Here is a 222067-nt window from a genome sequence, read left to right as displayed (position 1 = left end):
CTCCAGCTGTACATTCAAGATGTCTTTTGTTTGGAGAAGACTTTAGCTTTGTAAAAAGCAGCTTTTAACTACTATTACTGTATAACAGAATATTAAGTGCTACAGAGTGTATGAGTAAGGTAGTTAATGCATAAGATCTCCAAGTGCTGGGAGCTTGGTCCTTGAAGGCAAGAACCGCTTGCATACACTGTGCTATAACCTTTGCTCACATAGCTAATTAGGCATATGCTAAACGATCATGGTAGAGATAGCTACATCATATCATTCCCAACACAGGTATCTGAGGCACGAAGAATACTACTGAAGTCTGAATATAGGCCCTATATGCGAAAGAGGCATTATTGAGTTTTGCTTGGTCTTTGACAAGCTGCTACTGGGCACACATCCATTGGAGTCATTGTTGTAATAGTCAGAAGGGTATCTCAGAGCCCTCAGATTGGCTTTAATCAGTTTTATTACGCTTCCTCTTGACACTTGAAATCTAATCTCTGAAGAAAAGTCTTGAAAATTCATTTTTCTTGTATGTTTTCATTAGTGAAAGGCCAAAAAACAACCACAAACCACCAAAAAACACTTCTGAACTTCTCAGCTGTATAGACAAGAATTGTCAGGTCTTATTAATAGCTCTTAATCCCCTGAAATGAAAAGCATGTTGCAGTTCCCAGGCAGCTAATGTTTCCACACATTTGAATGCAGGTATCTTTGCAGCAAGAATTAGGAAGATCATGAGCTGATTGCTAATCTTTCAGGTAAAATTCCAGTAGACTTGTTGAAATGATTTAATTGAGATCTGGCAGAAAAGTTGAGCCCTTAAGACACCATTGCTCTTCCCCTGGCAAACAATATAGAATTCTCAACGAACAGAAGCCTATATACATGTTCCATTATCTTCAGATTCAGCATCTGCATGCTGCTGTGCTAATGCTGCTTACATGCTGGATAGCTCTGTTTGTATTTCCTTCTGCAGCACAGCACTGGAAATTTGCCTGATTATAAGAATTTGCTGAACAATGAGAGGGAAAAAATTATTTTTTAAGCTTCTGTAATAAATACAGAGATCCAAAAGGATTAAACGTCCTATTCTACCTCTCATGGACAGATAGTGAAGCTAGATCAGTGAAGCAATTTCAGTGTAAGCACTTGGTACTGATCTAGTTTTCTTGAGTACTGTGCTTAAGAACAGGACTGCCATAAAACAAGTTTAGGAAGTTGCCTTAGTACTCCCACAGCTAATTTCCAGTAGGATTAGACTGTCTCAAAATCTCCTAAATAGAAGAACTTTAGATATTCATGAAGGAATTAGCAGGTGCCTGATGGAGGTATGGCAAGTGAGCAAGACAGAAACTAAATCCCACCTAGTTCTGGAAGTATCATTTCATGAACTAGCAATTAAAGCAGTTGATTCTCAACTATACAAACTGCATGAGTTTACTCTTATAAATATGCTGCAAAATATTTGCTGAACTAGTCGGTGGTTTGCAAATGGTATTTCAGAGATCACTACAGCAACATTAGTGACCTCCTTAGAGTTAGAACGAATGAGAGGGTATTGGTGTGTACACATAGCTCTATGAGAAGGCTAGTACTGATAATCAGATTATTTTCTCGTGTGCTGCCCTGCCCCTGCAGCCCCCTCACTCACAGACAGATGTGAATATGCACACACTTGGCTGCTTCCAGCCATCCCTGGAGCAAGAAGTCTCAGATTTTACCTTGATCGCAGTCTCAGTGCTATATTTCCCACAGCCAGCCAAAAGGACAGCTTAGCAAGAAACCGAGTAGCCTACCTTGTTAGTGCAGTAGTCCAAATTACCAGGAAAAACAGTGTCCTCAGAACATTCTTTTTGGTGACAAGCCTCAACTGAACCATGTAAAGATATGAACCAACCAAACCAGCATTTACTTTCTCTGAAAGATATCAAAGATAGCAGCCTCTCCAAGACACTTTTGACAGGAAGATCTGGGAGCATTCAGGTACTACAGAGACTACACAGGGTCGTCAAACAAAACTTGAAGTCTAGGGCTGCTGCACTTGGGAGTAAATGTTTTCTGCCCCCACTAAGCTGCCTCATCTCAATCCTTTTTGTTAGACTTGCTAAGAACTTCTGAAAGTTAAGAATCTTAGCATTATTTCTTTGGTGGGTATATCAGTACGATGGCCTTGTGGTTTTTTTTTTATGTTTAAATACTTAGACTTTCATCTTCCATCAGGGACTTTCAAAGATCCACAATTGTTTCAATCACTCACATTTTTCAGTAATTTAAACTGGTACCCATCTTAATGTCAAAGTAAAGCCACCATTTTCTTCAATCTGATAGCTGTATTTCTCTTCACTCATCATACCAGCAGGTTGCAAATCCTATCCATAGTGGTGAGAAGGTAGATGGAACTGCTTTTAAAATGCCTAGGATTAGAATAGGGTTGATCAAGTACTTATCAGATCTTTTAGCACAAACAGCCTTGAACAATATCCAAAATAAAGTTTTCTCTACTTAGGGAAGTCCTGCCTCTTTTCCAAAGCCAGCACAAGGACAGTAATGCACTTTGGATAAAAAAGTCCAAAGTGGTTTACCTCAGTTATCATACTTTGTTTCTGTGAATATGAAGCAGGTTGTATAAGCTGTTCTCAGTGAAAGCGTAATGCAATCAGTGCACCTAGCTTTCAGGCAGCCTCTAATGCTCTTATCAATGTTACACAAACACTCTTTGCACGCTAGTTTCCTGCAACACTTCCACAGGTGCGTTCTTAACTTAGAAACTATAGCATTGTTTTGTGTACCCCCTTATATCTTTGAGAATCCAAAAGAAAAGAAAAAAAAACAGTAGTTTCGAATGCCTCTCTCCTCTCATTTACAAATAAGGAGGTTGTTGGGTTTTTTGTTGGTTTTTTTTTGTTTGTTTGTTTGGTTTGGTTTTTGTTTTTGTTTTTTGCTATTTCAGCAAGATATTTTATCTCTCTTTCTCCCAGTCTTATATCCATGCTTCTTCTTGTTTAACTTTTACCCCACTTATTTACTTATTTTCATTGGAAGAATCCCAGTAGTTTAGAAGTAATGGGCATGGAAAGGACCTCTGAAAGTGTTCTAATCAACCCTTCATTTTTGTTATGATATGAAAAGCCAGACTAAGTCATATTATTTATTTAGAAAATAAAATTTATTAATGTATTCTCCCTCCCCTTTCAACTAGTGTGATGCCTGATGTTTGCATGGTTTATTGTGGATCACCTCTTGCAAAATACCTTGTTAAATAAACTTTTAAAGATGTTTTTGTATCACTGCAATTTAATTAGGCTAATTTTTAATTGGTTCGTTTTTGCCTTTTTAACCTCTGGAGCTATTAATGGTTTAAAATGTATTTTGTTCAGTGGTATTTTTATAGCTTCAAAAAATTGAGAAGTTTTTCCCATAAATTCTTCAGTAGTTACATCTAATGACAACATTGAAATGGTAAACTTACCGAGCTTAATCATGTTTGTATGTCTTTTCTTCGTATCATCTATTATTTTTACCAGAAAAGGCAAAAAGTCCAACTCTACCTCAGAGAAATTTTCTTACCAAAAAAAGTTTTTCTAAGTTATGTTCGCCAGAAAATACATTTTCTCCATTCATTTTGTTGTTCATCCATTGCTCTCAAAACAACATGTTCTGGATTGAAACATCTGAACAGATGGTTGTAATGTGTCCAAATCACCAGGCAGTAAGGATGCCTGAAAGCAACCTCTTTCTTCACCCACCAAAAAGATTCCTCCAAGCAAACCCAAAATGTCATGTATACACAAACATGTTCTTCTTTCCGTAAGTTCAGATTGTATGACTTAAAGCAGAACAACAATTTATAGTTGGCAATTTGTGGAAAGAAAAGAATTGCCTTTCACATTGCAGAAAATACATAACTTTATTTTCTTCGTTGTTTAATTATTTATTCACTTGTGTTTTAATTCCTTTTAGCTCTTGATTCATTGTCCATACCAGGGCTGCAAGTATTTAAGCAAATAGAGGACCTCCAAAACAGATGTGTGTGCTTCCATCCTCTGGCCATGTAGGCTAACATACTCAGAAACTCCTACTATCACAGCCTCTTGTTCAGTGATGAGGTTTTGCTGCTGATTGTATAGGGACTGCTTGTGTTTTGCAGCCACTGACTCAATTCCAGTCAGATATGGAGCTGAAAAAAGGCTGAGATGTGTCTCATTTAGGGACACCACAGAATCACAGAATTGCAGGGTTGGAAGAGCCCCCAAGAGATCATTGAGTCTAGCCCCCTGGTAAAGCAGGTACCCTACAATAAGTCCACTAGTAGGTGTCCAGAAGGGGTCTCGAATATCTCCGTAGAAGGAGACTCCTCAACCTCACTGGGCAGCCGGTTCCAGCACTCCGTCACCCTTATTGCAAAGAAGTTATTTTGCATGTTTGCATGGAACTTCCTATGTTCAAGTTTTAGGCCATTACTCCTCGTCCTATCACTAGCATACCATTGAGAAAAGCCTGGCCTCATCCATTTGCCTCCCACTTCCCTTAAGTCATTTATAAATATTTATCAGATTTGCTCTAAGTCTTCCTTTCCCCAGGCTGTACGGTCTTGGGTTACTCAGTCTTTCCTCATGCAGAACATGCTCCAGGCCTTTCATCATCTTTTTGGCCCTCTGCTGGACTCCTTCTAGGAGATTTCTGAACTGGCAAGCCCAGAGCTGGACACAGTATTCTAAATGTGGCCTCACCAGGGCAGAGTAGAGGGGGAGGATCACCTCCCTCGACCTGCTGGCTATACAACTTTTAATGCATCTCAGGATCCCATTGACCTTCTTGGCCACAAGGGCACACTGCTGGCTGATGATCAATCTGCTGTCTACCAGAACCCCCAGGTCCTTCTCTGCAGAGCTTCTCTGCGGCATGTTGTCCCCTAGCTTATACTGGTGCATGCTATTATTCCTCCTTCGGTGCAAGACTATACATTTGCTCTTATTAAACCTCATCAGGTTCTTCCTTGCCCAACTCTCCAGTCTGTCCAGACCTTGTGGAATAGCAGCACAGCTTTCTGGTGTGTCAGCTATCCTCCCAGTTTTGTATCATCAGCAAATTTGATGAGGGTGAACTCTATCCCTTCATCCAGCTCACTGATGAAAATTTTGAACAAGGCTGGACCTGGGGAACATCGCTGGTTAAGGCCTCTAACCAGACTCTGCACTGCTGATCACAACCCTCTGAGCTCTGCCAGTCAGCTAGTTCTCAATCCACCTCACTGTCCACTCATCTATCCCATACTTTCTAAGTTTCACAATAAGGATGTTGTGGGAGACTTCAGCCTTGCTGAAGTCAAAATAAAAAGCATCCACTGCACTCCCCTCACCTACCCAGCCAGTGATGACACCATAGAAGGCTACTAGGTTGGTCAAGCATGATTTCCCCTTGTTGAATCCATGTTCACTACTACTGATAACCTTCTTTTCTTCCTATTGCTTGGAGAGGGTATCCAGAACAAACATTAACCCAGTTCAGTACATCGTGGCACCATGGCATGTGGCATGTGTGCCAGATGACCCGAGAGTATATTGTTAGAGAGAGTATAGCCTTTGAAGCTTGACTGTGATTTCTGGGTCCAAAATTCCATATTAGCCAATGGAAAGAGTATGGTTTGATAGAAATAATGTGAGTTGTTTTGTTCTTCTAATACTACTAGAGTGAACTGTAGTTATTATTAACATCTTAAGATACTGCTGGTCTCAACAACTATTCCAAGAGTTAGCCCTAAATTTTAGTTGTATTGGTAATTAGTTAATTCAAGCCACCCGTTATTAAGTCCTGAGCTCACAAGATTGAGATCACCAATTTCTCTAAAATGTTTCTATTTAATTCATCAGTTAAGAAGTACAAGGACTCCTCCAAAGGTGTTTTATTTTACTGTGGCAAATGTTAGTGGTATCACAGTAGAGGTTGACCATTCCCAACAGTATTCCATTACATGTTGTTGCCATGTAACAGATGGCAGCAGAGGGACAGTCTGACAAAATGGCATCTGACACAGAATTATGTCTGAAGCAAAGTATGCCTGTTGTATGTCAGTTGCTTTTGCCTTCTCACCACTATATGTAGGATTTTCTACATGCTAGTATGGGGACTGAAGGAAAATACAGCTCATCTATCTGCCTCCCACCTCCCTTCCAAACATTTGTTGCACAGTTGTGTTTCATTTGGACTCCTTGGCACCAAATACCACGGCTTCCGTAATAGCAGCAATTCACATTCTTAGTTTTCTGGCAGTACAAATGGTTGTGCCATGAAAAGGAGTGCAGAATAATACTAAGATTGCTTCAGAAGCTGCAAGCTGACTTCACTTCTATTATGCAGGGATCCACAGAGATTTCATGGTCTTTGCAACGACTACAGAACTTCCCACAAGTCATTTTACCTTTGTTAGATGCAGGCATTGTACATTTTCTGAACACAGATATACAGAAGATGATTTTATTGTCCCAGAGACTATAAAGTAGTAAGAATAGCTGTGCTTTACTTTTTGTTACTTGAAATACAAGTGTGATCTTTAATAATGTCTTATAAAAACTACTCAGTCCTACTTCAATTTTAATTCTGTTTTTCAACAATTATATTCATGGAAAACTTTGGGATTTTAATCTTTTGTATTAATTGCCTTCACAAATATATATGCAGTCTAGAACAAATATTATTGGGCTGTATGATAAATACTGGGGCTATTCCTGGCCCCAGCTTTTGTCAGAAAGACCATTTTCTGGCAGCCTGAAGTCAGGTAATATGGCAAAACTGAGAGTTCCCAAATGGCAAACTAAGATATTTCTGAATCCCCCATGTGTTTGGGAAGGGTTTGGGCCAGGAAACAAATGCTCCCTTACTACTGACAACAGTACTATAGTATTCTTTTCAACTACCAGCAGTGCAACAGTGGATTTGAAGCACTACCTCAGAAAACTGCTAAGTTGCTTACACACTACAATGAAAATGTGTAAACACATATCCAGAGGTAGACACTCAGAGATTGCATAGATGGAGACTGAAAAAAAAAAAAATACACCTTTTTTTAAAGCTAATGCTTGTGGGCAATCTGTTACTGTAAACACAGATGGCTGTGAGACAGAATAGGTCATGTTAAGAAGCTAGACATCTATATGTGCGTTTCCTATTTACCACTGAAACAAGAACTACTTGACAGAAAAACATGTGATGATATTTCTTAAAATATTTTGGATTGGATAATTTTGATTTAAAATACATTGTAGATACATCAAGCTGAAACTTAACAATGGTGTGTCTGATGGCTTCTTTTACTGAATACAGATAAGGACTGCAGATTCAGGTTTTGAAATTTTCTTGTAAAGGTGGAATAGCCGTGGTACATGTGATCAGATTCTTGAGCCAGTAGTTAAGGTCATCAATCATGGAAAATAAGACAGGGCATTGGAATGCAGTCACATGCAAAAAGTTAAATAGATAGGAAGAAGATCGTAGCAGTTAGAAAACTAGTCTGAAACTTGAGTAACTAGTTCTGCTGCCTACCTGTATACAATGGCTGGATGACACTGTGTTAGCTACCAAGTCTTTCCATGCTACAGCCCTGTAAAATGGGAAAACAGCACTGCCTTGCATCAGCAGGGTGTCATTGGTACTCTAATAAATATTTGCTGTACCTCCTTTGATTTCATAATTATCTATACACAGCCTATTTATAAGAGGTCTATATACCTGCAGCACAGCCAACAAAGGCCAGTGGGATTATCTTCAGATTAATTAGTCTTGGTTTATGACTCTGACTGGGAGCTGTGGGCTGGGAGGTGAGGGAAACCACAGTAACTGTCCTGTTTCATCCACAGTCTTACCCTTGTTCATTCAAGCCACAGCAGTAGCTTTAGTAGCAATCAGAAACCTAAGAGAGTCTTAAAAAGTTCACTTTTCTCCTAGGGAGCAACAGTAGCACTTGAACCTATATCCCTGTGCCATAAACATCTAGGACAACTCATTTACTTTGTAGGAATTACACCAAGCCTGGCAAACTAACACAGGGAGCCATCACCTGAGCCTTCCTGTGGCACGAAGTTATTTTCATAGACTTACTGAGTATCCTGAGTTGAAGGGGAACCACAAAGATCATCGAGTCTGCCTCCTGACTCCTCACAGGACCACCCAAATTCAAACTCTCCACCTGAGTGTGTTCCTCAAATGCTTCTTGAACTCCAACCAGCTTGGTGCCATAACTAATCATATTTAATTTGGAAGGGTGACTCTTCAAAATGTGGACTTTAGGGAAGAAAGGAAACAAGTATAAGCCAAAGCAAATCAATCAAACAAACAAAAGCAAAACAAAATAAACCCCACACCACCCTTGATATTCTTCAGGGAAATTCAGGGTGAGTATGAAGTCATTTAGATATGACTGAGGGAGAGGAAAATATCCAAGTATCTCTCAAAACCAAAGACAAACCATGCAGGATGTGAAAACACAGACCTGAGTCCCCTGCTAACCCTGAGTTAGAACAGGGATACGAATCTCCATCTTCCACTTTATGAATTGTGATCTGCTATTCCCATTTAAGTGGTTGTCCATCTTGCTTGTTAGAGATATTCTTCTTTGTATCAAAAATCAATCATGAATATGGTCAGTCAGAAGGTAATGAGAGAATTTGACGTATTCTCTTGCTTGAAATTATATTTGAGTATTCATCTGAGATAGAGCGGGTCTGGTACTGAGAACGCTATTCTAGAAAGATGAGAAGGAAAGCAGAAGTGGAACCTTGAACATGTTCAAATATTATTTTGAACTTGAAAAACAAATGTGTATTTTTCTCACAAAGGAGCCTGTTCCAGAGCCTGACCACCGTAAGGTGAAGAACCTCTTCCTAGCAGCCAGCATGAGCCTCCCTGATGCAGCTCCATGCTGTTCCCCTGGGCTCTGTCACTGTCACAAAGCAGACATCACGCTGCTCCTCCGCTCCCCTTGTGAGGGGCTGTAGCCACCATGAGGGCTCCCCTCAGCCTCCTCTGCTCCGAGCTGAACACACCAAGGCGTTTCAGCCACTCCTCATACATCTTGTCCTCTAGACCCTCCACCACCTTTGCTGCCCTCCCCTGGATGCTCTTTAACACTTTTATGTCCCTCTTATATTGTGGTGCCCCAAACTGCACGTAGTGCTTGAGGTGAGGCTGCACCAACACACAGCAGAGTGGGACAATCCCTGCCCCTGGCAGTGCTGGGCCTGATGTACCCCAAGGGCTGGCAGCCCTGTTGGCTGCCAAGACACATTGCTGACTCAGATTCATCTTGCTATCAACATGAACCCCCAGGTCCCTTTCCGTGGGGCTTCTCTCTAGTGATTTTGTAACTGTAATAGGAAAAAAAAGAGAGCACAGGGAGTCAAATGACAAAACAGTGGTGGTTTCATCATTCCTTTTCTTATAGTACTGAATTGGCCAGAGGCAAAGGAGGATGTGGAGGGAGTCATTAGGTAAGAAGTGCCATGTGACACAGATCCAGGCTCAGCCAGCTGCTGTTCCGAGGGCACGTGTCCCCTGGGAATGCTGAGGAAGCAGTCTGGGATACATAGAAAAGACAACAAAAATTCATCCAGGGTGAATAGAATTTTGAAGGCCAAATGAGAGTCATCCTCTGAGGGCAAAACCATCTGCAGTCACGCTTCTTTTCATACCATGCAGCTTCAGGAGAGAATCACATTAGATAGAGTAATTCTCCTAAAAAATCAGATCAGTTGAAACTGTTTAATAGAATGTTGATTGCCACAACATTAATAGACATTACCTAAATTGTATTAGTTACAGAGAATCACATTAATTTTAGCATCATGTAAGTTCATAATCTCATTAGAAAATAAAACAAATTTTCAACACTGTATTTAAATACTCAAAATTTCCTACTATGCCACAAAATCTGCCTGTATGATTAGTGAAAGGAGAGGCACAGAGAAAACTCTCCCTGAATCTTTTATTCAACTCTTGAGGACTGCAAGTCATCTAAAACTACAGTGCCCTGATTATGCATTTCTCCTCTCTCCTTTCATTCTACTGTTGATCTGGTTGTGCAGCAAGAGCGATAATCTTTTTGTTCTGGACAAAGAAAACTCAGCAACAGCAGCAAAACACACAAGAAAAAAATCCATTTTCAACAAGTTCATATAAACTGCCATTTCAGATCCTGAATAATGCTCATTTCTTTCAGCATGGGAAAATCAATTTATAAAATTTAGGTGAATGCCTAAAAATGCTCAAGAGAGGGCTGTGGAAGTGAGGATTAAGCAGTCTTTTTCAAAAGAGGTTTGACAGATCTACTGCACACATGCACTATTGTTCTGCAGTTAGCTGTACATTTGCTGCATCTTTGTTGTCAGTTAATGAATGCTCTGTGTGCTTGAAAGCTTGTCATTTTTCTCCAGCTGCACCATCTGGTCTCACAAAAGATCTCATCCAATAAATCTCAAGCAGCATACTTTCCAGGGTGAAATTAATTATAAGAATTCACCTTTTTCCTTTGACCTAGTCTCACTCTTTTCTAGAGGAAAGATGATTTAATCTTTCATCTGATATCCTTTATTTTAAAGGGCTTTAGGCAATGCTTCCTCCTCTGCTTCCTAGAGATTAATTTATTTGCAAGCAGTAGTGCTATATCTCCGTAAAGTCTATAACTGTATGAAACTTAGTACAGAGTTCAGCTAGTAAAATACCAGCTTTCTTCTTGCTGGGATTTATTGCTAGACATTAAAAAATAAAAATTTAGCCTGAGCATGCACCCATGTGGGAAACTGCCAGTCCTTCCCTAATTTGGAATGTCTAAATCTAGACTGCATTAGCAATTGGTGAATAATCACCAGTAATTATCATCACTGGCATTCAACAGATTTGTTTAGAGAATGTGCCTCCAGTTTCTCAGAGCAGTGTTCCTCCCGTAATCATGCCTACAGAATAAGAAATGTGTATTACTCTTGTCACTCTTGTCACCGGCAGCTGGACTTCATTTAGAAGATGGGATATTATTCCACTGGTGATGGAGTGGGAAGTCCAGGCTGAAAGAGGTTACCACGTATTTTGTTCTGAAGACATTAGAGTGTGCTTTTATCCTATTCTGGAGGTGTAAGCTGCAAATTAGCTTGCTTGTCTGCATGAACATTCTATTTGACTCACGCAGGTGACATTTTTACTAATTAAGTGGAATATTTCTTTCATGTCGCGTCCTGAAAAGATAAAGTGAGGTAGTTCTCTCCAGTAATGTGGACCATAGAATGATCTGATGATGATGACTGGAATGCTGAAATTAACCTAGAGAAAGCCAAAGGTGAGACCACACTTTGGTGGCTAAATAAAATCTGAGTTTTTCAGTGCTTGTTTTTATGCTTGTGGTTTCTCAACCACAAAGTGTAAAAAAACCCACTCAGTGTTTTTTGTTTGTTTGCTTGTTTGTTTGTTTTGCAGCCACTTTGAGTAGAATAATAGATTAATTGGCATGGAAAATCACATGCTTATGGATCTATGGAGGAAGCTATGCAGGTCCATTCGGAATCACCACACAAAGATGAGTTTTTTCTCTCAGTGGACACTGTAAAATATAGAAAAGGCCTGTTAAGGAGTGCCAGGAGAGAGGTCAGATCCTCTCTGCAGAACATGGTATGATGGAGTTGGGTGTGCTCTCTGTCCCATCAGCATCATTTCACTCTTTCTAGCACTGTCTTTAACATAAAGGTCTTTGAAAAATCTCAAGATGCTGCTGTCAAAACTAAACTTCCAGAAACTCAGAAATGATTTCCTACAATTGTCTCCACCCTTTAGATGCTCCATCCATGAAACATTTCTTGAAGATATTCACCAGCTAATTAGTTAATCTGAGCTGGGGAATATCAACAGTGGTTGAACATGTTTGGTTAAGGAGGGATTTTTCTGCATTTTTTTCTCTTAACAAACAAAATCTGATCCATGACTAAATCTCAAAACTATGCTTTCACGACAATTATCTTGGTGTTAAAGTCTACATCTGTTACAGCAAGTACGGATACAGAATACAATCAGCTATCACAAACACTTCTCTATTTGAGGACACGTTGAGAAAGGAAAGGCAGATGTTTATTGTGGTGAACTAAGAAATTCCATTTTGTATCTTTGCCTTAAACTTCCTGGACCTGGCTTCTCAATGGTTGTGTATACACAGCGTTTATTGAATGGAGCTGAGCAGAAGTGAACTCTGAGTAACAGTCTCTTAAATTGCCAGGATACCATGAAATTACAAAATACAGACAACTTGATTGCTTCAGAAGCATACTAGTTGCAATTTTTGCTTATTCTCTGTAAAGGATGTTTTTATTAACTTGTTTTCCACCCTTTCTGTACAATGTGTCCACTTCTCATCAGACAGTCTTTCAATGCTCTTTGGGTTTCAGCATTTCCCATTACTTTCCTGAATTTTTACCGCTTGAATTCTCCATACATCCTTAATTTCCTTAACACTGAATTATTAAGGTTTCTCCAGCAGGGAAATGGAAGCTTTCAAATGGCCACGTGCCTTGTGCCTCAATTATAAAGGACAGATTAGTTCAAATCTGTGAAAATAAGTAGGTCTGTTTGCTTTTAAGAGGATTTGGATTGAGTGAAATTGCTTTATAAATATGTGACTTCTTAGTATTAAAGTTGGGGAATGAAAGAAAAAATACATAATCCACTCATATCCACAGAATTTTCTGCTACTCTTGGAGCTTGTACTTATCCAGTCGTCATGCCTGCTGTGTACATAATTTGTTTTTATTTTATTTTTAAATAATAATAAATAAATCCAAAAAATCAGCTTATCACAGGGAGAGGGAAGAGATGCTGTGAATGAAATTCATATATCTAACAGAACTGCCCTAGGGATCATTCTAAGAAGTATGAATCATGTAATTGTAGAATATCCCAAGTTGCAAGGGGCCCACAAGGATTATTAGGTCCAACTCTTGGCTCCACACAGGCTCACCCAAAAATAAAACCATACTTCTGAGAGCATTTTCCATTGTCCAGATGCTTCTTGAACTCTGGCAGCCTGGGTGTGGGGGGACCAATGATCTGGGAAGCCTGTTCCAGAGCCTGACCACTGTAAGGTGAAGAACCTCTTCCTAGCAGCCAGCATGAGCCTCCCTGATGCAGCTCCATGCTGTTCCCCTGGGCTCTGTCACTGTCACAAAGCAGACATCACGCTGCTCCTCCGCTCCCCTTGTGAGGGGCTGTAGCCACCATGAGGGCTCCCCTCAGCCTCCTCTGCTCCGAGCTGAGCACACCAAGGCATTTCAGCCACTCCTCATACATCTTGTCCTCTAGACCCTCCACCACCTTTGCTGCCCTCCCCTGGATGCTCTTTAACACTTTTATGTCCCTCTTATATTGTGGTGCCCCAAACTGCACGTAGTGCTTGAGGTGAGGCTGCACCAACACACAGCAGAGTGGGACAATCCCTGCCCCTGGCAGTGCTGGGCCTGATGTACCCCAAGGGCTGGCAGCCCTGTTGGCTGCCAAGACACATCGCTGACTCAGATTCTACCTACTGTTAACCAGACCCTCCAGTCCCTTTCCGTGGCGCTGCTCTCCAGCCTCTTGTGCCCCAATATGTACAGGTATTTGCCCGACCACTAATGCAGATTCCATCACTTGTGCCTGTTGCACTTCCTAAGGTTGGTGATTGTTCAGCTCCATAATTTCTCAAGATCTCTCTGCATAACCTTTCTACCCTCAAGGTAACCACTGGCTCCTCCCAGTTTAATGTGCCTTGCAAACTTACTTAGCGTACCTTCAAGTCCTGTATTCAAGTAATTTACACAAACATGAAAGAGAAATGGCTTTGCAGAACTCCATTAGGGATTGGATGCCAGCCTGATGTAACCTCATTTACTATGTGACCCTCTAAGACCAGTCCATTAGCCAGTTGTTGACCCATCACGTTATGTTTTTGTTTGGCTGTATGCTGGACACTGTGTCCAAATGGATATTGTGAGAAACAGTATAGAAATCTCAGCTGAAATCCAAAAAGATTACATCAGCTAGCTTCCCTTGGTCAACTAGGTGGGCAACCTTGTAATTAAAAGAAATTAAGGTAGTGAAACAGGACTTGTCACTTGTGAACCCATGTTTATTGTGACCAGTGACTGCATCGTCTTTCAGGTGTTTAACAGTTACTCCTAGAATAATCTCCATAATTTTATTAGGAACTGAAATGTGACTGACAGGTTTGTAATTACTAGAGTCTTTTTTCTTGCCTTTCTTCAAAATTGAAATAGTGTTTCCCAGTTTCTATTCAGCTGAGACCTTTCCACATCCTCAAGATTGTTGGAAAATAATTGAGAAATGTCTAATAATGCCAGATCTTTGAACCCTTGGGGTTAATTCCATTAGGCCCCATAAACTTGTATGCATCCTGGTAGAGCAGCAAATCCCATACAAATTTAGGGTTGGCTGGGATTCTGTTATTACCATAGTTATGGCTCTCCAACTCAGGGCTCTGGGGGTCCCAGAGCTCATCATCATTGCTGAAAACGGAGGTGAAGAGGCATTAAATGTCTCTGTTTTGTTTACATCTCTATTTGTGAGATGTAAACATCTTTATCAAGCAACCGATTAATTCTATCTCTGGTCATTCTTTTGTTGTTAACATACATTTAAAGGTCATTTTTGTTGTTTCCCACAATATCAGCCAGCTTCAACTCTAATTGAGCTTTGGCTGCATGATTTTTTCTCCCTACAATGGCAAACAGCATCTTTGCAGTCCTTTAATGTTGCCTGAGCTCACTTCCAGTGGTTATACTTTCTTTTCCCCCTAGGCTCCTTGGCTACTCAGCCAGCCAGCCTTCTGCTCTGCGTTCTTGAGTTCTGACATTTTGGAATTTCTTGTTCCTGTGCTCTTTAGAAGTGGTAATTAAAATGTGACCAGCACTGGCAGACCCCAAAGCCCTCAGAAGAGCTTCCCATAGGATCTTGCCAACTAGCATCCTGAGCAGTGTAAAGTCTGCTTTCCCCATATCTAGTGTTGAGGTTTTTGTAGCAGTCTTCCTCTTATCACCAATGACTCTAATGTCAAGTACATCATGGTCACTATGACCAAGCTGGCCTCCACTTGCCATCTTATCCACAGGACCCTCTCTGTTTACAAGTAACAAATCCTAGTCAGCTCCCTTAGTACCTGTGCCAAGAAGTAATCATCAAGTTGATTTAGAAATCTCCCAAAACATTCTTTATGATGTGTGAGCTATTCCCAATTAACACCGGGCAAGTTGGTTACCTGTAAGGACAAGGGAGGATGACCAAGCTGTATCTCTCAGTTCCTTAGCGTACAATTTTTTGGTGCCATCATTCTGGCTGGCTGGCCTACAGAAGACTCCCGCCATGACATGTGGTTTATTTGTTCCTTTATTTGTTCCTTAGTCCTTATCCATAGGCTCTCAACCACGTCATAGGCAATTGCAAGCTCTGCGCAGCGCTGTCCTCCCTCACACAGTCACCCCTTGCCTCTCCTGCCCTGCCTGTCCCAGGCCCAGAGCCCTGCAGTGTGACACACCAGTCGTGGGACTCTTCCCACCATATTTCCCCTATGCCCATGACATTGTAGCTCTGGGATCCAGCCAAGGATTCTCACTCCTCGTTTGCTTCTCACGCTCTGTGCTTTAGCGTAGAAACATTTCAAAAGTGCCTCTGTGTACTGAGCATCTTGTGGAGCAGACTGAACAATCTCAGTAGCACACAGATCCTCAAATTCTGGTGTGCCATCCTACAGCTTATCACTGGCAAGCTTGGTTTTATCCCATTGAGTCTGTTTTGATCCCTTTCCCCCTTTTAATCAAGTTGAAAGCTCTACCAGTCTTTCCTGGGTTAAGTATGAACAGAGAACAGCAGCTTCTATTCCTTTCCAGACCACATTCTTCAGCAGCACAGACCTCTGTGATAGCATTGTGATCAACAGCAACCATACTTGTGTTGAAGAATTCTGTCATGTTTTCATGTGGTCTTAGCACAAAGCCCAGTCCACTGATTTTCACACTGTTTAATGTGTCTGGCCTTCCAAGGAAGGTTCTAGATGTCAGTGTACTTCTGCGAATGCTACACATCTCAGTTTTCTGGCAGAGTAGGATTTAATCCTACTGTTCTTGGCCCAAGTTGCTTCTAAACGTTTACATCAATATTGCACTTATATCAAGATAGCCTACTCTAATCTGTGACAACAACAGAAAAGCAATGGGCTGTTTTCAATTTTCAGGTAGTGTTGCAAGTGTACAAAATGGAAAAGGCAAGTTCATAACATAAAGAGAATGTGCCCTTCAAAGGAGATTACAACAAACAAATAAAAAGGCAGGTGTGGCTTTGGAAACTGGAATAAGAGATGCTGATGGGATGAGCAGGTTTCGGGGAGGATACAACAGGAAGTGAGGGCAGCAGTCCTAAATCAACAGCTTCCTCCAGAGCTAGGGAGTGTCATGATGCACAAGGAGATGGATGAAGAAAGCACAGGGCGTAGCTGAAAAGGAAACAATGTCAATAACTACAGCTTAGCAAAACTTCCATAATGAGGAATAATAAGTGCAATTAAGAGGCAGATGAGAGTTAATGAAAGAAAGAACTTAAATACAGTATAAGTCTAAATATAACTGGGTAAGGCACAATGGCTTTAAAGCATCCTGTAATTGACAAATGAAGCAAAACAAGCTCTTATATCACAGGGCAATGTGTCTTGTGCATACTGTGTTCTTACTGTTCTTAACCACTCTCCCTTGCACAAGCCACAGGTAAGCGCCGTGAGCACCTTGTTCTTGGCGTCCTGCCCATCCTTGGAGCTTCCAGAGACCTCACCTCTCTTGACAAGCTGTCCTGGTCTCAACTTCGCCCTCCACTTCTCCAAACCACCTGCTAGCACGGAAATATGGTTAGATTCGATGATCTGGAAGATCTTTTCCAACTGTGGTCATTCTGTGATTCTGGGGGAGCGGGGTGGGGAAACGCCGAAGAGTACCAGAAGGGGAGAATGGTTGAGTTCTAGAGCAGCTGCACCTAACTTGTTAGAGCAGAAAGTTCTGGGTCAGGTGAGCAGGGAGGATCATCTGTGCTTACCCATCCTCTGCCACGTCGTGCGTCAGTGCCCGGAGTGCAGAAGGCATGTAAAATTGCAGGCACTGTGAGATTTGTCCTGCTAAATGTTTTCCCCAAATGATGGGGATAACGTGATGGCAGAGCCAATGCTAGCAACATTATTTGAGGTGAAGTCGTCAGCTGGAAAAGGCTGCCTTGGTAATTATGGTTTATATAAGTGATGAGGGGGAACGGGGGGAGAGTTGAGGAATGTACCTTGCTTTAGTAAAAGGCAAGAAAACTTTAGTAAAAAGGCAGGAGTGAGAGCCAGAGGATGCTGGTGTGAATTTCATGTAATGGTGGAAGCCCTTCAGTAATCAGTATAGCCTGTCAGAGGGACTTTTATTTCAGGAAATAACCAGTCCTTAGTAAGTTGTATCTTGCCATTGGAGAAAAAACTTGCCAAGCATTCTCAATTTTTAAAATGCTAGCCTAACTAAACCAAGTGCACAGCTTTACTTCAGTTGTCGTTGTTCTGGTTCCTGGGGTAATTATTTAGCATTACCAGGCTTAGGAAAGTAGAGGTTGAGTATTAAAAACAGTTTGTGTGTTCTCGTGTGGCAGCAACTGTGTGTTTTATTCTTCAAGCTTTGCCTGTGTAAATGCAGTTTTCTGCTCCTAAGTTTTGGTTTACTCATTGCAGTGGCCCTTTTGCTTGACTCTGTCTGCTGCTATTTTTGTTTGAAATTCAAGCATCTTTTCCGTGCTTTATTTTTCCTTTCCTGATTCCACCGTCTCACCTCTTCTGCTTTATTCCATCTAAAACTGCTGCATTTAATCTGACTGCTTTTGCTAGCGTTACAGAGCCTTGCTGTCAGCTTGCTGAGTGTACTGTGGTAAGTGGTGCTGTGTAGTGAATAAGTTTGGAAAAGGGGGAAAAAAAGAAGAGAAATTCTGTGAGGGAGAGAAAATAGATCATCTGGCAGCTGCTTCTTGGCTTTGCAGGAGAATGAAGATGAACCTGCACATCCTACTGTGACCTTTCCCCCTGCACAGGCTGGAAATCCCAATCTCTAATCTCTGTGTGCTTTTGCTTTTAAATTAAATCTAGCTAATTAAATTGCTAGTCTCTTGAATCTCTCCTTAACGTTGGCCAACCTCAAGTCACCACCTCTGATCACTTTCACTTGCCTGCTCTGAGCTGTTTCTGTTCTTCCCTTGAAAAGAGATGACAGCATGGATTACATCAAGATCTGTTCTATGGAATCTGCTGGTCGCATTTATTGCTGGCTTAATTATGGTTTTCTGGGCACTGAAATGAAGATGTATTGGATAGAAATGTATGTGTTCTTGATGATGAACTACTCGTGGGTGAAGTTCTGGCAGGTTAGGCAGGTTTTCTTTGGTTAGGAAAAAAAGAGGTGGGGAAATGTGAATATTTGTGTTTAATAGAAAATAATAGCAAGTTAATGGGAATCTTCTGTAGACTTGGCAGGGAGTTTTTCAATATCCTTATTAAAGTCTTTTATAGAATATATATGATAGAGTGTACATTTAAATATTCTTGATGTTTTAAGATCTTCTGGTAAGAAGAAGTGGAATAACATCGGAGTATTGTTTAACTTGCTGTGCATCCCAGTGTGCTGTAACTGAATCTTTTTCTTCCCTGGTCCATCTTTTTGGTAAGAGGTTTCTGCAAAAAGATTGTGGGAAAAGTAATTCTGTCTCTACAGAATTGAATTTCTCTCAGTACGTGGATTCACTTTGTATAGAGCATCACTTTGTGTGCTGCTCAAGTTGTGTGCTGACAAAGGTTGAATAGATTGCGAGCAGGTGTAAAATGTTCTTAACTTGGAGATACCATCTGCCATTCTCTTAAATGACCCAGCATGTTGGGAGAGTCAACTTTTGACACAGCAGAGAGATTTGCATTGGGATTCGCTGGTGATATCTGAGTGGCTGAAGTCTCTGAATTTGGGGATGCTTAGTTATGTGACTCTGTTTTGCCTTCTGAATGATTTGTTGAGTATGCGTAGGACAGGCTTAGGTTCACATCACTGTGGATTTTGGGTAGGTCAAGGGAGGTGAGGCTTACAGGTAACTTATTCTACTTCAGCCCTGATTCACCTTCTTGCTTTATTAGAAGGGGTAGTTGTAAATATCTCTAGGGATGTGTTATAATGCTGCATTAAGCTAGCATTAGCGTCTTAACGTATTAGTATTTAGCATCTTGTAGCATTAGTGTCTTGAAGGTGATGAAAGTACTGCCCTTAAAGTGTATGCAATATAAAGAGGAGCATAAATGCTATCTGATTACCTGGAAAGCATCAGGCAAAATAATAAAACATCTTCTAAGTTTAATTTCTACAACTGACAAAGATTTCTGTGCTGACAGGATATTCTGAGTAAAGTGAAATCATGGAAGCAGAATGTCAGTGGAGCCTTTAATCACCATGTTCAACTTTCAACAATTTCCCTTCAGTCTTTTTGTAGCATTTTTAAAATATCTTCCTAGGGGTCAAACATTTCATTCAACATTTTAAATGCTTTATTTAAATCGGATCTTCTAGTACAGCTCCTGATCATTTCCCCTCTGCCATAACTGAGAGTGCAAGTGTTTTTATGACTTTGTTGTGTTTGCTGGGGAGTATTTTGCATGGGGTTACTGTAGCATCTTGTACCATGTGGCTGTCCAAAGTAAGGTGCTAGCTTTCTGTTGCATGTAGTTTAGGTGTTTAGGTGTATTACATAAACCACCTAGCCTTAATTTCTGAAGGGATTAGCACCTAGTTCCCATCTATAAGGTACAGCTTTCTTAGGACCACAGATGAAATATTAGTGGTGTGGTTGCATCAACCTCAGTGGAGTTACTCTGGTCTTCAGAAGAAGCTGTTTAGCAAGGTCTTCCAAGACTTCGGCACATGTAATACAGTGAGATATGCTTTAGATTGATTCAAAAGCCTGAAAAAGGTGCTCTGCATGTAATATTCCTTCAGCAATTGGGAGTTTCTGATTTCCAGCTGTGTGAAGCAACAGCATCTGAGCTCACGGGGTTCCATAGAGCCTCTCAGGAATTGACTGCCATTTTATTTTTAGGCTAGCTGCCATTCTAACCTTATGAGGAAAATGAGGAAACAACCTGCATTCCTGGTGTTTTACACTGAGTCATCTTGGTGCTACTTTCTGGAGAACATTAGTTTTTTCCTGGAGCAGGCCATAAGCGGACACTCTGCAGACACTATTGCCAGATCACTGTCTAGTGCTGTGGGAGGAAAGGAATGCACAGGTGAGTAGTTTTCAGGTCCTGCAAACAACCTACACGCTTTTTAAAGAGCCAGCAGCATAGGTTTGTCTGCAAAATGGCAGGCCCTCAATTGACCCATGGCTTTTTAGTAAGTGGCATCACTAATCCGTGTGCAGGAAGACTTTGATTAACAGGCAGGCTGGTGGGATGTTTTCATTGGCCACAGAAGGGTTAGTTGTGAATTGGCTTACCTGGCAGCTGCTGTACTTACACCAGTGGGTGGGCTCTTCGTAACATGAACCTATGCTGAATGAAGAACAGCCCCATACAAAGCTGATGCTTGCTGTATGTTCTCTGAACTGCTCTTCTTCCTCCTTCCTTCTGCTTTTATTCTTGAATAACTGTTCTTTAGCAGTGGTTCAGTCTGCACTTGATAAAGGGCTCTTAGTCGTCTCTGCTTTTAGTTCTTCAAGTGAGAATGTAAGGATAAGGTAGGTTTTGTTTCTGGGAGATTGTGAGTAATTGCTGCATAGTTTTTTGTTATTGTTTAAAATGGTACATCTGAATTAATCTTTTCAGCATATTAAGCATAGGATTTTTCTGTGTGTTATCTTTACAGTTTTGCTGAATGGTAAGAAGAAACCTGAACAGTAGTAAATCCAAGTAATCTTCAGGGCAGAATACAGAACAAAGCCATGTGCCCAGAAACAATGTATTATTATTATTATTATCATTATTAGTTATTGTCAGCTGAGAAAAATTGTTAGATTTCCAGTTCTCAATTACTGTATAATTCAACATGGTTCTGTTCTATCAGTTTATTCATTACTGCAATGATAGTATTATCCTGAGCCTTGTTGAGGTGGAGGACACTGTAAGATTATAAAGAAAAATAATATAATGAAAGCATAAATTACATTGAGAATCACTAGTATGAATTTTTTCTTTTCTTGGTCTACACCAGTGATTTCCTTGTCCGTATAAAGTGAGTGGTTTGCACGATACCTGCATGGGCAATGAATTAGGCAAGCAGCAGAGGGATGGAAAAGATCAAGTCAAAACAAGTATTACTCCTCTATTTCCAGAAGCATTTTCTCAGATTATTTTAAAGTTGGGTACAGTTCTTTCTGATTAATAATAACAATAAAAAAATAGGTACCATTTTTGAATCAGCATTATTCTGTACATTCTTAAAATAAAAAGGTAACTGATGCTCATACAGTAGCATTTAACCTAAAGCCTTAAGCCAGATAATTTGGCCTGCTATGGTATGGCATAGAATAACTTTATGATACAAAAATAGGGTAGTATGCAGATGTGGTGTTTCAGAGGATTCATGTTTTTGGGAGGCACTGTTGAAAAATTGCACTTTTGCTTGAAATCCTGATACTGATATTATTGGTTTAAATTACTGTTGCAGCAATAAGCAGTTGCAGTTTTCCATTCTGCAGTGATTTGCATTACTGAGAAAAATTCTCATTAGCTGTACCTTGGATTCTGTGTATACACAATAATTGTGTCAATAATTGCTATTGTCCAGTGATTGCTATTATTGGAAATTGGTAACACAGACAATGAATTCTTGAAGAGACATTTCCCTGTGAACTGATTTTAGACTGAGCAATACTCTGAAACACCACAGATAATAGAATGCTAAAGGTTTGCCATCCCTTCTGAACATCAGTGCTTTGCCATTTGCACGTGGGTGCTGATCAGAAGTAGGAATTAGGATTATTTATCTTTGCTCTAATTGCCCGATGTTTCCTTGAGGATGTGCTAAAAAAAACTGACTGAAATATGGGTATGTATGGATAATATGTTACAACAAATAGATGACAGAACCACAAACTGGTTGGAGATGGAAGGAGAGACCTCTGGAGGCCATCTGGGCCAACCTCCTTATTTGGGTAGGGGCACCTAGAACTGCTTGTCCAGGACTGTGTTCAGGTGGCTTTTGAAAATCTGCAGGGTGGGAGATGCAAAATCCTCTGTGGCACTAACGCACCATCACTCACATGGTGAAGAAGTGCAGCCTGATGTTCAGAAGGAACTTACTGTGTTTCAGTGCGCACCTGCTTTGATAGATTCCCTCTGAATCTTTTCTTCTCCAGGCTAAACAGTCTTCATATGAAAGGTGCTCCAGACACTTCATCATCTTCATGACCCTCCACTGGACTCTCTAATATCTGTGTCCCTCACTTGTACTTGGGGAACCTAAAGGAGGACCCAGCACTCCGGATGTGGTCCCACAGCCCTGAGCAGGGGGCAAGGATCACCTCCTTCAACCTGTAAATGATACATTGCCTAATGCAGCCTGGGATACCTTCTTAACGGGAAAGGCACACTGCTGACTGCTGGCACCTGCTGTCCACTTAGAGATCCTTTTTTCTTTTCCAGTAGGGTAGTCCCCAGTATGTTCTGGTGCATGGAATTGTTCGTCTCCAGGTGTAGATCCTTGCAGAACTTCACAAAGTTCCCGCCAGCCCAGTTCTTCAGCATGTTGAGATTGCTCTGCATGACAGCATGGCCCTTTGGTATGTCAGCCACTCCTCCCAGATTTCTGTCATCCAGAGACACGCAGAGGATGCACTCCACTCCACCATCTGGATCATTAATGAAGGTGTTGAACAGGACTGGACCTGGTATAGACCCTTGCAGTACACTGCTATTTTGTGGCTTCCAGATTTTGTGCCACTGATCGCACCCTCTAGGCTCTGCTGTTCAGCTCATGCTATAATGATTGCTGTAATATAAATTACATAATAGATGATAATATATGATTTGAAGAGAAGCAAGAGCGTGCTGATTCCAGGATGTCAGAGTAGTCTGGTTTCTCTTCAGATCATATATTGTCATTTGTCGTGTACTATATGATTTATACATTGTTCATAATACTGAATGTGTGATTGTATGCATATCATACTAGGAGGTTGCTCGTATCTAAGACGACTGAAAAATATCCAAGGTATTAAACTTTTCAGTTATATAAACTAAATGGAGTAATATTTCTACTGCTGCCTGCTAAAGAAGTAGCTGTTTCTGAAAGTAGGGGGAGGATTCATCTGAGACTGTCAAGCGCTCCTAGAAGACAGGGTTGAGATCTGGCTTCCTAACACAGAGAACTTCTGCAAAATAAATGAATGCTACCATGCCTGGCCTCCCAGCAAGAGCTGTTCATGAGGAAATTGCATTCCTTCCATTTGTTTTCTTCAAACATGATTATAACCAGCAATGAAGTGGCTCACTGACTATCAATAACATTTACATGTTCACAATAATTTTGCATTCTCCTTCATCAGGCAAAGAATAACTGTCATTGAGATAAAATTTTCATCTTCTCAGCTTAGAAAAAGGAAGTGACACCTGTATCTGCTAGGAGTATACTAGCTTTTCCAAACTTTTGACTGATTTAAGGATCTTAGAGGCTAATTTAGTTCACGATGACACTCTGCAGGAAAGATGCATGTAAATTAGCTGTGCTGCCAGCTTTTGCTTCCCTTGAAGTGCAGTTGGAGTACATTAGCTGAGTAAAAGGCTCAAATTCCTGCTCATTGGTCAGGAAAACATCAGTTTCTTGTCAGCTGATGGAGAGGATTAAGAGAAAATTTTTGGATTTTATTGATGTAAACAGAACTTCTCTTTTGTTGCTCTTACCTTTGGGTTTTGTGATCTTATCCTTTGCATGTTTCATTTTATTTTCTTTGGCAAGCAAACACTTCAGTCAAAGTTTAAGAGATCTGTGCAATATTGAGTTGTTTTCTTCCACAGGTATTTTTAATGAGGATCCTGATCTTCTTTGTGAGTACTGTTGCCATTGAAACTCCCTGAAGAAAAATAACAAACCTGCAGAGTCTGAAGGAAGGAATGTGTGAGCCATACCTCCAGCCAGCACTGACCAGGAAAGATCTGACTCAGATCCCTCAGAAGGTTATAAGAGTGGCTCCTTTGACTTTAAGTCAAAGGAGATGACAACCAGCTGTTTTCTGAAGTTTGGAGCTGCTTCACTGCACTGGTTAGCTTAGGAAAGCTGTGGCTTACAGAAGTTGGGGATGAACTGCCAGACCACAGTATTACTTAAACCATGTCATCAATCACTGCAGGAGAACTGCGCATCATGGCAATTCAAAGCCAAAACAAACTAAATGTGAAACAACCTCCTACCACTGTGCCTTTGTGCAAGCCCTCTTCAGTCATGAGTTCCATCTCTGGACACAGTGTCTGCATTTCCTGCTTGACACCTTTGAGTTAACAACTCTGAAAGACTTCCAGACATAAATTAGCATTCATTATTTGTTTCTGGGAAAGCATTAAAATGATGTGGGATGCCAGAGTGTCTGATTTTTCTACCGTTTTCCCATTTGACCCTTTTTGGTCTGCTTGTACTTCTGCATCCAGCCTGTCAAACAACTCATGTTCCTTGGCTGCTCCTCCACTCCTTCTTTGCCTTTTCTTCTGATGAAGTACCTAGACAATATGGCCCCTTGCTTACTGTGAGTTCTTGAGACACCTCCCTGCTTCCAAGTCCACCACAGGAGGCTGTTTCTCTTGCCTTGTTTAGGCCCTGCTTGTTAGGCCCTGTGCATATGTTACGATTGTTTTGAAAATACACACTCCTAGTAAGCCACAGTCTTTGGGAACCTTGCAGCATGAACTAAACAACCCCCCCTTTTGTGCCGGAAAGATCTTGGAAGCCCACAGTAGAAAGGTGCAATGGCTGTGTGGGTAAAAAAGCACAGGCTTTCCTGATTGTCTCTAGTCTGGTCACTTGTTTGTTTAAGGGCTGTTTGGGCAACAACAACAGTTAGAAATTGTGGAAAATGGGTGCATATTTTAATTAAGTAGTGTTTATTAGCTAACAAATGATATATATATTGAAATTAAAGGTTTCTATGTCTTTTCCTCTCTTACTTTTGGCTGTATGTATTTCACTTTGATCTGTTTCTCTCTTCTGTTATATTGCTGTTTCAAGGTTGCACAACCACACGTGATTAATATTTTATAGAAATACAGTGTGACTGCTATATTTTGCTTTATGAGAGAACACCATTTCCACCACTTTGAATGCTGCTGTGCATACAGTCTGAATAGGTGGACAGAACAATGCTTGATTGTCCATATTGTGTTTATTCTCAAGCATCTACTTATGGCTGGAGCTTGCTTTTTTTTTTTTTTTTTTTTAATGGATGAATATAACTTCATCTTAAGTAGTTATTCAGTCCTGCTGCAGAAGCTATTACATGTGTATGGGCAGCTAATCATCACAGAATGGCTTGGATTGGAAGGGCTTTCAAGGATCACAGAATCACAGAACGGCCAGGGTTGGAAGGGACCTCAAGGATCATGAATCTCCAACCCCTCTGCCACATTCAGAGCCACCAACCTCCCCATTTAATACCAGACCAGGCTGCTCAGGGCCCCATCCAACCTTACCTTGAACACCTCTAGGGATGGGGCATCCACAACCTCTCTGGGCAGCCTGTTCCAGCACCTCAACACTCTCTCTGTAAAGAACTTCCTCCTGACATCCAACCTAAATCTCCCCTCCCTCAATTTAAAGCCATTTCCCCTTGACCTGCAGTTACCAACCCTTTCAAAGAGTTGATTCCTCTCCTGTTTGTAGGCTCCCTTTAGGTACTGAAAGGCTGCAATGAGGTCACCCCACAGCCTTCTTTTCTCCAGGCTGAACAAGCCCAGCTCCCTCAGCCTGTCTTCATAGGGGAGATGCTCCAGTCCCCTGATCATCTTTGTGGCCCTCCTCTGGACCCTCTCCAACAGCTCCTTGTCCTTCTTGTACTGGAGGCTGCAGACCTGGACACAGTACTCCAGATGGGGGCTCACAAGAGCAGAGTAGAGGAGGACAATCACCTCCCTGTCCCTGCTGGCCACCCCTCTTCTGATGGAGCCCAGGATACCATTTGCTTTCTGAGCTGCAAGAGCACACTGCTGGCTCATGTTAAGCTTTTCATCCATCAAGACCCCCAGGTCCTTCTCTGCAGGGCTGCTCTCAAGGGTCGCTCCTTCCAGTCTGTATGGATGCCTGGGATTCCTCCAGCCCAAGTGCAAACCTTGCACTTTGCCAATCATCAGGCTCCAACCCCCCTGCTACATGCAGGGCCTCCAACCTCCAGATCTAATACCAGACAACGATACTAATAAGTTAAGTCACATTCTTGAGATTACATGGAAACTGACTGTGCTTGCGCTGCTGATATGAATGTCACAAATTGTTAATTATAGCCTGTTTGCATATGACAGATTTAGTAATAAAGGAAGTATTTTTCAGTAATATGATTTTATTTTTAAATTTTTCCCTGAGCATCCAGAGGTGAGGTAGTTGGATTTTCCAAAATTGCATGTCTTTCTTGTTTATGTAAATGTGACTCAGATCTGCTTCTATGTGGCCAGAGAGGAGGAATAGAAGTAAAATGACCTATACTGGCTTGAGAGTAACATCTGCAGAACAGCTGCATAAACCTTTTTGTCATATCAACATCTAAAACCAGAGCAAGATTTATCTTAGAAACTTTGTCTGATAAAGTAATTTGGGTAGCTGAAGTGTTTTTGTATGTAACATTTGAGATATTTTAAGTCTTTGTAACACTGATGCAGACTTTTCTTTCTCGGGATCTCTGCAAATCTGCCTCCTTTTATTATGAAAGCATCTTTTATGATGATAGAAGATAACCAGAGTGCAGATGTCTTAGCAGGTACAGTACGAATAGATGCTGAGTATGGTAATTCTTAGGGGACAGGAATTTTTGTAACGATTTGTAGTGAATTTAAGACTAGAATATGTGGTGTGTGAAAGTGCAACGAACTTTTTCAGTGCCCTCCCAGGTTGTGATATCCACCCAAAGCACTTCTCTATGAGGTAGAAAATCTATCAGAAACGCAACTGGCTGAGCTGTGTGGCTGTCAGTGGTTCTGCTCGGTCTTGGAACAACACTTAATGCCTTCATTAGAAAAGAGATTGTGACTGTTAGGAAAAGAAATATGAGACTGCATTCACATATGTCTCAGGTATCTTGTATTTGGAACTACAGAAACGACTTAAACTATACAGCACTGTTTATTTTAAGGAAGTATAGACTTGCTGACATGTTATTGAGGTTTAGGAGATGAAGATGTTAGAATGGCATGGAAGAGCTGTGTGACAACAAATAAATTATTTTGCTTCTCTTTCTACCCTTGAGCAACAGTGGCTTTTGTGGAAGAACTTCTGATAACACAGTCTGCTGATGGTGAATGTACAGCTTATAGTGAAATGCCTTGCATGTAGGAGTGTATTGAAAAGCCGAGGAATAATTGCAACAGTGACCAATGTCCTCCCAGTCCTTCCTTCCAGTTGGAAATCTAACTGCAGTTTTCAGCTTTACATTTCTCCTTGCAGAAATAAAATAGAGAAATCCCCAAGTCCCATTGTTTTAAAGTTACTGATCAAAAGAATAAAGATGGTCTTCTGGAAACCTGAATTATTGGGATGCCCTGGAAATGTCATGCTGCAAACAGTGTTACCTGGATAGGGTGCCATTATGCGTGTTCTGACTGCTCCTCCTTGAGAAGTTTTCTGATGGAGATTTAAAGGCAGGTGTCCTACAAGAACAGTGCAGTTTTGTGGGGTTCTGCCATTGCTATGAAGTTACTTTGTTATTAAAAACTGCAGTGAACTCTTTTGATTTCAACCTTTTGAACTGTATCCTAATGAAGCATTTTGCACGTTCCATGGAATGTAAGGAAGCAGGGAAGCCTGCCTTTCTGTGTAATTGCAGTTTGTAACACTTCTATGCTGATGCCCTTTCTATTTCCAGAACTGCTATTGAATGGTCATAATCTCCTGACAGAGGCTGTGGAAATCCTCAGTCTGTTAAAATGGAGGACATTTAATGATCCATCTCTCAAAATTGCCTTTCCGCATTCTGCCACCAAGGGAGCTGTGAGCACGTTGTTGTCACCACAGAGATAAGGTAACTTTGTGCTGTTTGGTCTTGCCAGGTGGCTAACAGCAAGCCTTCAGTAGACAAACTCCAGACATTAAATGCTAAGTCTCTCTTAGACTAACATGAAGATTATTCAACTGCCATCTGCAGGGTTTATTTAAGACTTCAGTCATCAGTTAGTATGTATGTAACCACCTCGGCTAGGAAGAAAGTACTCTCCCTTGCATTTTTTTTCTTTCCAATAATTTATTCTGTGTAAATAGACTGGTTCCTTTCTCATGTCGTGGCATGACATGACCGTAGTATGGGAGGAGGAATTGGACACGTGGTGAAAAGTCTTTTGTATGCAAATCTAATGTGGCAAATTTACATACTAATTTTGGATGATTTGGGAATGTGGGTAGTGGCTCTAGGTAGAGTCAACTAGACTTGTTAGTTTAGGCTTCGTGCCAAGCAGCAGGAATTGCAAAAAGATGGATGAATGGAAATAATAGGCTGAGGTGAATGGACAGGAGGAGAGGGAGAAGGTGGTGGTGCTATAAGCCTGGTATAGCTAAGTACTATTAATAAGTACTATCTCCAAAGATTTGTATGACCCAAGGAAGAGTCTCAAGGTTATGAACCTGTGAATGTTTCCATGCTGATGCTTGTGCCCATCAGTCTATGTGGGAGGCATAAGCTTTGAAGTCTGAGTACTGTGAGTACTCTGAGTTAGAGTACACTACCTCAAGCGTCTAACAGAGATGGACAGAGAATCTGAGTTAGTAACACACGCTAAATTTACTCCTGACCATAAAAGCCACAAGTGTTAAATCTAGCTGTCAGCTCTCCATAATCTGTCATAATCTGTTTTAAGAAATGCTGAGAGGTGAAGTCATGGTTTGCACTGGAGTTGAAATCATGCCTTATACTCTGTGTACACATTACGTTCAGATCAATCTGTGTGGCTGAACCTTTGTTTTTTGTTTATTATCCCTAAGGCTTTTTCATTATGATTGCCTGGACAGGAACTTTCATCCATTGTTGATCAAGAAACACTGATTACGTACCAGAAAATGTTTTGTATGCAAAATGTGTGCAGCCAGGGATGTTACAATTTCAGTTCTTTTAAGATGCTTTAAAGAAAATTTTCTAGGTGCTTCTACTAACTTGAATTAAAACAAAACAAAACAAATAATAATAATAATAAAAAAAACCAAACTAAAAAACAGGCTGTTAAATGTTTTTGATATGTTATGTGGATAATCTTCATCTGAAAACTGAATGTTCTGAGATATTATTATTCAGGTGGTTGTCTAGTTGTCTTCTTGCCTGGAAAGTATTTTCTGTGTGTAGAATTCACAGGGAGGTGATTCGGGATGATGAAAGAACTGTATTAGCGAGGAGGGTAATTTATTGGCTCAGATTCTTTTGCATACATTCTTGACCAGTTACTTAATTTTTGTAAGTAACGAAATGTTCTTTTAATCTCACTGTTGAAAAAATGTAACACATTTTCTCCCTTAAGACAAGACGTGTGATTTAAATTCATTTGCTGGAAATCTTTTTAAATCAGCATTCAAGTAGAGGAGAGGTATGGATCCACCCAACATAAAAATAATATGTCAGGAAAGTTTCAGAAAGCAGCGGGTATTGCTTCCCCCACAGATGAATTCCTGACGCTCCCTGAAAACTCTGTACTGTGCTGCCGTACTTGGGGGAACTTTATGCAGTGCAGAAGTTCTTCAGTTAAATGAACAGAACATGAACTCACCACTGTAGTATGTAGTGCTGTTTGCTTAGACACGAGAAGGCCTTTCAGTAGACAGAGTAGAAATGTTTTTTAAGGAGTTCTGCAGATTAGACTAGACTTCTAGATTTTATAGACCTGAATGATTTCTTTACAAGAGGAAAAGCCCTGCCTTTTTTTCCCTGTCAGGATAGCTTATGTTCTCTGCCTGAGGTTGACACAGGCGCTGGGTTCCGTTGTCCCGTTTGGCCTTACAGCTTCTCTGGAATCAGGCAGAGCCAATTCCTGTCGTGGTGGGAGCCCATCCTGGGGTTCTTAGCAGAGCCCCTAGGATGCCTTTACGAGTGGCAGTAATCTGAGGCCTTTGGCCAGAAGGGGAGGTGGAGCTAAAGGGTCAATTTGGGGGAAAGATGGGATAGGGAGGGCTTTACCAGAGGTGATGTAAATGCATTAAATTAAAACCAGGATTAAGCACTAAGCTTAAGTGGGGAGATGCTAAACCATGGATAGCAGAGCTGCTTTGGCTGGCTGTCCTGTACCTTGTAATCTGTGCAGATAGCAGCTTTAATCACTAGAGGCTCTGAGCTGACGGCTCCTGAGTGCTACCAGAAATTAATTGCTTGGTGCCACAGCAGCCCCTCCTTGTGTTGGCAGCTGTTGATGTTAATTTCAGTACTTGCTGGAGTGTCCAGCAGTCTGTGCCTTCTCTGCACAACTCACGCCCTTCTTGATGACGTGTAAATGAATTTGGTTGTTACATAGTTTGAATCAGTCATGCGTCTGCTCTGTATCAAAGTTTCTTCATCTATAAAAGCTTTTTTTTTCTTTTCTTTTGACTTAAATGGGCATAGATTGGACAGAAGATTCCTGACAGTTTGTGGTTTGGTTGCTTGTACAGACGCAGAATGGGTGGGAAATCTGGAAAGTATCTGTAGGCCCGGAAATGGGAGGCGCAATACATGCAGTACCTGATCAGTTACAACATTAGTGACACTTGTTGATGCCATCCCCTACTTTGTCGTGTTTGACTTGCATGGAAAACACCTGCATTTTGTAACCTGCAGTTGGGTAACCAACAAGCAGTACTTGGCATTACCTCAGCTCAAGCACTGTGTTCAGTTTTGGGCACCTTAATACAGAAGGGACACTGAGGTGCTGGAGCAGGTCCCAAGAAGGGCAATGAAGCTGATGAAGGGCTTGGAGAATGTGCCCTATGAGGAGAGACTGAAGGAGCTGGGGCTGTTCAGTCTGGGGAAAAGGAGGCTGAGGAGAGACCTTATTGCTCTCTTCCAATATCTGAAAGGTGCTTACAGCAAGAGCAGGGTTGGTCTCTCCTCATTGATGATAGTTAGCAGGATGTGGGTAAATGGCCTCCAGTTGCACCAGGGTAAGTTTAGGTTGGATATCAGGAAACACTTCTTTACAGAACGGGTTGTTAAGCACTGGAATGGGATCCTCAGGGAGGTGGTTGAGTCACCATCCCTGGATGTGTTTAAAAACCACCTGGATGTGGTGCTCAGGGACATGATTTAGTGGAGGGCTGTTAGGGTAGCGTGGTTAGGTTGCGGTTGGACTTGATGATCTTTAGGGTTTTTTCCAACTTGAGAAATTCCATGATTACATGAAAAACAGCCTGGCACCAGAGAATCCTTGTTTTTTTCTATGATATATGTTTTCAAATGCTCCATTATGATGCAGAAGACAGTAAACTGGGAGACTGCCTTGCATATTCTTACATCAGTCCTGGAATTTTCAACTCAAACTAACATCAAAGAGAATGGATCTGGTGGACTGCACTGATGGAGCCTTTGCTCTAGCTGTTGAAAACACCAGGCAGCTTGAGTACTGATGGCACCACAGGGTTTTTGAGTTAGGTATGTGTTCATCTCCTCCTTTGCACTTAAGTCTTTTGGTTTGCTCTTACCGTCACAGAGATGTTAGCATGGAAGAAATACACAATTTTAAAAACCTAAGAGCAAGAAACAATTTGCTTTTTTCTGTATTTCATCGAGTTACCCTGCTGTTGTGTCATACAAGAATACTGAAAACTTTCTTCCTCATTGAAAGGTGCAGTTTAGGTGTTCGTTAGGAAAACACTGCTTTCCAGTGGGCTGTAGTAACTTTTTGTGTTGGTGCCCTGAAGGTAACATACTTCCAGGTGGTAGGTGCACCTGGAACACTGTCATCCTCTCTGATCACCCTGAAGAAGATTCTTACGGCCAGTAATGTCAATTTCAGAAAATCACCTATTTTCTGACTGCCTGCAAGGTCTTCCTCAGACCTTCCCAAGGTCTGATGTTAAGCAAAGTATGTGTTTTAAGAACATTTCCTGAACAGCTTAAACACGTCCCCTTCCCCTTCATGCATTTAGGATTTTTTTTTTTTTTTTTTTTTTGTAAAATGCTTTAACAGTGTTTCTGTTAATATTCAAGTTAGAAATCCCCCAGTTAATGCCAAGGCAAAGCTCTGTGGACTGAAATAGTACTAAAACTTAAGTATGTGTAGCTCCTAGGAATGTTTCAGTTTTTGTAAGTTTGTATTAAGAACAAATCTCTCTTTATCACTTTAAATTCTTTAATTTTAGAAATTGTTGAAGACAGTGTTTTCCAATCAGTGTGCATCGACAGCCTTGGTCAAAACACAGTACTTCTTTCTAGTATACTTATCATACCAAAAGCATACCATGAAGTCACATTGCAGTAAGTTGGCACAGTGAGTTTTGCAAGAACTGAACGTCTTTAGAAAAGTGATTAAGTAAACTTCCACATTAACATTTTAATAGCTATAAAAATGCTGCTTCCAGCTCCTACAAAACATGCTAAAGAGATATCCCCACAAGAGCTGAAAAACTATGCACAAACAAAGGTCAGTATCATAGGAAGACAGGTTTTATACAAATGAAGCAATTAAGCAGTTAAAAGTATTTACTTTTTCCTGCTACTAACTAGACAAACATACAGTAGTCAGATAAAAATATACTACAACTCTAAGTCCTGTAACATATAGGAATTTCTAAGTTTCTCTTCTAAGTGGAAATTTTGTATTTTGAAATGTGTTACCTGTTAATACTGGACAAAACTATTGGCAAGTGTTTAAATACTTTCAAACCAAGATTAAAGGGGTTTTTATTCCACCAAAAAAAAAAAAAAAACCAAAAAAAACCCAAAAAACCAAAAAACCCCAAAACATTTTAAAGTACTATGCTTATAAAATTATTTAAAACTTTCAGCAGTCTATAGATTTCAAACGCAATTCAATTCAAATTAGAAAAACAAAACAACTCCAGTGGTGTCATTTGTTTTCAAAGGCAGATTCTTTTGCTGGTTTTTCAAGCTCTTTCTCTTCACCACACGTCCTAGAATTACAATAAAAGAACATTAGCGACCATGAAAAAATGCCAAAAGCAAGTCTTACACCCGCTTTTTTAAATACAGATTAAATTATATTGATACAAATTCAGCAGATGAAGCGTGGAAATTGAAGAAGGTACGGATACCAACTGTGTGCCCTCTTTTAAGTGGACTGTCCCCAGACATGAAGCTAAGGTAGCAGAAACCGATACCACACGAATGAGTATGAGGAGCTGTGAGGAGGAGCAGCCATTCAAAGGTCAGTTTGGGTTCTCTTCAGGCAATCCTGCAGAGTCCAGTGCCAAGCGTATCAGCTCAGATGGGAAAGCAGTCTGGCTTTTTTCTCTGCACTTCAGATGCACATTTAACATGTTACTGCTCTTGCTGGTAGCTCCAAGGCTGAGGAAACCTTGGGAAGCACCATATGATTCTACCAACAGAAACTGGTTATTAAGTACAAAATCACTACAGAAGTATTAGACAGCTTCTGTCTTCCAAAATTTTTGAAATACGTATTCAGAAGGGTCTGAATGTGTCTAGCCTCTTATTTACAAAAGGAACAAAATTCAGAACTGAACATGCAGGCTCGCACTTGAGAAGTTTATAAATTACATGCTTATATTCAGGAGTGGGGACTGAACTTTGAACATTCATGTATTTCTGGTTATTTTGAGTACGAGCTTCACTTCTAAAAAACAGAAAACTGTACCAGTATGTAGCTTTCTTGAATTGAGACAGGTATGCAGATGCTTTTCTCCATCCAAGGCATTCGTAAGAGGTTTTACAAGTTCTGTTTTATGTTCATTGCTTGTTAACAGAAGCTGTGCAAGGTTTTAAACAGAATATGATTGATTTCTTTGTTTACAAAGGTTAAGGAAGTGTTGGAGAGTGTGCAGTTCAAGGCCACAGCAAACTACACTACAAACACTTCAAGAGACAAATCTTTATTGGCAGAACACGTGACCCCAAAATAACTCATTCGTGGAATATGTATTTGCAAGTCCTACATATAAAGTCACAATTACTGAAGTATTAAAATTTACATTGTGTGGTCTCTGTGGTGCTTATTCTGAAACTACTATATTCAGCAGCCTGATCCACGCTTGTCATTTAAGTTTGTGAAGTAGCTGCTGTAAGCTTTTTTTCTCCCACTATAGCATCAAGCATGCACTCAAATACTCTTCCTCTTTTTCTTCTAATAGCAAATATAAAGTGAAATCTAAGATTATCTTTTTTTTTTGCCATTGGAAGGTATTTTTTACTAAGCTTGGAAGGAGTAAGAAAAGAAACAGGCAATGAAAAAATGTGTACCTTGGGGAAACCACTTAAGTAATCATTAATTTCTAAATACTTCTACAAATATACTCTCTGGACAACTAAACTGATTTGCTATTGATTTCAAGTAACTCAGTATGGTACTAGTGAAGTGCAACATCTATGTTCACATCTCCCATTAAAGCAGCATATTTTACTCTGTAAGCTGTGCTGGGAACCTGCACTCATTGCCTTGATTACATTCCCTTAAGGCGCAGCTTGTTGAAGGCCAATGATGTGAGATTCTTGTCACTAGCTGAGAATAACCAAATGTCATTTCTGAAGGGTGTGTAAAAAGACAGCATTAATTTCAAGGGTATCTCTCAGCTAAAATCAATTTTGCATTAAAAAAAAAAAAAAAAAACGAAAACAACCTTTAAACACCATATTTAGTTTTTCCAACACTAAATTGTCAATATTATGCTCATTTTTGCAGTTTCAATTAGAAATATAGCCAGAAGAATGCCAGGCAACTGCAGTTCCTCCTAACTCTATGAAAAAGGTAATGAGAGGAAAGCTTGCAGTAATACATACATAGACAAAAAGAATCCCTTGAGAACAAGTACAGAAGTGCTCATGAAAGAACCAAACTGGTATTCTGTGTTAAGGGTAAACTTTGGCTTTGGCTCTCCCCATGTCCCTACTAAATTTTATTATTTCTTGTGTTCTACAAGAGTCTGAACTGCATTTTCAGTGAGGCTAAGATTCAAATATTCAGGAGGAAAGTATCTGAAATTCAATCAATTCAAATTCAAACATTCCTATGGCTTCTCATTTAGAAAATGTAAATGTATCAACTGCTGTAATGATGAGCTCTAAAATGTTAGAAGTTTCCACTCTAGCCCACAGTTTACTTGCATTTAGCCAATAATGGTAACAGTGAAGGACTCAAGGGAATGGCACAGAGCTGCATCAGAGTTGGGATGGGCTTTAGGAAGAGGTTCTTGAACAGGAAGGCAGTCAGGTACTGAACAGGCTCCTAGGGGCAGTGGTCAAGAAACACGTGGACAGTGCTCACAGAAAAATGGTTTGAATTTTAGGTGAGCCAGGTGTTAGGATTCAAGCCCTGTGAGTCTGTTTCAACTCAGGATATCCTATTCCACCACTAACTTAAGAGGTTTGGCTGCTGATCAGAAGAAATCCCTACAGGAGAAAAACATTTGATGAATTTCATTTGTTTCTGTAATGTTTGGTTCAGACATAATTTGAGTACTCTGAAATACAATAAAAAGTCAGTACCTTCCTCTGTCTCACTGCCTCCTGTTTTTCTCCTGAGAAGATAATCCATACTTTACTTACTTCAATCTCCTCAACAGCAGTGATTTCAAAAATAAAATTTCATCATTCTTTGAAAAAAATTTTTTGAGAAAAAATGTGAAGAAACTAAACATCATGCAAGGTGTTAAATCTATTCATATTCTATTTGCATCATTTTACTGTAACAGAACAACTCCTTAGTTCATTAAAGTCATTAACTCACTTTTTCTTACTACCAACTTCATGTTTATCTTTCTTTTCTTCACCATTCTCTCCATTGTGCTGTGATTGATTGGTGTCTTGAGTTTCAGGCCCTCCATTCAGAATCTTTGAACCTTTATAATGAAAGAGTAGAGGAACAATAATACAGCAGACAATAAAACTCTGCTGTAAGAAACCCCAGATTAATTTCTTACCTTCAAACTCCTACACTGTAAATGTTTTCTCCTCACCTTAATAACTAACAGCTGAAATAATGCAAAACAAACAAATACCAAATAGTGTTTCAGCTTCCGGAAATTCACCGTAACGAGTTTCATCACAATTGTCCTGATGGGAAATAAATTCCTGGAGATTTCAGGTTCCTGGCTACAAATAATAATATATATTCTGAAAATACTCCTCAGCAGTGCATTCTGTTCATCACTCTACCTCAGGTAGGTACTTCATGTGATCCCACCTGCAGCAGCACATCATCTCTGTGGCCCCCAGAACAAGAAAATGGACCCGGTGGGGTGCGTCCAGAGATGGTCACAAGGCTATCAGGGGGCTGAAGCTCCTTCCTTACAGAGCAGAGGTTGGGTAATTTGGGCTTGATCAGCCTGAAGAAAAGAAGGCTTTGAGGAGACATTCCTGCAGTCTTCCAGTACTTAAAGGGGGCCAGCAGCAAAGATGAGGAGGAACACTTCATCAAGGAATGTAGCAACAGGACAAGGGTAACAACTTTAAACTGAAAGAATGTAAATTTAAATTACACATTAGGAAAAAAATTCTATATTATGAGGGTGGAGAGGCCTTGGCACAGGCTGTCCAGAGAAGCTGTGTGTGCCCCATCCCTGGAGGCATTCAAGGCCAGTTTGGATGGGGCTCTGGGCAGCCTGACCTTCTGAGCTGGTGGGTGGCAATCAGCTCACAGCAGGGGGTTGAAACTAGATGATCAGGCAGATAAGGAGCCTCCAGGGGCAGCTGGGGCAGAGGGGACAAGGTTAAGCCTTGCTCTCCACCAGCATCACCAGCCCCTCAAAGTCACTGCCCTCGTGGAGCAGTACAGCTGGGAACGTGCGGTAAGATACAGCCCAGGCTGGGCACAGGAGGAAGGTGCAGGCAAGGTACTGAGGGCAGTGAGTAGAGGGGGGAGGCTGTTTGACACTGCCCCCACAAACACTGCCCATGGGGGATGAAGCCTGGAGAAAAGCAGCAGAGGCATGCTCCCCACACTCCTGGGGTGCTGCCCTTCTGACAGGCTCCCAGGAAGGTGTGAAGAGCCCTGGGGAACCTGTCTGTAGCCCTACCCAGTCCATTCCTGGGGCTGCTGTCTACTACCGACCTTATTTCCAACAGCTGCTGACCTCAGCGAGCTCACTGCCTTCCTACAGCTCACAGGGCTGAGTGTAATAGTGCTAGTACTTAAATATATGTATACGCACATATGTGTATATACTAGTTTTACATATATAAAAATACACACACACACTGTATACACAGACAACAACAGGCAGTGCCAAAATGGCAAGAAGAGAGAGGAAAGGGAAGGAGGGCAGAGTCAGACATTTCCTTTATAATAAAAAGAAAGGCTCCACCTAAATGTGAGTGGAGTCTGAGGTCACCTATAAATATCCATCTAGAGAGAGCTGGATGCGCAGAGCAGAAGGGGATATGGGCTTGTACAATGTCATCATCCCGGTATGAGCTGCATTCCATGGGATCTCAACTTCTTCTGGACTTCCAGTGCTGAATAAGCCACTGCAGGGTAATGTTTATGCTTTCCTTTTGTTTGCAGGACATGGAGTAGCAACGAACCTCAGTTCTGCACGGCAGACAGGCTCATCTTCTCAACTGAGCTCTTTCTCATCCAAGGCACCAGAGAGATCTCCCTTGATCGTGTACCAGGACTGGGATGCTCTGGAGCTGCAGTGTGTCTCACAGGTTGTGAAGTTCATTCTTCAAGGCCTTGAGCTTCTCCTCGGCAGCAACAGTCACTATATACACCATAGCTCTCACTCCACAGTAGTATGGCTCTCACATGCTGTGAAAGTAGCTGGTCACTTACATTCCCTTTGAGGTTCTCCTCATACTGAAGCCTACCTTTGGGACTGTGTCTTTGTTGAACCGCTCACACACAATGACACTGATGAAGGCAGTCTTTGTCAGCTGTAGCCCCACTAGAGTCAGCACCATCTCCTCCTCCCAGAAGAGCACCTGGAGTGAGTCCAGCAGCTCACTGAGAAGGGCCAGCATGCTGCTGCAGTGAGCTCTCCAGGCTATACCATGTACAGCTGGGCGTACTCAAGATGAGCACTGCAGAGCAGGCCAAAGTGGGTGGAACTGGGCTGGGCCACACCAAACCCTGCCATACCTGTCAACCATGCCACAGCTCTGGTATTGTCTGCATGCAACTGTTATAAACAGGAAAATTACGCATCATCTTGACTGCAATTATGTGAAATATGCAGGATAACTAGGGAACGAGGCCTAGTTAGCATGAGTTCATGAGAGGCAGGTCCTGCTTGACCAGCAAAATCTCCTTCTATAACCAGGCGACCCATCTAATGGATGAGGGAAAGGCAGTGAATGTAATATACCTGGACTTTAGCAAAGCTTTTTGACTTAATCTTCCACAGCCTTTTCCTGGAACAGCTGGCAGTCCACAACAAAACAGGCTGCATGGCCAGTCCCAGAGAGTGGTGGTAAACTGAGTTAAATCCAGCTGGTGACCAGTCATTAGTGGTGTTCCTCAGGGGTCAGTACTGGGGCCTGCCCTGTTCAGTATCATTACTGATGATCTGGACAAGGGGATTGAATGAGCCCTCAGTAAATTTTGCAGGTGACACCAAGTTGGGAGGAAGTGTCCATCTGCCTGGGGGTAGGAAGGCCCTTCAGAGGGATCTGGACAGGCTCATCAACAGGCTAAAGCCAACTGCTTGAGCTTTAACAACACCAAGTGCAAAGTCCTTCACTTCAGTTATAAAAGCTCTATGCAGTCCTATATGTTTGAAGCAGCCAGCAGTGTGCCCAGGTGGCCATGAAATCCTCCCTGAAAGGAGGTAGTAGCAAGGCAGGAGTCGGCCGTTTTCCCAGGTAACTGCTTTTAGGATAAGAAGTAAATGGCCTTCAGCTGTGCCTGGGGAGGTTCAGCTTGATTATCAGGAAAAATTTCTTCTCAGAAAGAGTGGTAAGGTATTGGAACACAGTGTCCACAGAGGTGGTAGAATCAGTGTCCTTGGAGGTTTTCAAGAGTCATGCAGATGTGGCACTTCTGGACACTGTTTAGAGCTGTCACAGGCATAGGTTGATTGCTGGACTCAATGATCTTAATGGCCTTTCCAATCTTAATGGTTTTATGTATAGGCTCTATTACTGTAAAGTTAAAAATCCTGCTTTGACTTCACTTTCTGTGATGACTACATGTTTTGCTTTGGAATTACAGGAGAGGTTGTTTGGAATAAGTTCTTGAGGAGTGTAACTTTAGGTTTAAATATGAATTGCCAATTCATTTTGTTTCAAGTTATAGATTTACAAAAAGAACTCCTACTGCATTGTCTTGCTACATGAAGAAAAATACAGAACGCTGCTTATCTCAATACTGGCTAATATGGATCTTTAATATTAAAATTTAATATTAGAAACTGAAAACTCTTACCTGTTTGGTCCTTTTCCTTCTCATTTTTTTTGTTTGTTCCTTTCTTCCACTGCTCCTTGGTTTTATTGGCTTCCTCATGCTGCTTCTGCTCTGCAAGTGATTTATTTAGTACTTGAGAGAGAACAGAATCTCCTTCTCCTACCAGAAACATGGTCTTGAACTTGTTATACAGCATTGTAGATTTCTCCATGATAACTTGGCTAACTTTGAACTTCCGTATCTGTAATCAAAGCGATAAAAGAAGTAGCTTCACTTAAGTACTTAAATACTTGTGTAAAATTCACCAAATGCTAGACAAAATTCCCATTTTACCTTGAAAGGAGAACAGACTTCTATACTCTCTGAGAGGAGTATGCAACACATGAATTTAAAATACTATTTACTTAAGTAATACTGCAGATCTTACCTTCTTGAGTGTCAGAATCATCTCTGTATGTTTCTGAGCCTGCTGCATTGAGACTTGAAGAGATGCCAATTCATCAAGAGCCTCAATACACCTGTTCACATCCTGCAGATAAATACGTTAGTCTGACGACTTCACTCAAGTGTCAGTAATGCTTCATAAGCTATACTGAATTCACTTCCATATTAAATAATTTCTTACAAAATCCTTAATTTTACTTTTTAATTCTGTAACAATCTCTACCATCAAGCTTGCAAACACAAAAAGTTGAAATGCAAGTAGTAGTATTTGTATACCAAAAGCATGTCATTTGAATAACTTAAACTAACAAAAAAACCAACTTCATACTTCCAATATACAAACTCTCTGGTCCTTTTATAATTCTAGTACTAGATTACCTAAAGCTGTTCTCCAAATATTCAGCCTTTCTCATTCACAGTTTTTCACAAGTGACCTGCCACTAAGAAAGAAAACAAACAGAGTGGACTGCTTCTGACAGACAGAACTGTATCTTCATAGATTATTCAGTCAAAAGCTTGATGAATTACACTACATAGGGCAGTTAGAAATATTCAAGTTTTCTTCCAGTCCCCAGAAACTTCCCCCTAAACAGGAATTTTCAAAGGCTAACTGGAGTGGATGCACAGTGACGTGCAGCATCCCCAGCATTCTTGGGTTTACTCCACATCAAATCCCACTTGATTTCCTTTTCATGATTTCTTCTCATTTGTTTTTTCCCAATAGATTCCCTAGCCCACTCAGCAGCAATCCTACACTGTACAGACTACTTTTTGCTGGTGATATATATGATGAAGCTTGTGTTTCACTCCAGATTCTATTCCAGGTGGATTTGGGCTTTCCTTTTAAAAGCCCAGCCACCTACGCTTTGACAGTGTCATATTCCTCCCCAGTTACTCGTTCCTGCTTTCACTTCCTGTATGCTTGCTTTTTGTGTCTGATTTTAGTCAGCAGCAACCTTTTCATCCATGCCGCTTTCCTGCCCCATTTATTCATGTTCTTGCTCAGCAAGATGGACCAATCTGAAGGAGGCCAATTCCTGCGAATCAGTCAGATCTCTTGTTCCCCTTTTCTCTCCTGGAAGAGCTCCCAAGGGATTCTTCCAAGCAGGTCCCTTCATAGACCAAAGTCTGCTCTCGAGTCCACAGTTTTGATCCTTTTTGTCAGGCTCCCTTTTCCCAGGATCCTGAACTCCACCACTACTATTCAAGATAGCCCTCAATCTTTGTGCCTGATTAGTTCCTTCACTAGGAACCAGGTCCACAAAGGTGTCTTCTCTTGTGAACTCACTGATCCTATGTCAGGTAATTCTCACACTCCAGAAACTTATTGGATGGTTATGTAAACAATGTGTTGAGCTCCATTATATGTCAGGGTGGTCTTACAAGCACCAGAAACTTTGAACCTAAGGTATCCTTCACCTACCTCAAGAATCCACTCTGTGCTTCCTCATCTGGTGATCTGCAGCAGATTCTTTGACACTATCATCCTCATTCAGATATCCAACTATAGATCTTGACTATAATTTCTTAGCTGTCTTATCAGTCTCAGTGCAGAGATCCCAAGTACTCCTACTAGTTTCTCCCCGATATTTCCTGTCTTGTCTCCCTGGCACCTGTCCTTCCACAAAAGCCTCTGTCCACCCATATGAACATTCCAGTCCCACTAACTATTCCAGCAAATTTCTGTGATCCCAACAACATCAGAGACCAACAACTGCAGACATCTAATTCTTAATTCCTCCGTGCATATGCATTAGCCTGCATGCACTTCAGAGAGGCATCCAGTTGTGCTAACCCTACCAAAAAATGTAAAGCCTTCTTCACAATGTGTTGTTGACACTCCCTCATTTCTATTCACTTACTTGTAAATCAGCAAAACAGTGCTAAAATGACATCACTACAAGGTCAGTTCTGTCCGCATCACCCTCCATTATATATTCCCATCCTGTTACATCATTTCTTCACTTTTTCTTTCACTGCTGTTTATGGTTTTAATTTCTTTAACCAGCCCAGGTAGCCTTTTGGCAGTGGTAACTTTCCCATTATTCAGGTAGATCCTCTTGACTCTTGCAGTCCTTGACCTTCATATAGTTCCCATCATCAGAGCAACCAAATCCTGTTGCTTACATCAACTCCAGAACTAAGTGCTAATCCACAGAATCAATCCATTCCTTCACAAGCCCTTTCCCCTCATTAGGAGGATAGAGACTACCACCTGGGTCCCCCGTGTCTCAAAGCCACACAGACATGCCTGACCCTTGTAAATCTCCCTTGGCTGTAACACTGGTGCCCAACATGGAAAAACAGCAGCTGCTAATGAATAGCTTGAGAGTCAGACAAGCCTCAGCCATCTGTCAGTACTGTTCCAAATCTAGAGCTCCCAAGCAGCAGCAAACAACAAGCAAGAAAAGCAGATAACGATACCACCCCTTACACCAAGCAGTCTGCCAACTACCACGCTCACTGCTTCCTGGTGCTCCTGCACAGCTCAGGCTGAGCTAGCACAGACAGCTCACTTGTCAGAACTCTAAATTTTTCTGGCAGATAACTTATGATTAAGTATTTTTAAACAAAACTGATTTTACTTACTGGCTCTATATATCTTAGGATCTATAGCAGCCCCATCTAAAGAGCACAGTTCTCTTTCAAAGTGAAAAAAAATCCTTTAATTCTCAGAATAGTAATTAAAAATAAACATGTATGCCAATTAATTGGAATTTTATGTGTAAGTTAAAAGATGCATATACTTACAAGATTATCAATTTTCAGGGAGTTTTTAATCTCTGCATGTATCCTCTGAAGCCTAGAATCCATTGATGTTTCTGAAGATTAAAAACAGTATGCATGAATATTTGATAATCTCATCAAGTTTGTGTTTGTAGAAACCTTAATACAAATCCAAATATCACAGAGAAGGAGGAAAAATGGACAAGCAGCCTACTTCAGACGACCATGCACACATAACCCTTGTGATGTATTTATTTACAGATGTGATTTTTTTTCTTTTTTTAATTGGACACAAGTAGCAACCCATATAGTTTTCACCTTAGAAGTTATAAGTTGAAAATAATTTTCAATTTCACTTTTGGGATATCATCCTCTGTCAAATTAAAAGTAAGTTTCAGTAAATATTAACAATTACTAATTGTGAGAACTATCTGGATATTACTGCATTTGTTTTTTGCAAGTTGGACATATTTGAAAACGCAAATAAAGTGGCCTGTAGCTGCTTGACAGGTTGAAAGGAGAAGCGTTCATGTCCAATTTTGTGTACTGAATGCTTTTTTTTTTCTTGTTTCTTTTAACCCATATGTAGTGGTACATGCTTCGAAGTACACTGCAGGCAATCAGAATTTAAATCCAGCCAATCTTGGATGAGTTTGGATAACTATTTTCCCCCCTCTGCCAAAAGTAGAACTGCTTGCAGCCCATGCAAGGACTGCCCAGGAAGTAATGCCTCCTATTTCATTATGTTGGCCTACAGTGCCAGAGGTGGACGTTGGTGGTGTATGGCAGTTGAGGCTGAATGTTCCCAACACTATTTTCTTACACGTTGTTGCTGTGTGGCAGATGGCTCAAAAGGGGCAGTCTGACAAAGCGGTGTCTGACTCGAAAGTCTGGAGAAAGCAAAGATGTGTCACCAAGTTCCTCCATGGGAAAAAATGGCACCCACTGACATTCACTGATGCTTGCTGAACATTTTCAGAGACAAATAGTGGATGTGAGTACAGTGGGATGGCGGCAGTGGTGTGTTTCAGCAGTGTTGAGAACAACGTGAAAGACAATCCACATTCCATGTGGCCACACAGACTATTGTTCATCACCAGTAAAAATGCATAGCTGACAATGATGACCGTGTTGAAAATTAGTGTATTTTGCTGGTACTTTGCTCTGTTCAAATAGTGTTTCTTGTTCTTTCTCTATGGAAATAAATAGGAGGCATTACTTTTGGAGTAACATACATATAGTACAAGCTGCAGCTAGTCGTTTGAATTGCTCTTAAAAAAGGAGTACTAAAAAAGGAATGTCTTATCCTGATGAAGGTCAGTTTGCAACTGTGGGTTAGTAGGCAAAACCACAGTAATCTGAATCTAAGCCTCTTGCTTAGGAAAAAAAAGCCTCTTGCTTAGCAAGCCTCTTGCTCAGTAAAAGGTAATATCTAAATACTCAAAGAGGTCCTAGTTATCGTGTTATAGCAAAAATGGAAATTATTCAACTCAAGAAATTAGAAGTTCTTGTTCACCAACAGAAGAAATCATCTGAAAAAATATTTAAAATATTGAATAATAGCACAAGAATAGCAGAGAACTATTCTAATGCACTTAGAAAACAACACAGAAGAACAAGAATGCATTGTCATACAGATCTGAAGGAGAAAGTCATAGATCAAACAATTTGGACTGAGACTCCAACTTCACCCTTAGCAGTAATTATCTCATCCAGGCAGTCAGTTCTCAGTGTTCAGGATGACCCACAATATTCTGTTTAGCTTCTTTAAACTAACCTCTCTTCTTCTCCATCTTCTTAACTTCTGTTTTCTTGCCTTCTTCTTTACTCTGCCTATCAAAAATGTTAAAGTGTTTTTACAATACTGTAAAAGTCTGCTCTTTAGTCTCTTTTCTCTCCACATTTTAGATGAGCTGCTATGTTCTACAGAGATAGTAACTCAAAACATTAGCATGCAAAAAACATGAGCTAAACCCTACTTTTCAAAACCAAAATAAATGATTTCTTTTTCACTTTGACATTATATTGCTGTTAAATCTCAGTGTTCCCCAAAAGTAGAAAATTAAAAGTTTAGAGAAACAACTAACATTTGTAAACTGTACTGTTTTGGCTGCATGTAAAAAGTTGGGGAAGTGGCACAGAAACAAAGCTTATTTATAGAGGGGAAAAAATACCTAATATGAAAAAAAAAAAAAAAAAAAAAGAATTACACTACTGTTTAACATTACTATTGGGAAAGATTACAATTAATTTACTTTTAAAATTATTATAATTGGTTCAAATGTGATTTTTTTTTTTTAGTGCAGTTATTACAGTGCATGTATCCTAAAACTGAACTTCAATGTATCATTGATAATTTAAGTCTCCTTGACAGAAATATTCCTGGCTCTTTCTAATTACCTCACCAAAACCAAACTTTTTGTAAGTCCCAGCTAATCTGCATCTCAAAAAGAAGAGGAAACAGGCAAAAGTCTTTCAAGCTAGCTGTGTAACTTTTTATTTATTCATAGAAGAGTATTAACCCTGTTTCAATTTACAATTTCCCAGTCTTGTCTTACTGACAGGTTTAAAAGCCTCACTTTATAATCTGTGTATTTCAATATGCCATGAATAAATATCAGCATGCATCTATAAAATTCTTCAAATCTACATCTTCTGTTTCCTTTCCATACTCCATCAAGTTACAGACAGCCATTACTTCAACTGGTAGCACAGACAATGCTTTTTGTTCAAAGCACTGTTATTACTTACATAAATAGTAATCCAGCAGTTATAACAGACATGAGAAGAAGTAGACTAAAACAGATGGGAAAGACAACCAAAGAAGGATAGGACTATATTCTGAATATTAACAGAAAAGCTTAAAACAGCACAAAAAAGAAGTGCTTCTACTTTTAATCAGTATTGAGACTTGTGCTTTTAGATACCAGCTACAATTCATTAGGCATTCATTAAAATTAACTACTACTCCCATTTCTCTTAAACTAAGCTGTAAGTATCCCCTAGAACATAAAATACAAAAGCTGTTTAAAATTAGAGACTTGATTACTGTAACCAAACCAATACATGACAGTTGACTGCAGAAATCAGTTTATGCCAGATTTAAGCAGTGATGTATTAAGAATTGCTGAGAACAATTTACTATCTCTGGAGTTGGAAATACTTATTTTACCAGCCCATAGGAAACCTAACTGTTTTTCATAGGAGCGACAGGAAGAGGAGGAAAAGAAAGGGCAGGAGGATCAAAAACTCTAAACCAGAATCTTGTTGATGTACGTCAGAAAAAGTAGAACTGCACAGCTATGAACAAAGCAGACCATTATCCTCTTCCTGCTTCTCAGAGTTTTTACCTTGTTCTCCTTTTCTTCTGCACTCCCACCAACTGTGGGAATGGGAACATCATGCTTCTGAAGTGATGGCTTCTTCACCCATTTGAGGACAGGTCTTGAGAATGAAGTGAATTTCCTTCTATTGCCCTGCCCCCTCCCCTCCAGTTCATGGAAGGATCTTCTCTTCACTCTTAGGCTTGATTCATTTATGATAATTTATCTTCTGATTGCAGAGTACTCTTAGTCAACTGGCTTTGCAGTGCCAGAGCAGAATAATAATTTTTTTTTTCTGTTTTGTCTGATAGTGTGTGCTCCAGCTGCTAGAGAAGGAAATGTTTTCCAGGAATCCCTACACATTCCACAATGTGATTAAAAAAAAAAAATCCATAAACACGGATTAACAGATCCTATCACTCTTAATCAAATGTCTTAAAGACAAATATTCAGAGCAGCTATTTTACTTCCCTTTTCACATGTATAGTCTAAATAGAACACAAGAGCTGTCATCTCATGGAAGCTCTAACTGACTGAAAAATGAACATCACTTTATTTCTAGGTTCAATTCTTCCCATTTGCCCAGACTTGTATACACTGATTTAGAAGGGCTTATCACTTTGTCCACTGGAAGTTAAAACTGACCAAAAAACAGGCAGATGGAAAAAACAAAATACAGTACAAACCAGCATGGTTTTTTTGTTGTGTTTTTTTTTTTTTTTTTTTTTTTTTTTTTTTTTTTTTTTTTAAACAGGTATCTCTTTTTCTTCCTAGTTTCAAAGTACTCACACAAGCTTAAGACATCCTTTCAAAAATACTCACAGTTCACTTTCTCCCTGTTCCTCTTGCTTACGTTTTCTCTCTGTCCCCTCTTTCTCATGCTGGCCTCTCATGATGTTTCTTCTGTGAGTTGACTGCAAGCTTCTTCCCCCTTTTTTCTTCTGGTTTTTTTTTTTTTTTTTTTGTGTGTGTTTTTGGGATTGGAAAGAGAAAAGAGGTGTTTAGATTACCGAAAAGAAAGACTACTAAATCCTTATCTCAGGAGTCATATAAACCTGCCTACACACAGAGAGAGAATTAGTCTACAGCAACTGTTCAAGGAACAGCCTGACAAGAACTGGCTTTCTATGCAACTAAGTACGAGGCCTTCTAATACTGTTATCTCTGGATTATCTCCTTCCTCCCTCCTTCCTTCTCCAGTAAGAAGAAATTATCCTGAATACCACGGAAGCAAAGAAATTGAGATGACTAGGATGATGTCAAGACTTTCAAAAACTTATTTCAAGCCAAGTATTCTCTTAGATGCACCCCAAAAAAAAACAAAAACCAAACATCTGCACTACAAAAAGAAAAATTAAATCAATCTTCAAGTGTCTTAGAAAAGATTTTATTAAAAAAAATACTGAAGAAGTTCCTGAAGAAAATATCTGACAAAAAAGTTTTACAGTTTTTGTTTTGCATCTTTATATCAGCCAACCACAAGGTTCCAACTTTCATAAAGGTCCTGCATTAACATCAAGAACCATCTTTAGTGATACAACTTTTTTTAATAATAAATGGATCTGAAAAGCCAAATTATACCTTATCACCTTCTTCTTCTCCCCCCTCATCTTCAGAATCAGAAGCTGACGCAGAACCCAGTTTTGCAGTATTTTTCCTTTTTGGTTCAGCCTCTTTCTTCCCATCTTTTTTATCATATTCCTTCTTTGGTTTTTCCTCTTCCTTCTGACCTTCCTCATCCTTCTTTACTTGTTTTTTAGGCTTCTCATCTGGTCCTTTTTTCTTTGCTTTCTCCTCCTCATTAACACTGACACATGAACAGTATTTAGATATCAACTATCAACAGTGAGTTTAAAAACAATCACATTGTCTTAATTCAGGAAGGTGTTTTTCTTCTATTTTAACTACAGAATATTTAAGTTAATTCACTCAGTTCATTTAATGACTTTCCAGAAAACACTCAAGCCTTTTTCTAAAATTAGTCCATTACCTGCACAAAACAAAAGAATAAAGTATTAATAATATAGAGGTCTTAATGAAGCAGAAAATGCGTACATAGACCCAAAATTCAGAAGCCAATGGTCAGAAGTTCTCTACACGCATATGCCTGCAGGAGCAAGGAATACTTCAGACTAGAAACACTTCAATATTTTAAGTTGTACTTAAGTGTACGTAGCCTGAAATACTACATTTGCTCACCTACTGAAAATTATGCTAATGCTGAACTTTTCCTTCAGTTATGAGAATCATTAGGGGCTCCGTGCAAGAAAAAACGAAGGTAAAAAAAGAAATGTAAGCAGCAGACAGTGCTGAAATTCACTGTACTGTCAGAAGAGAAGTTTGAATTTACAAAGTAAGAATTATGAAGTCTTAGCAAGGAACAATGTTGTTAATAGTTAAGAAGCTTTCTATAGAAACAAATAAACTACTCACAGGTCACTTTCAGAAAGACAAGGTGGCTTCACCAACTTGGGTCTCCCTCTTGGTTTTGGAACTTTTACTTCAGAAGCTAGTATAAGGAAAATGATTTGTTAGTCCACAGCCACTATCTATTCCTTGTCTACGAGGAAAGATTCTTAGTCAGAAGCTACTCTTAGAATATTGATATTTTACAAATTTCAAAGGATCCAGACAGTTATTACATGAATTGCAAGAGTACCAGGCTTTAACCAAAAATCTCAGAAAACTTAGTTATTCCATACATTACTGATTTTTCAACGACAGGTTCAAACTACTAATTCTTCTGTTTTCTGTGTGGTGTGTTTAGGACCTGTATTAGTTACACAACATGAAACAAATAAACTGAAGGAGGAAGACCAGCAGTAAGCTGAAAGCAGTCACTTCCTGTCCACATTTACATGCCATCTGTTTACCATCAATAATTTTAGGTACATCCCAGAGTTTCTCTGAATTTTCTTGCTAGCAAACTACTTTCAAGATGTTCTAACACCGTGCCTAAGTATACAGGAAAACTGCGGTTCACCACATTTTTATAGCAAGACAAACAGTCTGCCTTCTTGGCACTTACACCCTTCGAATTCTGTCAAACAAAAATACTTGGTGCACTGCTTTTAATTTGCTGAAGTTGTCTGTCTGATCATACTAAGCACGTCGTTAGGAAATGTTAGTGTTTAAATTCCTGCTGGTGTCAGTATTGAGGACTCTTAAGCAAGAGCTGCGTGCACCATATCAACATCAGAAAATGCTTCCTAGTACATCTTGGGATAAGGTATTTTATACAAGTGTCAAAAGCATCTCTTAAAGACTCCTGCTCTAAGACAGTAGGTATTAGAAACAATATGTTATAAGACAAAAACAAATGCAAATATTTGAAAAGTACATTTAGTAATATAATGAAATTATGGACTAGAGCGACACTTAATTTCTTCATAGCTTCCAAGATAAATGCAATTAAGTTGGTTTAACTGTGGTTGCACTTCCTGTAAGCTATTTTTATGCTTTCAGTAGATACAGATGAATATAAACTATTGTTTGTTTCCCAGACTAGACACTCAGGCAATGTATTGCTACAAAGACAGTATTATAATCAGTTCAAGAATATCTGTAGTATCTACACAAGCTCAGCACAGAAATTCCAATAAATCAGATCATTGCTACTTTGAAAGAAAAAAATAAAACAAACCAAAACAAGAAAAGCAGAATTTTAAGTAAATGTTTCAAATTATACAGTTTAAAATAAAGTAGTTGAATTTTCATTTCCTTTTTCTGTTAATCTACACATATTGATTTACGTATTTAATTAAACAAGTCTCTCCTGCTCTTTGCTTGCTTTTATTATTCTCTCAGCTCCACCTACAGGCACAATCTTCCCTCAGTTCCCTTACTCATGCTTTAAGGATGTTCTAACAAAAATTTTAGTATTTCTACAAGTACAGAAAACTTCATAAGTCAATAATGCACAGAGGAACCTTACTGCAGTCTATTTTTTATGAGTGTTCTATGAAGAGTATCTTCCTGAAGGTAACTCTCCTACCCCAAAACAGCAAGCCTTATTCAGAGTACTAATGCTCACAGTTTAAATCCATTTATACCCTAAATTCTAAGTTTGAGATATATTTTCTCTTTACAACTGATTGTATCTATACTCTGTAGTAGTTTATAGGAAAGATACAGTAAACCCTCATTAATTATATTAAGGTATTTCAGCAGGACAAAATATTATTCTTTTATAGTTACCTGCTGGTCTTCCTCTTTTTGGGCTTACTTTTGGAGACACAGTCACTGGAGTTGCTGCTGCTGCTGATACCACTGCTGCTGTTGCCACTACTGCTGTTTCCTCAGCTTCACCTTGTTTTTCAGCCTAATTTAAAGAATATATTTCGCAAATGAAATGCATGAAATGAATCAAAGCACCAACTTCTCAACTACTTTCTCAGACAACAGTTTTTAAACGCATTCATTATTACTCTATTATTTCTAAATAAAAAAATACTAATTTTGTAGTAGATTATACTTAAGAATCATTTGCTTCATGTTCTCCATTCTATGTCATATCCTACTATGACTACATACAGTAATGTTTCAGATAGCCTGAACCAGCCTATTTATCTTCAGAAAATGAAGAAAAAAACCCGAAACCTCAGTTCAAAAAATATAATAATAATGAGTCCTTTAAATTAGTAATGACTGCCAAAACCCAGTTTTCCAGTTCTAAGGATGTAAATTCATTTTGCCCTATACACAAATATTACTCTTTTAAATGGTATAATCTCTCAGATATGTCACAACATCATGGAAGCAGATGAAGCTTCTCAACTACCCGCTTTGTAGCTAATTATTTGCAACAGAAAAAAATCATAAGCTAAATCGAACTAACCATAAATTATGAACTTTATCAATACAGTCATCTTAGAGGGGCTTCGTTGTAAAAAGTGGGGAGGGAGGGAACTTATCACAAAAGAACATCTTAAGGAATGCATAGGCATTTCCTTCAGAAGCATTTTATTAGGCAGAGAGAAAGAATCTTAATAAAAACTAACAGGAGAAAATACTCTCAGGAGTTTAGTGTCCTGGATACAGGTACATCAAAGCAGCAACAGAAAAAGTAGCAGCAAATACAGTTTATATTCTTCCTGGATGTAGTCATAATTGGAGATATTTTTAAAGAACAAACTTAAATCATGACTAAAGTACATCATAACTGTGTTTATTTCACATAGTTTAAGAAAGAAAAATAACTATTAAGATTAAAAAAAAAAAAAAAAACACAAAACAAAACAGTTTCAAGACAAGAAAACACCACGTTCCTTTCAAGGAAGATAAAGTACACATTCAAGGCTGTATAAACATACAGCCGATGTTCTTTTCTAACCACAAGCCTACACCACATTCCTTGAAATATTACATTTTTTTGTTTAAGCTCCAAAGCAATGCATCTCAACAAAGAGGAATTTAGGCAAAAATGCAAGGAGATTCACATGAATGAACAAGGATCTCCTGGCCAAAGTCAACACAAATAGATAGAAGATAGAAACAAGGACAGCTAGCCTGAGAGGAACAGAGACATTATCAGAAGAGCCAGGGATCAAGTTAAGAAAGCTGAAGCCCAGACAGAATCTAATCTTACCAAAGATATGAAGAGGGGAACAGAAAGGGTTTCTTAAAGAATGTCAATGACAAAAGAAAGACTGGGGAAGATGTAGGTTCTCTGCGTATTTTGTTAACTACAGAAAAAGAGACTGGGGTTACTGGGGAAAATGTTAAGGCCAAGATACCAACTGAATCCCTTTTTTGCCTCAACCTTCACAAGCAAGATTAGCCTTTAGGGATCCAAGGTCCCAGAGACCAAACTGAGACCAGAGCAAGAAAGACAGATACTTTGTGGATGAGGATCTAGTTTGAAAACACTTGAGCAAACCAGACACTTGCAAATGCAATGGTATTCAAGCTTGTACTGAGGGAGCCAGTAGATGCAACTGCAAAGCCACTCTTCTGTAAGTTTTGCTCAACTGTGGCAACTGAGGAAAGCAAATATTGCTTTTACCTTCAAAAAAGAGCAAGAAGGAGGTCCCAGGCTGGTCAGTCTCAGCATCTTCCCTGGGAAAGTGACTGAAAAGCTCAACCCAGGAAATTATTTCCAGATTCACAAAAGAGAAGCAAATCATTAGTAGCTAACAAGGACTATGGGAGGTCAGGTCAGACCAACTCAGTAAGCTTCTATGGCATCACTAGCTTGATGGGAAAGAAAAGAACAGTGGATATAGTCTTCCTTCCTACAATTCTGTAAGGACTCTGACTATGCACAGCATAAAAGAAACAGTCAAAGCACACGTTGGATGAGCAGATAGCGATGTGGATTTCTGAAAACTGAATGATTAGGCCTAGAGGGTAGCAGTCAGCAGTGCAAAGATTCACCACTGGCCTGTAATTATCACAACATACCTTCAGTAAAGAGACCAGAAGACCCCTCCTGTGAGAAGAGGCCAAGAGTTGGGACTGTTTGCCTGGAGAACAAAAGGCTCAAAGGTCATTTTATCAACACCTATCAACACCTGAAGGGAAGGTGCTAAGAGGACAGAAACTCTTTGTCCAGACTGAGAAAGAAGCAACAGGCACAAAAAGGAACACAGAAGGTTTTGTCACAAGAAGCACTTCTGTGCCATGCAGGTAACAAAGCACTGGCACAGGCTGCTAGAGAGGCCACAGGGTCTCCTCCTTAGAGATCTTCAAGAGCTGCCTGCACATGATCTTCTGCAGTCTGCTCTGGTGTCCCTGCTCAAGGAGAGCTGATGGCCCAAGTGGAAAAACAAACCCCTTTCAACCTTAACCACTCTGACCCAGCAATGTCCAGCAGTACACAAATTTTTGGTTCGTGCGCCTACCACATACAGCACGCACTAAACACATCTGTCAACTCAAGCTGCCAAGCATTACAGAAGAAGCCACCTTGGGTCTGAAATGCATTATGACATAAACAAAAATCAGCTGCGTTAAACAAAACTAAAAAACACTACAGCCATGATTTGAGTGCATTATGAGAACTAAAGCACAAGATCTGTTCTAGTGTCATCTGAGGCTTCTCTCCCATTTACAAGTATCAGGTATATGTACACTGACACGTATTTTCAACTCCCTGCTCTTCAGACTAGACATTTTCTTGCATATTATTTCATATTTATTTTTGTAGTTTTTTTTCAAATAAGGTGTTCTTTAAAACTTCAAAATTTATATAAATGTAAGTTGCTTTTGTAGGAATACACAAATGTGCATCTTGCATGAAGGAGATGATAGTATACTATTCATCTGTGGCAAGCACACCAGGCCACAGGTGAATTTCTGCACTCATCCCTGCTGTCGGCATTAATGAATCAACTTAAAAAGAAGTAGTTTCAAATTAAAATTACACTTTGCTCCATTTTAATCTAGATTTCACTTGGACAGTGCTCCAATCTAGCTTTCTGTACATACACATTAACATCAATGGTGGAAAACAGTAAGATAACAGTTGGAACTGCTTCTTTCATACTAAACTCTGTTTCTTCCCAGAAGAGACCACAAACATACAATCTTAGGAAAGAATAGAAGTATTTCAGGTGCTGGTTCAGTATGAAGGCTCTTAATTTGTCTGTTTTTCCTTTTTCCTTCAGAGCTTCAAAGCAAGTTATTTTATTTCAATTACTGTCACTTACACTATATGCCTATGTGTGGAAAAAAGAAAACTCCTTACCCTACATGGAGCTCAAACAAAAATGTGAAATGTCCTCTTGGGAGAATGATCATTCCTAAAAAACTTTCAACCATATTTGGAAGGAATGCATAATTTGCCACCAAAGAAAATGATAACTGTTAGCACCCCACTCAAAAATTTCAAGAAGGTGAAATATTTAAGTATACTGCTACCTTTCTTTTTCTTCCTCTTCTAGCAACTTTGGGAATAGAAGCATCATCTGTTTTCACCACACCCTGTGAAAAATTAAAAATGGTGCTAAGAGTTTAGGAAAAGAACATATCTGATATGTTTATAAGTTTTGGGGATCTTTTCCACAAACAAAACCATGTTTCTAGTTTGTTTTATTCCTTCCCACAACTGAATTGGGAATATATAATTCACAAAAATTATCATAAAGACATTTCCTGCTTTTGAATATCATTATATGGTAACCAAGATTTCCTACTGAAAGGTAAGAAATAAGATAGGCTACAACATTACTACATACCTTTATTTAAATCATCATTTAGCAACTGATCTCCTTACCTAATCTTTTTAAAAAAAGTTGCACTTGCTACACAGAGTGATGAAAACACTGTTCCACCAATTTTTAAACTGAATAAACTTTAATCTGGTTTGTCTACCTGATGAAAGTTTCTATTCCTGCTTATTTCAATGAGAGCAAACACATAGTAAGTTCTACATACCAAACCGAGACTGTCACACTAACAGTAGCTGTGGCTTCCCTGTGCATAAAATTTCTCTATTAACTGATGTAATATTAAAATATGCTCTGGTACACAGTAAAAGCTTTCACATACTTCCTTGCTGGTTTTTTCAGAAGGTACATCATCTTCCTTTGTAGTAGGCATCTCCTTTTCTTCTGCTTCAGCTTCTGCAGGTAAGTTGTTATCCTCTTTGGGAGATAACTGCAAACAGAATAATACAGAGTCAAAAACATATGAAAAAGAAAGAAAATGTTAAATGAGAACATACCAATAATCATCATGCTGTTTTTCACTCTCAGTCTATATACATGCCTTCTTACATACACACTGAAACTAATGGCAGGACCATTTTCATATATTGCAAACCACTTTGTCTTCAAGTCCTCTTTGTGTTTGCGGTAACATAACTGCGCTACTTCACTGTATTACTACTGAAAGAGCATTTCTAACTGTTCACAACATTCAAGTGAATTCCAGACATGAATAACTCAGTCATAATGGTGTTTCTTAATAAAATAAATTCAAGATTCACTTAGATCAGCCTATCTGCACACACAAACATGGAAGAATCACAGACCAGCTTGAACGAAGTCCAAACTCTACAAAACGATGACTTCATGTAGTAAATAGACCACATGCAAGGTATTTATCTTATTTCAGACAATTATTAGTGATAAAGTCATCTAACCCATGCCCTTCACTTTGTTTCCTCTGTTTTCTTACTTAAAATGAAAACTAGTATTTTAAGATGAGAAGTTAGGTTTGAATACAAAGTTTCTAGTCATTCCCTTGTAAATATCAACACCTCCTTGCAGCCTACACTTCTGGTGTTTTTTCTCCTAACTTCACTTCATTTTCTTGACTTGCCCCATCTGTTGCAAAATTTACTTTAATAACAGCAATAGCTCCTAAAACTTCAAAATTGAACAGAGCAGCTCAGGCAGTAGGCTGTCATGCAATACTGATGATTACTTAAAAACATGTAGTATCACTCAGGACTGTTCTGTTTTAGGTTGCTTATTCTTTTTTAGGTTACTACTCACTGAAACAGTAAGAAATCAAGGTTCGATGACTAAAAACAAGATATAGTTACATTAATATCAACAGGAAAAGAGTAAGTCTGCTCATATTTTGCCTTAAGTTGATAAAAACTGATTACATGAATCCATCCCATCAGGACTTTTCAAAGGGCTGAATCTGGTTTTTCTGTGTCAAAGTATCTGCTCAGAACAGACAGGAAGCTCTTTCTCAGCAAGAGCATGATGCATAAAGCCACTGCCATCCCCAGTAGCACAAGCTACTTGCTGAATACATCAACACTGATGCAAAGTGATGAATCTATTCAGAACAAGAAAAAGTTTAAGCTTTCTTCTTTGCAGTAGCAAACATTGGGTAACAAATGCTTTTACCAGCAGTGTGCATTCACAGGAAAGAAAAGTTGGCTTACTAATATTAGCATGAAATCACATACAGGAAAGTGTTTCTAAAGTGTAGTTACAAGAAATAAATCAAACAATTCTTCAAAATTCGCTAGTATTAAATTGCCTCAGTCTTCAGCAGCAAGGGCTCTAGTCACACTACCACGTTGCAGAAAGCAATAGCAAGGACCTGGAGAAGGAAGATCTGACTGCTGTAAGTGAAAATCATGTTTGAGAACATCTGAAGAACTTGTGCTGCACAAGTCCATGGGGCCCAACAAGATCCATTCGCGGGTTCTGAGGGAACGGATGAAGTTGCCAAGCTGCTCATGTTTGAATTGTCATGGCAATCTAGTGAAGTTCCCACTGACTGGAAAAGGGGAAACATAATCCTCCTTTTCAAGAGAAAAAAAGAAGATCCAAGGAACCACATACACATCAGTCTCACTTCTGTGTCTGGCAACATCATTGAGCAGATTCTCCTAGAGACCCTACCACAGCATGTGGAAAAGAAAGATGAGGTGACTGGTAATAACCAACACGGCCTGCACCAAGAGTATGTGGTGCCTCATAAAGCTGGAGGCCTTTAAAGATGGAGCTGCAATTCCAGGGGATAAAGGAAGAGCAAGTGACGCCATTTGCATGCTCTTGTGCAAAGCATTTGACACTATCCTGCGTGACATCCTGGTCATCAAACTGGGGAAAAAAAAAATGATCTAATGGACGGATTACTGACCGGATAAAGAACTGGCTGGACGGTTGCACTCAAGAGTTGCAGTCAACAGCTCAATGTCCAAGCGGAGACCAGTGATGATTGGTGCTATTTAACATCTTTGTAGGTGACATGGATAGTAGGATTGTGTGCACCCTCAGTGAGTTTGCAGCTAACATCAAGCAGAGTAGTGCAGATGACATGCTACAGGGAAAGGATGCTTTCCAGAGGGATTTGAACAGGCTTGAGAGGTGGGCCATGCCAACCACCCTCATGAAATTCAACAAGGCCAAGTGTAAGGTCCTGCACTTGGGTCAGGGCAACCCCAAGGAGATACACGTCGGGTAGAGAATGGCTTAAGAGTAGTCCTGAATAGAAGAATTAGGGGTGTCAGCTGACAACTCAACATGAGCCAGCAATGTGCACTCGCAGCCCAAAAGGCTAACCTTATCCTCAGCTGCATCAAGAGAAGGACAACCACCACATTTAGGGAGGTGATTCCGCCCCTCCATTCTGCTTTCATGAAATCCTACCCAGATTAGCAAATCCAGTTCTGGAGCACCCAGCACAAGGACATGGAGTTGCTGGAGAAGGTCCAGAGGAGAGCCACAAAGACTATCAGAAGGCTGGAGCACTTCCCATATGAGGACAGGCTGAGAGAGCTGGAGCTCTTCAGCCTGGAGAAGAGAAGGCTCTGAGAAGACATTCCACAACCTGAAGGGGGCCTATAAGAAAGCTGGGGAGGCACTTTTTGTAAGGGCACGTAGTGACAGCATGAGGGGAGGTGGTTTAAAAATGGAAGAGGGTAGATTTAGACTAGATATTAGGAAGCAATTCTTTGCCGTAAGGGTGGTGAGACTGGAACAGGTTGCCCACAGAGTCTGTGGATACTCCCCCACTGGAAGCATTCAAGGCCAGGCTGGACAGCGCTCTGAGCAACTCGTTCAAGCAGGAAGTGTCCCTGCCTGTAGCAGGAGGAACTAGATGATCTTAAAAGTCTCTTTTAGCACAAACCATTCCATGAAACTAAGAACTCTCAAAGCAACAAGAAGTTGGTAGAAACAACTCAGATATATTCAAGTCTCAATCCAGACACAATCATAGAATCATAGATAACTCCTGATATTATACATTGGTATAGTAGAAGCACAGTAACATTTGTTCATTTACTAAACTCAACAGGTCTTTTTCCCTTTCTTGGAAAATAAGCTTAGGGCTCCTAGACACCAGTCCTCCACAAGGCATTTACTACATATTATTAAGCACATTGGAAAGTTTTCAGTTTCAACTGTGAATCAATAAAGGACAGTTGCAAACACCTGTAGAAGAACTACACAAAAACTTGCCAAATAATGAAAAGAAATACTATTAGAATAAAGCAAGTCTTTACAAAAAGTCTGACAATTAAAAGCACCCATTGCCCCATAGCGTAGCAATTCTCAGAAGCAAGTTAGGATTAAATGAGACATCATGAACTTATCAGTTTCATCTGCTTCTCAGTTTTTATCTCATTTTAGGATTCTGGTCTAAGAAAATTAAGAAGAGATAACACGCAACTTTTCTGTATTACATAAAAAAGACATTGAATTACACAAAATATTCAAGGGCAGAAAGTTAAAAACTATGTGATACAGTTTTATCATGTGTTATTATCATTAAATACATGGTAAGCTACGAAGATTCCTCTCAAAATATAGACTATGTACAGCAGCAGCAAGCTAAGACGTTTCAGGTAGAAAGGCATTTTATTTAGTACAAATACAGTACACTTAAGAACACAGCCTTGTTTCAGAAGGTTTTAATTTTACAAACAACTAAATTAAACACTGTCTGTATAAACTGATTTTTCAAAAGACAATTCCTTGATCCACCAACTGACGCAGCTCATCTTTTTTACCTACTACATACTGTTATCTTCAGTATCCATTCACATCACAAAGCGAGTAGTAATTCAAACTGACTTACAGTTATTCAGGTAAATACACTGAAAAACCCCTTTAGCCTAGACCAGCTCTAATGCTGTCTCAGGCTTTTTAAAAAGATTAAGCTGCAACAGAAGAGATGGTTACGCCAGACTATGATATTAAACAGTCTTTGGCGAAAAGAAGGTAAAGTTAAACCTTGAAGATAATTTTGAATCTCACATGCTTAAGAAATGCTCGATATATTTAAGTGCATTCTGACCTTAATCAGAAGAGAAATTAATTTTGAAAAGCATGCAAAATGCCTGCCAGGTACACTGAAGGATAAAAATGCTAATACTGAAGAATATAAACAAGCAAAGGCAATGCAGCTATGGCAGTGAAGCTATACCCTTTAACGAAAATCTAGCAATACAATTTCTACTTGAAAAGATTACTAGTAGAACAAAACACAAATTGATTAACTTACTTTGGGGATAGACGGCTTTCTCCTTTTGGCTCCTGATTTTTCTTCACTTCCCTCTGCAGCCTCTTGACTGCTTTCTTGAATAGTTTCTTTGATCGATGTGTTAACAGCTGGATGGGACTTCAATAGAGAAATCACAATTGAAAAGCAAATCCTTTCCTGGACTACAGAATAAGTACAGTGAAAGGTGTTCTACCACTTGTAAGCTACTGGAGAAAACATCAAAATAAGGAACACTTATAGAACTACAGGAATCTGTAATTTTTTCCATTTCCCTCACGTTTTAATTTAAGTTGTATTATCATGATAATACTTTCAAGCTCTGATGCGATAAAGATGAAAACTACTGCAAAGTAAGTTTTTTCTCATTCATAATTAAGGAAAATTAAGTTTCAGTTGAATTCAACTTCCAAGACTCCTGTCAATAAAAGCTTTTAAATGAGCTTTCAATCTAAGTGAAAAAGAGCTACCTGCTCCTGAAAACATCAGCAAACAAAACGTAACAAAGGCTAAAAAATGACAGTTAAAGACAGAAATAAATGAGGTGAAGTCAGAATTACTCTTTTTCATTCCATTACTTTATGGATAGCATTCTCATTCCTAAATATCCTTCGAACAAAGCTGGCAGAACTCCCCTGACTCTTTAATAATTCCTCCTTTGCGGATGTGGTTTTGGACTTCAGCCCAAGCCACAAGCTCCTTTCTACCCGCCACTTCCCTTACTAGCAGTTATAAGCAACATCTGGTATGTATTACTACTGCTTTCAGTACGTTCCAGCTAGCTCTGGCAGTTGAGCAAAAAATGCCACTATCAGAAAAACTTATCAAGAAAAAATATACCCAAAAAGAGATTAAAAAAATGCAAGTTCATCTCTCCCTGTAAGTAGCTGACAAGTCTGGCACTTTAATATTGTCTTGTATCCAAAATAAAACTTCAATTTTGCCAATTTGTCCATGTGACTGCTTCCCCTCTAAACTTATGTTGTGTGAGGCCTGACACAGTTGCCTACTCACGCTCCATTTATAGACTGACAATGGAACTGTCTTCCCTGCTACTGTCCTGCAACTGTCCTTCACTTAACTCTAAGAATGTTTTCGTGTTTGTTTTTTTTTTTTTTTTTTTTTTTAAAAAAAAAACACACCGAACAGTAATATGTACATCACATGCAGACAAAGGGAATAACTTAAGGTACATTAATCTCCAAGAATATAGCTAAGAAATACACATTTACTCACTTGGACTACCACAACATATTACTAGGCAATAATATATTGCCCTACTTGAAAATATTTTAGAAAAACCTTCCACTTCACAATTTACTTAAGTAACCCTTCCTCCATATCTTCAGCCAACTATCTGTCTTCACTTTCAAGATAACTTGCTCCCTACACTGACCCTTTCTCACACTACCCTGGGCACAGGAACAGGTTTACGATTCTGTGTCCCAGGTCACTGCAGAGTCCTGAGGGGCTGTCCTCAGCCTGCTCCAGCTCTGCACCCACTGCAAATCCACGTTGCACTCAAAACAGGGCCCAAGGCACTGCTGGACAAAGGCTCAGGGAAGGAGGTGACAGCCCCAGACTGGAGAGAAACCAATGATAAGCTCAGAGACCAAGCATGGCAGCAGACATAAAGAGGAAGAAGTTACCTGATCACAGACCTAATGCCCACTCAGGGCATGAGGGACACCGAGGCAGAAGAAAGGCTAGAGTAGGAGAGGTACTGAGGAGAAAAGCGGAGGCATAGGAGGAGTGCTCCCAGCCAGGCCAGAGCTCAGAGAAGCTGAGTGAATGGAGGTAAAAAGGTCCTTCGAGGGGACCACAGTCCTGGAGAAGCACACCCAAAGGTGAAGAAAGAAACAAGGAGCAGCAAAAAACAAAGTAACTACACCTCCACTGCCTAGTTCTAGGGACTGACTAGTACATATGCCAAAGGGACCAGAGAACAGGAGTGGGGAAGCAAAGCACATGGATGAAAGCAAACGTATTCTTCACAAATGTCTTTGTTTCTCCTTGCGCACATCACTAACAAAAAAATTCCTTGCGTTAATTACCTAAATTGTTCAGAAATCCCTGACTTGAGGGTTTTGCTGCTCATGGCTTTAAAAGCCCTTTTTGGTTTTCAAGCCTCCTCATTTTACCAACCTACTTCACATAGAAGTCTCATGCAAACTCATGCATAACAATAATTACATCTAACACCCAATCTATTCCCTTTCCAGACTACAATGTCCTGAGCCACTACTTTCAAAGTCTTTAGTTACTGTGACAATAGCAGAGATTATTTCTTATTTATCAGGCAGAAGAGCGTCCTCTTACGAGGAGCAAGAACCCTATGTATTCATTTCCCCAGCTTAGAGATTAAGATATTAATGTAACACCCTCATCAACTGGAGAGCTGCAGTACAGTCAAAACACCAAGGGAACTGACAAGAATGTGAAACAAGGTAATTCTGAAACCCCAGCTTTGTGAGTTGTACATCGTTCTGCAAAGACAAAAAATAAAGCTCATATGAACACATAAGATGAAAACAAGTAAAACTGAAACAAAAAAAAGTATCACTACAATTTTATTCGTGGATAAAGCCAGATTTTTCCATCCAGCCTGTGACTCTCTGAAGTAACAGTGATATAACATTCATTCTCAAAATTAATTCAAAGGTTGTTTTATTTTCCCATGAAATGACATCTCTGAGGAGTCATGACAGTGACTAGAAAGCATCAAGTACTGCCAAAGAAATGTCCCTAAAGTAGACTCTTATAGGTGGCTTTTTGTCAGATTAAGTAACCCTTAATCAGTTTTGCATTCCAACTTCTTTTGCAGAATGTGGCTGCCATTTGCAGGTATTCTCTTTTAGTACCATCTCAACAGCCTGCAAGTAAAACATGAGATCACTGAGATCCGCTCCAAAGGATCCACTGGACAAAACAGGAAGTCTATTAAAACAAAGGTTTTTATTTTCTGAAGTTATGGGCAAGTTCTCTTCAGAATTTTTGCCTCACCTACTTTCATTAATTCAGTAAAATTGAATATATGAGTGGATTAGTCACTACTGTCCCTCTGTAATCCATCTACTTTTACAGTCAAGATACCTCTCAGGAAAGTTCATTTTTAAGGTTCAGTTACAGGACCACCATTTAAATACTGCTTGTGGAATTATTTTATTGTTTTTAAATAAAAAAAAATAGTGAAAATAGTAAGAAACAATCCAGTGGCTCCAGAGAGAACACTACCACAACACACACTTTATTGAAGAGCCACCACAGAAGCTGGATTGAAGTATTCAAATGATATTGAAAAGTTACAGAGAACACCTTCAGACTTGCTAGACTAAGAAATCAGTATGTATATGCCTGCTGGCAACATGTTTTGTCTATCCCCAATTGAAAAACTATTTAGAAGTGTCTGAGATGTTATGAAAACAAGTACAGCTTATGAGAAATTACTGATATGCTAAGAAAGAAAATACACTGGAAGATCTTGCTGCTGGGTTGTTTGGGTTTGTTTTTTTTCATACAGAGATTATTAGTCAATTGTGAACCATAACTGAATTGTATGTTTTCATGTTGTTACAACTCCCTCCACCACCCAGGCCGTACCAGTCTGTTACCACAAAGTAAAGAGGACACAGTTCAATGACTCAACGTTCTGTAGCAGAAAAAAAACAACCCAAGCATTCTTTACTAATACGTTTCTTCCCAGTGGGATCATGGAACTAGCACCCTTCTGTATCCAGGAGCAGAGAACAGGTATATCCAGAGCACAACCTCTTTTCTGCTGACTCTACCTAAGAAGCTTATTAACACTTTATCCATCTTCTAAAGTAAAGGGACAGTAATTTGGGACGTGTTATGGAGGAGAGATAAAATGTTAAAGAAACAGCGTGTCACATAGGAGAAGCAAATAAAGACATCTATCCTTTTTATTACTACTACAGCACTGCCTGCAGCATTCACTGTGACTGAGCAGTGTTTTAGACATACTTTCAACCTTCCTGAAACAGTCAACATGGTTTGCCATGAGCTTACTACAGGAACAGAAATCCCCATTCACATGAAAAAAAAACCACTTATTTAAAAATCTATGATTGAGTGACAGCAATAATCCATTACCCTACAGCAAGTAGAACTCTTCGCTTCTCTTTCCCCTCAATAGTACAGTAACAGTTGCAGATTGCAAAACTTACCGGTTGATGAGAGAACTTCACTTTCGGATTGTTGTCAATTTCCCATAACCCTTCGTTAAAACCCTTTCTTTTGTTTGGTTTTCCATATTTATCTTTATTTTCAGAATATGGGAATATGTCCTTTGGCCCCAAAAATGCCCTTCGGAAGATACAGAAGAAATTACCATGAAAAAATGTCATGTTTTAAACAGCCTTTTCAAAGGAAAAGTATGCATCAAACATTAAAGAAACATAATTTAGGAGCACAACAAAATCTGCTACAAATACAACTTTAGTTTTCTCAGCGGCCCAAGTTTTTTGTTACTGGCACCATAAAGACAGCCTCTCTCCATCCTCAAGTGTTGAGTTTCCAGGCAAGAAGTAGTCAGTGCTGCATGTTAAGACTGCAGCTGTTAATACAACCAACTACTGTGAGGCAAACCAAGCAAGTTGCAAAGAAACAAGAAGAGTACGTGCTTCTTTAGAAAAACAAGCTTAACATTTAAGGTAAGCATCCTTAAATCCTGACAGTGTAATGCAAGAGAACAAATAAAAGCAGAACAGTTCCAAGCTAATGCATAAAGTCTCCTGAAGTTACTAAACTAAAAGCAATGTACTTAGAAGACCAAACTGAAAAAGAATCTTAAGTGTATAAGACACAGAAAAAAGCAACACTTGAATGCACCAACTGCCCACAGACGAATGCACTTGCCACCAAAATCTTTGAGAACACACTGTAATTCAGCATTAATTCAGTTTTTCAGTGTGTAAGGAAACACACTTCATTAACAGAATTTAATAAAAACTTTAAACTGTTTGTTATGGTAGGGCTCTTCCCTAGTTCTATTCTCAGTGAACTAAATACCAATTTTCTTCATTTACTCTTGCAGTATAGTTCCTAAGATAATGTATCTTTGTCACATGAAGAGGCAAGAACACTGAACAACACTATCCCTTATCCTAGAACTATGTAACTAAAGCTACTGGCCTGCCTTTTCTCGTATGTCAAAGTCATCATATCCACACTACCATTCTCTCTAAGCTAGACACTGAAAAACAAATTACTGAAGACAAACACCCTGGTTTATGCTGAAGAATAAAGTCTATACAGCTCCTGCTCTACTCCCAAGACATTTCAAGCTATTATTTCATTGCACCAATTCATATGCTGTTAAAACAAAGATGACACTTCAGTGGTTCAATCTCAGCTTTGCTATGCACTCAGATGCAGCCCTGTTTGACATAAGACAACTATCTGAAAAGTTACAGATACTTGCTTTCTGAGGTAGTAGCTCAGAATCTTTCAGAAAGGCTACTTTAGATAGACACTTTACTAAGCTAAAAGAGAACATTGTGATCCAGAAAGATTAAACACCTCCTACTCCAGCAGCAAAATGCTTACCTATGTGCAAAAAGTTTCAAGCATGCCTGCCCTGCACACACCCCTTTACAGGAAGAGATGGTTAAGAGAGGATTCAGCCAGCACAGGAAGGAAATGTACTGCAGAAGTCCTCATATCTGGACCAAAAGACTGGGGAGGGAGACAGAAAGAAGCTGGAAACACAGTCAGTATTGCCTCCTTTCTTCTCTTCCCACTTAGCAGTATTTGTCCAAGGTCTACCCATATTCTTCAAGCTTTGACAAAAATACTGCTATGAAAAAGTAACATACTGGATTGCTGTACTTAAACTCCCATGTGCCAAAACTGAGTAAGAAAACAGAATGAAGAGTAACATTTTCCCTTACCTACAGGATCTAGAAACTACAGTTCTAAGTAACCTCCTATTTATGACACAAGTTCTGCAACAGCGTGATATAACCAGCACAAGAGATGCAATAAAAGCTTTGTTCAAACATCATTTTTAATACTCCTTTAGAAAAGGGTAGTGCTGCTAGTGCTGCCACATTAGGACAGTACAGAAATAAAAACAAACAAATCCCCAAAGCCTTCTTTAAGCATATACCTATACACTTAAACAGCAAGAATTCAGTTGTTTTTAGAAAGACCTTCAACAATATCAATACACTACTAATTTATACTTGTTTCTAGTGAACTGCAAAACTAAGTTCATGTTACTCCTAGCAAACTGAGAATAATTATTCTCAAGTCAATCTTGTTTATATTTCCCCCTATATTCTTCCTACACACAGCTAGACTACACAGAATACACAAGGACTTTCTACATTGATTAAATTAGTTGTTTAGGCTTTCAGATACTTGCCACTACTTATAGTCATATTTTATCCTACAGTACAGAGTGCCTATGTTTACATACACGTGGAACTAACTGTGAAAAGCAAAGCAGACAACAAGTGTACCAAATTGATTTTCTCATTAAGAAGTACAGAAAATTGTTGTATCTAACTGATTTCCAACAGATCACTAATTCACTGCTTACTGCTACAAACCTAAAGAAATCTAAGCACTGTGAAATGGCATTCTCTATTTTCACCCAATTGGTTTCTTCCCACTGTTACCCACAGGTTATCTGCTGTAAGCAACATTAAGTATGATCAAAAAGCTTGAGTTTCATCTGTTATTACTCTGAGGAGCACAACATAAATCACATGCTTAAAGAACGAGACAGTTCAGATGGTTTCAGATAGTACACTGCAAAGTAAATGATGTCTTTGTACTTTGCAGATTATACAAGAAACTATCCTGACCACACACAGCCCAATGAAAATCAGGCTGCAGTAAAACTTTATCTTGTTGAGGATGAGTGAAAAGGAATTCTAAATATACCCAAGCAAATTAGCAAAAGATTCCAAAGCCAAGTACATGTCAGGAAGCCTAAATGAAAATAAAAGGTATCGTGATGCTTCTCAAGATTTGCAGAGGTATTTCTAAAACTTTAGATAACAAACTCTTCCTCCTTTACATTCAATCTAGGTCTTCCAACTTAGAAACAATTAGGTACAACATCAATCCATACCTATACACATCATCAAGGAAAATAAACTATTCAATACTGCATTTTTAACTGCAAAAACATCTTCGGAAAAGTATTAAGAATAAAGATAACCTACTGCAGTGCTTAAATTTGCCATTAAAATAAATCTTTCATTAAGTAAAAGGGCAGTACTCAAACACTGCAACCTCAAATCTTATTTCCAGGAATCCTTCCTCAACAGGGCAGAACCGCAACAAAACTGAGCAGTGGAATGCAGTCCCCTCAAAACAAATGTGTGACTGTAAAATGCTACCACTGTTGGGAGCACCAACAACAAATAATTCCACTCTACACAGCACTGGTGCTGCCTCAACTTGAGTATTACGTGCAGTTTTGAACACCACAGTACAGAAATGACATTATTAGAGTGTCCAAAGAAGATGGTGGTCTCATAGTGACCTACTGCTCCTCACAAGAGGAACAGATGAGCATGCACTCATCTTTTCTGCATGGTGATCAACAGAGAAGAGTCAGCTTGATATTAGTGAAAGGTTCTTCACCAGAGAGGGGTTAAGCATTGGAACATGCTCCCCAGGGGAAGCAGTCACAGTACTGAGCTGCCATAATTCAAGAAGCATATGGACTACACTCTCAGACATAAGGTCTGAACTTTGGGTGGTCCTGTGCTGAGCCAAGAGTTGGAGCCCATGATCCTTGTGATTCCCTTCCAACTGGGGATATTCTATGATATATTCTCATTTTTTCTCAAGATCTTACAAACAAATACAAGTCCAAATGCCTTTGGGAAAAAAAAAAAAAAACAACTAATGTAGGGCAATTTGCTACTTTCTCAAGTTTTACCTGCTTCATTGTTGTCAGTGTTATTCCACTTTCTTTCAGAACAGATTTTTGACCATTTCTGTATATATATATATATATATATATATATATATATATACATACACACACACACACTTAAATGTCATTATAGGAGAAAGAAAAACTTAGTCATACCACTACAGGTAGGATTTGTTTCTCTACTGAGAAGGAAAAAGTACACGGTATTGTTACAGTCTACCATTCACTTGAATAGCTTAAACAAATGTGAAAGTAACACATCCTGTCAGAAGAGATAAATTTAGGAGATGATACACTACTGAACACTGCAGTATTACAATACACAACATTCAGATAAGTCATTAAGTTGCTGCTGAATGAAACATGAACCAATGAAAGAAACAGGGCCCTCAGATATAAAGGACTTACGTCTCATGGGTGCCAAAGAAGAAAATAGGCATTTTATTTGTTGGAGGTTTTACTGCTCCATCCGGAACTTCATCCACCTAAGGAAAAGACAAACTACAATTAAACTCGGGCAACAGTTGATAACAGTCTAAAGGGAAATACTTAAAAATGCTAAGCATTAAAAAAAAAAAAAAAAAAAAAAAAGAAAAGAAACGATGCTACAGAGAGGTAAAGTAGGTCTTGAGGGCAATATGCTAATAGTAAGAAGTGACAATGCTTCTCATTTTACAGCAACGCCTCCCTTTTTTGTTTTTTGGCTAATATTAAGGAGAGGCACAATGAGCTGGCTACAGGTAAAAGCAGCAATCCATCCAAAAAACAATATTTTCTTCACCATAATGCACAATGACACTTCTTACCTGTAAGCTAAGCTGATAACTTGTCCGAGGAAATAATCACAAATTCTTAACCAAGCATCTTAGCTAAATGGTTCATAATTAGCCTAATTTACAAGTTCATGCCTATTAGCATGCCCTGGAACAGCCACAGGACTTGCCATGGCACCTCCAAGGGAGCGGTGAGGAGAAAGGACCGGACAACTTTGCACTTATGTTCAGTTTCTCCTACGGGAAAAGCTACAGAAATACCTGACTTCAACACTAAAGGGTAACCCTGCCACAACTTGGTATTCTCCTTCGGTTAAAAAAAAAAAACAACAAACAGCCGTTATTTGGGAGCAGTAGCTCTGTATAATTCGGACTCCTTGCACAGCTCCAGCGTTTGTTATGCCACCATACAGAAGCCTACGTTTTGAAAACAAAGTTACGCAAATAGGGACAACTGGCGCTTGCTAGAGAGCTTTCACAGGGCGAGCCCGGGGCCTGCAGCGCAGCGGTGGTCGGCTCAGCCCGGGGCACCGCACTGGGGGCGGGCGGCAGCACGCGGCAGCAAAGCTCCCCGCAGGTGCCCGACAGCGCGGCGCGGGGACAGCGGGACTAGGAGGAGAGGCGGGGGGAAGGGACGCATCCTCCGCGGGAGAGGGGGCCGAGGGGACTTACCCTGGCCGGCCAATGCGGATAACCTTTCATCTTGGCAAAGATGAGGTCCCCGGGTTTAAAATCTCGGCTCATGTTGTCTCACCGCCGTGCAGGCCGTCCGTCGTCTCGCCGCGAGCAGAGAACGGGCCGCGGGGTAGAGCGCTGCGCCCAAGAGCCCCGCCGCCGACACGAACACGCCGCGAGAGGATGCGAAGGGCGGGAAGCGGCACCGCGCTCGCGGGGTCCCTGCGCCGAGTCCAACGGCCGCAAACGCCGCCCGCGGCACCGACGCCGCGCGGGCCACGCGCAGACCCAGTCTCCGCCCTCACGACTCCCGCCACACGGCCGCACCGCCCGACCCCCGCGAAGGTGCGCAGCCGCCGAAGCGGGCTCAGGCCAGGCTCTGCCTCTCGTTCGCGGCGCTCTAGCGCCTCGCTCCCCCCTGCGCCGGCGCCCGCCCCGCAGCCCACCTCCACCCGCAGCCGGCGCCGCCGCGCTCCTCTTCCTCCCGCCCGGCGCGGCGGTACCACCTGCGCGGCGCGGCGGGGGGCGGGCGCGGCGCGGCCGGCGGGCGACCGCGGGGCTTCTCGCGTCCGCCCGCCCGAGAGGCGGTGGGGGCGGCTGTCGGGAGATCGCCGACGGCGCGTACCGGAGAGACGAGGGAGCCCGCGGGCCCGCTCCGTCCCGTCCCCTACCCCCCTCAGTGCTGCGAGTGGCTCGTTCCTGCGTTCGCTGGGGGCGGGGCCGCCGCGGCGCTGCCGGGCGGGGGAGGAGAGAACGGCGGTGCGGTCTTGCGGCTGTAGCGGCGGGAGGGGATGGGAGGGAGGGCGGCGAGGTCGCGCTCTTCCAGCGGCACCTCGCTCTGCAGCGCTCGGACTCCTGGACCTCCGCTTAAGGTCCACTGACTTGTCCTCGGGCTCTACCCGGCCGATAATTTCGCCCCTTCACAAGAAAGGAGCAATTAATTACCGCCATCCTCGTCTGAGTAATGGAAACGTGGTTGTCCCAAATACGTCTTTTGTGTTTGTCTGTCACCGGGCAGTGCCCTTACGGCACGCCGCTTCCTGGCGGTTCGCAGCCCTCACCTGCCATGCCCGGAGCTGTTGGCTCTCCCCAGCGCACCCGCTACCTCCTCCGGCCGCACCTGGCTTGTTTGCCTGTCAGCGCCAAACGGTCCTCTCACACCGTTTCAGCCACAGCTGAATCAGCTTATTAAATAGATTCTTCCTTACTATCGGTCTAGTTGGGTCTGGCCCTTCTCTGTATTCAGAGTTAGGAGATCCGTCAGCTCACACGTGCGTTTGACTATACCTTGTGATCACACTCAGAAAGTCACAGTTCAGCACGTTGGTGCTGATGGGCTGCCAGAGCTGGGGGAATGGGCTGCATGGAACGGGTAGTACATGCCATGACTTTTCAGTCTTCCCATGATTATGCTATCTATCAGTGACAGACATAGCCATTTTGTGCCACTCTCGATAAAAGACCTGAGGCACAGTTGTACAGGCTAGGTTTCTGCAGGCTCTGCCCATCACACTGTTGTGGGAGGGGAAGTCCTCTTGAGAAGAGCTGTCATCCTGCTTTTAGTTTTGTTACTGAAACTCAGTTGAGACCCAAAAAAAAAAAAAAAAAAAAAAAAGACGACAACTGCAGTTGCTACTGAGGAAGTCCTGCTGCATTCTAGGCTCTCCTGGTTTATTCAGAAAGGTCAGTTATAAATGTTAACAGTAAAACTTCACTCCTATTCAGTTGAACAGATAGAAACTGCAGTTTTCCATTGGCTTATAGAAGTCAAATTTGGTTGATTTTCTTGACTGCTTGTATCTCTGACATAAATACAAAGTTCCCACAGAGCTGGACATGAGTTTATCAGAAAATAGAAGGCAGTCAACACACCTGACAGAGAAACTCCTCCTCTGGGAAAATAGATTATCATATGGGGCAGCAGCTGTTTACAAACAAGGTAGGCTGTACATCTGGAATTGTTCAGCTGAAGGTACAAGTACAGATGCAAAATTGCATCTGCCTTGGTAGGTAGAGAATTATTTGGTTTGGTGCTTGAGCTCATGCATATTTCAGCAGTAGTTAAAGTTTACTATTTTTTTCCTAAGTTATAAAGTGTTGGCTACCTACTGAAGAAAAAATAAATGCATATATTAGTATTTTGCTATGCAAGAGCTGACAGTCTGCAGAAATCCCCTTGGCTCAGTCGTTGTTCTGTTTAATCATATAATTACGTTCATCTTCCATATCAGATTAAACAAATTCACATCTTAGTTTTCAGGCAATGTTTTCAGAATTTGTTTTAGATATTCCAATTTTCTAAGCTTTTGGAAGGGGTCTTCTGAAAATGTCAGTGCTGAGGAATCAGAAGCCTTCCTCTGTGTGATTCAGTGATTTTATTTTGGATAACAGATGGACTGCTGAAAATATTTTGATTTTTCCTAATTAAAAAGCAATTCAAGATGACTTGAATGTGAGAAAGAACTTTTTGACTCTGATGGTGACAGAACACTGAAACAAGCTGTGCAATCTCCTCCTCTGGAGATATTCAAAACCTGTCTAGGGAACCTGCTTTAGCAGGGGTGGACTAGATGATCCCCAATAGGTCCTTTCCAAACCCTAGGATTCTGTGATTCTGGCTTCATCATCTGTAAGTAAGGTGATCTTCAAAAGAGACTACTGAGACCATTGCATTTTTAAAAAGAAAATGAATACAGTGTTAAGAGCAAAACAAAAAGTTTCCACAATATTTTGCCAGTGATCAGGCTCATTAGTACGTTGTTAAGTACATAGACTGAAGCTAAACTTCCAATACAGACCAGTGTGTTGAGTAAACAGAAGACTGCAGACAAATTGTTCAAAACAACTTACAACAACAAAATATGTGCATTTTGCAATGAAGATACTGTGTTGGAAGATAGTAGCATAGCATACCGATGCTATTAGACTTTAAGAAGAGTGGATCATCAATTTTTAGCAAATGGTTTCCTTTTGAAAGACAGAATCTGTGGCTCTTCCACCAGACCTGCTGCCTGCTAAAGTAAGAACTTAGTACCCTGGTAGGTGATAAATAACTGCAAGCTATGAATAAGCTTCAGAGTTGAAAAACAGTTCAGTTCTTCCTGTGAACAGTGGCATTTCTTGAGCTTGTAGTTTGAATCATCTGTTTAAAACATTACTTCCAAATGATTTCCTGCAAGTGTCGGTTTGCTGCTTTGCAAAGCAGCAGGCTGGCATCCGGCCTGCAAGTGAAGCAAGTTGTTGCTCCCTGTTCTGTTAAGGTCAGAACTATATTGATGTATTTATTCTCTTCCTTCTTCCAGAACTTCAAGCACTTAGATCCAGCAGACTGACTTAGATCCAGCAGACTTAAAGTCACACCAAATCTGGAGGCTGGGTTACCAGAACAAATACAACCCAAATCTTCAGAATAGATAATACTGCACAACTCTCTGTAGTGCTAAGAGAGCAGACAGTACTGGTGATGGAACTGATCAGTCCTGTGTTTCCAGTACCGAAGAAACATGGCACCTATACAGCTCTGCAGAGCTGCCTGAACCTTGTACAGCTCATCTTCATGGATATCTACACTGGTACTTAAGATTAACATAGACTACAGTAAAGTGATGGAATCCTTTCTATAAGAATTGTAATGAGGATAACTGTGTTTGTAAGCCCATTCTGTGCGCTATCCATTGGTCTATGTAGTTTCTTCAGTGACATGTTCTAGACTGTGATTGTGGGAGAAGGAAGTTTATGGACTGTGGAAAGACAGTCTGCCTACTTGGAAGGAATACAGGAGTGCTGTACTAGGACTACCTGGAATGTAACAAGGAAGGCTTCAGCCCACATGAAATCAAATCTGGTAAGGGAGGTCAAAATAAAGACTAGGGAAAAGCTGGGCCTGCCACCGAATGAAGTGAGTACCCTGGTAATGCAGGATTCCAAGAAGGTGGAGCTACTGAATGCCTTTTTTTCTTCAGTGTTTACTGCTAAGACGGCCCTGCAGGAACCCCAGACTCTGGAGATAAGAGAGTGTGAGGAAAGAAAGAATTCCCTTTGGTGGAAGAAGATCTGATCAGAGATTATCTAGGCAAACTGGATACACACAAATCTATGGGCCCTGACAGGATGCACACATGCATACTGATAGAGCAAGCAAAAGTGATGGAGTGGTTCCACTCTCTATCATCTCTGATAGTCATGGGGAACAAGAGAGGTGCCTGAGGACTGGAGGAAAGCCAGTGTCACTCCAGTCTTCTAAAAAAGCAAGAAGGACCTGGGAAACTACAGGCCAGGCAGCCTCACCTCCATCCCTGGGAAGTTGATGGAACAACTTATTTTGGATGCTATCTCCAAGCAAGTGCAAGAAAAGAGAATTATCAGGAGCAGTCATCATGTATTCACCAAGAGGAAATCATTCTTGACCAATCTGGTGGTTTGCTAGAATATCATGAAAAGGAGTTCTGTGGAGGACCTAGTTGTCCTGGTGGACACAGGTTGACCATGAATGATCAGTTTGCTCTGGTAACCAAGACGGTCATGTTCTTAGAAAGAATGTGGCCAGCAGATTGAGGGAGCCCATTCTATGCCCTATCCACTGATCTATGTTGCCTCTTCAGTGACTTGTTCTGAGGCCATATCGGGAGTACTGTGTCTATTCTTGAGCTCATCCATTCAAGACAGGGAACTACTGAAGAGAGTCCAGCAAAAGGCCACAAAGATAATCAGGTTCCCAGATCGTTTCTCTTCTGAGGAAATACTGAGAGACCTGGGCCTGTTCAACATCTGACTGTCTCCCACAGCATTCTCCTGGAGAAGCTGGTAGCTCATGGCTTGACATGTTTTCTGTTCACAGGTGAAAAACTGGCTGCATGGTCAAGCCCAGAGAGTGGTGGTGAACTGAGTTAAATCCAGCTGGCAGCTGGTCACTAGTGGTGATCCTCAGGGGTTAGTACTGGGGCCAGTCCCACTTAATATCTTCATTGATAAGCCAGATAAAGAGATTGAGTCCACCCTCAGGAAGTTGACAACAAACTGGGAGGAAATGTCAAGCTGCAACGTGAATCAGCACCCAGCAAGATGGTTTAGTGGGAGTGGTGGTTATGGGCTGATGGTTGGACTAGATGATCTTTGAGGTTTTTTTCCACTTTAATGATTATGTGATTCTAAGACTCTGGAGAAGACTGAGAGTGGATGTCAGCAACACACACAAGTATCTGAAGGGAGGATTTCAAGAGGATGGGACCAGGCTTTTTTAGACACAGAATCAGGGGCAGCAGGCATTAACTGGAGCACAGGAAGTTCCACACAAATGTGAGGAAAATTGTGACTGTGACAGCTTGCGCTGTGTATTCTCCAGTAATCTGCCCATATTTGGACTATCTGTTTTTCAAGATTAATCAGGTCTTCTGTGGGTTATGTACTCCATTCAGATTGTCTGGTAATCTGTGGACATCATGATACATTTTTCATAGAATTCATGTTTTCTTCAGATGCAGGTCAACATTCTGTTAGAGGACTGAGGAATGGGAAAGCTCCAATACAATCTTGCTCAGCGGGACCCAGACTTCCCCTGGTCCGTGGAAATTCAAGTCACATAAATAGGGAAATAATATATATCCAAAGCACTCTTCTAATTCCTTGCTACCAGAGCAAGCTTGTAAGTGGATACACATTAAGATTGTGGGAGCAAGGAACTAGGAAGGTGCTTTAGATATCCATCACTTTGCCATTTCAGGTTCGTCCGCCTCGGCGGGAAGCGGGCACTGCAACCGCGCCGCAGCCAGCGCCCGACTCGCCTGAGGGCGGCGGGGGCGCGAGCTCGAGGGGGAGCATGCGCGGCTCCCTCCCGCCTCGCGCCGGCGTTGCCCGGGCACAGCGTTTCCACGCACTGCGTTCCAGACTCGGGCGGAGCCGCGGCAACAGGAAGCGGCAATCGGGGAGTCCCGGCGCGCGGGCGCGCGGGGCGGGCGGGGCCGCGTTCTTCTAACCGGACTCTAACCGCCGAGCGGCCCGGAGAGGTGCGAGGGTACGAGATGAGCTAGGGCGGGCCGGATCGGGTACGGCGGAACGGGGCTTCTCTGCGGTGCGGCGCCGCTCCGGGCTGGCGTTCAGCTTGGCGGCGGCCGGCCTGGAGGCGGGCGAGAGAGCGGGCGGCGGCCACGGTCCCGGGACATCTCGCGTGGCGGTCGCGTTCGACCGAACCCTTTGGGGCGTTTCTTGTTGGCTTTGAGTCCGTCGCGGTGAGGGTCTGTCGGCCACGGCCTGTTGGAGCTGCGGTACGGGTGCGCGTGTCAGCAGGGAAACGCTGCGTGCTGCTAGCGGGGGCAGCCACGGAGGAGTGCCTTGTGCCGGGGAGCTGAGCTGCGGAGTTCCTTGCCTCGTTAACCTGAGTGCGGAATGTTGTGTGTTCCTCTTGCGTGCTCGTCGTAACTGATTTAAGGAGCTCATAAATTATGTTTGCTACTCAGCCTGAAGTAAATATATGGATAGATAGATAGATACACATGTGTGCATATGTGTGTAGATATAGATATATGTATACACAGTCTGTGTCATAAAAATGCAATTGATACTGATTTTTTTTTTTCCTATTGTAGATACTGAATTATGAAATTTATAGTAAAGAGTTTGGTTCTCCTCCTTTGTGCTCTCTGATATTGCTGATGCATCTCCTGCAGGAGAAATACTGTTGAGTAAGAAGTAGCAGATCTATGAAATAGAAGGCGAGTTGTGTCGTTCTCTGCACTGACACTTGATTATTGACTTAAAAGAAAAAAAAGAAAATAAAAAGCAAACGGGCAAATCTCCAAAACAAAGTCCAACAAAATGCAGTGTTAATCTCCCCTAGAATAATTTTGAAGAGAAATCAAGTTTGCAATCCTCTTAAGAGTGAAGGCTGTGGTGACAGGTACAATCTGTGCAGACAACGCATTTTGTGTTGGCATCTATCTGAAAACTGATAGTGGATTTTCTACAATTTTGTTTTAATCTAAACCTTTCAGGCTCAGAGGACTGATAGTGCAGATGTTTACTGAATAAAACAGTTGTCGAATTGCAATTGATGGTAATTGTTAAGATGGTGCTGCAGTAATGCTGTTCATTAAAGTGTTTTGACAGCTTATGTAACCAACTAAACAATTATGCCTCTGTATTACAGGTTTTAATGTCTTTATTTGATGGAAAAGAGGAAACTTTGAAGCTTCTCAACTTAAAACTTAGAAAAAAAAATATTGTTGTTGAAGATGATCTTAATTCCAAGGACCTCACAGACTTAAAAAGCTACTGACATAATGACTGACATAATGAATTTGTCTTCTCCAGTCAGCCATGTTGATCATGAAGCTAAACGGTGAGTTTTACTTCTGAGTCGTCTTAGTCTGGTACTATGGTTCAGCTTTCTGTGGGTAACGTTCTCAATCCCTGAGACTGTATAAGTCAGAAGAAGCAGATATGATGCATTAAAGCTGTGTCATGCCATTATAGTCATTATATGAAGAGGTTTAGTTGTCTAAAGAGATTTGTAATGGCTATCTGATGTACAGGAATTCTTCTTTGATTGCAGAAGACATAACTTGCATAAAAAGGGAGTTCCTGTCTCGTGTCTGGGGCACTGATATGAAATGCCAGAATGATTCTATATTAGCTGAGGTTGAAGAGGTCGGGTTTAAGTCTTACTCACACATAGGCAGAAAGAACAAAAATGCTTGAATATAAACTTGAGATAGGCAGTCATACTGTGGACCACTTCCTCAGGTAGGGGAATTTTGAGGATTGCATTGATAAGTGGAACGTAAGACAAATTCTCTCTGTTTCTATACGCTTTCTGCTACACATAGATGGAAGGATGGTGAAAAACCTTTTTCTGTCATGTTCTTTGTGCACTGTAACTAGCTGGCTTAGTAAATAAGTATGAGCTTAAAGCTTTTGAGTTAGAGGGTCACTTTACAGGGTAGAACTCAAAAGTTGTTTCACTTCTGTTGCTAAGAAACTTCAAAATACTTCTAAAGGCAGTGCCTTTCATAAAAGTTGTAGTTGATAAAATACATGTTTTTTTTTTCAAAAGCACTTATTAATGAACTATTAATATAAGACAGCAGAAATAAAAAGCTTTCTCTGAATTCTTGTTCCAATCATACATACTGTAACACTTCCTAGGGATATTTTGTGTGATTTTTGTCTTTGATTTAAGCTTCCCTCAGCTTTATATTGTAACACGTTTGCACTTCATGTGGGGTTGGACTCGATGATCTCTAGAGGTCCCTTCCAACCCCTACAATTCTGTGATTCTGTGAATATAGAAGGAAGAATCTCACAGAATTATAAAGGTCAGAAGGGTCGTTTTGAGATTTGTATTCAACCCTGCCCTTGCTAAAAGCAGGTTCCCTATAGCAGGTCGCATGGGAAAGTGTCCAGACAGTCTAAAATATCTCCAGAGGGGGAAATTCCACAACCTCTCTGTGCAGCTCATTGCAGTGCTTTGTCACTCTTACAGTAGAGAAGTTCTTCCTTGAGTCCACCCCCATTGATTTGACTCCCCCACATAAGATATTTATAAACTGTATTGGGATCGCTTCTCAGCCTTCTCTTTTTGAGACTGAACAGTCTCAAGTCTCTCTTCCTCGTACAGGAGATGTTGCAGGCCCCTAATTATCCTTGTAGCCCTTTCTCAACAGGTGGCATGAAATGTCTGTAATATGCTGCATATGCTCGTGATTCCGTGGAGGTTAAATAAAATATCACAAGAATGGGATTTCTGGAGGCCGATCTCTGTTGTATTTGCAGATATTCAAGCAGACAGATAGAAAAATGAAACTGTTAATGTAACAATCTTTTTTTTTTTTGTTTGAAACAGCTGATTCAATTTGATTTTATGCTGAGAACAAAAATAGTGTTTTCAGCTCCGTATTATTAGTTTTTCAGTAATGCCATTGTGAGCTTTAGAGGTTATACAGAAAATACTGTTCAAAAGAAGAATATACTGCTTCTTTTTCAGTAGTCACCCTTTCATTTTAATGAAATCCTAGGCCAACACAGAATTTCTGGAATGTCCCCAATATCTTACTTCTTGTGTTTGCTCTTCTTCTACTGATTCCAGTATTTATAACATTAAATCACACAAAGCCACACATTTATTTCATAGTTTTCTCCATTGTGCTTATTTCTGTTGACTTCTCTGGTCAATTAGTACATAATTAGCAGTTTTTAAGAAGGAAAATAATGCTGGTGGGTGCAAACCATGACTCCTGCCTTCTCCAACCCCAAAACTTAACAAAATCTTAAATTCTTCCCATACCTGTTGCTGATTTGAAGGCTGGGGAGAGTGGACAAAGAGACACTCTAGATTATTTTTTTTCCTTTCTAGTCTATACTTTGTTACCTTTGACACCTGGCCTTTTTATAGCTGTGTTTTGTTGAGGCTGGTTGTCGTTTCACCTCTGAATAAGATGTTCTATCTTGCTTTCTTCTGTCTTTTATACAGCTGTGGGGAAGGGGTTGCAAAGGAGAAGTCTTTGGACATTTATGTGATGTCCACAAACAAGCTCTTACACAGCTTCTGGAAGTGCACAGCATTCAGATCTCTTTTGTTTCCTGCTTGATTTACCACTTCGTCTTGCTGCCATAGCTAAGAGTTATTTAAAACTTCCTTCTCAAGAAGGAAGTCTTAAGGGCGCAGGAGCAGGCAGTCCCCCAGAGCTGCAAAATGAGCCGTTGGGGAAGAAGAATGGCGTGGATGAATAGGGAGCTATTCTTGAGGCTCCGGGAGAAAAAGAGAACCTACCGCCTGTGGAAAGAGGGACAGGCCACTCAGAATGAATATGAGGAAGTCGTTAGGATGTGTAGAGGTGAAATCACAAAGGCAAAAGCCCAGCTTGAATTTAACCTGGCCGTTGGGGCGAAAAGGAATAAGAAACTCTTTTATAAATACATTAACAGTAAGAGGAGGACAAAGGAGAATATCTTTGCTGCATGAGGCTGGGAATGTGACCACTGAGAATAAGGAAAAGGCGGAGGTTCTGAATGCCTTCTTTACGTCTGTCTTTAAAAGTCAGACCAGTTATCCTCAGGATACTCCTCTCTCTGACCTGGTAATCTCGGCTGGGGAGCACACTAACCCCCCTGTGATTCTGAAAGAAACAGTCAGAGACCTACTGCTCCAACTGGACTGTCACAAGTCGATGGGGCCAGATGAGATCCACTCGAGAGTGCTGAGGGAACTGGCGGAGGTGACAGCCGAGCTGCTTTCCATCATCTGTCAGCGCTCCTTGTTGACTGGTGAGGTCCCAGAAGACTGGAGGCTTGCTGATGTGACTCCCGTTAACAAGAAAGGTTGTAAGGAGAATCCGGGGAACTACAGGCCTGTTAGCCTGACCTCGTTGCCAGGGAAGGTTATGGAGCAGATTGTCTTGAGGGAGATCATGCGGCATGTGCGGGGTGACCGGGGGATCAGGCCTAGCCAGCATGGGTTCATGAAGGGCAGGTCCTGTTTGACCAACCTGATCTCCTTCTATGATCTAGTGACCCATCTGGTGGATGAGGGAAAGGCTGTTGATGTGGTCTACCTAGACTTCAGCAAAGCCTTTGACACTGTCTCCCACAGCATTCTCCTGCAGAAGCTGGCAGCCAGAGGCTTGGATGGATACACTCTTGGCTGGGTAAGGAGCTGGCTGCAGGGCCGGGCTCAGAGAGTGGTGGTGAATGGAGTCAAATCCAGCTGGTGACCGGTCATGAGTTCCCCAGGGGTGGGTGCTGGGGCCTGTCCTCTTCAATATCTTTATTGATGACCTGGATGAGGGCATGGAGTGCACCCTCAGTAAATTCGCAGATGACACCAAATTGGCTGGAAGTGTGGATCTGCCTGGGGGTAGCGAGGCCCTACAGAGGGATCTGGACAGGCTGGAGAGCTGGGCTGAAGCCAATGGGATGAGTTTCAACAAGGCCAAATGCCGGGTCCTGCACTTCGGCCACAACAACCCCAGGCGACGCTACAGGCTTGGGGCGGTGTGGCTGGAGGACTGCGTAGAGGAAATGGACCTGGGGGTATTGATTGATGCTCGGCTGAACATGAGCCGACAGTGTGCCCAGGTGGCCAAGAAGGCCAATGGCATCCTGGCTTGCATCAGAAACAGCGTTGCAAGCAGGAGCAGAGAGGAGATTGTTCCCCTGTATTCAGCACTGGTGAGGCCGCACCTCGAGTACTGTGTCCAGTTTTGGGCCCCTCACTGCAAGAAAGATATTGAGGCCCTGGAACGTGTTCAAAGGAGGGCAACAAAGCTGGTGAGGGGTCTGGAACACAGGCTATATGAGGAGAGGCTGAAGGAGCTGGGAATGTTCAGCCTGGAGAAGAGGAGGCTCAGGGGAGACCTCACTGCTCTCTATAACTTCCTGAAGGGAGGCTGTAGTGAGCTGGGGGTCGGCCTCTTCTCTCGTGTCATTAGTGATAGGACCAGGGGGAATGGTTTCAAGCTACGGCAGGGGAGATTCAGGCTGGGCATGAGGAAGTATTACTTTTCAGAAAGGGTGGTCAGGCACTGGAATGGATGCCCAGGGAGGTGGTGGAGTCACCGACCCTGGGGGTGTTCAAGGAAAGGCTGGATGTTGTGTTGAGGGACATGGTTTAGTCGGAGCTGTTGGGAATAGGTGACCGGTTGGACTGGATGATCTTTTAGGTCTTTTCCAACCTTAGTGATTCTATGATTCTATGATTCTAAAATAACAGTAATTCTTTCTGCCACCTTACCAGAAAGCTAGTAATGTGCCTGGCATTTTCTCTAAGTACATGCAAGTTTTAATGGTCCTGATCTCCTACATTTATTGAATGTACAAAATGTGTTAAAGAAATGGCAGCATGTGGAACAATTACTGGTAACATACAGTTATTTTGATTTCATAGGTGTCATTTCATGATTTTTGGTTATTGGTATTCCACATCATAACATCATGTAGTGCACTGGGAGTTAAAGAGTTAATGCTCCAGGTCTGGTTACCTGTCCCAAAAAAGAACAACTGCCTACCCCAGAGAACTGTTTGTTGTTCTGTTGTTGTTTCCACTCCAAGGGAAGGATAATAACTGTTTGTTGATCCCTTGCCCTCCCCAGCTCATCTCTAGTCCCAGTCATCTTGCCTGCCTCAGCATTAGAGTAAGGCCTTTAGTTTTTGGATGCTCTCTCTCATTTAACTTGATTTACTACTTCCAATTCTAATTATATTGTATTGTATCATAGTGTGTTATCTTGCATTCCAGTATCTTATTTAGTAAATTAGTTTATTTCTCCTCAGATTGTTGCTGCTGTTTTGTTTTTAGCCCATCTCTTTACCCTTTTCCTTTTTTTCCCTTTTTCCTTTCCCAGACTGTGGGTCTGTGGATCAGCCCCCCTCCAACCCCCCCCAATGTCACAGAATCGGTCCAAACCAGCCTGTAAAACACTGACATTAACTTCGTCTTGTTTTAAAGTGAAAAAAGACTTACCTTACGTAGGTCTTCATATTGATATATAAAGTGGATATAGACTTGCTAATTGTCTGATAAAACATCTTTGGACCTGTGCTAAAAAATAAAATGTCATTCTCTTTTTAGTGATGTCATTACAATTAATAGTTAAAAAGTTGTGTTACATTCCCTGGCTTTCATATCATTCTTGTCTTTTGAAAAAATTTCAGCTATACGTATTAACACATAGGGTTCTCATTCGCAGAAAATTGTCCACTATAAAAACTTAGACTCTAGTTAAAAAAACAAAAGTCCTCAAACCCTAACCAACAAATAATTAAATAGTAATAAATTCTGTTACTTCTGTAATTAATATTTAGGACTCGTTAAACAAAGATAAGCGTTCTATTGTTTTTAAGTCTGTTGGAAACTGACTATTCTGTGGTTAATGTAGTCATGTTTCTTTGGGCTGTATATTTCTTTGTGATCCTGACAACTTTTGCTTTCATGTGGAGTAGCTAATGTCAACTTTTTTACATGTGTGCGTGCAAAAAATGACTTTTAACGCTTGAAATAACTTAAAGTATGGCCAACTTGAATAGCAGTAATTGCATATGAGATTATCAAACAAGTTAATTAAATGATCATTTTTATACTAAATATCCATTCTACATGTAAGTGCTTGTTTTTATTATTTTATTATTATTTGTGGTCCACAAGGCCCATCTTATTAGTTGTAGTTTCAGTTTTATTTGAGATTCTAATTGAAATGAATGTGCCGGGCATTTTAAAAGATTGGACCTTCAATTTGTGTTGTTCATAATCAATTGCTTATATATTTAAAGTAAGTGTATACATATTTGAAAAACATTTAAAGATTATTTTAGTTCTAAAGGTCTGCATTTGTTCTGTGGCAGAGGTGGTCTTGACATAGTAATTCATGTGTTTGCTTTTATTTTAAAAGAGCCTTACTGCAGGAGACAAAAGAGAGGTGTATTGATGTATTGAAGATGTCCTGAAAGTTTATTGAACTGAAATAAGAGAATGAAAAATAATAAAATAATGATTATTTTAACATCAACTCTAGGAAATTCAGTCAGTGTCTCTCTTCTGAATGCCTGCAGCTACATCTTATATCTTGCATGAGCAGTTAAATCTAACTCTTTTTTTCTAAAAGTAATAGTTGGGTAGTAAATACATGGCATAATTTTATGTAAGTGAATGCTTTGCATTTTTTTTTCCTCAGAATCTAGCCATTTAAAGAAGGGAGTGTTAACATTTGTAAGTACTATTCATGCATTTTGGAAATATTCATGCTTTGCAGCTTATGTAGTGCCAAGAGTGGGTCACAGTCACTACAGAATAGCAGTGCATCAGAATTGGACATTGCTGAAGATCTGAAAAGGAAACTCTGTCAAGCCAAAGAAGAAAAAATAGACATAATCATTAAACACAATCAAGAAGTAAGGTTTTTTTGTTCTCTTTCATTTGAGTCCTATAAGAAGTGTGAATGTGTTTCATTATTTTCTTACATGATCTGTCAAAAATGCTGTCATTAGCCAAAAAAGAAAAGCAGTGTCAAAGATGTCACAGTACAGACCTCTTACAGCTATTCATAGGGACTGATAGCAGCTCCACTGTCATTGCTAATAGTTGAAGTCACTTCACGGAAAGTACTTGCCTCTACCAGGGTCTTGTTAGACAGAATTGCCCAATGGCACAAGTAGATACAAATCATAGCTTGTTTATGCTGATGAAAGGGCTCTATTTAGTTTTACGTGTGTGTGGTGTATATACATATGATATATATTTCTTATATATAATTTTTTTTGCCATAATATTAGAGCATTGTTTTAATTCTGCAGAATTCATAAATCTAGTACATCATTTTTGTGTGTGTGCATCACATCCAGATGGGACGTCTTTTAATGGTCTTCCAATGTCTTATCTTAGTTCAGATTTGTAATTTTGCGTAATTTATTGCAAAAGCACAACTATCATGACATTTGTCAAAAATTTAGAGCTCTTTAATGGAGACTCCATGCGTAGGGAAATACTTAGCGTAATGAAGATGCCAACTTAAAGATTTTTCCTCACAGTGCTGTGACAAATTAGTATTGAAGTGTTAAGAATTTATCCAGAGTATTCATTTTTTGCACTCACATACGTAAGGGAGGGTGAGCACTGAGTACAGCTGTATCAGTAATCAATTTGGACTTTTTGCTGTTGGGATACTTAACACTCTTGCTAAAGCCAATATGACAGGTGATGTGCTGCTTTAGACTTGTGCTTGTGCAGAGAAATTACCTCTCTGGATAGCAGTTCTAGTCTTAGAGTTTGCTATGGGTGGTTGGTGCAGTTACTCATTCATTCTTGGTGCAAAATCTAGTCATTACACCAAACTTGCTTTTTACATCTGTTCATTATTGGAGTCTGCATACAAATTAAATGGTGGCTATCTCTCCTGCAGTAAGTTGGTCTTGTGTGGCATTCTTTCCCTGCTGTCCCATTGGCTGTGGGTCTGTTCTGTAAAAATGGGTCCCAGGAGTTAAAAAATTTGAAGAGTAACCTTTTAAATTCAGAGTAAACTTAGTGTGTGCAACAGAATTCTAGTGCTGTGTCATGTTGTACTGGAACCACAAAGTTGGGTTACTTTTCAAGCAGTTGAACTACCTGGGATACTTCTGTGCCAGATGTTCACAGATAATGGAAGTGCTCAAGTTAGCTACAACCACTGTTATTGAAGTCAAACTCTGTAGGTGTTCTGACTGCATTTATTCTCCATGTTCCTGTAATGAAATAACTTGGATTTTATTTTCTAGACACAGGTTTCAGTAGCGATGACTGGACTGCATTCCTTAATCGAGATGAAATTACTTTTTAAAGGATTTTTCATTCTTAATTTATTAAGTTTAGCTGTATTCTGCTTGACTACTGAATAATTATATTGGACTAAACTTTGTTCATCCTGCATCCCTGTCAGTTACTAGATGTCTGATAGTCATGAAGGATACTAGACTGTCTTTCAAGTGTTAAATTTGGAGAAAGTTAATATAAATTCACTAGTTGAACACAATGTTCTGGTCGCTGCAGTTTTTGCCTTTAAGGTACATGAACATGCTAATATTACAGCTTTTATTTTCTTATGATAGAATTGTTTTCGTAAATGGAAAGAGTATTTTTGAAATACCTGAACTCAGTCCAGACATATGAATAGTTTGACTATATAAAACAACAGGAATAATCAGTACTCATTTACACAAATTTTGTCTTTTGCAAGAATAGATTTCAAGTTCAGGTACGTGCGAATGAGTAAGTAGCTGCAAATGCAGTTGAAGTTCTTTTTCTAAAATATTCCTTAGATGTATTTCTGTAATATGCTGTTTCTTTAAGAGAGCATTCTTGCCAGTTTTCTGAAACAAATTTATTTTGTAGCTGCGTGACTATGAAATCCAGATTGTCAAATTACGATCTGAATTTGAGAAAGGAGAGGCAATTCGACAAAGGCTGGAATATGAATTGGCAGTTGCCAAAAAAGATGCCCGTTTGAGAATACATACCGTAGAAGAAGAGTTAAGTGATGCAAGAAGCAAGCTTGCAGAGCTGCAAGGTAAGTTTCAAAAAAGCAAATGCTGAAAAATGGTAAAGTCTCTTTCAGGTCAAGAAGGGAACTGAGTTCCAGTAGGTTAATTAAGTTCACCACTTATTGCTGCATTTTGTTGGATCTCTCTTTCCCATCTCTTAGACATCTGTTTTTGTAAGTCTTATGCTTGGTGGCTCATGCATGAGTTAAACTTCTAAGCCTTTCATTTTGTTTTTTTTTTTTTTCCTTTTCCCTCCATGCATTCTGTTGTTCCCTTTTTAACTGCTGTCCTTGTACAGAATTTTAATCATGGTTAATCCACGTTTAACCCACACTGGATAGTAGTGTAGAGCAGTTCTTCCTCCCCATAATTAGATACATATATATATATATATATATATATATATATATATATATATTGCTGTTCATTTGTACTATTTCCAACAACTTATTTTTCTAGCATTTCTTTTGTATTTCACCTCTTCAAAAGCATCATTTTCATCATTCTTGTCTAGTTCCCATTCTTCCTCCTTGCTTCATTTTTTATAGGTAATGAAACATATATATGGTGCAAAGTTAATCTGTTCTGTGGGAATATGACAGTAGTCACAGATTAGCAGGAAAAAAATGTCTAAATAAAAATTGGCCACTTACTACCAGTCTAGTAGCTAGTCTATATTCAGAAACTCTTATTTCCTTGATTATTCTCAACAGTGTATGTGAAATTTCTTACCTCACTTGGAGGTCAATGTCTAGTTACTGAAGTAAATATAATACCTTATAATCTAGTAGAGGAGGTGTATTTGAGTTTGAATCTTAGATTTTTTTTCAGTGAAGATCTCGGATTGCTTCTCATGTAGAACATGTCTTCCAAGTCTCTGTAGGAGAGTTAGAAACTTGGAAATGCTTGAAAGTGCCAGGCGTTTCTGAGATAATTGGAAAACTGAATTTTTTAATCCTTTGGAGAATAAAAGATGTAGCAAAACATTCTTTGGGAATCTCAAGCCTGAACTGTTGTTTTCTTACTTAAAGGAGACTGTCTTTAGATGCCCATTTTGCTAGTTTACATGCCAATTTTGAGTCTATTCTGATTTAGATGTGAGTAGTAGGTGTTTGTACACTTAAACATACTTAAAATCTCATTCTGTAGTACCCTGTGATGTAGAAAAAGCTGTGTTTATTGGCAGCTCCATTGTGTAACTGGCAGTGGGTGGTGGACATGGGGCCATGGCTGAACCTTGCAGGAGGAGATCAGTTGTAGTTAACCCCACATCAGGTGAACCTACTCACCCACTGTGACAGTGTGCCCATCAGTGAGCCTGTGGCACCTCTAGAAACATGGATCAGGAAGGGTGGTAAAGCGTAAGAGTAAGCAAACAAACAAACAAAAAGAGCCAGAACAGGAGGAGAGAGATGGGTGAGGGACCTGGATGGAACAGTTGAAGAGAGGCAGGAATGGAGTAAAACTGGGCCCAAAGTAGTGATCTCCTGGCATGGTCTGGGAGATAGGATTCCTTAGGGATTCCATAGGATTCCATTCTGCCACTGGAGGAATCACAGCGTACTCACCCTGATTCCCCCTCACCAAACAGACTGCTTTGTTTTGTGATGAGAGAAATGAAGGGCAAAAACAGGGATAAGAGATTTCACAGAATTTTTCTTTCAAGTCAGTGTATTAGTTTCTTTCACCATCAGAAAGAAACTATACTTAGCAGTCTGTTTGAATTGTTTGAAATTCCCCAGATTTTTTCTTTTCCTCTGCAATTCCTGCCAAAAAAGTACAATAGTTATGAAGCTGTTTCTCAGTTCCTTTGCTGTCTGTAACTTTCTGCTTATTTTCTTTGCCATTTGAAGCCTTCTGTCCTCCTGTACTCAGCTGTGGTGAGGTTGCATCTCCAGTTTTTGGACCCTCGCTTGTGTCCAGTTTTGGGCCCCTTGCTGCAAGACATCGAGACCCTGAAGCCTGTTCAAAAAAGGCAAAGAAGGCAAAGCTGGTGAGGGGTGAGGAGCACAGGCATTATGAGGAGTGGCTGAAGGAGCCGCTTCTGGAGAAGGCTCAGGGGAGACCTTATTGCTCTCTATAACTACCTGAAGGGAGGTTGTAATGAGCTGGGGGTCGGCCTCTTCTCTCTTGTAACTGGTGATAGGACTAGAGGGAATGGCTTCAAGCTGCACTAGGGGAGATTCAGGCTGGAAGTTAGGAAATACTGCTTTTCAGAAAGGGTGGTCAGGCAGTGGAATGGGCTGCCCAGGGAGGTGGTGGAATAACCAACCTTGGAGGTGTTCAAGGAGCCTTTGGATATTGTGTTGAGGATATGATTTAGTGAGTACTATGGGTGATAGGTGGATGGTTGGGCTAGATGATCTTGGCGGTCTTTTCCAACCTTGGTGGTTCTATGATTCTACAGCTCTTCAGTGCTTAGATGTGACCTTATCTGGCTTGGACTGGACACAAATGAGCTCTTCTGTCCTATAGCCCTTGTCAATATTTCCTCCTTTGTTTTTTTTTTTTTTCTCCCTGTTCTTTCTGAGGCTTCTTTTGACTGGACTGAACTTGAGCAACACTAAGATTCCTTGTAAAGGGTAAGCATTTTCTCACTGGCTTACCTTGCCTTGGGTTATAGAATCACAGAATGGCTTGAGCTGGAAGGGACTTAAAAGATCACCTAGATCTAGCTGCCCTGCAATGGGTGGGGACTTCTTTCAGAGACCAGGATGCCCAAAGGCCCATCCAGTCTGGCTTTGAGCACCACAAAGAACGTGGCATGCACAACTTCTCTAGGCAACTTATTCCAATGCCTCACCACCTAAATAGTGAAGAATTTCTTCCTGATGTCTAATCCTAAATTTGTTCTCTTTTCATTTGTAACTCGTACCCTTTTCTTGTTGCTACTATTTCTGATGAAGAGTCCTCCACCTTGTAGGTCCCATTTATATACTTGTCAATGGTTTATGGGCTGGTGTGGCCTGGTTCTGTGACTAAGCGGATGGAGTGAGCCATGGATCTGAGCCCCAGAAAGGGTTAAGGGAAAAAAATAGAGAGATGGGCCTAAAACAAAACAGCAGCAATGATCTGAGGTGAAAATAACTATTTTACTTAATACCAGAATGCAAGATAACACACTATAATACAATATAATTAGAATTAAAATTAATAAAAGAGAGTGTCTGAAAACTGAAAACCGGACACTAATGCTGAGGCAAGACATGCGTTTGGAGCGAATAGAAGGGAGGAGAGCCAGATCCTGTGACTCTACCAGAGATTTCATCTCTTCTCTGAATGCAAAGTCCAGGTATGGGACTGGGGTATGTAGTTGTTCTTCTGGGATAAGTACCCAGAACTGGAGCATTAACTCTTTAACTCCCAGTGCACTACATGATGTTATGATGTGGAATACTGATAACCAAAAATCGTAAAATCACGACAATATTGGAAGGTTGTAGTGAAGTTTTCTCAAAGCCTTCTCTCATGTTGAACAAAGTCCAACTCATCCTCTTTTCAAGAGAGGAGGTGCTCCAATCTTTTGATTGTCATTTTGTCTCTCTTCTGGACCTCTTCCAACAGATCTATTTCTTTCTTATGTTAGGGGCCCCAGAGCTGAACACAGTACTGCAAGCAGCAATTCCTGAAAGCAGAGTGGAAAGCCAAAATGTTCTCTTGATCTGCTAGCTATACTGCTTTTGACGCAGCCCAGAATATGTATGGGTTTCTGGACTGCTACTGCACATTGTTGATTCATGTTTAATTTTTTTGTCCACCAGTAGCCCCGAGTCTTTCTTTGCTGGGCTGCTAAAAATCTGCTCATTGCTCAGCCTGTATTTGTACTTGGAATTGCTACGATCCAGATGCAGGATCTTGCACTTAATCTTCTTGAAGTTCATAGGGCTTGCAGGGCTTGCACTCAAGCCTGCCCTCTCTGGATGGCATCTCTTGCCTCCACTGTGGCTTCACTCAGCGGGTTTTCCTATAGTCATAAAATCACAGTATTGGGGTTGGAAGGGACGTCAAGAAATCATCTAGTCCAATCCTCCTGCTAAAGCAGGTAACCTGCAATAAGTCACACAGGCACCCTGACAGGTCTTGAATGTCTCCATAGAAGGAGACTCCACAATCTCTATTTGCAACCTTTTCCAGTGCTCTGACACCCTTACTGTAAAGAAGTTCTTCTGTGTGTTTTTATGGAACTTCCTATGTTCAAGTTTTAGGCCATAACTCCTCATCCTATCACTGTGTACCACTGAAAAGAGCCTGGCCTCATCCATTTGCTTCCCTCCTCCCTTCAGTTATTTATAAATGTTTATCAGATTCCCTCTAAGTTATCTTTTCCCTAGGCTGTGCAGACCTGGGTTACTCAGTCTTTCCTCATACAGGGGATGCTCCACGCCTTTCATCATCTTTTTTTGGCCCTCCGCTGGACTCCTTTTAGGAGATTTTTGTCTTTTTTTGAACCGGAGAGCCCAGAACTGGACACAGTTTTCTAAATGTGGCCTCACCAGGGCAGAGTAGAGGATTCTTTCATTAGGTGGGTGCATAGTCTTTATAGTCTTTAACCGCATTTAACTGAACTCAGAGTTAAATAGTAGAGACTCAAATCAGTTAGAAGTGTAGAAATACACTGACCAAACATTGTGGAAATCTGAAATTAAGTCCTCTATTCTACAGAGCCTCGTTTGAAAGAATTAGCTCAAGTTTTTAGCCTTATCCAAGAGGAGAAGAACTTCAATTCATAAAAATCTCTAAAAGCATTCTTATATCCTTATGAGAAAGATGCTACTCAAGCCTCAACTTCTTTCCTTTTTATAGAGGAGGTGGTGCCCTCCTGTGCTAGATATATTTGTTGTAATGTTCCAGAGAGTATCACAATACGTAGAAGAACCAACACTCACATTTTTTTTCTGAGCGTGCTTAGCAGTACTTTTGTCATCTTTCTTTCTCTTTTTCTGTAAATAATAGTGTTCAACGAAAAGCTTCAGCAGAGACTGGTAGAAACTGAGAAAACATTTCATATTGCTCAACAGAAGTGGAAAGAACAACAACAAAGACTTGCAAGTGAAAAGGATGATATTCTCAGAACACACAAGGATGAATATGAATTGCTTCTTAAGGAAAGAAGTGAGCTAGAAAGCGTTTTGCAGGTATGATCTATTAATAGCTTTGAAGATGAATTGCATGAGATGATGCCTGGAACCTTTTTTGGTGCAAAAGGCTAGGTAGTGGATTGGAATTTTTTCTGGTAGAGAAATCTCCCTAATAGATAAATGTTGCAATATTTTTTCTGAAGAGCATAGCTCTGTGAAGTTACACTTACTGTTTTGCAGACTTTCCTGCTTTGCTGGAATGTAATACAGCAGGTTTCATGTTAAGCAGCTAAACCAAGTCAACAGTGCGCAGTGGCGGTGAGGCCCACTTGCCCTTTATATAGTTCAAAGCTGAGTTAGTAGAACCAGGGAAGCCTAAGACCTAGCTTCTGACTCAATTTTCCTTCCACCTCCCTTAGCCTGTCTTTTGCCTTTAAGCACAAAAATCACTTGTACAAAATGGAGATAACACACTCATGGAATCCAAACTGTGATAATGGGATTTCCAAATGTATGTTGTATGTTATTTGCTCTGTGCAACATAGAAGAATGTGATAAATGTCTGTGAAGTTTTAAAATTTCTGTAACCTTAGCACTGGTAGAAAGAACTGCTATTAGAAATTCAGATGGGGAAAAAAAAAATTTAGTGTTTATAGGTGATATGTCTTATGCTGTGGATTTTTATTCTTCAGATAATTAATTTCTGTGTATTTCTGGTAAGTGCAGTTGGGCTGCACTGGCATGCATAAATCCCTTAGATGCAAAATATGTTTATGATTTTAATAACTTTTATGCTCTTTTCACAATCAAGCAATTCAAAATAATTATATTTCAAAGAAATGTAGTAATAAGCTGTGGAGATGTTAACATGCCCAACCATTAACATATGCCACTGGGATAGTAACAGTTACATAATTACAATTTAATCATTTTAATCTCTATAATGGAAAATTGAATCACCATATGCCTCAGTGGTATAGCAACGCCAGTTAAGGAAAAATGAACAGGTATTTAACTACTATTAGAGAACATCTAAGAGAGGGCTATGAAGGTAGGAAAGGGTCTAGAGGGTAAGATATGTGAGGAGCTGCTCAGGTCCCTTGGTTTGTTTCAGCTTAGAGAAGGCTAATGGGAGACCTCAAGGCTGTAGGCCCCCATCTCACACAGAGTGGAGAGGCAGGTGCTGATCTCTTGCGACAGCAGCAGGACCTAAGGGACTGGTTGGAGCTGCCTCGCGGGAGAGTCGTGTTGGGGTTTAGGAAAAGGTTCTTCACCAAGACAGTGACTGGGTGCTGGAACGGGTTCTCAGGGAACCCGTCTTGGCACTAAGCCTACTGAAATAAGTGTTTGGATAATGCTCTTAAAAATAAGAGTTGGAGTTTTGGGTGATCCTGGATGGAGCCAAGAGTTGACTTGATGATGCCTGTGGGTTTGTCTTCTTGAGTTCAGGGTATTCTAATACTCATGCTTTAAAAGAAGCGTAGAGCAAAGGCTCTAGTAGATTTGATAGCCATTTACTCCTATACTCCTAAGAGTGACAAGTGCAGAAAACAAGTTGCTACTTAGATATTCATTTTCTGTTACTCAACTTCTGTTTTTTTAAAATGTTTTTCCACTTTATTCTTTGTAACTTCCTTTAAAACATGAGAAACTTGACTCAATTGGACTTGTTGCAGGTCAAGCTGCAGAAAATTAGCTCTGCTTTCTTCCCACGCACTTAGCTCCAGACCTGGGGCACTGCCAAACAGTCCTCCCAGTGACACTGAACAACCCGTGCCTGGCAGCTTAGAAGCTATGTTCTGACAGCAAAGTTACCTCTTTAACTACATTATGATGCTGTTTATCAGATTCTATACAGTACCCATAGGAGCATCTATTAAAAAAAGATAAGAGCAGAGAGAATTGTTGAATTACATCTATTCCAGAGTACTGTGAACTTTCTTTTCAATCCTTTGAAAGCAGGATGTAGTAAGAAAGATGCAATTAGACCTGAAATCAAGTGGTGTGGCTGCATTTGTTCTTGTGCTTGCAGAACGAGTTGCACTGTGTCAGTTTGGCCAGTTTTGGGCTGGTTCTGTGACTGATGGGGCAGAGGGACCCACAACCCCCCCCATCCTGAGACAGAGGGTGGGGGTTAAGAAAAAGGGATGGAGGTGGCCCTGAAAACAAAACAGCAGCAATGAGCTAAGGGAGAAAACTGATTTACTAAATATGATGGCAGAACGCATGAATACACAATATATTACAATATAATTGGAATTGTATAAATCCAATAAAATGAGAGAGTGTCCAAAAGTGGAAGGTCTTACTGTAATACTGAAGGTGAGATGGCTAGGGAGCCCACACTGTAGAGATGAGAAAGAAGGGGCAGTCTTGCAATTTGTGAGACATTTTATCTTTCCTACCAAATAGAAAACAGGAATGGAACAGTGGAAGTCTTCTCAGAGGAGAAAAACAACATATCCCAGAACCAGGTACTCAGAACTATCAACAGAATTAGAACTGAAGCATTAACTCTCTAATTCCCAATGCACTACATGATGTTATGATGTGGAATACCAATAACAAAAGTCTTAAAACCATGACGCGCTGTATTGCTGTGTTAATACTTCAGAGACCTGGTTGTGGAGGAAGATCACACAGCACTGTGTGATTTTGTTTAGTTTTGGTCTTACTTTATGCAGATTAAAGAGATTCTAAGTATGTATGCCAGTCCTTCTTGGAAAAGCTGTATCTAATAACATGTGATTCTGAAGTTGGCTGTGGAAATCTTGAGGCATGAAAATGAAGTCAGCTTAACCTATTGAGATGCATCTCCAGTGAATTAGAAGGCACTCACAAGGATCACTGAGTCCCACTCCTGCTTCTACCCCATATTCAAACCATATATATGATGGCTTTGTTGCTTTCCTTTAGATGCTCTCTAAGAGCTTAATGTCCTTCTTATGTTGTGCTGCTCTATAAACTGCACTCAGTGCTTGAGATGAGGCTGCGCCAGCACAGAGAAGTCTCTTCCCTCAGTCAGCTGACAGTGCTGGGTATGATGCACTCTGGGGTCCAGGAATGGCTGCCAGGGATCTCTGCTGACTCATCTTCAACTTGCTGTCAACCAGAGCCCCCAGATCCCTTCCCATGGAGCTGCTCCCCAACTTCTTGTTACCCACTGTACATAAATTCAGGGTTATCTTATTCCATATGCAGAGTCTTGGATTCCATGTGATTGGTGATTGTTAGACTTCAAAGTTGTCAAGATCTCTCTGCAAGGCCTTTCTACTCTCAAGAGAGTCAGCATTCCCTCCTAATCTAGAGTATTCACTAGCTTACTTAGCATAATATGCCTTTAGCTCCTGTGTCCAAGTGATTTAAGAAGACATCTAAGAGAACTGACCTCAAAATGGAGCCCTGCAGTACCCCACTAGTTACTGGCCACCAGCTTGAAGCCCACCACCCATTCACTATAACTGTGAGCCTGACGTGTCAACTGCTTGTTCAGCCATGGATTACATTTGTCTTTAGCTGTATGCTAGATATTTTGTCCTGAAGAATACTGTGAGGTGCAGTATCAAAGGCTTTGCTGAAATTCATGAAACTTACACTGGCTGGAGGGAAAGTAATCCTGTCTGATTTGTAACAGGCTCTTCAGTGTGTCTACTGATTATACTTTACAGCCCATCTGCTTCATAAGGTAAGAAAAATTTGGAGTTTAGTAATAAGTGCAATAGCATCACCTTCTGGTTAGCCAGAAGACAGTATTATTTCCCAGAAACACTCCAGTTTTTTCTTAAATTACTTGTGTGATCGCATTGTTTATACACACATTAAAAAGTAAGCGATGTTTATATGTGTGTGCATATGCTATATGAGCATATGTGTATATGTTTTACGTAGCCAAATATTTCTCCTTGTAGTTGATGAGGGCAGGTGACTATTGGGCTAACGTAGTACAGTTTCATACTTAGGAGAAGTCAAAAAATCTCCAAAACGTTTTCTAAGGTTATGACATCCTACAACTCATACTGACTTGTATAACTAGCTTGATGTATTCCTCTTAGTTGTAGACTGATTAATGTCAGTTACATTTCCAGTATGAAATATTTTTAAATCTTGACACAGTATTTTTCCCCTACATATAAATGATATATTACTTATTTAATACATACTTTTCCTGGCTTATTTTTGTTAACATCTGGAAGGTGCACTGAAGAGATACAGATATTAAGTGTGGAGAGAGTATGAGTAATTGTGTATTAAACTTTTCTTTTTTGTTCTGCAGTGGGAAGCCTGATGCAGGTGGGAGGAGACATTAGAGGATTAGTTTAATTTGTTTCCAGGACTGTTATTTGCAGCATTGTATTTACTGTAGGTTTCCATTCTTAATTCATGTTTTACACAGATGTTCCTTGTTATCTTCTCAGGGGATGCAAAAAAAGTCGAATAGTGGCCTGCACATGAACGAAGAGGCAAAATAAACTTACTTTCTAATTAGCAGTTCGTAATACTTAGCATGCTAGAGTGGCCCTGATTTCCTTACTGTCATGTTTGAATGATGAAAACTTTCTACCTTCAATTCAGAGGAACACCCAAAATCCATTTCTAGACTTTGGAAACAGCTTGTATTTGTTTGGTCTTCAGGTGTAAATGTGGTTCCATCAGACTTGGTTCTTCAAAAGAATCATTCTATATGAATAATTCACTTTGTCCTTCTCTTTCTCCATGCTAGGATTTATGATTAGTAATTTTTAGAAACAAGAATATGTGATGTAGAAATAATAGCAGAGTGTGCAGACCAACTGAATACCTTTAGTTTATTTTCACAAAATGTCTCTTGGCAAGATATTGAATAGGATTAAACGAGCAAGAGGACTTAATGGAATCTTTCTGTGTTTTGCACAGAAAGCCATTTTAACAAATTAGGTCTCTAAAGGTTTCCAACTAAATCACTGGATTTATAGCTTCTTCCTGATCCTGGTTATGAGAAAGCTTATTCCTGTCCACTAGACTAAAGCTAGTAATTCTGAGATTTCTGTAATCTCCAGCTTAAGTATGTGTTAGACTACTAGGAGTTCGTTATTTGGCTACTTTTCTCCCAGCTAGCTGTGTTGTAGAAGTGAATTAGGTAGCAGTGACTCCATGGAGTTGTAGTCCAGCAGTGATATTAATTATCCCACTCCATACCTTCTCTCATTTTCTGAATGCAGAAATTGGAATGGGGAGCAGCATCTTTATTGAGAGATACTCTGTAGATTCCATACATAATTGTTTAAAGTAATTCAATTTCTGGACAAATGTCTTTCTAAGATTAGCAAAAATGAACATTTTAAGTTTATGGAAGTAACCAATTTTAAAAAGACTGATTTGATTTCAAGTTCTATTAATAAAACCAAAGCAAAATCAAACTTCCTGTCCCTATGTATCCTTTTGTCCAGTGCAATTGCATGCTTTCCTTCCATCACTGACATTTGGTAGGATGGTAGAAGAGTTTGGAAGAGTAGCCCTTTAAAGTTTCCTGTGGGGAATTGTCTCTGTTTTTACTGTAAGCACAGAAGGTCATATTTATGCTGATTTTTGAACCAGTGCATTTTGCCTGGTGGAGAATGAAGAACTTACATGCTCTTGAGCAAGTGGCTCAGTTGACAGGTTGGATTTTAATAAATGGTAATTCAGTCTCTGTCCCCAGAGTGTTCCTTTTTTAAGCTCTGCATTATTATTATAAGACTTTAATAAAAGTATTATTTCATTCTCTCTTTTTTTTTTCTTTTTTTTTTATTTAGAAGCAGAATAGCGCTCTGCAAAACTTAAGTAAGAAGGTGAAAGATATGGAGCTGGAACATCGTGACTGTTCAGAAATGCTCACTCGTCATGTACACAAGCTTGAACACAGTGCTGAACAAGAGGAGCAGCTTAAAAAAGAACTCGAAGTAATACTTTTTGTTTACCGCTATTCCTCTCAAGAAACACTGAAGCTCTGAGCACTTTTGTTATTGTGGGATGAAACCTCTCAGTTTTGTGCTGATTTCTGTTTACAGAATTGACAGAATGTTGAACATCCATTTTGCAGAGCAGCTGAATAGACCAATGCCACTTACTGTGTGTTTCTCACTTGAGACTGGTGTTAGAACAGCATGAAAACAAGGCTGAGATCAGGAAACCTTTCTTTTCTTTGCATTCTCTCTAACCATGTATTGTCTTTTTTTTTTTTTTAAATCCTGTTCTTTTTTGCTTAGGGTTCCTTATTTTTTTTTGCACAATTTTTAGAATAAGTAAACTTGAAAAGGAAAATATACTAGAGCTGAGAAAGGTGCCAGATGGTGTACGAGGCAGAGAGAATAACATACCAGCAGTGATGCTTTACAGCACTCCTATCTATGCCTAAATGCTAAAGGCAGTTTTAGTTTGTGTGTTGAGTGATATCTGTTACTGAGAAGTCTCAAGCTTTTCCAACTAGTGTCTTCTAAATGAATTTCCTTTACTAAAATGCTGTTTGCAATTTTCTCCAAAGTTTCATTATTTTGTTCATCTAAGTTACTATAGTAACTGCTATCTGAACGTGTGATCTGAACCAAGAGATTCATGACAAAGGATTTGTCACTGGTAAAAAGTATAGAAACCAGATGTCTCTTTATGATGTAAGTTTCCTACCAGAGATAGTTTTAGACGTTTTCTATGACTAAGTTCAGAAAATTGGCACTGCTGGAACATTAGGAGTTCTTAAGAATAATGTAATGTACATTTTTTAGCTGTACATCATTAGTTTGTTCTTTCTTGTTTTTCTCCTTAAAAGCAAGGAAAATATTCAGAGAATTGGTTGCTAGAAAGTTAGAACACTGCAGTAAAGGTGAAGTACAAAAGAAAATTACTGCAGGGAACATCAGAGCTCGTCAACTAAAAGCACTGATTATTGATGAATGAAGTGGACATTTGTACCCTCAGAGATCTATAGGAAATCTGTTGTTAGGTACTGCAAGGTGCATATATTGGCCTGGACAGAATTGCCTTCAGGTAGGAAAGTACTATGAAATTTGAATAGGCCTTTTAAAACAAAGATTTTTGCTTCAGTGGGCTTTCATGAGGGCTGTTTTTTTGTGTAACTCCAGGACATAAAATATTAACATAGAAATAATGAGCTGAAAGGAAGAATAAGGCAGGCAGTGGTTTCTTTCTTCAAGTAATTTAATTGGGTGTATTTACCATCTGTAAATTTATAAAGGATGCGCTCAGTTCCTCAGATATTTAACCGTGTGCTGGAGGTGGTTTTATTATGGAATGCTATATAGTAGCCAAAATCAACTAAGATAACTTAATTATGGCTTAAGTTTTATTAGAATCAATGTATTTGATCCCTTTAATCTAGTGAGAAAACAATCTACACTACAGAGAAAGTATTCTTGTGGTATTTCCAAGTGTAGTTGTTTAAGTAACAATGAGGAAGGTAGGTGATAAATGTCCTTGCATAGGAGGTTTAAGCAAATGACTACAAGTTTGTCTATATAAAAATAGTGAAAAGTAAATTAAACTGCAGTGCATATGCTCTGGTCTGCTTGCATCTCACCATCATAAAAGTAAATTTCAAATGTGTAGATGTGAGAAAGGACCTACCATTCTGTGCTTAAAATTAGGTTGGTAGGAATCTCTGGGAAAATAAACAAAGCACCTTTGTGCTTTGAGAAGTAGAAGCACTGGATGTTTCCCATTTATTGGTTATCTTATTTAGCTTATTGCTACCTGGAGACATCACACTGGGTGGTGGACTCGCGTTCTAGGATTTGTGACAACAACATTATCTATGCTGTACAAAATACCTGCATCTCTGTTTGTTGAACAGTTTGTTCTGCCTGTTCTGTGATTATGAAAGGCTACCAATTCAAAATTTCTGAATTGACTGATCATCTGATTGATAAAACCGATTTTAAGTTGTGTCAGCCATGATCCTGTCCTCAAAAAATTAAGCATACCGGGAAGCAGTTTAGTATTAACAGAGCTTGAAGTCTGAATTGCAGCCTTTCTTGTTCAAAGCCTTTCTTTGATTTATACATTTGTCTTTCTACTTATTCTCTTGCATTCTGGAACTCAATCAGTTAGAGATATTTTCTTTCCTTCCTGAAGAAGCAGAGTGGAGGGACCTCAACAAAAAAGACCAGGTATGCTCATCTTCAACTGAGTGTGGCTACTGGAGCTTTCTCCTTGGAAATTGTGAAGGAAGTAATGCAGAGGTATTCAAGGTCAGATCTGTTGGATAAAGGAGGCGGAAGTGAGCACCGGGTTCCCTCCTAGTCGGTGGAAGGAAAGGGCCATACCCTGTTAAAAGGGCATGCTGCATTCCCACATAGCCTTAGGTGCTTCTGTGAAGCCTGGAGATTGTTGATTGTTGAATTGTTGAAATTTAAGCTTATTGTATATGCTATGTATAGAATTTCTTCCTCTCTACCATGGTAGCACGATCGCTTCTGTACATCATATTCTCAGTTGCCACTTTCTTCCTGTGTATTGTGGAAGAAGCATTAAAGAAGGGCAGTAAAGTCTGAGCAGTAGTTCTCACTACATGCCAATATGTTGCAGTTTCTGTACAGTTCTGTAATACTCTCACATGGTTCTGTGTGAATTTTAAACTCCTCACTCTGTGGGAATAAGTACTGCCTATTAGAAATACAGGTATTTCTGTTAACGTTCTGATAATCAGTCTGTATTTAAAGCTGTGATTAAATTATTGATGTTATTTTTACCTGTAATGTTGATATTTGAGGTGGATTTCCATTCAGAGGCCTTAAAGTAGTACACCTCAAACAGAAAACAATTATTTTTTCATGTAGTAGTCCTGTATTTGTTTATCTCTCTTCATGTTATGGATTGCTTTTTTAAAATTCTCCTTAAATTGGAAAACAGTCCCAGAAGTTACCACTATTTAAATACTTAGCAGGCTACCTTATTATATAAGTAGGCATTAAATAGGAAATGTGTACTTTAGTTTTTTTATGACATTGATAATCTTAGGGAGGTTTGTGTGGAGAGTAGGGTTGTTCCAATTAAAAGGTCATCCTTTAATTTTTTGCTATTCGCTGCCTCTTCATGTGCACTTAGGATGAAGTTTCTCAGTTTGCAAAGCTGTTTACTACCCTCTGCTGGACATAAGAGAGAAGTCCATGAAAAAATGCTTTCTGCTGTAATGAATGAAATAAAAAATTTAAAAGTCTCTGACATTCCTAGAAAAGATTATATCTATTACATTGTAATAGAAAGAAAGAAGAAGAAAATTCTTAACCTCCTCCCCCTCTTTTTTTTTTTTTTTTTTTTAATATTACTCAGGTGTTCTCCCTCAATTATTCTGAACATGATCTGAATGAACATATTTCTAGTTTCTGGAGTATATTTCTAGTTTCTGGAGTAAGAATTGATGTGAATGATTAGTCTGGGAAAATTACCATTATTCTGTTGTAAAATAGCTGTTCCAGCTTGCAGCAGTACCAAATGTGGTGTATTGCTGCGTGAGCCTGGGGTCCTTCTGAACACATACTCTACCAGGGAAAAAACTGAAGTTGAAACCTTGTTATTGTTCTGTCTCTTTAGCCCAAGATTCACTAGTCAAATTCTTGATATATTTGTACTGAACTCATCAAGATCCTACTATTAATGAATGTTAATTTTGTGGAACCTGAGTCTTTTATTTTTGCCCTTTGCTCCTCTAACTCTGGAAGGATGATTTCTTGGGAAATATAGAGCAGTTTGTATATAAAAACAGTGTTTCTTGTAATGTGTCTGGCTGCCAAAAAGCTGGGTAGGAAAGCTATTTGATGAACAAGGAATGAGAGAGGAGTGTGGATTTTTATCATGAAAAACAGAATTATTGTTTTATAAATTTCAGACTCTGTCTTGTTCATGGAACTGTGGTGATACTCTATTTTCTGTTATATGTTTTTGAGGTTGCTGACTCCCAGAAAGTTGGAGCTCAAGGTCTGTCAAGGTTTTTAAGCCTTTCTCTTGAGTCTTGAAAAATGTCCCATAACTCGGTTCATTTTATTTCAGAGACTTTGAATATATTGCTATATCTGTGATACTTTGAGTGTGTTGCCATTTTAAGATCAGTCCCTTAGCTTTCAGAAGGTCTTTCTGTATTCCCCTCCTTCAAGTATATCGACCTTTCACTATGCTGCTGAACATGTAGTCTTGCATTACTTTGGCAAAGCTGCTATAATGGAAAAATGACTGGGAAGAAAACTTGAGTGATGGTCCACCTCTGTATTTACAGAAAGTGTAAGTATGTGCGATAATAAAGTACACGTAATAGTGAAGTTGTGAATGTACTAAATTTCTTACTGTATACAAGTTAGTGAATTGAGAAATTGAATCTCAGATAAAAGCAAAATTGTGAACAGACAAAACTAACTGAATTGCAGTTGTATAGATCTCGCAGGAAAGAGTTGATAAAGCTTCAAACAGTATAGGAAAGGACACATTCCACAGCCTGTTAACAGGGTCACTAGTTAAAATTTGAAGTCCTCTTTGTTTTGTCTGCCTGCACTTTCCTTTGTGTCTCGCTCATATTGAAGCCTCCACTTCATAGGGTCTCCACAATCATCTGCACTCCCTCACAGCTCATATTTAGGAATTAAAGTTACTGTGGCTGTCTTATGTGCCCTTTAAGCACTGCATTTTAGTGGCTCCAAAGTTCAGGTTATTTCAGTGACATGCTTACTAATGTAATGCACTGTACAGAGGGCCTTCCTTGTTATCATCAACATTTTATTGTGTTATTCAGGCAAAGGTTGAAGACTTCTCACTCTTAACTCACTGTCAGACTAAAGCTGAATATTCTGTAGACCTTACTAGGATTTAGTAGTCACACTTTAATCTTGTCTGTGCGTGTATAAAGTGACAGTGTTGATGACTGGGCTTTTCAGGATTTTATGAACTGTGGAGAATAAGACCCAAAAGAGATACTCTTTTCCTCTCAAAGTGCTGTAGGAAGGGAGAGCAATTAAGATGGGTTTGCCAACTGCAAATCAGTTGGGGTAGATTTGCACTTTATCTAAAGGCAACCAAACTATAGCTGTATAACAATCCTATTGGTTTTGACTTTTTTCCTAGAGACAAGCATATGGATTATTTTATAGCCTCCAAATCAGTGTTAAACAGGTCAAATATGACTCCTGTCAATGAGATATGTTACTCTTCATTTATAGGACTTCATTATAGGAAATATTGATAGTGTAGACTGCATTCCATAAAGCTGAAAGAACATTTACCTCAGTGGTTAAAAATTGCTTGTAGTTGAGTACTTTTATAGTTAATAATAAGTTGTTTATTATCTGGACAGGAGATGGCTCCACCTTACCATGATCAAGAGGCACCAGTATTTCTAACAGTTGATGGAAGTGGTCAGCATATTTTCCAAAGATGTACTTAAACCTGACTTCTTAATTTGAGTTAGGATTTGTTGGGAAATGCTTTTAAGTTGGAAAAAGTGAGATCTTAATCTGAATGTGGAAGTACATAAATGGAGCGATGATTCTGATCTGATGTGTGTTCTCTTCCCTGAAAACTGTATCCTGGCTGAGCATTGCATGTAAGAGGTTGTGTACTTAAAGCCATAGAAGTGTATAAATATCCTAATAATCTTTGTACTCTAAAAATCTTGCAGAAGTTACCAAAATAGAAGCAGAGGAGGGAAAAAGGACTTACACTACCACATTTGAAGTTGATAATTGTTGGAAATGTACTTTTTTTTCTCTTCTTTATTGTTTGCTGAAGGTTTTGTTCAATTAAGTAGCTGTGGCATTGCACATATACAGGATATTGGGCAGTACATTCTGAAGGAGAAATTCAGTTTCACACATACTGAGTACTTACAGTAAGGATGAGGAGCTGAGAAACATGGAAGCCATACAGACACTTTGGAAAATAGTACTGCAAACTGTTGATGTTTGGAAATGCAAAATTGTTGTTGTTGGAATGTTTTGGAATGGAAATTCCATGAGTTCTGTAGTACCGTACTTGTCTGTCTTCAGATATGCTGCACGTCAGGTGAAAACAGACGTGATAGGTGAGCTCTGTCACTACTAAATATTACTGAGTAACCAATGTTACCAGTGTTGCATAAGAAAAAAAGCTTCAGAGAACCCACTTATTTCAGTCCAATCCTAGCAATATATTACTAAAAAGAAATAGTCCACGCTAAAATGAAAAATATTCCTGTTTAACGATCAACTAAAAAACCGCAATCTGGATATCTGAGATCCGCAAGCTTTTTCTAGAATTTGTTTTCATGCATCTGCTTGGTATACAGGCATTTTGTAAAGTTTTTGAATACAAAGGGAGACTGACTGTTATCTTTTGCATGACTCAAATGAGGTTTCCATCTTTCTGTCTTTCAGAAAGGTATGTGGAACTCCTCTCTTCATCCCAGTTTGTGTTCTGGAGTTTTTAATGTAGTGTTACAGATTAGACTCATCCCTGACATTTCTTTCTCCCACAGAGTACACTGTAGATCATTATCTCTGCTACAAAATGACAACAGTATGCGTTACGGAGTGAAGTGCTTATAAGGATTAGCAGAGCCTATGTGAGACATCACAAGGAAAATAAACATTTATATGAAGTGTTTGAAGTTTTTTAAATTTTTCCTCTTTAGTCTCAGTTTGGAATCCAGATCTCATTTCTGTGGCTGATGTATACTTAGATGAACAGCAATCCCAGATAGTGTTCTAACTGAAATGTGATATTTGATGAATCTTTCTGTTGTTTATCCAGGCTTATATGCTAATTTCTGATTAAATACCTCTTGCAGTTTTTGGTTTTCCCACAAATTTTCTTCTGACTTACTGACATCTCACTTTGTTTAAATTTACTAAATATATGGAATTGTAGAATATCCCAAGTTGGAAGGAACTCACAATGATCATCAAGTCCAAATCCTGGCTTGACACACAACTACCTAAGAAAACAAACTGTATGTCTGAGAGCATTTTCCAAAAGTTTCTTGAACTCTGTCAGGCTCATTGCTGTGGCCACTGTCCTGAGGAGCCTATTCCAGTGCCTGACCACTGTCTTGGTGAAGAACCTTTCCCTAACTCCCGTCCTGACCCTTCCCTGACAGCTCCATGCAGCTCCCCCAGATCCTGTCTCTGTCACCAGAAAGCAGAGGTCAGTGCTGCCCTTCCCCTCCCCTTGTAAAGAGCTGTTGGCTATGATGAGGTTCCCACTTAGTCTCCTCTAGGCTGAACAAACTAAGGGATCTCAGCTGCTCCTCATACATCTTGCTCTCAAGACCCTCTGCCATCCTTGTAGCTCTCCTTTCAACACCCCATAATAGTTATGTCATTGAATAGTTTGGGTGGGAAGGGGCTCTGAAAATTATCTCATTGCAACCCCCTTGCCACAGGCAGGCACACCTCTTTTCAGGCCCCATATGGTGAACCAGAAGCTGCAGTGACCAAATAAAAGAACCCTAGAAACAGAATATTCAGAAACAGGAGGACATCTTCATTACATCCCCAGTTTACTGGTGTATTTTTTCTGTAAGCTCTTAAGTTTCCGAAATTATTTTGTGCAAGAGAGTTGCTTATACTGGTAAACTAAGGTTGAAGTCTACTTGAAGAATTTTTCAAGACATGAAGACATTGTAGTTCAAATACCATCTTTGGCTACTAGCAGTCCAAGAAAGTAGTAGTAGGTTTTGCCTGGTCCCTGATCGTGACTAATGTTGAAAGAAAATACAGACTTGTTCTCTCTTTAGGTCTGTGTTTTCTGAAGTTTCAGCAAGCTAATTTAAACAAGGCTTTAAAAATTGAAGTTGTAAGAAATTATTGGTATGAGTCAGGACTTTAAAAAGTCAAACAGAAGATGAACTTCAAAAACAAGAAGAGAATTTGAGGTTCCTAACCTTGCAAATCAAATACTAGTTTTCCTGGTTCTTCCTGTTGTAGGCATGCTAGTTCTACAGGTTAGTTCTTCAGTAACTTGTAAGAACTGAAGCAGATTAACCATCTGCAAACATGTCCTTTTAAATGGAACTGCTCTCAGACAGCAGAAGAGTGATGTGTTGCCACTTCTTACTTCTTTCAGAATTTTTTAGAAATGAATTTCTGTATTTCTGGCCGTTGAAGTTTCCTCTGGACCATGCCTTTTGCCCTTGCAGTTAAGTGTCCATCATGTCAGCTTTACGTGTGATCTAGTTTTCAAGTTCTATGTTAGGAACTACATATAGAATCTGTTCTGGAGAATAAGATTGGTCCATTTTCTTCCATTCTTTCAGGTACTCTCAATCAAGCTGTTACTTACTCTATTATTATTTATCTATCAGGACTGTCTCTTTGTTCCCCAGGGTACTCGTTTGCAGAAATAAATCAATGATTGTGGTGTCTTTTAACAAGCAGAAAGTTATTTTCTTGCTTCATTCGAAGGCAGAATGAGATGAAGGCAGAGAACAGAGTTCTCAGAAAATCTGACATTAGTAGTCAAATGAGCTTATGAATTAGTAATTAAAACCTTGCAGTCACTTTTTTCAGTTATTTTTATTCTAGTGTTCAGTATAAAAATAGGTGCTTGTACAAGCTAGCCAAAGATGGAAGGTAATTTTTGCACTTGAGTCTATATTGCGAAATGCTCCTGTTGAAGTTCTCAGGTTTTTTTTTAAGCTGTTGTAGTTCTAAATGCATAACTTGTGATAAGTACCTTCTTCACCTTTCACTTTACTCTTCCAATCAAGCTTAAATAAAGCTCTATTAAAGCTGACTACTACTACTACTACAAAAAAAAACCACAACCATGAAATCCATCTTAACATTTTTTGTTCGTGGACTACTTTTACTAGGCTGGCAAGGCAGTATTTGTTTGTAAAACCATCCTTTTGGAAGCTGTTGATCTGTTGAAGGATGCTAAGGAGGTCGTTACAAAATGATCCAGGTGATAGTTTGTTAATTTTGCATTAAAGCTGATATTTGGAAGGAATAAGACTTTAAGACTAAATCAGTACTTAAAATTTTGAGGATAGTCTTAGAAATATGGAAGTATAGGAGGAGAGTTTGTGCAGGATTTTTTCTTTGATTATGTTAAACATAAGACTTCTGAGAAAGAGTTCAGGCCTTCTGACATATCTTACTGTAGAGTAGGTTTGGTAAGCTCTGTGCTTTTTCTGCTTTTCTCTTTGGTATGCTTCTGACAAACATCTGCATTGAAAATTTTTCCTTTTTTTGTTTGTGTATGTGAGAGAGAGATTATACAAACGAGCATTACATTTATTGTCAAGAACCTTTGTTCTAACATCTGTTAAAGTTTCTTCTCTTAAATGCTTGCAACCAAGATGCAGTCTCACTGATTTTACATTTCCAAAATCAAGAATTTTGATTGTATTTATGCAAACTGAAATGCGCTTATGTTAAAAAAACCCTGTTGCTATCCCAAAAAACTAAGTAAGGAAGTAGCCTGTCTTTTTAACATCTTGTGGCCAATCCAGATTTTAGAACAGATTTCTAGCATAGTCATTGGCATTCTTTAAATGTTGGAAGAATGGACAGTCAAATTCAGACAATCCCATGTTGTTTAAACTGTGCTTGCATATACAGATACTCTGTTCTGTAATGCATTGTGACTGATTTGATTAGTCAGGATATTCGTTAAAATATTGTACACTTCCTGACATTTTTCTAGACAAAACCAGCAGAATAGTTAGAAGTCAATACAAATACTGTTTTAGCTCTTTGAAACAGTATTCTTAAAGTTCTTTGGCATAGTGAATCTCATTGATTTAGGCCTGCTAAGCAGTGTATTCTTGGCATTTTAATTGGAAATTGCATGCTAAAAACAGTATGTATTTATGGAATTCTCAGTCTTCTCAATACTTTGTCATCTCATTACTAAATTTATAGATACTCTATTGTTATTTCATTGTTTTCTGGAAGATGTAGGCTGGAGTTGTGTTGCCTCAGGTTACAACCTTGGTAAAAGCAAATACTATGGTAATCAATAGGAAATTTGAGCTCAGTCTTTTCACTTTTTGATTCCAGCCACAGTTTTTTTAGTTCTAAAACAGTGCAGTGATAACATAATGCTAAATCAATTTACTTAACAGAATAGAAAATCATGTAATATTTTAGCTCTGCAAAAATTATTTTGATAAGTGTTTCTTAGATCATTTCTTGGATAATCATAGTTTCCTGTGCAAGTCAGATATACTGGAGTGGTATTCAGAATCCTAAAATACTGAGTTATAAGAATCTGTGTGTTATGTTTACGATCTGTCTGAACTTAAATTTCTTCAAAATGTACTTCTAGGCAGCAACAGACAGAATAAAGCAATTGGAAGAAAGCATTGAAGAAGAAAGAGCAGCACATTTGAAATCTAAATTCAATTTGGAAATCACCCAGGTAAACTTTTTGTTAAATATTTTGTGGAGCTTTATATCAAACGAGTTCCTGAAGTTATAAAGTTGCAGTCTTCTAGATGCTTCAGTAAGAACACTGGATATTTTTATTTTTTATTTTTATTTTTTCTTGCATTTAAATTTCAAAACTATAATACATAAAGATCAGGAAAATACCTGTTTCCCAGGGAATATTCTTTTCAATTTTTAAAAAATATTAATAATTTATTCAGATTTGTAAGAATAAGAGTGTAACTTCTCCTAGTATTTATATAGTGTAGGAAAAAGAAATATTTAATTAGAGCTAAACACCATGGTACCATATAAATATCCTGTCCTATGTCTTTTGACTAGAAATTTACTAGGACTATTTGGATATGCAGTATATGCATCTGACTTCTATAGGAATGAGTACTGAATAAATGCACACTGAAACTGCTGTTTCAAATATTGTTCAAAGTAGATTTCACCTTCAAACAACATTACAGTATCAGCAACTACCAGTAAAGGTTAATTATATGAGAAAACGTAATATATATACTTGAATATTAAATCTTTGCATTTTTAGTAATGGATATCTATATGACTGAGAAGAGCTGTGAAATACTGGCATTTTAGGAAGCAGTAGGGAAAGATCTCAGATTTGTCCCAGAGGAGCTTGAGACAGCTCTTTGAAGAAGGTAGCAAGGCTGGTAGACCAGCTGAAGTTCCTCAACACCAATGCATGCAGCATGAGCATAAGCTGAAGGAGTTGGAAACCATAGTGCAGTTAGAACAATATGATTACCATCACATTTTCATGATAGCAGTTAATAATTGCACAACTGGAGTAAGACAGTTAAGATCTGCAATCTGTTCAAAAGAGATGAGCAGGGAAGGATGGGTAGGGATGTTGCCTCTGAAAAATAGTCATAATCAGGTTGAAAGCTTGTGAGTAGAAAAAATAAATAAAAAAAAGTCAGGGATCAGACCAATAAACACCTTGTGGTTGCAGTTTACTGCAGGCCGCTGTAAACAAAGTCTGCAACAACCTGTTGAATGTGAATGTGTATAAGGCTATGGAACCTTACAACACCGTGTATTCAATGAATATATGGATGCTATAATTAAGAAATATACAGGAAAGTTAGGCTAAAGAGGTTATCGTGCTAAAGAAGAACAGATGCAAAGCTTACCCTTGTCCTGAGATCAGTGAGAAGACTCTAAGAGGAGCAGTCTCTAAGTGAGATCCTTCCTCAGTGCTAGTCAGTTCTTAAATGGAGTCTAGGAGAGGTGGAGCCAGGCTCCCCCCCTTCCAGTAGCACAGGAGAATTGTCTTCACCTGTGCTCCCAGAGCTGACTCATTGCTCGCCTCAGGTTGTCAGTCAGAGGTTCAGGCTGTGATTCAGCAGTTCCCATATGGACACACATCTCAGTTCCTGAAAGAGCTATCTTACGTGGTTGCAAAGCAAGTCTTCACTATCTTTGAGAAGTCATGGCTGTCAGGTGAAGTCCCCAAAGAGAAGTGGGAAATGAAGACCTTCGTCTACTTCATCATATTCAGTGGAACTGAGAGGGCAGTGTTCCATAAAATTAGAGACTTTTATAAATAAGCAGCTGGTACAGTTTTCTTCTCTTTTTGAATATGTGGGCTTTTCAAGTATGGTTTCCTCATAGCAAAAGTAATAGTTGTAGTCTTTGCAACCATGTATCAAACTTAAACAATAGAATTCCCCTGAAAAACTGCCTAAAACCTAAAAGGTGAAAAAGTCATACACCCCTAAGAACATTATAAGTCATTTTTTTCAACTTACTGTTTATCTCTGAACTAGTTATACATTTCTGCATATATTCAATGCTTTTTCTCAAAATGCAGTAAGACAGATTTAATGGAATATAATTGTCCTTAAAGCAGAAAATGGAACAGCGTTAAATACCATGATACTTTTTTCTAACTTGCTTTCATTGTTTTCTGATCACTTGGTAGATGAGAATTCGAGAACTTGAAGGAGCTTTACAAATGGAAAAAGTCAGCCAGGCAGAAGCTCTTTCAGACTTAGAGATGATCAGGAAGGAATTCAAAGAGGTAGAAAATGCGTATGAGAGAGAAAAACAGAAAGCCCAAGAGAACTTGGAAAAAGTCAATAGGTAAGTTACCTTTTATATCCACTGAAAATTGGCTGTAGGAAGCTGGAATAGCACTAACAGTTCTATAGTTTCCTATCAGTAGAAAACAGTACCATCCTACACTCCTTGTCAAACCTAAAAAAGGCTTCAAACCTGGTGTTCCATTAATAACAAGGCCATACTAGTAAGCATACATGTTAGGGGAAGGTGGAGGTTATTATGTAGGTTATTTGTCTAAGCAAAATACTGAAAATGATAGTTATGATAGGGTCTTGTAGCATTTGGGAGAAGTGTAGAAAAACGTACACAGTGTGTTTAGAAGTATTTTTTTCTTTATACAAATACAATGTTATGATGAGAAGTTTTCATGGAAGTAGGTGGATCTTCAAGATTTCTATCTAGGAATTGTTTATTATTTCTGCTAAATAATCTTCATTTTCTGCTTTTGAATAAACCTGGAAAGTTTTGACTTGGTAAGAATAGGACAGGAAAAGGTGTAAAGTAGACAAAATTAACTGGAATTCCTTTCCCGCTTGGTACATTCTGCTTTGTCTGTGGTAACAGATGGTTCTTGGAAGAATGGCTGTGTTATACTTACCATGCAGATAGAAGGATGCACAGTACTGTGTCTTCTTCCTTGGCTGAATCAAGTATATCTTGGGATAAGAAAACATAAGAAGAATGGTTAAAAGACAGACAGACAGAAAGACAGGTAGCTAAGCAGTAAGTAAAATAAAGGATAGATTTAGAGAAGGAAGAGGTTTGGAAGAACTTAAGTTGATGGATTACCGTGGTGTTTTGGGTAGAGAATTCTGTGGACTTTAGAGCACTGAATTCGGCCTTTCTTATATACGTAGTTTCAGAGATGTTTTTAGTAACATATTTGAAACATCTGCTGTGTTATTAACACAATGGAACTCTTCACCAAAGTTAGGCCAAAAGAAGTCTGAAAGTGAGATTGTGCATTTAGGTAAACAAAAGCCATATTAAAAAAAAAAAAGAAGAAAAAAGAAAAAGAAAAAACCCAAACTTTTTCTTCAAAGAAAAGAAAATAATTTTCATGTAAAAATGGTGAGAATACATGAAATACATTATGATAGTAATCCAGTGTCATTATTCAGGAATATTGCAGTTTAAACAGCTGGGAAGCTGACAGGGTATATTTTGAGATTTTTAATTAACTGTAAGCTTGTCCTGCCTTATTGTTTTGCTCTAAACATGCATTCTATGTTAGCAGTGTATTTGGCATTAAGGTAATACCAAGTTCTTTGCATTTTCTTGAAGTGAAGAAGGCCTGTGCCAGCAATATGACTTTTTAAAAATAAATTTTAAAAATCTACTTCATATTCAAAGCAGCTTTGCTTGAAGTCTGTTGGATCAGGAGCTGTTTTGATCCAACTTCTGACCTGCAATGCATGTGTTCATCATGTATGTAAGTTCTAATTTCTTGTCTTGTGCAGAATTTTTTTCCCCCAGTAGGTTTCCATGTTCAGTTGGTGAAGAAAATACAGAAAATTCATGTTTTTGGAGATGAATTCACAGATAAAATCTTTTCCTTCCCTGCTAATTCCTGGACAGTTTCTTCCTTCCAAAGTCCAGTTCTCGGCCCCTCAGATGAAGGACAGGAAACTGCTTGAGAGAGTCCAGTGCAGTGCTACAAAGATGATTAAAGGAGACGAGGAGAGGCTGAGGAAGCTGGGTCTCTTTAGCTTGTTCACATTAATATTTGTAAATATGGAAAGAGTGAGTGTAGTGAAGGGGATGCCACTCTTCTCAATGACATCCAATGACAGGACAAGGGGCAGTGGGTGCAAGTTGGAACATGGGAGGCTCCACATAATATGAGAAACAGCTTCTTCACAATAAGGATAACAGAACACTGGAGCAGACTGCACAGAGCGACTGTGGGGTGTCCTTCTCTGGAGATATTCAGAACCCACCTGAATGCATTCCTGTGTGGTCTCATCTAGGCGTTCCTGCTCCGGCAAGGGGATTGGACTAGATGATCTTCGCAGGTGCCTTCCAATCCCTGACATTCTGTGGTTCTGTGTGATTCCGAAGCTGACTATTCCAAGGTCCATCCCTGTATTTGAGGCTAGACCAGCTAAATTCAGCATCATCAAATGAAATACGGGGCTTTGAGTTTTCTTAGCTAATGTCTATTAAGCTGAAGTCGTTTTCAGTCTAGAAAATCTTTTCCTGTTTTCAATAGGGCCACATACCATAACTTTCTGTAATCAGTCAAGGAGCCATTAGCCTTCCAGCAATCTTTAGGTACAATTTATTATTCCTCCTAGAAATGTCAGGAATTACTCCCCTATTGTTTCTATCCAAGCTCAAAAACTTGCCTTTGTACTATATGAGCAGCTCATGTCTGCATGAGAAAATACTAACCTCTCTGTGAAAGTTGGTAGTTTTAATAAAGGCTTAAGAAACAGAAACTGCCTATTCTTAGAGTACAGTCTCTCTGAACTCTTAGTCTGTAAAGGTAGGTCAAAATTTACCTCAATTGGACTATCAGTATGCTCAGTTCCTTTTAGATACTTGCATGTAATGGGCATGAATGTCTCTTCAGTCTACCCTGCTTTTTTTATGTGTTGAAGCATACAATTATCAGTTATACTGGTGAGTATCAGTGATTACTTTCACTGGATCCCTTCAGATAGAATAGAAGAACCTTTGATCTACTTACCTTTGAAGGGTGTGGTCCTTGAATTTAAGATGAGGAGCTTTTCATTTTCTTTTAAGCCACGATTTGGCATCCTAACATATTTTTGCTTTGCCTGGAGGGGTCCTCCAGGATTGTCTTTCAGTCTTTGGAAATTGTTGGGGACTTTCATTTATTGTGCTAGAATACTTGTATGTCTTTTTAGCTGGATTTGATGTGGGATAAGTGGAAGCTATACAAAGCTGTGAGAACTGATTTTCTGAGAAAAAGATCAGTGCTGATTCCAAGCATACAGACTTTTCTGGGTTGCATAATTTATTAATTAGCTCTGAACCCAGTAGCACTATGTAAATTGTAAGTAAGAAGAGATCTGGTTCTTCATGTTAATTTACTTTTCTTGAAGAGTGAGGACATGATGTAGAATAAATTGGAACTTCTCTTACTGTGCTTCTGAAAGCTATAAGAATAGGAGTGACATTCGATAACTGAAAGGCAAATTCTTTAGGAATAAAAAGTAAACATCTACATCTAAGAGAAAAAGAATATGTCAGCTGGGCTGGAGCAGAAAGACATAGGCATTAGGAGGAATGATAAAGTATTCCTTCAGCTAAACGGTATGTTTTGTCTTTATATGTGGGTTAAATCTGTAAGACTTATTTAATTCAAAGCCAGGAAGTGACAATATTGATTTAAAAACTGAGAAAAGTTAGAGCCCTTTGGGTTACTAGCAGTTCTAATGAAAGAATAATGAAAAGAGAAAATAAAATGAAGACAGACACTGGATGTTGCCACTGTTAAAAATGATGCCATAGAATAATTTAAGCTGGAAGGTATTGTAGAAGATCTTTAATTCAACATTCTACTTGTGCCAGAGTCAGCTTTGAGATCAGATTACTCAGGGCTTTGTCCAGTAGATCTTCAAGATCCCCAAGAATGATGACTGCACAAGCTTTCTGGGAGCCTCATCTTCTTATTGACTGTCATGGTGGAAGAAAGCTTCTCATAGTCTGAATCTTTCCCGATTCAGTTTGTGACCGTTCTCTCTTGTCCTATACTTTGTTGTGAAGAGGCTGGCTCAGTCTCCTTGGTGACCTAAAGGTACTGCGGGGTCTGTTATTCACCCTTCTCCAAGCTGAACATACCAAGTTTCTTAATGTCATATGGCCTGTACTCCAGCCCCTGACCATTCTGGTGATATTCTCATGAGCTCACTCTAGTTTTGTTGTTATTAGTATTGTACTATAATGTCATGCTAATAATTTATACAATCATAGAATCATTAAGGTTGGAAGAGACCTCTAAGATCATCAGGTCCATCCTTCAACTCATCAGTATCATGTCCGCTAAGCCATGTCCCCACCTCTACACGTTTCTTGAATGTCTAGAGGGATGATCACAGAATCACAGAATCACCTGGGTTGGAAGGGACCTCAAGGATCATGTAGTTCCAACCCCCCTGCCTAGCAGGGCCACCAAACGTACACATTCAGATCAGGTTGCCCAGGACCCCGTCCAACCTGGCCTTGAACACGTCCAAGGACGGGGCATCCACAACCTCCCTGGGCAGCCCGTTCCAGGGCCTAACTACTCTCCTTGTGAAGAACTTCCCCCTAACATCCAACCTAAATCTTCCCTCCTTCAACTTGGATCCATTTCCCCTAGTCCTGCTGTTGTCAGCCCTTCTGAAGAGTTTACTCCCCTCCTGGGTGTAGGTTCCCTTCAGGTATTGATAGGCTGCAATGAGGTCACCCCGCAGCCTTCTCTTCTCCAGGCTGAACAAGCCCAACTCCCTCAGCCTGTCCTCATAGGGGAGGTGCTCCAGACCCTTGATCATCTTAGTCGCCCTCCTCTGGACCCTTTCCAAAATCTCACTGTCTTTCTTGTACTGAGGGCTCCACACCTGGACACAGTACTCCAGATGGGGCCTCACAAGAGCCGAGTAGAGAGGGACCATCACCTCCCTGTCCCTGCTGACCACCCCTCTCCTGATGGAGCCCAGGATCCCATTTGCCTTTCGAGCTGCCAGAGCGCACTGCTGGCTCGTGTTAAGTCTCTCGTCCATAATGATGACTGCACCACTTCCCTGTGCAGCCTGTTTCCATACCTCACCACTGTTTCTGAGAATAATTTTTTTCTAATATGCAACCTGAACCTCCCCTGGCATAATCTGAGACCACTGTCTCTCATCCTCCCACTAGTTGTGTCAGAGAAGGAACCAACCTCATGTTGTTACAACATCCTGTCAAGTAATTGTAGAAAGTGATAATGTCTCACCTGAGCCTCACCTTCTCCAGTTCCCTCAGCTGCTTCTCGTAAGTCTTGTGTTCCAGACCATTTACCACCTTTGTTGCTATTCTTCAGAAACTCTTTGGGCCTCAGTGTTCTTGTAGTGTGGGCCCCAAACTGAACGCTGTACTTAAGGGGCAGCCTCATCAGTACAAGTGCAAGGGGACACAATCACTTCCCTAATCTTGCTGGCTACACTATTTTTGATACAAGCCAGGATACCATTGGCCTCTTTGGCCACTTGAGCATGCTGTTGGCTCATGTTCAGCAGCCGATCAACTAACATCCCCAGATCCTTTTTCTGCATATAGATTGCCAGCTTCTCTGCCTCATGTCTCTAGCATTTTGTAGATTTGTTGTGACCAAAGTGCAGGACCCAGCACTTGGTCTTGTTGGCTGTTATGCAACGTGGCTTCATCCAGTTGTCTGGGAGCTTCCCACCTGACCAAGACTGTTGATAAATAATGGAAAGTGGCTTGGTGAGCATTTCTGCTAGCTTATGTAGGTCCAGTCTGGGTCCATGGATATGTGATAGTGTAGATGGTAACTGTTCTCTCGTGAATTGTAATGTGTTTATTCTGTTCCCCATCTCTGTCTTCAAGCTCAGAGAACTCAGTACCCTATTGACTATTAAAGATAGAAGCAAATATAGCATTGAGTACTCAGCCTTCTCCTTGTCCTTGGTAGTAATGCTCCCCATTGCATCCAATAAAGGATGTATATTCTCCTGGGCTCCTTTAGCTGTTAATGTATTTGTAAAAACAATTCTATTCACTTCAATAATTAACTTCAAAAAAATCTCCCCCCCAAATAAAACTAAAAAACTTGAAACCAAAATCAGCTAGAAAATGAGGGAGTCTGGTGAAGTCAAGAATGGTGATCAGATTAAGTTTTTGCTGGGTTCCTGCCTTACTGATTTTCCCTCTGCAACTTTATGGAACTTCCTTCGCATTCCTCTCCTTTCAAAGGTGGTAATCTCTCTTTTTTTCCCCTGAGTTTCAGCAAAAGCTCTTCTCTGGTCCTCTTCTCTGTTGCTTGTCTTAAGGTACACCAGAGATGGTCTGGTCCTGCACCTTTAAGACTTCTTTCCTGAGAAATGTCCAGCCTTCATGGGCACTTTGTCTTTCAGAACTGTATCCTATGGGACTCTGCCTAATAATGTCCTAAAGACTCCAAGATCCGCCCTCTGGAAGTCTGGAAGATAGCAGTTTTTCTGATGCCCCTCCTGACTTCATCAAGAACTTTATCATTTTGTGGTTACTATGTCAGAGGCAGCTTCAGACCACCGTGTCTCCCATCAGTCCTTCTCTGTAAACAGCAGATCTAGCAGAGCACCTTCCTGGCTGTCCTACCAGATGTGTTAGGAAGCTATCTTCCACACACTTCAGGAACCTCCTAGGTTTTCTCTTTTCTGTGCTATTGTATTTCCAGCAAGTATCTGGCAAGCTGAAGTTTTCTATGAGAACAAGGGCTAATGACTGTGTGATTTCCACTGGCAGCTTGTAGAATGCTTAATTTGCCATTTCATTCTGGTTGGATGGTCTGCAACAAACTCTCTCCAGGATATCAACCTTTTTGGCTTTCCTCTGATCCTTACCCATAGGGCCTTGACTGTATCTTTACCAACATTGACTTTACAACGTCAAAATGTTTCATAACATACAAAATCACCCCGCTGCCTCTTGTTCCTTACTTATCCATTCTGAAGAGCTTATAGCCACTGCAACATTCCGGTCATAAAAGTGATCCCACCATGTTTCAGTTATTTGTGGCTAACTTGCTGTCTACCTGATTCTTTTTGAGTGGAGCTGCTCTCCGGCTGGTCACCAGCTGTATTGCTTCGAAGGGGCTCTTCCTTCCTAAACCCTAGACTTTGCATTTGTCAGTGTTGTATTTCAGAAGCTTCATGCTAGGGTGTACCTCATGTTCTTTGCTTGAGCATATAAATTTTGTTGTGTTGTGACCTCTTTCCATCCAGTTGCACTCTTGTCCTAATCCATGTGATTGATAAAGATGTCAATCAGATTCTAGTATAGAATTCTGTAGTATCCTACAGTAGTTACCCCCAACTACCATCTGAACTTTACTATCTAGCCTTTTTTTTTTTTTTTTTAAATCTGCATGTTAGTCCATGTATCAAGACAGTGAAGTTCTAATTTGCCTGTAACAGTGCTGTGTAACAGTGTCAGAAGCTTTGCTGAAGCTGAATTACACGTTATTCACTGCTTTCCTTTTGTCCACAAATCTTGTTGTTCTGTTACAGGCAACTGTGTGGTTCAGACGTGATTTAATCTTAATAAGTCCTCTGATTTTTTCCCCAGTCATCTGTCTGACTTTCATGAGCCCAGAAGCTTGTTCTAAGAGTAATTGCTCTCTGATCTTCCTGAGACAAGGCTAACTGGTCTGTAATCCAATGGTTTGTTCTTTTGTCCTTCTTTGCTGTAGGTGTGCCAGGGACCTCTCTGATCTCAGTATTTCAGAGATGATAGCAAGAAGCCTTTCTGTGATGGTCTAGCTCTGTCAGCACCTTTGAATGTAGATAAGCCTATCTCTTCTGTTTCTGTGGGTTCTGTCTTCATAAATAATTGCTCACTCAATTCTTGTTTGCATTTAGCCGTTCTCTTTCTTAATGACAGAGGCTTGGGAAACCTTGTTGGTGAAGTCTGAGGCAAAGAAGGCATTGAGCGTGTTGATGAATTACTTGACCTGTACAGAAAACAGGCCTACGTTTGTTTTTCCTACCACAGCATAGTGGTAAAATCTCTTCTTGTTTTGGTCATCCTTTACAAACATCAAATCAAAGTGCGTTTTGGCTTCTCTGACACAATACAGATGCGTCTGGCAATCTTTCTAAATTCCTCCCAGGATTTGACTTGTCACTTCTGTCTCCTGCGAACTGTTTAGTCCTGCAACTTTCATGAGTTGTTTAGCCAACCAGTCTCTATATATGTTAGTTTCCTGGATATCATGAGAGAGAGTTCTGATAGGTTCCTTGAAGCTCCAAGAGTCTGCTGGTGGAAAACTCTAAAGGCATGCCATTGCGAGTAGAATATGGTCAGCTATTAGGAAATATTAGAAGGAAGCTTTGTATTTGAAAACAGAGTTGATTACGTGAAACTTGACATGGTATTTCTGAAGAGAGCTGCTGTGTTAATTAAAATTTAATGAATTCTGTTTATTACATATAATTTGAAGGGCATATTAAAATAACTGAATAAATTTATGACTAGTAAAAGCACCAGTAACTGGAAAACATACCACTTAGTGAAAAAGTTCTTCTTGAAAGGAAAACAACTTTTTTCCATTGAAAAATATAATATGCAACTTCAGAAGTCCTACAGCGTGTAAACATCAGATGTGTCACATCTATTGGTTATGTTTTAAAGTATATAGTATAGCTGTCAAAAGTATTTTTGATTAATAAATGAATAAATGTTTTAATGCTGAAACTTTCCAGATTAGAAAGGGAGTATATCTCCACAAACAAGCAAATGAATGAGAAGATAGAGGAAAAGAAGGAGGTAATTAAAGATCTGTTGGAGAGACTACGGGAGAATGAAAAAATTCACAGAGAACTACAAGATAAACTTGCAATGGTAAGACAGAACACCAGTGATGCTTCTTAGGGCTTTTTTGACGTATTATGTACGTAAGATGCATTTGTGGAAGAACTCAATCATTGCGTTACTCTAGTTATACTTGTTGCTTTTTCTGGTAAAATGTTAATATGTGTAGCTAATACAGAATCTAATTTGGAAATGCACTTCCTGTATTTAATTGAAGAGGTTTTTGGTTTTTTTTTTGTTTTGTTTTTTTGTTTTTTGTTTTCCAGAAAACAACTACTTTGAAAGTGTGCTTATTAGGCAAAGAGTAACTTGTGTTTACATTTTTAGAGAGGGCAACAATTTTTAGAAATGGATTATGATTCATTGCAGAGAATGTTATATCTTTCTAGCATGCCCTTTTCAGTCTACAGTCCTTGTTAGCTGCCACTGTAAGCATATTTATTTCATGCAACATATTGTTTTTTTCTGCAAACATTTGGCTTTAATAAATAACTAGTTTGAATGTGACAATGCAGAGGATATTTAGATGTATTTTACTGAATTGTTTTCTGGAATCTTTGTTTTTTCTCTTTTTTTTTTTTTTTCCCATGACAAACTGGAACCTTCCCTCTGCTCACCTACAATTGAATAATGACTTTCCCGTTCTTTTGCATAGCAGTAGGGATAAAGCAAATATCTTAGGCATTCTGTGTAAAATCTTGAGCTATGTAGAAGCATTTTCAGTATTTCTGTACTTCATAAATATAAACTGTGTTTTAATACTGGACTGCAAATTTCTCGTTTTTTCATCTCCTGGAGCTGAGTTTTGGATACCACCCCTTGGTGGTAGATACTGTTATGCCAGTGAAAAGGAGCAGAGGTCTGCTTCAGAGGATCTGTAGACACGTTGCTATCTCCTGTTCAGATAATATGAAAAGTGAAGATGTTTTAATGGGTGATGTGTTTGCAGTCTGTAAACGAAAACATGGTGAACAAGTACACTTGATAATTGCAATTTCCTGGGCGATGGGTAGCCAAATAAGTGAAAATTGGAAATTAGATAGCATTGAATTGGAAAAGAAGCTTGTAATTGCCTTTTGTGGTAAAAATTGCTGAAGGGTTGTGGATTCTCCATCATGAATGGTGAATCAATATTGTGTGTGATTTCTGTAAAATTCATATACTTTAGTTCAGACAAGAATTAGTCCATGGAGGTCTATAGCCTATGTTTATAAATAAAATCTGATTAAGTACTTAGGATCAACTTATTCTGTCCTCTGGCAGAGTATGATCCCTCTGTGTTCTGTAATACAACAAAGATAAACTAAAAATTGCTCTGATATTTTGTACCCAGGTATTTAGATTTCTTGTATGTCAGTCCTTGCTCTTCTCAGTGTTTTGGTGCATTTGGTCTCCTCATTCAAACTTACACTGGTTGGCCATTTTTACAGTAACTACAAAATTAATGTGTATGAATGGCAAAGCATTCACTTATTCAGTGATTTTACATTTTGCTGTATAGCTAATTACTGGCTTCACATGATACCAAATGGTTCTTCCTTTTTAGTTGGAGTTATCCCATTGTTCTGATACCCAGTTCTTGAACAGTTTCATAACGTATGTTTGAAAACCAAATGAAAAACAAAGCCTTCTTCATTTTGGGAAAATCTCAGCAGCTTCTTTCATACAAGCAGTAATATACTAAGAAACAGTTGCTGGCCTAGAGAAATCATATTGCCTGGCACAAAAGCAATATGAAAATAGAGAAGCAAGTAAATCCCCTAACTACTATCACTAATGACTGGTATGTATTCATATACATAACACGCAAATTCAATATGACATATTTCTACCAGGAACCTTTTGACACTTGCTAGCAACTATTGTGATACAAGCTTTTGTTTTGTGCCATTAGTAATATGATGCTATATCTGACCAAAAAAAAAAAGAGCAAATTCTGTGCCTGGTCTAGGTTTCTGGTAACGACTGAAATGTTTAAATGATGCTTTTGAAATGAACATTACATTATAGAAAGATAAAAAGCAGAATAATATGTCTCAATTAAGCAAGTATCTTGTGCAAAGAACTAGTCGTTTGAGTTGTCACACTGGAATTATTTCAAACCAGAAGTCTATCTTGAGCAGGTAATAAAAATTATCATAATTTTTGTGGAGTTGTATTTGAGATACCCTATGGAGCTAGGTTTTTATCATCTTGGATGACTTTGTATTTTTCCTGAGACTAGGTATTTTTTTGGGAAGCAGGAGTGGCTGTGTGTGGTTGTGTTTATTCAGTCTGGGCAGCTTTTTGTTTTTTAATTATTTTTAAAAATTTTTGTATTTTTCCCAAAATAAAAAAGCAGAACACTCTGGTAAAAGGTAAGTATATATAGCTTGTCAAGTAGTGTTATCGGACACATACTGAAGTTGTGTGAAAATGCCAGTCTGTTCTCTTTCTTCATTTTCCTTTCTGCTTCCTTGGTCTATTTATTACTTTCCTGTATTTTATACTACTGTTAGACAACCTGAATATGGACATTCCACTTCAGCTCGTAATCTTATATTGGTTTCTAACTGTACTGCCGTAATGCAAGTTAATATTTTTGTTTGTAAAATGTCTTGGGAAATATAACCAATTAGTGAAAGCTGTTTGTTTTTGGAGAAGTTGCACGTGAATCAAATACATAATTTGGAAACTTTTTATTTCAAAAAAGAACTTTCTTTTAATGACTCAATTGAATGTACAGTAAAGTAGTTACACTGCTTTTAATTTTAGATATCAGCATGTGATAGAAGTTTACCAGATATTTGCATGGATTAAATGTGGTAGAATCTGCTGGTATCAAACAAAACTGCTTATGAATGTTCAGCATGAGGAAGCTCTCAAGATTTCCATTGTGTTCTTACTGAGGAAATTGGCCTCAAGCTTGTCATTATTTCCAGCTTGGGCTTTCAGAAATTTTAGCTTGAGGAACAGGAATTTGGAAGAATGGGCATTGTGATTCAGAGCTGGTTTTAAATTGAAACAGTCCCAGCTGTAATCCTGCGCCATTGAAAGAATAAGTGGTGTCTTGAATAGGTTTTAATTTTACTTGAGGTATTTACATTTCTGGCACCTAGTAGTGGATGAATATTAATACTTTTTACCAGACAAGAGGGAGATGTTGAACCATTATTTTATGTGAAATGTATATTGAAATTTGAGGAACTTGGCAATTCACAGGAGTGCATATTGGGAATTTGCAGTCATGAAGAATAGTGTTTTTTTCAGGTAAACTTCCTTAATCTGGACGTATTGTGTATTCGTTTACTCCCCTTTGTATAGATACTGTCAGGAGTAGAATAATTATATAATTAGTGTATAAGTAAGGTAATAGATTACGTACAGAGGTTTTTTTGCCTTGCAGCATATAAATCTTTCAGTTGTGTGCAATCATGTGATGTATATATTTAGGCCATCTGTAATAGTCTTGTAAGCTATTATGAGCTGAAAGTCAGGGCAGGATTGTTAGAGAATCTATTTCATATACATAGGCAGTAGCAATTATTCTTTGATAGTAGCTTTCTATGTATTGATTGAATAGAGCAAAAATTTGTACTACAAATTCTATGGAGTAGACTCTGCTACTCAAAGGCAGAGGTGGAATTTCATCTAGATAATTTACTGTGAATAGAGTTTTTTGTTGCAAGTTTAAAAAAACCAGAAAACAAAAAGCTCAAAACAAAACCTAAAACCCAAAGAGTGTTGTGATTTTTTAATGGTATATTGCCTTATTTTTACTGTTGCGTTACCTTGTTTTATATTCTTGTTTTGCTTGCTGGAACTCAGGGCAAGAGTGTTCCTACTTCTGTTGTCCTTATTTAAATAAATGTTTAATAAATCATATTGATGTCCCAGTGTTTGAAGATAGATGCCTAAGGAGTACTTCTAAAGTTGTTAATTCTTGAGAAATTTTCTCTGATTTAAACAACCAGAAAATTGTCTCCAACCAAAACTTGTTGCAGAGTTCTTTGTAGGAAACTAAAACAATTTAAGTTTAAAATTTGAACATTTTTGGTTATTTTTATTTCAAGTTATTAAATCTGAGACACTGTATTTCTTGAAAAACTGGATTTAATTTACTAGGCACATCTTAAAGGCTCCTCTATAGACTTTCAAAAACTCTAGCTAACATAAGAAAACAAAGGAAATTGATGAAGTATTTTATAGCTAGATAACTTGATGAAAAATTAGCAAAAAAGAGGAAGATAGATATTGGGGGTTATTTTAATACTGTAGGTCATGCCTGATTACTTAACTATGCTGCAATACGGAGTATCACTTGAGTAAAACTAAGTTTTGTTAAGAGTTTTTGGAACAGTCTTTTGGAGCTATTTCTGTCATTGCCTTCCTTTGGCTCCCTTAGGGTCATGCTTGGTAAATGTTCTGATGCTTTTGTAAAGCTTGGAGAAGAGGAAGCTCAGGGGAGACCAGATTGCTTTATAGAGTGACCTGAAAGAAGGTTGTAGCAAGGTGGGAGTCAGCCTTTCTTCCCAGATAAGTAGCAATAGGAGGAAAGGTAATGGCTTCAAGTGGCTCCAGGGGATGCTCGGGTTGGATATTAGGAAAAATTTCTTCTCAGAAACAGTGGTGGAGTATCAAAACAGACTGATCAGAGAAGCTGTGGAGTGACCACCCATGGAGATTTTAAAGAAAAGGCGAGATGTGGCACTGAGTGGTATCTCTTAGCAGGCATGGATTGATGGAGGGACTAGATGATCTTAGAAATTTTTTCCAACCTCTGTGATTCTATGATTTACCTAACGTCTTTTCAAGGAGTAGCTGGACGTGTGCTGCTGCTCGGTGGCTGTGTGAATGTGTCTGGCTTTTGACACATGCTCCAGTGTAAACAGATGAGACCTGGACAGCACACTAAGGGGCTGAATTAGTCTATGTGCAGTAGGATCGCACAGGAAATCCCTGTAACTAACTGCAAATAAGGCAGACAGTACTCCTGAGAATATCACTCTTGGAATAATGTCCAGAGACTGCATGACAGGATCCTACTCTGCTGTACGATAGATCTGGAGTTCTGTTCAGGTGATTTTGGAAGGACCTCAAACTCTTGCCTACATGTTTATTCTTAGATGCACATTTTCAGAATCGAGTCATAGGGGCTATTACAAGTGCATATAGTAGGGTTTATATTTACTTCATTCAACATTGTTGTTTACTCTTGGAAAGTACTGAATAAATCAGTGAGACTTGGCTCCTGGAGCTGATTATATAATGATACTAAGATAGAAGATTGGTAATCAATGAGAATACTTTTGCAATCACGGTAATAGGGTATTGTCCAGATAAATGCAAATGCTTCTGGAATATTAAGTGTAATTCTGACAATGAGTGAAATAATTTGTAAGTAGTAGTTTTCCTATTACTTATTCAGTGCTTGCAGTTTTCTTTAAATAAGAATAACTAGTACTTGGATTTTTTTCCAATGGTAATGAAAAATGTTTGACTTCTATTTAATCTCTTGAAAAATGCAGTTGTGTTTTCAGATCGATGCTTATGTCAATATTTGGTGAAACACATTCTTCTGCCAGAACCTCTTCTGTTCTGAAGGGACATTTTATCATACTAAGAGCCTTCTGACTTGGAGAAAGGACTACAATCCAGAATCTATTCTAGATTTCTGAATTACAACTTTACCACCATATTGTTTGGTTTCTAGCCTTTCATCCTGAATATTTTCAGAGGCAGAGAATGTTTGTGAGGAAGAGGAAATACTTCTAATGTGCTTGGAAAATTTCAAATTCTAGGGTATTTTTCTTGAGTGTAATTAGGCTTCTTTAAATCAGATATGATAGTGGAAACGGTATTTTCTCTAACTAGACCATCTTTTTATCTCTTCCTGAGGGTACCTTCCCTTCAGAATAATCCCACAAAGTTGCAGAGTCATTGTTGCTGGCATGCACCTTTGGAGATTGTCTAATGCACTCAGTGTTCAGATCAGGGTCTAGTGAATCAGGCTGCTCAGGACGGTGTCCAGGTGGATTTTGAATATCTACAAGAATAGAAACTCCACAGTGTCTTTGGGCAGCGTGTTCTAGTGTTTGACCATTGTCACAGTAAAAATGTTTTATTCTTGTTTTATATGAAATTCCTTGTATTTTAGTTGATGTTCATTGGTTCTTGTCCTGTGTCTGTGCACCACAAAGAAGTGTCTGGCTCCCTCTTCACTTGCTCTTGTCAGGTACTTAGTGACATTGCTTGAATTCCCCTGCGCCTTTTCTTCTTTAGGCTAAATAGCCCCAGCTCTCTCAGCTTCTTCTCATATAACAGATTTATTTAATCAGCTTTGGCCCTTTGTTAGGCTTACTTCAATAAATCTATGTCTCTCTTGTACTGAGGGGCCCAGAACTGGATCCAGCACTGCAGATGTGTCTTAGCAGTACTGAGCGGAATGCGAAACATCGCCATCCTTGACCTGCTGCTAATATAGACCAGGATATCACTGACTTTCTGTCCTCAACATACATTGCTGTTTCATTGTCGGTTTCATGGCATTTTAGTTCCTTTTTTCTACAAGTTACTTGAACTCCTACATGACTTTATTCTTTCTCAGATGCAAGACTTTGCACTTCCTGATTTTGAACTTCCTGAAGTTCCTGTTGGCCCATTCCTCGACTATTTTCAGGTCTTTCTGAAGGGTAGTGCAACCTATCTGGTGAATCAATCAATCCTTTGAGTTTTCTACCTGAAAACTTAACTGAGAGAGCTCTCTGACAATTATCCTAGTCATCAATGAAGATGTTAAACATCTGCTAGGATTCTGACCCCATTGGCTTTATGCTGCTGCTTACAGCCCTCCACAGTTGTCCCACAGTTCAGCCAGTTTTAAATCTACCTCACTCTCCACTTAAATAGTTTGCCTGTGAGGATGTTATGGGAGGCAGTGTCTATAAAGACTTATGAAAGTCAAGATAAACAACTTTAATTGCTCTCTCCTTTCTGCCTTCAAGACAGATGGCTCATTGTCAAAGGCTGTCATATTACCAAAGTGAGTATTCCACTTTCTAATATTTCTGATCACCTTTTTGCCCTTCATGTATTCAAAACTGGGTTACAGGATTATTTGTTCCATCAGTTTTTCAAGAATTAGTGTGAAACCAGCTGACCTTAAGTTACTCACATATCTTTTTTGTCCTTTGCTTTCTTGCAAACTTCAGGATTGCATAAGAAATCCCTATAACTAACTGCAAATAAAGCAGACAGTACTCCTGATAATATCACTCTTGGAATAATGTCCAGAGACTGCATGACAGGATCCTACTCTGCTGTATGTACACTATGGTGTTCTGAAGAATGTAGAGTGGCTTGACAATGACGTTGGCCTGCTAGCTCAGAACTTCTGAGAGCATCCCATCATTGTTCAGATGTTTCTTAACCTTGTCTTCCCCTTCTGAGGTTAAGTCTTATCGGTCCAGAGTTTACCACTGGTCTTAGGAAAATGGGATTCATGAAGGCAAGACTTAGCATTAAAGACAGTGGTAAAGATGGTATTGTGGAAGCCTTTTCTGTGCCCTCATCATCAGATCCCTTTCCCACTTAAGCAGCAGGGCCATGTTTTGCCTACTCTTCCTTTTACTGTTGATGTACTTGAAGGCACGTTTACTACTGTCCTTGTAGATTAAATTCTGGGTAGATTTTGGCTTTCCTAAGTTCATCCCTCTATGCTTTGACAGTGTCTCTATCTTCCTTCCAGGTCACCTGTCTCTCCTTCCATGTCCTGTGTGCTCTCTTTGTATGTCTGAATGTAGTCAGGAGGTCCTTGTTCATCCTTACAGGTCTTCAGTTGCCTTTGATTTTAAAAGGATTATTTTCAAGGATCATCTCCAACCTGAAGAATGGTTGACCTAAATGATAATATAGTCAAGCAAAGTCAGCAAAAAGCACACATTTTGTGAGTGCTCTTTCACCTCTTTCTATTGAAGTGGGCTGTGAAACAAGCTGTCATTTGATTTACCTTTTGAGGTAATCTAGGAAACATTCACACAGGAATGACATCTTGTAATGTAAATGGGGTGATGGATGGAGGTTCTAGCAGAGAAGTTATCTCATCTTCTGGAATTGGAGCTGCCATTTTATTCAGCAGCTACAATTGATTGTGTTTGACTTGTGTACTCTAGTGGACTCTATTTTCCTTTTCAAAGTAGAGTTATGTATGCTCACTGTGTTTGACACACTTGAAGAAAGGAAATCTAAGGGAGTTACAGCTACTGCCATGAATGCCATCGCGTGGAAACTTGTGTAGAATAGAGAATTCCACTCTCTTTAGGAGTGGGCCATGCCAAGAATGGGAGGAAGCAGAAGTTTTAGAAAGGGAAATTCTAATTACCTCTGAGGAGTCAAAAAAACAACTTCAGCAAGGATTCTGATGTACTTAAACAGATTGCCTGCAGGGGTTGTCGAATCTCCATCCTTGAGGACACTCACAACACCTGGACATTGCTCTGAACAGCATAACCTTACTTCAAGCATGGCCCTGCTTTGAGTGGGGAGAAGGACTGGATGACCTCCAGAGACTCTGTCAGCTTAAATTATTCCATGATTTTATGACTCTGTGCATTCTTACTAGGTTCCTGTCAGTGGGACTTAAGAGATTAGATCAATATGTTCAGACCTTTTTGGATTCCTAACCAGTGTCTGGATTTCCAACACTGTAGTTCACAATATTTTTCTTAGTTTCTAGTAATGGAAGAGAGTGAAAATGGGATGTAGTATACTAAATTCTTTGCAGCTGAAGTGTGGAGAAACTGGCTAGTCTGAGGATTTCCCTTTGATCTTTGTTCTGGTGTAAAAGACTGAAATTGGCATACAGAGTATGAATGCAGTTAACAAATAAAGCACAAAGAAGCAGTGAAGACTAAATAAACTGCAATATTCTACCTAAATTGTGATAAGTTAACCAAAATGAAAAAGAAAAAAAAAAAAAAAAAACCAAAATAAAAGAACTCTCACATTTGACTTTTCCATGGGAAAGGACTTTTTTTCTGGGAAGGCTGAGTTTGACCTTGTCTGTTCTGTGGTGGTTCATGTAAAACGAGTATTTATTTCATTATGATACTGATCATGTTGTTACATTATCTTATTTGTAACATGTGAGTCTTTCAGATGTTATCAGTGTGTGAGAGTAAATGGATTTAATATATTCACATCCTATAAACTATTTTTACTGGATTTTAGCAAATCCAAGCTCATTCTACATACAGAATTCTATAGAGTAAGAATTAAAGCCTCACTTTTTAAATATATGGAAGTGGTTTGGAAATTTTTTTTGAACAGTAGTACAAATTCTCACATAAGGAAAGGCGTGTAAATGCTACAGGGAACCTAACATTGAAATACACATATGAATAATATATTAGTTGATATACAGTACATATAATTAAAATTGAAAGAGTAAAGCAAATTTATAAAATATTTAAACTCAGTAGTGAAGAACACTGCAGAGAATTAAATACATGTCTTTTTTTTTTTTCTTTTTTTTTTTCCTGCCAGTTATATACTATCAGTATGTTGCAGTTCTCTGAGGAAGGATGTTTTCCATACTTAAGAAATTGATGGGGTCTTTACATGTGCAGTGAAGCATAACTAAAGCAATAGTTTATAGATATTGTAGAAAACAGTAGGATTTTTCTCACTACAAGGAGGATTATCTTTTGTAATCACATAGAAGTAGAAATTACTAAAATGGGCGCTAAGAGTTTATAAAATAATAGTTAAGAGTGGTGAGACATCTTTGAACTTAATCTTTGTCATTACGGAATTATGAAATCCTGAAATTAATTATGAACAATTATTTAAGTCTAATTTCCTCTTTTTTAAAAAATCTCCTGAAATATATCACATCATGTCTGTGTTCTTCTAAAATTATGCATTTTGTTGAGAAATCAAAACCGTGTACGCCCAACAGGATGCTAGTCTTGCCTAGAATTGTGGATGCATCTGTAATAACAGTCTTTGAAGGCTACGTTTTAAAATCAAATATAAACCTAAAGAATGATTTGTTAGTCTTTAAATTGTGTTGATTAAAAACTCCTCTATAGTACAGTTAAACTTAATGGAAATCCAGTATCTTAGTTTGAAGAACAATGTACAAGTTTCAAAGCTTTCTTTAAGAAAATTCAGAGCTAGAAACTGATGACCTCTGCTGCTTCATATTCCATCCATAAGGAAGAGTTTTTGAGACTGAAGAAATCACTATTGAGCATGAAAGATACTAACAACTGAAGTAGACAGATTTGCAATGAGAATAGGTGTGGGATTTGACAGAGCGCCAAATAATGAATTTCTAGCCTGTCTGCCAGTAGTTTGTTGTCTTTCTGGATGTCCTTGTAGGTTATAGCGGTAGATTTCATTGCTTTCATTGTTGGACAGTGGTTATTTAGCAGTCATTAAGATATTTTTAAAGCAGCAGAAGATTAAGACTAGTTTTAAATACGATCATTTTTTTATTTTTGTTTTCACTATTTGGAGCTTATACTTCTATTTTAAATAGATTTCAAGGTTCCATGAAACTCTCTTAATTATTTATGGTGATATTAGCTCTCTTGACTTAAGAAAAGGAGTGACAAATATAATATGAATTTAAATTTCAATGGCAACAAGAATATTGTGATCTGTACTGCTTATGCTTTTGCTATTATAATGGATTTCTTTTTTCCCCTCTTGTTTGCATCTCCTGTCAAATAAAGGCCAAGAAACACCAGGTCTTTGTAACAGAGACATACGAAAACAACATGATGGAGCTGAAGTTACTCTTGGACAGCTTTGCTATGTCAGGCCAGCGGACAGCAGGTTAGTTGAAGGTATAAAATGACAGATGCATCTGTCAATGTTCCAAAGTCACTACATTGTGGGAATTCTGCAGATGCCTCTTGCATTCCCTCTTCTCAACATGCTTTGATTTGATGACATGATAAGAGCAGTTCTCACAGCAGTCAGATGGCCTTGCTAGCTGAGAAAGGGTGACGGAATGTGGACTTGCTGTTGTCAGCCCAGAGCTTGATTTACAAATGCTGGGGTATATGTGATCGGTCAGAAAAGGGCTCACTTGCTGTGCTCTAAATCCTACTGAGAAAAAAGTCCTTACAGTATACCTGCAAAGGGAACAGATGTTTTGCCTGAACTGAGCCAAATTCAGAGGCAACCTTCAGCAACATAAAGGTCATATATTCAAAAAGGTTGTGTAGGACACATGATATAGCACAATACTTTTTATTGTTGATTCTGCACTAATATTGTCTTGCGTTCATTTGATTAATATAAAACAAAAAATATTTTTCTGTTCTCATTAAAGAATTTTAAGTTAATGTTTGTCACTCAGCAAACTGCCATGTGCTTAAACATTCAAAATGGTGGCTAGGAAATTGTATTTTAATGTGGAAGGTGTTAATTTCTTCAAGTGAAACTGTACACTTTTTCTATTTTAAATTATCTAAAAATAATTTTATGTATATAATTCCTGCTAGACATGAAAAACTTCCAACTGCCAGAGCAAATAAACTAGGAAAAAAAAAACAAAATAGATAAAAAGTTGCTTAAAGGGCAAATGAATTTATTTTATTTAAATTGTGATGATAGATTTCTGCACTGTTGAGCAGCAATAGGTGTAAAAGGTGATGTAGCACATCTGAGGATGGATGTGTGTATATACATATATATAAGCATCTTTTTTAGAACTTAGAATGGTACTGTTAGAATGGAATAGAGAAACCTAAGACTTTTCATCCTCAAAGACCTAGCCTTGCATTTGTGATAAATTGCTTTCATCATATCATCTATAAAACTTTCATCTGGAGACTGGATACAGATTTATTCTGTATTTACAAATGTAATTCCTGTGGGTAATACCTATAGGTTCTGTAGGTTTACTATAGATATGTCAGACTGAAAAGTTCTTCAAAACTTTGTTTTCCTCATTCTTGCAAAGTTGCACATGCCTAGAAGGGATTCTGCAGTTCTGAAGGGAGCTGTATGCTGCTGCCAGTGCGTAGTTCCAAAGCAGTAATTGTCTTCTGGGTCACCCAGAAGAGTCTTCTGGGTCACCCATGTGATAAACCTTCCAAACAACGGTTTTGATCTCTCTTAACCGTGATTTGGTAATTTCAATATTAATTTGCTTGTTGTTTCGAGTAAACTCTGAAAGAGCTTATTTAAAGAGAACTGTTGACCAGACTATTTGTTCTACAGTTTTGCTGCGCTTCAGGGTGTGAAATTTTTAGCAAGCATTTTTAACACTATTACCCTAATGTGTTGTACTTTGTGTACATGTATTATGTATTATGTAACAATTATTATGTATTATTATGTATTATGTAACAATTCATTTCATTTAAGAAAAAAGTCCTATTTTAAATGAGAATGCCTTGTCAGTAAAAGTGAAAATCTTCAATAAATTGCTATAGTCCAGTTGGCAGAAGTGGGAAATTAGTGTTACATGAGCAGTTTGTTGGGAATTCCTTCTTTCTGTTGCATTTTTTAAGCTTCCATCTCAAGTGGTTGAAAGTTTTACTTAAAAATCTGTCAATATTAAGAGTTCAGTCTCACTGTTTAACGCAGATAGTTGTGATGCTTTTTGAGCTACGCAGGAAAAGGAGACTTTATATTTGTTAGATTAAGAAAAAAGTATTTTAAAAAGTTATCTTTTCCGTTTTTATTCCCAAAAGAAGAAGTATTAGCCTACATCTTCCTCTTTTCAAATAACCTTCATAAGCATTCTTCAGTGTTGTTACTCTTGCTGGCCAATTTGCATGATAACAGTTTGTCCCTGTTCAGTTTGTTATGTATTGTAATTATTCAACCGTAGGACTTGTGCTTGGTGAAGTTTGTCTGAATTTCAGGGAAAGAAAAAAAAAAGTAGTTGAATTAATCTGGGGAAAACAAGAAAGTAAATTGACTGTGAACAGGTAGGAGTGTTAGCTTCTAGACTGAGTAGAAAGTCTGAAGGAGTGGCTGTAGGAGTATTCTCACTTATTTACCTCTTGTCAGAATTCTACAGAACATGGTATCTTCTCAAAATTCTTCCCTGAAACTCTTAGATTTCACTGGGCAAATGCTTCAAGTAATGCTTTTTAATTCCTCATTGCTGAAGAAGGCCAGTAAGATAATACCATTTGGATTATGTTGCATATCTCTTGCAAAGTTGTATAGAAACAGACAAATTTTGGCCAGTATTGGAAGTGTAGGCTTGCTTTCAGCTAATGGAGGAAGGTAGAATCTGGTATTTCTGTTGGCAGGCTGAGCTGCCAAAAAACGGGGTTTCAGTAAAGGCAAGGAATGTCAGGATAGAAAGTTTACTGGCAAAAGTCTGTTCTTGGCAGCTATTACGTAAATTAAGACAGTTCAGAGACATGTTTCAGGGACGGCATTGCAGTTTGGGGCTTCAGAAATGAAGATAAATTATTTGGAGAGCTTGTTGAAAAATGTGTGTTGGAAGACAACCCCTGGACTGAATTAATGAGTATTAAATTGATGATAATTGTGTATTACAGAGTCTTTGGAGTGAGAAATATAGAAGAATAATACTTCTCTTTTTTTTCTTTTTTCTTTTTTTCTCTGTGCAGTAGTATTGGTGCAAAATGTTCCTACAGTGGGTAATAGAAAGAAGTCTTGAGACAGCAGGACTGGAGTCCTGGGCATTCCTTGCTTTAGCTATGGTGACAAAACATTTTATGTTTTTTTTCATGTAGATTTTAAATTAACATTTTGTTAACACAGTTTTGGTTTAAGGACTTCCACTGAAAAGATCTGGTTTTTCCCTGACTCTGTAGACCTTTAGCAGCTGCAGTAAGTACCTGTCTGCTGAAGGTACTTGACACTACAGAGGAGTATTCTGTGCTTGAGATATGCATTCTTTCTATATTCACTTTTATGCTTTAGAGCAGACCTTGCTCCCATGACTGAAATAAAATTTACAAATCTTGATTTGTTTTTCAAGGTGTGACTTTGACAGTAATGGCTGGCTAGAAGGAAATGTTAGTGTTCCATCTGAATGGTACTATACATATTCTATGCTTGTTTGTGTTAAAGGGCTGGGAAATAAGCCCATAATTAAAATTTCAGGAAGGTCATTGGCTTTCTTATTTGCATGTATGTGTAGATAGCAATGGTGTGTTATATTCTATAATGGTGTGTTATATAATCTGCAGGATAAATCATTTTTGTATAATACATGGAGTAATATATCATTTGGAAACACTAGCCATAGTATTCTTAAAATTAAAAAAAAAGATATCCTACAACTTTTAAATCTGTAAGGACACCTTCTCCGACTGACAGAATTTTATGGAGTACTGTGACTGACACAAGAAAAAAACTTGGAGTTCAGTGCCCAATTTGACTTTATGAGCCGCCTTGGATAAATTAAGGTAGTGGAAAAGTAAGTTTCAAGGATATCATTACAGGTTTGGACTTCAGATACATTATTTGAAGAGCTAACTGAAAAATAGAGTGAGAGGCAACCCCTAGATTGACTTAATAGGTATTATTTTAAATTGATGATAATTGTGCTTTACAGATTCATTGGAGATAGAAGTATGGAAGAACAGTACTTTTTTTCTTTTTTTTTTTTCTGTACATTAGTATCACTGCAAAATGTTCCTACAGTGGGTAACCTGTGCATCCTTAACTTTAAAGCTTGAAGAAAATATATTACTACCTGTTACAAAATAGGTTTGTAAGTGTTGCATATTAATATTAACAAATCTAAGAAGAGGAATTTGTCAATAATCTGCTGTTTTGCTGTAGTGCCAGTAAAAAATGGGGAAGTTTGTTCATAGAATTTTAATATCAGCTGACATCCTGTTATGTCATCTCTTTATCAGAGCTGTGTTGTTTTGCTTTCTTAGCACACTGTACTACAGGTTTTGGGATGTTCAAACTTGTTCGTAAGTCCTAATTGAGGCCACCAGATCAGAATTCTCTGTCTAAAGGTTGAATAAGTAAGTGTAGTTGTGCGATGTATCAACATGAAGATTTATAATTGAAACATTATGAAGGACTCTGCAGACAGATTATATATATATATATATTATTTTTTCCTTTGGAATGAAAATCATTTGAAAGGTTTTTAAGATTTGTGCAAGCTTAACACTTGTGTGATCTTTGGCTCAGTAAAGCTTTGAGTAAATGATGTAGTGCATTATAATTTACATGCTTAGTCGCAACAGTGGAGGAACGTCAAGAAAAGTGTAGTGTTCTTAACTTTCAGGCAGCATGTTTTTCAGGCTGTGTTATTGTGCAGTTTTAATGCTGGCTGGTATGACTGAATAACGGAGATTTGACCACTGTGGAACTTGTATGTGAGACTGCATAACAAATACATTAAGTAAAAATATAACTCAGAATTTACAGTTCTGTATTTTGCATTAAAGCTTTTATACAAATGTCTTTCAGCTGTATTTATTATGAAAGTGTGACCATCCAGTTTTATCTCCTGTGGACAACAAGGCTGCTGTTCAGTGTTTTGTATTGTAATTGAAGCCCTAACTAATTTTAATACCTCTCATCTGTGTGAGTAGTTTTTTCTCTGTGACTTTATGGGCTTAATTTTCATTCTGTATTTTTCTTTAGGCTCTCATAAGGACAAAGATAAACCTTCAAGCCTCTCTGTCCTTGAGACTTTGAGGTGTACCTTGACAGCTTACCAGAACAAGCTGGAAGACACATCTAATGAGGTAACACTTGCACTGTTTGGCTCTGTACCTATTGCCTTCGGCCTGCAGCAGTACATGTGCTTTGCTTGTAACAAAGGTCAGAAGAGAGGAAATGCTGACAGCTTCACATATACTAAAAGAAATAGTCTCTGTCACTACTGTTTCTCTAAGCCTGCCTTACAGTGAAGTTTCACTTACATTTGGGAGGAAGGGGAAGAAGAGTGTCTTTTTTTTTCCTTTTTTTGTGTGTGTTTTTTTTTTTTTTAATATGTTGAGCTTATTATTTTTAATAAACAGGCATGGAAATAGTTCTTCTGAATCTCTAATTTCGGCTAAAAGAGAGTGTAAGAGTTTGATGGGCTGTGTATTACATAATAATAGTGAATGCCACTTGAGCCTCAACAGTCTTTGATATCAGATATGCAAATATACACCCTTTTGTATATTTTGGAAGTGGCATACTTTGCTGAGATTAGTGAGTTTATTATGAAGTTTCTCGTTTTTGGTGATTTCCAGCAGTCTTTTCAAGTAAACTTGATACCTTGGCAGTAATTTCATTAGGATATCTAAGATGACAATTGATACATTTCAGTTTTGTGAGTCTTATCTTTGATAAAAAACAAAAAAAAAAGAATTCTTTTGATAGAATTCTGCTGACCTTTTATTTCACTGTCTGAAAAGTCACAATCTCGCATTTATTTTCTCATTTGTATTGCTAATGTAATTAAATTAATCCTCTTGGGTTTAAATGTTTTATGAATTTGTGGCTTTAAAGGTTGCAGAGAGAAGTTAAATACACTCTTCTAAAGCTTTTTTGTACAAAATTGTAAATAACTTATCTTTGGATTAAGTTAGCAAGTACGGATGATAAAAGTGCAGTAAGATTGTAAAAATGCCAGTAGAGATTTTTCATTCCTAAGTTTCGTCTTTTGTCTTTACACATACACAGCCTTGCTGTGCCTTCATAATGTTAAAAACAAAATTGTATCATCTTTGCCCCTCTTATTGGAAAAAGCCTAGCATCCTGGAATACCATTGAGTTTGTTCAATGGGTGCAAAAATAAGTAACCATGGAAACAATTACACTGTAGTAAACAGCAAGCACAGTTAGGTCTCTCCCAGTGAGATAAGAGAACTGACGTGTATAGTCATTATGAAAGTCTTCTGAGACCCAAGTCTGGGAGCTGCAGAGTAACTAGGAACATATTACCCACAGCGAATTGTTATTTGGGAGGAGGAATGTCACGTGATATGCAGCACAGTTGAAAAGTCGACTCAGCAGGCTTTGGCTTAGTGATGTGCTTTGTTGTGAAACTGTGCCAGAGACAGCAGTGGGGAGACCAAGGGGGTGGCTGCTAAGAAAGCAAAGTGAGTATTCTGACAGAAAGAAGAATGAACTGTCAAGGAAAATAAATCACAAGCAGAGCAGGACCAACTGATGACCTGCCACAAGACTTCCCAGTAGGACTGCGTGTGACTGACCCTGAAGTTGTCATACGGAGCCAGAGATCACTGAGCACCTTCATTGTGCACAGAAAGTGCAGCGCTCTGCCCTTTTTCATTGTCCCTGCCCGCACGGATAACAGTGCTTTTGGCTTCTTGCATGTCGGATATGTTTAGTAATAAAACTGTTCCCTATAATACAGTAACACTAAGAGGGACGATAGAGGGCATTGTGCAATAAAATAGGGTGTTTTATTACACACCACTTAGGGTTTAGTTTAGAAGAATTGTGGAGCAGTTATTTTTATAGTGAGGCTTCCAACACGATCACGTATATCGATGAAATTATTAATATACATTTACATATGTGTGTACGTGTGTAATCTGCTGATAGACTTGGCATTTGTCACCTTTAGCTTAGTGTGCTAAATGTTAGATTAAATGGTCTACTTTGGTTGTGTGACTGAAAGATGTACACGTTTTGGTTTTGACAGAACATAAGCTTTTGACTTTTTGTACAGTATACAGGTTAGAATAGGTTTGGAAAGAGAGAAAGGGCTACTAAACCAATAAAATTACTGCATTCTGTAATGTACTGCAGTTATTTCCTTACTTTTTTTGCCAGGTCTACTTATCTGAGAGGGAACAAAAATATAGACTCCAGAATAATTGGTGAATTTTGCAAATGGGATATTTGACTTTCGAGTTGCTTTTGAGTGCTCAGCTGTGAGGAATAACCTTTACTATAGTAGCTTTATATTTGGTGCTTAATTTCAGACATACTTATTATTAACCACTCTGTAACACAGATTGTAGTGATGTCTCTGAAAGTGAAAAATGAAGCTGGTATACATGCTGGTCACGACCTACCTCTAAGATAGGTTATGTCTTATTGTACCTCTCTTGAGAACATTGCTACTTCTTCAGGTTGTGCGAGTGCTATGCTGCCCTTAGTAAAAGTGGAGGCTACTCCCTACATGGACACCTTCTACAGAAGGCCACTGACTTTGAAAACTTGTTTTCTGAAACTACTCCCTAAATCATAATCTAAATGTATTACATTTCAGACACACTTCAGAGTCTTTGTTTTTTGTCAGATGTTTTGAGATGGGAAAGTTAATACTGGGCTCAGTTTGGGATTTTAACCACTACTATTTATCTTTAGTAACTGTAAAATAGCTTTTGGTTCTTTTTTAATGGCACATTATTTAGGTTGTAGAAAGTGTAAATATTGTCAAAGGGATTGAAAAGAAGTTTATTACAAATAATTCTTCCTTTGTATTAAAGTTATTATGTTGCTTTTCTCTAAAAGTCTTCTTGACCTTCATGTTTTTCACAGCTTAAGAAAATGAACACTTTGTGTGAAAACACAGCAAAAGAGCTTGAGGTATCCAAAGACAAGATGTATGTTTTAAGTCAAGACCTTAAGGTAAGGTTTAATGAACTTAACATTGAATTTAAAAGTTCTGCAATTAGTATCCTTCTAGATTTAAGTTATCTTTTTGTTTTATCAGAATAAGTCTCTATGTCTTTATGTTCTGTTAAGCAGACTAATTACCTAGCAAGCTAGTTTGAAGTCATGCTGCCTTATCCTAGTCACAACCTGAGTCTCTGCAACTGAGCATTCCAGTCATTTCACTTCTGAAATGATTTGAAATATTTTTTTTTAATTTGTAAAGTATTGATTTATATTGAAATGAATGTCAATATTTTTTTTCTTAACTAGCTGTATCTACTTTCTGAAGAGATCTAAAATGAAAACAATTATTTAATTACCTCTGAAGAGGTAAAAAGAGGTTAAAGAACATTTTATTTAGGATGTCCTCCAATTTTTGTATCAGACGTTAATATAGGTATTAGGTATCAAGTTAATGCACAGTACAAAGTTGCTTATAGTAAGATGTACCTGGGAACTGCTAAAAATGCTTCAGAACTTAATAACTCTTCTCTTTACTTTCTGAATTAGGATATTTTTTTGTTTGTTTGCTTGTTTGTTCTTTGTTTCTGTTTTTGGCTGACATACCATTTTTGTGGAACTCCTGTCTGGTTACACCAGTGGCCAAGGGACTGAGGAAGTCTTGGGGTTGTGGTTAAATTCAATCTCCCAGTTGATAGTATATTATATTATTGCCAAAATAAAATGTCTTTACTCCCAATGTGGCTTAGATTCTTTTGCTGGGGACATTCTGTATTATCAGATCAGTTTAGTTGCAGATATTTCTGCAACGTACACTGAATCTTATATTAGTTTATATTTGGACACGATCTCTTCTAATTGGTTCTTTCTTTACTAGTTAATTTATGTTGAGGACACATAAGACTACTTCTTCTGTTATAAGTTATTTTAAAATCTTAGGTGCTTTATTTTTTTCTGATGTTTTGCAATAGATATGTGTATTCTTCATGAAAAAAAAAGAGCATGCTTTGTATACAGTACAAAAATTTCTTTAAGTCATTGATAATAAAATTCAATAAATATTTGTTAGAAATTTGCCAATGCTTTCATCTTTAAATATTCTCATTAAGAAGAAAAGTTGACATTGTCTAATGAATTGTCTTTTATATTTTCTGTATAATCAACTATGGTCTTATAGAAAATAAACAGTGCTTCCATTTCGTTTAAGAAAAGCAGTATTTTAACAACCTGTGGCAGTTCCAGAAGTCCAGTGCTCATAGGAACGACAAGCACGTGTATTTACTCAGTCCATGTCAGCAACCTGTGACCCTAAAAGGCGTAATTTAAAAAATTGTTTGTTCATGAGTTTGGTCTTGGTAACATGAAAGTACTTGTAACCATTTCTGTTAAATAGTTTGTTTTCATGGTCACACCTCCAAAGGGACTCCTCAAATTGTTATTATTTTTTCCATACCGTAAAGAGTACATTGTGCACAGCAGCTGTTCATGTTGTCCACCAAGGTGACTGTAGTGGATCAGAGATTAACTTATGAAAGTAATGTGTCTTTTCAGTGTCTTTAAGAGCAATCCACTCTGCTGAGGATAATTTATGTACGTGATTTTTATATTCTCGTTTGGAAAGAGAAACTGGATTCTGAATTCGGAAGGAAATTTTGTCATACCGTGGTGCTTTTGACTTTCAGAGATACATTTCTGATGTTGTCCAGTTCACAGTTATGTCAACTTTGAAAAGTCTATTAGTAGCAAGATGCAGATAGGGAGATGTGAGCGTAGAGCCTTCAGCTGCAGAGCTCTGGAGTAATGTGGCATTTCATGGAGCAAAGTTCTTACCAGCATTTCTGTTCTGTGCCTCTGTTCTGCAGGAAGCACGGGATAAGCTGGCCGATGCCAATAAAGAGTTAAATCATCTGCATACTGAGTGTGCAGACAGAACAGCTTTAATAGGAACTTTACAAATGGAACTACAGAATGTGCAGCAGCGCTGGGAGGAGGAGAAAGTACGTGCCACAGAATCTGAAAATGAAATCCAGAAGCTTACCAGGGCTTACCAGAAGGATATGGAGGTATTACCAGAGACAAGACGACTGTCAAAAAGTCTTTATTTAATCTCACTTTATACATTTACATACATCAGATGGTTACTTTTAGACTTAACAGATTTACCCCAAAAATACGATTTTAAGATACGTATTCTGAAATATGTATTTAATATCTACAAGATCTGAGGATACGTTCTTTCTCCTTCCATCTGTGTTGGAACTAATATCTTAACTCTTCTGGTATTTTGAATTTTTGAACAACTGAGTTTATTTAAACAGCTATACCTGATGAACATTAATTTTTCTTTCAGCTTGAAAGTCAGCAGAAATATTCTATACACTGGAACATACAGTAGTATTGTCTTCACGTGTTGTTAATTACTGATTCACATAGCAATTAATAGTTAGGAAATGTGAAATTTTGCCTGCCTGACCTGAAAATTCTTCTTTGCAACCTGTTAGCTTGTTGTGGTGTACTGTAAGTGGGAATTGCTTCAAAACTTTTTATTTCAGGACTTTTTTCTCTGTCTCCTTATAGATGTTGATTTTCTTGCTTTCTTTCACCCTGTAAAGTAGTTCTGTACTAGCAATAGCAGTGATTTTTTTTATCATTCTTGTCCATATTGAGCTCATTACTTCCACAAATTTAAATGTGCATGCCAGTTTGAGTAAAAAGGAAACATTCTTTCCACCTCCCTAGCAGTCTGGTATTTAAATAGCGTCCACATGAAGCAGCTGGAATTGTTATACACATCAGATAATGATTAAAGTGAAAGAAACTAGAAGCCTGGTTATATTGTAAAGTCAGCATGTCTACTGAACTGTGGTTGCATTCAACATGTGTGAATTGATTTGAGGTCTTGGGATCCCTTATTTTCATGCCAAATGTATAATTATCATCCTTGGTTTATCACAGCTCTAGCAAAAATGCAGTGATGGTGGCACACTGCAGTTTCCTTGGGAATTAAAAGATCTGCCAGAAATAAAATTAGAACAAACTAAACTACTTTACTTTTCTTTTTTTTTTTCCCCCTTGGCCTAAAACACCATGAAATAATTGTGAGAAAATGCACTGAAATGCAGTGAAAGAGTCAGAAAAAACATAGTCTCTCAACTTAGTTGTCCGCAATTCCTTGATTTAAAGCCTCATCCAGAGCCTCTGGAAAACAATGGGAACCTTTCCACTGGTTTATTGACTTTGAATAAGGGCTCTATTTCTTGTGGCTATTGAGGTACAGCTTTCTATCATTTTCTTAATGAAGGCTGCTAAGTTGCACATATGTACTAAAAGGATGAAGTCTGGAATTTCCATTGCCTGCTTTTGTTTCTAAGGAGGATTTGTAACATACCAATTTATTATACCACTGACTAAAATCAGTATAAATGAGAGAGATGTGGGTTGTGAAATTTTACTGATGAAGCTGTAAGCCTGCTTTGTCTAACTATTTGATTGTACACATTTCACACAAAAGAGATTTTTGAATGATTGTAGTCTCAGTTGTTTGAACAGCGTTTTGTGCTGCTCAGCTATGAGACTGCTTTCTGTGTGCTATGCAGGTATTGGAGGTAAGTATGGCTTGAATGTACCTGGAAGTGTTAAATGCAATTTCATCATTTATGTTACTGATAGCACTACTGATAGCAGTGTCAGGTTGCATTGGTTTTGAGCACTGCAAAATTGGGTTTTCTGTATTTATATGGTATTTCTAATCGTACAAATGTTGTACAAACTGTGTTCCTATTCTAACTTTAACATGTTTGACTGTGAATATTAACAGCATTGCCTTTGAAAAGGTTTGAGAATGAGCTCTTATGTGTTTGTTTTTTGTTTTTGTTTTTTTTTAAATCTGTGTTACTACAAGTGTGATGTATCTCTTTGGATTCTAACATGGTTCATAGTTAACAGTTGATTTTTCTTTTTGTCTCAGGAGAAGCTAACCTTCCTTCATGGCTTGTACCAGCGTTTGGTAGCTGGCTGTGTGCTTATAAAACAACCAGAAGGCATCCTAGATAGATTCTCTTGGTCGGAGCTTTGTGCAGTCTTGCAGGAGAATGTTGATGCCCTGATCTTAGACCTCAACAGGGCTAATGAGAAGGTAAGTGTCCTTAGGCACCAGCTACCTCTATTAAATTCAGTGACATTTGTCCACATCACAGTATCATTAAAAAGGACTGACATTCATCTTATTTCAAAAAGAATTTGGGCGTTAATAATTCAATACCATTAATTATGGCTTGTCTACAACTCAGTTTGATGCCATTGCTGTGGGCATGTAGAAGTGACTGAAGTCTGTATGAAGTCTCTAAGCTCCGCTTTCTGTGCAGGACATGCTAATAGTACTAGCCAATATTAGCCACAGGGACCTAATTAAAAGAAAATAAATTAATCTTACTGATGAAGCAATTCAAAGAACTTAGTCATTTACACTAATAAAGCAAGTCTTTATTTTAGCATAAAACAGAAACAAAATGCACTTACTTTAGGAACATCATTTTTAAATTATGTGCTTAAGATTCAGATATACTACTGGAAGAAATGCCCTATGTATTTTTTGTTTAATTATAACTTCTTGACCATGAGATTTATATTCAGAAATACAATAGAAAACAGTTATTTTTGTAAAGTATGTCAGTGTGTGCTAATATTTGTTCAAGGAGGGAACTGCACTTTTCTGAGTGACTTCAGTGTTACTAAGCTTTCGTGGCCATTCTTCGACTTTTTTTAGGAGAAAGAAAAGTTTTAAAAGGACTTAAACTGGCTCTTCTGTCTAACACACACCACTCTTCAGTTTCAGTTCATGTTCTGACACCTTCGATCAGGGCAGTTCTAGACTGACATGGTCTAGTAGAATGGTTCCAGATCCTGGCTGCTTTGGGCATGTTGGTATTGAAGCATCAGAAGGGAAAGGCTGTTTCAGAATCTTCTCATCTGCTGCAATTGTGGGCAGACTTGAGACAGAGCTAGTTTTATTCAGAGAATTATTCTGACTCTTCCCATTATTTGGATAATAACCTAACAGTCAATCAAAACTACAACAGAAATGTAGATGAGAATAAATTCCGGACTATGGAGACTGACTGTACAGGCAAAATTTCTATTTTCATTTCAAAATAGAGGTGGAAAGAAAGCAGAAGTGAAGGGAGTGGACACTGTTGGCAGTGACTTAGGGTATATTTTTCTTCTTTCATCATTTTAATTAAGTAAGCTTGTTGTGATTGATTAAGAGGGCTGTAGGGCGCTCATCACATACTTATCAACTTTTTGAGGATTTGGGGTAGCCTTCCTTCTGTTTTCTCAGAACAAAATTTTTCTTCTGCTCTGTCATGTGATGGTTTTTAAAAATACATTGCTGGTACTCTTTTGTAACAAAATATATGTATGCGTATTTAGAGATTATTGTTAGCTTCATTCATTCCTCCATTAGTTTGCATGGGAACTGAGAAGTTGAATCACAGAGTGAATCCTTTCATGCATGCTCATTGGAATCACGTCATAATCTAGTGAGCTACTTTTTAGAAAAATCTTCTATGCACTTCTTGCAGTCACTTTCATACTCAATGTATGAAAAGCATTGGTTTTCTAAGGAAAGAAAAAATAAAATTAAGAGCTAGTTTTTTTTTTCATTATTACTTGCAGTTCTTGCAAGCTACTAGAGGACTAGTATGATTGGATTACTAATTTAGCAATACAAAATTTAGCTTTTTTTCAATGTAAGCAAGAGATCTCTGGTTCAGATTTCCAAGAAAGAAGGCAGCAGTTATCTTCAAGAAAGAACAAAGGTGGCCAGAATAAAAGCCATTTTTCTAACATATGTCTTGCAAGATTCAAGAAAGTGTTCTGTCATGAAAGGCTTTTTACTTTTAATAAATACGTTGAAGAAATTAAAATTTAGATTTTATGCTGCAAGAGTCTGTGCTTAAATTAATATGCACAGTTAAAGTCAAAAGGTTTACACGTGGGGAGATAATGTTTCTTTTTAAACACCTGTCACACAGATATCTCACCTAGAATATATTTGTAAGAACAAGTCTGATACTATGAAGGAGCTTCAGCGGAGCCAGGAAGATGATATTAGCAAAATGGCTGAACAGATGAAAGCACAGGAAAGCTGTTGGCAGAAACAAAAAAAGTGCCTGGAACAGCAGTACTCAGATCTCCTTGGGGAAGTTCATGCAAGGGCACAGGTATGGTGCTGTGAAGTTCTCTTATTTTTTTTCCTTGTAAATATTTAATGGACTATTTCAGTAGTTTGAGCTTCTAACCAATTTCAGATTATTTGGGAATTTTAGTGTATTTTAAAAATAATTTAAAAAAAATACTGCATCACTACAGCAACTGTGCTAGTTTTCATTTCTCTCGGAATAGGAAGCAAATGACTATTTAAATACTGCTTATTTCAGTCTAGCACTTACTAGTGACTTTTTTTTTCTTTACAGCTAAAGGTGTAAGATAAAAATTACTTGTATTAGAAATTATGTAGTAAAGCAGCGTACTGAAAACATGGCTCTCTGCTGTGGGCTATGCGTTAGCCAAACCTGGAAGATGCTTTATCTTTCAACTAATTGTAAAGAACTGCTGTGTTTATACCCAGGAAATGCTTTTTCTTAGAAATATCTGTGCATATTTTTTAGAAAAAAAAGTTGCATAGGTGTAGAAACTGATGGGGTTGGTACCTTGGCAGTGTAGCATCTGTATGCACAGATTACTCAGCAGAACTTTGTTGCATCTTTGTTCTTTCTAGACTTCCAGTTTGCATGGAATAAGACATTCTAATTTCCTCTGAATTTCTGCTTTTCAAGTTTGGACCTGCAAATATTGATTAAACTTTTACCTTTTTGAGCTCCACAATCTTCATGGATATCAGCAGTTAGGACTGCTGTAGTCTTGACTGCCTGCTTCTTGCGAGACTTGATTGTCTTTTCCTTATTATATTTCGGTCCTGTCAACTGTGTTAATCTGGACAGTTGCTGCAGTGCTGAATCAGTTATGCAGATACGCTAATGTAGCTTTATTAACATAGAAAGCATATATGAAGGCAAATAGAAAAATGGCAGTTCAGACATGTGTCTTAGATCTGTATTCATGACTTTATCAGTTTTTCTGAGAGCTGTAACTGCACAGCAGTGTGAGTAAAATATCTTGGAGACTGTTGTTTTGGTGTCTTGGAATTGACGTGGAGAATTGGAACTTTTCTGAAAGGTTCCTTTTTAATTGAAATGGGATGTAGCAATATGGAGACAGTAACAACTGCCAGTGCTTCTGCCCTCAGCTAGTACTGTTCAGGATCCCTGACTTCAAGATAGGATCTATGGTTACTGTTAGATTGTACATCAGAGCTGTTATTGTTGATCAGGTGAATGATGTAACCAGAAAGCAGTTTCACTGTTTTTCTGTATGGCAGAATTTCCCAGAGTTGCCTTAATACTGATCAGCAATAAACAAACTCCCTACAGATAATGCCATTCTTGTTCCTGGTTTCCATATTCTGTCAGTTGAGCTTAAAATATCCCTTTTCCCTGCCTTATGTAGAAAAAACAGTCCCCATGATTTGGTAGAGTGCCATTCTGAAAATGTTACTATGCCTATTCCTTAGCCTCACACAGATTATTTATTTAGCCAATGCATAGTCTCATAGGAAATGTCTTCTGAATTTTAACTAGCAGTTGTTGTTTATTATATAGGCATTTATTAATCTGTCCCCATTTCTTGGGGCAGCTGCTTAAAATAGGAGGGTTTTGTTCTCATATAGGAAAATACGTTGTAAGAGAAAAATCCTGTAACTGTGTAGTTTGTTCCAAAAGTAATTCTTCCTATCTGTTTCTGTGGAAACCACAACAGATACAAACAGCACAATAACACTATTTGAAAGTCCAAATTCTCAGCTACAAAACACAAAACGTTGTTTTTCAACATCGTTGCCATCATTAGGTATGCATTTTTGCCAGCAATGAACAACAGCCTGCATACGACACTTGTAAAAATCTGCACCAGTGAAACTTGGTTTCTGTTACTGTTTCATATTTGCTATGATGGTGGTGGTTTTAGAAAAATGTTGCCCACATAGTCCATTTTTCATTGGCCCAAACAGATGAAAGTCAGAACGATCCAAATCTAGACTGTATGGTGCTTGAAATAGGACAGTTCATCCAAGATTGGTAGTGTTCTCCACTGTCTGGGGCCTGGCATTATCGTGTTGCAGGAGAAACCTTATCTTCTTATGTGGCCTGACTCTGGAAGTTCAAGCCATCAGCATTTCAATGTAGCGTTCAAGGTTGATGGTTTGTCCAGGTTGCAGGAAATCCAGAAGGATCTCCTTTCCTATTCCAGAAGATAGTGCATACCCTTTTACCTGCTGAAGACTGCATATTGAGCTTTCTCTTTGATGAGGATTTCACTGCTCCATGGACTGCCATTTTGAATCCTGCTAGTAGTGGTGACACTACCATCATTACCAGTCTTATCACTGGTAACGATGCAATTACGAGACCAGGAGATTGTCACCTTCAGTTTCATATTCATTCATTATTTCCTGACAAATGTGTATGTGGTGTTCATTCTGTTCCTGAGTGAGCAATCATGGGACCCATCTGACGCAAACTTTGTGATATTCCAGTCTTGTCACCATCATTTCAATGCATTGAAGCAGATATTTCTAGTTCCATGCGTAGTTCCCTGACTGTAATTTGTTGATTCGTCTGGATGCAGTGATGAAGGCGCTCTTCATTCTGCGATGTAACAGCTGTGCATGGCTATCCAGAATGTGGCTTGTCTTTCATGTTGTTTTTTCCACTGCTGAAAACCACCACCCACCACCTCACTATGCTCACATCCAGTGTTTGGGCTCCATAAATGTTCAGCAGTCATCGATGAATGTCAGCGGTGCAGTTTTTTCTGCATGGAGGAATTCAGTGACACACTTTTTCTTTGTCTACACTTGCATGTCAGATGCCATTCTGTCAGACTGGCCCTCTGCTACCATCTGTCCGTAGCATCAACATGTAATGGAATAGTGTTGGAGAAGTTCAACCTCTCTTCCATACCAACATCACCTGCCTCTGATGTCTTGGGCCAACATTACACAATAGGAGGCATTACTTTCAGTAATGAAAGTCTGAATTTTTAGTAAATGGTTCTTAAAATTCACCAAGTTTGTAAGCCACTCAGGAATCCCTCAGAATTGAAGCACCCAAGGAAGCTGGCTTGCCAGCATTTAGGAGGAGCATTCTGTATTTCTTTCAAAATTGTCCATTTGAGTTTCAAAGAAAGCCTTAAAAATAATGAAGAGGAAGTTGTAATTAATTATTAGACATTGACAGTATATCTTTTTTTAAAAAAAATCTGTTGTTAGGGAATGTCTTGTTCACTTTTGCTTGTTCTCATGTAACTAGAAGGATTTAAATACTATATTTTATTTAAAAAAAAAAAAAAGAAAAGTAAGCTTTAATTAGCTAGAGAACTGAATGTTAGTGTAGCTGCCTAACAGCCTGTAGGGATCATACTTTTATGTTTGTTTACTCAGATATTGGCCTTTCACCTGTTCTGGCCAGAAACCGTAAGTTGTTTTCTAAATTCAGCTTACCTTTTGAGTTGCTTCCAGTCATGCTACCAGCTTTTTTTTTTCTGTAAAAATCAAACACTGTAAATAATACAGTAGCTCTGAAAATATTGTACACGTTCATACTTAGTTTTAGAGTGAGATATGAGGCCTCTGAGTTGCATTTTATAATTGAATTGTTCAGTTATCTATTCTACTTTTGTGTTACGGGAAATATTTTAATAAGGCTACATTGTTTTACATACCAGTAGGTTTTATGAATGCTGCTTTCTCAATATCTGTATTGTCAAAACATCTGCAAAATCTACCTGCTGTTGTTTTATTTCTTCCTCTTGAAGAGGAAGATGTGTAAGTGTGGTCATGAAGGTGTCATTCTGTTTGTCTTCCTAGTCTAGACAAAATGCTTTTTTCCTCCGTCAAAAAAATATTTAAATATTTATTTGGTTAAAGACCTTCTGAGCTGTCAGGGTTGCCTTTTTACAGAAACTTGTAAACTTTGTTTCAATTCTAGGGATAGCTTATGTACTTTTTCCTCTCCATGTTTATTGGAAGAGGCAGAAGAAATTAGAGTGCATCCATTTGCTTGAGGCCTGTAGCAAAGTTGACATGTAGAAACATGGCTGGTAGATACCATTTGAGTTCTGTTTTGCCCTCATTTTCCCGCAGGAATAACCACTGATCCCCATTTTTAAACAAAACTGTTAAGGGCTCCAAGAGAGGGAGCTAAAGCTTAATGTAGTCCTCTCTGTTTATCATACTGACTTGGCAGTCTACTTTTTTGTGTTCACATATTGTAACTAGAGCTTGAAAGAAAAAAAGCTTGACTTGAGCTTGTGGTTTCTTTGTGAAGTGTATAAAAATTACTTCTTTTTATCACTGGATCCTGCTTAAAGTTAGACTCAAGTACTCCAATCACAGAGGACTCTCATGCATCAGGAAGCCAATCTAAGCCTCTGAGGCTAAGCATAATGTCTTGATTCTAGTACAAGAACATGCATGGCATCAACACCAACGAGCATGCATGGTCTAAGTATAGTCCTGGTGTTTTTGATGTCATCACTTTTCTTCTTCACTGTTTTTAACATTCCTCCTTCCCTGTTTAAAGGCTTAGAGAGGGAAAAAAATGATACAAGTTGAAAAAAATCCATGATGGATGTAGTGAAAATAAAAATGCCTGTATTACATTGTTCTTTTCAAAACAGTGTCTCTGTTCTGTATGAGGCATAATTAATCTGTGAATTTATAAGTAGGGGGTTGATTACAAAGTAATTAGGAGATCACCTTTATTTCCCCTTTCCCAGCTGCTACCAATCTGTCTATTTTTATCTTCCAGAGTTTTCCTTACTTTTTTTCCTCTCATACTTTCTTTTCTGCTTTGAAGAACAATGTTCTTTCTGAAACAGGAACATGTAGTTGTGTATTGTTAGGCAAACAATTGTGTTGTGGACAGCCAGGTACTGTTGATCACTTGCTGTGATCTATTGTTGTAAATGTGGTTTAGCTTCAGAAATCTGGAGTCCAGTCAGAGTTACAGAACACTGTGCAAATTTTACTCATGTTGATGTTTAGTTTGCATATATGTGTTTCTATAGCTTTTTTCTAGGAGACATGTTTTAGCTATATTGTTGACAATATTCTTTTTTTTTTTTAGGTGAAATGATTTTTTTTTTAATTTAAGCAATTACCTTCAGTTAATATATCTTCTATTTTGTTTTGTTTTGTTCTGTTTTGTTTTTCCTCCTCCTTTATCCCAGGAATACCAAGAAACAGCAGAGAACAACAAAGAAAAAATCTGCGTCCTTGAAAAAAGACGGGAGCAATTGGCCCTTGAAAATCTCTATGTGAAAAATACATTAACACAGATTCGGAAGGAGCATTCATCTCTCCTGGCAGCATGTGCGCTATTGGCAGGTGCCCTGTATCCTCTCTATGGCCGATCATGTGCCATGGCTATACAAAGAGACCTTCTTCAGGAGCAGGTCAACGTTTATGAATTAGTCAACCAGGAAATTAGGACTCTTGTTCATGTTCTCTCTGGTGTAGATGGGGAGAAGGAAGATGATGCGAAAATTAAGAAACAAAAATTCAGAGGCCTGATACGTGTGTTCCGAAGAGGTGTGATTGCAGTTTTGGCAGCTAACAGACTTAAAGTTCTATCCCAGTCTTCTAGTTGCCTCTTCTCGTTGATAAATGGCTTTAAAGAAGGCACTGGAATTCTAGTGTGTGTAGGGGACTCCAAAGGCAAGCATAATATGTCAAGTAAGCTAATTGTTTTCTTGCTTTATAAATGTTATGTCACATTACATGGTTAGTGAAAAATAAATAATAATGTTGGTAATAGGGTAAAGTAAAGTCTCATGTATTAACATCTTAACAAATGGATTTTCCGCATTTCTTGACAAATGTAATTTCCCCAAAAAAGACACTACTTAGTCTGTACAGCTGTAACCTTTCTTTCAGTGCTTCACATGTGATTTCATTCTGTTTGATATCTCTGACACTTCTACTATGTGTTTTGGAATTAGATACCACCATATCTTCTGTTTCATCTGTTTTAGAAAAAATAACTCTTTTTATAAATCAGTTTCACAATTTTTATCCTACTCAAAATGGGAAAAAAAAATTGCATTTTGATTCAGGTGAAATATTAGTATAGAATGTCTGATGTATTTTCTCTGGAGATTATATAGTCTTTCTCTTCCTTTCTGTTACCAAATTGCTTCCCCTCCAGGAAAGAATGATATCCAAAATGTTTCACAAACTCAAAGATTCATTTACTTTCCTATTTGCTTTATTAGCTGTTGAAAAATACTTAATGTAGTCTAGAATATGCTAAAAGAGGAGTCAGTTTGTCAGTTATACACTTAAGTTTTGATCAATTTCTGAAAGATATAGAGATGGTAGTCTGCCTTATCTGTGTTATTCAATTTTATTGCTCCCTACAATTCTCTTTCACAGGACTCAACAAGGAAGGAATTGGTTGTGTTGAAGCACTCAACTGGTTTACTAGTTCTGATCTCCTTACTGCAATAATCAGTTCTGTCACAGAATTACAGGATATTATTAGCAGAACAGGTAAATTAAAAAATATTATTGTAGTAGATTCAAACACGTAAACATATCCCATGAATTATGAAGTTCACATGATTGAAATTCTTATTGTTTTATATGAACTATTTTTTATTAAGTCTTGGTCATGGAAACAGAAGGCTTAAGAGTGTTTTTAGAAATCACCTGGACCTCTTTCTTGTGAGTAAGAAAAAATACGTGTGCTGTGCCAGTACATATGTGGCTAATTTGTTCTTAAAAATTTCTAGTGATGTATTAAAACATTTTAAAAGCTGCTTTTTTCATATTTAAGGAATATGTACCAAAATATTTAAAAGCTTACTAGTTACCTTCCACTTTTCTAACATTCAAAAAAAATTTTACTGAAGACCAACCTTATTTTTTATATGAAGTGTATGGCATTTCTGATTTAAATGTGGACCCTAGAGCTGGGACTTATTTAACCTGGGATAGTACCCCCACTGACTGTGTGAATTTTCTACTATGTTTTACAGGAAATGTGTCTAAATACCAGATGTGAACTTAGAATTTCTGAAGTTACTAGCATCTTGAAAACAATTGTCTTTTCATACTGTTTTCATCTTTTGTACTTACTATTTTGCTGTTTCTGACAGAGAAATAAATACCTGTCAATTTACACACTATATAGCAATCTTTATCTTGTTTCCCTATTGTATTCCCTCTTTAAGCAAATCCTTTTGTCACAGTTACTTAATTTTCTTAGCCTCTCCTCACATTTGTGTTGTACTAGGCCTATGGAAAATTTTAATGCCAGTCTTTGGATATGTTATCTCTTGATTCCCATCTGTTAGCTGTTGATATCTTTGCTAAGAAGACTAAGATAAAATCTCACTTGGTTCCTCTGCATTGCTGTTACCCTTGTTTGTTCTTTGCTACCTGGCAATTTTGGAGTCCCAAAACCATGTCACAGAATAATAGATATTAAAGGATATATAAAGAATATTAAAAGAAGGATAATTTACAGAAGTGAAGCCATTTAATGAAAAATATTTTGATTGAGTTTCAGGTGCTCTCTTCATGTCTAATCCTGTTTTCAGCAATTTATATCCATACAGAACAAAGTTCAAACTGTTTTTCAAGACATTACAGGGTTTATACTGCAAGTATTCTTGTGTATGGACTACTTAATAAGATCTACAAATACAAAAGATAAACTCTAGTATAAACTCTACTTCTGCATCAATATGCTGAATTTGACTTGTTAGAATACCCTAATTGTCTTTTACCCATATTGAAGTAGATGAGCATTTTGATAGGCTTTTATATGAACTTGATTTTACTTGATATCTCTGTACGCAACACAGTTTTTTTGGTGTTTAGAATTAGCAAGAACCATGCTGAGAATATTATAACTGCAAATAATTTAAGTCATATTTTTAGAGAACATCAAGTTCTTACTGCTCGTGTAGTACTTGAGATTCCATTACTCATGGGATCAAAAGTCTCTGAAGAACCTTTGGTTCAAAAAATATTAATAAGTCATTGGACATCAAATTTCCAGAAGTACAGAAGTGACAAAGCTGTGTAGGATATATTTGAAAGAAAGGTTTGCATATTTTTGCTTTTATTTTCTGCAAGCCCTATTTCAAACAGGATTTAAAGCTGCAAACTGGCTCGAGTGATTTTGAAAAATGTTTGAATATAAGTAGACAATCTGAGAGGCATTTTCTCTCATCAGATCTTGAAATTCTAGCACTTCCAGATTAGAGTTGCCGTCATAGGAGAGAGAAAGCACAAGGAAGAAAGTTCTCTGTGCATCTACAGTATGAAATGGTTCAGTGTCTTGAAAGGGCTTTTAAAAATGACCAGGCTCTGAGGAATTATTTGGGGCATTTCAGAGAACCCAAATCTGTCACACAGAATTGGAACTCTGGGATTTGTGCTTTGAGGCGCATTTATTGTGCTTCTAATTTAAAAAATAAATATGCTTTCTCTTTTAACATTCATGATTGTTTCCCATCACATTGGTTCATCCTCACTCCAGCATGTCTTGAAATGATCTCTCGTGTTCAACTTGATTAGAAGTTTAAGTGCACTGTACTACAGTAAATCAGAAAAAGTATAGATCAAGTATTTTAAATACAAATATAATCAATTGAAACATATAGAAAGGCTTTGAAATTTGATCTTTTAGTTAATTTTAGTCTTGTGTAGTACTGTAGTACTATTGAATTCATTCTCTTGACTGTTTTATCTTTGTTTTATCTTTGATTCTTTGTTGGCATATTCTTCAAATATATATGCTTAAAGCATACATTCTCTACCCAGTGGTTATAGATAAGTTCCTTGTGGAACTTCATCATATTTTTATTTTATCTTTCAAAACAGTAAATTGTATCAACTTCGATTTTGAAATAGGATAATAACTTGATGCAACACAGTTCCTCCAAAATATTATTATTAGTTTAATTTAAATGTGGTTAAACTGGTGATTCTAAACATAGGAGAAACATCTAAACATAGCAGACCATCTTTAGTACTGAATACATTGAGAAATACTGGCAATAAATGATACAGGCAAACTGTATCACGTAAAAAGACGTAGACGGAAGTGCCATGGTTAATGGAGCAAAAAGAGGTTATTGACATATCAGTGTTTTCATATCTACCAAGAATCACTTTGAAGGAGAGGTTTTTGGAAGGTTTTTGTGTCTTCTTATGTGTTAGGTAGTAAGCATAGTTCCAGTTTTAGGTAAATTGCACTAAGCATTCGAACTAATCATTGTCATTACAACTGAAGAAATGAGAGGGTCTTTAAAACTGAAAGGGAGGACAAGACTAAATTTTTCAAGAGTTGAAATGACAAAGAGAGCTGATCTTGAATGTGATCGGCAATGGAGAACCAGCAGAAGAAGAAAAGGAGGAGCCTTGGCAAAAGGAGGCACAGCATTGCAATACCCGTTTCTTCTGGCTAAGACAGGAATAATTTTTTCCTGTTTCAAAAGCCGCTTGGTTTACTGAGGTAAAATATAAAAGTGTTGGACGATGTTTTTAGCTTTAAAGATGAGTAGAAGGAGACCTATCTAAGGAAATGAAGAAACGATAGATTTACTATTAGTAGGAGTTATGGAGAGCATGAACTAAAAAATGATAATTTCAGTTTAATCACTGACATCATTGAAATGGTGGTATTTTGAAATAGAATTAGGAGAATGGCTGTGAAAAAATACTATCTGACCTTATCATGCACTATTTCACTTGTTTGCTTACAGGCAATTTGGTTCTTATATGTATAAATGATGTATTCTTTATAGTGAGAATCGAACTCTGAAGATAGCAATAATCTTATTTTATTTACTCTGAACCTTTGGCTTTATTCTTGTAATGTATAATAAGAAGAAATTATTTTACTTACTAAAAGCTATCACTATTATTTTCTCTGTATACACTTTTAAGTAAATATTTTAATTCACTACAGCAACAGGAGATCTGCTGTACTACTGAATGTAAATAAGCTCTTCCATGCTTGTCATCTTACACTGATAGTATCATAAGACAAGTAATGACAGATTAAGACCTGCCTAGCAGGGGGAAAACTAAATTACAAGACTTTTATTAAGGCATAAATAAACCTATTAACTCTTATCTGGAATACCAATTAGTGGAAGGAGCACTGACAATTTTATTTATCAACATTAAACACAATTATTAATTACAGACCTGACGAATCTAGCAGTAAGCAGGACATGTTGGGTGTGCTGGGGCCTTAAGTCCATTATATGAGAAGGATGATTACCAAAATCCTGTGGGGAAATAAGTAATTGTAGCTGTAAAATTTTAATTGCCTTGGAATAAGGTAAATTATATTCTCTTGTCTCCGAATATAAATACTATGGCATTAAGGTACCAAGGCTCACTAATTTTGAACAGCAAATGATTTAGACATCTATGGAGGGGAGGGAAGAGGAATCAGAAAATGCTCAGAAATTTGCATTGTAAATATTGTGATAAAGTGATTCACCATGTGCTATATTATCTGATATATTTGATCTGACTTGCATTTTGCTTGCATCAGTCTTACTTTTTTTTTTTATAAATCACAAAATATGAGCATGCAAAAAAGGCTTCAGAATGTGTAGTGTTGGAGGAGAACATTTAAAAAGATACAGAAAACAGTTATTTGTAAAACGCATCCTATTCTTTTAGATCCTATCCAGTCTTGCCCTTCCTATCCAGAGATTGATAGAAGTAGACTGTTTAAGTACAGAACTTGTTCTATATTTGCTCTGATACATTCCCTGGTCCTCAGTCTTCCATTATCTGAGGCAAATTTCCTGCTGATAGATGCTATTTGTTGTTACTTTTTTTTTTTTTCTGAAAAAATGAGATTCTTAACCTCTTTCATGTTTTGTTGTTATTTCTTAAAGACCCAAAGTCTTGTCTTTCTGGACGCTTGCTTGTAAGTGCAGCCAGGAACTCCTTTTCAAAACTTACGGACAAGCTTAATACAATAATGGAGACTGTTCCATTAGATAGCAGCAGGAGCGTTACTTACGTGGAGAAAAACTCGTTGGTACGGAGGCTGGCTCGTGGACTTCATAAAATAAATGCACAAGCTCTGGAAGCTGGATCATGTGACAGATGGCCCATTATGGTATGCATGTTTATAGTGCTACTTCAAGTAAACAGTGTGTTCGCAGCGCAAGTGTTACGGTGTAACTCTCTTCATGGTGCCATTAATTTTGTTCCAGATTTATGAATCAGTTACATTGAAGTCAGCTAAGTAGGGATTTAGAATTTGATTTGCAACGCCATAAAACATCATGTCTTGGGTAGATCTTCTAAAGTTTAGGAATTTTAAGAAGGAATTTGAGGTGCGCAAGAAAAAGTTCTATCAAAATTTCATTTACAGGAGCAAACTTGCTTTTCAGCTACTACATGTTAAGGTTTGTTTGTTTGTTTTTTTCTGTTAAGGTTACCTTCCAGGGAAGATAACCTTCTCCTCTCTAATAGAAATTAAAGGTTAAGGTCTCTCTCGTAGAGCCTGTCTTCTATTGTGAGTCTTGCATGAAAACAAGATAATTCTCTGGAAACAAAATTTTCAATAACCCTCAAAGGTGGATGAAATGCATTCATGTTTTTGCACTTGTGCATCTTCTGGAGATGGAGAACAAGACAATAGTTTTGCATAATTTTCTTGAATATTACTGTTACTGCTTTTATAAACAGCGTATAAATACAAAATGGCACACTTTTATAGCACATGAAATTCTTTCCATTTACCAACAGAAGAGCATAGCATCCTTGCAGAAGCAAATATTTGAATTGACGCAAAGACTTCATACAGTAGAGGTGGAGCGCCGCTCACTACGCATAGAACTTGCAGAATTCAAGTTGAATTTCAGTCAGATGAAACAGGAGGCTGACAAAACCCAGAGCCTGAAAGAGCAATTAAGTTTGTTTAAGCAATCTGTAAGTATATTTGATTTAGAGGAGACTGCTTACAAGAGTCCTCCCTTTTATGCATTTTTTTCCATTTGTATTCTTTTGAAAAGCAAGTGTAAAGTCAATGTACTATTAACAGAATTTTTCAAATATTTTACCTTGTAAATGTCTAAACCATAAGCAAAATGCATTTAGAAATATCTCCTACCCGCAGGAGTTTTGCTTTGGCTTGCAGAATAAGGTGTTTTGTGCAAATTACACATTTGGATTTCAGCAGTTCAAGTTTAGTTCTATATGTTAAAATGTTGATGTTATTTGTATGCCCTAAAAGAATTTATAGATTTCACATCAAAAGAGTAAATTTGGCTAGAGTGAGGGTACACAGTAAGTACATTCATGACAAACTCATAAGCAATAATGTAACATTTTAAATTCTACATTTATATTGAATTGAAAAATAATAAGACAGGATTCTGTAGCTATGTTGGTCAGAAAAAAAAGGCCAAGGAGAGTGTTCCCCTTCTGATAAATGTGAAGGCAGTAGTGGCTTCAGCAGACTTGGAGAAGGCTGAAGTACTCAGTGAGTTCTTTGCCTGATTCTTCACTGGCAGTCAGGCTTCCCACACTTTTCATGTACCTTAACCTCTGGGTGTGGACTTCAGGGAACAAAATCTCTTTCACTCTCTTTCCAGGGGAGGGCCAGTGCTGAATGATGTCTACCAGGGTCATGTCTTCGTATCCATGCTCTTCAGCATCTTTACCAATGATTTAGGCAGTGGGGTTGAGTACACCTTCAGCAAGCTTGCTGATGACACTGAACTGAGTGTTGTAGTAGATACTATTGCAAGGAGCTGCACTTGGGCCAGAGTAATCCCAGATATCTGTACAAACTGGGGGAGGATCTCCTTATGAGTAGCTGTGTGGAGAAGGATTTGGGGGTCCTGGTGGAGGTTTCTTAACTACTTAAAGTCATTATGTAACAAGTAATGGTCCTATTCTGTGAGGGATTTAGTCTTCTCAGATTATCACTGCCCTAGAACTTGAATTCTTTGTCCCCAGTATGCCCTTTTGTAGATGGTTGGTGTACTCATCATGCTCTTTCATCTGTACCGTCAGTCCTTATTGCAGTGAGAAATGCTGTGGGTTGACTGGACACCTTTCTTCCTGTAATTCTATTGCTTAAATTCAAAATTGATCTAATGATTTAGCAGATTGAGAAACTGGGTGGATAAGTGTCCCCATATATGCTTTTTTGCTGCTTTGGGCAGCCGTAATAGTCATTTCTCAGAATGAGCAGTGTTAGCTGTAGTTGTGCCAGAAGTTGATCTTGAGGCCCAGGTGATAGACCTGTTAGAGTGACCCAATCAAAACACTTAACCAGAAAATATCTAATAGATTATTTTACTTCTTGTTCGTAGGCAGTAAAATAATTTTTTTAATTTAAATGAATGAGGGTATCTGATCATCTTCAGTTTTGTTCATAATGGTTTTATCCCCTTTTACAGTTCTGGGGTGCTTAAATGAAAATGTCATTTAGATGTGGATGCTTTATTTCTTTCTTCTGATCCATATTGAGCAGAGGAGAAATGGTCCAGGGAGGCATTTACAATGGCTAATATGTTGCACGCTGAAATGTGATGTTGATCTTCATATTTCCTTTTTAATACTGATTTTTTTACAACCTCACTATGTTAATTTGGATAAAATAATTAATGCATACTGTTTACAATACCCTAAATGCTTTTTTTTTTTCCAGAAAAAGTTGCCTACTGTTTAGTACTTCATGATCTGCCTTCATATTTAAAAACCTAAGTGTTCATCTTGAGCATGCTTTTATTTTAGAATTTTGTATGCTAGCAAATAGAATTCTGGAAGTCAAGCATGTAAACAAATGAATATAGTTATGCAATCAAACACAATTTATTTCCCTTATCAGAAATTGATCGCTCACAAGAGGTTTGAAAGTGCATGTGAAGAATTAAATAATGCATTACATTGGGAGCATCAAGCACAAGTGCTGTTGAATGAACAGGCACAACAGCTACAGGAGTTAAATAATAAACTAGAATTGCACTCCAGTGAAGAAGCAGATAAAAACCAAGTCTTAAGTGAAACTATAAAGGTAAGATGATTATTCTTACAAAACAGACACCTGAAGTATACCTTTTTGTGAATGAGCAAAATCTTTCAGGTTTTGTTTAAATAAAATGTCAGTAGTAATTTAATTCATACTGCTCAATCTATTGGAGTTCTGTGGTACTTAGAAAAGACTTCCAAGATGAAATGTTAAGATATGATCTCCATTTTCTGTTTTTAGGAGTATCCGATGTGCAGCAGTATCAGTAATCTGTGAAGTATTTTGAGCTGGCATTGTAGATAAGAGAGGGGAGTTTTAGGTGTCACGAGGTGTTTGCAGGCTAAATGAAAAAGAGGAAATAAATGAGTTTCTTTTCTAGAGATCATTAGAATATTTTAAAATCTCAATTAACTGTTTTCTGAATCCTAAGTGCAAATAATGCATTTGCTAAGTTGTTAGGTGAGTGTATTGAAAGAGGTCCTTTTTCACCAGAAATTAAATTTTCCTCAGACATATCAGTAATGAAGAAAAAGAACTTTTATCAGCAACTTTGGTAACAAATAAAGGAGCAGAGATGAACTAGGAGCTTTAAAATGAGATGGATAACACGGAAACAGCAGAAACATTTGTTGACAGCCAATAATGCGTGGTGACCTTAACTCTGCCGTTTTTATTTATTGTTTTATTTAAAGCAGGCTTTGCTGCTTCTACCTCTTCTTCAATATCACTATTTTTTTTTCACCTCCTGGTGTTTTTCTGTGAAATGATAGTTGAGCAGAAGAGAGTACTTCACTGGTATTTGGAGAAATAAAAGCATTTACAATTCTGAGGAAGGATTTAAGGAAGAAGTAATAAGGAAAGTGTAGAAACAGAATGAGAACCTAAAAGACACAAACTACAAACCTAGTATAAGTGTCAGAGAACATTGTTGAAAATACAGCAATGAAGACGGATGTCAAGGATGATGTTGGCGAAGTGTTATGGTTTGAAATGTTGTGCAGTGGAGAATGCTGAAGGATATTGTTAAATTTAGTAAGAAGAGTTTTCATTAGAAGTATTACTTACTATGTGAGCTGTGTCTCACTAAGGGAGAAAGACGATACAATTGCAGTTCAACAGTTGGTTTTTATGATTTTCTTCTCTCTCATGTCCCTAGTTGTGGGTGTTTTGTTTCTGTGTTAGAGTAAATTAAACTTGTCTGTTTAAATTTGTTTCTTTGCTAATACTATTGGTTTTTTTTTATTGTTTCAGATAAAATGAATTATGTATAATCTTAATAATAATAATAATAAATATAATCCTGATAATTAGGCTTGTTTGATTCATTTGGAAATTTTTTGATTTTTTAAAATGATTATTAGTATCATAAAGAAGGGAAAGAATAGAAGACAGGTCTTATTTGAAATCTTAATCTGAGTCTATTCTTAGTACATTGCTTTATGGTTACTCCATCTTGATTAGTAAATAATTCCTTTCTGTTTGTTTGGAGATGAAACTAGAAGTCAATCGTAAGCATTTAAAATACAGAATAGAGTTTTAAACAAATCCGTTACGTGCATTATTGGATACTGAATTAGATTTAACAGCTTCTGGGCTTTATTAATGAAACTTAGAACATGGCGCTGTTCGTAAAGTGCATTCTATTTCTGCAACCCCTAGTAGTTGTTGGCTACTAGAAGAACTTACTTTAGTTGTAAAACGCTTGAAAACTTACTGAAGCTTGTGAAGATACAGCAGCTAGAAGTCTAGCTGTTATGATAGGATAAAGGCTACAAAAGCAGACAAAATAAGCCTTAAAGCTACAACTTCTACCACTTGCAATTATTCTGATTTGTTTTCAAATGCATTACTCTGTGATTCTCTCAATTCTTTCCATGGATGAGTGGTAGACTTACTGCTGTATACTTGCCCCATGGTAACTGCGATTAAAGCATGTCTGTTATTAACTTCTGTTTAAATACTAAAAGGTTGATTGATGTCACAGAATTGTAGGGTTTGGAAGGGATTTCTGGTGATCATCTAACTCTCCCTCTCTGCTAAAGCAGGTTTCCTACAGTAGATTATACAGGAAAGCATCCAAGTTGGTTCTGAGTATCTACAGAGAAGGAGACTCTACAATTTCTGTGGGCATCTTCTTGCATTGCTCTGTCACTCCAAAATAAAGAAGTTTTTCCTTATGTTTGTATGGAACTTCCTGTATTCAAGTGTGTGTCTGTTGCCCCTTGTCCTGTCACTGGGCACTGTTAAAAAGAGCCTGGCCTCATTCACTTGGCTCCCACCCATCAAGTATTAATAAGCCTGGATAAAATTCTCTGTCAGCCTTCTCCAGGCTGAACATGTCTCTCAGCCTTTCCTCGTACTGAAGAGTTTCCAGGCTCCTAATCTTTGTGGCTCTCCACTGGACTTTGGTTAGAAATGACCTGTCTTTCTTGAACTGAGCCTGGAACTAGTCAAAGTACTCTGGATGTGACCTCACCAGAGCAGATTATAGAGGGACCTCTCTAATAGCCTTCCTCAGCCTGCTGGCCACATTCTTTTTAATGCACCCCACGGTACCATTGGTCTTCCTGGCCACAAGAGTGATGCACAGTGATGGCTCACGGCCAACCTATTGTCCAACCTACGTCCTTATCTGTAGAGCTTCCCTCCAACAGGTTAGCCCCTAACCTGTACTGATTCAGGCAGTTTTGCCTCCCCATGTCTAGGACTTTACATTTTTGCTTGTTGCACTTCATCAGGTTCCTTTTTGCCCAGCTCTACAGTCTGTCCAAGTCTTGCTGAATAGCAGCCCTGCCTTTTGGTGTGTCAGCCACTCCAAGCTTTGTATCATCAGCAAACTCACTAAGGGTGAACTGTATAATTTAATCCATGTCATTGATGAAGATGTTGAACAAGATTGGACCCAGTACGGATCCCTGGGAAACACCGCTCTCCAAATAGAATCTGCGCCACTTATCACAACTTTCACTGCTGCTCGGCCAGTTCTCAGTCCACCTCACCGTTCACTGATTTATGCTATGCTTCTGAGCTTACCTTTGAGAATGTTACAGGAGGCAATATCGAAAGCATTGCTGAAGTCAAGGTAGACAACATCCACTGAGCTTCCCTTATATACCCAGCTGGTCATGATATCCTAGAAGGCTACCTCATTGGCCAAGTGTGGTCTCCTCTTGGTGATTCTACATTGACTAATACTGATAACTTCCTTTTCTTCTACTTGCTTTGAGACGACTTCTGGAATAAGTTGTTGTAAGGGACAGAGGTGAGGCTGACTGGCCTGTAGTTTCTCACTTTCTCTTTCTTGCCCTTTTTGAAGATTGGAGTGACACTGGCTTTCCTCTAGTTCTCAGGCTCCTCTCCTGTTGTCTATGATGTTTCAAAGGTGATAGAGAGTGGTTTGACAATCTCTTCCCTCGGCTCCATTAGCATTCATAGATGCATGCTCTTGAGCATGCACATGGATTTGTGTGCAGCAGGTTTGCCAAGATGATCTCTGATCAGATCTTCCTTCTCCAAGGGGAAGCGTTCCCTTTTGCAGACGCTCTTACCTCGGGAATCTGAGATTTCTGAGGGGCAGTCTTAGCATTAAAGAGTGAAGAAAAGAAGTCATTCAGTATCTCCCCCATAGTCTCCTTGTTACCAGGACATCTACCTCACTTAGCAGCAGGCCTGCATTTCCCCCAGTCTTCCTTTTGCTACTGACACTGGTAGATTAGTCTTTCTTCTTGTCCCTGTCCTCCCTTGCTGGATTTAATTCCAAGTATGCCTTAGTCTTCCTCCTTGCATCCCTGTGTGCTGTGACAGTGTTGCTACATTCCTCACATGCGACCAGTTCTTTTCTACATTCTGTAGACTTTCTTCTTCCATGTGGGTTTTTCAGTGAGCTCTTTGCTTATCCATATGGGTCTTCTGTTACCTTCGATTGGTTTCATTTCAATTGGGAATGCATCAATCTTGTGTTCAAAAGAAGTGGTGCTTGAATGTCAACCGTCTCTCTTTGGTCCTCTTACCTTCCGATACCTGCTGGATACCTTTTGGTAGGTCCTTGAAGAGATCAAAGTTAGCAGACTTGAAGACTAGGATCTTCCTACTAATAGCCTTGTTTCTTCTGTGTAAGATCCAGAGCTCCATGATCTCGTAGTCGTTGCATCCATGACAGCCCCTTCACATTCCCAGCCAGTCCTTCTTGTCTGTAAGATCAAGATCCAACAGCATGCCTCTCCTCATTGGCTCCTCCACTACCTGGCTCAGAAGATTATCATCTATGCAGTGCAGGAACTTCCTGAACTACGCCAGCCTGGTAGTGTTGCTTTTCCAGCAAATGCCAGCATGACTGAAGTCCCTCATGAGAACCAGGTCCTGGATTGTGAGGCTACTTTGAGCTGTCTGTAGCCTCTTCCTGATCAGGCAGCCTGTAGTAAACACACAGAATAGTGTCACCTGTATTAGTCTGTCCCTTAATTCTCGCCCATGAGCTCTCTACTCAATCACCATTCATTTCTAGGTGTAGCTTGGTACATTCCACTTGCTCTCTCACAAAAAGAGTAAGTCCATCACCATGCCTTGCTGATTTGTCTTTCCTGAAAGCTACGTTACCATCCATGACAGCATTCCAGTGATACAAGCTGTCCTACCGTGTCTGTGTGATCTCAGTGAGATCATGGTCCTGCAAGCGCACACAGATCTCTAATTCATCCTGTTTATTCACCATTCTGTGTGCACTGATACACAGGTACTTCAGAGAATAAGTCTTCTAACTCCTTCGCAGCTATGCCTAACCTAGTGACTTCGGTTGTAAAAGCCTGTACCTGTGGATGTATCAAGAAAGGAAAAGAACAATCATAGTACCATAGCAACAAACATTCATAATGCAGTGTTTCTTGTCCTCTTGTGTATAGATGATTTTATAACACATGGTTCCTAAATCATCACCCACTCAATTTTTAATTGCTGTTTTTTACAGTCTCTGTGTTAACTCAAAAATGGGTTTCAAATCTATGCTATATATAAACCTCTTAAATTCAAGCATGACTCTTAACACAAACTGTGAGTACTTACCAGGGGGTAAAAACAATTCTTTTATTTTGAACTTGTTGTAATTTAACCCCAGTGGGCCATGCAGCCCCATGCAGCGACTGGTTCATTCCCCTGTAGCAAAGGGGAAAAAACTTGGAAGGGCAAAAGTGTAAAAACTCATGGATTAAGATAAAGGCAGCTTAATAAACAGCAGAAGCTGTGCATAAAAGTAAAGCAAACTAAGGAGTTAATTCTCATTGGCAGGCAGATACTCAGCCATTTCCAGGAAAGCAGCCTCCATCATAATTAATCGGTTACTTACAAACATTAAAATTTGAAATGTTCTTTCCTACTTTTCTTCAGCTTTTTTTTGCTGAACATGTTATCCTTCTAGTCAGCTATGCTGACTGTGTCTCCTCGTAGCTTTTTATGCATCTTCAGCCTCCTTACTGGTGATGCAGTGTGAGAAGCAGGCGTCTGTGCAAGCAGTTCTCAGCAACAGAAAAACATCAGTGTGATATCAAACTGTTCTTGTCACAAATCCAAAGTATGACACCATATAAGCTACTATGAAGAAAATTAACTCTATCCTGACCCAAACCAAGTCAGACTAGTACTATGCTATGTATATATATATATATACATATATATATATATATACACATATACATTATATAGTTCGTTCTTGTTTTTGCGGTTGATTTAAGGAAATGTCTGTAAGTTTTTACCCCAGTTTACCATAATGCCACTTTCTCCATGGTTTTATTTGTGACTGGCAGAGACAATTTCTGCCTCCACCCTAATGCTTTAACTGGCAGACCTCTTGGCTACTTTTTTTCTTTTTTAACTTAAAATACATTTCTGTAGCTCTTATTCTGCAGTACAGAGGAATAATTTTATCTCTACTAATGAGAGCTTGTAAAATTGATCCTGTTAAACTTGGCATTCTTACAGTTCAAATTTTTTTTGTAGTACATAAATATAGGAAACGGTGATTCTGCACTGAAAAAATATGATAGAAAAAATTGCTTTCTTGTATGATATAAGATACGAAATAATCTTCAGTTTAGACTAAGCACGTACAAGAATTTGTAGCTTTGAAGTCTTCATTCATAGTTTTTAAAGCTGTAAAAAGCTAAAAACAAAATATTTGGCTCTTTTCCATTGTATAACTTGTTTTGAAATAGATCCACACTTCAATAACAGTCATTAAGGAAATAGTTTGTTATTCATATACTTTTATAGAGTAGTCTTATTAAAGGAGTAATACTTAATTTCTTGGCTTTATCAGTTCAGATTTTAATCCTGTATATTTTTATCTTCTTAATGGCATATACCATAGAGACATCTGAGGTAGCCAATTACATTTCAAGGTCAGCTGGAACTAAGGAACTCTTTTACACTACCTTTTTTTTTTTAGATGGACTAAATTGCTAGCTCCAATTCCCCTTTCTTTGAAGAGACGCTTATACACAAATGCTAAATACACATCTAAAACAGGTATAGTTTTTACCTCTTATACAAGCGTGCCTTTGGTCCAAAAAAATTGTTTTTCTCCCTGTTGACAGACATTGTTTGTATTTAGACAGAGCATGTAATAAAGAACGTGAATTTTTAAGCTTTAATTTATGGAATGTCTTACAAATTCTTAATTAATAACTGTGTATTTAAGGTTTCAAAATGCAATATATCATCCATTGCGACTGATCAACCTTAAAACTGAACTATGTGTTTAAGAAGAAGTCAGAATTCCTGTCTGAATTTTATTTTCATTTACTCTTCTGAGTTTAGAGTAGCCGCTGTTGATTCATGTTAATTAAAATATTCTTATCCAAGGGCTTTGATCTCACCATGGAAAAACATACTCAGATGGGAAGGTTTGGAGTGTTTTTTTGTTTTTTTTTTTAACAGTCACCCAGATGAGTTAGATTGTGGTGGGGAACAGGATTTCTAGATTTCTTAGAATGAGTGTTTTCTCTGAGCAGCCTCTCTCTCACGTTGGTGTGGATTTTAGGTGAAAGTGGTACATAATTTGCAGGATTTCCTTAGAATCATAGAATCACCAAGGCTGGAAAAGACCTCTAAGATTATCCATTTCAACCATCTACCTACCAACACTAGATTTAGCAGATGACTGGCTGGCTATGCTATATCTAATGCACTTCAAAATGAGGTTGACTGCCAGGGCATGCTGCTGGCTCTCACTGAGCCTGCTGTCATGAACAGTCCTAGATTCTTTCTCCTGAGCTGTTCCCCAACCACTCATCTCTCAGTCTGTTTCTGTGTCTGGCACTGCTCCATCCCAGTTGCAGAACCTGGCATTTTCCTTTCTTGAACTTAATGTTATTGCTGATCACCCAGTGTTGTGATGTAACTGCATCCATCTGCAAGGCTTCTTATCCTGTCAGGATGTCAGCAGCACCTCCCAGTTTAGTACCATCAACAAAATTGCTGACAGTGCACTTCACAACTCTACTGAGATCATTAACAAAAATAATGATCCTGTCCTAGAACTGAGTCCTGGGGAGCACTGCTAATGCCTGTCAGCCAGCCAGATCCAGCCAGTACAACCCTTTGAACTCTACTGCTGAGCCAGTTCATCACCCAGCATAGCTTGAACCTGTTTGTGTCGCACTTGGAAAATTTGTCCAGGAGGGTGCTGTGAGGGACAGTATTTAAGTCCTTACTGGAATCTAGAAGGATCATGTCCACTGCCTTCCCTTCATCCACCAAGTAGATGATCTATTTTAGAAGGAGGTCAGATTTCTAAGGCTGAGCTTTCCTTGACAGCAGGACAGGAATGGCACAAAGGTGCATCAGGGGAGAGTCAAATGAAACCATGCTGACTATGCCAGGAAGCAGCTTTGTTCTTTTAATGCTTTTCAGTATTCCCCAGGACAATGTTCTCCATAACTTTTCACAGTACTGAGCTTGGACTAGTAGACCTGTAGTTCTCCAGTTCTTCTCTCAAGTAGCTTAGTATAATGTTGGCTAGTTTTCAGTCAGCAGGGACATACCCAGACTCCCAAGAGCTTTGGTAAATTGTTGAGAAGGGGCTAGCTAACTCTTTCAGCACTCTCAGGGATAGAATGGCTTGGGTTGGAAGGAACTCAAGAATGGTCAAGTTCCAACTGCACTGCTAGAGACAGGGTTACCAAATGCAAAATCACATTGCCCATGACCCTATCCAACCTGGCCTTAAATACCTCCAGAGACAGGACATCCACAAGCTCTTTAGGCAACTTGTTCCATCACCACCACACTAAGTAAAAAACCTCCCCCCCAACATCTAATAAAATCTTCCTTTCTTTAATTTGAAACCATTTCCCTTGTTCTCTAATTATCTACTTATGTAAAAAATCGGTTTCCTCATGTTTATAAAATCCTTTTAAATATGCCATCTTTCCTGGTGGTCTTAGAGACATTGAGCTGATACAGCTGTTCCCTTGCAGTTTTTGTTACCATGTATGAAAAGTCACTGCTCCTCCAGTCATGGTCCTCTATTTCTAAGATCCAGGCAGCCCAAGATCTGCTGTTACAGTTAAATACCAGGGTGAAAGGCATTAAATGCCTTTGCCATTTCTTCCTTCTTTCTTGTTAGGTGACATCTGCTTCAAGTATCAATCTAGTGTTTTCCTTTGACCTTCTGTTGCTCTTGATATACTTGAAGAAGCCTTTTTTTGTTGTCTGACACTGCGCTGGCCAGTGTCAATTCAAGTTGAGCATTAGCTTTATTTGTTTTCTCCCTGCAGATGTGAACCACAGTTCTGTAGTCCAAGTGATTTTCTTGCTTCAGAGCTGCAGAGATTACAGTCACTGTAAAAAGAGCAATTGCTTTTGATTTTTTTTTTAACTTGTCTGGTGTCTTATTTTAAAAGCTGTTAGGATTTGGCCCCACTCATCTGTACTTTTGATTCCTAGAAAGTTGTTTGTCACTTTAGCAAGAATGCATATTTCTATGCCTTGTTATTCTTTAAAGAAAGAAATTACTGTTAGAATCTAGCTTACTGGAAACTGTATTAATCAAATTTAGCATGTTAAAGAGAAGCAGGTTCTGTTCTGAATAGGTTGGAAACTAAAACTCATAATTCATTAATTAATATTTTTTAAGTTTAGCACTGTGTTCTGAACATTAAATAATTTGTAAGGTAGCTAGGAGTAGATTAGCATTGCCATCTGCCCTATTCTTCTAGTCAAAAGAGGTCATTTGTTTTCTTATTATAACAAATTACAGGTTAAACAGCTTTGTCATGTATTCCAATTTTCATTAACACTCTCTGTGAAATACATGAGCCTACTCATTCCCCTTCATTTACATAACTTCCACTACTGATAACTTCTGCAACAGTCTTCAAGGAGTTAGATCATCTGGCGTTCTGCCCTAGAGCTGGTCCTTTGTGCTTTCTTGTTCAGAAATTTTCCTTCATCGCACATGGAACTTAGGAATGCAGGATGTCTTTCCAGGCATCCTCCTAGTAGCCATTGTCTTTACATAACTGCTGGGTCAGATAGAGAGCATCTTGTTGTAAATGGAACCAAGGAGCTTCCCTTCAACGAAGGGATATGGCATAAACTGTATTGAGGTCTGCATTCTGTTTTTCGGTCTACACTTCAGGTATGCCTGGTCAGAATGTTTACTTGTGTTGCTTCTCTGATGAACCTGTAACATACCGGATCGAAGGATTGCTTTTTGCATTTTGGGGATCACCCAAAATTATTTCATGTAAAATGATTTTTTCTTTTTTTAAATTGCTCTATTTTAAAATGTTGTATTAGTTAGCATTAGGAATATTACTGAGGCAAATTCTGGCAAATTCTGTACTACCTTAAAAGAAAATGATCTCTAAAAGTCTAAATGAACTCTAAAACATCTATTTCGCAGTGAGAGAAGAGTGAAAAGAGTTGCGGGTTTGTGATACGTATGGTAAATGTAATCAGGTGTAAAAATTATTTATCTATTAAAGAAAAGAACATTTCTTTGTCATATTTTATTTTTTTATGTGTCAAAGGGTTAAAGATAACAGGTTGCTGATCTCACCACTGTGACAGTTACTGTGTAATGTAGACACTGAAAAAGAACTGTAAATAGGTCATGACTACTTATGATAATATTAGTTAATTTTTAAGGAGCTAATCTGACTGGGAGTTAATTTCCAACCAAGAATAAGTTTTTCCTTTCAAAGAAAGGAAAACAGTGTTATTTTTGTTGTTGTTGTTGATATTCAGATTTATACAGTCATTTTACTAATCATGCACTTAGGTCCCCTTCCAGTGTAGCAAGGGATCAAGACAGGTAGAACTGTGCCTGGGAACAACGCAGTTAATGTGGAAACAGGAGCTGCAAGTAAAATGAGATGGTTTGCAAGATACTTCTAAACAGATGTCTGGAACCTTGTTTTCTTGGGAGTCAAACTTGAACTACTGAGTGAAAATCTAGAACTTAGTATTTACATTTTCAGTGTAGTAGTGTTGCCCATTTCAGACAGTGCTATGTCTTGAATGCTGTTTGCTACCCTGTTACTTAGAATAAAATAATTCTGACGTTCTATCACAGCTTAAGTAAAAACAAAACACTCCAAACTTCAAGAAAGTAATTGCATAAAGCAGAGTATTTTCAAATGTTTTAAAAGTAACTTCCCACGTTTTCCAAGTATTCCATCTATAGGAACTATTTTCCTTCCTTCAAGAAAGGGAAAATAAATGGAATAACATCAGGATCTAAAGGCTTTATGGTTTTATCACCGCATTGCAATTATACTAATAAACACCTCTGTCCATGACCTTGGAATTTATAGTGCAGTGAGAAAGGTTTACTGACATGTAGTTTGAAAGAAAAATGGGATTATTATATAATTACAAGTTGTGGTTATTAAGTGTATGTACCCGCATACCACTTATCCCTGTTATTTCAAGACCTTCAACAGTCTTTCAGCTTTCATAGAGTAACACAGAAAGGCTTCTTAAAACCCAGTTCCTAGATGTCTGTTACTTTATTGTCTCAACTTCAAAGTAACCTTGTTACCTTGGGATGTACAGAGCAAATCAATAGATCTTTAAAACAGTATTTGGTAGTTCTTTTTTTTCCAATGTTTTAAACCCAGTTTTTGCAAGTCATTTATATATCAATGTGTATTACTTTCTGCTTCACAGGTTCCTGGCGTACAAGTCCTTTATATGTAGATTTGCTTCTTGTTGCTATTTAACTAGGATTCTTCTACTTTTTTCTTGGATTCTTTTACTTTTTCACCTTAGTCAGATCTCCCTTGCTATTTTTGAGAAGTTAACTGTATAAATCTCTTGTTTATCTCCTTGTAAAATCGTAACTAACTCAAAGCAGTTTGCGGTATGTATTTGTGAAAAACCTAAAGAAGTTGGTCAAAGTTGTCACATGAATCTTACTAGTGTCTGAGTTGAACAGTTTTTAAAACTTTCCAACTACAGTTAAGCCCATCTTATTATTATTTTTTTTTTCTCTCTGTAGACCATAAAATAAGTAGTTAATGTGATTTAAAACTGACAAATTTCAGTTTCTCGATTCCACTGTAAGTTCCAGTGTTTTCCAAGTTAGTAGTTCTACTAGTGTTGCTTTGATAGGTGAGTAAATTTGAATTTTTTTTCCCAAATTTTGTACCGTTTTGATGTCATTTTGTCTTATTTATGAAATATATTGAAAGTGAAGAATGTGACTAGTGATTCAATTTAGTAGTTGCAGTGATTTATTGCTGTCAACGTCAGCCATGTCTACTTCAGGATCTATGAACACCATACTCAGAAAAATGTATTCCTCATTTACAGTTTATGTTCTGTTGGCACTTGGTATGACACAAAGCATATCCAGAGGGAAGGGAGATGCCCAATCAATATGCCTTTATAGCACTTTGATCTTCTTGCTGAAACCTGGGATGTAATATATCTTTCATGCTTTCTCAACAGAACCATTTAGAAGTCGCCCTTTGTGTTAGCTTCTGCTTTACTCCATCTTTTCTTTCTGTAGTGAGGACTGTTGTCCAGTTTTTAATGAAGGAGTGACCTTTTAGTGAGAAGGGATGTATTTATAAATTCATTCTTATTTTATTGATGTTTAGAGAGTAAAAGGCATCACGTGAATCACAAAAGTATGTTTTCCTCCTGCGGGTAGTCCATTGGTATGATGTGGTTGGCTTAATATTGAAATAAAATATGCATATACTAAGCAGCATTTGGAGCAGTTTGAGGGGATGCATACTGAAATACTAGTATGCAGCCTGGTCAGAACTCTTCTACTGAAAGAGAATGTAGTGTTTGAATGATAATCCCACTTTATGTTATATACGATTAATGTTAGTGCTATGCTTTTTTGGTTTTTTTTTAAGTCAAATCCATTATTTAAAGAGAAAGGAAAATTCTTGCTGATGCAGTGTCAAAATTTCAGCTGATGTAAATTGGTATACTCATTGTTGCCTATAAGTGCCTGGTGTGATGGCCCTCACTAATGTGTCACTAACCAGTGGAATTGGTAGCAGTCTCTTGTGGGAGGAAAAGTAAAATAGTTTAACAGAGACAACGACCAGTGTGTTCAGCTTATCACGGAAAGTATGATTTCTTACTCAGGACTAAACATTAAGTTCAGTTTAGATTGTTTCTTGTTACCAAGATTTTTGGGATTCCCAATTTTCAACCAATGTCTGAAGTAAAGACTGTGGTAGGCCTGATGTTGTGTAATACTTGTTTCTTCATGTAGGTCTGAAGCAGAAATCTCTCTGATTTTGTCTTTCCCCAGAACCTTCTTAAGCTATACCACTTTCCTACCAGCTTTAAATTATATGCCCCTTTAAGTAAGCAATTGGATTGTAATTCTGATTATTTGAATTGTAGGCAGTATTCCTTTGTCACTGATGATCATTTTGTTGATGCTGTTTCTTGTTGCTCCAGGATTATCTAAAGTAGCTGCTGTGATTTAGAGATATTGCAAACAAATTCAGTGGGACAAATCCAATGGAGTAATCTTTTTTGAGAACTTAAAATATGCTGTTCCTGGACTTAGAAATGTCACTGATAACAGAAGACTTATTAACACTGGTAGGACTTAATCAGATATGGCTGGATTTAGACCAGTTCACCTGTAGTTCAAGAAGATGATGGAGTATGTTGTGGCACCATGGGTATCCAACTAGATATTTCTGTATATGCACATTTAATACAGTAGCATTTTTAAAGGAATATAAAGATAAAGGATAAGGGCCAGTTGCACTCCTGTGTCCTAAACTGTGTGGAAATGCGCACAGTTAGGTAATGTTGCAGTTGCTTGTGCATAGCACTGTGCAGTGTTGGAGAGCTGCATGACAGTTCCGCACGAGGAGTTAGATACTTGACCTACGTACAGGATCATGAGAGACAGTTATGAGAAGGCCCCTTGTACAGAATCAAGTATGTACCATATTTTATAATCTTACATTGTAGAAATGATAAGGCTTCTGTTTTATCAGGGTAAAAAGTTTACCATAGAGTAAAGGTAACTATAGAACAATATAGAGTTGTCTTTTCTGTGGTAGACGTAATTACCCTTCATTCTGCTAAAGCTCAGAAAAATTGCTGCCTGCTACTGCAGGGCTGGATCTAACAATGGAAAACCATTGTTTTCTTAAAGCAAAAAAAAAACCCTAAAAAACATCATTCGAGCTTTCTAGAATGTTTAACAAAAAAAAAAAAAAAGAAGTAAAAAGTTGTGCAAATGAATCAGTTGAGAGTAAGGAGGCAGTACGTCAGAGGTGAATGAGAAATGAATGATCATAGTCATATCACCAACCAAGTAATTCCAAAAATTTATAGTCACCTAAACATCCATTAAAAAAAATCTATATGAACTCGGATTGATTAAGCCCAAGCTTTTCTAAAAGCGCCTTTGATTAGGTTGTGTTGAGTTACTATAGTCTTTCTCTGCAGCTTTCTACTAATAATGACATAATTCACTTAGCTCAGAAGACAAAATGAATTTGTAAATTGTCATGTGCATAAATTTTGTTTTGCATATTAGCATTCTCCAAAATATTGTTTAGAAGTGGAGTTTCATTGTTATCTTTGATTGGATCAGGGTATGTCTGGCTGGCCGAATGAATCTTGATATTCAAAAGATTGTCCCTCATTTGAGATGGTTTTCCAACTTAGATTTTTTTTCAAATGCATTACTGCACCAAACTAACACATTTTAACACTGATGCTTTTGCTTGCTTGTTTGAACAACTCATGAAAATCTTAGTCCCCATCTGAACCATTTTGTGATTCTACATGCAGCCATTTTGTCTTCTGCAATTACTTTATATAAAAACTTTCAAAGTTTTATTTAGTTTCAGTTACTTTGAAACTGTGTAACTTTTGAGCATAGTATGTCTATTCTGGTAGAAGTGTCATTGTGTGAAATTGTTAAAGAATAGCTGCAATGTTTAAATTAATAAGCTCTTTTAATTCTTGATAACTTTAATTATCATATACATATACATCATATACATCATATACATCATATACAGCCCACTGACTTCAAAAAACAATTTCAGTCATGCTGTGGTAAACATTTTGAGCTAATGCAATTGAAAAATGATTAGAAAAGATACTCCCTTGAGAAATAGTCTGCATTCTACCACAGAAATATTAGCCCTTACAGTTTGAGATACTGTATCCATCCTGAGCTATTGCAGGTACAGTGCTTTTGGTAACTGAACCTGCTCAGGTGTCTGAGCTGTGCTTCAGTTGAAGAGTGGACTGTTGTCTAGACGTACCTAGGTAATGACATTGAGTTTCAGAATGTGAGCACCTACACTTTCAAATAACTTGTGTGAAAAAATCTCTAACAAAATGAAAAAGTGTATCTTCTCACATCCAGTCCGTTGAATGATTTTCCTGACTAATTCTTTTTTAATTGAAATATTTCTTCATATTCTAAATCTTCTAGGATAACTATATTTGAAGTATTTTTTGAGCCACCTCCACGAACATTTTATTTCTAGAGTTTTTTTGAGATGATTACTTGGCTTTTCATGATAGTGAAAAGCTTTCTGCTGTTAGCTTTGTTTGTGTTCTAGTCTTACAGGATTTTCTTACGTAGAACAATCACAGTCGATCCAAATCTATGTCAGAAATGTGAAAATATGTCTGAAAGAATCCCTTAATTCACCAGTGTTTTGTTAGCTATCTATTAAAATTGTTGCGCTGATTCATGCTACTCTTTTGCTCAGTAGCCTCACTTACCTCTGTTACCTTGTGACATGGGATTCTTTCAAAGTCAAGTAATGTTGCACCTTGTTAGGTGTCAGCTGCTTAGTCACTTCCATTCTACGTGTACTTAAAATGACACATCATCTATGTTATTTCTTAGAATGCCAACAATGTAAAAAGATAGCTGCTGTCAGACTGAAGGTTCAACAGCAAAGAAGTTCAAAAAAATATCAAACAATCACTCTTTTTTTGCAAAGCAGGCATAGCTCATTCAGATATCTTTTTGAATACACCGATGTTTCTTTTGCTGTAGGAGTTTAAAGGGTGTGTGAGAGCATTCGTTATTGAAGGGATGTCATGGGTGGTCAGCCTCAGGTTAGTTCTTCGCAAGAGCACAGCAGACACATGGAGTTCATTTCAAACTGTTCTAAGACACTACTGCAGCCACTCCGAAGCATATTGTCAATAGATAAATATGTTGGTATTACAGAGTTTCGTTTTCTGTTGCAAGTCCATCTTGTTTGTTGGTAAACGTGTGTTGCTCTGAAAGTAATGTCTCTTATTTGTTTCCATGGAAATGACAGATACGAAGAGCACAATAATATTATTTGATAGAGCCAATTCACAGCTACAAAATACTTGTTTTCAGTGTGGTCACCACCATTAGCTTTGCATTTCACCAGTGATAAACAAGAACCTGCATGCAGCACTTGTAAAATTCTTCATGGCCATCTAGAACGATGTTTTTCATGGTGTGACAGCTGTGCCTGACTGCCTGGAATGTGGCTTGTCTTTTATGTCGCTGTCACCACTGCTGAAACGCACTGCCCACCACCTCACTGTGCTCACATCCACTGTTTGGTCTCTAGAAATGTTCAGCAAGCATCGATGAATATCAGTGGATGCCATTTTGTCTGCATGGAGGAATTTAATTCCACCCCTTTGCTTCATTCCATATCAGATGTCAGTTTGTCAAACTTCCCCTCTGCTGCCATCTGCCACACAGCAACAACATGTAATAGAATATTTGCAGGAAGGTTCAGTCTTTACTGCCATACCACCACCATCTTCCTCTGACACTGTGGGCCAACATAATAAAATAGGAAGCATTACTTTCAGATCAATCTTTGTATTTCTCAATGTCTTAGTTGTTCTTTTTCATATATTCTTTTTTCTTCGCTATAAACTTCTTTTAAAAAGACTTTGATCAAATAGTAGTTTAGATAGAAATTTTGTTTTGATTTGAGCTTCAGTTAGGTTGTTTGAATTAATGTAATTTGGTTTGTATAGTAGTTTTGATACATTTGTCCATTTTGTGTTTGGATTTTCCAAAGATGCAAGATTTCTCTAGCTTATCTGTAGACTTTGACGGGATAAAGACTACACTGAAGATTTTATTTGCCAATAGGCATTGAATTTGCTAGAATGATCAAAAGCAGAATGATATCCACTGTATTAGGGAGACCCACTAGGCATCTTGAATAGACTGCCTGTTTGCAAATAAAATTTGCCCACACTGCTCTTGTAGGACTAGAAGCTAGAGGAATAGTGGAGATTACAATGCTTGTGGCCAGCAAAACACAGACATATAAAAATAGTTCTCGTTTTTGTTCTTGAAAGGGATATTGTTCTCCTACAGTCGTAACTGTGTAATAGTATTTGATTTTAGTGGGTGAAAATAACATGCGCAGATGTCTTTGTATCTGATACAGAACAGGAAGACATGTTGATAAAGAAAATAAAATATGGAGGACAAAAGTATGATATACTAATTAGAATAGGGACTGTTTGTATTAGTAGAATATGTGAAGCAAAATAATGAATTGGAAGAAGACACTTAAAACATTTATTTTAAGTCTGTAATATATGTGGCCTGAGTGCTGGTACGAAGCCAGATTTGGTTAGGTTAAATTTTCTGTTAAAGCTGGCATGGTGATCTGTTGCTTCTCACTATTATTTGGACCCCTCCAGGCTAGAAATTTTTGTATGCTTCCATCTTTTATTCTGACTGTTACTTTGAGCTACTGTTTACCCGGACCTTTTGGGAAGTTTTTGCAGGACAGAAATAGAGAGTTCTTCCATTCTTTTACTTCACTGTACTTTCTTCTGTTTGTTGTTGTTGTTTTGTTTTTTCCCATTAAATCCTTTTCTGCTCTTTTCCAATACTTAAATGTACCAATTCTGTTCTTGCCTTTTGGTAGCGCTGCTAGCTGAACTGTCCAAGGTCTCTCCGCCTTTTCTCATAAGGGAGAAGCTCCAGTCCCATCATCATCTTTGTGGTTCTTCAGTGGACCTTCTTCAGGAGCTTCGTCTCTCTGCTGTACTGAGGAGCCTAGAACTTCAGGTGTGACCTCAGAGAGGATCACCTCTCAGCAGCAACATGCTCATGTTCAACTTGGTAGCCACCAATCTGTCCTGGTGCCTGCCTCCAGTACAGTTCAGATTCCTGTGGCATCTTACTGAACTTCATTATATTTGTGTCAGTCCATTTCTCCAGCATATTGAGGTCCCTCTGCATGGCAGCACGAAACATTGGTGTATCAGTTGTTTCTCTCAGTCTTATGTTATCTATAGACTTGCTGCAGATGCACTCCATGCTATCATCCGTGTAATTATTAACAAAGATTCTAAACATGACTGGACTTAGTGTTAATCCATGGGGTACACTGCTAATTCCTGGCCTTCAAAATCATCCCAATGATCATCATACTCTGGACCCAGATGTTCAGCCAGTTTTTAATCCAGCTCACTGTCTTTCCATTCCATACTGTGTCAGTTTGTTTACTGTTTATCACTGATCTCCAAAAAGCAACAAAACAACTGAAAGCAGGCACAAAAAATCAGACAGAAAAAAAAACTGAAGTGTACTCAAACTTGGTATAGCAGTCAGTTTTCTGATCAGCTCTCTTCTTTCTATACATTGTGATAGAAAGATATGTCCTGTATTTGTCAGATCTCTTCCTTAGTAGGAGGATTCTTTTACTCCCTTGTAGATCAGCCATTTAAATGTGCATTTCAGACTCCAGAAAAGTCAGAATGCTTGTATAGTCATGATTCATGCTGTTAAATGTTTTCTATAACCAAGTACAAATGGAAAAAATGAGAGGATAAATATTTAGTTTTTCAGAATTCATTTCCTTCATTTTCAGATGCTATATTCCTGCCTTCCTATCCAGTAAGGCTCTGTTTCATTTTTTTCCATGTGCTTTTACCAGCCTATTCTTTCTCACCCACCAAGTGTAAACTCAATTTTAACTTCTGCACTTGAGAAAGAAATGAATGATTTGCTGTAGGAAAGAGAGATAAAAAATGACATTCAAAAATTATGCTTTGTATGACTTATGTTTTATGACAAAATGGGCAATGGTAAAGCATACACTAGTAGACAAATGGATGCTGGCTTAACTTCGTGTTCTTTTACTGTGGACAATTATTTATTACGTATGTAGGACTGATTTAAAGAAGGTTTTTTATGTACAGGTCTTTAAAAAATATATAGAATTTTGAATCTAGATTGAAAATTTGCATACAAAATTTTTTCCTGAAGAGAAAATCTTTGATTTGATTTCACAAATCAGTTCATAACATGTATATGTTATATTTTCATGTCTTGTAGTGCTGTGTTGTGTCAGCACAACATAAATCTAACGTACTAAATATTTTTGTCTTAGAAAATATGCTCTCACTGTAAGTATGTCACACATGCTTTGTGTGAATTTAAGCTGTATAGCAGTTATCATTCAGCTGGATAAATTGTCCATCTGTTAACAGTGGAATAGTTGTTGTTTTTTGTTTTTGGTGTTTAGCACTCTTTATTTTTAATGTTTCTTTTTGTAATCTTTGTGATTTAGAAGAAAAGCTAAAGATGATTAAAATTATTTGTGGAAGTGCCAGCTCCACCCTAAGAGATTTTCCTGCACTGCTACCAGTTATTCTATTCTCATCAACAAGTGTTTTTGTATTCTGTGTTTATGGAGAAAAAGAAACCCAAATCTAAAATTTCTCCAGAGAGATTGCCCTCTAAGGATTCTGATGAAAACTCGACTGATAGATTTTGTTGGGTTGTAGAGGAAATGCAGTGGTATCAGAATGAGGACCTGAATACCTAAACATCTGAACTATAAGAATAACAGGCATTTTGTGAAATGTCAGTAAATTGGAGTTTGTCTTCTAAGTTGGTTCAGAATCACTTATGCTTGAAAGTGAAAGCTCAGCATCTTCTCTAAACTACGTGCACAGTAGGTTTCTAAAGTAGGTTTTTAAAACCTCCATCCCTGTTATCGTATTTAGCCTTAACTTTCTAACAATTGTAATTGTCCACAGAAAACATTTCAAGATAAATGCACTATCAGGTTTTGAAATTTTCTTATTTTTGTAAATACTAAGACCTGGGGAGCAAAATAAGGGCTATATTGTGGATTAAGTGAAATATCTCAAGGCTGTGCTTTTCTGATAACTGAACCTGAAGTGACCTTTCTCAGACACAATTACAGAGCTGTATGTTTTTCCTTTAATTTCATCAGGGGTTTAATTAGTATACAAATAAAACTTCCCTTATCTTCCTTTCTACCTAATTGGCTTGTCTTCGCTTATATATGAATTATGTGAAAATGGGCTGTAATTAGGGTGACCGTGTTAACCTTTTTTTCTCAAATGTACTGTTGCCTAAAGGCCTCAAGGCCTAAAAACAGTGCTTTGGATTATTGCTTTGCAATCACTATGGCTCTCCCATAGGTTTTCTCATGAGCAGAAGGGCTTTGGGTGCTGCTGGTTCCCACTGCTTAACGGGATCTTCATTCTTCTCCCCACTAAATGTTTATTGATTATCTCGCTGCTCCACACTCAGCCTCCAACAACTTAATATCAGGTGACAGTCAGGAGAGTTCTCCAAGTAATTAGAGTGGAGCATTGAGGGAACAATTAGGAGCAGAGTTATTAAACTTGATTTATCCTATTCTCTCCTGAACACTTTCTTGGATATCAGAACATCGCACTTTCACAATCTACCCTGGCTGAGAAATTAGTGGCTAACCTGCTGCTTATCATTGTTGCCTTGCTGCCTTGAGGCACACCCTCTTGGTTTCAGTCACTCAGCTGGAAATATTAGAGTCCATAAAGTTTATCAAGGGTTTTAATTAGATCAATCTGAAGAAGGAAAAAAAGAGAGGCTTAGAAGCCATTACTTCAGAACATTCCATTCTGTATTTGAGCAATTGTTACGGCTTGACTTCACCCACAGTAGCAAGGAGTTTCAAGTGAATACTGGTAGTGTTTTTGGGGAGCTGTTCTGTTTACAGTTTGCTTTGATACTGCAGTATCAAAGATAGATAGAATTGAAATCCTTTGGAGATTTCTCCAAATAACGTTGAAATGTTTTCAAAATAAAGCAGTAAGATTTTTGATTTAATAATTTCTATATAGCTTTGTCATCAGCATCTTGCTTTACAAGAGCTGTGCTTCATATTACTGCCTCATTAATAGTCCTGTGTTTGGAATTGATAAGCAGTGTTAGTTTAGCATCTCACACAGGCTTTTCAAACATTATGGGCCTGTTTGTTTTCTGTGGTCCATGATGTAAGCTGTGCTGGAACAGCCTACTCTTCAGTACCTGCAGGAGAATAACTAAAATTAATATGCATCCTCTCTTACTAACGTGTACATATTGGCCTGTATTTTTCCAGACAATTAGAGCACTAGAATCTTACAGCCAGGCTCCACCCCAGTAACCTCTACATCTAAAGTTGCTTGTTTCAGAGTATTAGCAGAATTATTTTCTGAGCAGACCAGAGCTGAATACTGTCACTGCATCTTTATTTATTTTTTTTTTTTCAGTGGCACTTGGGAAAGTGAGGCATTGGTACCAGACATGTTCTATGCTCCATACCTTCAGTTTGTAAAAAAATGGGAATATGAGTGGGAGGGATATGACTCTGCATTTATAGCTGTATTTCTTCAGTGCTGATTTTGCCTAAAAATATATCAACAGTAAGCACGATAGATGGAAGAAGGTAACGTTCTGAAATTCTATATGCAAACACAGTTGTTCAGACAAGATTTTAATAGTCACTGCTGGCATCAGAGTCGTTTCTGATTTTGGATATGTTTATGCTAATAATACAATGGGAGTATGAGATCTGTATGTTCATCTTTTTTTTTTTTCTTTTTTCTTTTTTTTTTAATGAAAAATAGGATATCTAGTTGAAATTAATGAGATAAGAAGCATACTAGACTTATTCAACCAGCATTAACTTGAACAAGACATCTCCATACTTTAGAATTTCTTAAATTAATTCCTGATTGGGGTTCACAGAATCACAGAATGGCCAGGGTTGGAAGGGACCTGAAGGATCATGAATCTCCAACCCCCCTGCCACATGCAGAGCCACCAATCTCCACATTTAATACTAGACCAGGCTGCCCAGGGCCACATCCATTCTGGCCTTGAACACCTCTAGGGACGGGGCATCCACAACCTCTCTGGGCAGCCTGTTCCAGCACCTCACCACTCTCTCTGTAAAGAATTTCCCCCTGACATCCAACCTAAATCTCCCCTCTCTCAACTTAAAACCATTCCCCTTGTCCTGCAGTTATCAACCCTTTCAAAGAGTTGATTCCTCTCCTGTTTGCAGGCTCCCTTTAGGTACTGAAAGGCTGCAGTGAGGTCACCCTGAAGCCTTCTTTTCTCCAGGCTGAGCAAACCCAGCTCCCTCAGCTTTCTTAGAGCAGAGATTGATCTCAGCCTGGATTTTGTAAATTGCTGAACAGAGGATTCTGGTAGCAGTACTGTACTTTGCATTGTAGTATTAGAATATGTGGTTCTTCTTATTAGCACTGAAATGTTTGAGAAAAAATATTCATAGATTTCAGTTTGTTTTTCAGGATTATAGTATTTAGTGCCATATTTTTTTGGCTCACATGTTTTCTGAAGTGCTTTTGGCTCTTGGCTAGATCTGAGGCTTCTTCAAATTAGTCATCAGTGTCCTGCAAATTTTTATCAGCCTTCTTTATATACCACTCTTCATACTTACAACTTATTTTCAGTGCTCAACAGTCCAAATCAGGTGCCCCCGAGTAAAAACTACGCAGTGCATTCTTAAAACTTCAGCAGAAAAGATGTCCATAAATTTTGAAACAAGGTGCAAGAATTTAGTCTTGCAACTTTGCGGTTTCCTCTGTTTTTCCGTGATTCTTTAGAATCTGTGAGGAAACTTGCATTCTTAAGCAAATGTTTAGAGAGCTCCGATCTACATAGGTATCTCAAAAGTAATGCCTCCTATTTATTTTCGTGGAAACTACAACAGATACAAAGAGCTCAACAGTGATGTTTTGACAGAGCAAATTCTTAGCTACAAAACACTGATTTTCGGTGTAGTCAGAGTACCATTAGCTATGCATTTTCACCAGCAATGAACTAGAGCTTGTATGCCATTCATGTAAAAATCTGCACTAGCAGAGGTGACCTGCTGTGTCACAGCTGCAATGATGGTGTTGTTGGTAGGAATATGGACTATGCAGTCCATCTGTTATCATCCCAAATAGGTGGAATTCAGGAGGCTCCAAATTTGGACTGTATGGTGTGTGTGGTAGGACTGTCCAACCAAGATTGGCAGAGTGCTCCATGGTCTTCAAACTGAAATGGGGCCTTATGTTAACACGTTGCAAGAAACAGGTTGTCTTCTCTGGTCTGGCTCTGGAAGATCAAGCCTTTGACATAGTCAGCATCATTAAGTAGCAGTTGATAGTTCATCCAGGTTCCAGAAAATTCAGAAGGATCACTCTTCCTATTCCAAAAGACAGTGCACATCACCTTATCCACTGAGGGCTGTGTCTTGAACTTCTTCTTTGCTGGGGAATTCACATTTTGCCACTCCATGGACTGCTCTTTTGCTTCTGGTTCACAGTGGTTACACCACATCTTGTCTCACTGGTGACAATGTGATCTAGAAAACTGTCACCTTAAGCATTGTATTGGTTCGTTAGATCTTGACATGGTATTGCATATGGTGTTCTTTTTCCTACTCTGCAAACACTAGTGGGACCCATTGGGAGCAAACTTTGTGATAGTCCAGTGTTGCCACCTATGCTTCCAGTGCATTGAAGTTAATATTCAGCTCTGTACTCAGTTCCCTTGCCATAATCCATTGATTCATGTGAATAAGCTGATTGAGATGCTCTTCATTCCGGGCTATGCTTGGCCATCCAGAATATGGCTTGTCTTTCATGTTGTTTATACCACTGCTGAAAAGTCCCACCCACTGCTTCACTGTGCTCACATCCACTGTTGGGTCTCCATCAGTGTTCACATGTGTTGATGAATGTCAGAGGGTGCCATGTTTTCTGCATGGAGGAGTTCAGTGGCACACCTTTGCTTCATATGCACTTCCATGTCAGATACCATTTTATCTGCTGCCATCCGCCACATGACTGCAAAATGTGATAGAATATTGGAGGGAAAATTCAACTTCTACTGCCTTATCAGTATCTGCCTCTGATGTTACGGAACAACATAATAAAAAGGAAGCATTACTTTCAGAGCAGCCCCCACAGTTTCTTTCTAAAAAAACCACAACAATAAGTCACTATATATAAAAGATGACATTTAGCAAAATATGAAATCATGTTATTAATACTGCCGTCTCAAAATGCATTGATTTATTCTAGCTGAAAGAAGTAGCAGCTAGCCAGGCTCAGTATTAATTAGTTCTGTGTGCTATTTGTCATCTGTTGGATTAATCTGAATTGATTTAAATCACGTTATGTTAATTCTAAGCCATAATGGAAAAAAAGGAAAACAACAGCCAAAGCAACAACAAACAGTATTTTGCATGTGGAAAACTTATGTTGAAACAAGAGATATGCCATGAAGTAGTGATTTGGTATTAAGAACTTTGGGAGAGCTGTACTTAGTGCACTAACAGAGAACTGGATTATCTAAATCATGCAGAGTATTGAAAGAAACCAAAATTGTATTTTTGTGAATTCTTTTATTTAATACTTGTTTTAAATTGAAGTTTGAGCATATTCTGTTTCCTTAATGCTGTGCTCTGCATTCTTTCCACTGTGTTTAGATCTAGTATTTGTAAATACAGTACTACTCAACAAACCACGTTATTTTATAAAATACATTTGTACACAGGCAATGTACTAAAAACAGGTATGTTGTGAGCTAGTAATGTTTTTATTACAGGATTTGTAAACCCTTAGTATCTAATGGTCCAAATATACTTCACAGTCAGTCTGTTTTCCGCTTTGTTTAATAGCCTATGGCATAAATTGAAGTTAATTATTTGGCCTGACAAGTAACTCTGCTTTCTGTCTGCTTTCAGAGACTCTCCGAGGCAAAGATGGAGCTGAGAAGAAAAGATCAATCTCTGCGTCAGCTCAATAGACTTCTTACGCAGCTGGAGCAGGACAAGCGTCGACTGAAAGAGAGCATCCATGATGCAGAGAGTGCCCTCTGCATGGCAGCAAAGTGAGCGCTGGGACCTTGGGGAGATCACTTAAAACAGACAAAAGATCAATTTTTACTTTCATGCACAGGGTTTTAACTCCAGCTAATGTGATGCTAGAAAACAAAAGTACGTCTGTCTCTCTTTGAAATTCAGTGGTAGTTTTCTAAAAAGAAAACTGTTAATCCAACACGCCCGATTTATGTTTTCTGTAGTTAGCTCCTAAAAGTGTTCTGATTTCTAAGTCCTGGAATAGCACAGATATTTTGGGTTGCCAATTATGTTACTGATTTGACAATGTCTCTTTGGTAGAGCTCTACCACACCATTTAATTAGGAAATGACTGCTAGCTTTCAGCATTTCCAGATGATCTTTTTATAGAATGATACAGTTAGCTCAGAAGACATACAAAAACATCAACTAGGTATCAGGTCTTTGCTGTCAAAGGAGTTGAAACTCATTTTGGACCTGATCATATCTGTACGAGAGGGTGGATCTTTCAGCTTTCAGGGAGTTTTAGTTTTAGGTGTAAAACCTGTGCTTTTTTATATTACAAGAGAGACTGACCACTTACAGTAATGTGATTATTGCTAACCTGGTAGAGTCACGTAATCAGATAAAAAGATAGTATTTAAATGTTTAAAATTTCTCGTTATACCCAAGATGTAAGTATTGACTTTCTTAAAAACAGTAGCTTAGATGACTGAAGTGTTTTATGTATGAATAAAGTCCTGTAATTGCTATGATTTTTGGTGAAATGCTCAGCAAGCTAATGAAAATACTGGGTGATATTTAGTATGAGTCTGTTAAAGTAGATTTGACCTGAAGAAGATTTTAGTCTTGAAAACTTGGTTCTTTTCACCCTGTCACAACCTGTGTTACGTACTATAGTATAAAGCGTTCGTGTGGCATTTAGAATTTGGAAACCATTTTATTTCTGTATGTAGTAGTTGAATATAATGGAATACAAAAATTTCCCCATACCATTAATTGTTATTTTTTTAACTTTGGAACATATCAGCAGAAGGGATGAAATAGACTTCATATTTGTCCAGAAAAATCTTTCTTTAATAGCTTTTCCACTACCTGATTGTCTGTAAGCAATACATTTTTATTTTCATGCTCCTGGGAGTCTTTCAGTTTTTTGTTGTTTTTTTTTTTCCTGCAATCTTAAGGGATAGGAAGATGACTGGCTCATTCTGAGAATTTCTTCTTTGATTTTCTTGCAGTGGTGGCCAGAAATTCTGTTTCTGGAGTAGGAAGTAGCATTAGTAAAAAGAGAGCCTGTAAGCATCTAACCCAACAGTAATATATTAGCCCTTTCTCTGTCTCTGCTAGAGAAAAGCTATGTTACAAAACACATTCTGCATTCATGAACCACATTTAAATATAATAAATACTAGTTCTGTGGTTCAGTTCCAATTTTCCTTACCCCTGTAGGCACTGAAAAATATATGAATGACTTTTGGATTCTGTCATGTAGGGGTGCAAAAAGATTCATTTTATTAAACTTTTTTTTTCTAAATGCTGTAAACACACAGTCAGAGTTTTATGTAAAGATGTTGTTTAACTATTCTCAAAAAGTGAGATAGTAATTCAAGGACAGTCACAGGGATTTTCTTCACAAAACTGTGAATACCTGGGAATATGCAAGGAATAGTTTGATTTCCATACCATTAACCAATTTAAACATTAATTCTGTTGGACTGGCTCTCTAGAACCAATGTTACCCAGACAAAGCAATCACTACATGAGTGAGGAAAATTGAGAAGGAACAGTAGCATGTCTTTGTAAATCCAATCTGAAGAAAGATAAGATCCTGGAAAGGCAAAAATCTATGTTACAGCTTTACCAAGATTGTAATAGCCAATGTTATTTTTCTTGCTGCTTTATTATTTTTGCTGTTTTGGATAGTATGAATCAGTAAAATGAGGAAAGCAGAACACTACCATGGTTTTGAATTCAGCTTCAGGAGCTCCTAAGAGTTACAGCAAAATATTCAATTAGCTGGCAAGCCTGTCCTGGAATAGCAGGGTATCAACTTATTTGGTGTGAATTCTATTTGATTTCCTCTTGTGCTTTGTTGGTCACTGTGGCCCACTCTTCTTAATATTATGCAACTGCAACTACATTTCTCAGAGTGCTAGGTTTTTTATGGCAGAGTAACTATTCAAAGCTGTCATTCTTACCTAAGCCCCAGTCTGCAAAAAGGCATGAGTAGTATTTCATTATGTGAACTTTTGCTTCTTAAAGATAGGATCCTTGACTGGACTGGAGAAGACCAGTGGGATGTTGAAAGGGATGGTCAGGTTTCTAAAAGTCTGTTTTTCTTGTCTACAAGAATACTTGATGAAAAACGTAATCCAACAGTATTCTTCAGAAAGAGAATGTAATCTCATCCCACTAGAGCCTGGGGTCCCTTCAACATGCCCTTTTTATCCAAAATTGCAGAATTCCTCTCCAGCAACACAGTGATTATTAATTGATATTCCTGTAAATATGGTATGTAAGCTATGTATTTACAGGTATACAAATGAATAATATGTAAATAAATGCCTGTAAATTCTAGTTTAATCTTTTGCATACAGTACAGGCATCTCCCATATGGAAATGTGTTGAATATTAGTCCGTGAACTATTTTTGTAAGATTTGTACTGGAGTTAAAAGGAGAGACACTAATATAATAGTTTGAAAACTGCCAAAATTATTTTTAAAGACATTTTTGTTATAAAGTAGCAGAAAATGAATTTACACATCAGTAGTACTTCAATTTTACTAACTACTTTTTCTTTTTCTTTTTTTTTTCTCTTACAACAGGGACAGAGAATTGTTCATTAATCAAATGAGATCTGTGGAAACCACTCTTCTTACGGTAAGAATTTGAAGTGTTTTGACTGCATCTGTATTTCCAGTCACATCAAGCTTTTAAAGCTACTTGTTCTCAGGGAAGCAGGGATGCAGAAGTTGAATAGCAGCTTCAAGTTTCTACCTCCAGCTTGTTTTGGCTCCAGAAAGTATTCAGATTTAGCAAGTTAAAATACAAGTTTGATATATATAGATTGCTTTGTTTCAATATTAAACTTATTATTATGTAAGTATTAATGTGGTGAAATTCGCCTTCCTTTTCTCCATCACTGAGCAATATTTCTGTTGGCTGTTGATCCTGAGTTGCTGAGTTACCTCACTGCTGAGGTATGTGGTTACAAACATGGTGCTCATAAGATATTTGGCTTTGTTATGCTGCTTTAATCTTTGGTATATAGTATGTATAACAAGGAAAAGATGGCAAGTTTTAACCTATTTGCAAAATCATAAGTAATGTTTTTTTTTAAATACTTTTTTTGATTTACTTAAGTATTCTCCTTGACTGATACTATTTTACTCTGATACAGTATTCTTTGAAGGTCTGACAAAGCTGAATATGTAATTATTTAGGAGACAGAGTTGTTTTTAACTGTAGCTGTGGTGGCTGGTTGTTTTGTAATTGTTCTTAGTCCAGAGCAACACATAGCAAAAAAAAGAGTTTTTATTACCTTGGAGTGTTTTCATTTCCCTTATCACATCTTGAATTCCCAGCAACGTGGGAATCTATTCTTTACTGTAGTTCCTGTGTCCACCAAAACTGTTGTTAATTTAATTTTCACATACCCTTTTCAAAATTTTCTTTCTCTTAACATTCATGAAAAGTGACAGCGCCTAAACTGCTTTTGTGTTTTAGCTTCACCAAACAGTGCTGAGAGGTGATTTTTTTCTTTTGAGTCTCCATCTCCTTCATGTTTCTCTCAAGCTTGGGAAATCTACGTAGTGCAGAAAGTGCTGTGTTCCTTTCACTGATGTATATGTGTAGTTTTCTTGCCTTGACAATTTATTATTCTAAATTAAAAGTTTTTGTTTTGCTTTAGAAGATAGTGCACAATTGCACTGTCTTCTTAAGGACAGTGTACATAATACTGTTCTTCCTAATGCAGTCAATACATTAAAAAAGCCTCATTTTTCTTTTAGAAACTTAGTTACCATGTATGCTTTTCATTTCTTCATGTTTGTTAGAATTGTACATAGTTGTTAGGTCCAAATAACTAATTATTGAATAGCAGAGTAATTTATCTTTTCTGGTTTGTCAACCTAAAGAATGAGGAAAACATAAGAATTACAAATGTCAGGATGATCTTTTCAGCAGGAAATAAAACAATTGATTGTAAATCAGTTGTAATTTGATGTATTATTTCTCCTACAAGAACAAAGGGAAATTATTGATCGTCATTTGGGAAATATTTGAAACTTAGATCTGATATCATAATGGCATCTAATTATGTAACAGTAATGAGCGGGACTTATGTGTAGCCTATCCAGCTTGCTTTGTTGTTCTTAAATGTTTTCGTACAGTGAGTGAAAAATGAAAGCATGATGAAGTAGATGAAATACTAGTAAAGGGGTTTTTCTTTTTTTTTTTCCTTATTGAAATTCTGGGAATTGCATTCGTTTTCAAAAGTGAATCAAAAGAAAAAGGATATCAATTTCTGAATCATCTAGAGCTGAGAAAGTATCAGTATTAGCTGCAAATACCTTTATGGGAGTTGGACACTGAACGTTGTGGTATTTCTACATTTATGTATTCATGAGCAAATATCCACAAAATTCCACTGCATCACCTGCAGGATCTGTGTTATCAATGCATAATACTAAATTTTTGCTTATAGAGCTCAGAGGGATTTTACAGACATCTGCAGTAATCTTACTTAGTCTCAGGGTAAGAAGGCATACACCGATATCCATTAAGCAACCTCATTCTTTATTGTACTCTGTCACTGAAAGAGTTGCAGAAGGCAGCAGTGTAGGTGCCAGGTCCAATGTTGGTGGATATACTTGGATGTAATCTTCAGCAGACAAAGCGGAAAGGATCTCTGTGCCTGGTTCTAATACAGCTCTAGACAAGGGATCGTTTACATTATTTACTGCCCCCATGTGACTGGATGGAAAATCTAGTATCATATATTTGACTCAACAAAGGCATCTGACACCGGGAGCTGGATTATTTGCACAAGAATTCTCATGATACCATTAAAATTTGAGAACCTTTTTGTTGTTGTTTTATACCACCTAAAAATATTTTTTTTAAGTCAAGTATTAAGTGAATATTTTAACAAATTTACAAAAAACACCAGGAGCAAACAAGGGACCTAATCATCTGATTCTATTTTGATTCAATTCTGGCTTTGTTAGCGAAAGATGCTGGCTGAATTTTTTGAAAATTTAGGCTTGGAAAAAAAGATTACTGGTTGTTTTTTTTTTTGTGTGTCCATAGGATCTATTAAACTGCATTAAACTGAAGAACTTTTGTCCATAGGATGCATTAAACTGAAGAACTTTTTAAAATAGAACAGGTTAAACACTGGGTGCTTAGAGAAATTGTGCCTGTAACTGACCCGTTACTTTAAAAAAAAATAAATACAGGACAAATAATAGTTTTAAAAAACAATAACACAAAACTTAAGGAGGCAAAATGCCAGTAAATGAAATTTATTGGAGGAGTTCTTCTGGAAGAAATTCTGGAAGAAACTTCTTCTGAAGTTCAAAGACAAAGATTTTTTTCTTAAAGAGTTCTGACCAAGACAAGAAAAAAAAAAAATCAATGCCTTATTTTGTAAGTTGTATAGAGGCCTCTTTTAAGTATGGAAAGCAAACAGTTTCTTGAAGATTTCCTCTAAAAATAATGATGAGAAGTGTTTTATTTTTTTTTAAATATATGTATTATGCTTTTTTGATGAACTATTTCATTGCTAGCATCTTCTGTGCTTACTCCTATCAATATTATTTTTTTCTTAAAGCACAGTCATGGACATTAAATCTGTTAATTGCATACAATTAGAATTTTTAATGTAAGTAGTTAATGACTTACTACTAGTCATGTTATCCAATCCATAGAAAAAAATAATTTAATGCTGTCTGTGCTAAAATCTTTAGCCTTCCCTTTGTTTAGCTTCTGAGTTCGAGTGTTATTGGTGGATCCCCACCCAGCCATGTGCTTTCTGTCCCCCTTAATGGGATGGGGAGAGAATGGGGTGAAAAAGCTTGTGGGTTGAGATAAAGGCAGAGAGATTGCTTACGACTGTGGGCAAAAGAGCTGACTTGAGGGAAAGTTAATTTATTAATTAACGCAGATTAAAATAGATTTGGGTAGTGAAAAAGGAAGGTCTGGATAGTGAAAAAAGAAGACAAAATGAATTAAAGCAAGACTGCATCCACCCCCAGCTCCTCTTCTTTTTGAATCTTTAGATTCAACTTCACTATTTCATTCTCAGCTTCTCTATCTTTACACTGAGGCTGGTGGTTGTGGTAAGCCCTCCATAATTCTCTTCTTCTCCTTCCTTCTCACATTTATTCACTGCTCCAGTGTGAGTTTCCTCTCCATGGTCCACAGTCCTTCAGGGAAACTTGCTCCAGCATGGGCTCATGGTGGGCTGCAGTTCCTTCATCAAACATCCACCAGTGCCAGTGGATGCAGTGTTGACGTCTGTTCCTGTGTGGTTTCCCATTGGGCAGCAGGGGGACGACATCATCTCAGTGAGCTGCTAGGGAATCTGTCCTTGTGTGTAGAACACATGCTCACTGTCCTTCAGTGTCTTTGGTGGCTGCACTGCTGCTTTTTACTCTTTTCCTTGTGCCCCCATATGCTTTTGTTGTTTTTTTTCCACACAGTTTAACTGGGGTTCCAATATTTTGGCTGCTGGGCTCTGCCATTCCCTGCAGTGGTATGAACCAGATGTGTCTGTGTCCAGTATGGGATAGCCCCGATAGCTTCTGTGGAGCTCCCCCTCACCTTCCCACTGATGCTGGCTAGGAGCCAGCTATACACAAATACAGCACTGAACCTCCCTTTTCTTCTGCCTCCTTAAGCCCCTCTTCTCTGAACTTCTGCCTATACAAAACACTGTTTTGGGAAGTCATCCCAGTGAGTCAGCCTGTACAGAGCCCGGGAATTGTTTGTGTTTCTCTTTATACTCTTAACTATTAAAAGTGTTGAAGAGCTTTATGAGCTGGCAAAGTTTTCAGTCTGCCTAGAACACCAGATGCTTAGTATTTGGCTTTTTTGTCAGATTAATAAAAAACCATGTCTTCTCAGCTTGGACTTTTACCCGCTATTCTATGTGAGGCTGATGAACTGTGATAATGAGTCAACAAAAAACCTCCCAATTTTTTTTTTTCCCCTATACCTGATAGCAGCCCACTCATTCTGACATTCTGGCACAACTCTGGGATCAAAGCACCTATTCAGTGTGTTTTTTTCATTTTTGCACTTGGTTAGTAAAGTCCTTTTCATTTCACATCTGCAATGCACTTCATTTCTGCTGGTTGAGAAGGTTGTGTGGCAGTTGGCTGAACTGCCTCCATGCAGTCATTGTGTTGCATTGCCTCACCACTGCTCCTTGTGCCTGTTCTCTTCTCTGAAATATCTGTAGAACGGTCAGGCATGAGGCTTGGGCCCATCGGTGCAAACAGTTGGGAAAAAAAAAATTTAAAACAAAAAAAAAAAACAAAAAAACCCCAGCTTTCTTCATCCAGAAATACAATGTATTAAAAAAAAAAAAAAAAAAAGGCAAAGAGTCAGCTGGAAATTAGGTGAGATGTTGGAACAGTTGAAAGTTAGTAACATTAGAACCTTATTTTTGATATGGTCCGTAGTAATAAAATGCATTTTTTTAAGATACTTGTTTTATGGCCTGTACGGAATTAATCTACAGTAGCCTTAAGTCCATATACAAGTGAATAACATTGGTGATAACATTAGCTGTAAGTAGCATTAGTTGTTAGTTTCAGCAAGAAGACTGCAAATTGATTGAGCTAACGTTGGCTGCCACAATCAGACTTTAATAAATGTTGCCCACTTAGATAATTTTCAGCCCCCTTTTTTTTTTTCCTGAGTTAACTGTGCATCATATTATTATTTAGGTGTCTCAGAAAAGATGTAAAAATTATTTTTGATAGGTTTGAATACAATTTTTTTGCTTCGCTGAATTTCATTTCCAGAGCTGTTTGTTCTAGTGTGCCTACATGCTTTGAGTGAAGTCTGCTTATGTTTGTATGTGTGTGTTCAGGTTTTGTTTATCACTGTGGTCCTCAGTTGTCCTCAGCAGGCTGTGTCACAAGCCTTCTGAAGCTATGGCATGTGTTCATGCAATTACAGTTCTGAATGACTGCTCAGAAGAATTTATAGGAGGAAATAAGGTATTATTTCCCCATTACAAGGGAAAAAAAAAGAATAAAAAGATAAGTTTTTCTCCATTTCCAGCTAACACCTTTTCATTTAAGTGTCTTATGAATTACTTTTGTTTCCCCTCCTACTGATCTGACTTCCTTGATCCTTGTTCCCAAAGATCAGTTGTGCGGGACATACAGGTGTTAGCACAGCTGGCTTGCTGATGACAACTCTGTCCATATAGCTGTCTAGTGTGTCATCACTCATATTGTTCAGTGTCATTCTGACCTAGCCAAGCTAAAAATGGTACTCTAGCTCAAGAGGGATTTAAAATCCTTGACAAACTAAAGATAAGACATTGCCGAATGTCATATCCATGTGCTTGACTGTTTTCACTCTCAACATATCTAAATAACCAATTTCTGAGCACATTTTTCATCTTTTTTTTTCCTTCTTTTTTTCTTTTGAAGGCTGAATTGGCTGAACAGCTTTGTGTAGTGTGCATTTAGTAAGGAAAAATCCTTGTTTGGAGAATTGTGGAATTACTGAATACATCAACTATTATTTTCTCCGAACATAGATTCATTTTCAGCCCAAGGTCATTGCAAATCCATTTATAGGGGATGTATTATAATGCACGTTCTGCAACTATAGTGAAGCTTAGGTGCAATGGTCAATGTTTGCAAAAATGTCTCTGGGTCAAATGAACATCTTACTCAACAAAGCTGTAGTGTCTGTGTACTGTAAGAAGAGAAATCTTGAACTGAGCTTCTAGGTAAGGTTTGGAAGGTAATCTTCCACTGTGAAGATTAATTTCCAGAATCTTGACTGGACTCACAGGAAGGAAAAGAAAAGATTTGCTTAATGAGATACATACCTCCTTACGCAAATACATACCCCTTACACAAATGATATTTGTGCTCATTAAAACACCATCTATGAAACAGGTTGAATTGTAATAAAATACAATCTGTAATAAAATACAGGTTTGCATGGGAGGGATCAAAGAGGAGAATCACTAAATCTGTGTGTTAGCACAGAATTTTTTTGTTGATTTTTAATTGTGGCCTACATAATTAGATTCGTATATGGCTACCTGTATCAGGCTATGTACAGATGCTGTCCAGTTCTTCCACTGTCAGCAGAAGTTGGACACTTGGAATAGAGGATGTATTCCTTCTTTTTGGTGAAACAGTATGCAGCAAACTGTTGATCTTCAGTGAGTGCTCAAATCTAGCTGTGTTGGACATTCAAGTAGTACTCATTCAACTGTAGCTTGCAGCCCTTTTCCCATTCATCTTGTATGCTTTCTGTCTCAGAGAGATTTCTTGTGATTTGGTGTATTTTGGCCTCCTTAAAAAATAATAATAATTAGATGTTTTTCTCTTTTTTTAGTTCATTAATTGTTAGTTCTTAGCATCACTTCTCATCTGATCCATGCTCTTAATTTGTAAGTTCAACTGTGGTTTTATAGTTCTCATGTGTTTGATTTAAAGTGCCTTGAGCTTGAGCAGTGCAACCTTGTCACTGCCAGCATCTCAGCTTCTGAAATGACCCTTGGTCCCTGAAATATCCTCATGTCCTTATACGTAGTATACAAATAAAAATACTTTATGTTATAAATATATTAATTTTGTATGTTTTACCATGAAGGATGATCCTTGCAATAGTAACTTACTTGTCTGTGTTTTGTGCAGTTTTATGCTGCCTGGGAGGTCAGACTTTATGTGACTGAACCAGCCACGTGTTTGAAAGACTGCGGTTTGATGTGGTTTGCTTTCTAACTGCCTCCTTGCTTTACAAAAAGGAATTCAAAAACCTTTCTGTTATTTATATTTCACACGCAGTGTACTATCAGTGTGGTAAAAACCATTTTGCTGGCACTCTTTTAGAATGATTTGCAAAACATATTTGTTGCCTCTGTTACATCAGCAATGTTGTCATCTCAAAGCCAAGCAGATGGAAGCATTGTTTGCCGTTCGCTATCATTGTATCACTGCATCATTCTAGATTTTTGTTCTAGCACTTAAATTGCAGATAATATGCTGTTAGAGCAGTAATAGGAAATAAAAGCATAATGAGCCCAAAGTATTTTACTACCAGTGAATTCTTTTTTATTTGTAATTGGTGAACTTTGGACTTAGAGAAGGTTCTGCTGTATTGCTCACACAGTGAAGTTTATATCCAGATATTTTCTGTTCAATGTGAGAAAGCATTGAATTAGGCCCAAAATGAGGTCTAGAACCAGAGATCTGTTGTACTAGTCAGACAGCAGGGTAAGTGTAAGCATGCGTTAATACAATTTACAGCTTGCTCATGTTTTGTACTATGTCTCTATTGGCATAACTGGACATTCCATCTCAAACTTTGCGGTAGGGTAACAAAGCAGTGGGTACAGAAGAGGTCTGCAGAGAAAAAAATAAATCTCTCTTTGATCAGCAGAGAATTTTTAGTATCATTTTTGGACATGTAGAATTAGTTCATCAAATTCTACACCTTTGATTCAGTCAATAATGTAACTTTGGTTTATTATTCAATTTCAGCTTTGATCTGAATTCATCAGTACGTTATTGATTTTAAATTGAGTGGCCATGGTGGTGTATTCTGTGTTGTTCTCTTAATTAATTAAAAAGTTAAATGCAGTCATAAGTCACTTTGCTCATTTGTTTTAAAACGTTTTGAATACTGTTGCAGACTTGCTTGAATCCACTTGTGATTTTTCCTATTTTTAGTCTTTATTTATATATGTTCAAACTGAAAAATCTAGCGGTCATACTTAGCAGCCCACCATCACAGTACTAGCTGTGCTCCATATCAAACAACTTCTGTGAATTCTCATTGTCCCAGACAAATAATATTTAACAAAGCTAGGACTGATCAAAACCTATGCAAGCATTGTATGTAGATAGATTTATGCACGTTTTCTCTATATCCATTTTTGGAGAATAGGAAAGTAGAACTGGTTTTACAAACTCACAGTAGGCCTGATTATTTTTTTTTAGTTTGTAACATTAAGTCTTTAGCCAGTGGAGCATTTTCAGGTAAAGTATTATTTCTTCAGATATTATGTGCAGAAAAAAATGGAGTAAATAAATGCAGAAAAGCCCTAAAACTTGTTTTTTATAGTCCAGCTACATAGATTTTTCTTCCTGACAGTCTGCAGAGGTTAGGGTTTTTTGTTTTTTTTTTTTTCTTTGTTTTTTAAATTAAAATCACCGTAAGAGTTTTGTATTTTCCTGATAGTAAAATGTGTAAGTATCATGCTTACTTCCTTAGAGATTAAGGAAATAATAACGATCTCCCAACTCCTGTCTTTATCTTTCTGGTTCATAATAAAGATAACATACGGCGTAGCCAATGTGATTCAGGGTAGGCATGGCCATTAAGTCTTTCCATTCCTTGAATTAGTAGCCAAGTGGAGGATGTTTTTGTCTTTATTGAAGCTGTGTAATGATTTTTGCACAGCCTGTGCTTGTCTTTTGTTCTTACTATTTCCATACCACTTTCCCTGAACCTAAACTTTGTGAGCAATTTTTCAGAGAAAGCTTCAGCTTCATTTTTTGTTTCTCAGTTTGCACGTGGATAACAAGAATCACTCCTCACTACCTACCTATCGGTAGAGACAAAAAGTTTTACTTATATTTTTTAATTTGTGAAGATTCTTATCATGCTCGTTAAGGAGCTAATAAGTATTTCTCTGATGCTGTAGTGTTAATGGCTTATGCTTACCTCAATTCAGCCATTTGAAAAAATGGCTTTTGTATTTTATTGTTCACTGTCAGGCCTCAGTACTAAAATGGAGAGTCTGAAACTAATAGGGTTAAAAGGACTTCTACTGTCTGTATTGTGTGTGTATTATACCTCCATTGCTTATACATTGTTTTTTTCCCCCTAGTATTAGCAATCTGCTTTTGTACTTTGACATAGGGATTTCCCTTGTGAATATTGTCACAGAAAAAAGAGAATCATCAATATCGCAGTTAAACTTGACTTTCAAAGCTAATAGTATCTCATTTGGGGGCTCAAATTTAATAAATTTTCTTTGATTCTGGGTGAGTTTTTAAACATCAAACAATGAATTGGCCAGGGTGCAGTAAAATATTTAGATCTATTGACTACGGTTCAGAAGGGTAGAAGGCAAAACACTGGTGGTTTGATGTTGATAAATTCTTAGTACCTTAATCCACATTAATGTTTTCTTTTATCTGTGTGCATACTGGCAGCAAAGACACTGAAATGTTGTGATATATAGGCTATAAAAATGTAAAGCAAGTGTGCCTATGTGTGAGTGCATGTAAGTATATATGTACGTATTTAAAGTAACGTGTTTTGTCATATTCAGCAAGGTTAACATCTGACTGGAATTACACATGCTGACAGAACATTCCGGAGAGCATGTTTGTTCCACAGGACTGTATATGCTGAACCTAGTGCACTGTGTGTGCAAAAAATGCGTGGAGGACCTTTCCTGTTATAAAAATTGCATCATAGTGCATATGTTTGGCAGCCACAGGTATTGACAGGAATTCTTTAGGTCAACTTGGGAAATGTAGGGCTCCCTATTCCCACAGAAGAGAGCAACGGATAAAATAAAATCTTTTCTTCTTTGTATCAGTAGATTTACACGTGCATGCTTCTTTCAGTCAGAACAGATTTCAAAGCCTGTGCTATTATTTGAAATATGTTCTCTCATCAACATTTTACCAAAAAATTAATTTTGTAAGCAACTACAAAAAAGTAATCTGGGATTTAAAATGAATGGGAGTATATTTTAATTCATGAATGGTGAGTTCTTTGGAACGAGGGAGGCTCTAGATAATCTAAAATTTGTTTTAAATGGTATCTAGTAAATTATGCATATAAAAATGTAAATGTATTTTGGGTGCATTTAGTATGTCAGAGTGTGTATTGTTGTTAAAGAGTTGATTATTTTGGCGGTACTAGCTATTGCTACTCAACAGAGTCAGTCTGTGCCACTTAAACATATTTCCTCTATTCGTTACGTATCTTTTTACGTGCTTCTATCCTTCTGTATTGGAATCTTGTCTGGCATCTTTTGGAGACGCACATGATAATTTTTATATTAAACAGAATGAAAGATATGCGTGTAGCAGTATGAGTGATGTGTCCATGAAAGTTATGTGCTAAATACGTAACCCTTCAAATGCAGCTAATAGCCTAATTACATGTTATGGTAGTACGCAAAAATGTGAAATTAAATAATGAAAAAATACTCGTCCCTTGTTCAAGACTTATAAGTCTGGTTGTGTTTAAAGAAAAAAAAAAGCACTGATCAATTTACATGGCTAACAGTCTTTACCTTCGTGTTTTCATCACTCTGAAAGCGGGCAGGATTCCAAATTAAAACCAGTTTCTCTCTTAGTCAGCAGGTGGCACTGTGACACAAACTGCATCTGGTTGTGTTTGTAGCCTTATGTAGAAATCGCATGGATAGCGTTTGGGTGTTTTGTTTTATCCTTTCATTTCAGATTGCCTGCAACACTAAATAAATAAATATCAAACTGTTCGAATTTTGTGCAAACTGTAGCATTTCTCACTCCAAGCTGTCATAGTTATGAACTGTATGAAAGTTGATTAGTACTAGTTAGTGCATTATTTCTTATATGCGAGTCTACAGTAAGAAAACTAGGAGCAGATTTTGTTTCACTTTCTGTTAATTGCAGTGCTGCAGGTTGAAGGTATTTTTTGGCTTTGTTTGAGGATTATTCATTTTAGTTAGGGCTCTAACTGAACTGGTATTAAAGGAATCCAACTGTGAATTGCTGATATGATCTCCATACACCAGACAGAAGTCCTGTAACAGCTTCTTGTTTGTATGATCACAAAACTTTTTGATTTCATTGCTGGTGAGTTTTTGAGTGAGAAGTACAATTACTATTTATTTTCTTACTGTGTTTTTACAGAGGACAGATCTGTAAAATGTGTGTATCAGGTGGGCTTGTGAGCCCTTAGCAGCAATTCTTTCCTTCTCATTTCAGACCAGGGGAAGATGCTTTTTCTTCTTAACATTCTCTCCCAGCACTCTGAATTAGAGATTTATTTGCAACGAAAAATCAATTAGTCCTAAATTTATTCATGGATTTCAGGTCCAGCGATCAATGTAAGTCCACTCAGTGGGCTCAAGGGGACCCAGTTCATCCCAGTTAATGTGTCTGAAGGGGAATTACCATTGATGCTGTTTTTTTCCCTTTAGGTCAGAGATCAGACCTTGCTGTCATGGACTGCGGCAACCAGGAATGACTTCACCCTGCAGCTACCCAAACTGCACCTAGAGACCTTTGCAGTAGAAGGGCTGAAGGGCAGGCCAGAGGTTGTAGCATTTCAGGTTGGAGTCTGAAACAATCCTGTTTCTTCCTTCTCTTTTTTGCATCTGAGAAGCTGGACTGCTCTGAATGTGTGGAGAACAAAAAGCTTCAAAACTATTACAGTCAAAAAAGAAATAATTACCATACGTGCTCTTAATACTGTATTTTGGAGATGATATGAACTTTTAATTTTGCAATTATAATGTTAAATAACTGACAGGAATATGGCCATGGAAAATGATCATGCAAATACTGTATTTAAAAATTAATACCAGTGTATTCTACTTTTTTCCCCATTGATTTAGGCAAGGAAAAGCAGGGAAAAAACAGCATTTTATTGCTGATGTGGTCAGTATCATAATTTCGACGTTACAGTTTTAGTACTAGTAGTGATTTTTGAGCATTCCTTATTTAAAAGAAACTACTTGGAATACTCAGTTATAGAAGCTGTTTTGTTTCATGTGGGTTTAAGGACTTGTGTGATTAACAGTAATAATTTGGTGAAGAGGAAGAACGGGGTAAAAAGGAGAAATGAACTAAAAAATACATGTTTGCAGCTCTGAGAATGGATTTGGAGTAAAGCTTTCATACCTTGTTTTAAAGTTTGTTGTGTTTTCTTAAACACGGACTGTCCCTTAGTCTTCATAGCTGTGCAGAATGACTTCATTCTTCTAATACTTTATCACTAAAGGCAGATTATTTTTTCAGTGAGGGAATGAAAAGTACAGTGAGTATATACCTCTTCATTATGTTTTCCTATGTGAATCTGAGAGAGGAAAGTTAGTCATATAAAGAGCAAGGAAGTCACACACTGCAAGTGTTACATTCCTGAAATAATCCTTTTTAATTTATTACAGATTTTCAGTTCTAGATGAAGTATATAATTGCAGGAGCAGGGTCACAAAATCAGACGTGCTAGAGAGATGTATTCTATGCTTCATACATCTGCCATTTTTCTCTTGCATGTATGCATTTCAATATCATATAGATTTAAATTATGTCTTTATTATCATACTTTCATAATAACATAAAGTGTAACACCTGGAATTCCCATGAACTTTAGTTAAAACAGCTGTATGCCTTTGTCAGAGTACAGTTGAAATGTTTTCATATACTGATGAGCACTTCTGTGGCTATGTAAAAAGTTCCTACTGGTGACTTATTTTCAAAGAAGACACTGGAGAAATAACCAGCATTTTAAAATATTGCTGTTCTTATTCAGATCTCACTCTGTTGGCTGACTTCCACTCCAGTCCGTGTTCTTTTTGGATCTCAGGAGTGTTGCAGAGACATTTGCAAAGCAACCCATTCCTTCTACCTAAAAAGATGAAAAGCAATAGGAATCTCAAAAACTGCTATTCACATCTGTACTCAGAGCTTGTGGTAGGAATGTAGCACGGTGTGCTCTGGCTAGCTTACTAGTGGTGCACTATTATAAGCTTACTTCGTGTTCATCTAGCAGCTCCAATTGCACATGATTACACCGTAGGTATGAAAACAGCATCAGTGGTACAGTCTATCTCATTGTTCTTTTCTACTGTTCTTTCTCTTTCCTTTCTCATTTTCCCTTTCCTTTCCTCTTTCCCCTTTCATTTCTCTATTTTACTTTCCTTTCTTTTTTAGTTTCTGTATAATCAATGGATGTTACAATCACAATATAAACAAGAGAGTTAGGCGAAGTAGACTATGATAACAAAAGAGAATAAATGGAAGGCTTACCCTTATGTTGGGCTCACCACAGAACACCAAGAGAGGTGATCTCCAGACGAGATCCTTCCCCACTGGTAGCCAGCTCATAAATAGGGCTAGGAGGGCTGGAGCCAGGCTCCACCCCTTCCAGCAGCACAGGTGAATTGCCTTCACGTGTGCTCCTCTGGCTGGCTCAGTGCTCGCCTCAGGTGATCAATCAGAGGTTCAGGCCGTGACTCAGCACTTCCCATACAGTTTCCTTCCCCTTTTTCCCTCCTTTTCCTTTCTTTTTTCCTTTTCTTTTTTCCTGACTCTAGTTACTCAGTGCTTGTTTGATAGCTTTTTAAGTTTATTATAGAGTTTTTATTTATTTTATATAGCTGGCAGTCAACGAATTTGCTTTAATTTCACCTCTGTATGCAAAATTGTATTTAAAGCAATCCTAAGATCTTGAGTGATATCAGGAGTCAGTAAACAACTTGTGAACACTACTGATGGAAATCAGTGGAATTGCTTGCATGCTTGGTTTCTCTAACTGCTATGTGTATGTACTTCATAGTAATTATAGGTTGGGTACATTTCATTTAAAGGCCTTATTCTTTGTGAATGTTAGATATAAAGATTTATTTACCAAATATTTAAATTTGTTGCTGTTTGGTGCTTTCTTTAAAAAATTGCAGAGAAATGACAATCCAAAATTAGACATTATGGTGGGGACGAAGCAATAGTTCTTGAATATTCATATAAAAACACGTTGTTTAATTTTTACTTTTCATGCTTCCAATTCATTGTAAGTGGCTGGAATCAGTAATTGATCTTTGTTTGATATCCAGTGTATTGGAGTGTCTCACCTTTTCCTCACAAGAGAAGAAGATAAAAAGCTTTTGTGTACAGGCACATCTATGAGATTATCTTTTTTCCAAATTTTTCAGAAAACAAGTGGCAATTAAAGGCATTTGACAGGATGAGATCTTAAATCTATCCTTAATTTACTTTATGGATGTAGCATTAGAGATCTGTATTCCTTGTCAGTGGGAAATGGGGCGTCTTGGAATTTTTGAGTTGCTATTATCTCCGTGTGAATGTTTCTTGGGAAAGGTATGCTCTCTTTAGAGGAAAGTACAAAGAAAACTAGCATAATGAACACAAGTTGCTTGACTATGAACCAAGCTATCAGGCTTGTTTTTTTCTGGGGTACTTAATTATCAGAAGGCTGCTTTTTTTTTTGCTTTTTTTTTTTCTTCCTATTGAATGATTGTAACTTTCCACATACCATTACTACTCACAGGGCTGATCAAAGATTCAGACAAAAGAAATCCCTTCGTAGAAAGTGGCTCATGTATTGTAAAGAATGTGTCGTGCAGTCTAGTGATAGACCTTTGGGCCGTGAGACGCTTGGGAAACAAAACTCTGAATTTTCTGCAAAGCTTGCACTTTATTGAATTGCAGAATTAGATAATTAATCAAAATGTAAGTTTTTCAACAATAATATCCTTGCACTAGATGTCTTCTAAAATCCTATGTAAAGGCTGAAATGCATGGTAGTAATAAGTGTGACTTAATTTATAGGTATTTGTTAAATACTTGGAAGCTGTTACATAGTAACAAGAGTTACTATAATAGTTTGAAAATGTGACTTGAGATGAATAAGAAATGGAAAAGGTGCAGTATCTTCAGGAATAAACTGATACAAAGGCTATAGTTTTGAAATACCCTCATCTGATATTTACTTACTGTGACTCATGAGGATGTACTGTTTGTTAGTTTGCTAAGCTTGAAGATGCAAAGTAAAGCGTTACCTTTGAGCTACTGAAACACGTGAAAGGACAACATGTTCTGTTCTGGCCACGCCTGAGTATTTCTATGAAGACAGAAAGTGAATTGTGTGTGAAACTTAAAATTTAACCTGGCATTGACAATTAAGAACAATGACAAATAGAAAATAGCTATATGTATTAGGATCATATCCACCACTTGCCCAAAAGATGCCATTAACAGCAAGTGGATGGCTGTGTGATCAGGCAGCTGTTGATGTTCACGTGTGGTAGCTGCCTGCAGAAGTACAGTTACAGAAAGAGTAATCATTTTCTGTGTCATGGGAACTACTTTGACCTCTATCTTAGAAGTCTCTATTTGCACATTTCATTGACTGATTGTTTTAATTTGTGGTGGTTGCTTTTGGTCAGTGTTTGGCATGGAGGTCTTTTTCTTCCACCAATATCTGGTTGTTGAAGGATATAATATGACTTCTGAATTTTGCTTTAGAAGAGAATTGATGATCAGAGATGAATTTCTGTTGCCACTTTGCAGGATTCACATGAATTAGAAACTCCAAATATATGAGTTTTCTGAATTTAATGAGGATTTGCCCTTTTGGTGCATCTACGACGTGTTAAAAAAAGCAGATATGAGGATGAGACTATAGGCAAGCTTATGTATACAAGGAATGCAGGTATCTGTGGCTGTGTTTGTGAGCATTATAACTCTTATGATAAAACATTTCTTCATGTGTTACCCTTCACCTGAGATATGAGATTGACAATTTACCTGGTTGTTGGAAGTCCTTTTCATTTTAATAAAATTGTAGTTTATTTTAAATATAAACTATGAGTGATTTGAATAAATGTAATTATTTTCATTACTAAGCTCTCCCTTAGTTTTGGCATTGGTACTGTGTAGTTGTGGTTTGCTTTCTTTCCTCCAAGTGCATTTGAGATAGATATCTTGCTCCTTGCCTGCCTCCCTCTCAGCCTTCCTCTCTGTCTCCCTCTTTATTTTTGCCTCTCACTGCACACCTGTTCCTGCTGCACATATGGTCTTCCTCGTGCTCCCTCCCTGCTGCTCGAGCCTGCTGCCTTCCTCCCTCTCCTCCCTCCTTTTTTGCTGCCTCCCCCTCCGTTGCTGCCTGTTACTTCATCTAGGTCAGTGCCACAGCCTCTGCCTGTCTGTTATCTCTGTGCCTTCCTTCCACTCCCTTTGTCTCATTTGCCATGCCTTTGGTACCCAGTCCTGTCCCTCCATTTTCCCTCTCCCTGTCTCTCTGTTCTGCTCCCTCCCTGGCTCCCCTCTCTCTCCCTGTCCTCTCCCTCTGCCTTTAAAATGTATTCGACTGTTTGTACAGGTTGAGGAAGTCCACATGGGATTTCTTCTTTCAGTTCCTCAAGTGTTTGGAGGGGTGTTGAAATGAAAAGCGTAGTAATAACACCAAGGCTTATAGGGGTGGTAGTAATACAGTCAAACACTCATCTATCTTCAGTATTAACATATAATCATTATAAGTTTATGAAGGATGTGTAATTTTATATTCATATATGATTTAGTAAGGCCTTGTCTGATTGGGCTATAGATCTTCTAATTACTTGGGCGAACGTAAATGTAGTTTTAAGTGTTAGGAACATTTCAATATGTAAGATTTTCCCTTGTTCATTAATTTTAGATTTTTGCCAGATAGATTTGAAGGTAAAGATAATACATAATTTTGCTAGTATTTTTTTCCAAAATAAAAAACTCTTTTTCATTCTTCTGTTTACTTCTTGTCAATAAAATATTTCTTGCCAAGCTGAGGAAGCAAGTGGTTTCAAAGGTATCATTATAATTCTGTCATCAGATTTTATCATCTGCATAGAGCAAATCTTTCAAACGCTAAGTATAGCTCTAGTACGAGGGCTTAATGACACAAATTAATTGTGCAGTGGCTTGAAAACAGAATTGTTCATATTTTGAATCCTGTAATTCTGTTTTGGTGCTTTTTTTTTTCCCCCTTTTTTCTTCTCTCTTTTTTTTTTTTTCTTCAGTTCTTAATACTTTGCAGAAAATAAACCATGTTTATATGTACGTGCACCCAAATTGCAAACACTTATGTTGCTTTCTTTTTTGTTTCTACCATTTCACCCACAAAAGGAACTATCCACTTTATTACAGAGGCCAGGCTGGTGCCTTGTTTGGAATCTGACTACTTTGCTTGTTACTATGTGAAGTTGAGTATTCTTTCTCTTGGAGCTCAACATCTGCTATCAGCAACACCTGGGCTGCCCTCCTCCTCTTTTTCAAAATAACAAATTTCTTATCTACTGTCAGAATGTTCTGCTTCTGGGCTGGTCACCAGTCTGCCTTCTACTATATCATTTAAAGATAAAAATGATTTTTAAAACATAATATAATGATACTTTGTACTTGCTCCTTGAGTTGAAATCCTCATAAATAAGTGCTTTAAACTCATTAGAGTGGGATTACATCTCCTGCAACTCTTACCATTTGGAAACTTCAGTTTACCAAAAATAAAAGTTGATGTAAGGTTTAATATACAGTAATTAATCATCCAAATAAAATTGGAACGACCAGACTGAAGAGTTGTAACATGAAAAACTCCAGTATCTTGTTGAAAGTGCTCAATTGGTGTCTGAAGCCATGTCTTCAGGTAGTTTGCAACATGATGATAGGTATAGAAACCATTTTACCATAATTAATTTTAATTATAACTGCTTTGAAGATAATATTCCTTGTGAGCATGTACAATTGACTGCATAGTTACGTGTTTTGGATGTGCTGACAGAAAGTACTCTTTATTAGAGTATATGTATACTTACTTGGATTATTATGGTGGTAGTGGTGATGGTCTCAGACTGTAATAACCCTCCATTGTATTCTGTGGTATTCAAATGAAACGCGTGCTCCATGGGATGCATACTGCATTACAAGAGAAATTGCTTCTGGCATGAGTACAGAGCTTCTGGCATGAAGGTAAACCACCTTGCAGAGTAGTTTCTTGTTAGCATAATATAACTGTAGGTGCCCAAAATCTCCCTTGAGTTGCTGAAGGATGAAGAATGAGGGCAGACGTGCAGAACTGTTAAATCCTGGAATGGCTTGGGTTGGAAGGGACCTCAAAGATCATACGTTTCTAATCCCCTGACGTGAACAGGATTCGCACCACTAGATCAGGTTGCCTAGGGCTTCATCCAACCTGGCTTTGAACAACTCCAGGGGTGGAGAACCTGTTCAAGCAGCTTCTCAGAGAAAATTTTTCCCCAATCTAGTCTGAATCTCCCTTCTTTTCCTTTAAAACCATTCTTATCCTGTCACTATCAGACCATGTGAACAGTTGATTTCCCTCCAGCTCCCTGTAAGTAGTGGAAGGCTGAAGTGAGGTGTTCCTGGAACCTTGTCTTCTCCACACTGAAAATCCCAGCTCCGTTAGCCTTTCTTCTTAGGAGAGGTGCTCCAATCTTCTGATCATTCTTGTGGCCCTCCTCAGGACCTAATCCAAAAGTTCCACATTTTTCTTGTGCTTGGTGTCCCAGACCTGGATGCAGTACTTTAGATGGAGCATCGTGAGGGCAGAGTAAAGAGGAACAGTATCTCACTTTCCATGTCTCTTTCGATGCAGCTCAGGATACAAGTGCAGGCTGCTGGCTCATGTTTCTTCCATCTAGCAGAACTCTTAAGTCCTTCTCAGCCTGCTTTCAAGGAGTTCTTCTCCCAGTCTGTTTGTATTTCTAGGTTTGCCCCAACCCCAGTGCAACTGCTTGCTCTTGGCTTTGTTGATTCTCATTAGGGTCAAACATTTCAACCTTTTCAAGTCCTCTTTGAATGGCATCTCTTCCTTGAGCTAAATCTACTGCACTGCTCAGATTTGTGTCAACTCCAAGCTTGCAGTGGGTGCACTCAATACCAGCATCTGTGTCTTTATTAAAGGTATTAATTAGTACCTCACCCAAGATGGAGCCCTTGGGGAAACCAGCTGTCACTGGCCTCCACCTAGCCACAGAGCCATTGACCACAGTGCTCTGGCTGTGGCCTTCCAACCAATTCTTTATCTACCAAACGGACTGCCTTCAAATTCATATCTCTCATCTAAGGATGTGATGTGGATCTTTGCCAAAGGCTTTGCACAAATCTAGGTACATGGCATCAGTTATTCTTCCTTTTCTCTTATAGAGGGAGGAAGTTTATTTCCTCAGCCCTAACCTAGAGATTCAGGGATGTGAGAGGCATAAGGGGGAAACTTGACTGCCAGTGAAAACTGAAGCAAACAACTTGCTGAATACCTCAGACCTCCCTATGTCGGCTGAAGCCAGTTGTCCTCATTGATCAGATGAGCTACACTCTCCTTGGCCTTTTTTGTCTGACCAGTGTACCTGTAGAATCTTTCCTCATCCCCTCTCTGTACATCCAGACAGCATCCCTGCATCATTGCTAAGCTGCATGCCTCCTGCTTCCTCTGCTTGTACATTTTCTTGCTTTCCTTCCTTCCTTCAGTTTGCCCAGCAGATACTAGTTCAGCTATGACAGTTTCTTCCCTCTGCATGTTTTCTTATACTGAGGGATGGAGAGTTCTTATCCTGTCTGACAGGTATCCTTAAAGGACTCTCTCTATTCCTATTTCCCTAAGGACAATTTCTCAACAATTTCTTAAACAGCCAGAATTTCACTCTTCTGAAGTTCACTGTCCTGACTTCAGTTTTTGTCAGGCCCATCTTCCTGAAGATCACAAACTTTACCAAGGTGTGATCACTACAGCCCAGACTATGTCCTATCTCAATCTCTTAAATGAGCCCCACTGTGCTGGTGAGCAGTAGGTTCAGTAACTCTTCTCATCTGGTTGGTATGTCTAATATCTGGACCAGAAAGTTATCCTCAGAGCAGTCCAGGAGTCCCCAGGATTGCTTGTGGTCTACCATATTATCTTCCTAGCAGACGTTTGAGTGGTTGAAATTCCCCATCAAGATGAGACCCTGCAAGCGAGATGCTTCTGACAGTTGAAGCAAGAAGGCCTTGTCAGCAATCCTCCCTCTTGATCAAGTGGCCTGTAGTAGACCTCAACCAACAGATATCCTTTATTGGTCCTTGGAAAATTCCCTTTGGGAATGGCTGGTTCTGGTAATGTTCTTACTAAATGAAGCAGACTTTCAGGAAGCAAGTTTTCAGGATTTGGATGCCTGTATTTGTAACTGTTTATATCACTGTGTTTGTTGTTAAAGTGTAACATTTACATATGTTAGCCCTATGCAACTTAAAACATAAATAGGTGATGCTTCTTCAAAGTACTAATGATGCTGAAAATCTGGCTTTTATTATGTGATTTTCACACCACTTCTCCTTTTTGCTGCTAATCTGTGTTCCCAGTTTCCTCCTTTCTCCATAGTGTTTATTTTTGCATTCTTTCACTCCCTGCCCTCAGTGTGCATTCAATCCCACTCTCCCTTCAGGTTTTACTCTCCTTATCACTAGCCTATTTCCCTCACTTTCTCATCAAATTTTCATTTTTTTATTTCTCACCTTGCCTTTCTTCATTCTAAGAAATGAGTAGAGACTATATGAAGAATCCTTGTTGTAGTAGGTGATAATGATTGCATCCTGTTAAATCTTTGGCAGTTAGTGAGAGCAAATATCGAAGTCAGTACCTGTAATCACCAATTAATTAAATACTGAAAGCTGCCTCTTTATGCCTATGAAACTTTTGCCTAGCCTTTTTTGTAAAACTAGTTTTATGAAATCTTATTTAGTCAAGATCTGCTGCTGATTATCTTCAATTCCAAAGTTAGTATATAATCATTTAACCTTTCAGTAACCTTTCTTAATGGAGAAATCTCTTTCTTGACCCTTTGAAGCAATTGGGCTTTGTCCACTTCTAATTTTTCATACATTTGTATCTGTGGCACGTGGGTAATCTCTTAAAAATCATCTGTACTGATATCTAAGAAAGTTCACTCAGTAGATGTGGTGAGGTCAAGATGTGTCCAAAGTTGCCTCTGTGAATGAAAGCAGGCTCTATATGTTGGAGCTACAAAAATGAAACAGCATGCAGTAACAGAAAATAACAAATATAGTTACCACAGCACTTTCTTTGTTAGTCAGTTTTTCTCATAAATTTGTGTAATTACCTATGCACAGTATCTTCAGAAAAGGAGTGATTTTATCAGATAGCCACTGCATAGCCTGGATGTCACTACATTGTTTGATATCGTCTGCAGTGTATGCTGTTGTAACACAGATAAGCCCGTTAAGGAACACAGCTGTTAAACTGCTGCTGATCATGTGGGTTGCAAAAAGGAATCATGAAGTGAATGCTATCAGAGGTTTGGAATTATCTGGGCCCTTATTTTTTTGTGTGTGCTTGTTTTAATTCAAAAAACTAGCAAGTACTAAGTGAGTGAGCCTATGTAATAGGATTTGATAAAGCAATAGATTTTATGACACAAATATCTTAGTTGCAGGAACAGAATCAAAACATTTTATATTAATTACACTTAAACAAAAAAAAAGTCTTCAAGGGCTAAATATCTGCCTAGTCTTTTTCAATTACCTGCTTGTTATTCCATCTTTATAGAACATCTCTGTAGTCATTTGTGTGTTATTCTTACTGATAGCTTACAGAACAAAATTTTTATGAAACAGTGCTCTCTATATTAGCATTTTGCTTTGGAACTAAGGGAGTCTTTTCTGCCTAGGTACTGCATTTCCTGGGCCTTGTAGTTAAAGACCTGGAAAAGGAAGGGTTATCTACAACCTGAGTGAGTTTATTATGGCTTAGTGATTTGCTGATTGATTTCATTTGCTGTCAGTTAAGGCTCTCTTAATGTCAGTTTTCTTTGCATAATGCCTTGAAATAAAGACTGATGAAGTTTTTCGGATTGATGCCGCTTACATAAACTGACCCTGATTTGCCCTTCTGCATGACAATATAAGTGACAGCAGTTAGAGGAAAATATAGCAATGAATATGCAACTTAAGGATTGGTAAAACACAGTAAACCTTTCAGAATATAAACCAGGCATTAAAAAATGGCTGTTCTGATAGTTTCACAGTTGTCCATTATTTAAGAAATAGGTTAAGGTAACATCCTGAGTGGTATATCACTGAAGTGAAACTCAGAGGATGAGTTTTGAAAAGATTAGAAATTAAATTTTCCCCTCAAATGTGACCAAATTGCCACAGATTTGTTGTCTATATATAAAGTACCTGTGTGTGTATGTGCACACGTGTGTGTGTTGGTAAATGGTAGCTTATAAATTCATGTAACTTTTTAGCTAAGAGTTTTCTCTTTTACACAGTTATCATTCAGAAATTATAATGAAGTGCTCAGAAACTGTTATCTTGATTTTTCAGTTACTAAATTCTTTGCTGGTCTAGTAATATGTACTGTTAGAATCCTAACATCACAAGTTCCAACACTTTTATTAGACTGTGAAAAACAAAAAAATTTTAGAACTGATCATTTCTATTTCTCTGTGTATTCCAGGTTAAACATGCTTTAAAAAGACTTGCTCAGTGCAGTATCCAATTTTACTGTCATCTTCTTTAACTTTTCCTTTGTTATGGATTCTTCCTGTTAGATGCAAAACAGTGTTAGGGTAAAAAGTACTAAACTAATGGAAAAAGGAGCGTGGAACTGTTTTGCAAATCTGAATGATAAGGATACACAGTCTGCAGGTTGGCATGCTTACCTGCATGGGATTGAATATCTTCTGGCTTCTGAAAAAATAATGTAATTGGAAAGACCATTTTTAATTTATTATCCTGGAACCTTGATAGTACTCATAGTCAGATTCCTTTGAATGGATTCCACATCATAATCTAATTTGTCAAAATTACAGTTTCCATCTGTAAAGCCAATTCTCAATGCCCACTTAATGCTTGAAGATTATAATTTAGTTATGACTTCTTTCTGTCCAGAGGCAGATTGTGTGATCTGCTCCAGGCACCCATTTGTACATTGCCCCCTTCCTGATCATGACACGGTTGACAAATACAAAAGGGAGGGATAAGAGGGCAAGACATCATGCCCTCTTTACTTCCTGTAGTGCCAGAGTTTCTCCATCTAGCTTCCCATTCTGAAAGGAATCCCTTTTAAAAATTATTTTAATGTTGGGAAAGATTACAAGTTGAAGCTTATGTTCTGAAATTTTTACAACTGCTTGCAGTCACTACAAGACTGGATTTTGAGCAATGAGTCTCCTACATGTCAAAATGTGATGTTTGTCTGTACCTTGGCAAAGGTCACTACTCTAGATGCTTGATTTGTTCTGCATTTATTCCGTGTGAGACTTGCTGCAGAATTTACTCCTTTGGGAAATAGACTGTGGGACTGAGTAAACATTTAGTGCCTGGAGGGCACATAGACTGGCAGTAAATCTGGTTGTCCCAGCTTACAAACAGGTTAAAGAGGGGAAAGTTAACAAAGAAAAGAGTACAAGAAGCAGGACTAAAATGTCTTCAAAATCTCTCCCACTCTCCAACATCTTAGTTCAAGTACCTATTGAAACAAAGGTCATACTTTTCTATTCAGTGGTCTTCAATGTTTCTTTCTTGTATTTATTGTTTCATTGCCTTTTGAATCCATGTGAAGTTAACTATTCACATTACTTGTAGAAAGAACTTCCAAAGCTTAACTACATACTTTCTGAAAAATTATTTTCAGTGTTTGTTTTGAAAATTGTTTCTGTTATTTCATTTAATGTTCTCTCATTTTTGTATTAAAAGAAAGTGCGTAATTATTCCTCGTTCACCTCCTTTATGCTACTTGTGCTTTGACATCATCTGTCATATCTCCCACTACACTTTCTGACATTTCTTTTCAGGTTAGTTTCACAGTTCTCAGATTACAAGAAGAACATGAGAAGCCGTCTATAGTTTCTAGATTTAGTAAATGGTGGAAGGGATTTTTTCTATACTACCATTATCGATAGAAACAGTCACTCATAAATGGTCTGTATTGGTCCAGTGCTGAAAAATGAACAGGTAAGTAGTCTGCTTCTTGAAATAGTTGATGTCAGAGGTACTTCAGAAAATGCTTTCCTCTAGGGTGTTTACAAGTTAGTATAACCTGAAATACGAGCATTACCTGGTTTGTCATCATTCAGGGTTGCCGCAAAAACACACAATGTTGAGGTTCCTGCAGCTATTAGCAAATCTGGTGAAAAAAACAGACAAGAAAGGATTTTCTCCCATCTATTTATGGTTTTCTCTAGGATATTTTACTTTGAATCCTGTTGCTAAATAATACTTCATTGTCTCTTGGCCAGTTTGTCTCAGAAGTACCTATCTGACATATTTTTGTCCTTTCAGTGTTTCTACAATCATCCAATAATTCAAATAGTCACCACGTCTTCTCCTCTTAGGCTTCTGAGGAATTGGATCCAATTGTTGATTGTTGGCCAGATAGGGGAATGGACCTTAATTACTTGACTCTCAGTCTAATTATTTAAATTATTGTCTGCAATCTGATGATGTTTTTCCATTTAATACAAAAGCACTTTGTGAATTTAATGAAGACAGTAAAAGATCAATGTAAAGTAAAGTGAAAGATTATTTTAAAAAGCAAGATATTCAGATATTAAGTCTTTGAGTTGCTGATCTGAATGCATTCAAATTCTAAATGCAGACAAGTTCTGCCAATGAAAGTTATTCTCTGCTCTTTGTCTTTCAAGCTGTTCCAAGTAAGTAACTTTTTCACTTAGCTTGTTGACTTTTTTCACAGAAGTGGCTTTAAACCCACGCTCTGATGTAGTGCTGTCTTACTCATCCACTAGCTTTCAGTAATCCATCCCTTACCCTCAGTAAGTTTGCAGATGACACCAAGTTGGGAGGTAGTATCTGCCTGATCTGCCTGAGGGTAGGGAGGCTCTACAGAGGGACCTTGACCCAGCTGGATCGCTGGGCTGAGGTGAATAGGATGAGGTTCAACAAGGCCAAGTGCCGGTCCTGCACTTTGGCCACAAGAGCCCCATGCAGACCTACAGGCTTGGGGATGAGTGGCTGGATGACTGTGAAGAGGAAAGGGACCTGGGGGTGTTGGTTGATGCTCGGCTGAACATGAGCCGACAGTGTGCCCAGGTGGCCAAGAGCGCCAATGGCATCCTGGCCTGCATTAGAAATAGTGTGGCCAGCAGCAGCAGGGAGGTGATCATCCCTCATCAGCACTGGTGAGGCCACACCTCAAGTACTGTGCTCAGTTTTGGGCTCCTCACTACAAGAAAGACATTGAGGCCCTGGAGCGTGTCCAGAGAAGGGCAACGAAACTGGTGAGGGGTCTGGAGCACAAGGCTTATGAGGAGCGGCTGAGGGAGCTGGGATTGTTCAGTCTGGAGAAGAGGAGGCTCAGGGGAGACCTCATTGCACTCTACAACTTCCTGAAGGGAGGTTGTGGTAAGGAGGGGTTTGGCCTCTTCTTCCAGGCAACAAACAGGACCCAAGGAAGTGGCCACAAGTTGTGCCAGAGGAGGTTTAGGTTGGACATGAGGAAAAGCTTTTTCTCTCAGTGAGTGGTCAGGCTCTGGAATGGCTGCCCAGGGAAGTGGTGGAGTCGCCGTCCCTGGCAGTGTTCAAGAGGTGCCTGGATGAGGAGCTACGAGACACGGTTTAGTGCTTGTGGTAGCAATGATGATGGCAGGACGGTTGGACTAGGTGATCTTACAGGTTGTTTCCAACCTTGTGATTCTATGATTCTGTGATTCTATGATCTTCTATATGACTAATATCAACAAATTAGACAAACTATCTCCCATTTAGTTGTTCAAAGGCTTGTTTTTGCTCAAGGCCCATTGGAAATTGTTCTTCTGAGTCATTTGATAGTGAGGGCTTACAATCAGGCTTTAATTTGTTATATTTATTCTCCAAAACCCACAACAAGCTTATGTTTCCTTTTTGTAATTAATGGAGACATAGCTCTTATTTTGGTGATCACATTCATTAGAAACTGAGAACATCCATCTAGCATTTTATCCCTAAAAACTTGATCTCCTGTGCAGGTCCCTTGACCTCACTTTTTTTTAAGGCAAAACCAACTTTGAGAAGGATTTGGGCTTTTCTTCTTCCCTTTCTCAAAAACTGCTTACGCTGTGTTGCTCCACATAATTGTGTAGTGTACTGCAGGTGTTCAGGAACTTCCCCTTCTTTCAATGCAGTCTGGATCATCCCGTGGTAAATGGTAGGGCTGTGTTTCCGCTCCTGGAGCATTCGATTCCAGATGGTGTGTCTTAATTTAGACCACAGGCATCCACTGCTAGTCTCTACTCTCCATTGGACTTTCACACTGGTCGTATGGAAGTGTTAAGGGGTGAACAGGTTTTTCTGATTACTCCTTAGCTCTTCAGATGATGAATAAGTTTATGAATTGGGATCAAGGAATCTCCATTGGTGCAATATTGCCACTAGTGCACCATTGTGATAGCAGTCAATACCTGCTGTTCTGTAACCCTCAGCAAATTCACAACAGGAGGGTCCTGCGGAAGACATAACAGTTCTCGTGTCTACTCAGTGTGCCAGAAGGGAACTTTGTCACTCCTAACAACTCCTAACTACAGCATGGTTTATCTTTTTGCATTAAAAATACAAGGTGGACATATTTTTACGTAAGATATTTTATGTAATTCAATTTAAAAATGTTTTAATCTAAAATTAGGAATTGGACTTGTTGATGCTTGTAAGTCCCTTCCATTTCTGGATGTTTCTGGATGTTTCTGGATGTCAGTTTCTGGAACTGACAAACTACTTCCTGTTTCCAGGAAGGAAGTTCTAGTCAAAATATTTAAAGAAATCTCTATACTTAACCTAGATTTTGTGAGATGATAATTTTCATCTGCTGGGGTCAGTGACAGACCTCTGTAGTGGTTAGCACCAAATTGTTGTTAAAACTGATTCTTGAATGAGTATTTTAAAAGATTTATAAAAGTCTAAGTAGCATCTGTTTGCCTGTAGAGCATTTGCCTCCATAAAAGAAATATAAATTTGTCTTCAAAAATTAATGGAGCACTCTTTAAAAAGAATGAAAGAACTGTATTTTAATTCTCAGTAAATTAATTGTTACTAGTATGTTCACAAATAGTCTTAGCGTTAATTAATTTGTCCAGATAGTTTGTGCACAGCATTTCAGAAATTTCCAGATCTAGCATTTGCCTTCCCTCTGAAGTTCTTCTGTTTCAGATTTTCATGTTTAATAACTTCATAGATTAATGCATGCTTCTCTCCACACATTAACTTATTCTCATTATTAAATTCGCATATGCATACAAATACAACTAATACGTTAGATTTCAGAAAGTTATGACTTTCTGTTTAGGTTATATTTTTTTATAAAAATGTCACTGTTTTGCTTTATAGCATATCCTATCTATAGAGAGTAGTGTTGTAAGTGTGAGAAAGGTTTATCCTTATTGCTTCTGGTTCCATAGTCTTGGTTGTAGAAGCAGGATTTTTTTACTCCAGCTTTTTAACATTTTTTCTGGTTCCAAGATATCATTACAGTAGACCAAAACCAACACGATCCAGTTACAACTTCTACTTCCACTTAACATTTCACATGGATTTTGATGAAGTTTTAATCTCACGTCACCTCAAGACTGAATGCTTGATGGGACACTGCAGGTTTTTGAATAAAACTGCATCCTGACATTTCTATTACAACTACTGCTGGTTAGTTCCTCTTATTAGTGGCAATATGTTGTGCTCACTCTAGGGAGATTTTCATGCTTTCATATGAGGCACTTTTCACAGAGTCTCATTTTCAGTCACTAGCTGTCCCTCTTTCTTTCATCCCTGCCTAGCATATATACTGCAAGAGAAACTTGAAGGAAATGTACTGCCCGACAGTACACTTTTCAGCTGCCATTTCTTTCTTGCCAAAACTATTGTCTTGAAGTTATTTTTCCTCTGCAGAGTAAAATATTCTTTTTGTATTAGCACTGTGAAAGAAGATGAGAAGGAGTACACTGTATTGGTAGAATTTCCCTTACCCTTAGCTCCAGCTTAAACTGTGTTTTCTTTGGGGCAGCAGTCATTTTCTGTTATGTAAGTACACTTGGCTTAGTGCTATAGATGGTGAGAACAATCTTTCACAGGTAAATATTATCAGCCTTTACCTGCCTATCTTCCTGGATTTTGTGAAGTGGTGATTTGCTTGCATTGTCTGTTATTGAGTATTAAAGAGTACAGGAAGCTGCTTTGCTATAAAAATTTCAAGATCCTTTCTGTGTACTCATACCAACAGACTCACTGCCTAATGGTTTTAATCTATCACTTTCCAGATCAATGTTACTTTTGAAACAATTACACTTTGTAATAATTTCCTTGGCAGTCATTGTTATGCCCATCCAGTGTGGTTTCCAGTAGGAGCACTTTCCCTTCAGTCTCCATTTCAAAGCTCCCTTTTCAATTTTCTTGTAGGAAGTCATGTCATTACCTCTTGCAGAGAATCTAGCCTTTTATTTAGAGCTTCATTCCCTTGGGCAACCCTCCTGAGACCTTTGGGGTAAAGCAATTGTTATTGAAGCAAAGGAGATAGAGTTAGGCCCTGTGTGTGGCACTGAGTCAGCTTTGGTTGGGGGAAAAAAATAGTTGAAACAGAATTGACCTGCTTTTTGGCACATTTAAATTGTGCCTGCCACGCTTGAATGGAACACAACAAAAAGTTTAGTGTTGAAATGAGATACAAGGAAAATAGATCATTGAAGAAGTGCCAAACAGCTGCAAAAGTTTAATTTTTGCTGAATGCTGTTGCACGAGACCTTTTGGTCAGGGTAGCCAGGGCAGCCAGAATGGGATTTCAAATGCTAAAGTGTTTGGTGGAAATAAGTTTTAATCCTTTCCTCTCTAGATACAGAACTCCTAAATCTATAATAAATGGACTGAAATTTTGCCTCTGAAAACTAAAATTAATTGGAATATGTTATGTTTTGTGGGTTTTTAAAACTAATCTTATTCATGCAAATTTGAAGCAAGGTAGTAATGACAAAGGCATTTTGTAAGAGATCCATTTAACATGTAGAGCTGTTTTCACACCAGTTGCCTTTGCCTGCACTGCACTTCAGCCAAATTCTGTACCATAAATGAAATTCCCAGTCTTTTCAGATTCTCATCTAAGCACCTTGTTATACTAAACTTAATCTTTCATTCTTCTGAAGTTTATTCAACATTCCTTCTCTTGTTTTTTTCATCTTTTTGTTTATGTTGCCCTCAGGTAAATTTACAACCTGCTAACATTCTTTTTAGTTCAAGAATTTCCTGAAGGGAGAACCTAACAGGCAAATGTTAATTCTAACTTTAAAACTTTCTTTTTTTTTTAAACAAGTTGTTTGAAATAGATGATTTTATTTTTCTGGCTGCTGTATGTACTATTACAAATGCAGTGCTTACATTGTCAAGCTGTTAGTCTCCATGATGCCTTTTTATTATCAGCGTTTCACACCAGGTCCCTTTTAGCTCTGTTCTTTCTATCCAGGAGATACAGTTCTAGGACAACAGTAGGCCCAATAAGATCACTAGAATCATATATTATGGATGTTAAAATAAAGAAACTGGTTCTTAATCACTAGGTGTTTTATTTGTAACTTCAGAGTGGTCTAAAACTTTAACTGGATGCTTCAATATACAGTTATTTAGAATTCATAATCCAAATAAGAATGCTTTGTTTCAAACTGTGTTCATTCTCATTAGAAGAGTACTAAGGATAAGGAAGGCAACATACACAGTGTTTTAATTTGGAATAACAATTCCATTTTTGTAATGTATGTTAAGCAGACCAAGGGTTCTCAGGAACCTTTGGAGACCATCTAGTCATACCCATCTGATCAGGCAGAGCCAGCTAGAAACAATTCCTCAAGACCCTACCCGGGGAGCTTTTGAGCATCTCCAAGGAGGGAGATTCCATAAATTCTCTGTGCAGCTGTTCTATTGCTCAGTCACCTGAAAAATGAAGTGCTTCCTGTGTTCACACACAACCCCTGTGTTCCAGTCTGTGCCCATCACTTCTTGTCCTGACACTGGGTGCCCTTGAGTCTGGCCTCGTATTCTTTGAACCTTCATTTCAGATCTTCCTGGAACCTTCTGTCCAGGAACAGTCCCATTTCTCATCCTTTCTTAATTATATAAGAGGTACTCCTGTGCCTCAGTTGCCTTTGTGTCTGGACTCTCTCCAGCATGTTCATGTTTCTCTTGTATTGTGAGTTGCATACTGCTCTAAGTGTGGCCTCACCTATGCTGAGTATAGGAGAAGGACTGATTCCCTCTTGGCAATTACTTTCCCTAACACAAGTGAAGACATCATTGCCTTCGTTGCCACAAGAACACGCTGCTGCCTAATGGTTAATTTGTCCCCCCATGCCATTTTTGCCTTTTCACTTTTTAGCTGTGTGGCCCCCAGTATGTATTTGTTCATGAGATTGTTCCTCTCCACATGTGGGACTTTTCAATTTCCCTTGTAATAATTCTTGAGGTTCCTGTCAGAACGCTTCTTCCACCTGCCAAGATCCCTGTGTATGGTGACACAACCTTGTGGTATATCCACCATGGCTCCAAGCTTTCATAACACACTTACTGAGCCCCTCTGTCCTCATTGCTAATGAAGATGTTAATGAGGATTGGGCCTAGCATTGACTCTTGGAGTACATCTCTCCACATTGACTTCCGACTAAACTTTGAGCCACTGGTCACCACCCTTCTGGGCTTGGTCCGTCAGTCACTTTTCAGCTTTACTGCTCTCGTCTGACCCATCAGACTGATCATTTCATTTCAGTAGTAACTTTTAAATTAGTCAAGTGTGACTTCCCCTTTGTGAATTCATGCTGACTACTCCTGCTGATTTTCTTCTTTTCTTATGCCTGGAAATAGTTTCCAAGATAACATAGTCCATTACTTTTCCAGGGACTGAAATGATAATGACCATCCTGTAGTTCACTTGGTCCTCCTTCTTACCCTTCTGGAAGACAAGAGTGATGTTTGCTTTCCTTCTGTCTTCAGGTGCTTTTCCCAATCACCATGATTGGTGAAGGATTATAGAGAGTGGCCTCGCAGAGTCAGTTCCCTCAGCACCTGCGGGTGTAGTTTGCCTCTAGACTGGTGCTCCCTGTCAACATTATGAATATATTTTTATCCTGTAAATTGCAGCTAGTTGTTTGGGAAAGTCATGCTACTGTTTTCATGAAGCTGCTCATCTCCTAACTTAGTGCTGGAGCATTGTCACGGTTTTATGATTTTTGTTTCTTTGTGACAAGCACTAAGACACTTTAGACAGTGTAAATACTTCTGCCATTATAATTTGCTTGTACTATTTCAGTAATATATGATGTAGAACTTTAAAAATAGTGAAATCGTTTATAAAATGGAACATTAGTTGGAGTTAAAGAAAAGGGAAAATGTCACCAAAAAAGAACTACTTTTTCTTTGCAGAGTAATTCATTGCAATTACTGTTGTTAAGAGAGACAAACCTCTGTAAATTTTAACTGCAGTTAACTTGCATTCCATGTTCCATCCTTCAAATGGCTCTGTAATCACAGAATGACAGAATGGTAATAGTTGGAAGGGACCTCTGGAAGTCGCCCAGCCTAACCCTCCTGCTCAGACAGGGCCTCCTACAGTCAGTAATGTTTAAAATTCATATTCTTCAGACCCACAATTGTTATATCCTCCTTGTTTAAGACTTCCCACTACTCAACTGTCTGAAAATGTGTAAAGTGGTCTGCGTTGCATTAATATTAGTTATTATAATGTTCAGGGATCGCTACATTTGGCCTTTCTGAATAGAATCAGTTTTCTGATGTATATTCGAAAACAGTTTTTATTTATAATAGAAGACAAATTTTTATTATTTCAGATGTTCTATTCCCAGTTTGCATGTCACAACATTACCAGTGCATTTAAAACAGGAAGTCCTTGCTTAAATGCAGATCATGCAGATATATCTGAATGTCAAATTTTGCAATATAAAAATTAACCAGGAGAGCTGAGGAAGTATCTTACATCTTAGTGCTCTGTATACTTAAGAATAAACAAAAATACTCCTTAGCAGGAGACGAACAGAATTCTGCAGAGCAAGATGTCCCTTCTCTGATTCTATTAACAGACGTTCTGACTGTAACAATTGACTGTTGAACAGTTTTCAGAGCTGCAGATATGTTTGTATCTGTGAGCCAGAAATAGAAATCTAAATTAAACTGCTGGATTGCAGTAAAGATGTGTTTAATCGCTTTTTGATAGATCTCATAACATGCAGGTGATCAGGTTCTCACCCCATTCTATGTGTATCAAGCTTTCTAAACAGTTAAACTTGTACAGTGGAAAACAGATTTGTGACTCAGAATGTGACTGACATGAGTTACAGAAAATCATATGTAAATGAATGCCTTCCAATGGCGTGTCTAAAAACCCAATGTATTTGCCTTTCTCCCAGTGGCATTTAAAATAAGTGTTCTGCACACTCATTATCAAGGATTCCGTGCCACCCATTGGAAGACCCAAAAACATTGTTTTCCCTAACCTGACCCTGAGTGAGAGAAATCCAAGCTGACCCTGACTCTTTGCTAGGGAGCTGCAGTATACTGTAAAGAATGCATACCCAGGGTGCATAAAAGCTGCTTTCCACATTGTTAAAGAATTGTAAATAACTGAGAAATTGCTTCCTTCTGGACTAAAAAAATCTACATGTCGTAGAAAAAAAGTTTGCCATACATGAAAATAAAAGCTGCAGAATGAATACGTTTTCCCTAGATTGAAAATTTTTGGACTTGTTAAAGAAGAGAGCAAATGAAATAGCTGAGTTGAGCAGCAAGGAATTTATACTGCTGTTTCAGATAACTGCATGGGCTTATTGTGCCTTTATAAATGTGGAATGAATCTGTGTAGATTAGTGGCTTCACCAGCTTTGTGGTAGTGGAGGTGAAAGGAAGAAGGCAAGGCACCTTCTCTATGTATTCTAATTTAGTGATACTTTTAAATATCACGAGGGAAATAATCAAAGGAACTCATAAAGGGTTTGTTTTTTGTTTTTTGTTTTTTTTTTCTGTAAGACACAGCTTGTTGTGACACACTGGTATAATCCTTGCTTATGAGTCACAGGCCCACTCCACAGAGGTATTTCAACATGTGTCTGATATTTAACATATGGGCAGTTGCTATAGGAAGGCTCTCATGCAGTTTTATATGGGGTGTGAGTTGTATCCACATTCTTGCTTGGTATTGTTTGTGAAGAGCTGCAGCATTTTAGTGAAGTTGAATGTAAATGAAACAGTTTTAAAATCAGGATCTGAGCTCACAGAAGCAGATTTATAGAACTGTGTGCACCTTCTTCCAGGACTAGCACTACAGTATGTAAAATATTTTGGATATTCTTTTCAATGAGAAAATATATGATGGTATTAATTTACCACTGCTGTTTTCTACATTTGACAACAAAGTGATTTGACTGACTTCAGCTATGCTTTTATTCTCAAACGCAGCGGTATGTTTGGAAATAAAGAAAGGAAAACAGTGAAAATCATAGTGAATACATGCTTGTGGTACTAAGTTTTTTTTTGCCTATATCACAGAATTACATTCAAAAGACCAATTTCATGTCATCTGAGAAATGTTCATACAGTAGAAACTCACTACAAGTCATTTCAGAAGGGAAAACTGTAACCTGTAAAATGTGATTAACCAGTTGTAAAGAAGTCCAATAATCTCAACAGTGTTACACTATATAGGACAGATATGAGTTTACCAGTACTGCCAAATCATTTGTACTCTCTTGTGCTGCTAACTTAATTATCAGTCTGATCAATATTACACGGCTGGGACATTCTTCCTATATACTATATACATGAAAACAATTATATTTTCCCAGCTATATTGTAATCAGATTATTTACTTTCTGAGGTCTGTATGTTCACTCTGTTGCTTTTGTTTCCACCAAATTAATTTGCTTTTTTAACATGGACTGGGAGGATTAATAACTCATTTTGCTAGTAGGAACACTGACCTGAAACTGTAGTGATACCTTGTGGAAATAAGTTGATTTAGCACTTTCATATGTTTAAATACAGTGAAAAGTAGTGTCATCTGCTCATTACTGCACTGTGCATTTGAAAATAGTTCATCCACACCTCCTTACTGCCCCACCATTTGCTTTACTGTAATGCTTTTAATCTGTAAGATGATAGAAGGAAGATGGAGACCCATGTAGGATGTTTAGGTCCTGAGACTGAAATTCAGCCTGCCTTCCACCTTTTGTTTGGTTTCTTTGATCAAGAAAGTTTAGCTCTTATGTAGTAGATTTGGGTGTACTCTGTTTGACATTTAAGTATAACCTGCCTGTTGCTAATTATTTATTTTACTTTTTAAAGGCCATGATTAAAAGTTTTATGGATGTCTACCAACTTGCAAGTTCCAGAATTGACATATTAGTGAAAGAAACAGCACCTCATCAGCTTCACACTGCAGCCCCAATGTCCAAGCACCAAACATTGCCTTCATGAATGTGGGACTTACAAATTGGTAAGTTTGCATTTCAACTACGTTTTTGTCATTTTGATTTCCTGACCATTCATACTGCGTAGTTTCTACAGGGCGCAGTAGTTTTTCATTATAAATATACTAGATCAATAAGACCAGTAGCAACAGAAACTTTCTGTGACTTTTCCAGAAGAGAATACGGGGATGTAAGAGTTAACACATGAATCAGTTTTACTACTGTATCTTTTTTAGGGACCTGTTCTTTGCTGCTGTCACTGAAAAAGTACATAGTTGAATTTTGGACCTGAAGAATTTAACTGTCGAAAGATATAGCCAGTGAACACATAAAGTTGTTGTTGGTGCATAGAGGCACAATATTAATTAGGATACAAGATGTTTTTGTAGACAATTGTGATAAACTATGCATCTTAGTAAATACTGTGATCCGGTTATAAGGTTAAATAATTCATTTTTTTCTAAAATGTTGTCCACAAGAATACTTGAACGTGTTTAAGGCTATAAAGGTGCTTCTTTATTCCTGAGAACTGTGTTCAACATTCTTATTGAATGCAGGTATATTTGTGCCACGCATGCAGGAGGCTAGACGTGTGAATAAACAAATGGCCTAAATATGTAGCCAGATATGTCTAGAATGAGACTGTGTAAGTTGTGCCACTTCCATACACTTGATGAATTTCTTCTCCGTCTTTCTCTAGTTTTCAATACAAGATTAAGAGGAAATCTTAAATCTTTAAAGGCATTTTTGTTTTGTTTTGATTCCCTTCTTCTTCCTCCTATCTTTCACTCCTGTGAAGCAAAGAATCGTAAAGGAATTGAAGACTGTTTGGTTTCCTTTTTGAAGAAGAGGTAGATAAGGGTAGATAACAACAGGACAGGGGGAAATGGTTTTAAGTTGAGGGAGGGAAGATTTAGGTTGGATGTCAGAGGGAAGTTCTTTACTATGAGAGTGTTGAGGTGCTGGAACAGGCTGCCCAGAGAGGTCGTGGATGCCCCATCCCTAGAGGTGTTCAAGGGCAGATTGGATGGAGTCCTGGGCAGCCTGGTCTAATATTGGGTAAGTAATGTGGAGGTTGGTGGCCCTGCATTTGGCAGAGGAGTTGGAGATTCATGATCCTTGAGGTCCCTTCCAACCCTGGCCATTCTGTGATTCTATGAAGATCTTTAAGAGGAGAGCACTCAAAGCAGATGACAGAAACACATGAACATATATCTAAAGGTTGTGGCTGTGAATTCCAAATCTTTACTGATTTCAAAACAATTCCATTTATTTATTAACGTGCTCCGGAATGGATCAGCATGATGGAAAATTAGCACAAATAGAAAATATGTTAGTCAGTGTTGAACTTCACTTGATCTCGGGATGGATCACAGTCAATTTGGATGAATGCGTTGTCTTATCTGTGGATGTGCAAACTTTCTAAGGCACTCAATGAAATTACTTCTTTTCTCCTCCAAACAGCCTTTCTCTATATTTCTGCTAGGTTTCCATGCATCCTGCTGAGCCTGTGCCCAGTGTAATTGTGTTGCTCCTTTGCCTGTTATGATTGCTTTTCTTGTTTAGATCAAGCTGACCACTTGTATACTAAGGACTCAGAAGCCTGCCAAACTTGCTGTAGAGAGGTTTGCTTTCATTCTCATTGAGAGAGCTTTTAGAGAAGATTACACTAGTCCTGTTTGTGAAGGGCTATGCAGTGGCTTGATTTGTTATAGTGAAAACAAACAAATTGCGTCCCTAGCTCTCCAATGCCTGTGATTAAATGCAATCTTCTAGTAAGTAATTTGTGTCTGCATACAGCACAGATGTACAAATCATACTATTTGCATTGAAGTATTGAAGTGCTGCCTGGCTCTTCTGCACAACCCACTGAGGAGAAGAATAGTTACTCCTTGAATAACAATTTCAATTGTCATTTAGCATAAGTACTAATTGAAAGTATTTTAAAATTTTAATGTGAAGCCCCTTCCCTCCACCTCCCCAAATCCAAATAGCTAGTTTTCCTACTTACTTGAAAAAAATGTGTTTATTGGATTTTTTGTAATATACGTACTTTCTTTGGAATTAGTCCATAATATGTGCAAATATTTCATCAAGCATGACTTTCAGTACCTTCAGGAGTCATGAGTTTCCAGCATAGCTTACATTTTAAGGGATCGGTTGACAGTCAGTCCTGTTCTGATTTTGATGAAATTTTGCAGTAAATTTTCCTCTGTTTAAAAAGTAGGGTTTTTTTTTTTCCTTGATTATTAGTATCTTGTGATAGTCTTTTTTTGCAATCATAACAGTTTTGCTTCTATGTATTTCCTTTTTTTTTTTTTTTTAAATTTACGTTCTCTGAAATGCAGCTGCCATAGTCACAGTTTTGTTCTCCACAGTTTGCTGCATTTGGGTTATTTGCTGACTGGGGTTGTCAAATGAGGAACAGAGAAGCCAGCAGTGAGCCTCTAGTATGAAATGAGATGGAGAATTTCACTGAGCACTGAACTTCATACTGGACTGGCACTGCCATTTGGTCCATGAAATAGTGAAGAAACACTATCATAGTTAAAAACTTCTCAGTGGTCTTCCCTTCACGTGTCTCTGACCTTATGCCCTCTTATGACTTGCCTTAGGAAAGCCTGATGTGCTTACAAGGGAGTCTTTAGTGGAAGTATTTCAACAGTAGAAGCTGTACCCAAGAGAAGAGAAGATACCAGCTGAAAGTGTTTCCATACTTGTTTTTTTACTTTTTGTTGTTGTTATGCAGCAACAGCAAGTAATGTAACCATCACAGATTGGATTGTGCTTCAGGGTTTCCTTTTAAATGAACACCCGCCAATATTTTAACAGTACTGGACTCTACTACTTTGATCCATTTTATGTCTTCAAATATATTAACTTATTACCATGCTTGCACTTTCATTCAGAGTTGTAGGAGCAAGTAGGCTTTGAACTGAGAGTTTGTAAATGCTGTACTGTGAAATACTGCAGTCATAAGCAATTACTTTGTGGGTGCTGTGGGGTAAGATGTGGCATGAAGTTAGTCACAAAGTAAGCATGTGAGTCCCTGCCTAAGGGAGTTTGTGGCCACAAGTACAGTGTTGTGGGGAGTGGATGCAGTGATGCTGTATTCTTCAGTGTGCTCTGACACATCTGAGTTACTAACTGAATTCAGTTTCAGTTCATTATGGTAGTGCTCCGGAAGGTGTTTTCATAGCTGTTAGACTTGAGATTTTGTGCCTGGTGTCAGTAGTACTTTTAGGAACATCAAGTATTTTGGTACCAGTTTTGACAAATAAAAGAAACCCCTCTACCCCATTCTAAGCAGCCAGGTGTTTCTCTGACCTGGAGACTTGCATCTCTGTGGTCTTAAGCATGCAAGCAGCTGATCTCATTATACTCCCTTTTTTTTTTTTTTTTTTAAGCTTTTTTTTGCTTTCACATTAGAATCAAAGGAGGGTAGAAGACAAAGGGGAAAAGAGAGTAACTTTATTAAGCAAATGAGGAGGGAAAAGCTTTCTTAGTTGTTCTGGTTAAATGAAAATTTGGGGAGACAGCAGGATGTCTTTAACTGTAAAAGGTGAGGAGGTTTCAGATGGGTGAGAGAGGTTCATTGAAAGACTCCAAGAGGAACAGAGTTCTCATGAAACGAGCCATGAAACAACTGTTGTCTTTGGATGCTTCTCCTAACTGGAGCTGAAAATCAAATCACTCATTGCTTTATGTGGCTTTTCATCATCCTTGCTTTTTAACCCCTAACGTTATGGCTACATCTGTCTTCTGTTTAAAAATTTCTAGTGGTATCTCACACAGTAGTGGAAATGCAAAGACCACAAATTTTGATAACGTGAGAGAAGTAAATAAAGTGATCCTATGTGTGAGAAATACGTATGCCTTCATATTTTGTATTGAAGAGCAGCATTAAGCAGAAAGTATACTTCCCACTCAGAGCAGTCAGCTCTCAGTTCTCATTTTCTACTTGCACCTGATTCATGGTGGGGAGAGACACAGCGAATGCTGTGAACTCAGACTTAGCAGCTAATGACACCACTGACAGTCTCTTTCAACTTAACTGGACTGTTCAGGGCAGTATCAGGGCTGTATCTTTCCCCCACGTTTTTTGTTTCCAAAAAACATCGTTTGAAGGGTGGAAGCTGCATCTAAGCAGGATAAAGGTCTTACACATAGAATGATGAGAAGGGAACCAGGGAAGAAGAAAAAGGCTATTTGGCTTTTCACTTGCTGCTCAGGAGAAAGGCTCACAATCCATCAGTGTGATGTTATGTGACAGAGAACGTGCTTCATGGGCTGAAGCCATATCTCTTGTGTTAGAACATGGAATGACTGATGCAGCTGGGGGAGTTCTTGCCAGATGTTGCATGAGGCAGATGGGTCCTTGATGAAAATCCTACTTGGCTTTTCCACTACTTCATGCTAGCCTGGTGCACAGCTGAACCAAAAAGATTTTATTTAAGGTTTGGAATTGAACTGGTTTTGTGAAAGACTGGAGAAACTTATTTTTAATTTGCCATGCAAAAAACAAACAAACAAACAAAAAAACAAGAATACAGCAAACGTAATATTTTCATTGTTACCTTTGTCTTGCAGCATTTTCTTGGGAATAGTCCAGGACAGAACTCAGTAAGATGTAAACCTCAAATAATTGTTTGAACATTGGTCTGTATTGTTAATTAGTGGTGCATGGATTATTTACTGCGAAGTGTATGAATGTTCTTCAAGTGTTACTAAGTAAAGGAACATGTAACAGCCCCAAAG

The 222067-nt window shown here is 38.4% G+C and overlaps 2 protein-coding genes and 1 pseudogene across 9 annotated transcripts; 1 reads left to right on the top strand and 2 right to left on the bottom strand.

Annotated features, from left to right (window-relative positions):
- Window positions 1–32512: 32512 nt before the first annotated feature.
- On the bottom strand, window positions 32513–68938 carry PSIP1 (PC4 and SRSF1 interacting protein 1). Its single transcript, XM_052701118.1, has 16 exons — window positions 68488–68938; window positions 67451–67527; window positions 63312–63450; window positions 59128–59244; window positions 54700–54807; window positions 54070–54132; window positions 50407–50530; window positions 48643–48718; window positions 47791–48016; window positions 47032–47150; window positions 44664–44719; window positions 42911–42981; window positions 40143–40244; window positions 39737–39956; window positions 36101–36212; window positions 32513–33311 (listed from the first exon to the last, which is right to left on the bottom strand). Exons 1-16 carry the CDS (start codon window positions 68557–68559, stop codon window positions 33248–33250), a joined length of 1746 nt encoding a protein of 581 aa, XP_052557078.1. The 5' UTR covers window positions 68560–68938; the 3' UTR covers window positions 32513–33247.
- On the bottom strand, window positions 36219–39730 carry LOC128089564 (ADP-ribosylation factor-like protein 8A; annotated as a pseudogene).
- Window positions 68939–74337: 5399 nt separating the features above from the next.
- On the top strand, window positions 74338–217325 carry CCDC171 (coiled-coil domain containing 171). 8 transcript variants are annotated; one of them, XM_052701105.1, is made up of 24 exons: window positions 74339–74492; window positions 75632–75823; window positions 82227–82365; window positions 84338–84512; window positions 89440–89621; window positions 95336–95482; window positions 105828–105920; window positions 107883–108043; window positions 116434–116572; window positions 127261–127363; window positions 132140–132243; window positions 135005–135094; window positions 136945–137145; window positions 139050–139217; window positions 141118–141306; window positions 146432–146936; window positions 147636–147752; window positions 152135–152361; window positions 152997–153179; window positions 155089–155274; window positions 179760–179905; window positions 182700–182754; window positions 194291–194422; window positions 217185–217325. In XM_052701105.1, the coding sequence occupies exons 2-24, from the start codon at window positions 75765–75767 to the stop codon at window positions 217314–217316; spliced, it is 3633 nt and encodes a 1210-aa protein (XP_052557065.1). In that variant the 5' UTR covers window positions 74339–74492; window positions 75632–75764; the 3' UTR covers window positions 217317–217325. The 8 variants fall into 8 exon arrangements, with proteins under 8 accessions (XP_052557070.1, XP_052557071.1, XP_052557072.1 ...); XM_052701104.1 differs by having other exon boundaries at window positions 74339–74500; XM_052701107.1 differs by having other exon boundaries at window positions 74339–74531.
- Window positions 217326–222067: the final 4742 nt, after the last annotated feature.

Source organism: Tympanuchus pallidicinctus, unplaced genomic scaffold (assembly GCF_026119805.1).
Source record: "Tympanuchus pallidicinctus isolate F22 unplaced genomic scaffold, pur_lepc_1.0 scaffold4, whole genome shotgun sequence".
In the NCBI taxonomy this organism is placed as follows: domain Eukaryota; kingdom Metazoa; phylum Chordata; class Aves; order Galliformes; family Phasianidae; genus Tympanuchus; species Tympanuchus pallidicinctus.
This window is presented reverse-complemented; position numbering and strand designations above follow the sequence as displayed.

Excerpts from the sequence above, each read along its gene's own strand:
- PSIP1 (XM_052701118.1), bottom strand. The coding sequence starts at position 68,559 with ATGAGCCGAGATTTTAAACCCGGGGACCTCATCTTTGCCAAGATGAAA. Across the intron at positions 63,451-67,450 it reads TTCTTTGGCACCCATGAGAC|GGCATTTTTGGGGCCAAAGG; the intron begins GTAAGTCCTTTA and ends TATCTTCCGAAG. Across the intron at positions 50,531-54,069 it reads GAAGAGGAAGAAAAAGAAAG|GCTGAAAAACAAGGTGAAGC; the intron begins GTAGCAGTATAC and ends TCTTTAAATTAG.
- CCDC171 (XM_052701105.1), top strand. The coding sequence starts at position 75,765 with ATGACTGACATAATGAATTTGTCTTCTCCAGTCAGCCATGTTGATCAT. Across the intron at positions 146,937-147,635 it reads AGGCAAGCATAATATGTCAA|GACTCAACAAGGAAGGAATT; the intron begins GTAAGCTAATTG and ends TCTCTTTCACAG. Across the intron at positions 155,275-179,759 it reads TCTTAAGTGAAACTATAAAG|AGACTCTCCGAGGCAAAGAT; the intron begins GTAAGATGATTA and ends GTCTGCTTTCAG.